The sequence below is a fragment of the Plecotus auritus genome, assembly GCF_963455305.1.
Source record: "Plecotus auritus genome assembly, chromosome: 1".
Classification (NCBI taxonomy): Eukaryota; Metazoa; Chordata; class Mammalia; order Chiroptera; family Vespertilionidae; genus Plecotus; species Plecotus auritus.
The window spans coordinates 105,912,637-106,200,994 of record NC_137770.1 but is presented as its reverse complement, the minus strand read 5'-3'; the positions used below and the strand labels follow the sequence as shown (position 1 = coordinate 106,200,994).

Here is a 288,358-nt window from a genome sequence, read left to right as displayed (position 1 = left end):
CTGTGGTCCCTCCCTGGTGGGCCACACCTGGGCCAGCACCGCAGCTCAAAGAGAGTGAGCGGGGTCCCTCCAGCAGGTGGGGTCCCTCAGCCTGGCCTGTGGGTATAGGGCCAAAATCGGCTTTCCGACATCCCCCAAGGGCCCCAGAGTGTGAAAGGAATCATGAGGAATCTGGCTCCCCCCGCTCTAGTTCTGGGGTGTGTCACCTGAGAACCGCAGCTGCCAAGTGACCGCAGCTTGGCAGCTCCTGCATTGAGCGTCAGCCTGCTGGTGGTCAGTGCACATCATAGCTACTGGCCGGTTGGACTGTTGGATGGTCACTTAGCCTTTTATATGTATAGATTGTGAGTTAATTCTTGCCTCCTAGACTATTTCATCAGAGGCAAATCCCACAGGCCACATATTGTTTTATCGGCTTTTCTTCTCTGGTGGAGACACTGGGACTCTGCAGAGGGGACACGGAGCCGTAGCCAGAGAGTGTATTCTCCTGGGGGAAAAGAAGCAACAAATGAATGATAAACATCTTGTCTTCAGAACATCATAAAATGTTCAATACCAGGCCCCACGCACATTAGAGTTTTCATCCTTAATTTGAACACAGATGACTTGGTAATAGCACACACTATTTGCATCCCCCACGGTATGCTTTATTTTCTGTATGGGTCAAGAAGGAAAAAAGAAGACAGACCTATGCCTCATTCTGTTGTGTCTGTGTGGCATGACTGTGTGTTGTTTCTTTGATCAAATGATAATGTCCCCTCTCTTGCCTTCTCCACACCAGGGAGAGACATGGACCAGGTGTTCATGCTTATATACTTGACATAACAACAGCTTTCTGCATTTCTCTTCTGTGGTTCATTCCCAGACAGCTTGAGTCTTGAAAGAAAACTCAGCAAACCTAGAATAGGTGACAGGCTGGTGTCATCCTGACAGGCGTCTCTGGCATCAGAGGATCAAGACAAGTGGCCACAATGTTGATGTTTGTGTTACTTCACCTCATATTGGTAACATTATTCTGTTATCAAAGATAGCTACCCAATAGTGATAAAAATTCAGATTTTTAAATGACATAAATTGAGTAGCGGAAACAGGCTGATCTGCCAGGTGATTTGCAAAGGCCATGCTCCTGTTCACTCTCATAGGCTGGACACTGAGGAGGAGCCGGCCAGCCCTGTGGCCTCAGCTCCAGGACCCGGCCCCACCAGGCCTTTGCCAACCTCACTGCTTTGTGGACCTTTATTTGTGCCACCTCTTTGCACCACCATGCACTATAATAATTTTTGCCATATCCACATACCACCTGTGGACTGATATTTACTCAAACTTTCTTCCTTAAATGGACTCATAGTTTTACTTCAATAAATTAGCTTATAAGGAAATTGCCTATTATTTCACTATGGAAAAAGTAATATCATTAGACAGACATAGAAGATAACCATAAAAGATGCAATGAAAACAAAACAGTGTCATCAAGATTTAGCTGTGGCCTTTGGAAGCCTTTGGGTCTGGGGCCTACTCTCTGCTCATCAGAAAGGTTAGGCAGCGAGGAGAGGGGAATGGGCACTCCTGCTTGAGACGGAGGCTCTCTCAGACAGTGCCAGGTGGGATGGAAGAAAACAGGGACGGGAACTGCTTCTCACCAGGACTCGGGTTACTTGCAGGTGGCAGTTCTCCGAAGCCTAATGCTGGGACACTGTTTCTCGCCACTCTCCAGGCCCTTCCTTTTCCTCAGGTCACTGCAGTGTGGCCTAGCTCTCTGGGCCATTAGGAACTCCTGGTCCTGCCATTCTGTGACTTCACCGTCATCCCCATCATACTGGCCTCTTTGTAGCATTCAACTCCCCTCCTCTCTGGAAACCCCTTCCCTTGGCTCTGGCACTGCTGTCCTGCCTTTCAGAAGGTTCCTCTTCTTCACCCCCCATTTGGAACCCTCCCTCTCTTCCCATCATTTTCGTGCTGATGCAGCAAAGGGCTCAGAGCCACCTAGGCACCTCTAATCACCAGGACCACGAGGCTGCCTCACTGACTTCAGGGTTCTTGGACGTCACCTGTAGGACTGTACTCCAGGTGGACAAGCTGAGCTGGGAGGAGAGAGCCAGGTCAGTATGGTACCAGCTGACTGGAAGGCCTGCCAGTGCTTAGAGCCTGGCCTCCTGGTTTTCAGGCCACTGGACACTTGGCACCCGAAGGACAGGCCGAGCCTGGCACTGTCATGCTGGCAGGGCTGTCCTTGAGAGTCAGACACAGAATCAAAACCAGCAGCCTGTGCTGCTCAGTTCCCTGTTCCAGTTGCAGTGGTTGGCCTGGGGGATAGCAGCTGTTGTCCCCTGAGGGCCCGCTCCCTGCAGAGAGCAGCCAGGCTCTCAGGGCTGGCCCTGCGCTCCTCTGGTAGGGTCCAAGCCTGTGTGGAGGTGTTCCCTGAGCAGACAAAGGTGCTGCCCCGCTCCTGCACCCCTCTTGCCTGGGGGACGGGGGCGGGGCACTCTTTGCTGGCAGACACATCCTCTCTAAGGTTCTCATAAGTCTCATGGCATCCATACCTGCCACCTCCCAAATATGCATTTTAACCTGGGACCCCTTCTGAAGACAGCTCATTCACTCCATGGTGAGGAATCTAATCTGTTCAGGTTGGGAAAGAGTGGTGAGGGCATGAGTTATGCCTGCCCAGTTACAACCTCCACAGCTCTTGGGGCCCGCTGTCCCTCTGCTCAGCGTTTCACTGCTGGCTGAGTGTGAGAGTTGGATTTCTGCCCCTCAGTCCCACCTCAGAGGTTCATCAGGCTGACAGGACCACTATCTGCCTCTGAGTACCTTCCTGGGTGAGTAGGGTCACTTTGCACACATTGTGTCTCAGCAGGCTGTATCGCAGGTCAGGGACAGAGTGTGCTGCTTCCCTGGGATGCTCTGACTGTGGCTGTATTTTTGCTCAGAGGGGCAGGAAAGCACAAACCTGGTTCTTTCAGTTGGGAGATGGGGAAATAAAACTCACAAGGATTGAAGTGATTGATTGCAAAACCTCAGACAAATGCTTTCACATCATTGTGCAGTGACCACACCCTTAAGGCTCCCTCACAAGGGCACTTCGCTGCTTGTTGTGAGGATGAGGATGGCCAGCTGACAGCCAGCCGACACAGATGGGGCTCAATCCCAGGCTATCCAACTCCCAAGGCCAGGCCCTCTCACTGTGGTGTGCACAAATTTCTTGTTTTCACACCTATTGAAATGTTAACACTCTTAGATTAGATTGTGATGCTAAATAATTAGATTAACTGGATTTTCCTTGTGGAACAGGTTCTTTTGCTAGGCTGTCCTGGCCTGTGGGTCTCAGGCTTCACTTGGAAAAGACAGGGAACGAAGGCCAGGCCTGAGACACAATTGTTCTCTTTGAAATCAGGACTTTGGAGAAACAAAACAAAATAGTGCCTTGTCCCATCCAGTGTGGGTTAGCCACAAACTCTGAGAACCCAGTATGAGGGCTGGATGGAGACGAGGAATGCTCGTGTCATGAAGTCTAGTACCCGTGTAGGGCGCTGTAGGGTGCTCACCGATGTCTCCACCATTGCGACCATGTTTCCACCCCCCAGACTATGACAGTGCAGCCCAAGGCTGAGCTTAGGGGGGACATTGGGTTGACACAGTGTGGCCTCCAGGACCATTGACTTGGTCGTGTAGACCTGTGTTATAAACATAAGATGGAAACATAACATTCAGCTGCCTGATTTGTGGTGTTAAGACTTTAATAAAGCAGCTCTTTGACACAAGACATAGTAATGGTTACTTGGATCTGTTTCAGTAGTTCATGTCACCCTTTGCTCTTGGAGATGTTACCAAGCTGTTGTGGACATGGTCCAGCGTCTAGTTTTACAACTTCGTTGCTTAGAAGTGCAACCGGGTGTTGGCTCAGCTGATGTTCAATTCTTTGGAGGAGTTTAGGGGGAAAAAAGATTAAAGTAACTATAAAACCACAAACTATGTACAAAATGTATCATGGACTTTAATCTGCAAGTTGTTTTTTTTTTTTTTTTCTTCTCTTTTTCCCTTCATACAGCCTGAGGCAGAGGTTTCCAGAAGAGGCTGTTGTTTGCATTTAAAACTGCTTTGTAGAAAAACTCCATTTTCAAAGGTCTGAGCCTGGCTGGGCCCGGAAGGCTGGTTCTCTGCGTGATTCAGGCAGGGCTGAGGGCTAGACTAGCTGCACCCAGAGTCCTGCTCGTGTGGGGACAGGGCTGCCAGGGTCAGCCTGGGGCTGAAAACTGCAGAGCTCAGATCCTCACTGGTTCCTCATCTGCCTCCCGAACTCCAGGGAGTCCTAAGGGCTTGTCTTCCGCCTTTGTTTTCTTGTTTCATTCTTAAGAGTTGGCATTCCAATGTGGTCTTTAGACATAAAGGTCATCAACTACCTTGACCTTCTCATGCTCCAGTTGCTTATGAGTTCCAGGAGGCTTTGAGCATAGAACACGTATTGTGAGGCTGGTAGGGGCAGGAGGCCTTAGTTCTCTGTTGATGATGACAACCCCTCATGCTTCTGGGTCTCTCATCCTCTCTGTGTCCTGGATGGTGAGATCCTGTGCATGGTGGATATTTTTTTTGCTTCTCCTCGTGGCAGTGGGTTTGGCTTCATACACAGAGGATGAGCTCTTTCAAGCCAGTCCCTTACAGCTCCTTTCTTTGACCAAATGGTAAGAGGACTTATTACATAATCTGGATTGAATTGAAAGTCCTGAACCCAGCATTCCAGCCTCAAACATCTGGGTCTGGAGGAGGAATGTAAGAGCAGCCAAATGCCTGGGATAAAGGTGCTGGTCACAAACTTGGCCTTTTAGTCTTAATCAGAAAATCATATGCTCAAGGGCAACATGAATCCTTTAAAACCTGCATCTTGTAACTTAGGTTCTCCCCTCCTGCCAGGCCTTATGCTCAGGGGAGGGACCTTCAGGCCCCATTTTCATCCACACATGTAACCTTGAGGGATCAGCTCCACCAGACCCTTCATTCTAGTCCAAGTTCTGATCCCAACTTGGCTAGGACTTCAAAGCAAGTTCTGTTCTAAGCATGATGTTCATAAAAACCCCATCAGAGAGGGTCCAAGAGTTCACTGAATCAGGAAACTTTTATAAGACACATGCCACATGCTCTAAGGTCTCAGAGCTGGAACTCAGATGTGCTGACTCCCAAACTACCTGGAGTAGTTTGCCAGGGCTGCCAAAACAAAGTACCACAAGCTAAGCATCTTAAACAACAAAAATTTATTGTCTCACAGTTCTAGACACTAGAAGGTCAAGGTCAAGGTGTCAAGCAGGTTGGTTCCTTCTGAGGGCTGTGAGGGAGACTCTGTCTCAGGCCTCTCTCCTAGCTTTGGTGGTTTGCTGGTAATCTTTGTCCAGTCCTTGGCTATAATCCTTGGCTGAAAAGCATCACTCCAATCTCTGCCTTCATGTTCACATGCTGTTCTTCCTGTGTGCATATCTGTGTCCAAATTTCTCCTCTAATCAGGACACTAGCGGTATTGGATTAGGTCCCACCTTAATGATTTCATTTTCACTTAACTAGTTACATCCACAATGACCCTATTTCCAAATAAAATCATGTTCTGTAAAACTGAGGGTTATGGCTTCAAAATATGAATTTTGGGGGCTGAAGGGTATGCAATTCAGTCATACCACCACCCTATTTTTGGACCTTGGGTGAGTGAAATACTTCTGAACATTATTTTCTCCATCTGTGACATCACTGATCTTTAAGATTCTTTCCAGTGCTTAAGCTCAGCGATTCTAAATGTCTACAGAGTATGATGGTCTATTTTATTTACTTTCTTAACAGTTTTTGAGTAATTCTTTTCATTGAATGTCATATTTTAAAATGATTTGTCCGGGTTTTAAGGAACTTGTCATCTTTTTACCTTTGATCATAGTTATTTGTATGGATAATGTTAAATATATTTAATGACCATTATGTCAAGGCCCCAAGTAGTCAATGATCACTGGCCATTATAATTGCACTGGGACATACTGGAGTGTACTGTCTGGATCCCACCCCTGGCTCTTTCTGTATTGCCTTAGCTCTCCATTTAAACTTAATATTTTTCTTCCAAATGTTTTTTCTTATTTTAAAATAATTATGTAATTATTACTGATCACTTGAAGGAATAAAATATCACTTCTTCGTAATACATTTTGGTATCTAAGTGAGTTTTTGTGTGTATTTTTCTTTTTGATAATTTATCCTAGATATTTTTTTGTGCCATTACATACTTTTGAAGACATGATTTCCACCAGCAGCATCTGAAAATATTTTAGTGATGTTTTCTCTTTTGTTATTTATTTGTAAGAGGTCTTGTTATATTTAAGAGATTAGATGCCTTTTTAGAAAATTTTGAAAATTACACTTCAAACTTCTTAAAGCAAAGGTCAACATCTTATTAAATGTTTATCTTTCATAATATCAAGTTCCATGTCTTGTGCACAGTAAAACCCAATCAATATCCAAAAATGTAAAAAGATGACTTCTGCCATTGAGAAATAATACACTGAGTGGCCAGATTACTATGATCTCTGAAAGCATAATAATCTGGCCACTCAGTGTGTATCCTATCTAATAAAAGAGTAATATGCAAATTAACCATCACTCTGCTACACCCACAGCCATGCCCACCAGCCAATCAGTAGCAAGTATGCAAATTAACCCAACAAAGATGGCTGCAGCCACAGAATGAGCAGGAGCCTTGAGTTTCCCCGGTAATGGAGGAAGCCAAGCTTTTCGCACACCCTGGCCCACCTAGGCCTCCACTCCAGGCTACAAAGTTTCAATTGTAGAAGATAAATAAATCCCAGATATCAGGGCCTCCACTTGGGTTGCCGGGGGCGTGGCCGGCCTGCAAACCACCACAGGCCCCTCACCCAGGCCACCCCACACCCCAAAAGAACCCCCACCCTGATCCGGGACACCCTTCAGGGCAAACCAGCTGGCCCCCACCCGTGCACCAGGCCACTGTCCTATCCAACAAAAGAGTAATATGCAAATTGACCATCACTCCAACACACAAGATGGCTGCCCCCATGTGGTCAAAGATCCTGCCCCCATGTGGACACAAGATGGCCAGCACAGGAGGGTAGTTGGGAGGGACCAGGCCTGCAAGGGAGGGCAGCTGGGGGCAATCAAGCCTGCAGGGGAGGGCAGTTAGGGGTGACCAGGCTGGCAGAGGAGGGCAGTTAGGGGTGACCAGGCCTGCAGGGGAGGGCAGTTAGGGGCAAACAGGCTGGCAGGGGAGCAGTTAGGCATCAATCATGCTGGCAAGGGAGTGGTTAGGGGGTGATCAGGCAGGCAGGCAGAAGTGGTTAGGGGCAATCAGGAAAGCAGGCAAACAAGCAGTTGGGAGCCAGCACTCCTGGATTATTAGAGGATGTCCGACTGCCCATTTAGACCCGATCCTGGTGGGCCTGGCCTAAATGGGCAGTCAGACATCCTTCGAGGGGTCCCAGATTGGAGAGGGTGCAGGCTGGGCTGAGGGACACACACCCCCATGCACAAATTTCGTGCACCGGGCCTCTAGTACCTAATAATAGATAAACATGTAAATTGACCATACCTCTGCTATGTCCACAGCCAATCAGAGTGAGTATGCAAATTAACCCAACAATGATGGAGGTTAATTTGCATACGTAGGCGCCCAGCAGCCTGGGTCTTGGGAACTTTCTCAGCACCCAGTAGGCCCCGTGTGGATCCTGAGCAACCTGGGAAGGGTCTGAGCCAGGGGGCTCCTGGGCAGGGGCAGAGCTGGTGATCAGAGGGAGCTGGGTGGCCCCTGCCCGGGCTCCAAGCCTAGGCCAGAGGCTTGGGGCCCGGGCAGGGGCAGAGACAGTGATCGGAGGGAGCTGGGGGGTGGGGGGGGGGGGCCCTGCCCGGGCCCTAAGGCTTTAGGCCTTGGCAGGGGTGGAGCCAGCAATCGGAGGGAGCTGGGGGGCCCCTGCCCAGGCCCTGGGGTTTTAGGCCTGGGCAGGGGCAGAGCTGGTGATCAGAGGGAGCTGGTGGGCCCCTGCCCAGGCACCAAGCCTCGGCCAGAGGAGGATCCCATGATCAGAGGGAGCTGGGAGGCCCCTGCCCAGGCCGGGAGGCTTTAGGCCTTGGCAGGGGTGGAGTCGGAGATCGGAGGTGATAGGTGTGAACTACAGAGGAAACACCTTTTCTGACTGCTCATTGGCTAAGCTCCCTGTATGCCACTGGTAATATTCTTAGTAACTTGGGTATAAGAATCCAAAAAGGTGATCTAGGATTTTTCCACCACACTCCTGGAGAAAAAAATGAAGGTCTGCTGCTGGAGGGCTAAGAAATGTCATATCCTGCCCTAGCCTGTTTGGCTCAGTGGATAATGCCTAGGCCTGCCGACCGCAGGGTCCGGGTTTGATTCTGATCAAGGGCATGTACCTAGGTTGCAGGCTCCTCCCTGGCTTGGGCCCAGGTCAGGGCTCATGCAGGAGGCAACCAATCAAAGTGTTCCTCTCGCTTTGATGTTTCTCTCCCACATTCTCTAAAAATCAATGGAAACATATCCTCAGGTGAGGATAAAAAAAAATAAAGAAAAAATGTCATATCCTATGAAAGACACATCTTGAAAATGCCTAAAGAAAGTTGTAATTTTTTCATGGTGAAGGGACTGGAGTCTGTGTTGATGAAAACACCTTGGTGGCTGTGGTGACTGGCAGTGGCAGAAGCAGTGGGGTGATGGGGCTGGTGCCTTTCCCTGATCAGCCATGTCAACTCCCATAAAGGGAGGCCAGACTGGGGCTTAGGCCCGCTCCCCACGGGGAGCGGGCCTAAGCCGTCAGTAGGACATCCCCTGAGAGCTCCCAGTATGTGAGAGGGGGCAGGCTGGGCTGAGAGACACCCCCCCCCACCTAGTGCACGAATTTCGTGCACCAGGCCCCTAGTGTGTATGTGTGTGTGTGTGTGTGTATATATATGTATGTGTATATATATGGGGCCGGGTGCATGAATTTGTGCATGGGTGGGGTCCAGCCAGCCTGGCCAGGGGGAGGGACATGGGCAGTTGTCCAGCCTGCCTGCCTGCTGGTCGAACTCCTGGTCAAGGAGACAATTTGCATATTAGCCTTTTATTTTATAGGATATACACTGAGTGGCCAGATTATTATGTGTTCAGAGATCATAATAATCTGACCACTCAGTGTATATTGCAGTCAAAGATATATAAACAAATATAAACAAAAAGCAACATGAAATAAATGCTGTAATGGAGGCACCAGAAAAACACTGTGGGTTCAAAGAATAAAGTGTGATCAAATCCAACAAAAGAATTGGGGATGCCTTCATGGAGGTTCAATTTCATTTAGGTCTTGGATTTGATTTTTTTAACCAGAGAAAGAGACATTCTAAGTTGAAGGATCAGCATAAAAACAGCATATGGCATGCAAATGCCTGGCATGCATAAGAAAGAGAGGGGTTCACTGCCTCTCAATGCTGAGAGTCTTGAAGACTGCAAGACTTTGTATAGCAATGGGAACCATGTGGAGAACACCCTGCTTTGAACTGTGTTTAAGGAAGATGGTGCTGGTAGCTTTATCAGAAAGTTAAGTGATTTACTCAATAGAAAATACAAAATTATAGTTATAAAAATGCTCATTGATGTCAGGAAAGCAATGTGTGAGCAAAGTGAGAATTTTAACAAAGAGAAAATATTAAAAAGTACCAAAAAAATCATAGGTTTGAACAATATAATAATTGAACTGAAAACTTTAATAGAGGGGTTCAACTAGATCAAGTGGAAGAAAAGATCAGTGAACTCAAAGACAGGGCAGTGAAATTCATCCAATTAGAGGAGCAAAAAGAAAAAGAATGAAAAAGAGTCAACATGTCTTAAGGGACTTATGGGACATTATGAAACAGACCAATATACACATTACAGGGATTCACAAAGGAGTCAAGATAGAGGGGGCAGAGAGCTTATTTAAGTAAATAATGGATAAAAACTTCCCTAACCTGAGGAAAGAAATAGACATCCAGATCGAGTTTCAAATATAAAGAATCTAAAGAGACCCATACTGAAATATATTATAATTAAATTGTCAAAAGTTAAAGACAAAGAGAGAGAGAATCTTAAAAGCACCAAGAGAAAAGCAACTCATTACATAAGGGGGATGTGCCTACCTCCACCCCCAGCCCTGCCCCTGACACACACACACACACACACACACACACACACACACACACACACACACATAAGAGTATCAATAGATTTTTTTTTTTTAGCAGATATCTTCCAGCCAAAAAGGGAGTGGGATGATATATTTAAAGTGCTGAAAGAATAAAAACATACCAACCAAGAATACTTTACCTAGCAAAGCTGTCCAGAACTGGAGGAGAGATAAAAAGCTTCCCAAACAAAAGCTGAAGGAATTTACCACTAGACCAGCCTTATAAGACATGCTAAAGGGATTTCTTCAATATAAAACAAAGGATAATAATTAGTAATATAAGTGAGATCATGTGATATTTATCTTTCTCCAACTAGCTTATTTCACTTAGCATAATGTTCTCCATGTCTATCCATGCTGTTGCAAATGGTAAGATTTCTTTCTTTTTTACAGCGGCGTAGTATTCCATTGTGTAGATGTACCACAGTTTTTTAATCCACTCATCTGCTGATGGGCACTTAGGCTATTTCCAAATCTTAGCTATTATAAATTATGCTGCTATAAACCTGGGGCTGCATATATCCTTTCTGATTGGTGTTTCTGATTTCTTGGGATATATTCCTAGAAGTGGGATTACTGGGTCAAATGGAAGTTCCATTTTTAATTTTTTGAGGAAATGCCATACTGTTTCCCACAGTAGCTACACCAGTCTGCCTTCTCATCAGCAGTGCACGAGGGTTCCTTTTTCTCCACATCCTCTCCAGCACTTGTCATTTGTTAATTTGTTGATGATAGCCATTCTGACAGGTATGAGATGGTACATCAGTGTCGTTTTGATTTGCATCTCTCAGATGATTAGTGACTTTTAACATGTTTTCATATGTCTCTGGGACTTCTGTATGTCCACTTTAGAAAAGTGTCTATTTAGATCCTTTGCCCATTTTTTGATTGGATTGTTTATCTTCCTTTTATTAAGTTCTATGAGCTCTCTATAAATTTTGGAGATTAAACCTTTATGGGATATTACATTGACAAATATGTTCTCCCATACAGTGGGGTCTCTTTTTGTTTTGTTGATGGTTTCTTTTTTTTTTTTTTTAAATATATTTTATTAATTTTTTACAGAGAGGAAGAGAGAGGAGAGGGATAGAGAGCTAGAAACATCGATGAGAGAGAAACATCGATCAGCTGCCTCCTGCACACCCCCTACTGGGGATGTGCCCGCAACCAAGGTACGTGCCCCTGACCGGAATCGAACCTGGGACCCTTCAGTCCGCAGGCCGACGCTCTATCCACTGAGCCAAACCGGTTTCGGCTGTTGATGGTTTCTTTTACTGTGCAGAATCTCTTTATTTTGATATAATCCCATTTATTTATTTTCTCCTTAGTCTCCATTGCCCTAGGAGCTATATTGGTAAAGATATTGCTATGACATACGTCTGATAATTTGCTGCCTATGGATTCTTGTAAGATTTTTATGGTTTCCATCTTATGTTTAAGTCCTTTATCCATTTTGAGTTTACTTTTTGTATGGTGCAAGTTGGTGGTCTAGTTTCATTTTTTTGCATGTATCTGTCCAATTTTCCCAACACCATTTATTGAAGAAATTATCTTGACTCCATTGTATGCTCTTACCTCCTTTGTCAAATACTAATTGAGCATAAAGGCATGGATCGATTTCTGGGTTCTCTGTTCTGTTCCATTGGTCTATATGTCTGTTCTCAGACCTCAGAGGGAAGGCAGGGGAGGATGGAAGGGGTTGGGTGTAAGAGCTGAACCAAAGGACTTGTATGTGTGCATATAAGCATAACCAATGGACACAGACAATAGGGGGATGAGAGCATGTTCTGTGGGGTGGGAGTGGCAGGGGAGAGGTCAATGGGGGGAAAAAGAGACATATGTAACACTTTAAACAATAAAGATTTAAAAATAAATAAATAAACCGAAAAAATATATGAAAGTATAAAATATATAGTTAAATTCAAAATCCACTGATATTGTAATGATGGTGGGTAAATCACCTTTAAAGAGTATAAAGGTTAAAAGACAAAATAATTAAGCATAACTATAACTATAATAATTTGTTAATGAGTATACAATATAAAATATGTAAATTGTGACATCAAAGACATATAATGAGTCCTGGCCAGTGTTGCTCAGTTGGTTTAGCATCATCCCATCCACCAAAAGGTTGCTAGTTCGATTCCCAATCAAGGAACATGCCCAGGTTGTGGGTTCAGTCTCTGGTTGGTGGCATATGGGAGGCAATGGATTGATGTTTCTCCCTCTCTCCTTCTGACTTTCTCTCTCTCTAAAAAAGCAATAAAAACATATAATGAAGGGGGAGTATAAAAAAGGTAGAGTGTTTAATGCATTTGAAGTTAACTTGTAATTAGCTTAAAACTGTTATAAACATAAGCTGTTTATGTAAGCCTCATGGTGACAACAAAGTAGAAATCTATAGTAGATAAACAAAAGACAAAGAGCAAGGAATCAAAGCATACCACCAGAGAAAATAATAAAATTACAAAAGAAGAGAGCAAGAAAGAAAGAAAGGAACAAGGAAATTACAAAACATCCAAAAAATAATTAATAAAAGAGCAATAGCAAGTCTATACCTATCAGTGATTACTTTATATATTTTTTGTAATTCAGTTTTTTTCAATTATAGTTGATATACAATATTATATTATTTTCAGGTGTACAATGTAGTGATTAGAAATTTTATAACTTAAAAAATAAACAGAGAGTGGAGTGGTGGTTGTCAGTGGCTCAGATCGGTGGGGATTGGAGAAATAGGGAGAAGTTGGTAAAGGGTACATTTTTTCAATTATATGATGAATAATTTCTGAGGATCTAATTATAACATGGTGACTATAGTTGATTACACAGTACTGTATAACTGCAACTTGCTAAGAAAGTTGAAGTTAAGTGTTCTCACCAAAATAATAATAATAATAATAATAAAGGTAAATATGATGGATGCTAATTAAGGACCTGATGGTAGGAATCCTTTCATCTTATCTAATAAAAGAGTAATATGCAGATTGACCATCACTCCAACACACAAGATGGCTGCCCCCATGTGGTCAAAGATCCTGCCCCCATGTGGACACAAGATGGCCACCACAAGATGGCCAGCACAGGAGGGCAGTTGGGGAGGACCCAGGCCTGCAAGGGAGAGCAGTTGGGGGGTACCAGGCCTGCAGGGGAGAACAGTTGGGGGGGACCAGGCCTGCAGGGGAGGGCAGTTAGGGGTGACCAGGCCTGCAGGGGAGGCAGTTAGAGGCAAACAGGCTGTCAGGGGAGCAGTTAGGCATCAATCAGGCTGGCAGGGGAGTGGTTAGGGGGTGATCAGGCTGGCAGGCAGAAGTGGTTAGGGGCAATCAGGAAGACAGGCAGGTGAGCAGTTGGGAGCCAGCAGTCCTGGATTGTGATCGGGCCTAAAAGGGCAGTTGGACATCCCTCAAGAGGTCCCAGATTGGAGAGGGTGCAGGCTGGGCTGAGGGACATCCCCCCCGTGCACGAATTTCGTGCACCAGACCTCTAGTATGTATGTGTATGTATATATATATATATATATATATATATATATATATATATATATACACACACACACACTGAGTGGCCAGATTATTATGATCTCTGAACTCATAATAATCTGGCCACTTGGTGTATATCCTATATAATAAAAGGCTAATATGCAAATTGTCCCCTCGACCAGGAGTCTGACCAGCAGGCAGGCCGGCCAACCACCCATGTCCCCTCCCCCTGGCCAGGCTGGCCAGACCCCACCCATGCACGAATTCATGCACCGGGACTCTAATACACACACATACACACACACACACACACACACACACACTGAGTGGCCAGATTATTATGTATTCAGAGATATATATAATCTTAATAATCATAATGTTAGTACCCTTTAAATAGACCACAACTTTATTTGTCAATTATACCTCAATGAAGCTGAAAAAAAAAATAACCATCTTTGTGATATCCAAAGCTTGACTACAGTTACCACATCTCTCAACTGCAGTATCTCTCAATACCTCTTCTGGATGGAAGAATGCAGTAGCTCTAACCTTATTGTTTTTCAGCTCAGACCTGAAGGTGGATTTCTCATGAAAGGAGCCAATCAGTCTCTGTGGATTTGTAATCCAGTTTCCAAGGCCCATCTCAAATTTCACCTCCTTAAAAAAAAGTTTTACTGACGTAGAAATCACATACCATACAGTTCACATGGTTAAAGTATATAATTCAATGGCTTTTGGTATATTCACAGAGTTGTGCAACCATCACCACAATCAATTTTAGAACACTTTGATTTACTGCCCCAAAGAAATCTTGCACCCCTTAGCCATCACTCCTCTCCTATCTTCCCATCTCCCCTAGTACTAGGCAACCGCCAGTCTACTTTCTGTCTCTAAAGATTTGCCTATTCTATTGACAACCTTTGGGTACAGTGGGGTAGAAGGATTGAACAATAAAAAAGAGACAGAGAAAAAACTCATGGACAGGGACAACAGTGTAATGTTTGCCTGGGGAAGAGAGGAGAGTATAGGGGGTATAAATGGTGATGGAAAGAGACTTGACTTGAGGTGTTGAACACACAATAAGTGTAACACCAATAAATTCAGTAAAAGGGGGAAAATTTGCCTATTCTAGACATTTCATATAAATGCATTATATGAGGTCTTTTACATCTGGCTTCTTTCACTTAGCGTAACGCTTTTAAGATTCATCCACACTGTAACTTGTCTCAGAACTTTATTCCTATTGTATGAATAGGCCATGTTTTGTTTATCCATTCAGCAGTTGTTGGACATTTAGGTTGTTTTTACTTTGGGGTTCTTCTGAATAATGCTGTTATGAACATTTAAAATGTTCCATCTCTTTTTGAAACCTTTTTCACCCTGTCACCAAGTATGATGTTCCATTATGTGATCCCTGTGTACTTGGCTTCTCCCCCGTGACCTTAGCACCTCCTAACTTACACCCCAGCCATCCACAGGCCCTTCCTAAGTCCCTCCTGGAGGCTCAGCCCCACGAGAGTGTGCCTTCCTCCTCTTGCCTCTGAGCACTTAGCTTGGTGGCTGGAGCCTTTCGGGGGGGTATTGCAGGACAGTCATCCCCACAACAGGGCAGACCTCTGTCCTGGAGACAGGTGAATTGAAATGTCTGTATGGGAAAAACCAAAGTGGCCTTGTTGTAAGTTACCCTACTAATTTTTTTAAGTTCTTTCCACATTCAAGAAAAAGAGAAGCATTTAAAGCATTTAAATTGAAATCATTACCATCTGATGTAAAATAACAACACGATCAAAAGAATAGGCAATATGATTTTACCTGGCTGTCTAAGGCAGTGGGTCAAATGCCATGGCGTTAAAAGTGATTGTTCTATTGTTAATAACACAGTCTATATCCCTCAGAAAAATACAATTTTCCAGCTTAATTGAAATTTAATGAAGACCTTTTAATGTTTAGGCTCTAATGAAAACCTTCTTTTTTTTATGTAAGATGGATATGACATGGTTGTGAGTTTTGAATTTTAAACAAGGACACATCTATCCTGGCCTCAGATGAACACTCCAAAGTATCCCTAGGTTTAGAAAAATATGGTTTTATGGACTTTAGATTTTTCTTTAGCCTTCCTCCAAACCCCAATGCCAAGTGACTCCTCATGCCTCTGTCTGCCCTGCCCCCTTCAAAAGGGCAAAGAAATAGAGTCACAGTAAGATGTAACCAATGCTGAGGCCAATGTGTGTCTACCTTGGGTGCTGGCCTTTTCTCGGGGCCAGGATCTCTTGTCATTAGGAAGGCCCTCCACAGCAGTCCAGTAGCCTGCTTATCTCCCACCTTTCTTTATGTTGTGTGCTCATCTTAAAATAATCTCCCCCTCTCCCAGAGTGTAGTGGACAAGTAGCAGATCTGGGGTCAGATGGCTTGGATTTGGGTCTGCCATTTTCCAGCTGTGTGATCCCCAGTCAGCTAGTAAACCTCCCTGGGTTCTGGAACCATAGCTGCAAAATGGGATAACATGTGCCTTATTCGATCATGGCTTAACCCACGATTGGTGCAGCCCCAGACACAAAACAGGCAGGCAAGTTGTGCATCTCCTCTTCCCCATGTTTCTAATAGTAATTGCCCTGTCATCTGAATTTCTAAGAGACATTCAGTTTATACTTTATTGCCAACTGTCCCTGTGGGCAGTAAGCCCTCTGTTCTGGGCTTCTCATTCTCTCCCGGCTCCCAGCAGAGGCCTACACATCCTGAGAATACATGCTGCCCAGATGACTGTCTTCTCCTCTGTCTCAGGGAGGGGATCACCACTTAATGTTACCCAATGTGGAAAGTATTCAGACATAAGGACCAAAGCCACCACCTGGATCAATTATTTTCACAGGATTTTAGTGTATACACATTTTCTGCTACCCTCCTTTTATAGGTAGAAGGGGAAATTCCCTAATTCATCTGTGTGCCATTTCGTGCTGCTTCAAGGAGAATAAAAATGATGAACATGCTGTGGTTCTCATGGAATAAATAGTTCATATAAGTAAGTAAGGTAATTTGCAATATGGATTTTTCCCTCTGAGTTATTAGCATCTGTTCAGTCAGAGCATTCGGCGTCCGTCTCCAACGATATATTAAGTTAACAGCACTCGCTTCCAGCCCATTTCAGGTTGTGGATGGGGCCTTGAATTTGCCTTGGGAGGTTGGGCTGAAAGAAGAGGGAAGTGGAGGGAAGGTTCTGTGTGGTCAGAGCGATGCTCACTGGTTTACAGCTGCCTTGAGGACACAGCCCACTGAGAGCAAGGAAGGGGAAGATGCCTCCAGTGTGCCTCCCTCCAGCCTGTGCTGCTGCCACAGGGCTCCATGGTCCCCACAGTGCCCTATGAATCACCCCCCGCCTCTGCCTAAGAGGGGCCACAGAGACTGGGTGTTAATGCTCATAGGACCTGTCAGGCCTCCAGAGATGTACACACATGTTCACTAGGGAGGTGAGGGGAGAAATTGCAAAATTTTAAACAAGAAAACGGGTACAAATAGTTCTGCTTGTCTCTAAAAAGGCCCTTCTATAGCTAATTCTGTCAGATATCAGGAGCCATGAACCATGAGAGGTGGGCAAGGCCATGGGGATGCCTCTCTTTGGATGATGCAGCTCACCCATCTGGCTCCACGTTTCCCATATCTCTAAGTGGGTGAGTATGGGCTCTGATCACACTGTGTTGATTCACTTAGCACTTGCCACCTTCTAGCATTATTGCATTTTGTGATAATATTTTGGTTCCATTCGCCAGGGTGCCATGCACTTTCCTTTGCTTTCACTGAAATGATGGAAGAATACATACACATCACACACATCATGTTTGAAAAACCAATGGTAGCTTGCAAAGTTCAGGTTTGATATATCCTGTTTAATAAGTGAGTCAGGACAGGCAGCTCCCGGGCCTGTGTAGGTCTTGCCATAACCCTGTCCTCAGGATCTGAAGACAGAGGGCAGCCTATAAGCAAGACTATGTTAGTGTCTTTGGATTTTAGTGTCTTTAATGCCAGAAGTGCCCCTTCCCCTGCACTGCATACTCCACCGTGACAGCTACTTGGTCAACATCGCTGAGCCTCCCATGGTCTTCTGCATTCGTGTGCAAGGACAATCCAGCATCTTCACGGCATTTACTGAAGTCTGCCATTGCACCCTAATTCAGGAAGCCTTGCTGGCACTATGAGAAATGACTGGCTCCAGGTGTCCTTGCCAGAAATTGAACCCCAAGTCATGAGTGATATCCCAAGTCAATAAATTCTCCCCTTTTTAAGCCACTGATTTCCCACTCCCAGTCCAGTGCTACCAAGAGGTCCTCCCACACCTGTTCCCCAGTGCCTGCCAGATTCTGAATTCCTTTAGGATAGGCCACCTGCTCTAGAAGCATGGACTGCACCCCCCAGCTGGCTAGGCTGATACCTAACCCTAATTATCTTCCCAAAGGACCAGAGGATGCTGAGGGCTGGAGGAGATCAATGGCCCGGCTCAACCAGTCAAACAGAACGTGAATTTGAACTTTTTCTGTCTTTTTATTCTATTCAGGCCCTTGGTGGGCTGGAGGATGCCCATCACCATTGGTGAGGGCTGTCTGCTATACTCAGTTCGCTAGTTCAAATGTTGATCTGAAGACAGAGAGAAGCCTATAAGCAAGAATAACATTTAACCAGCTAGCTGGGAATTCCGTGTCCCAGTCAAGTTGACACAAAATTAACCATCACATGTGGTGAGGTAAATCTTGAAAAGGAGACACAAGTGTCATTTTGCAAGCTACTTGCTTCAGGTGAGGCCCTTGCAGGGACTGTGGTCAAGGAGAGGCTGTCTCCTCTAGTAAATGGGAGTACGGGACATTCAGAAAAATCAGGGTTCAAGACTTTGGAACTTCTCTACCCAAATGTCCCCATTTCAGATCTCAGGTTCCTACTTTTTCCCATCAGTGCTCTGAATTTGACATGGGAGACCTGTCAAAGTTGTGTATTAAGTATCATTTGTGGTTCTCTCAATCTGATTAGATCGTAGGTCTAATTATCAGCACAGCTTGCCCTGTGGACTGAAGGCGATAATTGTTTCCTTAGATGCTGCCACTGAGGCCCTTGGCTTTCACAGTGTGTCTTGAGTTGATAATTGGCACTCCTCAGCCTACCAGTCCTAGCCTACTCCAGTCCTTACAATCACCATTGTCTCCATACTGAGCAGATGCCACAGCCACCACACCCCCCAATACTTCACCTCCACCTGCACCACTCAATCCATCACAGGTAGCAACCTGAGTGATTATGACACTACTAGTGGCCCAGTGTGCATGAAATTCATGCACATTAAAAGGGGATTTATTAGAGGAAATATTTTAATATTGCTATTTCCCCTTTCTCTATAAAAGAAGTGTCAGAGATGAAAGAAAATTAGTAAAATGTATATGAAAATCTTCCTCCTTTCAGAGTCTGGGGAGCACCGCACGACCCAGAGTCAAGTCCCTGCCCACCTGCAGCACCTCAAAATCACACGAGACCCAGACCCAGCTGGCCCACCCCATTGGGCGAGATCCAGACCTGGCTGGCCCCACCCCCGTCAAGCCCCTCCAGGCAGGGGGTGCAGCCTCAGGTCCCCTGTCAAGCCCCACTGGGCAGGGGCCGCAGCCTCAGGCCCCCCAGTGCACTCGCAGGTCCCCTGGCCTGGTGCGGGGGGGGGGGGGGGGGGGGGGGGAGGGGCGTGACCTGAGGTCCCCCGTCAAGTCCTGCCGGGCGGAGGGCACAGCCTGAGGTCCCCTGTCAAGCTCTGCTGGGCTGGGGGCATTGCCTCAGGTCCCCTGGCTCAGCATCAGGGTGGGGGGCACAGCCTGAGGTCCCCCAGCCCAGCACCAGGGCAGGGGGCACATCCTGAGGTCCCCCAGCCTGGCTCCAGGGTGGGGTTGCAGCCTGAGGGCCCCCGTCAAGCCCTGCTGGGTGGGAGACGCAGACTCAAGACCCCTGCCTCGGCCCAGTGCCACACAGCCTCATGTCCCTGCTGATTGCTCCTTAAGGCTTGTTATGAGAACTGGGCTTCCGCTGTGGGTGCAGCCATCTTGTGTTACGGAAATCCCGCCTTTGCTGTGGGCACTGCCATCTTTGTGACAGTGTGATGGTCAATTGGCATATTCCCTCTTTATTAGATAGGATTGCACATCAGATATTACCATCACCCACTTACCACATGGCCACCACCATAGGCAACTGATACTCTTTTCTGAGAGACCTCTGAGGAATTCATGGTGCTGTCTCAGAACTTGCTGCTGGGGAGACAAAAGGCATAAGCCTCTACCTGTCAATTCTTGCCCCCCCATTGGTTGAAGATGAATCCACGAGCATTACATCCCCACAGTTCCAAGTTGCACATGTGAGTGCCAGGAAATCTCCCGCATGCATAGGATATGCCTAGAATCAGGAATCAAGAGATAGGTCACTGCAGGAGCCTGGGGCAAGGTGCTGTTGGGCTGTACCCAGCAGAGCCAGTCAGTCTCTATGGAACTGGTCACTGGCTACAGCACAGATGGGGGTTAAGAGGATGTGAAATGATGCATGAGGGATGTCCCATCCAACCGCCCATGTTGATGGAGGAATAATAGGTAATTACAGACAACATAATGTGATTGATTGGGGAATATCATTAGCATTTCTTTTCTATAACATCTGCCTTTTTAATTTGGTTCAGCTCAGATTATACTGAGATTGTAAGGATTGCACCCCCTAAGCACACCTAGATAGCCAGGGAGGCGGGGGGGGTGGTGGGGAACCCAACCTGTTATTTGAAATGCCCTGCACAGAAAACCCACATGCTATTCATGCATGCATGCATGCATTCATTCATTCATTCATTCAACAAGTAAGCATTATTCTGGGCACTGGGATTACAGCACTGAACAAAATATAATTAAAGAAACACACCACTCAGAGAGCTTACAATATATACGGGAATGAGGACCATGGATAACATAAGTAAATTAAACATGACTCTAGAAGGTGAGAAATGTTCTGAATAAATATCAAGGTGGGAAGAGGGTAGGGGATGCAGGTGAGAGGGCTCACTACTTGAAACAGATGACATCTGAGCAGACTTGAAGGAGGGCAGACCTGTGGCTACCTAGAGACAGAGTATCCGGGCAGGAGTAAAGGCCTCCAGTGGAGCGGGCCTGTCTGGTGGGAAATGGCAGGATGGTGGGGATGGGGTGGGGGAATGAGCCACAGGGGTAGGAGGAGCCACCATGGAACCTGGAGGGCCCTGGGAGGCCTCTTTGGAGGGAAGGAGAAAGGAAGGGGGGGAGTGAGGGAAGGAGTGGGAGAGGAAGGGAGAGAGGGAGAAAGGGAGGGAGGGAGAAAGGAAGGGAGGATGGAACGGGGAAGGAGGAAGATAAGGGAGTGGGAAGCACTGGAGGCTTTTGAGCAGAGGAGAAGGTGATGCTGTGATTATGTCTGAATTGTTTACACACTCACACTCCATGTGAAGCCAGGTCTCAACATGGTTCAGTCAGATATTCATAGGGTTGTCATCCAGCAGATGTGGCAACTCAACATAGCTCTCAGGGAATGCAATATTGAAGTCACTATCTGAGGACCTGGACAATGATGGGACTTTGGTCATAGATGTGACAGAGCGGATGTTGGAGAAGTCAAGACACAGATAAACTTCCAAACTGCATGGATGGTCACCATCGAGGGACCCAGAGACCCAGGGGAATCCCCAGGGGAGGCCCTGGCTGCGTGCTGCACCCACATGGAGATGCCTGCCCTGCGCCCTCCAGCCCAGGCAGGTGGTGCCTCTGCTCTCCTGTCCTGCACAGTGTGTCTGGCACTGAGCTCTCACTTGTAAACCACACCGTTGACAAGCATGGCAATAAAACGTCATTGTTCCTGATGGCAGTAGTCTGTTTTCTTAACCTTTGGCTTCCTTTTATTTCCTGGTATTTTTATACATCTGGTTCTGGTAAAACAAAAAAGATTCACTCTGTTTATAACTGTACTTCACGCTCAGGCCAGGTTTCGCACCCACCCCTCCAGCTGAGGGAGAAGTGAAGGTGCCCCTGCTGTCAAGAACCCGGTCCAGGCAGGTCAGTGCCCACTGGTCCTCGGGCCCCTCCCTGTGTGGCCAGGATGCCATCTGAAGGTCACTGCTTAGGAAGGGGCATTCCAGCAGATCCCCTGGTGGGGCTCCCTGGACCACCATGCCTTCTGAGATGTGGCTCTTGTCCTGTGTGGCCTTGTTTACTATTTCTATCCTCTACTGTGTTTGCTTGTGTTGCAAAGCCTTCAATATGTGGGAAGCCCCTCACCTGCAAGTGCTCCCCAACATCTGAATGTAGTAAAAGAGGAAGGAAGGTGCCAGAAGGACGAGGGCTCCTGCAAGGCCCACAGTGAAAGCCGTTCAGTGGGGCTGAGAGAGGGGGAGAGAAGTGGGACAAAGACTTGGTGAGGGCTTCCCCAGGCCCTTAACTGCAAGTGAGCCCATCTGCACTTCCTGACCCAAAAAAGGGGCCAGGCAAAGCTAAGGGTCCCCCGGCCCGGTCTCAGGCTGCCCCTCAAGTCTCATTGTGTGACAGGAAACCTCACAGTCAGACAGACACCAGATGTGATCCAAGCAGATTCTTGGAGACGCAACCATAGAGCAGGACCCCATGGCCAATGCTACCCTGACCACAGCAGCACACTGTGCACAGGGCTCTGGCAGGTCTTCTCTCATCTCCCCCTGACTCTTCCAAAAAGGAAAGGGACATCCTGATATTTCCACTTTACAGAAGAAGAAGAAAGCGCCTCAGAAACATAATTTGCTCAAGTTTCCACTGATTTACATGACTCCAGACCCACATGACTTTGTGGATATAAATGAACAATGCACACAGGTACACAAACACCCAACACCCACCCACACATGCACACCTATACACCACCACCGGCACACACACATACACATACAGCCCACATGACATACAACACCAAGCACTCTACACACATCACCACATATATATAAAAATGCATATCCAAAAATATGATAGAAAAGAAAAAAAATTAAATATTCAGATTTACTAGTGTTCAAAGAAGTACAACTTGAAGAAAATATGAAACTGACCACATTAAGCAAAATACTACTCTGTGTGTTGAAAGTATGGACTCTGGAGTCAAACTTGCTGCATTAAGTGTCAGCTCTACTGATGACTTGCAAGGTGACAGTGGGCAAGTTAGTTAGCTTCTGTGTCCCCTCCAGCTCCTCTGTGATATGGGACAATAGCACCTACTTCAGAATGTTGGCTGTGAGAACTTAAGTAAAAATATGTGAAGTTCTTAGAATAGTGCTTGCTACTCGGAGAACTAACACACGGTCCAGTGTTATTATTATCGTCCCCGTTACTGCTACTGTTGAGGGAGCTACAGAACAAGTGCTCTCCTCGCCATTGGTGGCAAGGCCTTTCTGAAGGAGACTTGATAAGATATATCCAAATCCTTAAAAACTGTCATCCCATACCACCCGTACGCCTTTATTCTGAGGACATATACAGAGAGGCAGTCACAGATTTGTATTTAAGCATGTTCATTGCAGCATTATTAATAGCAACAGAAAGAAAAAATGGAAACAACCTAAAGTTTCTAGACCAGGCCACTCAAGCAAGAAACCTTGAAGACATCCTTTGTTCCTCCCTGACATCCAGTTAACAGCCAAGTCTGTCCTTTCCACCTCCCTCAGGAATCTGACCACTCTCTGCAGCATCCACCCGTCAGGGCTCTGCCAGACCAGGACTCCCTCAGCAAAGCCTCCCAGCCCCTGCCCCCCACTGGCCGACCTGGTAGGGTCCCTCTGTCCCACACTGGTGTGATGCCCTGCCCTTTTCCATTGCACTCAGCACTTTTGTAATGACTGGTTCCCACTCCTGCCTCTTCCACCGGGTGAGGAGCCCCACACAAGCTGCATGCTGCCTTTCTTATTTACTTTTGTACACCCAAAGCCTGCAACAGTGCCTGGCACACACAGTTTCCTGACTGAGGAACAGCAAGTGAAAGAAGGAATGTGATTCAGCCTTAAAGCTATATTCTTAACAAATCCATATGGCAAAATGCTCATGAATACAATATTAAATGAGCAAAATGTCTACAAACTGTCTATCACACGATGTTAACATTATCATCCATAAATATATGTGTAACAACCCAGATGAAAGGCACTAAATTGTTAGCAGTGGTTACTCCTGGCCATTTTTATTTTTTCTTTATTTTTGCATCTATTTTCCAATAAGCACCTATTTCCTTTGTAATCATGAAACGAATGGATGAAGATAGATATAGCAAAAGATTCAGGACTTTTAAAATATATATATTTTTATTGATCCAAGAGAGGAAGGGAGAAGGAGAGAGAGAGAGAAACATCAATGATGAGAGAGAGTCATTGATCTGCTTCCACCTGCATGCCTCACACTGGGAATCAAGCCTGAAACGCAGGCATGTGCCCTGACCAGGAATCGAACCTTGACCTCCTGGTTCATAGGTCGAAACTCAACCACTGAGCCATGCCGGCAGGGCCAGGACTTTTGAAATGAACCATAATATGAGTCCAGGGTTGAGGCATCCTGTGAAATACCCACATTTGAACTGGCCTGAAATTTATGTCTATTACACCTGGCACTTTCAGAGTAGCTCGCACAATCACTGGTGTTTTCCCCAATAACTATGCCCTTCCTTTCTCGTGGGGACCCTTTAGGCTGAATGCAGCAGTGGGGTAGGTAGAGGTTTCAGAAAGACAAGATTTTTTTTTCTTTTTCCTAAAAGAAAAATTCAGGGTAAACTAGCCTTTTTTTTACTTTTAACTTTTATAAGTCACCACACTCACACATTCGGGTTAATGTTGTAGAGGCTGTTACCGGAGGACTTATTCCTACATCCCCAGAGCAGCATATTTTACTGTTGAAAGGTGTCTATGTGATAGCCCCCACAGTGGGGCCATCAAAGTGCCTCTAGGCCAGACTTCCCAGGACTTGAAAACCTGTGCAAGCCCAGCACACAGATGGAGGCCCTGGGACGGATCTAAGGAGGATGGGACCTAGTGTGAGGGGTGTCTACAGAACTTGGTACATTGGTTTCAAATCTTGATCTGGACTTGGTATTTCCAAATTTCTTTTTTAGCTTCCTTTCTCAGCTCCTCAGTTTCCCATCAGACAAACTGGAATGTTTATGCATCTCTCTGAGGCAATTTTTAGGAGTAGTGAAATTCACAGCATGCCCCCTGGGAAGTTGGTATTCTGACCTTCTGCCCACAGGTCTCTCTGAAGCAGGTCACCAAATGAGGAAGAGTGGAAGGAAAGAAGTAGGGCTGTTCAGCCCAGAGAAGAGTAGAAAAAGGACTGGAAGGTAGAACATAAAAATTGTCATTTTCACAAAGGACAGATCTGTTCCATGTGGCTTCCCAGGGTAGAATTGAAGACAGTGGTGGGAGGTCTAAAAAGTCAGACTTCGGCTTCACTATAACAAGAACCTTCTCAGAACAAAAAGTGACCCAAAAGTCTGCCTTGTAAGGTAGCACTGAGTATTTCAGTGGTGGTGACTGATCACAGGATAGTTTTGGTAGAGGGGGCTCCCTGTGTTGAGTTGAAACTAGATAGATAACCTCTAATGGTCCTCCCAACTCCAAGAACTTAAGTTTATGCCATTTAACCTTTTGGCTTTTGGAACTGCTTGGAAATAATTTATAATTCCTCCTTAATACCATTTTATCTAGGCCCAGCCAGAGCTGCAATTGCCAGAGGGCCTCCATGCCTTCTCCCCACAATGGTGGAAACTTGTCTCATTTATGACTATCTCCTCATTACAGGAAAAACTCACAATATGGGGATTGCCTTCCCAGAATGAAAATCAGAACTCAAATTCTTTTGCAGGAAGGATGAAGTCTTGACCCTTAAAGCAAGCATATCAAACTCACAACTCATGGGCCTCATGTGGCCCACAATGAATATTTTTGTGGCCCAGCCAATATAATGGTATGTAAGAAACGTTTTAATAAACATTTTGTAACTTAAGTTTTACAATATTTTGTTATACATAATCTATATATATAAAAGCCCAGCAACTGGAACGGCGGAACAAACAGAATGACCAGAATGACCGGTGGCTATGACGCGCACTGTGGCAGCCAACCAGCCTGATCTGGGCCCCGATCGCCACCCCCAACCCCAATCTGGGGCAGGGCCGGCTGGCCAACCACCTGTAGCCCCTCTCCCCCGCCAGCCTGGCCCGATGGGCCCCCATTGGGTGGGCTGGCCAGACCCCACCCATGCACAAATTCGTGCACGGGGCTTCTAGTTATTAATAACGAACTATGCGCAGACACACCGTTTCTCTCCACTAATACTAGCAGTGAATATTTTAGTAGCCGATTGTCACATCATTAGTCTTGTACTGATTTGTTTGGTGTGTGCAATAGGAAATATTTCACTTTCGGAGAACAAGAAAAATAGGTTTATTTGTGTTATGCTTATTAATTTGTGCAGTTATTCAAGTGTCTGTTAAGTTAATGTTTAAGAAAAGATACTAATTTTTATTAAAATGTTCTCTTATTTTATGTTAACAATTATTTATCTCAGTCCTTTGTATTCAGCATGTCTCTATGGAAATAAACCTACGTTTCTAGGTTTATTTCCATAGAAAATTGAAGCTTTTGTTTTTTTGCAGCTCACATAAACTTAAACCTTGTTTATTTGGCTCATGTTAGCCTTTGAGTTTGACATGCTTGCTTTAAAGGCTCCTATTCAAGACTTCAGTTTGGAAGTGTAACTCAAGGGGAAAGGGGGAGAAGGAGGAAATAAGAGAGAAAGGGAGTTCTGCCTGGTGCCTCCAGACTTTCTTAAAAGTGTTTTGATGGCAGAGACATCCGGCCTTCAGGAGTGGCAGCTGTTTCACAGATGTTGCAAGGTCAAGCCTGGGACCGCACGTTTCATTAGTTCTAGCAGTGGTGGCATGTGCAATTAAGCAGGTTTCTTGCATTTAGTGCTTCTGAGTAGAGAGGACACTGCAGTCTACTCATGAAGTCTGTTGCTGGGGCTTGGGAGTGTTCCTGGAAAGTAAACCTCAATTCTCACTCCCACCTGCCTGTGACTCAGTGCTCTGACATCATCTACTGTCACCTAAGAGAATGGCTAGATGCTCACTTGGCCCATTTTCTCTTTGTCCTTGGACACATGGAGCTAGACTGCCTTTCCTCCTTCTCCTTTCACTTGGTGTGATCACTGGACTGCGTTCCGTCTAATGGTGTGTAAGCAGACATGACAAGCTTCTGTTGCTGGTCCCTAAAACCTCTGGGGCAGTCTCAATTCCCAGCAGAATCCAGTAGAAGACATCAAGAATCCTAGAAGATGGGGATCCACTAGTAGAAAGGAGTCTGGGTTCTTGAATCCCCAACTGGACTGTGCCGTAAATGGGAAATAGGCGTCTTATTGTTTTAAGCCACTTTGAGTTGGGGGTTATTGCAGGGTTAGCCCATCCTGATTAATACACTTAATAAATCCATTTTCTGCTGAACTAGCCAAAGTAGATCTTATTTTTTATGACTAAGAGCTCTGAGTGTTTCACTTCTCTACTTGATCTGTCATCAAGAGGTCTGATTTGTTGATTAGGTAGTCACCTCTGCAGGTAGGCTCTGGTTCCCTCAGAATAAGAGGCATTGGGCTTGACTTGCTGTATAATACCTGCCCCATTGAGTGGGCTCCAACTCCTAGTGACGCTATGAATGAGTGATGTCCAAAATATCCTCTCCTGTAGACTCATGCCTATGGCTTCTTTTAAGGAGTAAATTCATCTCATATTTGGACTTCCTCTTTCCCTACTGCCATGACTTGGACCTTTCCTCTAATGCAGGAGTAACGGATGCAGCCAGCACCCCATCCAGCAATCCCACCCTTCCTCAGGATCAGGCCACAGAAGTCTCTCTAAGGGAGAGTCAGCTTCTCCTCCTCTCTTGTCACAGCAGGGCCGGCGGTTTCACTCCAGACTCCCTAATGGAAGCTGAGGAAAGTCAGGCATGTTCTTCTTGGTGCTCCTGAATTCCACCCAGGGAATTCTGCCCCTCCTCTTTGTGATAAGAGAAAGCCAGCTCTGAGTCAGGAGCTCAGAGAACCATCTCTGAGGAAATTACTTTGCAGCTAATTGAAATCAGGCTTTAGTCAGTGTAGTAGACCTTCTGGCATCTCTCGCCTGCTCACCCTGGAGTCCCCCCACCCACAGGGGTTGGCCTATGGCAGCCATGCTTGTATCATGTGACTGACTACCCTCACAGTTGATTGGACCAGGACTAGAGGTGATCAAAATTGGGCCAATGCCTATTTTGTGCCTGAAATCTGGCAGTTTCAGGCTGGGCTGCTTTGAGCCCATCTATTGGATAGAGCAGCTATAAATTGATAAATGGTGGGTGGGGCCGCCGTCTATGCCATGTAGACTGCAAAACAGGCCTAGAGGAAGCCAGTCAGCTAATGAAAATAAAGTAGCAGAAATAGAGAAGAAAAGGTGAGGGAATTAGAAAGGAAGTTTCTGAACCTAGCTGCATCCCAGGCTGTGGGACCACGAGTAATAAATTTTCTCTAGTTTACTGAAGCTCCTTTAAGTTAATTTCTAAAGTCTAAAATGGAAGGGCCTTAACTGATTCAGGAAGAGGTAGAAAATGTTACCCCACAGATTGCCACCTCATGGCCACTCGGCACCTCCTGTCTTGTCATGAACTGGGAAACCGAAAGGTACTCAGAACTAGGAAAACTATAGAGGCTTCATAGACCTCTGGGGCCTTACTTGTACTAGTAAGTGGAAAGGACATGGCCTTTCTCTCCAGCCCAACAGCCTCATCTCCCAGCAGAGCAGTGCAGACCCCGGAGAAGTGGGCTGACTTTCCCAGCCTCCACAGGCAGCCTGGGTTGACGCTGGAACTCGAGTCTCATCCTCCCAGCTGCAAGGCCAAATACAACCCCAAACCTGAAATCCCCCTTACAGTGAGCGTCCCTTTCCCACATGCAGCCCAGGACACTGTTCCAGGCAGAGCTAATTCCCCTCGCCCGGCTGGTCCCCTGGTCCCGGCCCTGGGCGCGCACGTGCGCACTCGGGCGGGTGACGGAGCAGCTGCCGGGCCAGCGCGGGGCTCAGCGCCCCCTCCGCACCCACCCCTGCGCCGCGGGGAGGGCCCAGCCAGCCGGGCCTTTCAGAGTTAATTAGCCCTCATGCATATGGATGCAACCGCGCTCCAAAGAGGTTGAGCGGTCGTAACCTGACCACCCGAGGGGTGCGGGAAGAAAAGACTACTTTCTCGGCTCGGCCTCTAACAGAAAGCGGGGCAGCTGGGCGCCGCGTCCTGGGTGGGACCGTCGCCGCCCGATTTCTCCCTCAGGAGCAGCGCTGAGCAGGGCCGGGCGCCTCGCCCGCGCGAGCAGTCACTCTGTTGACCTGCAGGGCTGCGCAGGCGGCCCAGCCTTGGTCCCTGTGCACTGTCGCGGTAATGCTATCTGCACGGGGAATTTATTCTGCAGCTTTCCTTTTCCGTGATGGTTTTCATTTCCTGTCTTTCAGAGCTGGAAGCGTTTATGGAATATCACATGGTTTTCGTTTACACAGGAAGTCAGCTGCAGTGGTGAGGAGATACCGACTGACTTTTTGTGTTTGTTTTTTAGGTCCCCCCACCGAAGGAGGGGGTGGGGAGCGCGCGCGAGCGAGCGAGCTTGCAGCATTTTGTTTTGAAATAGTTTTCCTTTTTCATCCAAAGTCACTGTTCTCCGAAGTGGCCTGTGATTATATACAGAAAGCAGCAGTTTATTTCTGACACGTGGTAATCACTCTACGTGAAGAAAGCTCAGCATGAAGAAATGCTTTTGCTTTTCCCGGAGCTAAGGCGTGAGCCCGGGGGATGGGCGAGGAGCCTCCGGGACTGGCCTCGGGGAGCGGCTGAGAGCCCAGCCTGGATCCGGCGCGGCTATGGCCGCCTGCCAAGCTCGGTTCCCACCCTTCCGGAAAAAAACGGCCCTTACCGCCCAATAACCCGCTAGGACCACTCTGCTTAATCCTGCACGCTGCATTGTCTTCCCTCTGCCCCACCGACAAGGCCCACAGTAGGTCTCTTCTCATCCACCCCCAAGCCATCACCCCAGCAATCCAGAGAATCTCAAGGCTTTATAACAGAGATGGAGAAGGACGTGGAAGAATTTGCGATTTGTTCTGTAAGCTCCGCCCTCTGGTCGGCACTGAGTTAGGAACTCCAGACTAGAACTTCCCACAAAGACAGCGCTCTCTAGTTACCCTCTCTCCTTCCCCGTGGTTCCAGCTTCTCACCCTCCACCCAGGAACCTAGGGCAACTGACCACCCTGGGCAATAGCGCCACCTCGTGGCCAGCACCCCTCTCCAAACATTTCTTCCTCCCTTTTCCAGGAGCCTGAACAGTCCCTATGGTCCCTGTAGACTGGCTTGAAGAGCCAGGGTATTCACAATCAAATCAGGGCCGAGAGCCCCCTCCGAGGGTTGAAATGGTCCCTCCCTCCTTTCTTCTTGCCCCTGAATAAACTAAAAGGAAAGCACAGAGGACTAAAGTCTCCTTTCCTGCCATCTACTATTGCACTCTAACAGGCCAATTTCTTAGTTTAAGGCTGAGCCCCAATTAAATGGAAAATGTCCTTTAAGAGATAAAACTTAGGCACCTATTTTAGGATGAACCAGTTTATCACCTTTTCCCTAGGGCAGTGGTCAGCAAACTGCGGCTCGCGAGCCACATGAGGCTCGTGAGCCGCGGTTCGCCGCTCTGTTGACTAATGAGTTTGCCGACCACTGACCTAGACTCTCGATTCCAATAATTACAGGCTGTTGTTGTTCCTTGTGATTAAGCCCCTATCCCAGTGGTCAACAAACTCATTAGTCAACAGAGCGGCAAACCGCGGCTTGGGAGCCAGCCACAGTTTGCCGACCACTGCCCTGGGGTAACGGGGTTCCTGGTGGGGGGGGGGCACCCTGCGGGTCAGGAGGGGCAGGAGCCAGCACTGCAGGGGCCATACTTCAATGGCAGAGGCCATCCAGTGCTGGGAGCAGGAGGTGGTAATGTGGTTCTGGGAGGCAGGATAGGACAGTCCTGTGCCCATTTCAGTGGTGGGCAGGGAGCCCTCAAAGGACACCAAGTCCCCTTTGGGCTCCCAGGACCCAGGTATCCCTGGCAGCTGAGACCCGTTTATTTATTCATTGATTTAATCCTCACCTGAGGATATGCTTTTTATTGATTCTAGAGAGAGGAAGCGAGGGAAGGAAGGAGGGAGAGAGAGATCAATGTGAGAGAAATAGGTTGCCTTCTGTATATGCCCTGACCAACGGGGGATCAAACCCAAAACCTGAGTATGTGCTCTGACCAGGAATCAAATCTACCACTTTTGAGTCTTCACATTGAAGACGATGCTCCAACCAACTGAGCCACCCGGCCAGGGCCAGGTGAGACCCATTTAATTGAGACTCTGACAGCCTCACCATGACCATCTTCTTTTGCTCCTTTACCCCAGCCCATAAAACTAACAGCCATCTGTGTGAACATGAGCCCTACATTTTTATGGGCTGCCTACTGGTGGCTGCAGGATAAATGGGGGACAAAGGCTGATTGCTACAGCCCTTTCAGTCTGCCAATATTAAGCTGTGTAACATGACCCATTCTCTGAAGCTAAATATTTGCAAGGATACCCAGAAGGCACCTGGCTACCAAATCTCTTGATCAGATGGGTCGTTTGTGCTGTAAAAATTCCACCTGGGGATTTTCTCAGCTTCTGAAGGTTCAGCAGGCGAAGCTCCCTCCCATTACGCAGGGAAGCCTGGCTCCGCTGTTACAGGCGGGCCTGGATTGGGGTGTGCAGACTGAACCTCACTGGGGCCTGGGAGCTGAATGAAAGAAGCCCTGTGCCTCTGTGCAGCGGCGGCTCTGGTCTCTGTCTGAGGCTGTTTTCCTCCCAGGAAACTGCAGCACCTCAAGGCATTATGGTGCTTCTCAAGTTCTTCAGCTCTCAGTGAGCAGCCCACTCTGTGCTGAACCAAGTCATCTGGTAGGTTCTGAGAGGCGCTCCTTACCCTCTCCCCCTCTTCTACCCCGCACTCTTTTCTCCTCTCTCTCTGGGCCTATGGGGTTTATTGGTCTTGGCGGGAGGGGGAAGTGGGTTGTCACAAACTTAGTTACTATAAACTCCAAACCCTGCCTGGCCGTTGGGTTTTAGGGTGATGGTCCCCAGTGAATCACAAGGGCTCTCAAGTGGCACACTCTCTGCTTAGGACTCTGCCTGGTCCCTGTGGCTTGACCCTCTGGAAAATGGGAGGATTTGCTGAGGAAAGGGGAAATTTAAGGGAAAATCAGATGCCCAACCTCAAAGGCTTCTGAGAAGCTCCGTGTTCCTGGCCGAGTCTTGGCCGGACAACCCTGCCTCTCCTGGAGAAGTCCGTCCCTGGAGGGTGAGTGACCCAGGCAGGTCTGGACCTACGGCTTTGCCATCCCAAACTCAATTTTCTTTCTCTCTCTCTTTTTTAACTATAATTTTTTCATTATTGATTTTTAGAGAGAGGAAGGGAAAAAGAAACATCCATGTGAGAAACATCGATTGGTTGTCTCCTACAGGTGCCCTGACCTGGGATTGAACCCTCAACCTGGGTATGTGTCCTGACTGGGGATCAAACTGCTACCTTTTGGTGCATGGGACAAAGCTCCACCCACCTGAGCCACACCAGCCATGGCCCGGACTCAATTTTCAATATGCATTTATTCCTGATGAATTTATAAAAAAAAGACCTGGTAATATGCCAGAATGAGGTATATAATGATGTTGTTTAGCAGCAACTGTGTCATTCTGTGTTGTTGACAGTAAAATAAATTAACGTAATAAACATAATTTGCTCAAAAACAGCTAAGGAAAAGCAGATGGTTAACACATTTTAGCAGGACCTGTTGGTCCATGTTTGCACGGATGTTTAGACAGTGTGCTGCCTGCAACAGATGCTCTCCTGGGTCTCCATGTGATGGGCACAGGTGACTCAGCATGGCCTGGGGGAGGGCTGGGCCACCTGGGGGTTGGCATCCTTTCCAGGGCCCTCCCTGGAAGGGGAGTAATGCATAGCAGCCACTTGCCTAGGTCCCAGCCAGGGCTGGCTCAGGGCGGGAAGCCCGCCTCTGCCTTCCCCTGCCTTCCCCCAGGGCAGGGCCCATGCTTTCCCTGCACCTGGCCATTAGCATGCGCAGCCTGTCCCTGCCCAGTGACTGTTCTTTGTGCTCCTGGAACAAGCCAGCTTTCTTCCTGAGAGGACAGTGTTCCAGCTCCTGCCCATGAGCTTCCCAGTAGCTTTGCTGGCCAGTGGGCCTTGGCTGGCCACGAAAAGTGGGTGCCCCATGGCCCCTAAAAGAGAAGAAAAATTTATTTCGCAGAAGGAGGCCCTGGCTCCCCAGTGCCTGGAAGCAGGGTGAGGAAGGGGGTCTCCTTCCTCACCAGGTTGGAGGGGTTGGGGCTGCAGGTCACTGCCATCCCAGGTCCTAGTGGCCAGGACATGCTTCCTCCTCCAGCTCCTGTTTGTAGCTGGGGATGCCATGCCTGTCACTGAAAAGGGGACCCTTCCCAGCATTCGGACAGGCACACAAAGGTCCTGGAAGTTCCGTACTGCGTGGGCACCTGTGCACAAAACCTGGGCGCTGGACTGCAGACTTCAGATACAGTTCAGAAGTTCCTGACAGGAGAGAATTTGGAGGAGGGGTCCCAGCTGTCTATGAAATACCCAAGAAAACCCTGGTGTAAAACAGCTCACAGCTGTCTGAGTCCATCTCCTTATTTTCCAAGTGGAATAGTTACGAAGAGAGGGTGTAATGACTGTACAGGGTGCTTAGCACATGCCCAGCCTGGGCCACATGCCCACTAAATGGAGATGTTAATCTCAACTGCAACACCCAAGCCAGTCTCTTAGGGAAGGCAGCGCTTCCCCTGGGCCCTCACCCCCATGCCCGAAAGGCCTTCAAACAGAGCTCGGCCAAGTCTTTTCTGTCCCAGATTTGCTCCTCAGCAGTTTCTGACTGAACTGCACCCTGATCACTCCTCAGGCCATCCTCCACCACAGCTGCTCTGAGCCAGGTGCTCTGAGCCAGAGTTAGGAGGCTCACAAGAGGAAACGGGTGAAGGATAGAGGAGTGGAGGGGCAGGCAGAGTCAGGGAGAGCCTTCAGACCAGAACCAGGTCTGACACTGGGAAAGGAAGGAGGAAGGAAGATGGGTAGAAGAGCTGAGGACCAAGGACCACAGTGGAGTTTTAGAAAGCCTGTGCTCACCCAGCGGGGAGCCCCAGGGTCCCTGTCGCAGTCAGTCATGGGCAGGGCGTGGCCTCACATCAAATGCTGGGTGGATCTGGATGGCATTGCAGCTGGAAGCAGTCAGTTGGCAACCTACTCTCCTCCTAGCAGGTTCTCTGCTGAAGGGAAGCAGGCAGGGCACCCCCTTGGCACCACACTCACTAGGAGTTCCCTTGCACTTAGAGCATTATACTATGATTCTGCAAGCCCCCATCTACCTTGTCCAACTCATATTCCTCCGCCCACCCATTTCTACCCCAGCCACTGTGCTTCCATCCGCAGAGCCTCGGACAAGCTGAGCTTGTCCCGATGTTGTGGCTTTCGGGACCACCTAGAACACTGGCCTCCTCATCTTCCTTGGTGGATTCTTCAGGCGATTCAGATCTCAGTTCAAGTGTCAGCAAGCTTCCCTGGACCTTCTGCTCTAAAGCAGCCCCCACCCACTCTTTACTCTACACAGCAACTGATCTCAGTCTTGCATAGCCCTCCTCACTGTCTGTGTTTTGGGTGTTTCTTCTGTTTCTCATTTATGTGCGGACGTTTGCAGTGTCACGTTTATTAGACTAGAGGCCTTGCCTTCTCTGATGTGCTTACCACCCTATTTCTCGAACAGGACTTGGCTCACAGTAGGCACACCTTACATACATGTGAAGGCAAGACCTGGAAGGGCTGGGAGCACTAGAACTTGGTAGCTGGGTGTTCTGGGCAAGGTGCTACCCACTTTTCAGAACAAAAAGAATAAGTTTTCAGAAGAAAAAGAATGCTGAGTATGTGTGCCTCGACACACCTAATAGGAAAATGTAACAGGAAAGTGATCCCAAAGCCAAGGACACTAGGCACGTGGGAGGTATTTATTCCTTATCTGAACCTCTCAGGGCTTTTAGCATAAGAAGCACTGTGATGTGCTAACAAGCTAAGGAAGGGTGGATCCGAACCTCTCCCCACAGCATAGTTTTTAAAAATTCGTTAACACAATAGGCCTGCTTTTGTTGTATTGTATAGGCTTAACTGTTGGCAATTTAGTTGTTACCAGCAGACTTGGTTCTAGAACATTCCAGTTACTGTGGCCTTGGGCACTTTTCTAGCATAATTCTTAGGTTATTTTGTGGGGACACTGGGAGGGCATATCTATATAGAATTCTTCTTGCTGACATCAAGCAACCCCCCAGAACCACACCCAACAACAACCTTAAAAGCCTCCATATTTCCAGTTATCCCAAATCCTCTTGATTAGCAGAACGTAGCCCTCTCAGTACTGTATGTACCATGCTAGCAAATCACCCTACAACTATTACAAAAATCTCTGTGGGGCCGTGGCAGCTGCGGCACAGATGTTTTGCATAGCAGCTGAGCATTGTTTAGTATCAATAAACACTATCTTCGAGACATAAAACACAAACGTGGCACTACACATGGTAATAACAAGAGCCATGATGACCATTTGCAGGGAAATGGAATAAGACTCAGGGCTGTCAGCCCCTCTCTCCCACATGGCATGCCCCATTTCAGAGCAGGCTGTTAGGTGTTGAGTGCTGGCAGGCCCCAGGGTCGGATCTCTATGCCAAATGGCCAGTTTGCTCCCTAGAAATGGATGCTTGGAGTTTGTACTAAACCCAAACACCCCAATTTGTGGTTCTCTGAGCCCATCCTTTGGCATTTGTCTTTCGGATGTCACCAAAGATTTAACTCTTCAGGTGCTGATTTCTGAAGCTGCTCAGTCTATGCTCAGCTTCAGGTAAGGTGGGCTGGCCACAGGCAGTTTAAAGAAATAACTCCCAACTAGATACCATCCCTCCAGGCTTTCCAGTGAGTATCTCCTGCTCTCATTTCTGCCAGAACATCCCTTTAGAGATGACAAACTGCCACATTGAACTCCAGAGCCCACCAGAGCTTCCTGGAAGGAACATGATGGAGCATTCAATTGACCACCAGCAGGAGGTGATGAAGCCAGTGCCATGCGTCAGAATGCCATTGGACTTAAGCCTAGAGGGGAGAGGGGCTGCCTAACCCTAATTTTTCACATGTGGAAACTGAGGCCAAAGCAATGATTTGACTGTTCAAGGCACAAGGCCAGGTGGAAGCAGCCAGAAATGGACCCCAGGTAAATTTGATGTTTGATGCCAACATCCACTTCCATTTAGTCCTCCTTTGGTTGTGTCTCATCTTTTAAGTTTAAGTAATTATGGGGTGATTAATATATACTCATTTAAAGGAAAATTATTCAATCAATATTTGACATTAAAGAAAAGTCAACACTTTAAAAGGTTGCTCACCCTGACCAGCCAGCATGGCTCAGTGGTTGAGCATTGACCTATGAACCAAGAGGTTGAGGTTTGATCCCGGTCAGGGCACATGCCTGGATTGCGGGCTCCATCCCCAGTGTGTGGCGTGCAGGGGGCAGCCAATCAATGAATCTCTGTCCTCATTGATGTTTCTTTCTCTCTTTCTCTCCCTTCCTCTCTGAAATCGATATATATATATTTTATTTTATTTTTTTTAAATGTTGCTCACCCTGTAATATGGGAAAGACATGAAGTTGTAGACTAGACAAACTCCAGGGACATTTGTCCCTAGAACATAGGAATCTCAGGGTTTCCATTGACTCTAAAAGGGTTAAGATCCCAGAAAAATCTTGCTTGGATCTGTTCCCATCTACTCTAGGGTTAGTAGAATTGTTGTGTGAGTCAGACTGTCGTGTGTTGCTCAGAATGTAGGAGGCAGGTCCAGGGTGGACACCTCTCAGGACTGCCTGTGCCAGGAGTGATCTGAGTCAGGGCCGGCCTCTTAGGCCACCTGGAAAAGGCTCCCATGAGCCTATGCTGGTCCAGACTGGGGTGACAGTACATATTCCCTGACGTATTACCCTGTGACTTGTCTCCTTCAGCCTCTAGTACCACTCAGAGAACTACTTCTAGGCCAAGGCAAATGTCCTAACCCCACTGTTGGTGGAAGGCCTCTTTCAAAGTCAACATTTCACTTGCATTGAGCCTTCTTTCAGAAGACATTCCAGGTCAACCCTGAAGAGGTCAAGACTGATGACCTCACTTTCTGTAAGGATGTGGAGGTCCCCAGCTCTGCACCAGCCTCGGTCACTAGGGACTCATAAATCCTGTCTCTGTCAAGGTCCTACACATGGCAGCATCTTGTTTGTTTTGATGCTTGTTCAATACTAGTCTACATAATAACTCTTGTCATACCTTCTAAGGGTTACCCAGTGGGGATCATCCCTTCTAAATCTCTGTACTTGAACATTTTGCTGAAATGCTGATGCACAGCTTCCAGGAAAAAAAAAATATTTCAGAACTTTTTTTGACTAATGAGATTCTGCAAACTTCACCATTAAGTTTCAGTCACCCTATTTCAAAGGAAAATTATTTCCCAAAGTGGCCTGTAGTGACTGTGGGAGTCAGCACCTGGTCCAGAACAAACCCATCAAATCCCAGCCACTGTCCCTCTGCCCCTGTGAGCCAGCTTTAGGGAACAGGAGCAGAGCAACACCCCAGCATGTTGGAGTTCAGAGCAGCTGGTGAGAGGTGAGCAAGAATGGACACCTGCCTGAAGACAGCCTTCTGTCTTCTCATTGATGACAGCCCCAGAGTGAGGTGGTGCTGGGGCACTCAACACCATGGTGGCTGATGCTAAGACTCATGGGAGGCAGGTCTGGGAACATCTATCATCATTAGATCAACATTTGTTAAACATCTGCCACATACCGGGCTCTGTCCTGGGTACTGGGACCACAAGAACCTGAAAGCAAGCTGCCACCATTAGCACATGCAAGGGGGAAGATATTTCTGGCATCAGAAAATGCCCCGGTGTAGGTGGGGCGGGGTGTGAAGAGCATCTTGGGCAGAGAGAGCAACTCAAGCCTCAGCAAGGGTGGCAGATGCCGGTGGGTGAGCCTCTCACATGGTTCTTCCTCTGGACTATTCAGGTAAGTACAGCACAGGTGCTGACCTGGGCTCCTGTCACTCTGATGTTTGACCCGATTTCCATGTGTGAGTGCCTGGCTGTTTGCAGGCCAGATAGGGTTCTAAGAAAGCAGAAACAGCCAGAGCCCTGCTTCCTCACTCTGGCTAAGTGTGCTAAGGCAGGGGGTCAAGTCCATACTTTTGCACCTCTTCTTCCTTCCTGAGCTTCTCCTGTTCATTGTGAAGATGAGCATGGCAGGCACACCTCTGCCACTAGTGAGGCATGCTTTGGGGGTGCCAGATTTTCAGATATATTGGGTTCAATCGGGCTGAATGATTAGTGAGACTGGGACTGAGGCTAGGTGCTGGGATTGATGCTCAGGCCAGGATCTTCCTCTCCTGGCTCCTGTTTACTGCTCTTGAAAGACAAGGCGGGCACTGAATCCACCCACCTGGGCCCAGGCCACACCCCAGGAGCTGCAGGGCCAGCCTTGGCCAGATCCCCAGGCGGCTCTTCACGTGGGTTCTGAAAGCAGCACACGCATTTACCCAAGCCTGGTGGGATTAATAAACACCATTTAAAAATAATTAGAACTGATTTATAATTAATTTCAGAAATAGCCCTTGCCAAACAGCTCATTAAATATAATCTCCCTGGGTGTCAGGTCCACTCATTGTCAGGCTTTCAGGTCTCGTGAGAAGCAAGGCTGAGATTATTCAAAGTTTTCAGTCAGAATCTGTGCCCTTTTCTACTACCTTCCCAATTCCCGGGCCACCTGATGTCCCGGCAGAGCCTGTGCTGTTCTCTGTGGGCTGGGGTGTGGGTGTGGGTGAGGGGGCCTAGCAGGGTATTGGGTGGGGGACATCTTGGGTTTTTCTCTCAGGTGACTGCAGGCAAAGCCAAGACATTCTTATTTCTATGCTCATGTCCTCCCTGATGTTCATTTTTTATTGTTGGGCTAAGTGCTCATGTGGAACAAAATCCAAGCAAATGGGAGGCTGTGCCTCAGTGTCAGTCCATGGAGCAAGTGGCAGCTGGGGTTGCCCAGGGGCTGCAGTCAGACAGTAGGCTGGGGCCTGAGCCCCTGTCCTCTGGGTTTGCAGTGGAACATGAGTTCTCTGAGGTGAACTTACAGAGTGACTAGTGAGTGAGGGAAAGAGAGCTAGAAATGGTGGGCCACAGAGCCAGCCAGGTGTGCAAGGGGCCGGAAGAAGGTGGCTTGGTGAAGTGCATTTTCTTCCTCCCCGTGCCATGTTTGCTAGCAGTTGACTCTGCTTGTGTCAGATGTGTGGCCTATTGAAAGTAATATTGGCCACAACTAGCTAGACACCGGAGACCCAAAGAGCAGTGACTCAAGCCCTTGCCCTTTGTTGACTCAGAGTCTAGTTGGGAAATTGAGATGTGTGCATGTGAAGCGGAAAAAAAAAAAAAAAAAAAAAAAAAAAAACCTTTCATTGACAGTGGAATATGATGTCAAACGAGGGGTTTGGACAATGATTCCTTAAAATTCCAAGAGAAGGAGAAACACTTTTGTTTGTGATTCGAGAAATTCTTTGAAAAAGAGATTTGAGCTCTGTCCTAAAAACATGGTAGAATTTGGAAGAAGATGTATGGGTGGGGAAGGACAGAGGCATAAACACCCCCAGGCAGGACAGCACAGGGCACGTTGGGCAGTGGGCTCACACACCAGGTGGGATGTGAGGAATGTGGGCAAGTTAGGCTAGAGAGTTGGGGGTCAGGGCCAAACTGTGTGCTAGACTTTACACTAGACTTTAATCTAAAAGAAAATTGTTTTGAAGGGAGTGATGAGATCAGAGTATGAGTCCAGGCCTCTTACAGTGGAAGGTATCACAGGGAGCCTGTACCAGCCTCATATGTGGTGCTTCAGGAAACTCTGGCTGTGGCCTGCAAGATGGATTACTGGGGTATAGAACAGTCTCCTCATTCGTAACTCTGAGTTACCAAAGGATACTGTGTTCCTCAATCTACTATTAGGTATGAGACTACAAGTGAGAAGAAAAGCCCCAAATAAAAATGACTTAAGAACAATTATTTTCTCTCACATTCTAAAAACTCAGGGGTAGACAGGTCAGGGATTTGGTGGTTGTCCCTGGTCAGGCATCAAGATTGCTTCTAGCTTATTGGTCTACAGTGCATGTCTTTTATCCCAACAACTTCTCATGGTCCATGATGGCTGCTGCAACTCCTTCCTTTCATTCCAGGCAGAAGAAAGAAAGATGAGATGAAGGAGAAGGAATGTGAAAGACTAAAGATGCCCATAAATTCCTTGACAATTCTCCCACTGAGAAGTGGGGATTGTGTCTTCTCCTCATGAGTGACCTACTTCATGCACTACAAGATGGAAGCAGTGATGTTGTGCTAATTTCCAACCCAAGTCTTAAGAAAAGTCTCTGGGAACATTCTGCCTGGAAGCCTTGAGCTGCCTTGTGTAACGCCTGACCACCCTGCCTGCCATGCTAGAGAGGCCAGGTGTAGGGACGCTGGCTGACAGTCTCTGGTTAGCCCAGCTTCCCAACCATCTCCATCAAAGCGCCAGCTATGTGAACAAGCCATCCTGGCCCCCATGGGTCAGCCCACCCTCAAGCTGAGTATCACAAACTGACCCAGTGGGCTCTGAGTATCATATACAAAAAATTGTGAAAAACAATAAAAATGATTGTTATTTTAAACCACCAAGTTTGGGGCATTATTTTATGCTGCAATAGATAATCAGAAGAAAATTTAGTACCTGGAAGTGGATTGCTTCCATAACAAAAATCCAACACATGGCCCTGGCTTTGGGACAGACATGGAGCAAAAGCTGGGAGGACCTTGAGAAGATTGTTAATAAAAGTTAGGAGGTCAGACATATGCCGAGGGAGCTTCTTCACTGATACTGCTCCTAGGGCAATGGAAACTAAAGAGAAAATAAACAAATTGGACTACATCAAAATAAAAAGCTTTTGCACAGCAAAAGAAACCATCAACAAAACAACAAGAAAGCCCACTGCATGGGAGAACATATTTGCCAATGTCATCACTGATAAGGGTTTAATCTCCAACATTTACAGGGAACTCATACAACTTAACAAAAGGAAGATAATCCAATCAAAAAATGGGCAACGGACCTAAATAGACACTTTTCGAAGGAGGGCAGAAGGAAGGCTAAGAGACATATGAAAACATGCTCAAAATCACTATCCGAGAGATGCAAATCAAAACAACAATGTGCACACCCGTCAGAATGGCTATCATCAACAAATCAACAAACAACAAGTGCTAGCAAGGATACGGAGAAAAAGGAACTCTTTTGCACTGCTGGTGTGAATGCAGACTGGTGCAGCCACTGTGGAGAACAGTATGGAGTTTCCTCAAAAAAACTAAAAATGGAACTCCCATTTGACCCAGTAATACCACTTCTAGGAATATATCCCAAGAAACTAGAAACACGATTCAGAAAGGATATATGCACCCCTATGTTCATAGCAGCACAATTCACCATAGCTAAGGTTTGGAAACAGCCTAAGTGTCCATCAGCAGATGAGTGGATTAAAAAACTGTGGTACATCTACACAATGAAATACTACGCTGCAGTGAAAAAGAAGGAATTCCTACCATTTGCAATAGCATGGATGGACCTGGAGAGCATTATGCTAAGTGAAATAAGCCAGTCAGAGAAAGACAAATACCACATGATCTCACTCATTTGTGGAATATAATGAACAACATAAACTGATGAACAGGGACAGATCCAGAGGCAGAGAAGCATTGATCAGACTGCCAGACCTCAGAGGGAAGGTAGGGTAGGGTGGGGGAAAGGAGGAGAGATCAACCAAAAGACTTGTATGCATGAATATAAGCCTAACCAATGGACATGAATACCAGGGGGGGGTGAGGGCATAAATGGGGGGGGGGAGGTTTGGGGGGTTAATGGAGGGATGAGGACACATATGTAATACCTTAATCAATAAAGAAATTAAAAAGCCAAAAAAAAAAAAAAGTTAGGGGACCTCCAAGAGACTGTTGATGAGAGATTGGAGGGCAGTGAGGAAAATGTTATTGAAGTCTAGACAAAGTTTGACAGCGTTGTCACCTGTGTTAACATAGAAAATGGAAAGAGTATCCAATGATCTATTGGGTCTGGCTGAGGGGATGCTATGCAGAAGACAGAATGTACCACTGGCTTCTTCCAACTGCCTGTGATAAACTATGAGAAAGGAGAGATGAACTAAGGAAGGAACTATTAAGGTGCGGAGCAGAACTCAGAGAACATACAAAGAGGCCAGGACTATCTGGATAGGATAGTGATAGGATAGGATAGGATAATATCTCATTTCCATTGTCTTCCAGCAAAAGTGTCTCATGATGAGAAATGGCTTCAGGACAAAGATCAAATCTAGGGAACTTTGTGCAACACGGCCTCAGGGTAACAATCCCAAGGTTGTAGCTGGAAAAAAAAAAAAAAGACCCTACGAAAGGTTAAGGATATACCTAGTAGGGCTTCTGAGAATCTTAAAGGCATGCCTTATAGGCTTTCTCAAGGCTGACTATGAGCCACTGGGATCCACTCCCTGAAAGAAGGACTTGGCTCTACTCAGGTATTCGAGACAAATGTGTGCCTGGCCAGATTCCCAAACTGCTATGGACCAATTGATGCTGCTATAGGCTTCCTTTCCTCTCATCTTTTGAATGGTGTTAAATGGAGTTTTCTATCCTAATCTCATCATTGTTTGTTGAATGTATTCGGGGGGCATGGCATTCTCTTTCTAGTTCACAGGTCTTCAGAACAAGAGGAACCAGAATTGAAGAGCTGCTCCTGAGGAAACACCCAGCTAGACCCAATCCTGCTTTAGAAAAGGAGATGCCAGACCTCAAGTTTGAGCCTGAAGCTGTAGTGGGAAGAGACTTTTGGGGGTCCTAGAATTTTGTATGTGGAATGAATGTAAGACATTAGCGTCAGAGTGTGGTTGGTGGTGGATTAAATATACAGCAACAAGTTCTTTGACACTCACCCACAATGCTCTGGGATTGGATCACATACTAGTTGTATTTGAGGGTTTTTCATTTTGAGATGACTCTATAGTCTAGTTCAGCCGTGGGCAAACTACGGCCCGCGGGCTGGATCTAGCTGTTCTATCCGGTTCTCTTGCTCTCCCCTCCACTCCTTTACTTTGAATTTATATTAGTTCACACAAACACTCCATCCATGCTTTTGTTCCGGCCCTCCGGTCCAGTTTAAGAACCCATTGTGGCTCTCGAGTGAAAAAGTTTGCCCACCCCTGGTCTAGTTTAAATGCAAATGAAAACGTTGAAGATCAATCCTTGGAGTCTACAAATAATGTGTCCACACTTCGATTCTATAAAACCCAAGCTGAGTTCTGAGTGATAAGAACTGACAACATTGTATGACAGATGGAAGGGCAGAGGCAGCAGTTTAAGACTTACAGGTGGGTGACAGGGAGCTGGGGAGCACGTGGTGAGATCCCAGTGACAGGCTATGAGAAACAACTTAGAAAAAGTGGGTTTTCCAGTTCTCTGTGGACATGTCCCTGAATTCTTTCCATGGGAGGTCACACATCTACAGGAGGGAGAAGTACATGAGCCCGTGGGAACAGCTTCCCTATTCTGCACTCTCCCTTTACTTTCTTCTTATAGCTCTGTGACTGTATCCAGTTTTGTCTGCTCAACAGTTCTTCTGAAACCATATTTATCCTCATCTCCCAAGAAACAGTTTAGAAATGATGATTAAATCAACACTTTAAGGTCAGGGCCCATGCGAATTCCACTGTGGAACATGAGCAGCCGTAACCGTGCAAGAGAGAGTCCCAAATGCTTCCTTCACTCCCCTCCCAGAAATGCCCTTTCTCTGTTCTACAGCTGCCAGAAATGTTGGGCTTGTTTAAGCTCTTCCTTTAAGTAACTAAACCAAATAGATTTTATTGCACAAAATTTTAACAGCCTTGAGTTAAACAATAAAAAATTTTGACTAATATTCTGTGGTTTAGTTATAAAGAAAGCAAAGTGAAGTGTGCCAATTTAAGGGATGGGACTGAGTTCCTTTGGGGAAAGAAGTTGGAGCTGTCAAACACCCAGCTGCTAGTCAGAGCTGTACTTCCCACTGCCAAAAAGTGACAGTTGAGAATGAGGCCTTAATGCCACACTCAGAGAGGGATGAGGAGGCCTGGCTGCTCCTGGCAGGGGGGAGGTGGAACTGGCACGGGAGTCTAGTCCTTATGTTCTCTTGATCATTTTTTCCTAAATGAGCAAGTGCTCTGCTATAGAAATGTCAAGCGTTTTCCAAGTGACGTTCCAGGTAGAGTAAGTCAATTCCCAGTTCTGAAAAAGCACTTAAACCAAACGTCAGGAGCACATGTCCGCATCTTAGAGCCTCCTGACATTGCTAGCGATGCAGGTGGTGGCTAGCGTGGGTGTGTGGACATGGCAGGAGCTGGCACCAGCCAGGAGACAGCAAGTGGCACATCAGCCCCCAAAACAACCACCAGGGTGATGAAGGAAGCTAGGAAGGATGAGCTACATGCAGGGAAATATTTTTACTCCATAGCAGATGTGAACTCCCATTATAAGAGGGAACAGATGATCCCAGATGGCTGTTCAGGACTCCTGGTGAGGGGACCCGTGGGTCCTCTGGGCTAGGCCCAAGAGCTCAACCTTGAATGTAAGGTCTTGCCAATCTTCTGGAAGGTGCCTGGAGACCCTACCCTGGACTGCTATCTTAAGACCACTAGGTTGCTAGAAGCAAAGTCATGCAGTTACCTGGGTTATGGCAGAGCCAGTGCCTGGGCCGCTGGTGGCTCTGCACGTGGTCCCTGCACTGCATGGGTGGCTGTCCTGTCCCTCCCACCGCACCACCGCCACAGCAGCAAATGTGTCCCATCTGCAGCTAAGGGCTGAACTGAAGAACTTGTTTCAGGAAGCAACGTGGCCTCTGCCCTAATTGTAGGGGTGGGAGCACAAAGCAGCCACAGGTCTTTCCTTGCCAACAAAAAGGCTGCTGTTTGGTCTTCTCGGTTTCATTTAAAAGAAGCTTTAAAAACCTCTCATTTTGCCTAAGTGCTGCCTTCACAGAGTGAAATGGAGACTTTTATTTGTCTCTGCCCCCTTGTTTCTACACCCCACCTGCTTCTGATGTGGTCTAATGAGTAAATCACCCATGTCCTGCTAACCAGGGCCAGGGACAGGGAAGTAAAAGGTGCCAGATACCGCAAGGCAGACAGCGCTCCATTTCGCTCCTCCTCCCAGGGGCCCTGAACTTGTGCACTCTCTGCTTCTAGCTAGACCCTGGGCTCCAGCTGAGAGCCTCCTGGGGAGCCTGAACTGGGTTCAGTTGGGGCAAATTTGGATAAGAACTTTACATATGACTTTTCCACTCATGACTCTTGAATTGGCCATCAAGGTCTGACCCAGGGTTGTTCCTGCCACTCCCATAGCATGGTGGGCATGGCAGAGCCACAGGACCTCGCCTGACTCAGCTGTACTATATTTTTAAAGGAATGTTTGATTGCTTAATGTTAGAAATTAAAAAAACACAGTATTAAGCTTTTGGGTTCAGCTTTCAGTAAATCTAGCATTCATTTTTAACTTAAAAGGTTTGATCCCATTTTAAGCTGTCATCTTACCCAGCTGGTCCATTTAAAAGGTTGGAAGGCTTTGTGGATCTCCCATAATATTCTTAGCTTGGAGGATCCAAGATGGCAGATGAGGAGACAGCAGGCTGCAAGATAGTGAGTGAGTGAAAGAGTGAAAGGAGAATGAATGGATGTGTGGAGAGTGTCTGTATTTGTGAGTGAGGGACAGTTATATTCCACAGGACTGCTGGGGACTGGCAGACCAGGCTCCCTTGGCTGGGCAGCCTCTACTACCACTGAAATCTCTCCCGAAGAGGCTGACTCTGCCACAGAGACTGTGCCATCTTGAAGGGGAGAGCAGCTGTGATCAGGAGCCCAGCCTTACCTTCAACTAGGGAGACCTTGGATCCCTCCCAGGACCCTACAGCCACAAAGCCCAGGGACAAGCTGCCTCAGCTGCAAACCCACGAACACCGAGACTCCAGCCTCCCTGGCTGCAGGCACCTAAAAAGTTTGTCCAGGAGGAGACAAGGTGGTGGCCAAATACACAGACAGGTCCTGCACTTTCTCACAGAGCAGACAGAGGAACAGCTGAATCAAATAACATCCACCTGGAATTGGCAATTTAAACACAGCTGGTGAGGCAATCCATGGACGGGAAGGTCAGAGATCACCTGGAGAGAGGTGAGATCTGGGATCCAGGTTGGAGGGAGAAACACATGCAGCTGGGACTAGAGTCTCAGAGGGAGACTGCACCCCACAAAATCCACGGCCCTTGGGGTCAGTGTAGTTCTTGAATGTGGAAAGGGGTCCACAGGGCTGCTGGCAGAGGGGAACTCTAGATCTAAGCCCACAGCCATGGGAAACTGTGCCCAGAAAGGCAGCCTGAAGTTCTATACTGGCTGCACAGTGCCGGGGGTTGGGGGGTGGGGGAGAAAGACACAAGGCGGCACGGTTCCTTTGTCTTTTTTACTTCCTTGCTTTTGCTTGCTAAGCCCAGTAGGATCTTCCAATTAAAAACACTCACCGAGACTGCAGGGGAAGGTGGTTTTTGTGGAAACTGAGGGGCAGAATAGGGAGAGATGAGCAGGAAACCAGCTCTGGGTTAGTTTGTCCCTCCAACCCAGTCTTAAGTGCAGCAGGGAAAGAAGAGTCTAAACACTGTGTTGAGGGGCCATTTGGTCCCAGAAACTAATACAGAAACACCACCACCACCCAGGGGCTGTGTCACAAATAGATGCTTATGTAAATACAACTGAAGGCAGGCAGAGAAACGAAATGAGCCGAGTGATCCCGCCTGCTTAAAAACAAGGTTGTGGGAGAGAAACCAAGATGGTAGCATAGGTAAACACCTAAACTGCTGCCTCGCACAACAATTTCAAAACTACAACTAAAAGACAAAATGGACATCATCCAGAACCACAGGAAGCCTGGCTGAGTGGAAATTCTACAACTAGAAGGAAAGAGAAAAGCACACTGAGACTCAGAGGAGCTGCAGGAGGCAGAGGTACTGAAATGCACGTGGAGAGGACTGGCAACTGAGTGTGCAGCTGGCTTTCTCAAGTGTGAGGGAGACAAAAGCTCCTGACTGTGCTGAACTCCAGTTCTGGGTGAGACTCTGGGGACCCAGACTCATACAGGGTGAAACTGGACTGTCAGGAAAGAGAAAAGCCCACTGATACTCAGAGGAACTGTGGAAGGCAGAGGTACCAAGGCGCGCACGCAGAGAGGGTGGGCAACTGAGTACGCAGCTGGCTTTCTCAAGCAGGAGGGAGACAATAGCTCCCGACTGCACTGAACTCCAGTTCTGGGCAAGACTCTGGGGATCCAAACTCATTCGGGGAGAAACTGGACTGTCTGGCAGCGGGTGGAACTCGAGGGCGGCTTTCTCTCAGAGGTGCTTGCAGCGATTACCACAGGACACTGAGACACAGGTTCCTCTTAGGTCAGGGCTGACAGGAAACGAATGCTGTCTGCTCTGCCCTGAGACTCCACCCATTCAAGCTGAGCACAGAGGCTTTTGCAAGTCTTCTCCCATAAGGGTGTCTCCAGCACAGAAGTTCTCCCAGCGTAGACACAGCTGATCCTCACAGCCAATTGGCCTGGAGGTCAATTCCTCCCAGTGATACCAACAACAATCAAGGTTTAACTACAATAAAACTGTGCACACAGCCCACAAAGGGGTGCACCAAGAGTGCCCACCTCAGGTAACTGGGGAGGCTGAGCCACTGGGCCCTATAGGACACCTAGCACACAAAGCCACTCTATCAACTCAGGGAAGCAGCCAAAATGCGGAGACAAAGAAACAGATCACAAATGAAAGAAATGAAGGAAAGCAAACGACTGGCTATAGATTTCAAAACCATGGTTATAAGGTTTTTTCAAGAATTTTCTAGAAAAGGCCAATAAATTTAGCGAGACCCTTGAGGATATGAAAAAGGACCAACTAGAAATTAAGCATACACTGACTGAAATAAAAAATATTATACAGAGACCTAACAGCAGACTAGAGGAATGCAAGAATCAAGTCAAAGATTTGAAATACAAAAAAGCAAAATCACTCAACTGGAAAAGCAAAAAGAAAAAAGAATCCAAAAATTTGAAGATACAGTGTAAGGAGCCTCTGGGACAACTTCAAGTGTACCAACATCCGAATTATGTGGGTGCCAGAAGAAGAGAGAGAGCAAGATACTGAAAACCTATTTGAAGAAATAATGACCGAAAACTTCCCCAACCTGGTGAAAGAAATAGACTTACAAGTCCAGGAAGCGCACAGAACCCCAAACAAAAGGAATCCAAAGAGGACCACACCAAGACACATCATAATTAAAATGCCAAGAGCAAAAGACAAAGAGAGAATCTTAAAAGCAGCAAGAGAAAAAACAGTTAGTTACCTACAAGGGAGCACCCATACAACTGTCAGCTGATTTCTCAACAGAAACTATGCAGGCCAGAGGGAGTGGCAAGAAATATTCAAAGTGATGAATAGCAAGAACCTACAACCAAGATTACTCTACCCAGCAAAACTATCATTCAAAATTGAAGGTCAGATAAAGAGCTTCATAGATAAGAAAAAGCTAAAGGAGTTCATCACCACCAATCCAGTATTATATAAAATGCTGAAAGGTATTCTTTAAGAAGAGGAAGAAGAAAAAAAATGTAAAGATAAAAGTTATGAACAACAAATACATATCTATCAACAAGTGAATCTAAAAATCAAGTGAATAAAAAAAATCTGATGAACAGAATAAACTGGTGAATATAATAGAATCATGGGCATAGAAAGGGAGTGGACTGATAATTCTCAGGGGGGAAGGGATATGGGGGGTGTGGGAAGAGACTGGACAAAAATCGTACACCTATGGATGAGGACAGTGGGGGTGGGTAGTAAGGGCATGGGGTGGAGTGGGAACTGGCTGGAGGGGAGCTATGGCGGAAAAAAGAGGAACAATTGTAATAATCTGAACAATAAAGATTTATTAAATTAAAAAAATAAAAAGAATAAAAGTAAAAAATAAACAAGGTTGTGGCTTATGACACAGAGGAGTGGTGGATCACGGGGAACTTCAACACTGTGCTGACTACCTGACATGAAACAGACATTCCAGGCAGAACAGTAGAGGAAGTGAACAACCTTCACTACTTCACTTTTTTATCTTTTACTTAAGAAATTAAATTTTTTCTCACTTTATTTTATTTCTGTATTATTATATTTTTATTTTTAATTATTATTATTACTATTATTTTACCTTTTTAAAGTTTTATTTTATTTTTTTTCTTTATCTTATTTTATTTTTGGATTAGTGTTCTACATTCTATTTTTATTTTAGTATTATTTTACTCTATCTCAATTTTTCCTTTATGCCAACATTCTCTTCCTAACTTTTCTGCTTTTTCATCCTGTTTCTCTTACGCTGTTCCTGCTTCAGTTGTTCTCTATCCTTTCTTTTTACTTCCTATTAAAAATTTATCTTACTCATATATCTAATTTTATCTCCCCTGCTCCAAGTCCATGCACACTTCTCTTTTCTCTTTCTTCATTAGCCAAATTTTTTCTCTTTCTTTCTGTCTTGTGGTTGTTGTTTGTTTGATTGTTTGTTAGTTTTTTTCTTTTTTTTGTATTTTGTTTTTTACTTTTCTTCTTATACACTCATTCTCTTTCTACCTCCTCTATACTGAATCGTGGCCATTTCCCCATTCATTCAATTCCTTGACCTTATCTTCTGGAAATAAGCACTGCCTCTTCAGATTCAGCTTCCTTCCTTTTCTGGGTGTTTGTTGTTTGTATTTTTTGGATTAGTTGTTTGGTTTTTTGGAGTTTTCTCCCCATATACTAGTACATACATTTTTCCCACTTCTTTTTCTTCTCTTTCTTTTCTCTCTTACTTTTTTTCCTTTTCTCAATATCATTTTTGCACTCTTTTCTCTCCCCTAATTCTCTTTTCTCTGGTGTTCACCTTTATTTGGGGTTATTGGTATTGTAAATACATTTGTGCTTGATGCCCTCTGTGTTGTGTCTGGTCATATTGTATTTTGTGCCTTTCAGTCAATGCGGTAGAGAGAGAGCTACATAACCAGATACCCTGAGAGGAATGAACATGGAGAGACAAAGGGAAAGCCCCCATATAAAGGAAAAGGAGGAATCACCGGAAAAGGAAGTAAATTAAATGGAGTCAAGCAATTTTTCAGAGAAATAATTCAGAGCAATGATCATAAGGACGCTGAAAAGGATGGAAGACAAATTCAACAACATGTGTAAGAACCAAGAGGAAATAAAGAAGAACCAAGAAGAAATGAAGAATGACATCGCTGCAATAAATAACACAATAGAAAGCATCAACAGTAGACTAGAAGAAGCAGAGGACTGCATCAGTGAGCTAGAAGACAAGGTAGGAAAAAATACCCAAGCAGAGCAGTAACTGGGAAAAAAAAACTTAAAAAACAGGAGGAGAGCCTAAGAGAACTTTGGGACAACATGAAATAAAACAACATCCGCATAATAGGGATGCCATAAGGAGAGGAAACTGAGAAGGAATAGAAAACCTGTTTGAAGAAATAATGACAGAAAAGTTCCCTGATATTGGGAAGAAAAAAACTCATACAAGTCCAAGAAGCTCATTGAGTCCCAAACAAGATGAACCCAAAAAGACCGACACCAAGATACATTATAATTAAATTGGCAAACACCACCAACAAAGTAAGTAAAGGCTGCCAGAGAGAAACAGAAAGTTGCTGAAACCGGTTTGGCTCAGTGGTAGAGCGTCGGCCTGTGGACTGAAGGGTCCCAGGTTCGATTCCGGTCAAGGGCATGTGCCTTGGTTGCGGGCATGTCCCCGGTGCGGGGTGTGCAGGAGGCAGCTGATCGATGTTTCTCTCTCATCGATGTTTCTAACTCTCTGTCCCTCTCCCTTCCTCTCTGTAAAAAATCAATAAAATATATTTTAAAAAAATTAAAAAAAAAAGAAAGTTACCTACAAGGGATCTCCCATAAGACTATCAACTGATTGCTCAACAGAAACTCAGGCCAGAAGGGTATGGAATGGAATATAAAAAGTCATACAAAGCAAGGGTCTGAATCCAAGAATACTATACCCAGCAAGACTATCAATCAAAATTGAAGGTGAAATCAGGAGCTTCACAGACAAAAAAGGACTAAGGGAGTTTATTACCACCAAACCAGCAATGCAAGAAATGCTAAAGGGTCTGCTGTAAAAAAAAGAAATAGGAAGGGAATAAGGAACACCGGCATAAAGAATAAAAATGGCAACAAACAAGTACCTATCAATAATAACTTTAAATGTAAATGGATTAAATGCACCAATAAAAAGACATAGGGTAGCTGAGTGGATAAGAAAACATGACCCATATATCTGCTATCTACAGGAGACCCACCTCAGAACAAAGGACTCACACAGACTGATTGTGAATGGATGGAAAAAATTTTTCAGGCAAATGGAAATGAAAATAAAAAGCTGGGGTAGCAATAATTATATCTGACAAATTAGACCTCAAAGTGAAGGCCATAACAAGAGATAAAGAAGGCCACTTCATAGTACTAAAGGGAGCAATTCAACAAGAAGATATAACTCTGATAAACATATATGCTCCCAATGCAGGAGCACCCACATACATAAAAAAAAACTTCTGGAAGATATCAAGGGAGAGATTGACAGCAATACAGTCATAGTAGGGGACTTTAATACCCCACTAACACCAGTGGATAAATCCCCTAAACAAAAAATCAGCAAAGAAACATCAATCCTAAATAACTCACTAGATCAGATGGAATTAATTGACGTCTTCAGAACATTTCACCCCATACTTTCTTTTCAAGTACACATTGGTCACTTTCAAAGATAGACCACATACGGGGGCACAGGCAAAGTCTCTTCAAATTCAAAAAGATAGAAATCATATCAAGCAAATCACAATGGCATAAAATTAGAAATTACAATAAAAACAATGAAAAAAATCGAACACCTAAAGGCTAAATGGCACGCTATTAAACAATGATTGGGTTACCAAAGAGATCAAGGAAGAAATAAAAAGCATCCTGACAATGAAAGACAATGAAAACACAACAATCCAAAATCTATGGAACACAGTGAAAGCAGTCGTGAGAAGGAAATTTATAGCTCTACAGGCCTACTTCAAAAAACAAGAAAAAAATGGTAATAAATTATCTAACCCTACAAGTCAAAGAGCTAGAAAGAGAGCAACAAGAAAAGCCCAGCATACGCAGAAGGAAGGAAATAATAAAGATCAGAGTGGAAATAAATGATATAGAGATAAAAACAAAACAAAACAAAACAAAACAAAAAAACAGTACAAAAGATCAACAAAACCAAGAGCTGGTTCTTTGAAAGGATAGACAAGATTGATGAACCTCTAGCCAGGCTCACCAAGAAGCAAAGAGAGAGGACCCAAATAAACAAAATCAGAAATGAATAACTCTATTCCAACAAAATGGATAACCTAGATGAAATTGACATATTCTTAGGAAAAATACAAGCTCCCAAAACTCAATCAGGAAGAATCAAAAAACCTGAATAGGCTGATAAACACTGAAGAAATTGAAGCCGTGATCAAAAATCTTCCAGCAAACAAAAGCCCTGGTCTGGACAACAATCCAAAATCTATGGGACACAGGGAAAGCAGTCTTGAGAGGGAAGTTCATAGCTCTACAAGCCTAGTGCAAAAAAACAAGAAACAATGGTAATAAATTACCTAACCCTACAACTCAAAGAGTTAGAAAGAGAGCAACAACCAGTTAAAAACACCACAAAAAAAGAAAACTACAGGCCAATATCCATGATGAACATAGATGCTAAAATCTTCAACAAAATTCTAGCAAATGGGATTCAGCATTACATTAGAAAGATCATACTCCATGACCAAGTGGGATTTATTCTGGGGATGCAAGAATGGTATAATATCCACAAATCAATAAATGTGATACATCACATAAACAAATTGATATGACATAATCATATCAATCGATGCAGAAAAAGCATTTGACAAAATCCAACACCCTTTCTTGATAAAAACTCTCAGCAAAGTGTCAATAGAGGGATCATACCGCAACATAATTAAAGCCTTATATGACAAACCTACAGCCAACATCATACTCAATGGGCAAAAACTGAAACCATTTCCCCTAATAATGGAAACAATACAGGAATGTCTGCTTTCACCACTCTTATTCAACATAGTGCTGGAAGTCCTAGCCACAGTGATCAGACAAGAAGAAGAAATAAAAGGCATCCAAATTGGAAAAGAAGAAGTAAAATGTTATTATTTGCAGATGACATGATATTGTACATAGAAAACCCTAAAGACTGGACCAAAAATACTATTAGACCTAATAAAGGAATTTGGCAATGTAGCAGGACACAAAATTAAAACCCAGAAATCTATGGCTGTTTTATAAACCAATAATGAACTCACAGAAAGAGAAAATAAAAAAAAATATTCCATTTACCATTAAAAAATTAAGATACCTAGCAATAAACTTAACGAGGGAGGTAAAAGCCCTGTGCTCAAAAAACTATAGGACATTGAAAAAAGAAATAGAAGAAGACATAAACAAATGGAAGAACATACCATGTTCATGGATTGGTAGAATCAACATCATTAAAATGTCCATACTACCCAAAGCAATCTACAGATTTAATGCAATCCCCAATAGCATATTTCAAAGATCTAGAACAAACTCTCCAAAAATTCATCTGGAATTTTAAAAAGACCCCAAATAGTCACAGCAATCCTGAGAAAGAAGAACAAAGTTGGAGGGAGCACAATACCAGATATCAAGCTATATTACCAAGCCACGGTTCTCAAAACTGCCTGGTACTGGCACAAGAATAGACATATAGACCAGTTGAACAGAACAGAGAATTCAGAAATAGACCCAAGCCATTATACTCAATTAATATTTGACAAAGGAGGCAAGAGCATACAATGGAGTCAACAGAGTCTCTTCAATAAATGGTGCTGGGAAATTTGGTCAGATACAAGCAAAAAAATGAAACTAGATCACCAACTTACACCATACACAAAAACAAACTCAAAATGGCTAAAGGACTTAAATGTAAGATGGAAAACCATAAAAATCCTACAAGACTCCATAGGCAGCAAAATATCAGACATTTGTTGTACTAATATCTTTACCAACACAGCTCCTAGGGCAATGGAGACTAAGGAGAAAATAAACAAATGGGACTACATCAAAATAAAAAGCTTCTGCACAGCAAAAGAAACCATCAACAAAACAACAAGAATGCCCACTGCATGGGAAAACATATTTGCCAATGCTATTTCAGATAAGGGTTTAATCTCCAAAATTTACAGAGAACTCATACAACTTAACAAAAGAAAGATAAATAATCCAATCAAAAAATGGGCAAAGGACCTAAATAGACACTTTTTGAAAGAGGACATACAGAAGGCCGAGAGACACATGAAAACATGCTCAAAGTCATTAATCATTCGAGAGATGCAAATCAAAACAACAATGAGATACCATCTCACACCTGTACAAATGACAAGTGCTGGAGAGGATGTGGAAAAAAAGGAACCCTCGTGCACTGCTGGTGGGAATGCAGGCTGGTGCAGCCACTGTGGAGAACAGTATGGAGTTTCCTCAAAAAGTTAAAAATGGAACTCCCATTTGACCTAGTGATCCCACTTCTAGGAGTATATCTCAAGAAACTAGAAACACCAATCAGAAAGGATATATGCACCCCTATGTTCATAGCAGCACAATTTACAATAGCTAACATTTGGAAACAACCTAAGCACCCATCAGCAGATGAGTGGATTAGAAAACTGTGGTAGATTTACACAGTGGAATACTATGTCGCTATAAAAAAGAAGGAACTTTTACCATTTGAAACAGCATGGATGGACCTGGAGAGCATTATGCTAAGTGAAATAAGCTAGTTGGAGAAAGATAAATATCACATGATCTCACTCATATGTGGGATATAATGAACAACACAAACTGATGAACAAAAACAGATCCAGGGACAGAGAAACATCGATCAGATGCTCAAACCTCAGAGGGAAGATAAGGGAGAGTAGGGAGGTGGGGGAAGCGGGATTAGAGAGCAACCAAAGGACTTCTATGCATATTAGCATAACTAATGGACACAGACACTGGGGCAGTGGGGCCTTGCCTTGGGTGGGAATGGCTGGATGGGGGGGCTGTCAATTGGGGGAAAAGGAGACACATATAAAACTTTAGACAATAATTTTTTTAAAAAATATTCTTAGCTTCCCCTGCAGTCCCTCTTTGTCTCCCTTTCCATCCAAGTGCTCCATCACATTAGGGGGAACTATGACTTGGGAAATACTCCGTGTTCAAATGTAAATATTAAGACTTGGTTCTCAGTATACTCCATTTTGCTACACATGTTTTGACAATGAGCATTGATTGTTTGGCATAGAAATTTTTAGAGTCCACATCAAGCTGCCTCTTTCACCACAGTGACTGAACTATTTTGGAAAGAGCCCTTCTCCCTGTCCATTATTGTATCTGGAGGGCAGGGTTAGAGCATGCAGCGTGGTGGCTGCTGGCCGCACAGCCTCCCCTCAGTGGCCTGGTGGCCCATCTGAAGTGGTTTCTATCTCTGTCCACCTGAGGACCTGGCTCTGTCCTGGGCTCCAGTCCCAGCCCCGCCTGGGGGTAGAGTGAAAGCCCTTGCTCACCTGGGGCAGCTCCCCGCACCCTACGCAGTCACACACTTCCAGACCTCACCTCCAGAGCACACCTCAATCTGTGTTTAGTTCCTGAATGTCATTAGCACACAGCTCATCTTTTAGGACCTCTCCAATGGCATAGAATATATTTTGTAAAACTATTTTTGTTTTTGATGGATACTCCCATGAGAAGTGATTTCTCAAGTATGACTTGGAAGAGAAAGTCACTGCTGGAAAATTAGGGAACCTTCAAAGTTTAAACACACACATTATGAAGTTTTGCAATTAACCAAGTCTTTGGAGAGTTTTTAATAAGTCCCCTTCCCATGTTATCCCTGGACTATTGTCGGTGGTCATTAACAGGGCACTTGAGTTGCCAGTTAAAGGCATCCTGAGTGCACCCCACTGCTTACGGGCCTGAGCCACCCTTGTAACATGAGGTCGAGGCAGAGCAGCCTCAACTTGGCTGTTGAAAACAGCAGTTGTATAATACCCTGACTAGTAATTTGAAAGGTGCCCTTTGGGATCTATATAATTTCATTGTGAGACCTTAAGTCATGAGCAAGTTTATTCAATAAGGAACAGGCATAGGGAACTGGGCAGAGAGGAAGAAAGAGTCCACGAGGCCAATTATACCCACTCTGCACCCTTAATGGTGCTGGGCATGTTGTGCCTGTGAGACAGTGCTTATCATTTCACTGTCTGATTTGAGTGTGTGTCCATGAGCAGGGACTTCTGCTTTCACTCAGGCTGATTTACTTTTCTTTTCCTTGGCAATTGTGAAAAGACAAAACAAAACCTCCTGTAAGACTCTTGGAACTTCTAGAGAAGTCCCCTTGCTGAGGACTGCTGGACTTGAGGAGTGACAGGCAGAGCCAGAAGCCACCCTCCACAGCCCTGCCTTTGCTGGAGCGTGTCTGGGTGTGCACGGGCTCCCCAGGATGCCACAAGGGAGCTAGAGGCATCTCGGAGCAGTCAGCAAAATAAACCAAACCAGAATGAGTTTGTGTTGGCAGGAGGCACTAGGAAACCTTGCTTATGGCATGAAAGGATGGCTACGTCATTATGGGAATGAAATCTTCCTCCTCCTCTCTAATTACAAAGAAGAAGAAAACCACTAAAAAATGTTTAAATGTCTTAATATAAGAGTCTTGTAACCAAAAGCCACCATCTTAGGCTTTGAAGGCCAAGTACTTTAAGGTAGTTTTCAACTGTGTCTGCTGCAGGGGTATTTAAAATGATCATGGTGAGGATTCTGTTCCAATAAGTGTCCTGTCCTGGGTGGGGGCTCACGCTAGGTGAGGAGCCTCTTAAAAACAAGGGGGTAGAAACTATGCCATTCACCTACTTCTCCAGCTAACTACCAGTGTGTGCTTGGTTCTGGTTCACCCCCTTATCAGTGCCCATGAGGACACCTGGCCACCCTTTGGAACTCAGATCTCAACGCCTGCCTGGCACTGACAGAGGCAGATGCAGACTCAATCTCTCCCGGCTCTCTGGGATTGCTCGGGCCATGGAAGAGATGAAAAGCCCTTATGATGTGATGACAGAGTGAGGACAATTGTGGCCTCAGAAGCCTCCATATACTGGGCTCTGCATGACACCCTAGGGTGCAAAATCTGTCCATCTCTTTAGAATCCCTGTTTCTGGTTTTATTGCCTTCAGTTGGACCTTGAGGAGGCTGCAGGTGATGGAAGAAAGGTCCAGGTGAGCTGCACGTACTAAAGGAAGAGGACTTGGTGGTCAATCAGAGTCCTTCAGCATTGGCATGGTCTCTTAGGCAGGTAGATCTATAAATGGTCCCTTCTGCATCCCATTTCAATGTCTATGATATCATCTTGACCACCCGAGCATTCTTGTGAAGCCTTACTTGTTTGCATTGATATCCATGGTTTATTTTTCCCATGGGGGTCTTGATTGTTTGGGGTCGATGTCATATCTTCCTATGAGACTATGCCCTGCCTATATTTACCTCCTCCTTGCCCTAACTCCCCATCCTCATGAAGCTTAACAGTCTTCTGCACTCTGAAAATGAATAACAAGCATGTGCTGAGTCATTTACTCCTTTTTTAGGTAGACCCACCTTATTTTGGAAAGCATTTAAGGTGACTCATAAGATAAATAAAATACAGCTGGATGCAATAAATTATTTTCTGATTGAATGTATTCTGGTTCTTTCCAGATCTGAAAACATAAGGGTTGACACATACAAGATTCCTTCTACATAAAAATATGCACATAAATGGTCTTAAAATATACACATGAAGATACAGTCCTATTCCTGAGTCTAAAAACAAGATCCACCACTTGGTAGTTCACATCTGATGCTAGAGCCTCTGGATTTAGGTGGAAACTCTTAGACCTTCAAGATAAGCTATGGCTTCTGGGTGACCTACTGAGACCCTCTGATTCAGATTTGTGAGGATTTGAAATCAGGATTATTTGCAGGGAATTGCTTAGAAATTTTTACAGATGAAGGATGGATATGCTTTGCTGAGTGATGATTTACAAGGTATTGCTTAGAGATTGTCCCAACAAAATTCCCTCAGTTCCGAACACACATTTGTGTGTGCAGTAACTTTACAAATAGTGTTCACAGCAGTTTTGTGTTGGTGGTGTCTGTCTTTTTCATTCCTGGGGATGCTAGTGAGCCCAGTACTAGCTAAGGGGCAGTTATGATGTGTTAGTGCATCTCTGTAGACAGCCGCTCACTAGTCAAATGGATCAGAGCCAAATTTGGAGAGTCTTAGAGCAACATGAAAGGCACCGTCCAGATCATCCATTCCAACTTCTTAATCTGAGAGAAAATTGAGGTGCAAAAAGAGTGCTTAAAGGTTTCTGCTGGACTGGAACTCTGAAGTACTCCTTAAAAGAACGCGAACACTGTCTGTGCTCTTCTGGCCTAGGAGAATGAGCAGTCAATGGCATGAGCAACCCCCTGAAGCCTAGCAGTTTCTCAGCATTTTCTAATGGGTGTGGCTTCTCTTCTGGCTTGATGTTTGTTTTCTCAATTGCTTTCTTCCAAATGTGCTGCTGCTGCCTTCGTTTTGAGAAGCTGCACAGGGGGCCCTCTTGGTGCACAGTCTGCATCTGGCTGTGACCCACCTGTTCTCCCACCTGTTTCCCTGATGCCCCCCAAAAGGAGGGGAGGAGTCCTTCCCCCAGAGTGGGTGGGAGGCAGGAGCTGGTCAGAAGCTGCCCAGCTGGAATCATTCAGTGCAGGCCTGGGGCGGGCTGGCCCAGCCCCAAATGGAAATTGTTTTCCATCATCTGCCCCACCTTCTTCACACAAAATATTCTCCTGGTTTCTTTGGGAAGTAACTTTACACTAGCCCATCTAAGCAGAGGCAAGGAGTTGACATTTTAGCATAGGTGCATTGGGAAGCAGGAACAAAAATTAAAAAGCACAAGATACTGTGTTTTTGCCCATTCTGACCCTGACTGCATGGCCTCCAGCTGGAATGTGGAGCGTGCACTGTGGAGTACACACTGAAACAGGTGGACTTTATCAATGGACCCCATGTTAACCCATTGGTTCCAGGAGTTGGGATTTTCTGACCCAAAGCACTAATTTTTGCACATTTTTTTCTCCTTGCCTTTCTGACTTTTAAGGAAACAAGAGCACCAGGTGTGGGCAAAGAGGCCAATTATGGTAGCAGCAGATTCTTTCTCCATCTGCTTCCCGCTGCAAACTTAGGAGCTCAGAGAAAAAGGGAAATCCAATTCGAATGACCCATTTCTTTATTGTTCTTCGCAGGTATGCTGAAGCTCCAGGCTCCTGTCCAACACTGTACCTTTTCCTCTAGCCTTTGGAAAACAAAACCCTAAATAACATTGACACTCATCACTGCTCCCTGAAACAATTAAATATCCGTAGGGAACTTGGACTGGAGATGGGGAATTCCCACCCTCTCAGGAGCGGGTGCCATCAGGTCCCAAGAGAGCTAAGTTCCCTCCTTCCACTGGACTCAGCCAGGAAGAGAAACAATGGTTTGTGGGTGCGTGGGCTGAGGGCAGGGTGTCAGAGGAGGCCAGAAAACAGGCAAACTTCTTTCGTTCTTTGAGGATTGGCTTAATGTCTTTCTTGTCCCCTCTTCAGAGAGCTGCACAGAGCTCACTCACAGGAGCCTGCTGGTAGCAAGACTATAAAAGGAAACTAAACTACAGGAGATGGGATGCAAATTTTCTACCCAGACCAGTTAGTCTGTTTCCACCTCTGCTAATTAGCTGTAGCACCCCTAGATCATGAGCCACTGTGAGCATGAGAGCAGTTACCTGAGAAATCCCGATGCAATGCTGGGCGCCAGGATCTAGTCAGTTTTAATTCCTGCTGTCCACTCAGTAGCTGCATCTTATGCTCAGTCAAAAATTTCCCTGCAAAGACCACCATCAGGCACATACACGTCCATGGTCAAGTGGCTTGTGGGTAAATGTTATTGGTATTTTCCAACGAGTTGCAAATGTTCCGAACTCATGGTCAAGCTGCACATATCTGGCACACATTTTGATGCCATTGTAATTAGCTAGTTATTAATAACTAGTGGCCCAGTGGATGAAATTCATGCACATTAAAAGGGAGTTAATTAGAGGAAATATTTTAATATTGCTATTTGCCCTTTCTCTATAATAGAAGTGTCTGGCCGGCCCCACCCCCATTGGGTGACACCAAGACCTGGCCGGCTTCATCCCCATCAAGCCCCGCCAGGCCGGGGGTGCGGGTGGGGGCCCGGCCTCAGGTCCCCTGGCCCTGGCCCGCACTATGCAGCCTCACCCAGACCTGCTGCGCCACGAGACCTATCAATGCACCTCCTCCTGGTGGCTGGTCCTTTGGTCGTTATGGATGAAAATAAAGTCATGCATTTAAGCATGCACATTCATTTTCAATGCCTGATTTGTCTATGTTCTCTAAATTGCAAAATAAATAAGATCTTCAGCCAGATAGCATCATAATGCCAAGTTCTTTATATAATGACGCATACCATTCTCTCCACTCAGTATGCTCTATTTGAATGGATTAAATGTATGTGACTCACGTGAAAGGCACTGCTGCTTGCTCTTAATAGAGGAAGCATTAGCTCGTTACCTAACGCCATAAAGTGGTTTAAATGGCATATACTGACTTGAAGAACAGAAGGAAAAATAACAGAAAAAAACAAAAAACAATGTTCAGTGCTGTGGACAGCAGAATCCTCTCCCTTTCCCTTTGTTTTTTTTCTGCTTTTCCCATGAACCTATTTGTGCTCTGCCTCAAAATCAACACAGAAGACAAAATCAGATGCTGTAATCTGCATTTTATAGTGCCATCTGAGTACAAAGAGTTGTTTTTCAATCTTTACCTTTTTTTTTTTTTTTTTTTTTAATCTATGCAGCTCAAACTTGCTCCCAATGTTCCAGGAGCCAGGCCAACATGGCTGTGTGGACACACCTTTGCTAGGTGCTGTCAGGCTTCAGGGCTGGGGCAGGGAACACGCCAGGTGTTGCTGGAAATGAATCAGCTCTCCTCTCTACATAGCAGGAGTCTTTTCATTATAAAATGCAAAGCAGCAGCCATTTTCCATTACCCCCATCCCCAGCCCTCCTCACCCAGGGGCGTAGGAAGGGGCTGCGAGGATATTTACTCTCGGTTCTTTGATTTCTCTTATTTAACTGAGCCCAGTGACAGCTGCTTCTCTGAGTGCAATGCCAGCCAGCTCAGGGCTAGCCACACCTGGAAGGCAAGCAGCAGAGCTGACCAGGGGCTTTGACCAAGCCTGAGGGTCACAGCAACCCCAGCAGGCAGGCTGCTCCCAAAGACTCTAGGCCCCTCCCAGCTCCTCAACCCAGCTCCCTGCTCTCCCCCTTTCACCCATAGGCACCGCCAGCATGGTGTGCCCCAAGGCTTGGTGTGCAGATGCCAGGGTTGCAGGTTCAAGATGCTCTGCCTCCTCCTGGCACTTTGAGCTATAAGCGCTGGCAGGGAACTTTCCACTCAGTCTTGGTCTTTGGTCACTGCTGAGGTTTTCTGGATTCTCTAGGACAGGGGTGGGCAAACTTTTTGACTCGAGGGCCACAATGGGTTCTTAAACTGGACTGGAGGGCCGGAACAAAAGCATGGATGGAGTGTTTGTGTGAACTAATATAAATTCAAAGTAAAGGAGCGGAAGGGAGAGCAAGAGAACCGGATAGAACAGCCGGATCCGGCCCGCGGGCCGTAGTTTGCCCAAGGCTGCTCTAGGATCTTTGCCTCTGACCAACACCGTGCCTGCAGCCTGCCTGGGGTACCCCCAGCTCTGGGAAAGCTCTGGGAAAGTAGCCAGCCTGGGTGAGGGGCCATGGGGGTGGTGGGGAGGTTGGCTAGCCACCCCACCCTCAATTGGGATGGGAGAGGCTGATCAGGGGTGGGGTTGGGGGAGGGGCTGGGCAGGGCAGCCATCTTGTGACAGTGTTATGGCATGAGGGTCAATTTGCATATTACCTCTTTATTATATAGGATAGGAAGGCACAAAAGGGAAAGCCAGACATTATAAGCATGGCCATTTGGGCAGCTTCATCAGGAAGCTGCAATTTTGCACTCCTCAGGGAACCACCAACTATTCCCTGCAAAACACTGGCAGAAGGGGTTCAACAAAGGGGAAATGGGTGCATGTGCAGTGAGACAGGGTAACTAGGGAAGGTGCCTGTCAGTCAAACCTGGGAACAGAAATCATTGGCTAAAAGGGATGGAGCCACTGTAAGCCCAGAAAAGCTGGGGATACATAATCCCCCAAACAAAGGAGTTCTCTCTCTCTCTCTCTCTCTCTCTCTCTCTCTCTCTCTCTCAGCTCACTCTTGGCTCTCTGGTTCCTTTGGCTTTGCTTCTGCCCATGTTCCCTCCATGGCCACGTGGCCATGCAGACCCCAACATGCAATGGACTGATGGACTGCAGTGGGGAACATAAACCAAGCTAGCCGGATGCTGAACTAGACACTGCTCCACTAAGGAGTGAAAATTCTGGACAATGGCTTTGATTTAAATCCTGCTGGAAGCCAAATGGGACTTCTTCCTTGGCAGGACAAAGGGAAATGAGACCTTGGAAACTCAGGAGATTAATTCCACAGAAATAAAGTTTTCTACAAAATCTCATCCTCCCGTGCAAGTCTCAGAAAATTATTTTTTCCAGGATATTGCAAAAAGCCCACTCCCACCATGGGGATGAGGACCTCTCTCCTCTGATAACAATTTGCCTTCCTGTACCCTTGCTGCCCCTTTCCCGGATACCCCACCCCTCCCTGGTGGACCCCTGCCTCAGCCAGGAGATGGGAAGTCTTCATTTTCAGGAAGTACAGCGTCAGGGTGGGGCCATCCTGCACATCCCTCCACAGCCCAGCGGAGTAGGGTGAGGCACCTAGGATTTGAGCGAGCACAGCAAAGCCACGGCACTGGCCTAGAAGAGTGGAGGGGTGGTGCTCTCACAATGCATGGTCCTTTTCTAAACTGTTGTCAGGTCTTGGGCTTTCAGTGCCCGCATACAGGATCGAAGACAACCAACCGTCTGACCAGGACTGAGGTGAATGCAGCAGACTCCCGTCCTCTGGCTGCAGGCCTTGTTGTAAAAGACCAGCTGGGAGAGGCTTCAGGAAGGACTGGAGACAGAGGGGCAGCACACACTGCTGATGGGCCCACGACCGAGGCCTCCAGGATGTTCCAAAGGCTGTGCTGGAAGGGGCCCGGAAACAGCTCCTGTTGCCTCCATTCTGGAAATGCCGCCATTTGCGGGACTGGGTGGTCTCCTGTGAAGTGCAAATCCCCCCAGGAAGGGGGCACTCAGAGTTTAGAGATGGTGCCCTCTAGGACAGGAGCCCCTGGGGTGCTGACAAGCAGGAGGAATGACAGGAGAAAGAAGAGGCTGCTGCCGTATTTTTCCTCCTTCACAATTATGCCCTGGGCAGCCCGGAGAGCAAATGGTAAAGCGGTCTTTTAACAAAAGGAAATAAGAAAAAGATGCAAGGACAGCTACTACTCTTTTCCTTAGACCTGACTTCCACTCGCCTGTGAGCACCCTGAGAGACAGCCCAGATTTACTTAAAAGGCTGGGATGATTTATAAAGAGGTGGAAGGGCAGGTGGGGAAGTAGCCGCTCAGGCAGGCTTGGAATGAGATGGAGGCAGCCCCACCCTGCAGCTGCTGCAGGCTCTGCTTCCTGCAGGGCTGGGACCCATCTCCATGGGAGGCTGGAGACAGATGAGGGGCCCCCAGCAAGGCAGAGGGTCACCTGCCCGGACATCACCCAAATGCCAGGGAAGGAAACAACACCCGCACCCCTATTACTGACTGGGCGGTGGCGGTGCTGCGGGAAAGCCCGGTGCTGCTCCGGAGTGATCTGATCGTTACTAGGAAGGAAGGCAGAGAATATTGAATTTCTGATTAGGCCTGCTGCCTGATACTCATCAACCCAGCTCTGATTCCTCACAGCCATGAATCATTTTTATGGCTGGTGAATAAATGATTATTATCTACATAATATCACTTCCGCAAAAAGGCGGGCCTGTGCTGACTCCAGTGCCACTGGAGGGGGTGGGGGAGGGGTGGGCACAGAAGCCGTCCTGCTCTGAGAGGCAACCTGGGCGGACCTGACCTGACACAGAGGGGGTGCAGACAGCCAGGGCCTCGCACTCCTTCCCGCCTGGCCAGGGGCTGGGCTTGGGGAGAAAGGGGGAGGGTGGGGGGTGAGGTGCTTTCCTGTGTGGTCTGTAACTGGCAGGAGCCATCACGGCTCTGCCCATACTAAGCAGGGTGCTCTGCTGGGAGGAGGAAACAAAAATCTTTGTCTGAACCCCAGGTTTCTCCAGCGGCTCCAATCGGCAGGCGAGGCCACCTGCAGGGCAGAGGCAGGGCCTCCTCTGAGTTGAGCTGAAGTGATAGGGGCTGCTCTACTGTTTGATAAACAAATGGACAGGCACACTCCTAAACGGGGTTCTGTCACAGCAGTTTCTTGTCCTGCTGTCCCTCGGGACACCCTCTCTAGACCCAAGGGCAGCAAAAGCTGCAGGCTGCCCGGCGGCCAGATAATGCAGGCACCGTGTTGCAGTCACATTTAATTTTCTTCAGCTGTCGCGTCTCATGGGGCCTCAGCCTTTGGAAGACTCATGGTCCCCTTCTGTGTGCCAAATAGCCCTAACTCCTACGTCTGCGACGGGCTGTCAATTAGCCGATGAAGTCAGAGATTGGATTGCCAGCCACCTGGCAACCATCCTGGCCTCTTCACTCTCCCTTCCTTAGAATACAATTTTAGCCTCAGGATTCCCAGTGGGCAACTCTATACAAAGAAAAGACCCAGGTGGGGGCTTCCAAGGCCAAGACCAACTCCGCAGGCCCTGGCACCCTCCCGGATGGGTGCTGGCCCTAAAGAAAAGCAGGGATTCCTGGTCCTCGCAGCCCCTCCCCACCAGCAGCTTCCTTCCTCTGGTTTTGTAATCTCTGCTAATTGCCAGGCACTTTCCATTGTGACTTCATCGTGGACATAAGGCTCTGTCAGTTCAGTGAGTGGGGGCTGAGCCAAATATTTTCTGATCAACTTCATCCTCCAGTACACTCAGGGCTGCTGGGCACAAACAGGCCTTTCTTTCCCAGCTGCCTTCCTGGCTCCTGATGAGCCCAGGCGCCCTCTGCCGGCGGCAGGCCTCCAGGGCACTCAGCTGGCCTCAGGAGCTGGGGAAGTAAACTCAGCAAGGCCTTCTTCTTGACACTCCCAAATAACTGTAAGGGAAAATTAAGACAGAATTTGTCCATCTGGTCATACTTAACTTGGTGACACCTACTTTCCTAAGCTGAGCTACCAGCACTCTGGCTGTCCGTGTGTTTTGTGTACACAGTGAGGATGTATTCTCAGTGAGGAGGAGCCACCTGGCCCTGCATGGCACACGGCACAACTTCCCCCCATGCTCCAGTGAGCTTTCCTTTATGTGGATTTTCTCTTTGCTTCTTCACTCAGGGATCTTCCTGAGATCCAATGTTGAACTTGGAGTTTGACCACAGCAGCTGTAAATGTTTCTGAATAAACGTGTGAAGCACTCAGGGAGTGGTTCATCTCTATGTGGGAGAAAGGTCTGGTCTACTGAAATATTGAAAGAATTAAAAAGGCACTGAGTTAGTCACCAATTTATCTCAAAAGTTGTCCAACCTGGTTGGTACCTTCCCCGCAGACTACCAGTCCCCACTGCCTGACCTCTGTTAGCAGCCCACCAGAATCTGTAAGCTGGATATTCTAAGAACATCTTCCTGAACACCCATCATTTGCAATCTCACAGGTAGACAGTGTACAAGCATATAAGCACCAAGTCAGGACATGCAAAATAAAAATAGATCAATGACCCACACAGTGTTTTTCTTTTCTTTCCTTTTCTTTTTTTGTTGTTGTTGTTGCCTCAGCTGGATTTCCTGAGGAGTAGGAGTGACAAAGCTGTGAGCCTTGCCTCTCACCTCAGGAAATCCTGACTCCCCACATGGCAGTGGGAGCAAACAGCCTCCAGTGGGAAGGGGCCTATTCAAAGGTCCCTTTGCCTGTTGTCATTAGGAGGCTGGGGGAGAAGGACAATGGTTTCTGTGGTAATTGGCTTGTCTTAAATGGAAATAATTAGCCACAACTTCTGAGCAGAGTGAGGCTCAGAGCGGCTGGCTGGCCCTGGTCAGTGCCGGACATGCAGGGGCCCCACCCACCTAATCCTCACCAAGGTCAGTGAGGTTTGTGTACGTGGCACCTTGCCCTGGTGACCTGCTAAAATAGGCCAGTTGTCAGAACTACTGGCGGCAGCCAGAGAAGGCCACCCCCCCCCCCCCCCCCCCGCCCGGGGCACGGGGCCCTGTTGTTGCAGGTAGGCCTCCTCACACCAGCCGGCCTGCAACTCCCTCAGCTCTCCGCTCATGGGGCCCAGCTGGCTGGCCCTTAGAGCCTGACTTCTTCTGGCATCAGGTCCAAACTCCCCTGGTGGCTCCGAGGCCCGCCTCCTCTGACCAACACCCCATCCAGCTGTCTGACCCTCTGTCCTCCGAGGCCCCAGGCAGTCCCCCTCCTGGCCTTTGCCTCTAGTTTCCTCAGCAGCCGTACCTCACACAGTCTTTCCTGGTCCAATCTCCCATTTAGCCTGGTGTGCCCAGGCCACAGCCCACCTCCTTGTCTAATGAGAACCTCAACTCAAATGCCGCCCTTTTGAAATCCGATGATGCTTAAGTATTTTTGTTTTTGTTTCTGTAACTCTGTAATAAATCCTTTTGGAGAGGTTCTGTGGTGATAGAGGATGAGCCACTTGTAGGCAGAGGGCCTCCTAGTTTTGGCTCCATTCTCCTCATTAGTCCTTTGACAAATTACCCCACCTCAGTGGATCTCAACTGGGGAGCCATTTTGTCCCTCATGAGCTATTTGGCAGTATGGAGACTTTTTGTTGTTGTTTTAATCCTCACCTGAGGATACTTTTCCCCCATTGATTTCTAAAGTGAGTGGAAGGGAGGGGGAGAGACAGAGAGAAACACTGATGTGAGAAAGACACATTGGTTGGTTGCCTTCCTCATGCTCCCTGACAGGGGCCGGGGATTGAGTTACGTGCTTTTGATGGGGCATCAAACCCATGACCCTTCCGTCAGTGGGCCGACACTCTAACTACTGAGCAAAACCGGCTAGGGATGGAGACTTTTTTGGTTGTTTCAACTGGGATGGTGCTATTGGCCTCTGTTGGGTGGAGGCCAGGGATGCTGCTAAACCTGCTACAATGCACAGGACAAGCCCCAACAAAGAATTATCTGGCCCCAAAAGTCAATACTGGCAAACAGTGCCCTACCTCTGTCTCCTCACCTGTAAAAGAGAAAGGTTGTGAAAAAATAAATGCACTGACATGATTTGTGTGAAAGCAGATGAAAACTGTGAATACTGTGAATGCTATTTATAATATGCTCTCTACACCCCTCCTTCAGTGTTTCTTTCTGCAAAATAGGGATGGTGTGAGGATAACAGCCAACATCAAGTAGATGCTTATTGTGGATTATCTTGTTGGATCCCGTGGAAACCCAACTGCATGGGTTTAGTGTGGTCCCAACTTCTCAGAAGGGAACACGGATGCTGACAGCCACCGAGGGGACATACTCAGTGGTGGGGCTGGGACCCCTGGGTTCACACTCTAATCACTGGTCTCATTACCTGGAAACAAAGTTTTGTAAAAGCCTTTGAAAATGCTTAAACTCGGTTCAAGTCTCAGGTCTCTCTCTGGAACCCCTCTTGTGCCACTCCTGCAACAGCACAGTGTTGGCCAGGCAGTTAAGGCTCAATAAATACCTGCAGATTAATTCAGTGTGAATTCCTCTGGTGAGTCAGGAGAGGCTGAGAAACTGAAAGCTGCTGTGTGGCCTGGAAGCCAAATTGCCAGAACCTTGGAAAGCTCTAGAAGGTGGGAAGAGCTGCATAGCCTCAGGGGAGCACAAGACCTCGTGAGGAAGTGGTACACAGCCTACACCAGGCCTGACTGCCACCCTCAGAGGTCATGCAGCCCTGTGCGCTTACCCGCACACTGCTCACTTGTTCAGGTGGCTGGTGAATGGACTCAGCAACCAGGGTCCAGAGCAGCCTTCCTTCTGGTGCCAGCACACAGTGGACAGGGCAGCAGTGCTCACACCCAGGGTGGTGGGCCCAGAGCTTGCAGGAGTGGGCAGCCAGCATCACAGTGTGATGTCCACAGCGATGCCACGTTTTCCACTGAGGAGGATGTTAATCTCCAGGGAGAGGCTGCCAAGTTTCCAATGGGGACATATGTCTATGAAGCTTGAAGGCCAGCCTTGGCTGCACACATCTACCTAATCACAATTGACCATTGCCTTCCTATCTTTAAAGGAAACATGACATCATTGTGGCTTGCCTATCATGACCAGGCCAGCTTTGGGAAACAAAGTTCCTCATCGCTATTCATTCTTTCCTCTTTGTTTTTCTACTTGGGAAGTGAGAGATTAAATTTGTATCTGGAAAGGTTCTCTTCTGAAGATAATTCTGAGATTAAGAATGGTTATTCCTGTGCCCTAGGGATTAAAGACTTTAAGACTAATAACATTGAGAAAATTCTCTGGATGATATGCAGGAGGCAACATAATCCTTCTGGTAGGAAAAAATACCAGTGCAATAAGGAGATAACATATTGCCCATTCCCCGGTAAATAAAACAGGCCCCATCAATTTCTCTTCTGCTGTGATCGATGACCAATTTATCAGGTATACACCGAGTAATGATTTTCCATGGGGACAGCAGCTCTTATGATAAAGTACTACTGCTCTGGCTGCATTATTATAAGCAACACCCAATTTATGGAGTTAGGAAGCAGATGCATTTCTCAGTTATGTGTCACGATTATCTAGAATGAGCCAAAAAAAATCTAGACTGTCATGTGTTTTCTGGCTGCAAAATTCAAAGAATTAATATTCTTATGAAGTGGTCTTGATCACAAGCCCAATTTAGAAATTAGTTGTTCAATATGATGATTAAATTCCAGAGACTTGGAACTTGTTCTGGCCAAATGTGAGTGGCCAAATGTGACAAATCTTATACAACTTTTCAGACGGAAGGAACTGTTCGAGACAATGGGGATTTTTGGTGAATTTCAAATGAGGCACCTTCACCTTAGGAGAATGCCACAGGCTTGCCCGCCTTCCAGAGGAAGATGAGTCACTGGTGTTTTCCGGTATTCAAACACTATGGCTGTCTGCTAGGCCTGAGTCAGTGTTACAGGGGGGGGGGCAGGCACTTGCCTAGATGAATCCTTGGCCTTTATGAATGGCAGAATCTCAACATTGCTCTCCCTGGAAGTCCTTAGATGGATACCCCTTGTCCTTCCCCATCTCAGGGAAGCCACACAAAGCTGCAAGCCTACGGGGCCCTAGCTAAGAACTAGGAGACATGAGATTGTGGAAGAATAAAGCTTGGGGTAAAATTTGAAAACATGAACCTCTAACATATGAGTTTATGCCACCAGAAACTGAGTGGGAAGAGTGACAAGTGATGGGGATATTGCCATTGACTAATCAGTTATTTTAAATACTAGAGGCCTGGTGCACAAAATTTGTGCACGGTGGGGGGTGGTCCCCTCAGCCCAGCCTGGACCCTCTGTGATCCGGGTCCCCTTGGGGGATGTCTGACTGCCGGTTTTGGCCCGATCCCAGGCAGACATCCCTCTCACAATCCGGGACCACTGGCTCCTAACTGCTCACCTGCCTGCCTGCCTGATCACCCCTAACTGCCCCCCCCGCCAGCCTGATCACCCCTAACCACCTCTGCCTGCCATTCTGATCGCCCCTAACTGCCCCCCTGCCAACCTTGTCACCTCCAACTGCCCCCTTCCCCACCAGCCTGTTTGCCCCCAACTGCCCCCCTGCTGGCCTGGTTGCCCCTCACTGCCCCCCTCTGCTGGCTTGGTCACCCCTAACTGCCCCCCCCCCCTTGCTGGCTTGGTTGCCCCTTACTGTCCCCTTGCCAGGCTGGTCGCCCCTCACTGCCCCTCCACCAGCCTAGTTGCCTCTAACTGCCGCCCCCCCCGGCAGACCTGGTCGCCCCACGCAGCCTGCTGGTCAGTTGTTTGGTCGCCCCTTGCTAACCCCCCTGCTAGTCTGGTCGCCCCACGCAGCCTGCTATTTGGTTGTTACTGTGAGGGCGTCGTGACCAATTTGCATATTACCCTTTTATTAGTATAGATACAGGTAATACATGTGATAGAAAATTTCTTCCATAATATGTCAGCAAAATAGTTTTATTCCATTAATTAGTTTGCAAAACCTATTTCAGCATTTAGTTTGCATTTAAATACATCATTTGTTTCTTTGGTCATTTCAGAAGTGCTCTCTGTTGTGTATTTATAGGCTCCCCAGGATGGTGATGAATTTTTAATATTCCTATTGATTTCAGAGAGGAAGAGAGAGGGAGGGAGAGAGAGATAGAAACATCAATGATGAGAGAGAATCATTGACCAACTGCCTCCTGCAAGCTCCCAACTAGGGATTGAGCCTGCAACCCGGGCATGTGCCCTGATCAGGAATTGAACCATGACCTCTTGGTTCATAGGTCAGTGCTCAACCACTGAGCCATTCTGCCCAGACTGGTGATGAATTTTGAAGATGAATTTTATGTATTGAATATGGCCCATTAAATTTAAAATTAAAGAGCCAAAAATAAGCATCTGGGGTGGTGGACACTCAAACACATAACTTGTGAAGTTAGACACTGTTCTGAAACTTGGGAAAAACAAGTTAGCAGTAAATATCAAAATGGATCATCCTTTGACCCAGCCATTTCACTCCCAGGAACTTATCCTAAGGAAAGAGTCAGTGGAGAGTTGATAAGCTCAGTGTTGCTTGAGCTTACAAATGTCCAGCATAAGGTTAAGTATTGGGACATTCATGCAATGTAAATATATATATAACCCTAAAAATTATGTTATGAAATATGTGATGGCACAGAGGAGTGGTTCTCAACCTTTCTAATGCCATGGCCCTTTAATACAGTTCCTCATGTTGTGATGACCCCCAACCATAAAATTACTTTCGTGCTACTTCATAACTGTAATTTTGCTACTGTTAATAAATCGTAATGTAAATATCTGTGTTTTCCAATGGTCTTAGGCTCTACAGCAGTGGTTCTCAACCTGTGGGTCATGACAGGGTCGCCTAAGACCATTGGAAAACACAGATATTTACATTACAATTCATTAACAGTAACAAAATTACAGTTATGAAGTAGCAACAAAAATAATTTTAGCGTTGGGGGTCACCACAACATGAGGAACTGTATTAAAGGGTCACGGCACTAGAAAGGTTGAAAACCACTGGCATAGAGCCACTTAAAAAGCAAAATATATCATGTGATCTCAGTTTCATATAATAAAGGATATATTATATAAGCTTGTGGGAGATTAATCACCAAAACATTAATAGTTGTTATCTTTGCAGGGTAAGATAGTGAGTGATCTCCAATTTTTCTTCTTTGTGCTTTTCTGAATATCTAGCTAATAAAAGAGTAACATGCTAATTGACCATACCTTCACGATGCCCACCAGCCAATCAGGAGTGTGTATGCAAATTAAACCAAAAAAGATGGTGGGTTAGTTTGCATACATAGGTGCCAAGCGGCTGGAAACGGGGAGGGATGCTTGCGTCATCGCCATGGCAATGATGAAGGCATTCCGCACCACCCCAGCCGCTCCTGGCCTCTGGGTAGCATGGGAAGTCAGAAAGGCAGCTCCAGGCCAGACTGGAGCGGAAAGGCTGCTCTGGCCAGAGTGAAGGCGGTGCCGGCAGCCAGGGCAATGAAGGCCCATTCTTGCATGAATCTTCATTCGTGCATTGGGCCACTAGTTCTATAATAAACATGCATTACATTTGTTTTCAAAGAAAAAGAGGCAATATAATTGTTGTAAAACATTAGTCAGTTAAGTTAGTAGAATGTTTATAAATATTATAAGAATACATATGATATTTTATGTTATATTCTATTGGACCATATCATACTATAAGGTCATATTAATCATGAGGCAATGGATGGGGGGCTTCCTGGCAGTTCTATTCATGACTAGGAGGTCTTCAGGAGAAGCAGGTGAGGGAAAGCCAGGGTCAACTTTTCTAAAGAGTTTAATTTGTGGTGATCTCACCTTGGAAGGATGGAATAAGTGTACTAGATCTGCTTTGGTTTGGAATTCACCATAAATTAGATAGAAAATGGTCAACTTAGCCTATAACATAGCTTTGCATCCTGGTTCATTTGTCAAATTGTCTGCCCATGCAAGACAGAGCAGCGAAGCCAATACTTGTTATGCCTCCACTGCTCAGAGTGGATCCGATGCCCAAGAACCAGTAGGAGAGAAGCCTGGCCTTGGGAGCTAGAGTTGGTGACTTGTATCTAGCCCGTTGGTGGCTCCATGAAACCCAGTCCTGAGCCTTCAAGTTTCCCCAGACAGAGCCAAGGAGGAAGTGTGAGAATGGTTGTCCTCATCTACCACCACCTATGCACACCACCTGCTTTGAAATCAGAGTCCATCCATCTGTGTGTGCATGTGTGTGTCCCAGTCACAATCCATCCTGGTGTATGTGCACACATGTGTGTGTGTGTCCCCCAGAAACAGTCCATCCACCTGTGTGTGTGCATGCATGTGTGTGCATGCATGTGTCCTGCCTACAATCTATCCTCATGTATGTTTGTGTGCCATACATATCCATCCACATGTGAGTATGTGCTTGCCAGCCAGAGTCCATCCACGTGTGTGCATGTATGTCTGTGAGTGTGTGTGAGTGTGTGTGTGTGTGTGTGTGTGTGTGTGTATGTGAGTGTGTGCCAGCCATACTCCAGGTTGGGAGGGTCCTGCTTTGTTTTGGCACCAGCACTGGAACAACCAGGATGAGGCAGCTGTTGGTACCACTGGTTTGTTCTCTGTATCTTAATAAACAGTGATTTTCTCTTTTCAAGGTATTAAGGGCTCAGTTTCTTAGAATTATGCGGCTTGGTTAGGGGAATATATAATTTTATTATGACCTCTGTCCCAAATTTCCTTTAGTATTTCTCAACAGAGGTGCTACTGGCATTAGAGCAAGAAATTTTTTTGTTGCATAGGATTGACCAAACAATGAAGCACTTCAATTTCCCTGGCCCTCTGAATGAATACTAGGAGGACCCTTTCTGACCTTGTGATAACCAAAAACACCCATACCACTTCCAAAGCCACTGCAGGAGCCTCTGCCTCTGACTGTCCAAATTGGACTGATTGTCAAAGCCTCGGGACCCGACTCCTCTCTCAGCCTGTGACCTCTCCTCTAAGAGAGTGATGGCTTTCCTATTGGTTATTCCTGGCTTTGCAATACTCCATCCCTCTGATCAGAATCTGTCTCTGTGAATATGTGGAACTTGTGGTCTTAACCTATTTTATGATATCATAAATCTTATAATATCAAAAAAGGCATCAAGGCTCAATATTTTAACTCACTTATTTGTTCATTCATTCATTCAATCAACCAGTCAATCAATACTTGTTAATATTATTAGTTAGGCACTGGTTAAGATCCTGGGATACAATTCTGAGAAGAGACTACACAGTTGTAACTGAGGTGCATGTTCTGAGGAGGCAAAAAATAGGTTAAAGGGGAATTTGTTACAAAGGAGTCATCCAGGCTGAGTAGTCAGAGAAGGTGTTTAGTGACATGATGCTTGAGCAGAGATCCAAAGGCCATGCAGGGTTACCTTGGATGAAGGGGTGCTTGTGGTGGCATCTGATCATTTTAGTGTGCACACAGGCCTGTTTGAGAGGGCTCCCGGAGCACTGGGAGAATTAAAGAAGCCAGTGTGGCCAGAGCACACAGAATGAGGAGTGTTTGAATAGGGGCCTGTAGTCGTGTCAGAGAATTGGTTTGTATTTTAAGAGCAATGGGAAGCTATTAAGGTCTTTAAGTAGGGCACGCTAGGCTCAGCCCTGCATTTGGGAAAGATCACTATAGACGCAGTGTGGGGATCAGATGGTAAGAGAATTGGACCAACCCCAAAGAGGTGGCCACCACAATCGTCCAGGTAAGAGGAGACAAAGGCAGCCTGGACTCGGGTGGTGGCAGTGAAGGTGGTAAGAAGTGGGTTAGAGATATTTAGGCAGTGAAATGGTTGGCTCTTGGCGATGGGTTGATTTGGGTGGGAGAATAAAGGCAAAGATAACGATGGCTTTATTTTCCAGCTTATATCAGTTTGGGGATGGATGTCATGCCATTCATGGATGTGGAACCTCAGGAGGGGTCAGGTGGGGCTGGCAACCAGGCACTTATTTTTGAACAATGTGGATTTGTGGTGTCTGAGACAATTTGAGAAGTCACAGGGAGATGCCTGGGTCGGGGAGGGGTGGGCACAGAGAAGAGACCACAGGAGACATTGCAATACCAGGCTCACAGACCTTTGTGCACATTTCTTTTCCTTTTCTTGGTGGTTCTGTCAGATGCCGAGTGGCTGTCCAGTGTGACAAGCAGTGAGCGATGCTTGTCTCACCGGCATCTCTTGAGGAAAACAAGAAGGAACTAGAACTCTGTTCAAAATAGGAGTAAAAGTATATTTTGTCTGTTGAAAACCTGAAATAATAGCATAGAACATACACAGCCTAGAATCTTTTAATGAACCAGTAATATTGACGAATTGGGAATTAAGATTTAGGAAAACAATGTGTAGAAGCATTCTGCCTTGTTAGGGCTCCTTAAAGGGCCCCAGGGACCCTGGCTCCAAGGCAAAGAGGGCTCTTCTAATATGAGCTGCAGGCCTATACATGTACGTCTTCAAGGAGGTTCTCAGAGGACCCTACCTGGGGCCATTCATTCATGGGTGTGCTAGTGATGGCTCCCTCGCATCCTGGTGGCTCCCAGTTACTTTGAAAGTTTAGATGATGAGGTATTTTTCACTGCTAACAACCAATTCTCTCACCTCCCAACACAAGTGAATGTTCAACAATTCACCTCAGTTCTGACACTAACTACCCAGAGTTAGGACAGATCCACAGTAAGGGCTCATTCCCACAAGTCCCGGCTTCCTGTATTTCTAACTGACCAGCTATAAGTAGGGATTCCCATGATAATTTGCTAGAACAGCTCACAGAACTCAAAAACACACTTCATTGCATTTGCCAGTTTACTTTACTAGTAAAGGGCATGCTGAGGGATAGAAACAAGTATTCAGATGAAGAGATGCATAGGACAAGGTCAAGAAAGGTCCCGAGTGCTCCTGTCCCCACTGGGTCAGTGGGCGCCACCCTCCCAGCACGTAGATGTGTTCACCAATCCAGAAACTCACTGAATCCCATGTGTTCTATTGATTTTTATGGGGCATCATCATGTAGACGTGATTGATTATTAACTCAATCTCTGCTCCCTCTCTCCTGCCCAGAGGTTGGGGGTGGGACTTAATGTTCCAAACTTCTAATTAAGGTTTGGTTTCTGGTGACCTGCCCCACCTTGAAGCTTTCTAGGGCCTGCCCACCGTCACCTCATTACAAGATACTCCTGTTACCCAGGAATTGCCAAGAGAGATAGAAGCTTTGTGTCATGAATCAGGGACAAAGATCAAATAGAACAAAAGATGTTCCTATCACCACTATCACTCCGAATATTCCAAGGGTTTTAAGAGCTCTGTGTCAGAAACCAAATATATTTCTATGTTTAGGTACCTAGGTTTCTTATGTCTAGGTGCTCCCTGGTAGATTCAATCTTGTGGGAATTCTAGAAGGCATTTAGAAGCCACCTCGGCCTTACCTGCCCTGAGCACCACCCTGACCTGCTGGCAGAGGGAGCCCATTTCTGATGTACAAACCGCCTCTGACCTGTGAGGGGGGCGTTCAGAAAGCCCCATGTAAGGGAAGCTGAGGACTTGCTGGTCGGGGAGAGAGTGAGGGATGGGGATAAGGCCATGTTCACGCAATAGGTTCGTGCCTCTGGTGTATGGTTGTCTCATGAAAACTCCTCCATCACAGGCACATGTTCAGCGGGAAGAATAGGGCGATGCTCATCACGCAGAGCTTCTACTCTGTGGAAACATTCACACACATTATTGCTAATTCTCAAACCCTGGAGGGAGGGGTAACTGTCCCCATTTTATAGATGAGTTACTGGAGGCTCACAGAGGTTTAAAACCTTGCTCAAGGTCACAGGTAAATGGCAGAGGTAGGATTCAAACTCACATCTATCACATTCAGATGTCTGCTCTGTGCCCCCTCATGATGCCTCCTGGTTCACATTAGGGGGACAGAACCAGAACCCGTAGCTGATCCCTAAAGGCTGGCCAGATCCAAACAGCAGCTAGGAGACTTACCCCATAAACTAACTAACGACAGAGCCCACAAGTGCCCTGGGGAGTCTGTCATGGTTTGCAGCAGGATATGGTGCAGTCAGCACCTTCACTGGCCTGCCGAGATGGAGGGGAATTTCCTCAACTATTGCCACGCTCTCATTCTGGTGTCTCTGAGACCCTATTTGCAGACTCATGTGTGTCATCATGCAAACTATCCAGCTGAGAGAGAGCCCTGGCACGGGCCCCTCTTCTCCCTAAGACATAGCCAATCCAGATCCTGGCCCACGCTAGGCCCCTGGCCCCCTTCATGGGTAAGTATTGGGGCAGGACGCAGGCAAGAACCTGGAAGAGAGTCCACCAATTGGCACAGACAAGCCATGAAGCTCAGTATACAAACAGCTTTCCCTTTACTCCCCTGATCCCCCATGGAGAAGGGTGGGTCCCCCAGGGCTCCCATACCTACTGCTCACACTGCCCTTCATTGTGCTTAACTCACTTTCTTTGGCTAAAGAGACCAGGGCAGGATGCGAGCCCATGTTGTTCCATTGGGGCAACTCTGCTCCTTTATTCAAATCCACAGGTGCTTCCACATTTGCTCAAACACCATCCTCCCTGCGAAGCCTTCCTCGCCCTCCCCCGCACACCTCATTCCCTTTCTGATCTCCTCTAACACTTCCTCATGGCACCGTGCTCTTTGTAAAGCAACTTGTCTGGAGAAGAAAATAACTGACTAGCATCACACGTTAAACTCCCTCCACCCCCCAAGTTATGTTTCGAGCTCTGTGGGTGACTTCACCTATATTTACCCCTCCTGGCAGGCAGTGTGCTCATGCCATCCTGTGATTTCCTCCTGAAAAACGTCTATTTCGGAGGCACATTTCCATGCGTGGACACCAGTGGCACACCTGCCTTTCCAACGGCCCTGCAGTGGCTGTCATGTCCCGAAGTTTCAGGTTTGCTTAGTCATTACAGCATGGCTGGGCATTTGGGTTGCTTCCAGCAAGTTGCTATTATAAATAGCACTGCTGCCTCCCTGTCGCTTTTGCATTTAATCACAGGCTGCTTAGCTGTTTAACTGTTTCCTGGGGTACTCCTACCTACTGTACCACAGGGAGGGATGTGGTTTGACCTTTTGTACCCCCATCACTGCCCACAGGGGTGCTGAGCCCAAGGGAGAGCTTCATAGTAAAAGAGCCAGTCACTTCCCAAGCCCTCACTAACTGCCAGTCCCTGGATAAGCATGGTCCACGTGTTACCTCCTCGCTGGACCTTGTGTGGTAGGAGCCACTGTGATTCTCATTTCATATGTGGGGAAACTGGCACTAACGTGGTTGGGTAATTTTCCCATCACACAGCCAGAAGGAGGTAGGGTGTGGGTCTGGCCCTGGCCACGGGACTGCACACACCTGCTTGACCGGTCTTATTGAACTTATCTGACCCCACAGGGGGACTCGTGGGCCCTCACAACTGATACGCAGCTTGGTAAGAACTTCTTGCAAGAGTAGCTCCACGCACGATCCCATGGCTGAGAGTTACCCATGTGCTTGCGCTGCTCATTCCAGGTCAAAGAGCAGATTGGATGTCTGCCCCGTGGCCGCTGTGTGTCCACTCCAGCTTCTGGGGCCCCAGACTGAGTTTTTAGAACAAAAGGTATTCCTCTGATTCCTACAAGTGAGGGGAGAAGGGGGGCAGGGAGGACATGGAATTCTGCTCCTGGGGCCCTTTGTACCTCAAATATTTTAGAGGAGAGAACCACAGATGTGCCCTCTGCCTCAGAAACTCAACCAACACCATGGCCCTGTGGCGAATGAAGAAGAGCCAGCAGGGCCACAGCCTGATAAGAAAGGTCAGAGCCAGTCCCTTCTTCGAAACTCCTGTCCAGGCTGTTGGCTCCAGCAGGTTCAGTCAGGCCCAGGACATCTGTGGCCCTTGAATTAGTCCTTTACTGTCACTTGCGCAGTGCTGTGGAGAAGCACGCTACCTCTGCCATCCTTGTTTCTCTAGCCAGCCTTGTCCTAATCACATATGTTCATACCCTGAGAAAAGTGGCCTCACCAAGCAGGCTCCTTCAAGACAGAGACCAGAGGCATCAGAGCTGGAAAAGCCTTTCCAGTAGCACCTGATTTGGCCACCTGCCTTCCGACAGGTGATTAGTAGCCCCATTTAACAGGTGAGATTGACGAGGTCCAGAGGGTCAAATCAAGGAGCGTCATAATGGATTCAAGATGGCACAACTCAGAAGTCGCTGATGGGGCATCATGTGACATTGAATATGATCCGGAATAGCAACTCACCATTATCAAATGTCTTTTTAAATAGCATGGGTTTTCTTCCTGATTAGGAAAGTAGTACATTCTCATTTTAGAAACTGTCAAAAAAGAAATCCAAGCTGTCCATTCTCATCACTTGGAGATGACCCAATATTAATATGTTAGTATAGTTGCACGCTTCATGAACACATGCTTTTTACATAATTATGTTCGTTTACATGAAATGTTTGTAGCCTACTTTTCTCACTTAACATTGTAAACATTTTCCCAGTTATTAAGAGATCTTTGTAAACATGCTTTTCATAACTACATCATACATTTTGTTTGATATCAAGTCAAACTTATCTTCAGCATTTCCCTATGTAATAGTTGCTCAGTTCTAACTTTCTGCTATTATGAACAATTCCGGGATTAACATTTTCTGAGTAAGTCTTTTCTGCATTTTTGTGACTTTCCATAATACAGATTCCCCGGATGTGCAATTACTGAGTCAAATGACATGAGCTTTGAAGATTCTTGGGAAGCTGCTGCGCAGTGCCTGCTCCACCCCATCCTCTCCAGGTTGTGTTACTAAAAATTTAAAAATACATAATAAAATGATCAAAGCCCATCAATGTCTTCAGTCATGATTTTCTGATAATGACTACATTTATGGAGAGTGTCCTGTATACCAGACTCTGCTAAGATTGCATGTGATCTCCCTAGCATCTCAGGTCAGGTTTTTATTGCCTTTGCTTTGCACATAAGAAACTTTAGACACAGAGCACACAGCTACATGTGGTGAGCCTTTAAGTAAAGAATCTGTCTCATTGCATGGGTCTCATTCCTGGTTCTGAGTGATGAAACCATGATGAGCTTCCCCCCTAGTTGCATTGTGGTGAAGTCAGGGGGTAAGTATGCCAGAGTCAAACCAACCAACCAGTAGCAGCTTTCCACTTTGCCCAATATATTCAACGCCACAAAGTGTTGAGCTGTTTGTGATGTGCCCAGCTCTCTGCAAGGTTTAAGTTCAGAAAAACATCATTCTATCCCTCAAAAGTTTATATACTAGTTGAGAGGTGAAAGTCAAATACACAAATGACTGTTTTATAAGATGGAATATATAAGGGCCTTAACAGAGGTAATATTTGAGGGTCTTGGGTATTCAGAGAAGGCAATGACATCTGGATGGAAGGTTCCACTGAGGATATGCATGCGAGTTCCCTCAAGAGTGAGAATTTATTTGGCAGAGATGGCAGGAGGGGACCCCAGGCACAAGGCTTCAAGCAACCCAGAGATATGGTGCTAAAAGAACGGTGGGACATTCCATGTGGGAAATGAAGGAAGCTCATTTGAAGGGTAGTAGTTGCCAAATCCAGGACTTTGCTCTCCATGTAGGCTGCAGGACTGGAAGTTGTGTCTACCAATGTCTAGGGATGATGCCAAATGCCAATAGGAATGGAGGGGAGATCTTTTAAAAAATATATATTTTTACTAGAGGCCTGGTGCATGAAATTCATGCACGGGAGGGTGTGTCCCTCAGCCCAGCCTGCACCCTCTCCAATCTGGGACCCCTCGAGGGATGTCCGACTGCCTGTTTAGACCCGATCCCGGTAGGATCGGGCCTAAACGGGCAGTTGGACATCCCTCTCACAATCCAGGACTGCTGGCTCCCAACTGCTCGCCTGCCTGCCTTACTGATTGCCCCTAACCGCTTCTGCCTGCCAGCCTGATCACCCCCTAACCACTCCCCTGCCATCCTGATTGATGCCTAACTGCTCCCCTGCCAGCCTGTTTGCCCCTAACTGCCCTCTCCTGCAGGCCTGGTCACCCCTAACTGCCCTCCCCTGAAGGCCTGGTCCCCTTCAACTGCCCTCCCCTGCAGGCCTGGTCCCCTCCAACTGCCCTTCCCTGCAGGCCCGGTCGCCTCCAACTTCCCTCCTCTGCCGACCTGGTCACCCCTAACTGCCCTCCCCTGCAGGCTTGATCACCCCCAACTGCCCTCCCTTGCAGGCCTGGTCCCTCCCAACTGCCCTCCCCTGCTGGCCATCTTGTGGTGGCCATCTTGTGTCCACATGGGGGCAGGATCTTTGACCACATGGGGGCAGCCATCTTGTGTGTTGGAGTGATGGTCAATTTGCATATTACTTTTTTATTAGATAGAATAGAGGCCTAGTGCATGGGTGGTGGCCAGCTGGTTTGCCCTGAAGGGTGTCCCAGATCAGGGTGGGGGTTATTTCGGGGCATGGGGCGGCCTGGACAAGGGGCCTGTGGTGGTTTGCAGGCCAGCCACGCACCCCGGCAACCCAAGCGGAGGCCCTGGTATCTGGGATTTATTTATCTTCTATAATTGAAACTTTGTAGCCTTGAGCGGAGCCAAGCCTCCTGCTTGCTCCATGGCTGCAGCCATTTTTGTTGGGATTTATTTATCTTCTATAATTGAAATTTTGTAGCCTTGAGTGGAGGCCTGGGTCAGCCAGGGTGTGCAGAAAGCTTGGCTTCCTCCATTGCTGGGGAAACCCAAGCCTCCTGCTCACTCCATGGCCACAGCCATCTTGGTTGGGTTAATTTGCATACTCACTCCTGATTGGCTGGTGGGCATGGCTTCTGGGTGTAGTGGAGTGATGGTTAATTTGCATATTACTCTTTTATTATATTAGATTGATTTCAGAGAGGAGGGGAGAGGGTGAGAGAGATAGAAACATCAATGATGAGAGAGAATCATTGATCAGTTGCCTCCTGCACACCCTCCACTGGGGATTGAGCCTGCAACCTGGGCATGTGCCCTTGACCAGAATTAAACCCAGGACCCAACGCTCTATCCACTGAGCCAAACCATCTAGAGCATGGAGGGGAGATCTTTAATTCAGGCAAGAGATGAAGAGAATTGACCAAGGTAGATGGATATGAGAATGGGAGAGAAACAATACATCTCTCCCATTCCCATCCTACATAATAAAAGACTAATATGCAAATCGACCGAACGGCGGAATGACTGGTCGTTATGATGCGCACTGACCACCAGGGGGCAGACACTCAATGCAGGAGCTGCCCCCTGGTGGTCAGTGCACTCCCACAGGTGGAGCGCCACTCAGCCAGAAGCCAGGCTTATGGCTGGCGAGCGCAGTGGTGGTAGCGGGAGCCTCTCCCGCCTCCGCAGTAGTGCTAAGAATGTTTGACTGACGGCTCCCAACTCTGAGAGGGTGCAGGCGGGCTGATGGACTCCCCTCACCCGAGTGCATGAATTTCATGCACCAGGCCTCTAGTAGAGTTTATAAAGTGGAATTTACAAGACGGGATGATGGGCTCAAAGAGTCAGTTATGATTGCTTGAATCCCTGATTCCTGTCCTTCTCCTGCCCACCCCCACACACCAACCCAATAGTGGTCCCATTGCCTCTGCCTCTAAAACACCCCAAAGGCACCAGTTCCCTCCAGCTTCTCAGCCACCATCCACCAAAGCCCCCCTCATGGCTTGTCTACTTCACTGAATTAACTTCCAACTGACTTAGCTTCCATGATGGATGTTGTCACACCATCTCCCTCCTGTGCCCAGAGTCAGGGGATCTTGTGATTTGTCATCTGAACCAGGACACTTTTGAAAGTGAAAGGAGACACTAAATAATTACACCAGGCAAAAGGCGTAAACCAGGAGAGTACCTAGACTTCCTAGCCAGAAGGATCATTTGCAGACGTATCTGCTTAATGTCTTCCCTCTGCAATTCGAATAAAGCCCTGCTGAGGTCTGCCAGATCTCACCTTCTCCCTCCACACTCCCCTTCCCTGTGCTTTGGCCATTCAGGCTTTTCTTTTAGTACCAAGAACTTACATCTGCCAGTCCCAATGCCAGACCACCCTCCCCTAGATATTCCTGCTGCAGGCTCCTCCCCACTGTTCAGTCCTTCTCCAGCTATCTCCCCAGACAGGCTTCTCATGACCTCACAATAGCTCTGCCCCTCCTCCCCAGTCAATTCTCTAACCGTCATCACCATCTGAAAGTAAGTTATTTACTGACTTCCTGTTTCAGCTCCAACATGAAAAGAGCTTAGAAGTTGTCACTCCCATCCTTACAAAAGAAAAAGCTGCATGAACTGAAAACTAATGACTTTTTTGGGGGACTCATTAGGGAACTGAGGTTGCAGGGCAAACCACCACCCAGAAATCTGCAGAAACAGGTGAATCCAGAAAGTCACAGCCAAAGGCTGATCACCTGAAGCAGAAGCTACTGCACCCATAAACTTGTAGGAAATCTTAACTGGTCAATTCGATGAATTGCTGGGGGCTGTGATTGGACTAGTATGGGAACAACAAATTCCTAGTGACTGCAGTCTTAGGGGAACCCCACATATTTTTGGGCTTTTCCTCTAGGAACTCCACCAGAACTCATGGTGAGGATCTGAGAAAGCTCCAGGTCTGTGGCGGGGGTAAAGGAAGAATGAGTCCCCATTACTAAAGCCTGCTCTTAGGGGAAAAGCTTTGCCAGAGCTTTGTCCGGGACCAGTGGACGGCCAGCCCTCCCAGCCTGGCCTTCTCTGGCCTTCCTACCTCAGTGGTCGGCAAACTCATTAGTCAACAGAGCCAAATATCAACAGTATTTTCTTTTGAGAGCCAAATTTTTTAAACTTAAACTTCTTCTAACGCCACTTCTTCAAAATAGACTCGCCCAGGCCGTGGTATTTTGTGGAAGAGCCACACTCAAGGGGCCAAAGAGCCGCATGTGGCTCAAGAGCCGCAGTTTGCCGACCACAGTCCTACCTCACCTAGAGGGACGGTACTCCACAAGAAGAAGCACTTATGCAGGTCACAGACCAGAGGCACACACTCACTAAAGCACTGAGATGTAGTGGGAAGATGTAGCACTTTCCTCTACAGCAACGGGGCTCCAGGTAATAATAGCAGGTTGAAGCTGAAAGAGCTTTAAGACACAGACTCTCTGAAGAGGAGGACTTAGGGAAGCCCAAAGTCAAGAGGGAAGACAAAAAGCAAACACATGGACACTAGAGTCTCTGGCACCTGTAGCTATAGAAAACACTCAATAAAGCCAGCTCCTAGCCAGATTATCATAAATCTTTACATAAGAGGCCGATTTACCTAAGCTCCTATTACCCAATACAGCTTGTCCAGCCTTCAATAAAAGGTCACAGTATCACCTAAAACCATGAAAAATACAGTCTGAAGGAACAAAGCATCAAAATTAGGCTCAAATAACACAGATGTTAAAAATGATCATACAGGGAACTTAAAGTAACTATGACTGATTTGTTTTGTTAAGGGCTCTAATGGACAAGGTACACAACATGCAAGAACAGATGGGTAATGCAAGCAGAGAGAGGACAAACAGAGACATGGAAGCCTCAAAAAGGAAAAGCACTAAGAAAAATGAAGAATGCCTTTTATGGGTTCATCACAGGACTCAACATAGCTGAAGAAAGAATCAATGAGCTTGGAGATATACTAGTGTAAATACAATAACCCCCACCCCCCAAAAAAGGTAAAAGAAAAAAATCCAGAACATCCAAGAACTGTGAGAATTACAAAGCTGTAATACACATGACTGTAATATCAGAAGGAGAAGAGAGAACTGAGCAAAACAAATGTTTGAAGTAATAATGGCAGAGAACTTTCCAGAATTAATGACACACAGCAGACCACAGATCTAGGAAGCTTAGTGAAATTAAACTAGCTACCTTTGTGTTTGTCAGGTATTGCCCGCCCCCCCACCCCCATATGCAGGTTCTTTGAGGACATCAGTCTTCTTTATCTCTGTATCTCTGGAGTCCAGACAGGGCCTGGCACATAGTAGGTACTTAGTGAATGTTTATTGAATAAATGAAGGAGTCAAATTGTTTTGAGCCTGGGTGCCTGCAGACTGGTTCCACAGCTCCAGATGTGCAGGAGTCCCACAGTTCACAGGACCTTGATGTACCGTCGTCTCTTTGTTGGCCCTGGCATCCTTCATTCAGCTGACTATGAACCCTTCTGATGACCAAGAGGTCACCTGCCTGGGTGGAGGGCCAGGTCGGCCCAGCTCACCAAGTGTCCCATAGCTTGGGATTATGAGCTCTGTTAGATTCCCCTGTAGTCGGTACACCAGTTTGGGCCACTATCGCCCCCTGCTTAGAGTGACCACAGCAGCCTTATGATCCACCTGTCTGATTCTAGCTCTAGGCACCTTCAATCCATTTTCCAAACTTCAACTAGAGGGATCTTTATTAACACAAATATCAATCCTTTTATTTTCTCATTTCCAACATGTCAACAGCTCCTTATTGCATCCAGGAGGAAAATCTAAATTCATGATCATGGCACCCAAGATTGTCCTGTTGTCCCCTCGCGCCCCCTCCTTGCCCCCACAGTCTCACTGCTTATTCCAGTCCCAAGACCATCCACACCCCACCATCAGCTCTTCATAATAATTGGCAGATCTAAGAGGTGCCCCTTCAAAGCCTTTGTACTGCTTTTTTCTGCTTCCTACATCTCACTCCCCACCTGACGCTACACCTGGTTAACTCGACCATCCTTTTGGCTGAGGGCTATTTTCCTGGGAAGCTCTTGTGCCCCACGCCCCAGTCTGAGGTCAGTGGCCCCCTTATAAGCTGACCCTGTAGTAACATGTCACACACCATTTTAACTACCTGTTACTTGTATCTCTGTCCCTCTAAAATGTAAGTTCCCTGAGGAAGTCCTAATTGTCTGAAACTTGGAAATGAGGTACAAATACCAGACAGGACATCACTCCTTAAGTCTGCAGTGTTGGGCTCTCTAAGGAAAGTTGTCTTGTCTGACTGATGGCTTGCTATTGATCAGTCCCTGATGCTAAAGTTACATGTGAACTTGTAGGAAATGAAGAAATTGCAAATAGTTTTTATCCAGTAGAGGGGCAAATGATTTCTGACTGGTAGAAAAGAGTTACTGAAAATGTTAATGTTTTAATTAACATTTGCACCTGACCCAGTTTTGAATGTAATTTTGAAATGATTCCCTCATTCCTTTTCCCACTGTATACAGAAACATGTATACCACAGAAACATGTTTCTATATACAGAAACATGTATGTGTCTGTATTTTCTCTCCAAGCCCCTCTGAACTTACATTACCATCCTGTTGCTTCTGTCATTAACCATCTAATGAATTAAGTCTTTGGCATGTGCTGTGAGAACGGCGGGCAGCTGGCAGCTGCTAGGTGCAGTGACTTTCAGTCCACTTCCACTTTCATGCCACAGTTAGGCCTGGCTAGCGACTAAGTCCAGCAGGGTCCTGGGGTCTGGACATTTCATCTCATGTCCTCAAGAGGGTGACCCTTGCTCTGGGGCTCCCCACGGATCTATCAAAATGTTCTCAGAGCTACCCCCCAGTCCGAGGTTGTTTCTTCCATACCCTGATGATATGTTTATTTATTTTAGAGAGAGAGGAAGTGGGGGAGAGAGAGAGTAACATCGATGTGAGAGAAAAATATCCATTGATTGCCTCTGGTATGCACCCTGACCTGGGATGGAACCTGCAATCTATGTATGTGCCCTGACTGGGAATGGAACCTGTAACCTTTTGATGTATAGAATGATGCTCCAACCAACTGAGCCATCGGGGTGGGGTTCCTTTTGTCTTTTTTCTTGTCCCCAATACATGCCTTGTACTTCTTGGTGCCTGTTTCCTGAAGGGCCCCAAATATATCACCATATATATATACCCATAGAGGGGTTTTGTTTTTAGCTTTTTGAAAATTCTGCTTTGGCAGAAAGTCCGACACAGACATCTGTATCATCTTAACATGCGTATCTGGCATAGCTTTATACCAATGGCTTAGTAAATATTTGCAGAACGAATGAACAAGAAAAAAACAATTTTGCTGTGTACTGGGAGAGCACCATCATCTCAGTTTGATATGAACATAAACTGGGCCATATTGTTTCCAAGCAACTAGAAATGTCTCTGAATCAACGTAGACTCTGAGCTGTTTTGATGTCTTGCATTTGAAAGTGCTGGTGTCTTGCACATGACCTAATTTCTCCTCACGGAGTCCCTGCCAGGGCAGAAAGGGGGCAGGCATGTGACAGACAGGACGTGAGGAAACAGACCTGAGTAGAAGAGACAGTGTGACCTGCCAGGACAGAGAGGAGCTTGGGGCACGCCCTCGAGGCCTCCTGGCACCAGGCCGTCCTATGACTCTGCCCTAATGCTGCTGCTGGGCTGTGGGCTTAGTGATTGTCCAGGCCAGGCAGAGGGTGCCATGGGCAGCAATGGCCCCAGCCAATGGGCTGAGTAAGAAGGGAGCCTGTTTTCTCAGGGCCCTGGGAAACAGGGAGAAATTGAAATGTTAACTTGAAAATTCTCATAGTCCTGACAGGTACAAAATCTATGAAAATCTGTATTTAAAATTATATTTCTGCTCTGGCCATTTTCTCTGGTTATTCAGCAAGATGAATAGATTATGAATCATCCCCAACTGTGGCTAATTAAATATTTGATAAATAAAATTTATCACTTTTCATCTGCAGAGAGCTTTCCTGACGTTAACTAATTGATTCTAAGAAAGGTAACACCTTAATTCCATAGATGGCAAAAGTGCCAAAGAGAAGACATTAAGACATTTAAAGAAGGCAAAAAAAAAAAAAAAAAAAAGAACAAAAGAAAAAGAAGTGTGTGTATATGGGGGCAGGGATCCTTATACAGAACCCCCAACCTTGGGGAGTTTCATTTAATTGTGTAATTTCTCATGCTGTATCACTGCAATGCTGGCCTCCGTGGATTTGCATTCTGGGAACCTCTGGCAGGGCAGATAGAAAGGAGGCTGCAGGATGGGAATTGCACTCCCAGAGTCACTGAATTCAAGTTCTTTGTTTTGGATACCACTTCAGGAGTGGAGCTGGGGGTCACTCAAAGTCAGCTAGGGTCTTAGGGTCCTGGCGCTTGTTTTAGAGAGCATGACTCAGGTCAGTGGCTGGGAGGGGCTCTTCTGCGGGATTCCTCTGCTTCAGCTGATGAGCAACAGCGCCACCTTCTGGCCCTACAGCTCTTCCACTGCAGACCTTGGGTCAAATGCCAACATTTTTATTCTCTAATTTCCTTATTTCTTTCCTTGGCCAGTTGCAGCTCAGAGTCCTGGCTTCTCTAGCTGGAGGAATGTAGCTAAATTTGTCAGAGCACCATTGGATGTAAACAGCAAGCATCTCTCCCTAACCCTATCACTGGAGGGTCTGGGGAAGGTGGGTTCCAGGGACTTGTCTAGAAGCTGTTTGCACAGCAAGCACTTTCTTCCTTAGGCTGTGCACTGGTTGGGGGAAGACTGGGGCAAGCAGGCACTGATGGAGACCACAGAATTGACACAGTCACTGAGCTTGGCTTCATGAAGACCCCATCTGAAGCACCTGGTCAGATATCCTGCCACTTACTCCCGCCCAGTGTGAGGGCTCCATCTGCATCTTTTATTTCCCCCAAGTGAACAGAGATGGGGAAATCTTCATCTGTTCTCCCAAATGGTGGAACAAGTTCTGAATCACTCCCTGAGCCTAAGCATCCTTCCTCATTCAGAGCAAGGTGACACAGCCTCTTGTTCCTGCCCTGCGGCTCAGGAGCTGCTGGCTGTGGGCACCTAAGGAGCCCTGTTCACACAACCACCCAGGTGGGGACTGGACCATGAGCTTCTAAAGTGAAATGAGGTAAAACCCTTCTGCAGCCAGAGTCAGGAAAGAGGATGGCCATCTGCCTTCCACACCCAAACCTGGTAGAGATCCGTCCATGGGATGAGGGAGCTGGTGTCTCCGATGCCCCATCCAGCTTCTCTGAGGTTCTGGAGCCCTGAACTAGGTCCCACTGGGAACAGGAGGACCTGCCTGAGTGGCCCTGAGGACAGCCGGCTGTTTCCCTCCACCTTCCACATGCTGGAGTCTTACTGAACATGCTGCCAGGCTGAGTCCTGCACCTGAGACCAGAGGTGGATATCGCCTGAAGAGAGGGAGAACGCCACCTGCTGAGTTCCTATGCAGACAACGGTCTCAAATTCCTGCTGGGGGAGTCCTGGCCCTAGCCCAAGTCCCAGGAAGCCTGAATGTTGAGGCTGCTGCTGCTCTAGTATCAGTGGATCCCTGTCTTACCTCCATCTCCTGGCCGACCTTCCTACATGATTGAGCAACTGCTCTGTGGTATTGCAGAGTTTCGCACATTCTGCTATTTCATACCACCTCGCACGGGTAGGTCTCCATTTGATAGATGTAACTGAAGGTGAGGCACAGATAGGTTAGGGAACTGGCTCAAGCCCCACAGCTGTAAGTGGCGGGGCAGGGGCTGGGAGTATAAAAAGCCCCAGCCTGTGCTTCCCGTGTAGTTCTCCCTCCCTCTGTGTTACATGCCCACAGCCCCTCCACTGATCTCAGCCTCCAACACAAATGAGTGGGGAGGAGGAGACAGGTGGGCAAATGGGGTCCTTTTTAATCCTTGAAAGAGTTCAACTTCAGATCAGAGATCGTGAGAACTAGTACCCACTTTCTTCCAGCCACGTGGAGGCGGCAGGACACGGGGGAATCAGAGGCAAAGTCAAATTCAACGTCTACTATGTACTAGCAGTGGGGGACAGGTGGGGAACCTGACCTTCATGGTATCAGCTATACAGTGGGGACAAGCACTCACAGGGACACTTCACGGATGTGATGCAGTCGTGTAGAGAAAACTGGCACAGGACTGGGAGTGTGATTACTTCCCCTCCCTTCCCAGTCCCTCCTAAAGGAAGAGACGGTTGTGGGCTTTCGTGGGTCTCAATTACTCAATATTCATCATATCCAGATGGAGCACAGATAGTCGCTGGGTGCAGTCCTGCACCTAACATTTGGCAGAGCCATCTTGTGGTCAATATATTTCTGCAAAAATGTCACTATTGGGTAGAAAACCCAAACCAGCATTTCCAAAGCTGTTTGCTGGAGATTTCAGAAATGCCTTTATATGAAGAGTAGACTAGACAGGGACTGGCGAGCCAACACTTTTAATATTTGAATATAAAGGTACAAGTTAGAAGTGAGACACTACAGTGTACGGTAAGCAGGTAAGGTGAGACCAGAGGCCCTAAAAACAAACTCACTGGGTCACAGTGAGCATGGGATGCTGCCCACTGGCCCAATGCATCCTGAGCCCAGCAGTCAGTCCCAGATGATACTGCCAGCTCGTCCTCTCACTTGAAAATGTCCTTTGCCCTGGACCAATCAGTCTGTCCATTTCTAACATCCTTCACCCATATTGTACCTTTACTTGAGCCTTGAGGCTATAATTACTATTCCTTATCCTACCTGTGCCACAGCTGAGAGACTTGCACACCCTCCTTCTGCATCTCCCCTTTCTAAATATTCCCCTTTGGAGCTATTGCCTGTTGGGCTGATGCCAGGTGCAGTGAGAAATCCTAACAGTCCAGGCACTTCCTCCAGGAAGCTGTCCTGATTGCTCCCTGCCCTCCTCCCTTCAACCACAAGTCTCTCCTTTGCACTTTGTATGTTTCCTGGAGATGCTGTAACAAAGCACCACAGACTGGGTGGTTTAACAGAAATTTACTGTCTCACAGTTCTAGAGTCTAGAAGTCTGAGATCAGGTGTTGGTAGAGTTGGTTTTTTCCAAGGTCTCTCTCCTTGGGTGGGAATTGTCTGTCTTCTCCCTGTCCTGTTTTCCCTCTATGAATGCCTATCTTTGTGCCCAAATTCCCCTTTCACATAAGGACTCTAGTTATATTGGATGAGGGCCCACTCTAATGACCTCATTTGATTTGATTACCGGTAGATTATCTCCAAATGTGCAAAGGTATTAGGAGTTAGAACTCTAGCATATCTTTTTCTTTGGGCAGGGGAGGGGCCACAGTTCAATCTATAACAGACTCCCGTGGCATCTTGAGTTACACTTTTGGTGCACACTCATCATTTTCTTCCTGGAGTACACGCTCCTTGTGGGGTCAGAGCCTGGACATGACTGTGCATTCTCTGGTGAGGCCTACACTTTGTGCACTCATAAACACTGGAGTGAATGGGGACTGCCATCATGACAGGTCTGCCTGTACATATGTGATCCTCGGAACACAAGTCAGCAGGTGATGTGGCCGCCACTGGAGTCTGATTGGACCTGTGGAAGGACCCTGCCAACTGCCAGAAAAAAACATTTTCCCACCAGGACCTGGGGTGCCATCACTGACAAATGATGCGCCATGCCAGCTCTTTGTGATTCCTGATTTAAAACATGAATGTCTCCCCTGCCTCGGCCCAGGAAGCTCTGGTGTTTGGAGAAGAAGGAATCACTGAAGCTGGAGATGGAGGAGTAAGGGAAGCCAGGGGAGGAGTTAGGGTGCCTACTTTATGGTCGCCTCCTAGGATGGGCTTTGACCAACTATGACTTACACTTCCCAATGCATTGTCTAATTGCTTACTTTCTTCTTATGTAGAAACCACCAATCAAAAAGTGCCAGTCGCCCTGCTCGCCCTGTCCCATCTTATTTTTCTTTGCTTCCACATAGGTGTAGGGCTCCTTGTTTAGTTGTTCAATATTTGTTTACTTTATGGAGCTAACACGTCCTGTTACAGCCATTTCAGGATGGATGCTAAAATGGTGTTCAGATTGTAAAGATGAACTTAATTCAGTGAGATTTAATAACAGGCAATTTATGTAGGCCTCAAGTTCAGACATCGGTTCTAATATTTCCCTTCAGAGACTTCCTGAGCTCCACAGCATTAGGTGTCAAAGACCCTTCTCACCACTCAATGAGGAATGTTAAACCGCAGGATTTTGGACACCTCCTGCCAGTACTTGAGCTTGCATTCATTTCTACTCCTGGGACTTTCTTTTCAATGTTAGCAGCACGATAGAAAAGCTCAATAGAGGACCAGCTCATTATTAGAAATGAGGCATGCTGGTCTGTTCATCTTTTTTCCCTATGCACCTTCAAGGATCAACATTATGCCCTGTATATTCAAATGGCGAAACCTGTGGGCTATTTCCACACAAGCTCAACACTCGCAGCATATCCAGGGTCCTGATTATAGGTACACAAAATCTCTGTGTTTTCCCCTTACAAATCCATCTTTCTGATCTAATTCCTGGAGTACATCTATTGTAGGTCATCCAAAGCAGCCCTAACATCTTTTCTCTGGTGCAGAAAGAACAAATGTATGCAATGCAATGCTTTTTCCCCCCAAAGTAAAACAGGAAGGTTTATTTGGGTCAAATGACACACCAATATGGTCAACTTTACATTAGTTGCACTTGAATCATTACCTTGATCTTTGACTTGTTATTGTCCCTTTGACCCCTACCCACTATCCTGCTGTCCAGAAAGGCTTTGTATGGAGGCCTGCTTTGAGAATTCTGGCCCTTAACTCTGGATCTGATATAAAGAAAGGCCTGTAAAAATGTATCTCCAACCCTCTTTCTGGGCCCAGGAGAGATGCTGCCCACCCTGTGAGAAATGTGGACCAGCCCCAGGGTGGGGGGTGGTCAGTGATTTAGCCTCCACACTGCCCAACGTGACCTCAGAACCTCACACACACACAGATAAACACCCAATGACTGGTGTCTGAGCCTTACTAACAGGAAAATTAAGATGCTGAAAACAAATCAATTTTTCTCTTCAAAAATATATGAGCATGCATCTCTACATTAGTAGATGTAAAGAAAAATCTAGAACATTAATCAAATTATTAAAGTCCTTATCTTTGGGAAGTGATGACAGAGATACTCTCCTTGATCAAACTTTAGTCAGACTTCTCTGAGCCTGACTAGGCCCTGTCCTTGGGCATGTCCTTCAAGAGCCCACTTTTAGTACGAATCTTGTCAAGTACGTTAGGCCAGCTCCCCTTGACACCTGATCACCCTTCTATCTGATCAGGGTCCACATCCTGCACCGGTGCCCAGCTGATGTCTGAGCCCCAAGATCTGCCTCAGTCAGATCCCTCCTTACCCTCGTCCTGATGTTTCCTCTTACTAATTTTCCATCCACTGAGTACCACCCGCTCTGCTCCTTGGCTATAAATTCCCACTTTCTGTGGTCTATTGCGAATTGAGCCCAATTTCTTTCCCCTAGAGCAAACCCTCACTGCAGTGGTCCCTATACCTATAGCAATAGCCCTTAATAAAGTCAGCCTTACTGTCTCTTTGTTATTGTTAATCCTCACCGGAGGGTACTTTTTTTCATTGATTTTTAGAGAGAGTTGAAGGGAGGGAGGGAGGGGGAAAAGGAGGGAGAGAGAGAGAGAGAAAAACATCGATGTGGGAGAGAAACATCGATTGGTTGCCTCTTGCATGTGCTCCCACCAGGGCCGGGGATCAAACTTGCAACCCAGGTATGTGCCCTTGACTGGGAATTGAACCCACAACCCTTCAGTGGGCAGGTCCATGTTCTAACCACTGAACGCCACCAGCCAGGGCTCAGCCTTACTGTCTTAACAAATTTCATGGATAATTATTTCTTTAAGAGCAGCAATATCTATGATTTTCAACTCCTAATTTATATATCCTTATAATGCTAATGTTTGCATTTTTCACATAGATCAGTGTTACTATTTTTTAAAACAGCTTTCTTGAGGTATAATAAATATGCCATAAAATATGCCTCTGCACAATTCAGTAAGTTTTAGTACTTTTACAGAGTTGTGCAACCATCATCACAATCTAGTTTTAGAACAATTTCCATCTCCCCTAAAAGTTCCCTGCAATCAACCTTCATTCCCACCTCCATCTCCAGCCACCCTGATCTGCTGTCTGAATAAATTAGCCTTTCCTGGAAACTTCCCCTTATCTATCAGAAATGCATTCTAAGACCCCCCCAGTGGATGCCTTAGACTGCAGATAGTACTGAAGCCTACATACCCTGTTTTTTCTATACATACTTTGTATGATAAAGGTTAATTTATGAATTAGGCACAGTAAGAGATTAACAACAATAATTAATAATAAAATAGGACAATTATAACATACTGTACTAAGTTATGTGAATGTGGTCTCTCTCTTCTGATAACCAGTCTGCCCACCTAGATGGGTCCTAACTGGCTAAGGGTTGGGGAGCATCTACAGCATGGAGACACTGGACAAAGGGATGACCCATGTCCTGGGTGGGACAGCGCAGGACGGACGGCACAAGATACCATCACACTACTCAGAACTGTGCACAATTTAAAACATGTTTATTTCAAGAATTTTCCATTTAATACTTTCGGGCAACAGTTGATTATGGATGGCTGGAACTGCAGAAAGTCAAACCACAGATAAAGGGGGAGGACTGTAAATGGAATTGAATATGTGGCCTTCTGTGTCTGGCTTCTCTCACTTTTGGAGGTTTATCCATGTTGCAGTATGTATCAGTAGTTTGTCCCTCTAACTCAGGGGTGGGGAATGCCTGGCTCGAGGGATGTACGAGGCCTGTGAAATCATTTGGCCTGGCCCTGCCAAGGCATTAGGGGTAAGTGAGTTAATTAAATGTTTGACCAAATTTAGCTAGCTAAAATTTTTTTGTTGTTGGTTAATCCTTACCTGAGGATATTTTTTCCATTGATTTTTTAGAGAGAGTGGAAGGGAGGGGGAGAGACAGAGAGAGAAACATTGATGTGAGAGAGATACATCTATTGGTTGTCTCTCGCACGTGCCTGGACCAGGGCGGGGATCAAGCCTACCACCGAGATACGTGCCCTTGACCAGAATGGAACCCAGAACCCTTCAGTCTGCTTTAATCACTGAACCAAACCAGCCAGGGTTAGCAGGCTAATTTTTAAGTTGAAAATTTTGTATGAACCGCAAATGATGTTATACTAGTAAATATCCAAATGGCCCTTGGCAGAAAAAAGATTCCCCACCCCTGTTAACTGTTGGGTAATTTGTTGCACAGTGTACCACATTTTGTTTATCCATTTGTCAGTTGATGGATAAATGGTTGTTTACAGGTTTGGGTTAATATGAATAAGTTGCTGTGAACATTCATACACAAGTCTCTATGTAGACACAAGTGTTACTTTATAATCAGAAATAAAGAAAAACAACAAAAGTAAAGGGCCAAAGGGGTTTTCTGAAATGCATCTTTTACCAGAATGGGAGCTCTATGAGTGGGGATGAAGTTCTAAAATAAGGAGAGAAAGAAGTGGTCTCCTGAGCAGGCTTTCCCTGGCCCTGGCCTGGGCACCGCCTACCAGGAACAAGTAGGTACAACAGTTCCACTCCTCTGGAAACTGTTCACATTCAGATGGTTCCTTCCAAGCCTCAGAACACACACAATGTCTCGTCTGTCCCACCGCAGCTCTGCTATCAATCCCAACCCAAACATCAGTGCCCCTCTATAAAGCCCTTTAGCTCAAAAGCATCAAGTCATGGAATCACCAATCGCCTGACTCTGCTGTGTTTAATAAAACCTCACCAGGGAGGTTTGCTTTCCGAGAGACTCTGGAGAATGGCCCGAAGCACTGGTGCGGCATCCTTGGCCAAGTTGTTCAGATTTAGCAATTCTAGCTTTTAGACTGGGTCCTTTCCCAGTATGCAAAGGTCAAGTCACAGCTATGAATGGAAAGGGACCAGAAAAACCACATAAGAGAGGCTCCACTTCTGTAAGCAGGAAAGAGATGTGGGGACAATGCAGAGGCAAAGAGGCAGGAGGTGAACTGGCAATGCAAGATGGGGAGCCCTACTTCTAGAGAAGAGGCGGGAAGCAGACTGACAGACAGCACTGGGGGACAATGTTTAATACAAGTCGACATACACAATTTGAAAGCACTTGGTGGTAATGAATATTGCTGATGACACTTATCTATATCTATGGCAGGCTCTCTAATGGAAGCTCTTACAGCAAACTGAGTCACTTTCCATGCATGTACGGATCCAGGTAACCTCTTTAAACTGACATAGGCAGCCCTGCCTCCCTCTCTTTTTTTTAGTCCTCACCTGAGGATATGCTTGATTTGAGAGAGAGAGAGAGAGAGAGAGAGAGAGAGAGAGAGAGAGAGAGGAACATTGATCGACTGGTTGCCTCTCACATGTGCTCTGACTGGGGATCAAACCCACAACCTAGGTATGTGCCCTGACCAGAAATCGAACCTGCAATGTTTTTGGTACATGGGACAATTCTCCAATCAACTGAGACACCAGGCCGGGGCCCTGCCTCTCTTCTGCACATTCCACTGGTCATCTTACTGGCTCTTTGAGTCCTTCTCTGTTTCCCATTGCTTACTACCCAGGGGGCCTATACTCTTGAGCTCCTTTCTCTCCTACGTTTATTTCTTTGGAAGAGTCCACTCATTTTGGTTTAATCTATAATTTCTAAGTGTGTGACTCCATTCTTTAACTTTCATCTTCCCTATGCCAGCTACAGTAACAATAATAGTAATGCCAGCAGGTACCTAGCATTTGACAGTATTTAAGGAGCTTCCACTTGATCCTCACCAAGCATCAATCCTGTGATGTGGTCAGGAAAGCTGGTATTGACTCCTTTATTTATTTATTTTTTTAAAAAAGGAAATGTATTTAGAATACATCAGTGATTGCTCAGTATCACATAGTCTTAAGGTGGTGGGACCATTAGGGGTTACAGTCCCATGGTGAGAGCATACAGGTAAGCGACCATGTTTAAGGCAAATGCCATCCAATATGTTAAACATAAACCAAAGCAGGGGCAGTAGCAGCTTACAGTAGGTCTGTAGAATTTGTTCAAACTATGGACCTAGGATTTTAACAACATATGAGCCTGTGAAGAGTTTTCTGGCTCATTTTTAAGTTTTCTAAATGCCTTATATATTCAATATTTAAAAAGGCACAGAGATCCTGAATTTGAGATGTAGATATAGTTGCAAGTAAAGAGCTTCTGTTAAAGTATGATTTACAAAAATATGCCATTAACGTAGTACTTATAATTAATTTTATGGGTAGAATATCTGTCTATTTAGTCTTATGACCTTGTATAAAATCTTGCCCTAAATGCAATTAAAAGAGCAAATACTGTTTAATGGTGGAATATTGGTACTAGGCTAACATTTGCAAAAAAACATATTTTTCAGAAAGGAACATGCTTAGAATTCAGTGTGAACCAATCAGTTAATTGCTGTGTTTATTCTGAAGCTTTTATTTTGGAGTCCTAGATTGCAAAATGACATGTTTAATGTTAACAACAGGCATTAGAAATTAAGGTTTTTTTAATTTCTACTATTTTAGAGTAAAATTGTAGATAATGTTCCAAACCATCATCAAAAAATGCAGAGCAAACTTGTATGTATATAAACTGTACATAAAAACAAGGCACTATACATGTTGGGGAGATATTAAGGTAGAAAGGTGAATTTGCACAGATTCCATGCCAGAATGTGCACATTTTCTGTCTGTTTTAGCACCGGAAGCAGCACTCAGAAGAAGTAAGACCTAATGTAATGCCGAAGAAGACGTTTCTGAACACAGTGAAGATACGTATCGGCAGAAGCAACTCCATCTACTTTGACACCTCCCAAAAAATCTTAAAAGTGAATGAATACATACTGCTTTGTTAAATACATATTTGATTTATATGGTGTTTATATAAATATATATATTTTAGAATCCATAAACTATCAAAATAACACTTTATAAAGAGAACTGCTTAAAAAACATCGGCAACACTGAGCTGGAACCGGGGGCTGAGGAGCGCCGCTGAGCTGCACCGCGGATTTTATTAACATTACCTGCTGAATTGTGGAGAGAGTTCCGAAGAGTTCTCTTAAACATTTACAAAATACACAACTACAGGACAAGCGGTAGAGCTAATAACTTCAGGTTTTGAAATCTCTGATTAAAAAATATTTTTTAAAACACAGGTCCAAAAAATATCCATTTTCCTGGTCCAATGGTATTGAAAGTGACAACAGGTTCCACCAGCATCTCTCCACTCAGAACAGACCTTTGGCTTTCTTCAGGTTCACCTGCTTCCAGGCGGGCAGTGCACTGAATTCCTCTCTTGTCATGTCTAGTGCAAACTGGAAGAATTGAGAGAAATGCCCATGTGTTGAGGAAGAGGCCTCCCATAGCAGCCCACCATGTGGCTTACCTGCTGGCCTATCTGAAGGAACACTTACCTCAAAGTCCTCATCAGTGAGATAAATCTCCAGCTTCAGAGGGTCAACCCCCTCAGGCAGTGGCCTGGCCAGGAGATCAGCCAGTGGATAAATGGTTTTACAGAGCTTGGCTAACACGTCTTCCACAAGGGTGATCTGATTGGAAACTTCCGTATCCTAGAGAAGAGAATGGGGCAGAGAAACTCTGTGTCCCATATCTCAACACGCTCTATCATGTGCCTGCAGACACACAAGCCTGTCCAATCTGCATGCCAGCCTGGAGACCCTCCCTCAGGGGGAAACAGGGCTCTAAAGTAGAAAGGAATTGCTCAAAGCCCCCCAGTTTTCCCAAAGGTCCAACAAATCCTGTCTCAGGGCTGCCTCAGAGAAAAGCTTAGGGGATTTCATTTGAGTGAATTATAACATAAGATTATTAAATTTGAAGTCTAAACACCAGAAGCATCCAAAAAATGATGCCTACTGAACAATATTTAAAAATAATTAGCCTTAAAAGAAATCACCTCCTTCCCCCCCCCCCCCAAAAAAAAACCAGGCTCTGTTTCTTAATCCACAATAGAAAAAGAAGGGAAGAAAATGCATCTAGAATACACTGCGGTTGAATCAGGATTTTAAAAAAAATAACATATTTATTTAAAATATATTTTTATTGATTTCAGAGAAGAAGGGACAGGGAGGGAGAGAGAAACATCAATGATGAGAGAATCACTGATTGGCTGCCTCCTGCATGTCCCCTACCGGGGATTGAGCCCACAACCTAGCATGTGCCCTTGACCGGAATCAAACCCGGGACCCTTCAGTCTGCAGGCAGATGCTCTATCCACTGAGCCAAACCAGCTAGGGCAGGATTTTTTTTAAAAACCACTGACCAGCAGTGCAGCAATGTCTGGTATAGACTAGTGGTCAAGAGGCGGGTTTCAGAGCCAGCCTGAGCCTAAGACCTGGGGCAAGGTGCTTCCTGTTTCTGTGCCTCAGCTCCTTCATGGGTAAAATGGGGATAATAATATGATTAATCTCAATAGACTGTGGTGGAAATTAAAGTAGAAATCAATGTAAAGTGCTTGGAGCAGTTCCTGGCACAGACCAAGCTCTCAGTGAATGTTCATTATTATTACAACTTGTTGACGTGGGAAGCCAACTGCTCATTGGCTGAAAGCCTGCAGCCTGCACAAGACATTGCACAGTCCCCCACCAGCCCCGGTGATGGAGCATGAACACAAAGAATGACCATGATTTATGGCCTTGAACTTAGACTGCAGCAACAGTGCTCCTATTCCCTAGAACTTTAAAACTTGGTGGATCACATAGTTATTGTAGAGGGCCACCTGGGAAGGCACATAGGCATTTCCTTAAATTGCTGTCAGCTGAGCCCGAGGCGACTGGCAGAGCCGCGTCTCGGTTATGCCCTCCCCAAGAAGGCGGGGGCAGGGGGGGGGGAGGGCGTTATCAGTACTGACTTTTTACCTTTGTCCAGGTGCCTGGGAGCGGGCTTTGATATGTAAATCCAGGCAAGCACCAGGAATACTAGGGCCTACTCAAGAATGCAAATAAGCTCCTTTGATCCTAAGTTTTGGTGATACTTCCTGGTATTTGGGGGTATAAAATAAATATGCTGCGTGGGCTCCGGGGTCCCTGCCTCTCCATCAGAGAGGATGGCGTCCCACCTGGCTCCCAGCTTTGTTTCTATCTTTCTATCTGGTCTCTTTCTTTCTTTTATTTCTTAATCCCCAGCTCCTCCACTCAGAATCAGACCCGTTCCTTTTCCGTGCTGACGCAGAAAAGAGAGAACACCTCTACAGTTATCATGAACAGAGCCTTCTGCCTGTGTTGGACAGCAGGCTGCGTGAGCCCTCCCTGTGTAGATGAAGTCAATTTGGCCACAGACAGGGTAGCACTGGTAGTGATGCCTGCACTATGAAAGGCTTCCTCCATTGTTAAGCAGCAATGAACTTTTCTTGTTTAAATTTATTCAGACCTATAAAATGCATTCATGCCATCTCTGCCCTTCTCGGAAAAACAGCTCTCCTACACAGAAAGAAAACCAAAACAGACCTACCAACCCATTACCCACCCACCCAAAACACTATTGGAACTGCTGTTGCTAGCAATGTTAAAAACCTCAGAAATTAAGAAATTCTATATAGTTGCAGGAAGCTTCCTTTTTTCTGTGCAGATGGAAATTATAACATTCTGGTTTAAAATATTTGTTGGCAATAGAGATTCTGATAAATGCCTCATGTGCTAATACCAGGTGGTCTCATAAAAGAATATTAATGAGATAGTGAGCAGTACCTTATCAGGAGTGACTCATAATACATTCATTCACTTAGTTATCTGCATATATTAATGCATCTCAGAGTTATTCTGTATATCCTTTAATACAAGGTCAACGTCTGAAACACAAGCTTTGTTGTGCCTCATGTGGCCCTTTAGAAGCAATAGATTTTTAGTTAACAGAGTGAAGAGATGTCAGCTTTTATTTGTGGATATTTTCAAAGTAATTAAATTCACCTTTGCTTTTCAGTTTTTTAATTTGAGTACTATATGTAGAAAATTACCAAAATACGTCAATTGATTTCTCCTTAGGCTTTTCTTCTTCCTAAGCTAATTCTACACAGACTTGTTAACATGTTGTAAATGGAAAGACATGTTCCACTTTGAAAATGCAATGGGATGCTTCTCCCCCAGGGAATGTCCACCCACAGTCCACCAGGCAGGGACCCACCCTCCCAGGGAAGGGGTGTGCTCACCATTTCTGTGATCTCAGCAATGTCTTCTCTGTGCTCCCAACTGGGAAACATATTAGTGAATGTCAGGGGCTCCAGACCCGCGTGGATCAGGTAGGACTTGGGTGGCGGCTTCTTGATATTTTTTCCTGTGGTTATATAGAATACCAGTGTCAGTTGACCCCGAGTGGGCACGGAGAGCCTGTCTCTCTCTGACTTCCACTGAAACCTTTTTTTGTTGTTGTTTGGATCTCTTAACTTCATACTTGAAATCGAAGTTATGAGTATTTCATAACAACACTTGGATGATGTTTACATAACATTCGTTTTATGCATACGACTGCATAAAATCGGATGTACTCCATCTGACTATACTGTCTGAACATGACAAAATGCGTCTGTGTCCTTGGACGGGAGAAAGCCTCTCTCCATGCTTCTGAGTGGGACTGTTTCTTCTTCCTGCATTCAGTGTAGTCCTAATGCAGCATCAAGTTCAATGAGAATTAAACAGCTAATGACAGCATTTTATATGCCACTTCAGCTTAAACATTTGGTGGGAAGTTTAATAAGTTATTTGTTACTAAAGAGCTTTTCAAGAACAGAATCCATTGAATACTTAGTGACACTAAACTAATCAATAAAACCTTTAAAATTCAGAGAAGATACTAATTATTGAAATCTTCAGTTTATATAAAAGTCCATAAATTTTAGATGGACAGTATAATAAAAAACCATGAGTTGACTATAGACCTTTCTTTTTAGCTATCATGCTAAAAATAATAATGAATGGTAACACGGTTGCCATTGGCTTTCCAGCCTGTGGGGGAGCTTTCTACTCCATAACAGCATGATGCTGCATGTGGAGAGTGTCCGGTGGAGGCCAGCATGTTCCACACCATGATTGATCCTGAGTGCAGAAGGGTTCTAACCAGTCCAGGGCATTCCACAATGTAGATGACCCTGATCAACACAGGGGGTTGAAGGTACAAACACCCCATGTGGATAAAAAAAATCCACATATAACTTTTGACTCCCCCAAAACTTAGTTGCCCCTTAATATCCACAGAGTATTGGTTCCAGGACGCCCCATAGATCTCATAATCCACGATGCTTCAGGCCCCTATTTTAATGAAATTATGTAGAACAATGCATGTAGTTGGTCCTCCACATCCTCAGATTTCCAACTGTGGATCGAAAATACTTTTTGATCAGCAGTTAGTTGAATTCCTGGATATGAAACCTGTGGATATGGAGGGCCAATTGTATAATTATTGAAAAAAAATCTGGGTATAACTGGACCTCACAGCTCAAACCTTGTTGTTCAAGGGCAACTGTGCAGCCTTTAACCTCCAGGGCAACAAGTTAAATGGCTTCACAATATAAAAGAAAAATGAAATTTCATTCATGCTAGCAGTTGAGAATACATGAATCTGAAAATTAATAAGCCTCAAAAGTTAAAGGGAAAGAAAACTGGTTTTATCACTGTCTGCCAGGTTTCATCAAGGTTGGCTGGCACACACAGAAAGGGAAGGCCTGGTCTGGGACGCTGACCAAGTCTGCAGAAAACCAGCTGGGCACTAGCTTCTGAACGATGCTGGTCACCATCCCCCAGGGGTACCTGGTTGGCCCCGGCCCCAGCCCCCTCCTGCAGACGCCTCACCTCTGCAGTACTGGAGCACGGTCTCCATGGCACTCTTTCGATCGGAGGCCCAGCGAATGCGGGCGGAACCGGTGATCTTGTTCTCAATGGGCCACCAGCCTTGCCAGAGGTACACCTCATGGTGATTGTCCACAAGAAAAAGCGCTGTGAGGGCAAGGACAGACCAGATCCTCAGAAGCTCCTTCCAGGCCACTCTTCCCCAGCCTAGCAGGTGCTTCCCTCCAGGCTGCCTCTATCATGGGGAGAATCCCCTCGGCAGTTACTTCCAGGGGGGAGGGAGGAAGGGCCTCTAAGCAGAGAGGTGGCACTGATGGTACAGGCCACTTTCCTTCCCTCTCCTCCTGTTCCTTCTCCCTTGGTTCCTCAACCGCAGACCTGCCAGTGGGCCTCTGGGAGTCCACAGGCTGCTAAGAGTGGAAGGGGTAATGCACATGCCACTCAAGGGGTATTAGTACCATTTGTCTCTTGAGAACATGGACACCTGGAGAGTACTTCATGCTTGCCCTGGGCCTGAGTTCAAGCCTGTGTATGACTGCATCGCAGGTGATGTACATTCATGGTTCTTTTAGAGAGGAATGAGCTCTAAAAATGGTGTTCCTCACTTTTTCTCTTCATCAAACCATCAGCCTGCTCTTACTCCACACGGCACAGGGCCCTCACTTGCTAGCTCGGCTTGCTCTGAGACTGAGCATATGTTTCAGGATTCTGTAAAAACCATACACTTGAAAAGCCAAGTGGAGGTTAGTAACCCACCCTGAGCCAGAGGATGAAGAGGTTGGGGAGCAGTCTCCCTTTTTAAAAGACCCTTGCTAATATATCCCATAGTATGATGTGTACACCCATCAAGCTTTTAACATGGTGACCTGGGCTGCCAGTGGTTCCAGGTTCTTGTTATGGGAGAGGGGAGAAGCCATGAGGCAGGGGCGGCCGACCTTGGGCTGGACTGCAGGGAGGGCAGCGAGATCTATAAACACAGCGCAGTCTGTGGTGACTGTGACTGTCCCAACCAGAATGAGAGCACAGAGGTCCTGTCTTGAGGTGGTGGTCAAGTAGAAACAGACCTGAGCTTGGGCAAGAGCCGTGGCTCTGCCATGCAGCCTTGGTACGGTGGACACTGTTCTTTGTCTAATTCAGCAGATACTCACAACTTCCTGCCCCTTGGCCACTTGCTTTACCAGGCTCCCTTGCATCTGAGGTGGCTATGTGACAGAGCTCTAGCCAAAGGGATGTAGGCAGAAATCTGCTGGGGGCTTCAGGGATAAAAGGGAGAGATGTGGCCACAGGGCCCAATACTGCTGTACTCACCCTTTTCCAACAGATGTATTTGGGCAAGTTAAGTAACCGAGTTTCTTATACTATGTGGTGGATGCCAGTTTTCTTTTGGGGTAGGTGTGAAGATTAAATGAGATGATATAAAAAATGTTCTAGCAGAGTACTTGGCAAATAAACTGCCTAATAAGTGAAAAGGGGAAATAGAAAGGCTTTTGGAAAGTGTATCTTCTGCTGCTCCCATGACCATTGCCCTCTGGGGGCCGTACCTGGCTGCGGTGCACTATACAGATCTTCCTGCAGGAAGGGCATGGAATTGACCACAGAGGGGGCTCGGGCAGGATACATGAATTCCGTGGCCAAGAAATCTCCAGAGGAACTGCTGAGGATGAACAGGCGGGGTGTGAAGTTAAAATTTCCAGGATCTTGGAAAGAAAAGAGAACAAAGCTAAAGACAAAATATGTACCAAAGTAAATTTCAGAGGGATTAGAGAATTCATGTAAAACACAAAATAATAAAGGAATTAGTATAAAAATAGGTAGGGTTTATCTGCACTTGGAGGTGGAGAGGCCTTTTTAATTATAATTGCAAAAGAAGCAATCAAAGGAGAAGAGATTTATGCACTGACAACATAAAAATAAATATTGCATTGCAAAAATACCCCCAAACCAACAAAGAAAATGAAAAGGCAAGCGAAAAAATGGAAAATAAGGAAACTTAATATCCTTACTACACCAAGAAATTTAGTGAAAAGATAAATATCTCAGTGAAAATGTGCAAAAATGCACAAATAAAATATTCATCGAAGTAGAAATACAAATGGCTGAAAATTCATATAGAAATTGTTTACCAGTACCTCTAATCCTAACGTATAAAAAGTCAGGGGCTGTCATGAGCTAAACGACCAGATGGACTACCGAACAGCAGGCTGCATGGGGCGACCAGGCTGGCAGGGGGGTTAGTGAGGGATGACCAAATGACTGAACAGCAGGCTGCGTGGGGCGACTAGGCCGGCAGGGGGGTTAGTGAGGGACAACCAAACAACTGAACAGCAGGCTGCGTGGAACCAGGCCAGTGGGGGGGGGGGGGGGGGCGGGGGGTAGTTGGGGGCCACCAGGCCAGCAGGGGAGTAAGTTGGGGGTGACCAGGCCGGCAGGGGGGGCAGTTGGGGCGACCAGGCCGGTGGGGGGGTAGTTGGGGATGACCAGGCTGGTAGGGGGGACAGTTGGGGGCAAGCAGGCCAGTGGGGGGGGGCAGTTGGGGGTGACCAGGCTGGCATGGGGGGCAGTTAGGGGTGATCAGGCCAGCAGGCAGAGGTGGTTAGGGGTGATCAGGCTGGCAGGGGGGGGGGGCAGTTAGGGGCGATCAAGCAGGCAGGCAGGTAAGCAGTTAGGAGCCAGTGGCCCCGGATTGTGAGAGGGATGTCCGACGGCCGGTTTAGGCCCAATCCCCGGGATTGGGCCTAAACCGGCCGTCGGACATCCCCTGAGGGGTCCCAGATTGCAGAAGGTGCAGGCTGGGCTGTGGAGACCCCACCCCCTCATGCACGAATTTTGTGCACCGGGCCTCTAGTTTACAATAATGAGTGAAAACAACATTTAGATAACATTTCCCCCCATCAATGTTGGGAAAGGTGGGAAAGGTCATGTACCGTGTCTGTGACTGTGCTGGGAAATACTTTTGTACACCACTGGTGAATGAACCTTGGCGCAAATGTTCTGTGGGTACACTTGGTGATATGGATGTAGTTGAACATAGCAATTTCATATCTAGGAATTTACCTTAACTAGGAATGAATTCAGATCATTATTTTAAAAATTATTTACAACTCTATGTTTATATAATAGAGAAAAATTAGAAACAAAACTCAGCTTTCCAACTCTAAGAGCCAGGTAAAGTAGAAAATGTCATATATTAGAGAACATTCATGGTATGCTCTGCAGACATTAAAGTCTAAATATTAACAATTTGGGAAACTGTTCACAATAAGCTAAAGAGAGAAACCAGCTTACAAACAATATGTATAATGCTATCCAAAATTTTTTTTTTTTTTGCTAATCCTCACCTGAGGACATTTTTTCATTGATTTTCAGAGAGAGTGGAAGGTAGAGGGACAGGCAGAGAGAAACTTTGATGTGAGAGAGAAACATCATTTGGCTGCCTCCAGCATGTGCCCCAGCTAGGGCTTGGGATCAAGCCTGTAACCGAGGTACATGCTCTTGACCAGAATCAAACCTGGGACCCTTCAGTTTGTGGGCCAATGCTGTATCCACTGAGCCAAACCAGCTAGGGCTGCTATCCAAATTTTATTTTATTTTATTTTATTTTTTTATCCTCACCTGAGGAAATGTTTTTATTGATTTGAGAGAGAGAGACAGAGACATCAATGAGAGAGAGAAGAAAGATCAATTGGTTGCCTCGGGTACGTGCCCCGATCAGCGATGGGTATGCGTCCTGACTGCGAATCGAACCCACAACTATTTGGTGTAAGAGACGATGCTCCAACTAACTGAGCCACACCGGCCAGAGCAAATTTTATTAAAAAAAAATGTACGTATAACAGAGAAATGTGAATTCTGGTTATCTTCGAGAGATGTGATTATAAGTGTCTTATTTTCTTTTTCACTCCTCTGTATTTTCAAACATTCTTCATCAATATTCATTATGTAAAAAACTATAAAAACTTATAAAAATTGAGAGGTAGTATAATAGAGGGATTATGTGTACAGTCCATTTTTGTCCAATCTTGGGAAAGTTGATTAACTTCTCTGTCCTTCAGTTTCCTCATCAGTAAAAATGGGAGGAGAGTGTTTGAGTAGTAAGAATTAAATGTGTTAATGTCTATTAGGTGCTTACAGTGCCTGTATCATCCTAACTGCCTAATAATCGTTAGCTTTTCTTCTTATGTTAATCTGCATTTAACTTGATCTTTACATATTTTGTATTTTTGCATTTAAAATTGACACACTCTCTAAGTTAAACTCCACCCCTTCCCTGCACCCTGGAAGCTGGCCACACTGAATGCATCTTGTTCCACAGGTTCACATGGTCATTGCTCATCTGGTTTCCTGGAATTTTCCTCTCCTCTTCCTCTCAAGTCTCACCTACCTCCAGATCCATGGAAATGCAGTGTCTCTGTGGAGCTGGGTGTGATTTTTCCTGGTAGAAGTAATGTTGTTAAGTTTTTATTCTCAACCTCCTTCACCTGTACCTCTTTCATGACACAGAATTTTTATTTGGCATTATAATTAGTTATACAAAGTATTTAGCCTTGTTGGGTTGTAGACCCATGAGGACCTAGTCTAGGTTTAACTCCGTATGCACTGTACATAGCTCAAAAAATATGTATTGCATAAATGAGTGACCAGAGGCTACAGAATGTGGTATTACCTTGAAGCATGCAGTCGTAGGCTTTCCTATCTCTCCTTCCTAACGCGTCCCAGAATCCCAGAGGCTCGGAGCCTTCCTCACACTCGTGTATTGTCACTTTGCTGCTACTATGCAGTCCTGCTTCCAGGGGGCATCTGTGTGAAGACCAATCATTTTTATTAAGCTTTGGAAGTACTGATAGCACAAAATTATTCAAGATTAAATCTATAGGTGAGTTCGCCACCTCTCTTCTACTTTCTTTCTTTTTTTTTTTTTTTTAAATATATTTTATTGATATTTCACAGAGAGGAAAGGAGAGGGATAGAGAGCTAGAAACATCGATGAGAGAGAAACATCGATCAGCTGCCTCCTGCACACCTCCCACTGAGGATGTGCCCGCAACCAAGGTACATGCCCTTGACCGGAATCGAACCCGGGACCTTTCAGTCCGCAGGCCGATGCTCTATCCACTGAGCCAAACCGGTTTTGGCTCTTCTACTTTCTAACTAAATCAATTCTTACAAATGAATAAAAACATGCTCTGTGGGGTAGGGGTTGGTGTGGCCCTTAAAGAGGAATGTACAATTACATGTAATTTGTAATGAATAGAATATACATTTCTATATGTAATATACATATTTACTATTCCTGGTCTTCTCCTGTGGGAACATAAGCTTCATGGGACAGAACTTGGATTTATTCACTGGCAAGTCCCTAGTCCCTAAACCTCTGCTTGGCACCAAGTAGGTGTTCAAGAATTGTTGTTGAATGAATGAGGGAATGAGTTCTTTGTTCTTTTGTTGTTTTTCCAGAGGTCCATGTAAAGAATCGGATGGTCCATGAATGCCTTTGAATACCTAACAGAATGCTATTTATTATCCCTCCCTGCTCCCTGGCCTTCAGGATGGTGTTTTGAGATGAAACATCTTGCTTCACAGCCACCTGCCTGTTGAAAGCTCACTTGCCCTCCTTCTCCTCTCCGCCCTCTCCGTGTAGTGCTGGGTTTTAGAGCAGTCACAGGGAAAGCAGGCCCACAAGTTTTTATGCCCAGAGAATGGATTTTACCTTGTGGCCCTGGGAAACTCCTCATTTTACTGTATAGATGTTACAAGGTCTTCCAAGTTCTCACTGAGGAAACGCTGGGCATCTCCTGAATGACTGGGGGGCACTGGAATTTCTTTGTCGGGTTGCATTGTCCATGCTGCATGAGCTTCTACGAAGCGCAGAGCCCCAGCAGCAGCCTGCTTCTAGACAGGTGACCGGCCGGTACAGCCCCTCCTGAGGGCCTCACTTAATGCTATGGCACAGTATGTTTTCTCTGTGTAAGTGGTCAATGCCGGTACCTGACTGGGAGAGGACTAAAACCCTCCACCTGGTGGGATGTGTCTCAGAAATGCCTCAGGGATCCCATAACTCACTGTTAGGAGGCTGCCTTCCAGAATGCAGAAATACAGTCTTTCTCTAAAGAGGCACAGCTTACTCCAAACTCTTCATTAGCTAAGTGCTTTTTAACATTCCACTGTTCTGACAACATTAAACCCTGAACTTCTAAAAGATATCTGAAATTTGCTCTGTTTAAGTAACACAGGACTTTAGGCTTATAATTCAACAGCTGAGTCACACCCATAAAGAAACTAAAGTACTTGTTGAGGTCTTTTTCATCACCCCTCACTCTGCCTTTTATTGAGGCAGATAAACGCTCAAAAAGTGGAAGAAGCCCTCAGGTTGAAAGTTTTGGCTGAGATGCATCAGATCCACTTGGAATGTTAGACCCTGACAATGGTCATATCTGCCTTTAGTGAAGTCACTGTAAACACACTGGGATGTCCACTAGGAATCCAGGGAACCCTTCTGGCCTTAGGCGGCAAGTCCCACAGGTAACCCCTTCCAGAAGAGGCCCTCACACCCACAGCACTCACTGTTCTTTGATTTTATTTGCTGCAGTCCTTCCAACCTCCTTCGTGTGGGCTTGGGCTTTGCATCCATGCCACAGGTAAATGAGGGCTTTAGTTACGTTGAGAACAACCATGGACGTCCTGGACCTCAAGCTACTACAGTGACAGGCCACTTCCAGCAAATTTCCTTCCATGGGCACTTCTCCTCGCACACAGTACAGCCTCCACTCACCTGTAGGGGGCACCAGCGGCACAGGGTTAGGAGGTATGCTGCACAGGGAGACTGGCCTTTGGGGGCCCTCCTCAGCAGTCAACAGCAAACTCCATTCTATGACTGAAGGGAAGGTGGAGGCTGAGGCCATGGGCCATCTCACTGCCAACCCAGAACACAATTCCTTTTGGAGTTAGGAATAGGTTGTCAAAAGTTTACGATGCAGATGCCATTTTTACAAAATTTATAAATGCCTAGGTAAGTCACAGAATAGGCATATATAAAAAACCTCTTAAGCTAAGGGTTTATTTTGTGCTGTTTTTTTTGGATGCTGACCAATAAAAATTTATAATTTATAATAGACAATCCACTGATTTTTTTTTTTTTTTTTTTTAAAGAGAGAGTCACTGTGAGGATTCTGTTTAAGGTGAAGTAATCTTGCAGCCTTCAGCATACAATGCTAGATGCTGGGTCCACCCATGGGGGTGGGAGAGTGAGGTCCCCATAAAGATGCTTTATGAGGCAGACATCAGGTGGCTTTTGGTGGTAAAGCCATGGCCATATGAAGAAAGACTTACTCTAAACCCCCACACCTATAAAAACACCTTCCAGGAGAGAGGAAAAAACCTAATTCCAACAGTAAAAGTGACTCACTTTGCGCATTTTCTTCCTCCTCTTCCCTTCTTCCGGAGTGTACCACCATCCCCCCTTGGAAACACTGCAGGAAACAGGGGGGCTCCTTTCCCTGGAGAACCTGGACCTTCCAAGTTAAACACATTAAAATAAGTAACCTGCACTGGTTTTCCAAAGGCATACAAATTATACGCCCTATTGTAGAAAATGTGAAAAAAAATACAAGAAACAGGAACAAAAGCAGTGGCAATACTATTATCTAAAGATAAGCACTATTAAAAATCTAGTGTATAACTTTACTTTTAAAGTATTTTTCAGGTATGTGTTTTTTTCAAAACAAAAATATGGTTATTGTTTCATGTTGCTTTCTACCCTGATTTTTTCCACTTAAAGTTTGTCTGTTATTGAATATTTTTAAAACATGAATTTTAATATATAAATGGTATTTTGTGGTATAAATGTAACATGATTGATTTAAACACATTTTTAACAAAGTACACCTCTGAGCAATGAGGATGACTAATCACCAACTTAGTAATCCTGGGGGAAAGAACTGTCTCTTTTGTAACATTTGCAAGGGTCTGATCAGAGCCTTTGTCCACCAACCATGGCCTCCCCTGGCCTGGTGACGCACTGTCTTCCACCAGGTGTTAGCTGCACCATAATAACGTCAGGGTTGAGTCAACTCACGTTTACTTTGGCAAGACATTTTCCCTTAAAGAGGGAAGTGTTTATTGAGGCTGGCAGTGGGAACACTGAAGGTAGGAAGCATTTCTCACCATGAGTTAATTTGTCAACCTCAGGGCCCATTTTGCATAATTAAATGCCGTTTCGTGGCAGTGTTTTATATGCCTAAAGTGATTTTCCATCTGTTGGATTGATAAAAAAATGAAATGCTTCAACCGGATAGATTAAAACTCAAAACTCTAAAGATGATTTTGAGGGCATTCATTCATGGCCTTTCCAAAAAAAAAAGGCAGTTGAAATTACTCATTATTACGAATAGATGAAAAAGCAACAGTCACTAATGACTATGGGTAAAATATAGACCACAGCAGAAGAGGACTGGATCTCAGAAATATAGAAGGCTGTGAGTAGTGCTCTGTTTCCAGAGAAAATGCCTCCCTTCTCCCTCCTCCTGCTATTGTTCACTGTTCACCCAAGATAGTAAAAATATCTGCACCAAGAGCCAGCTCTTAATTACTGGTATTGAAGGATGGACCCTGAGGCACAGGTAATCCAAATCCTAGAAAGAATGTTTACAAAACCTTGGTTTGTAGTAGTTGTAGTATCTGCCCGTTGTTAAGCTGGCTCTGGGCTATAACGCGGAGGAAGACCAGGACAGATATGGTCTCTTTCAAGCTTGTGGGGAAAGACAAATAATAAATAAGTCAATAAAACAATGATGTAGTTTTACATAGCAGTAAGTGCTATGAAAAAAATAGCACATTGGGACATAAACCTGAATCATATGAGCTAAGAGCATAAACCTGAATCATATGGGCAAAGAGTTACATACAGATGCAGGGGTAAGAGTGCACAGGCGCTGGGTGGGCAGGAAGAGGTGCTGAGGAGCAGCAAGAAGACTGGAGCAGTCGGGACTTGTGCAAGAACAGGGAAGGTTGGAGAGATGTGTAGGGCTGCCCATGAGGGTGCTGGGAGACCACGGGCAGGCTGCTGAGAATGTAGGCCATGGGTGGTGGAGAGCCAGGGGTGATGTGATCTGGCCTGGTCTGGAAAAACCACTCGAGCTAGTCTAAGGAACGCAGATGTTGGAAACATTAGTTTTTACATTAATCTCTGCTATCTCCTTAGGGTGCATTTGTGTAAGTGGAATAACTGATTAAAGCTTATGAACATTTAAGGTTCTTGAGCCAAAGCTGTTTTTCAGGATGGCTGCTTCCAGTTACACTTCCAGCAGAAGCATGCGAGGTCCTCACCCACGGAGCCCTTGCCAGCGCCGACCCAGACTTAAAAAAATCTCTACCAAGTTTAGAAATAGAAAATAGCATCTTTTTATTTTATTATGTCCATTTCCTTGATGATTAGTTAGGTGGAAACTTTAAAAAAAACACTTATTAGCCTTTTGTCCTTATTTTGTGGATTTGCTGCTATGTAAAACTACATGGTTGTTTTGTTGACTTATTTATTTTCTGTCTTTCCGCACAAACTTGAAAGAGACCATATCTGTCCTGGTCTTCCTCACCATTAAACCCAGAGTCAGCTTAATAACGGACAGTTACTACTACTGAAAACCAAGGCTTTGTAAACATCTAACATCTGCTATTTGCAGATACATTTTGTTGACGACCATGTTACAACAGGTGGGCCTTCCTGGCCCAGTGGTGGGGGGAGAAAAATGAGGCGCAGCCTGAAGTCTGGAGAAGCCAGACCAGGACTAAAAGTGTGTTGGGTGAGTTGTCTTTGTCCTTAGGGGACCAGGCGACACATGCTGGGCCAGCTCTCTCATTTCTGGTGCAGCACTCTCCAGGACGTACCTGGGCACCCCTTTCTTCATCCAGCTCCACTGTCATCAGAGCTGACGTGCCCTTCTCACTCACAGTCGACTGCCGGCCTTGCCAGAAGAAGTAGACGCACTTCTCTCTGCCAGCCACCCTTATGGAGTGCTCTGCCTTCTGTCGGCTCCCCACTGCAAACACAGAACAGCAGAGGGCGGGGTGAGCAGCTGATAAGACAAAAGAAGGGCAAGTGCAAGGCTCTCTTCTCAGGCTCTCTGAGGAAAAGCAGGAGAGAAATAGCTTTTGGGCACCAAAGCGGAGGAGAAACCATTCATCACTGGAGGGAAAGTAAATCATACTGCGGGACAAGAGAAAAACCACCCCTTCCAGCTAACGGATCCTGCAACTTCAGCTAGAGGGAAGTGATCTTGACAACACCTGCCATCTTAGAGGAAGGTGGCACACACTCCCAGGTGACAGAGGAAGTGGTGACGCCACAGCAGGAACTACAGCTCCCAAAGATGCAGGTGCAATTTCCGAATTATACCACTCTTTGGCAAAAGATTTGCTGGTAGAGATAAGATATTGAAAACAACAGCTGGGCCAGCTTTAAGCACAAAGGAAAATATTTAGTCTGTTAAAACTATTCTAGTGGGAAAAAACACACTTTGATGTCTAGAAGTTCTGTCAGAAATAAAGAGATGAATTGCTGACATATCACTTTCATCAAATAATCTGGGATTTAAATATCTGTCACTGGGGCTGTAGCCAGGATTAGTAGTAAGTGCTGGTTATCCTTACTGTCTGGCGCCTTGCAGGCATTCGCTACCTATTAGCAGCCCACAGAAGGCAGATCTCACTGGAGAACAGTCACGGAAAGTTAATTGGCCAAGTGGTGGTTTTGGACAGTATTTCAGACTTCAAAACCACTACCTTTAGGAATAGACCTCGCTTCAGACCCTCCTCATTCATTTGCTCAGCAAATATTTATTGAGCAACTACTATGTGCCAGGGAACTCTTTAGGATTCTGGGGCTACAAAGATGAGCAGGATAGACACCTTCTTTGCTTTTGTTCTAATAAACAAATAGATGAGCAAGATACTTTGAGACAGTGTAGCGATGAGGAAAACAGGCAGGGCCAGGGTGAATGCTCATGGGACTGCCTGTGGAAGGAAGGCCTTTCAGCAGAGGTGGGTGAGTGGAGGCCTGAATGACGATGACCTAGAAGGCAGAGACTTTTAGGCCGAGTAAGGTCAGGACACCAAGCTCTTTACTAAAATGCCCAGTGGCTTAGTAAGTGGGCTCAGGATGCCAGTGGTTTTAACACCCATTAAAAATTAATGATAGTAACTGTACTCTCTGCTCTATATTACCTTAATTTTTCTCAGCTCCAATCCCATTTACTAAATCACAGGTGTCCTGAGGTTTGAAGATAAGGAAAAAACTTATTTAAGATCTTAAGAGGTCAGAAGTCATATTTATTTATTTTGTTTGTTTTTTGGCCCATTAGCAAAGTATAACAGTTCATAAAGGGTTATAATTCTTAATGTATTTTGACTAAGCACTATCTTCAGTGCCATCTACTGTACACCTCAACTGGTCAAGCCTGTGTATTTTTAGTGGAAAAGTGAAATAGCAACCATCAATGAACAGGTTATCAATGTCCACAATTAAGTTGGAAGGCACCTGATTGAAATTTATGCTGATTTGGATAGGAATAAAGGTTTGCCTTTGATTAGCAACCTTCAACATAGTGAAATTTAGTTGTGTTAACCTGATTACAGGGAAAAGATATGCTTACAATAGGTCTCAGCAGTTGGTACCTATCTTGGGATTTGTTAGCACATAAGTACATTGTGTAAATATATAGTAGTCATGCTCAATAACCACTGCTTGCACCCTAACATTCTAAAATGGACTTGAGTGTCTGTACCTAAAATAGAATTGTATTTTATAAAAGATTTTTCACTAATTTTTCTTGCAACTTTCTTCAACATATCCAAATGTAATCCTATATACAACTTAATTTTTAACTCATTTATTTATTTTTAATTTTAGCAAAGGAAATATTGAGCTTTTATTAGTAAGAACTTCTGAACTACAATCATTATAGCCATCGAATGCCTAATTTAAAGTGTTAATGTCATCAAAATACTTTCCAGAGTAAGTTCGTTAGCAGCAGTTGTATTTAGGAGAAATAGAAAACTGAGGTATGAACTCTCCTGGTCAAGGGTCTAGAGCAGAACCCCCTTATTGATTGCTACTTATAGGAATCCGACCTGTATCACGCCCCACGTGGCCTGACCCAACATCACTGGGTACCTCAAGCAGCTTGTTTCCCCGACCTTTGGGGGCAAGAACCATGCCCTGCAGCTCCTGAGGTGGTCCCTAGGGCAGGGCACTGACCCACCGAGGCTTCGAGGCTCCCGTCTGTGGACCCCAAAAAGCTGAACTCTGTGTGCTTATGCTGGGTGGCCCGTGTCCAGTAAGAAGATGACTATACTGCTGCTTTCTGCTGAGCATGCCCCAGAGTATCCTGAGCTCTGAGTTCAGTTCTGTTTGCAGGTGCAGTCCTTGTGGGATATGATTGATGAGGAGCTGGACTAGTAGTCACCAAGGGGCCAGTGCTTCTAGGAGGACCACATGTGACTGCAAATCCCATTGGTCTATGCTTTTCTGCTTTCAGAGGGACAGTCTGGAATCTGAATGCTCCCTGCTCTAACTTAATTCTCTGAAGCTGGACTTCTTCAAAGTTATAACTTTGCTCATAAAGATACTGCTGGATCTGGGTGTGAGAGGAACACACTGTCTATTTGGAAGGAATACAGAAAGTATTTGCCTGGCTCAAATCATTATTTCTTAGGGGCCTCCAAGTAAATAGTCTATGAAGACCTCAAATCTTACATTTATTTTGTTTATTTATTTTCATTTCATTTCATTCATTCATTCATTCACTTGCTATTACTTTTTTTATAACCAACAGCTCAAGTAAGGAAATGACTCAATTTTACACTGTAGAGCCCCTTGGTCTCCTTTTATAAAACAAGTGAACGGTTCCCCTTGTATTTTAAGAACAAGAACTAGTCTTCAAAGGTTATTCCTTAAAGTTCCCTGTTCCACACCCAGAACTGAGTAGTTTCTTCCCCATTAAATTCCCTCTTAATGTTTTTATGGCCAGCCAGCAGCACAGGTTATTACTTCGGTTTACCAATTCTGCATAGTGACTCATGGGAGTTGCTGTTGTTTTGGGTAAATCGACATTATCTCATCTTCACGTTACAGGTAGTAATTATGCCGTTGCTGCTGAGAATGTCAAGGATGATTATTTCCTGCAAGGCACATGCTAAACATTATACATACCAGACTATAATATTCTATGAGTTGAGTGTCATAATCTCTATTTTCCAGGTGAGAAAACTGAGGCTCAGAGAGGTAAAGTAACTTTACCCAACTTGCAGAGCTAGTATGGAGGGCCTGAGAGAAGACCCAAGCCATAAGGCTCCAGGGCCCGTGACCTTCCCTCTAAGTGACAGAGCCTCCTTATGAAAGGGAACGTGGTTTCAGTGCCCAGCTCCGCTCTCTCCTACCTGTGTGACTCCAGGTGAGTTACTTAATTTTGGTGTCCTGCTCCTTATCTGAAAAATTAGCACAAGCACAGAACACATCTCATGAGCTCGCTGTGCAGACACTCAGCTAGAGCCTAAGGTAAAGCCCCAGTGTGTACCTGTGTGCTGGGTGGCCCCAGCACCTGCAGCCCAGCGCTGGGCACAGTCCTGCACAGCCTCCTGTCCTGCCTTCCCACTGCAGGCAGTTGCCATTTCAGGGGACTGAGCTCTCTCACTGTCATTTATAACATACTAGAGGTCCCATGCATGAATTCATGCACAGGTGGGGTCCCTTGGCCTGGCTGGCAACTGGGGCTGATTGGGGATGTCTCACCCAGTCCCCATGGGGCCGATCTGGGCTGGCCGGCGGGACCATGGGAGGTTGGCTGTGGGAGTGCACTGACCACCAGGGGGCAGCTCCTGCATTGAGCATCTGCACCCTGGTGGTCAGTGCGCATCACAGCTACCGGTCAGTTGTTCAGTCGTAACAGTCGCTTAGGCTTTTATATATAGAGACTAGAGGCCCGGTGCACGAAATTTGTGCACGGGGGTGGGGGAGGGGTCCCTCAGCCCAGCCTGAACCCTCTCGCAATCTGGGACTGTTGGCTCCTAACTGCTTGCCTGCCTGATTGCCACTCTGCCTGCCTGCCTGATTGCCTCTAACCACTCACCTGCCTGCCTGATTGCCCCTAACTGCCTCTGCCTCGAACCCTGCACCTGGGACACAGGCTTCCCTCCTCCGGCCAGCTGCAGGCAACTTGGACCCGGGCTTCCCCCCACTCTGACTGGCTGCAGGCACCCTGGACCCAGGCTGGCTTCACCTGGGCTAGCTGCAGGCACCTGGGACCCGGGTGGCTTTGCCTGGGCTGGCACCTGGGACCCCGGGCAGTGCCACCTGGGCCCCGGCTTTGTCAGGAAGGACATCTGGAATGACATCCATAAGATGTATAGTCTATCCATTCTAATTAACATATTACCCTTTTATTAGTATAGATTCTTGTTGAAGGCAGGGTCTGAAATATTGACTTGCTCCCTATAAAGTCTCTAACACACAGTAAATGCTATGCAGTTGATTAAAAGCTTTATTTTTGATACATTAGGAAAGAAATAAAATGGTTCTAAGTCTACAGGTGTTTAATCAGCAAACCATGTGGAAGCATAGGGGACCGTAAGGAGGTGAATCAATTCTTCTGTAGTTGAATCTCAAAATCAGAGTTGTGACATAAACTCCCTGCTGAATGGGTAGGGAGGACGGACACTGAGCATAACATGGATAAGGCTACTTTTTGACAAAGAAAAGAGAGTCTTTCTCCAGAGTCCACTCACTGTCCTCCCTCAGAAATAGCTTCTTTCATTTTTAGTACATTATTTTTGTTCATGTATTTGCTATAATGTTACTACACCATTTGGTTTCAGTTCTAAATCATCCACATATGCTTTACTTAACTACTTTAATTTAAGCAGCATCCATCCACATGTCAAATGTCATCTGGAGGCAGATGATCACTTGGCTAGAAAACCTCTGGGGACAGGGCAGGGGAGGGAATGAGGTTCCTGGAAAAATCCCAACGTGCAAGTTTCATCTCTGTAAGGAAAAGTCCCGATGTTAGCAGTACTGGGCTGTTAGGAATTCATCTACAGGTTTACTAACTGGTTCTCAAAGCGAATGAGTATGCTGGCGCGCTGCACCCCCGCAGCCAGCGTGAGACATGGTGCACAGGGAGTCGGGTTCCAGCAGTCCTGCGGCTCCCAGCCTCGGTGTGGGGGCTGGGCCTGTCTCAGCTTGAAGAACATGTAAGTCACTAACCTGCAGTGCTCACCATGTACTTCCACTTGACCACATAGGCGTCCCCTTCATGGAATTGCCCAATGCTCTGTTTGGGGAGCCTGCTATAGTCGAATTCGAGGATATGCCAGACATCCACTGAGACAGTGGCAATCTCAAAGTGCCTGCGGTCATCCCCTTCCACTAGGCCATAGCCACGGCCCACGTTCACCCCATCCAGCACAGTGCCAGCTGTCGTCTGGGGCACTGGCACCATCCGGGTTACATCGTATGGCTTGACTTCAGCCCTAGGATCTTCCTACAGGGAACATAAAATGTCTGATCAGTTGCCTATTTTTCCAGCTGTTTTGTCTCGCACTCCATGCTGCTTCACTGTTAACTGGACAGTGTAAGAGCACAGCTTTCACACTTTCCCAGGGCATTGAGCTGCATTAGGGAAAGGCTGCATTTATGGGAAAGACTTGGGAGGCCTGAATACCTACCCCACCATAGTGAGAGGGACACCCATAAACCCAAAGGTGCAAACAAAGCTATTTTCACTCTTCGAGTTGGAATATAGTAGGAAACTGGTTTGCTGTTCTACTAGTAAATCCTGGGAAGTCTTTTAGCTTTCAGGCCTCTTTTGTTGGGACCCAAACCAAGCCCTGAGGTTTGAGGCCTGGTCACCCGGAATACCTTCTGCTGGGCAAGTTCACTGGCGTTCTTCTCATTAGGTCTCTTCAGTTCAGTCCAATCGAGAAATTTTTCTTTGAACAAAATAGTCTCATTGTGTTCTGTAAGTCTCCCAAATATTGCCCAATCAGGCCGCCCCTGTCCTTTTCTGCAGGTAGGTGGGTGGGGGTGCAGACAGGAAAAGAACCATAGTTAAGCCATGATAAAACAAAGAAAAGGAATCTACAACAAACACATGTGGTTATTGAAAAACAAACAAAAACACCCCAGAATATATAAGTAGTATATAGAATGGTCTGTTCTTTCTTATTTTACCAAATAAGTGACATTTTATTATTTTAGCCTGAAGCCTTGCAAAGCTTTGTGTCCACAGAATTATGAGTTGAAATGCAATGAGGACCACGTCAGGACTAGACTTTTCTGGCATCCTAGCAAATTCTCATGTTCGGGAGAGCCTGGGGGTTGTGCACTAGGCAGGGAGCAGGTGAGGCAGGAATCACATGCGTTATCTTCCTGGCCTCCTTCATGCCACCCACAGGCACCTCAACTGCTCACCAAGTTTCTGTAAAGTGGAATAGATGGGAGCTCACCTGAACTCTTATTGTAAGTCATGTTACGACAAACTCTCCAGTCTAACTCTTCTCTGTTATTAAACTGAACATAATTTCATATACCATGAAGTTAAGGTTTGCATATTTATTTTTAGGCCCCTGGACGTGACAGTAGGCAGGGAGAGCACAAGGACACAGAGAAGGAAGTGGCACAGCCCAACTGGAGGGCTGGTCCTGTCTCAGTACCTCAGAATGTGAACCTGTGCTTGAAACAAAAGGTGACTGAGAGAAAGGTACTGGCATACCTCAGAGATACTGTGGATTGGGTTCCAGACCACCACAGTAAAGTGAGTCATAATCTTTTTGCTGGTGGAGGGTCTTGCCTTCAACGTGTAACACTCAACATTTGTGAAGCGCAATGAAACGAAGCATGCCTGTACATCTGAGAAAATACATGCTGTGGAGGGTCCAGCCCTGAGAAGAAGGTGCAGGCATTTCTCATCCTTCCAAATCAACCATTGGTTGTGAATTATGACCAGGATGCATATGACGCCTCAGACCGATGGGCAGTGCTCACTGGGCCCTGCTGTGGCTCCTGTTTTGGACCAGACTACAGCTTCTGGCCCAAAGGCACATCACAGAGGCTGCCTGTCTCAAAGAAGACCAAAGCAGGGTGCAGATACTGCTGCCTCATTCTCCCAGGGGACTTAAGGAACCAAGTATCAGCAACTAGGGAAAATGCAGGACTCTCTTGAAAGGCTGTGGTCTTCACCAGACATGCCGAATGACTGTCTTTTATATAAATTTTGACTCGGCAGACTTGCTAAGATGCCTATAGGAAATGCACTTGGTGTCAATTTTAGAAATGTATCTTTTAAGTTGTGAGGCTGCACACATATGAGAGGGAACAGGCCTCAGTGTGACAGTGGGAACAGGAGTGGGAGCAGGTGTGCTTGTCCCCATCCCTATGACACACACTGTTCAATTGGGCTAAGTCATGACACCTCAGTAGTTTTAGCCTCTTTGTTACTTAAGAAGGGCTGAGGCTTAATCTTGGCTGCACCTTAAAATGTCTGGGAAGCTTTTAAGACATACTGATACTGCACACGAATTGAAAACGCATCTCTGGGGCTGGGGCTGGCACATGCATTTTTTTTAGAAAAGCTCCTCAGCTGATTCTGATCTGGGAGATATTGAAAACCAGGGGGCTGAGTACTCTCTCAGCTGCTTCCAGGTCTGTGGGTGTGTCACTGCTAAATAGGAATTGTCCATCATATGGATTTTATGCTCCCGCACTGTATTTTTCATTTATTATACTAAGTAAAAGATTCTTTTTAGCCTTCGCCTCTGTCTGTAAAATGCTAGTTATTACAGTACTAATTTTAGGTTAAATGTGATTAAAAAGGGTTTGAAAACTTTTCACTTTATATCAACAGAATTTTTAATAGTTTCTATTTGATAATAATAAAATCAGTAACTTTATTTTAAACAGAAAACTAGGTAGGAAAGTTGAAATTTGTATACTAGTTCAATGAAAACCATTAAAATGCAGTTGTGTGATACCTATGCACACCTATTTCTAGACACACACTTCTTTTTTTCTAGTTGTTAAGAAAAATAATAATTCCTTTGCATAAAGAATTATTTTTCTTATGATCACATTTCTTTGAGTTTGTGCATATTGTTAGGATTTGCCAAATTACTTTAAAAAGTCCAGTATGCTGTAGAAAATAATAATTTTACAATCATTATTTTAATTTCATATTATCCTCCCTCCTGAGAGAAGGCATAAATGTCACCTACTGCCAAATAAATGATAAACCCTGGAATTCAAGGGCTATGCTGGGACAGTGTGAATTTAGAAGGAAATGTGTTGCTTTTGCACCTTCAGATCAATGGCTGAATTCCAGACCCTGGGAAGTTTTCAGATCAACATGTAATTTGTTTAAACAATTGCTATTCATCTGTCAATAGCACCTGGAATGCTGCAGGTGAAAGTAATTTGTTCACTTCAAGACATGTAATATAACAAACATCTTCCAGAAGATGTCTGTATTTCTGTATTACTTAGGTAAAAGCTAAAGAAATGTTCCTTTGTAAATATTCATGGTACTGCATGTCAGTCATTTATGAAAACAAAAACCTATGAAAAGCAACAGTAGCCAACTGGGGTGAGAACTGAGGCCCCTGAGGGAATCTGCTTGCTCTAAGGGCCATGAGAGATTACATGAGTACCTGGGAATAAGCGGATTGCATTCTCCAGGATCCAGTGGGTTAATGTCACAATTCTCATAGTCAAAGGTTCCATTCCATAAGTGCTTTGCCAGCTGAAATGCTATTTTCCGTTGTGCCAATGTAACTTCTTTTCCGTGCCACACATAAACTTCACTACCAAAATCAAACACCAGTACCTGGGAGAATGGCACAGAAGAATTTATTAACTTCAAGGATAAGCTCCAGTTGAATCAGGCTCCCTACTGACAGTGAGTCAAATGGGTGATGATACAAACCCAAGTGGAGCAATCATTACAAACATAAAAAGATAACAAGATATACAAGCTGGCACTTCCAGCCAGCCTCTACCGATGGGTAGAATTCTGTTTCATTGTCCTAAATGCCCAAGTTAATGTTCCCTCCTCTGAACTCTCAAACCACCTAAAACTTCTGATTCATCAAAGAGTGAAGGCCATCTTCCTATCATCCTTCCCTTTTCTCTCCCTCCTCCCTCCCTCCCTTTCTTCTTCTATTCATTCACTTAGTATATACAGGTCACTTCATACATTCCAGGCACAGAGATGACAGGTGTCAACTCTCCTCTATATAGTTCTAAGACCCCCAAAGGCAGAGACCATACCATACTTATATTTACAGTAGGGTTTACTCTTTGCTGAATGAATTCATGAATGGGGTACTAGCTCTTATTTTCAAACCTATAGTTTGTTCTTTCTTCCTAGAATAACTTCTCCCTTCATTTCCAATAATCCAAATTCTACTTAATTTCAAACAAGGCTCAATTTCACTTTCTCTTTAAAGTTATGCCTGATTATTTCTGTGACTGGTTTGTCTTTTTTCCCCATTTAAATGCCCACACATATGATACAATCAATCTAGTTTCAGATTATAGTCTTTATAATACTCTTCTATTCAATAAAATTTTGAGTAGCACTTTTTCTCTCAACACTTAGATTACTTATTTAATGGACCTGGAAATGTATGTATTTAATATTTAGGGTGTGAGAGAAAAAAAGGACATATAGAAAGAATATATAATTTCCTGAAACTTAAGGACTGAAAATTATTTAATTTTTATACAAAAATCAAGAGATAGGGCCTATATATATATATATTATTGCCTAAAATAGAAAAAGCTTCAATAATTTATTGAAACTCCTCTGAACAATATTCTAAATTCTATATTAGTAATCAAGATGGAAGTTATGGTTGGAAATTACAAATAATTATCTTTCAAAAGATGTTACCAACCCACGACGGTACTCACGATAGCTAGCATTTATGGGGCACTTACTATCTATTTTATTGGGCAGCCCTGTGCCGACTGCTCCGCCCACTCCCTATACCTCTTTTGATTGCAGAAGGGAGCACTTTGGGATTTTCCCCCAGAAGTCGTCATCAGGAACAAGCTTGTCATCCACCAGACGGTAAGTACAGTTTGTTTCTATTATGGCTGTTTCATACAGTTCGTCTTCCTTTGGGTCTCCAGCAGCTTTGGGATACGAATAATGAGAGGGTATTACATTAGATGCTGAAATGGGGCTGGTTTAGAAGGATGAAGTAGGGGAGAAGAAAGGACATTTAAGTCTTGTCATTCTCTGAAAAACAGTAAACTCTTACATTGGTAACTGGTTTGGCCACCCAGAAGCTTCCAGAAATCTTTGGCTGCATGAGTGTGTGTATTAATTCCTTCTTCAATAGTTTGAATATAAGTAGCTCTACAACCAAGTTCCCTCTTTGTCTGAATTAAAGTTGCAAGTTCTGAGGCCTGAAAAAAGGGAGGAACACCATTATCTGGGTAGACAGCCTGTGGCTAGCTGGAGAGACACACTCTGACATCCAAGACCAGAAATGGTGTGTGTCTGAAAGGAAAACCTGGTGACCAGGAGCCCAAGGCACTGGTGGTTGAATATTTTCAACAAAATCAAGAAAATGTAACTAAACAACCAGAGGTATCAATTCTTTAGAGCTACAGTTCTTAATCTTCAAATTCAACAGTTCACATAAATTGGTAAAATCTACCTGTTCTCTGGACTTTTCCCCATGAGATCCTCATTCACTGGGTCTGGAGCAGGATTTCACAGGGACCTGGGATAAGCAACTTTGAAGTGATGTGCCAGTTCTTTTTTTACACAAGAGTGAGAACAAAACCAGGACTTCAAACCTGGAGGGATAGGTAACAATCCCCCTAAAATACCACACGTGAACACCTAATGAGAGCTTGTTTGAGAGATATTCAGAACAATATCTATCTCTTCTCACTCTATTAACTGGACACTTGAGAAGCTTTGCAATCATCTGGCAACTGGTAGAAGATTCTGTCAGTGTATAAAGGAGATGCTCAACTAAACTATTTTATTTTTCAGATACTAACCTTCGCCTTTTCTATGACATTTGCAAACTCTCCTACCCACAGGAAGCAGTAGTGGGGAGAGAGCAGGAGGAAGCAGTCCCCGCTGTTGAGTGACGAAGCTCGAGGTTCCACCAGTCTTGTCTGCACATGTCTTCTTCCTGAACACAAGGCAAAGAAACACCATCTCCCAGAAAGGAGAACTCCCCCAGCCACAGGAAGGACCAGAAAGCACCCCATCCGAGCATCGCTTTCAATTCTAAAGAGTCTGGCCTACATATACTAGTTCCCATGACTGGGAATGGCGGAGGGGGATTCAGAATGACAGCATCATAGATTACGTTCCTTTTAGTGCCTTCCCAAATGCCACCATGTCCTCAGGACCACTGTCAGTTCGTTACAGCACAGATATGGGTTAGTTGGGGTTCCTTCCTCCAGGAAAGACAGCACCATGCTCCTTTCCCTTGTTTGCTCATCCCCTAGTCTTCGCAGGTGAGGGTGTGCCTTTCACAGCTTCTGCTTGCTCCAGAGTTTTTGGCTGGGAGTCCTTTGGGCATCAGCCTAGAGGCAAGACTGCCTTGTGGATCTTTCTACAAACACACTGACAGTGTCGTCTCCGGGTTAGAACCAGGAATAGAGGCTGGTTATTGGAGCCTGTCACTGGGAAGGACAGTGGACATGCACAACATAAGGGAAACCCTCCCAGACAGAGAGGAGATTTCATCTATCCTTTCCTGGTGATTAATATTGAGCAGTTGCCACTGGGACACAGCCAAATCTACCCTCACAGCCCAGAGCTAGGTCTCCCTTGCTATGGATAGAAAAGGTGATGAAGTGGAATCTGGGTCTACCTCACTTGCTCTGCTTCCTCTGGATTCCTTCTCCAAGGATGTACCTCTCTCCCTCTGCCCTGATTGACTCTTGTTTGCCTCAGGGAGGCAACTGTGTGGAGAGAACACTATGACAACTTAGGGGGTCTGGTAACTGCCTGACAGTGTGTGGCAGGGGACACAGGGTAAAGGGGGCAGCTGCCCAAGCTGTTTCTCAAATGGCAGAGACCTAGGTTCAATGCTGCTCAACACTGCTGACCACAGGCACATTACTAACGCCCTAAGCCTCAGTGGTACACCACCTCATGGATTTTATGAAGCTTACTTGAGAGGAGGAAGTTTAGCACCTGGTGCACAGCAGGTCCTCAAAAGCATGAGGTGAGTTCCCTTCCCATGACAGGCAGTTAAGGGCATGCAGGACCCCTGATGCTCCCTGGCTGAAGCCCCAGCCCTGATGTAACTCCTCCTGCTCTTACATACCTTTGATCTGCAACAGCATCAGCTTCTTGTAGGGCACTGCGCTGTTGTTAGAATTCTGTTCTGTCAGGTTGACGCTTCGCAGACTGACGCTGCTGAAGTTTTCTTTACTGGCTAAACCTGCCAGGGTGACTTCTGAGAAGTTGGAGTTGGAGGACACTGGGCCAATTGAATAAAGAAACACAAAAACACAGGGAAAAGCAAGATGTTCAGGTGAAATGACAATGTTTACAATCAGAAATTATCCATAACCAGCTATCTTTTTCTTTTAAAGTTAATCCTGAGGGGGAGAACATACCCAAGTCTGATTAACTATGCAGTGCAATGCTTAACCCCTGTTTTAAGAATTCAACACTGTACTGAAAGTATAAACTGCTATAGACAATTGTCACACCTCACCACGTAGAGACAAGAATAGAGTGACAATGTGGCACAGCTACTTTAGTATAAAATGAGGAACTGGACTCATTTGTTGAAATTCCACTCAAAGCTGTTATAAATTCCTAACAATGTTGAGATGTTAAAAATGCATTCTCAAGGAAGATTGTTAGGTGTCACCAAATGCATTTATTTTCTACCAAAAATAGAAAAGCAGGCATTCTATAAGGGATGGTTAATTTACAATCTTTTTTCTGGAGGCAAAGTGATAAATTACTGATCTCCCGAGGTCCTTTGCTTTCAACTTAAGATTGTAATAACAAGATGCTAAGTTTTCATGTGGACCAACAAACGTATATGTGCCAGTCACCACAAAGACATCATCTGCACCCCCTAAAGGTGGAAATAGAGGAAAGATATATAAGACTTGTTCCAATAAACCTTCATTTCTCCAACTCATTGTTTAAAAAAATGTATATGCTGGAAAGGAATTCAGAAAAATTATTTTGCTGGGATTAGGTTTTAATACTGAAGAAATATATAATACATCTTGAGAATTCATGAGGCACAATGATTTTGAAATATACTTTCTGAGTAAACCAGTTATGTTGACAAGACTCAATCACTTTATTTAGTTACTATATTTCTAAGAAAAGCTTTAGGAAATTGGTTTATGAGTGCTACAGGAAAATCAAAATTATATTCAAAATTGAGGAATATTAAAAACAGTACAATTATGTATATCATTATCGCTACCAAGGAAACCTGTGTTTCAAAACTATGAAACTCCACCTTACTGGGCAGGTAAAAGCAGAGCAGCACTGTTGCCAGTGAGGCACACAGCCTGGAGTCTACCTCCTCATGTTCCTTTCACTGCCCCTCCCAACTCCCCCCTCTCCACCCAGCCCACATCCCATCAAAGACAATTTGCAGAGCACTGGTTTGTGCATTAATTAATAATATAAAAATTTAGGATTAGGCAAAGCAGTGATTTGGCACATTTTCCCTTGAGAGATCAAATGATTTCCTCTTGAATAAGATTAAGTGGAGAATTATTGTGTTTGGGCCCTACAAAGCTGACAATGGGGTGAGTTGCAAAGCCCCAAAACATCCTTTTCCTCCAATCTCTTGGAAAAAATGCAGCAGGGTAATTTGAATTTTCCAATTAACAGATGCTTAATGCTACAAGAATTTCTGTGAAAAGCCTTTACATTCTACAAAGATTTTCTGCAGGTGTGCACGTATGTGCACAAATTTACTCATTTTTATTTAATGAGAGTCTTATGAGCACCATTACTGGCCTTTGCAAGGCAGAAAAAGGAGGATTAAAATCACCACATCAAATGGTAGTAAATCATCTAATGCTACAACTCAAATAATTAGAAAGAGAGCAACAAGAAAAGCCCACAGTGAGCAGAAGGAAGGAGATAATAAAGATTAGAGCAGAAATAAATGACATAGAGACCAAAAAAAACAATACAAAAGATAAATGAAACCAAGAGCTGGTTCTTTGAAAGGATAAACAAGATTGATGAACCTCTAGTCAGGCTCACCAAGAAGCAAAGAGAGAGGACTCAAATAAACAAAATCAGAAATGATAGAGGCAAAATAACAACAGACCCATAGAAATACAAAGGATTGTTAAAAAATATTATGAACAACTCTATTCCAACAAACTAGACAACCTGGAGGAAATGGACATATTCCTAGAAAAATATAACCTTCCAAAACTCAATCAGGAAGATTCTAAAAATCTCAATAGGCCAATAACTATGGAAGAAATTGAAGCAGTCATCAAAAAGCTTCCAGCAAACAAAAGCCCAGGCCAGACAGCTTCACAGGAGAGTTTTACCAAAAATTCAAGGAAGAACTAAAACCTATCCTCCTCAGACTACTTCAAAAAATTCAAGAGGAAGGAATACTTCCAAACTCATTCTATGAAGCCAGCATCACCCTAATACCAAAACCAGATAAAGACAACACAATGAAAGAGAATTACAGGCCAATATCCCTCATGAACATAGATGCCAAAATCCTCACAAATCGGATCCAGCAGTATACCAGAAAGATCATACACCATGACCAAGCAGGATTTATACCAGGGATGCAAGGATGGTACAATATTCGCAAATCAATAAACATGATACATCACATAAACAAACTGAGGGGAAAAAAATCACATAGTCATATCAATTGATGCAGAAAAAGCATTTGACAAAATCCAACACCCTTTCTTGATAAAAACTCTCAGCAAGGTGGGAAAAGAAGGATCATACCTCAACATCATAAAAGCCATATATGATAAACCCACAGCCAGCATCACACTCAATGGACAAAAATGAAAACCATTTCCCCTAAGAACAGGAACAAGACAGGGATGCCCTCTCTTACCACTCCTGTTCAACATAGTGCTCGAAGTACTAGCCACTGCTATCAGACAAGAAGGAGGAATAAAAGGCATCCAAATTGGAAAAGAAGAAGTAAAACTGTCCTTATTCGCAGACGACATGATACTGTACATAGAAAACCCTAAAGACTCCATCAAAAAATTATTAGACTTAATAAATGAATTCAGCAAGGTAGCAAGATACAAAATTAATGCCAAGAAATCTATGGCATTTCTATACACCAATAGTGAACTTACAGAAAGAGAGACTAAAAAAGCAATCCCATTTACCATCGTACCAAAAAAATTAAGATACCTAGGGATAAACTTAACTAAAGAGGTAAAAGACCTATATGCAAAAAACTACAGGACACTGAAAAAAGAGATAGAGGGAGATATAAATAAACAGATGGAAGAACATACTGTGTTCATGGATTGGTAGAATCAACATCATCAAAATGTCCATTCTACCTAAGCAATCTATAGATTCAATGCAATCCCCATTAAAATACCAATGGCATATTTCACAGACCTAGAACGAACTCTCCAAAAATTCATCTGGAATAAAAAAAGTTCCCAAATAGCTACAGCAATTCTGAGAAAGAAGAACAAAGTAGGTGGGATCTCAATACCAGATTTCAAGCTGAATTACAAAGCCACTGTTCTCAAAACAGCCTGGTACTGGCACAAGAACAGACATATAGATCAATGGAATAGAAGAGAGAACCCAGAAATCGACCCAAACCACTATGCCCAATTAATATTCGACAAAGGAGGCATGAACATAAAATGGAGTCAAGACAGTCTCTTCAATAAATGGTGTTGGGAAAATTGGACAGATACATGCAAAAAAATGAAACTAGACCACCAACTTACACCATACACAAAAATAAACTCAAAATGGATCAAGGACTTAAACATAAGACGGGAAACTATAAAAATACTAGAGAAATCCACAGGCAGCAAAATCTCAGACATATGCCAAAGGAACTTCTTCACTGATACTGCTCCTAGGGCAATGGAAAATAAAAAGAAAATAAACAAATGGGACTACATCAAAATAAAAAGCTTTTGCACAGCAAAAGAAACCATCAACAAAACAACAAGAAAGACCACTACATGGGAGAACATATTTGCCAATGTTATCACTGATAAGGGTTTAATCTCCAACATTTACAGGGAACTCATACAACTCAACAAAAGGAAGATAAACAATCCAATCAAGAAATGGACAACGGACCTAAATAGAAACTTTTTGAAAGAAGACCGAAGGAAGGCCAAGAGACATATGAAAACATGCTCAAAGTCACCAATTATCCAAGAGATGCAAATCAAAACAACAGTGCGGTACCATGTCACACCTGTCAGAATGGCTATCATCAACAAATCAATAAATGACAAATGTTGGCGAGGATGCAGAGAAAAAGGAACCCTGGTGCACTGCTGGTGGGAATGCAGACTGGTGCAGCCACTGTGGAGAACAGTATGGAGTTTTCTCAAAAAACTAAAAATGGAACTCCCATTTGACCCAGTAATACCAATTCTAGGAATATATCCCAAGAAGCTAGAAACATCAATCAGAAGGATATATACACTCCTATGTTCATAGCAGCACAATTTACCATAGATAAGATTATGAAACAGCCTAAGTGCCCATCAGCAGATGAATGGATTAAAAAACTCTGGTACATCTACACAATGGAATACTATGCTGTGCTAAAAAAGAAGGAATTCCTACCATTTGCAACAACATGGATGGAACTGGAGAGCATTATGCTAAGTGAAATAAGCAAGTCAGAGAAAGATAAGTATCACATGATCTCACTCATTTGTGGAATATAATGAACAACATAAACTGATGAACAAAAACAGTTCCAGAGACAGAGAAACATCGATCAGACCATCAAACCTCAGAGGGAAGGTAGGGGAGGGTGGGGGTAAGGGGGAGAGATCAACCAAAGGACTTGTATGCATGCATATGGGCCTAACCAATGGACACAGACAACAGGGGGGTGAGGGCATGAGCGGGGGGGTTGGGAGGGTAATGGGGGAAGAAGGACACATATGTAACACCTTAATCAATAAAGAAATTAAAAAAAAATAAAAATAAAATGAGCAATACAAAAGAAAAAAAAATCACCACATCACACCCTGGCCAGAAGCTCAGTGGTTAGAGCATCAGCCCACACACCTAAGGGTCTTGGGTTCGATTCCTGATCAATGGCATGAACCTGGGTTGTAGGTTCAATCCCAGGTCCTGGCCAAGGCACATGCAGGAGGCAAGCAATCATTGTGTCTCTCTCACATCGATGTTTCTCTTTCTCTCCCCTTCTTCCCCTCCCTTGTAATCTCTCTAAAAATCAATGGAAAAAATATCCTCAGGTGAGGATTAACAAAAAACTATATACTAAAAAATAAAACAAAATGTACACCCTCAACTGTTAAAAAATATATCACCACATCACTAGTTCCCAAGCACAGAAGCAGGTTGGTGGTTCCAAATACTCACTCTTTTCTACTTTCATCCGTTTTGACTCCATAAAGGCGACATTTAGTCTCTGCTCAGTATATTCCTGAAGGAGGTCTTCTCTTGCTGCCAGCATTTTCAGTGGGTTTTTGGAAGCCTGAACCCGGCGCTTGGGTCTAACTGCACGCTTGTGCTCAGCCACAGCAGATGTCAACCTGAGGAGCAGAGCAGAGCTGCAGCCTTGGTCTATAAAAACTCCTGGCCTGTTGAGTTCCCTGACCTGAAGCAATGGGCTCCACAGTTTTACTCCCTGATTTCATTATAAATCTTACTACTCTTCCTCCTGCCCGCCACTCTCCTGACATAAAGTCATAGAATCTTGGGGATGGAAAGGAGATTCAAGGAGTCATAGTTTAAGAACTCAGACAATTCCCAAATCCCCCACTCACCCAACCCCAGGGGCTCTGCCTGAAAAGCAAGTCCCTAATGGGGCAGCTTATCCCACACCTACATAGCTATCAAGGGTAGGAAGTTCTTCCCCAACCCTATACACCCACAGACACGTTCCATCTCTGCCCCTTGTAATAGTACACATATCTACCTCTTCTGCTACTAGCAAGCCCTTCAAGAATTTACATCCAGCCATTGCTTCTCCATTTTATTCTCTTTCCTCCAAACTAACCTTTCTTTTCACAAAATATTTTTTCATTTCCCTCACCAACTCTTTCATAACGAGTCTCCTCACAACCCATTGCCCCCCTCTGAAAAATAACTACTATTTTGAAAAAATAGATTGAAATAAAATAGGCTCACAAAGCCAGCTATGACTGCTACACATTCACACAACTCTGGGGCAGAAGATCAGACACAGGGAGGTGGGTGGACCCAGTCACATGATTTCCCAACAGATTCCCGATGCTGCTCTCAATTTCCAACTGCACAGGTGTCTGCAAGTCTTCTTTATATATAATATTGTTGTGTGTGTGTGTGTGTGTGTATGTGTGTGTGTGTAAACAGGCACATATATTTAAATTATATGTAATGATTTTAAAAATTTAAACATTTGAGTTGGGAGAAATGGCTAAATAACCATGCACTCAAATTCCCAAAACCAATCGGGAAATGGCTAAATAACCATGCACTCAAATACCCAAAATATTATTTAAATATGAGAAATGGAAAAATGTTAATTTTCTTAAGGTAGCAAATTAAATAAAAGAAGCATATTGAAACATGCAACAAATATATCAGGAGTAGTTTATGGAAAAATTTATGATGACTACCCAGATTTAAGGAGGAGACTGTCACTCTGATAAATTTGTAGGAAATAGATAAATGTGGTCAATAGCTGTGGGTTTACCCTGTCCAGGGTATTTTTCCTGCTTCTGGTAAGAGCACCCTGACTCTCCTTTGGAGGACTCATCTTACTCCATCCCCTGCCTGCAACCCCGGCTCAGGATTGGATCCAGAGACCAGCTCTGACCAATCACTGTCTTGCATCTCCTTGGCCACAGTGATTGCTTAGGGATAGACTCACATCCAAGAAAATCAAGCCTGGAACTTCTGGAACTACTGGGAAGAGAAGCTGCCTGTGCTGGAGTGGCCAAGTAAGAGCTGCCTTCCACCCTATGGTCACAGCCCAACTGAGAGTGAAGCAACCCTGAGGAAAGCAGGCGAGAGAGACCATGTTCTGAAGAGGAATCATAAACCATCATTGCTTTCCTTAGGTAACTTAGTCAGGTTCCTGTGTGAAGACAGGTCCTTGGACATCCTGAGGAAACTCTCAGATCTACTGATTTTATAAATCACTAGAGGCCCGGTGCATAACATTAGTGCACTGGGGGTTGGGGGGTCCCTCAGCCTGGCCTGCACCCTCTCACAGTCTGGGATCCATTGGGGGATGTCCAACTCCTGGCTTAGGCCCGCTTCCTGGGATAGTGGGCCTAAGCCGACAGTCGGACATCCCCTGACGGGTCCTTAGCGCTGCTGCGGAGGCGAGAGAGGCCCCTGCCACCGCTGCTGTGCTCACCAGCCATGAACCCAGCTTCTGGCTGAGTGGTGCTCCCCCATGAGAGTGCACTGACCACCAGGGGGCAGCTCCTGTGTTGAGCGTATGCTCCCTGGTGGTCAGTGCTCGTCATAGCGACTGGTTGTCCCACCGTTCGGTCAATTTGCATATTAGCCTTTTATTATATAGGATTGTAGTTAAGTAACATGCTTTATTGATTTTCTAGTTAGTTGTATTAATTTGAGCCCATGAGATCCAAATACTTTTTAAAGTCATGAGTAAGAATGGTATGTCAAATAAAAGACGGTATAGAAATCTCTACTAACTGATTTTAATCTAAAAATATGCAGAACAATATTGGAGTATGTGAAAAATCCAGTGACATTTTAGGAACATCTGTGGCACATGCTCTGTCTGTAAGACTTTCTGCCTGAATGTGCATCAGTTCTGGGCATGCATGTTTCATCTACCCACAGCACTATGTGTCTGGCTCAGAGAATACTGTAGACCCCTTACTCCCCCCATCCCCGGTTTCACTTTCCCGGTTTTAGTTACCAAGGGTCATCCATAGTATGAAAATATTAAATGGAAAATTCCAGTAATAAATAACTTGTAAGTTTTAAATTATGTGCCATTTTGAGTAGCAGTATAACACTTGTTACGGTTCCATTCTATCCTGTGACTCATCCACTTTGTAGGTGCTCCCTGCCCATTAGTCACTTAGTAGCCACCTTGATTATCAGATCGATTGTCACAGTATTACAGTCCTTGTGTTCAAGTCACCCTTATTTTACTTAATAATGGCCCCAAAGAACAATAGTGATGATGGTAACTCAGAAATGCTAGAGAGAAGCCATATAGTGCTTCCTTTAAGTGAAAAGGTATTTATGAAATACAAGAAAAAATATACTATATGAAGGGTCTGGCATGATCTCCAGATTCAGGCATCTTAGAACATATCCTCCCTGAATAAAGGGGGAGGGGGCACTACTGTAATGATTTGTCTGTAATGAAGTTTTATCAGAGTGAGAGAAAAGAGCCTCATGAAAATACTGGGTAGAGGCCGATGAAGGAGTCCATTCTCAGTAAGTGAAAGACAGAAATTTCAGTAACTTACTTGGGGGCATAAGGGTCGAAAATAACGTCAAAGTCTTCTTCCAGCTCTACAGGGCTCCTTGGCACGGTATCATCCATGCTGCGGTAAAATTTGGCAAAGGTTTCGTCATCATCCAACTTCATCACCTCCTTAACAGATTTGCCTGTGACGGTGAGTACAGTTTCTTGCATCCCACCAACTATAAATAAACAAGCAAGTAAACGGAATAAATTTGTGCAAAATCATTATTCCAACTGCACCTCACAATATCTTAAAAATTATTCCTCCCTCCCTCCATAGTGATAGCCATAATAGTGATGATATCCAGGGTCCTGTGGATGCCTCCTAGGCCTTCCTTGCTTTCTCATGGAAGGACTTCCAGTGTGAACAATGCTTGCGCTGTGACATGTGGAAGACAGCAAGGCTGGCTTTGCTGCACACAAGCCCACTAAGTTCCTTTTGCTACTCGAAGCAGAAGTAGCCTCAGTCTCTAAATGAGAAGTCAGAAAGATGTTTTTCTGCAAAGAGCCATGAAGTACATATTTTAGGCTTTACATGAAAGGCTATATGGCCTGTGTTATCACTACTCAACTCTGCTGTTGTAGTGCAACAGTGACTCCTGGCAATACCTTAACAGTGGTCATGACTGTGTTCCATAAAACTCAATTTACAAAAACAGGTGGTGAGTTGGATTAGACCCCTGGGCTAGATCACTGTTGAATTGGTTGCATTGCTTGTGTTGCCAGGTTAGTTATCCTATTACACTTTTATATTTCTGGTTTAAAGGGTTTTTTTTTGTGTGTGTATTATTTCCAACCTATTAGGGGTCAATGTCAATGATAGGGACTCCCAAAGTATAATATTTGATAATCTTCAAGTACTGGAAATTTTAATTAAGAGATAAGGGTATTCCTGCATTTTATTCTTTTATTTTGTATATTCCATTGACTTTTGTACTGAAATATTTATTTCAACATATTATTTACCAAAATTTCCTTTTAGAAATTATTTGTGATTATAAGATATATCAACTGCTACCTTATTGTAAATTGACATATACAATTTAAAGTTCATCAGGCCCAAGATCATGTTGACTTTGTATAAGTAGAATTATCTGCTTTCAGGGTTAAAAGCAAAATTAAATCATGATTCTGATGGGATGACAACCCAAGATTTAGATTTTAATAGGAAATGTTATTGGGGGGTCCCCAATTTAGTACATTATCAAATGGGTCAGAGTTTAGTAATACAATCAGACTTGACCAATAACTTCACTTTTAAAAAGATAACAGCAAAGATAATGCTTATAGAATAAATCGGTCCAGTCATGTAGAAAGAAGGCAATTTAACTGAGGAGAAAGCCATCACAATTGGAACTTAGAGGTTTTGAGAGAGGAGCAGGTTCTTTTTAGGTTTCCTTAGCTACTCACTGAAATACGAATCGCAGTGTGCTACAGGTATATAAACCAAAGCTTCCCTCTGGCTTCTGGCATGTACCTTTGTTATTCAGCCTTCTCAGAAAGCTTTCCAGCCTGTCCAACTTCAGGTCCGATTCTAACTGCATGTCTGGTCTGGCTTCAATATCTAGGCAAGTAGAAACCATCAATGAGAGAGAACCACTGAGGACTCGGAGTCCCTGGCATATCGGATGCCTTGGTGACTTACCTTCCAGGGGTTTGGAAATGGGTGTTGTGCCCCTTGTTTTACTGCAAATAGGGGACGCTACTGGTGTTATGGCAGTGGGTGATGCCAAACCTGCAGAACAAACAAACGAGCTGTTTAGTATCTCAGGATCATTCCTGAAAATTCTCCTGACCCTGTTGGATCTCCCTTATCTCCAATGTAGATTTTACAATTTATAGAATTTATACACAAACATGCATGTGCACATACAAATACATTTGGCAGGTACCATGACTGTGTAGGACAATCGCACATGTAGATAGAATCTGATAGTTTCTAAGGACTGTAGTGGCTGATAAGCTGCCATTCCAAAACGAATAACGAGGATGTAGGAAATCATGGCCATAACATGTAAGTGGGATAAGAAAGTACAAGTCTATCAGAATACACTTGAACAAATGGAGTGTGAGCTCTGAAGGCCCTTTGTGGTGGTACGCATAGTTGAGGAGGAAGTCTATGTGCACCATCTCCCACGGAGAAAGAGGAGAAGGGATTGTGTTGCACTGGCTGGCAGTGGCTGCCAGCACGAATTTCCTTCCAGGCTGAGGTGAGGTAGGGGCAGTCTAGCCTTTGGAGCATCACTCAGAGGAGAGTGGCTCTACTGAGCAATAACTGAACAGTGCTAACCCTGTAGAAGAAAAGACACAAGAGTACACAGTGAAAATGACTTGTCATCTTTGGAAGGGCATATCCATCTCTGGTGTGGCTGGGAACCTGTGATATGCTTTCTCATATATTTATCACAAAGCAGGGTGGGGAATCTTTAAAGGGAGAAATGGTAAGGGACACATGAAAGGCAAAGAAAGAAATTCCAGCATGAAAAAGGTATCTGGTCAGAACAAGAAATTTTAATAAAAAAAATCAGAGAGAAACCAAGATGGCGGCATAGGTAAACACCTAAACTACTGCCTCGCACAACAATTTCAAAACTACAACTAAAAGACAAAAAGGACACCATCCAGAACCACAGGAAAGCTGGCTGAGTGGAAATACTACAACTAGAAGGAAAGAGGAAAGCACATTGAGACTAAGAGGAGCTGCAAAAGGCTGAGGTACGGAGATGCACGCATGGAGAGGACGGGCAGCTGAATGCACGGGCGGCTGAGTGTGCGGCTGGCTTTCTAAAGCAGAAGGGAGACGGAAGCTCCTGACTGCGCTGAACTCCAGTCCTGGGCGAGACTCTGGGAAACCAGATTCATTCAGGGGGAATCTGGACGGTGAGGAAAAGAGAAAGCACACTGAGACTCGGGAGCTTTGGAAGGCAGAGGTCCGGAGGCGCGCGCGTGCAGAGAGGACTGACTGCTGAATGCAAGGGCGGCTGAGTGCGTGGCTGGCTTTCTAAAGTGGGAGGGAGACGGAAGCTCCCAACAGCGCTGAACTCCAGTTCCGGGCGAGCTTCTGGAAACCCAGACTCATTCGGGGAGAAACTGGACTGTCTGGCAGTGGGTGAAACTCAAGGACAGCTTTCTCTCAGAGGTGCTTGCAGTGATTACTGAGGGACACTGAGACCCAGGGGCCTCATAGGGCAGGCTGACGGGAAGCCAAGGCTGTCGGCTCCACCCTGAAACTCCGCCCCACCCAAGCTGAGCTCAGAGGCTTTTGCAATTTTGCAAGTCTTGTCCCATAAGGGTGTCTCCAGCACAGAAGTTCTCCCAGCGTAGACACAGCTGATCCTCACAGCCAATTGGCCTGGAGGTCAATTCCTCCCAGTGATACCAACAACAATCAAGACTTTACTACAACAAGGCTGAGCACACAGCCCACAAAAGGGTGCACCAAGAGTGTCCACCTCAGGTAACTGGGGACACTGAGCCACTGTGCCCTATAGGACACCTACCACACAAAGCTACTCCACCAACTCAGGGAAGCAGCAAAAATGTGGAGACAAAGAAACAGATCACAAATGAAAGAAATGGAGGAAAGCAAATGACTGGATATAGAGTTCAAAACCACGGTTATAAGGTTTTTCAAGAATTTCCTAGAAAAGGCCGATAAATTTAGCGAGACCCTTGAGGATATGAAAAAGGACCAACTAGAAATTAAACATACACTGACTGAAATAAAAAATATTATACAGAGACCCAACAGCAGACTAGAGGACCACAAGAATCAAGTCAAAGATTTGAAATACAAAGAAGCAAAAAACACTCAACCGGAAAAGCAAAAAGAAAAAAGAATCCAAAAATTTGAAGATAGTGTAAGGAGCCTCTGGGACAACCTCAAGCATACCAACATCCGAATTATGGGGGTGCCAGAAGAAGAGAGAGAGCAAGATACTGAAAACCTATTTGAAGAAATAATGACAGAAAACTTCCCCACCTGGTGAAAGAAATGGACTTATAAGTCCAGAAAGTGAGAGAACCCCAAACAAAAGGAATCCAAAGAGGACCACACCAAGACACATCATAATTAAAATGCCAAGAGCAAAAGACAAAGAGAGAATATTAAAAGCAGCAAGAGAAAAACAGTTAATTACCTACAAGGGAGCACCCATACGATTGTCAGCTGATTTCTCAACAGAAACTATGCAGGCCAGACGTGAGTGGCAAGAAATATTCAAAGTGATGAATAGCAAGAACCTACAACCAAGATTACTCTACCCAGCAAAGCTATCATTCACAATTGAAGGTCAGATAAAGAGCTTCACAGATAAGAAATAGCTAAAGGAATTCATTACCACCAAACCAGTATTATATGAAATGCTGAAAGGCATTCTTTAAGAAGAGGAAGAAGAAGAAAAAGGTAAAGATAAAAATTATGAACAACAAATACATGTCTATCTACAAGTGAATCTAAAAATCAAGTGAATAAAAAATCTGATGAATAGAATAAACTGGTGAATATAATAGAATCAGGGGCATAGAAAGGGAGTGGACTGACAATTCTCAGGGGGAAAGGTAAGGGGGTGCGGGAAGAGACTGGACAAAAATCGTACACCTATGGATGAGGACAGTGCGGGGGAGGTAAGGGCAGAGGGTGGAGTGGGAACCGGGTGGAGGGGAGCTATGGGGGGAAAAAAAGAGGAAAAATTGTAATAATCTGAACAATAAAGATTTATTAAATTTAAAACAAAATAAAGTGACCTGTGACCTTAAAAAAAAAAATCAGCATCCTTCCCCCCCCCCCCCCCCCCAACCCCAACTTAAGTAGAAGGATTTGGAAAGGAAAATAATTAGTACATTTGCAAAGGACAAAATGAGGTTTTAATGTTCTGTGTATAAATGTGAAATCCTCAGATAACATTGACACTTTGAGCATCCCTCAAAGCACATCTGAAGAAGATGTGAGTCACTATCACCTACAAGGAAAAATACATGAATGAATTGCTCTGCTCCTTCCTCCTGTGAGCTAGAGAAAGATGTATTACAGCATTAAAATTTTAAGACAAAATACTGAAATCTAGTTTAAAACTTAAGTTTTAGGTGATTTTCTAGAAAGCTTCAAGACATATATATATTTGCTTGAGGATGTCAACTTTTCAAATTTTATTTCATTTACCAGACCTGCAAAGGGTTTACACCAGTGAGAAAATAAATTTTTCCTGAAAGATAATAAAGATAGGTGAAATTTGGTTCACAGGCTGGGGCAGTAAATCATTACCTACAAAAAGGATGTAAAAGAGACATGGAAAGGTTCATTAGCATGGAGGTCATTAACTCTAATGTTAAAAAAGAGGCAACCAGGAAACCTGGCCCTCTGTACTGCCAGGGCGCCCCCTGCTGCCCATTCAGACAGCAGCATGCGGGAGAGCTCTTGGATGCGGGCCACCTCTTTCCCAGCTAGATATTAGTATTTTTGTGCATGTGAGAGGGCAAATAGATTTAAATTACACACTAAAACAAAGCACTCCACATACCTCTTTCAATGACTTCTACTTGCAAGAACCATTACCCACTCTCTTCAGGAACATTTTCACACCCCTCTTGTTCAAAGGCATACTTTGAGTATTTTTCTTCCAGGAGAATAGTAGAATATCACAGAAACCTTTCGGAGTGCTAATTGTTACAGATACTCTAAGAGTATCAAAAAGGGAAAAAGTCCTAATGAGGCTAGAGAACAGTACAGTTTTCTGGCCTGAGAGAACGAAAATGAGAGTACAGTGTGCCTCTTGGCAATTTACTGATACGCAGTAACTCGTATGTGCCATTGTAACCAGATGAAATGGGATGTCTCAGTGACTGTAGTGTGGGGGGTTACTTTATTCTATAGTGAGTATAAACCAGATGCCATATTATGGCAAATAAAAACCAGCTGACAACGCAAGTGAAACATATAACCCAGTAGGTGGTAACAAATATTAGAAAAATAGGGTACAGTGTTTTTCATCAGCTAAAAGTGTAAGAAAATTATTTCCTGAGCCAACAATATAGCACCTGTTAAATAAAGATCTCTGATTTATTCAGGAAAAAGTGAATGCAAACTCATCCACTGAGATAGGAACTTCTTGGCTCTTGCCCTCCAAGCCCATGTAAGAGCAAATCTCCTTCCTCTGACAGTGCTGTGGACTAGAGCAGTGGGTTTTGGTAGTAAGTGGGCCTACTTACAAATCAATGTGATTTTTTAAATGAAAGAAAAATAAGAAGTCATCAGGATAAAAGTCCAGGCTAGGTCTGAGCTCTGGTTCATGTTCTCAGCTTGAATTCTTCTTGATCAATGTGGGCCTTAAGGAGCTGGTTTTGATAACACAGGATGGGGCTCATATTAAAGTAGTTTAACTTGATTACACTGTTCTGCGATTTGGTGAAAATACTCAAATGCTGCCTCATTTTGTGAGAGTAAATTATCTGCTATTATCTTTTGACAATTCCAAGATTAGTTAAGAATTTGTTAGAGAGGATTCTTCTGCCAAGATTTGAGTTAATCACAATTCAAGGGTTTCCCCTCCCTCCTTTCCTTCTGCAAAGATTTATTATGAGACTACAGTGAGTTAGGCACTATGTATGAGTGAGAATCATGAAAGATTTTGAGAAAAGGGAAAGATAAACCTAGAAGAGCTAATGACAATATAAATGAACTCTAAGTGAATGTGAAAACCTTTATCACTAACTTAGAAAATTTGTTTTAAAACAATAACCCAGAAAATGAAGGCATGCACCATAAGAGACAAAGGGATCCAAATTCTAAACATTTCCTACAGGATATAGAGGCTTAAAGCTCTCTGGTGACTTTACTAACCATGTGATTCCTCAGTTTAATAAATCTTTGTGTACAGATTTCAAATTAGTTCCAAGAGTTCAGATGCAGAGAAATGACTGTCTGCAGGGAAATCCCACTCCTTGAATTGGGTATATCTTTTAAACATCTATTAAAACATACTTGGAAATCCATCTTTGTAAGCCAGAGAACTCAGCTTTATGGTAAGGGACCTAGGAATTACCCTAGAAGGGAGAAGACGGAAACTCCTTCTTCATTGAGAAAGGCTAATTTGGGTTAACTGATTGCCAGATGGCAAGAAAATGTAAATAATTTGAAAGCAATTATGGGAAAGAACTAAGATTCGTTAACAGATTTGCAATTGCTTTTGAAACCTGTGCTCAATTTCCAAATGGCTAAGTTTTGAAATTGAATTATGCCTTTTACATTGAAGATGACGCTATGTATAAAAAAAGGTTTCGGTAGGAATATCTCAGAAAACCAACCCCAAAACCATTTACACAACATCTGTGAGATTAAAAACTAAAATATACCATGGTGTGATTGTTTTCATTGAGCTGTCACGGGCCCCCCTCCCGTCCATGGGTGATGGAGCATGTGCGCACACAGGTACATGTGTACAACATGCACATTCGCAAACTGACCTTTCTTCACCATTCTCCCAGCCACGGTAAACTGGGTGGAGTCGTTAGCTGCCCCTTTGCCTTTTGTCTTCCAGGCTTCCTCTCTCACAGTAATGAGGTGCTTCCTCTCTTCGATAGTCATTTGGCTCTCTCGACTTTCTGTGACCTGCTTAGTTAAACATGTACAACGGAGAAAATAGAAGAGGGAAATGAAAGAGAGGTGAATTTTAGCCCGTAGCATTTTGTGAGCTGAAAAGCAGGCAAAGAGGATACAACACTATCCGAAACTGGCCATAGCTATTCTGAAGTAGGGTTGACTTCCTTATTTCCAGCTTGGATCAGAGATCACCATCAGCAACACTGAAACTTTAAATCAAAACTTAGTTGTTTTTTTAACTACTTGTCTGGAAAATTGGAACACCAGAACAATACTTTGTAAAAATAAACAAAAAATAGAGACAGCCTTCATGCCAGGTCCTTTACAGAGTTTTAAAATTGGTCTGTTTTACCTATCTGGTTAAACTCAGGTGATGAGAAAATTTTCTTCATATACATATGTGTATGTGTGTGTGTGTGCATACATATATATTACACATATATGTATCACAAAGAACACTATCAATCTAGAAGATCTTACCAACTAAGTACACAGGAACATGGTCAATTATAAAGCAGGAAAAGCTGATCCGGAGTAAGGTGTGCTGTAAGAAAGTTTTCTGGAACTTGACGTGCTTTTTTCTAGAGCAACTATGTTACATGGGCAATCAGGGTCTAACTTGTAGGTCATAATATATATGACATTGAGGATGCACTGTGCTACAGATATCTTACATATATAATAAAATTTTTATGTAAAAAATGATTTTTAGCCAAAACCGGTTTGGCTCAGTGGATAGAGCGTCGGCCTGCGGACTCAAGGGTCCCAGGTTCGATTCCGGTCAAGGGCATGTACCTTGGTTGCGGGCACATCCCCAGTAGGGGGCGTGCAGGAGGCAGCTGATCGATGTTTCTCTCTCATCGATGTTTCTAACTCTCTATCCCTCTCCCTTCCTCTCTTCCTCTCTGTAAAAAAATCAATAAAATATATTAAAAAAAAATGATTTTTATAAACTTCTAATTGGGGTTCTAGAGATACCTGCCTCTTCACTTTCTAAGCCACTGGTGATACTCATTTGGCCCAAGGGAAAGCTGAGGGGCTGAGAAAGCAGGACAGGAGGGAGAGCTCAGGCTGCTGGGGCTGAGGTCAGAGGATGAAAAGCAGGAAGGAGGCAGAGGCACAGACACCCAGGCCCAGAGAGAAGGGGTGTGGCCCTGAGAAAGAGTGGGTGATGGCAGTAGAGTGGTTCGGGCAGGAGGCCTTCCAAGGTTGGCAGGACACAGCTTCACTATAAACCCCTCTCTGTGAAAGCATGGGCCAGGGCCTGAAGCAAGGGAGAGGGCAGGAGCCCTGGGAGCCAGTGTGGAGGAGGAGAGCCCCTCCTAGACAGGAGCCTCTGGGCTGTCCCCTAGAGGTCATCCAGGAGGGGCTCTAAAGATGGTGGTGGCCAGCTTCCTGGATTTATGCTTTTGCTTTCACCTCAGGATCTTCCCAGCCGTGGGCAAACTACGGCCCGCGGGCCGGATCCGGCCCGTTCGGCTGTTCTATCCGGCCCGCGGAGCCGAAAGAGCAGAGGGTTCTCTTGCTCTCCCCTCCGCTCCTTCACCAGCAGCAGTGTTAACATGGCAACGTCGGGAAACATGGCCGCAGCTCCTTCTTCTGAGTGGGCGGAGTTATATCTGCCCATTAAATACGCCCATTCAGAAGAAGGAACAACTTCTCAATCTTCAGAGGCTCCTTGTAATGCCCGCGGACGCGTCCCCCGACATCACCCTGGGAATGCGTAGACACGCTATCGTGGTGATGTAGGGAGACACGCCCCTGGAGAGCACAGTATCAGAGCATTAGCTAAAAAGGAGACCAACAACACTGTTCCCACTGAAGTTGATGTTTTAAAGACCAAAAATCTTTCAACCCAGTCTACATTGCCATCTACATCTACGTCCCAGGCATAATTTGGAAGTTGCACTGAAGAAAATGTTTAATTTACTGTTTACACATTTTGTTCTTTTCTATTTGTTTTAGTTTTAAATTATTTTATTATATTTAAGTTTAATTTGAAAGGCTTTTGTACCTTTGTTAGGCAATTTTATTTTGCCTTTGCCATCTTCAATATAAGGTATGTTATTGTGCTATGATTCCTCCATTTTTTGAAGTTTCAAATTATAATAATTAGTGTTTACAATCTTCTTGTTAAAATGTTTGAAATGAATAAAACTATTGAAATAAAAAAAAAAAAATACCCTTTTATGTAATGATGTTTACTTTGAATTTATATTAGTTCACACAAACACTCCATCCATGCTTTTGTTCCAGCCCTCCGGTCCAGTTTAAGAACCCATTGTGGCCCTCGAGTCAAAAAGTTTGCCCACCCCTGTCTTAGACCGAGGAATGCCATTTCCGCTAAGGCATCTGGCAGTTTCCCCAGCTCCTCTTCTCTCATAAGGACTTTTCCTTTGAATAACATGAATCAAACTGAGGGTCAGGCTTCCAATGACACAGTGTGAGTGCTTGGAGAGCCCTGAGGGGAAATACATCTGGGGGCCACTGATTCTTCCTCAACTCCTTCCAAGTGGCAAATCAGCTTCCCTTAACTGACCAACAGGGCATAACTTCCAGATTTGTTGGGGGCTTCTGAAAGCCCTGGGATGATGGAGGCAGTGCAGGAAACAGGTCTTTCCCGCCTTTCCAGCCGCATAAAAGCAGGCCTGCACTGACACCACTGGCTTAAGCCATGAATACGGACCTCGCCATCATCTCATTTAGGAGTCTTCCTTTTACAGACTTCTTCCACAGAGCAGTCATAGCCAGAGCTGGTTCTAAGATCTTTGGTCACTTAAATTAGGTTAAAAACCTTTTCCTAAAGAGACAGGGCAACAAAATACAATGCATGATCCTGGCTTGAAACCTAAATGGGGTATGGGTGTGGGTAAAAGGGATGTCATTAGGGGGAAATTGACACAATTGAAATATGAATCATGGATTAAACATCTATCAGTGTGATATTTCCTCATCTTGATCACTGTATTATAGTTGTATTATAGTTATGGAAGTATGCCATAGATTGAATGTCTGTGCTTCCATCCCCTCCCCATATTCATTGGCTGAAAGCTAATCCCTAATGTGATGGTATTGGGGGGTGATATCTATATATGTAAAAGGCTAATATGCTAAGTGTCCCTCTGCCTGTCTGGTCGGTCGCTATGGCACACACTAGCTCCTAGGGGGCAGACGCTCAATGCAGGAGCTGCCGAGCTGCAGTAACTTGGCAGTGGCGGTTCTCAGGTGACGCACCTGAAACCAGAGAGGAGGGAGCCCGATTCCTCATGGGGCCTTCTGATTCCACCTTCGGCCATGGGTTATGTTGTTGCTGGGGCACTGTAGGCCCCAAATCTGGTTTACTGCCACACTTGCACACTTGTGTTTGCGTTCCAACCCTGTATGACAGCAACTTTGCAGAGTGTGCTCTCGTACTCCGGGACCCCTCTGGGGATGTCGGAGAGCCAGTTTTGGTCCAATCCCCACAGGCCAGGCCAAGGGACCCCACCTGCTGGAGGGACCCTGCTCACTCCATAGACACCCTTTGAGCCATGGTGCCACCCCAGGTGCACCGGCCGGGGAGGGACCAAGGGAGGTTGGCTGCAGGGTGTGTCCGGCCCATATAGCCCAGTCCCGCCCCGCAGGCCACCTTCTAATTAATTTCCTTTCAATGTGCACGAATCCGTGCACAGACCACTAGTAAATATATAAGGGAAAGCAGCAAGCCAGCACTGGGGTGGGGGATGGAGAGAAGAAGGGTGAGAGAAGTTGGGGAGGGAGCAAATGTCAACATATCAATCTGGTAAAAGCCCTAGCCGGTTTGGCTCAGTGGATAGAGCATTGGCCTATGGACTGCAGGGTCCCGGGTTCAATTCCAGCCAAGGGCACATGCCCAGGTTGTGGGCTCGATCCTCAGTAGAGGGTGTGCAGGAGGCAGCCAATCAATGATTCTTTCTCATTGATGTTTCTATCTCTCTCTCTCATTTTCCCTTCCTCTCTGAAGTCAATAAATATATTTAAAAAATTTAAAAAAATAAACCTGGTAAAAGATATATGAGAATACCCTATCTCTTATGATGACTTTTCTATAAGTTTTAAATTTTATCAAAATAGAATTATCAAATATGTTTAAAATCCTTTTTTTTTAACTTCCCACTTGCAATTTTCAAAATGACCCTAATTCCAAGTAACTCTGTGAATCACATACCTTTCTTAAATAAACTATGAGGTTGATTTTTCAGGAGGATATCATCAAAATTCATAACAGAAAATTAATTTTCCTTAAAAATGAAGTCCCAGGAGTGAATTTTAATCAAATCAATACAGCACTTAACTTAAATATTTTGGGGAAAAAAAACATATAATGTGCCAAGGTTTGCTTGCCAAGGATCCACAATCACTGCTCTATAGTGAACTCAGCAGCATCTCCAAGGTCCTGGGTGTGGTAGCAGGGTGTGGTTAATGACTCAGAAACTTGGTATCCCCAAGTCAGCAATTCCATTCCCCAAAGCACTGGGATTCCCCTGGAGCTCCTTTGAGAATGTGACACATAGGAACTTTGGAATGATACAGCTGTTTCATCTGTGTTAAGAAGGCATATTTTTTACTCCCCTCTAAGTGATAACATTAAACATAAAAGGTTTTGTTTCTCTAGAAGTTTCACCTTAACTCTGCTACTTAGTGGGGTTGGTTTAGGGCCCACTAATTCCTGCTATCTCACTCTACATGACTCTCCAATGAGATAAGAAAAATATTCTATATAATAAAAGCCCAGCGACCGAATGGCAGAATGACCACATCGACCAGTCAACCAGTCACTATGATGTGCACTGACCACCAGGGGGCAGACACTCAATGCAGGAGCTGCCCCCTGGTGGTCAGTTTGCTCCCACAGGGGAAGCATCACTCAGCCAGAAGTCAGACTCACAGCTGGAGAGTGCAGTGGCAGTGGCGGGAGCCTCTCTGGCCTCCGCGGCAGGCGGACATCCCCCGAGGGGTCCCGGACTGTGAGAGGGTGCAGGCTGGGCTGAGGGACACCCCCCCACCACCCAGTGCACGAATGTCGTGCACCAGGCCTCTAGTAGCTTGTATATTCACTGGAGAATCTAATAAAAAATTGTCCCAAGTTGCTATTAAATTATAGAACTCAAAATGTGAAAACAAGTGATATGGACATCTTTGTTCATTTACTTTTCTCTTTTTAGCTTAAGACTTCATTATTGTACTATTTCAACTTTCTAAGTTTTTCTTCCCCATTTAGAGAAGGACATAATACATATTGCAGTAAGTACTGGGTCATTTTTCCAGGTTTAGTCAATGACATTTAGGATTGCCAGGAATAGTAAGAAAGAGTTGTCAGAATATAAATAGAAGCCCTACCCAACCTGTGCTTCACTTGTTCCAACACAGATTCTGTGAACGAGGTGTGGAGAGATGAAGAGGGAGAGGGGAGGAAACGTGTGTGTGTGTGTGTGTGTGTGTGTGTTTAAAAGTCAGTGAAACAATTGAGAAGAGAGGATATTCTTAGGGTGGCCAGGAACACAGCTTGAAACTGAGCAAGGGGTCATCCTGCAAAAATGTTTTCAGGCTACCACACTGTTACTGATGGGTTTGCCTCTACACACCTACAGTTGACTCTTGAACCGCATGGGTTTGAAGTGCATAGGTCCATTTACTGGTACATGTGATTTTTTTTTCAACCAATACTGTAAATGTATTTTCTCTTCCTTCTGATTTTTCTTAATAACATTTTCTTTTCCCTTAGTGTACTTTATTGTAGGAATACACATAATATACAAAATATGTTAAATGAGTTAAATTTTATCTATAAGGTTTCTGGTCAGCAGTAGGCTACTAGTAGTCAAAAGTTATGTATGAATTTTCAACTGTATGAGGTGGGGGATCAGTACTCCTAACTGCTGCATTGATCTAAAGTCAACTGTACTAAGAAATTATAGTGCAAATCTCGCTACATGTTTCTGACACAGGGAGCTAATACCAGAGAGATTGGAACTAACCTGTATTATAGGATTAGTACAAATTTAAGAATAAATTCTCCCATAACTGGAGAGCTTTATGGGTGGAAAATATTGTGATGTGGCTTTAAAATTTTCATCTTATTCACATCTACTTAAACTAAATTATAGAAAGAAATGATCAAAGAACATGTTAAGTAACAGAAACACGGTAAAGTGACAAATAAGTACTTCTCAGTTTTCAAAAATGCTATTACCATTTAGAATTCTGTGCACTGTTAAAAAATTTAGCTTTCTCCCTGTCTTAAGTGATTTCCATCCAAAATGAGGGCATGTAGCTTCAAGTAACCAGAACAAAACATGAAGAAGATCTCAACTACATGTAGACCTCAAAGTAACCATAACCTGGTCTTGTCACCATCCACCAGCTTCTATAATAAGAGGAGGGGAATTAAGGAAAACCTTATTCTGGTATAGCCCTGAGGCATGTGAGGAAGAAGAAATTGTATGCTGACGCTTAATAAAGAGACAAACAGTTCATTAGAAACAGTGTGTGTTCTGTGTAAGTGCTGTTTTCTTCTCTGAGCCTTTGAATTATTGAATGTTGACACCAGGACTACTGAGGACAGGAGTCTCCTGACATCTGAGAAAACTGACAAGCTAGTACCACTAACTGGTACATAAAATATTTATCTGGGAAGACTGTCAAGAAGTAAAAATAAAAAAGTTTTAAGACATTTTTAACTTTCAAGTGATAAAACATAGATTGCCTCTAGTGAATATATATTTTTAACTTAAAAATAAGAACTCTTATAACTCAGCAATAAGAAAACAACCAATTAAAAAATAGTAAAAATATCTCATCAGACATTTCACTCAAGAAGATATACAGATGGCAAATAAATACATGCAAAGATGCTCTACAATCATATGCCATCAGGGAAATGCAAGTTAAAACAACGAGATACTGCTACACACCTATTACAATAGCAAAATTCCAAAACCTTATACTCTCCAAATGCTGGTGAGGATGTGGAGCAACAGAAACCCTCATTCATTGCTGGTGGATATGTAAAATAGCCACTTTGAAAGACAGTTTGGCAGTTTCTTACAAAATTAAACATATTCCTACCATATGATCCAGTAATTGGCTCATTAATACCCAAAGGAGTTGAAAAACTTCTAGCTACACACAAAAAGAACACCTGTATATAGATATTTATTGACTTTTTTTCATAATTGCCAAAACTAGGAAGCCCTTTGGTAGGAAAATGGATAAGCAAATTGTGTTACATCCAGACAAGGAATATTATTCAGCACTAAAAAGAAGTGAGCTATCAAATAATGAAAACACATAGAGTAACCTTAGGTGCATATTACTGAGTGAAAGGAGCCAATATGAAAAGGCTGAATGATTCCAACTATACAACATTCAGGAAAAGGCAAAACTATGGTAACAATAGAAAGATCAGTTTGTCGAGGATTGGGGGTGGGGAGAGAAGGGATGAGTAGGCAGAGAACAGAGGGTTTTTAGGGCAGTGAAACCATTCTGCACGGTGCTATACTGATAGCTACAAGATATTACACATTTGTCCAAACCCATAGAATGCACACCACCAAGAATGAACCCAAATGTAAACTATGGACTTGGGGATAATGATGTGTCAGTGTAGGTTCATCAACTGTAACAAATGTATGTCTGATGGGGATGCTGATAGTGGGAAAGGCTATGTGCATGGTGGTGGGTACATGGGTAAATCTCGGTACTTTCTGGCCAATTCTGCTGTGAACCTAAAACTTCTCTAAAAACCAGTCTATTAAAAAAGCATATATGTATATAATATATATGTTTTATATTTAAGGAACTCAATAATACATCTTTTAACTTAAAGTTGACTTATTTAGAAAAAATAACTCATGTGCCCCCTCTAATTTAATCCTCATTTTTGGGTGTACACTGACTGGCTATGTGAGGCTGGGCTCACAGCCCAGCACGCCTAACTTCAGAGGAAAGAAACCAAGGAGAATGAGGGAAAAGTCCACCTGCAGGAGTAGAAATGGGGAGTTTCCATGGGTGAAGATGCACAATACAGATAGAAGGGCCCCCAGAAACCTCTCTCTGGCAGCACTCTGTCGACTTCATGTTTGAAATCTTGCACCTAACACTCAAAAGCCTGTTTTATCACTACCAGGCCTAAGGGGACAGTCCAGTCATGAAATTTTTAGCAGAGGCCACCTAGAGCAAATAAAGTCCCTAAAAGGGAAGTGACTGAGCCAGGTCCCATTGGTGGAGGGAGAGGAGAATGTGGGGATCATGGCAAAGTGTATGTAGCTGCTTTTCATAGCTCTTCTGACACTAGAGACATTCCAAGGGGAATAAAAACCAATCATGGAGGCAAAGGGGGGTAGAGACTCTTGCAAAAATGTCAACATTAGAAAACCAATCATGGGTATTTTTAGCTTTAAAAATTATCACATATTAGGCACCAACAGAAGCCTTGAGCCAGGCCAGGTCTCCCCTCTGGGGTGGGGTTCAGATAGGGTATGGAGAGTAGGGGGCAGGAGGCTTTGGTTTTTCATTTCAATAGAACCACTGCAACCAGCTCATGCCATACTAGCCCCTTCCTCCCTGTCACTTCCACACCCCACACTGCCTCTACCTTATCCTCCTTGCTCATCGAGCTAAGCAAGATGGCATTATTGCTGAGTTGGAGCAAGGAACTCTCTGGAGCAGCAGTCGCCAACCTTTTGGACCTCACAGACCGTGAGTGGTCCGCAGACCACCGGTTGGCAACTGCTGCTCTGGAGTATTTCTTAAACCAGTTTCATGATTATGAAGTGAATTAATCTCATCGGGTCTATCTGAAAGTCTGAGCCAAATATCTGATACTAGAGGCCCGATGCACGAAATTCATGCAAGAGTAGGCCTTCGCAGGCCTGGCAGCTGCCTCGGCCCTTGCCACCACGGCATCATCCGGACGGTCGTTCCGCTGTTCAGCCGTTCGGTCGATTTGCATATTAAGTTTTTATTATTACAGATATGTGACTGACTATAAATATATGAACTGATTATACACACACACACACACACACACATACACGCACGCACTCAGTGGACTTACTTCCCTAAATGAAACAAGCTTCCCTACTGCTCAGAAATGGCAATGAGGCTTGATATGTTTAGGCTTTCCTCACCTGATTAATAGATACAATAGACAGGTGTTTATGGGCAGCAGGTATAGTAGGAGAATAAGTAGAAGCATATACAGGTTCCTATAGAGCAAAGGGAGAGGATTAGAGGTGAGAAGAGAAGACTTATCAGAGCCGGGTGGGGAGGGGGAGAGACAAAAACAATGATTTCTCTAACAGAATGTTAATTTCTCATTGCAATTTCAGTTAGCTTTTCAAGAGTCCTTCCCATTTGTTCATTTTTTTAGAATGCTGACATAAATCCACAAGCACAGTAAGTATACTCCAGTCAGTTTTATAATTTATAGAAGATACTCAGTTACAGAAAGGGAACCATGAGTTTAATTGAGTTTTAACATTTAGCCTTTCAAGGTTTTTCATTACATACTAAAAAAATTAAGGACACAGGATAGCTCCCCACTCTGAATGAAAGTGACATCTTGCCTTGGGATAAGAAACCAAACCCAGAGGGCACTAAGGGAGTCACCCTGTGAGAATTATAGCTGGCAGGCATATTGCTATAACCCAGAGACACCTGTGTTAGAGTCAGGCTTACCCAAAGCAGATTAGAAACGATACTATCATCTGTAAATCCTCCTTCTTCCTACAGGTTAAAACAGATAGGTAACATTGCAGAGTGTCGGAAGAGCTGGGTCAAGTTAAGATGTGACAATCATTTGCCAGGATTTTGTGCCTGGATTCAGCCAGAGGCATGCATGTACTCACACAGGCAAGCGACACACAGCAGGCAAGCTCACCCATGTCAGCAGGATGCTAAACTTTAACTTGGGCCTCTCTTCCTCCTCCCCTTGCTCTTTAAACTGACTTCACTCCTAAATCGTGATTTGGAATTTCAATGACAGCAGGAATGAGAATATGCATGTAGCAGATTTATCTTCCTTAAATTTTCAAAGACTCAATCTGGGGACATCATAGATCTTAGCTTAATTCACTGACCTGATTTTATATATATTTTAAATTAACTTATTTTTATAATGGTAGTTTTTTTTTGTGTGTTTTCCTTTATTTTTTAATTTATCTTTGTCAAAGTATTACAGATATCCCCCTTTTCCCCACCCATTGTCCCTCTCTCCCCCACTCCTGCCCCCTTCCCCAGGCCCTCAGCACACTACTGTCTGTGCATGGGTTATGCATATATGCACATAAATTCTTTGGTTCATCTCTTCTCACCCCCACCACCTCGTCCTTCTGAGATTCCTCAGTCTGTCCCATGCTCCCATGTCTCTGGATCTATTTTGTTTGTCAGTTTATTTTGTTCATTAGATTCCACATATAAATAAGATCATGTAATGTTTGTCTTTCTCTGACTGGCTTATTTCACTTAGCATAATAATCTCCATGACCTGATCTTACTGAAGGACAGCAAATATCAAAACCTAATTTGTGACCCAGAAGTAGACCCAGGATTGTAATGACAAACTCTGTACAGGGTTTTTATTTCCTAAAAAAGTCTGATACCCCAGTGATTATCTTAACAAAGGGGCAAGGGATTCACTATCTGTATGCCAACATGAGCAAGAATTTAAAAGAATTATTTGTTTAAAATAAGTAACTGCAATGTCATTGTAAAACTTAACAAAAAGAAGATAAACAACCCAATAAAAAAATGGGCAACATATCTAAATAGATACTTTTCGAAAGAAGACATAAGGAAGGCCAAGAGACATATGAAAACATGCTCAAAGTCACTAATCATCCGAGAGATGCAAATCAAAACAACAATGAGGTACCATCTTACACCTGTCAGAATGGCTATCATCAACAAGTCAACAAACAAGTGCTGGCGAGGATGTAGAGAAAAAGGAACCCTCCTGCATTGCTGGTGGGAATGCAGACTGGTGCAGCCACTGTGGAAAACAGTATGGAGTTTCTTCAAAAGCTAAAAATGGAACTCCCATTTGACCCAGTGATCCCACTTATGGGAATATATCCCAAGAAACTAGAAACACCAATCAGAAAGGATATATGCACCCCTATGTTCAGAGTGGCAGATGAGTTGATTAAAAATGCGGTACATCTACGCAATGGAATACTACACTGCAGTAAAAAAGAAGGAATTCTTACCATTTGCAAAAGCATGGATGAAACTGGAGAGCATTATGCTAAGTGAAATAAGCCAGTCAGAGAAAGATAACTATCACATGATCTCACTCATTTATGGAATATAATGAACAACATAAACTGATGAACAAAAACAGATCTAGAGACAGAGAAGCAACAATCAGATCATCAAACCTCAGAGGGGTTTGGGGGAGAAAGCAACCAAAGGACTTGTATGCATGCACATAAGCCTAACCAATGGATACAGACACCAGGGGGGTGAGGGCATGGGGGGGGGGGGGCAATGGGGCGATAAGGACACATATCTAATACCTTAATCAATAAAGAAAAAAATAAAAATAAAAACTGCCAAATTACTTCTTTAAAATGTCACTTTGTTTCATTGCATTCACTCTTTTGATGGAATGAATTACTCTGCAGGAAACTGCCCACAGATTGTGCCCATGTGTACACATTCCACATGGTGTGGACCAGGCCAAATCCACAAACCAAATGGCTTTAAAACTAATTATATATGCTATAAAAGCAAAAATGTTTAAGTCAGGTTAGCACTGCCCTGGAATAAACCAAGAACAGGAGAAAGAAAAGAGGAGAAAAGAAAGGTGGTAAGAGAGATAGGAAGAGAGGAGAGAGAAGGAACCTGAACTCTTTGTCAGAGGAAAGGACAGAGTCAGCTCTGTAAGTAATTAGTGCTCCAATTTATCAACTCTGTTTTGGGGGACAGATTTGGAAAGCAAGGAACTGCTGTTAAGTTATATAGTCTCTGAGAAATGACTGATATTTCAATAGGAAAAGGAACTGACTTAGTTCCCCAAATCGATTCATGGGCGTAAAGAATATTTTCTTAACACATAGGCCCCCAAATGAGATGCTAGTTACTGCACCACAAATTTGTTTTCTTTTGGGATAAAACCTTTGACAGAAACAAAGCAGCTATAGATTTTTAAGGCAATGTTTCCATTTTTAATGTGGTACCTAGATAACAGAAAATTACTGTGTTTATTGGACAGCAATTACCTGGTATTTTCACAGGGGCAGTTCAAGCGATTTAGAGTCCTGTCTTTATTTCCTGCCTCCTCTGTGTTGCCATAGACTACAACTCATGGGACTATGCCTACAGCACACAAAAGCTTGAGGGGGAAAAAGTGTAAAATGTGTGGTAACCATGAATATGTGCTGTTTGATGAAATTGTGCAGGAAGTGATGACCTGGCTGAAAAGCCAGCTCCTTTCCACCTTGGTGGAAAAGACGGGAGGTTCTGGTGCTCACTCCCCTGAGCCGGCCCACACAGCAAGGTCCCACCTGCAGAAACCACAGGTCAAGACTGTCCTTGTTCTCCAGGGCAGCATTCAGACTCCAGCACACAGTGGTGTTTCTCAAGCACTCCTCAGCTGTTGGGGACTGTCTTAAGACAGATCAGGTTTAAGGCACCTCACATCTGAGCAGAGTGGAGGTGTGACAGAAATTTACTGCTGGCCCTTGGGAAGAATTCAAGGCAAGGACTTATCAGAGGCCATGTGAAACCGTTTGTTCTCCACAGAACTTGAGATGTCCCACTGTCTGCTACGAAAGCCTAAAATAGATCAACTTATTTTAACTTCAAAGAGCTGATTGTCTCAGGCCAAAGTGAATGAGGTCACTGGAGAGGAGTGGAGCAGTGAGTTCACCATTGCTTCCATTAGTCGAGCATCACTCACACTCAAGCCCAGTCATGCTCAGAGCCCCAGTGCTTCAGTTGACTGGGATTTCCACGCCACCGGCAAGTGCAGTCACCTTCTCCCATCGCTTGATTTCTAAAACCCTTAGTCAAGTGTTAAGGTAGTTCAGATCATATCCTCTACTCACAGCCTCTGGTTTTCAGAGCCGCAAATGACCTGTCTTCTAAGTGGGTGGAGCACTTATCTCCTTCCACTATCCGTGATGAATCTATCTAGCTTTGTGTTTTGTACCTTTATTTGAATTTTCACCTGGCCATTGCGACTGCCATCTTCTCAGGCTTCTTTGTATCTTCCAAAATGTCGCAAGTGTTATTTTTGAACCACTGATTTCAAGGCTTTTTAAAATAAAGTTTGTGGGCAATGGGACCTAGTTGAAGGACCCAATTTTCTTTCACTTCAGGATCTCATTCTTAAAATCCAAATGTCAAATGTATGCAAATCCAAAAATCACATGGGATTATATTTGAGAAATTTACTAATGACTGAGAATTAAATGTTTTAAATCATTATCTTTAATACCATTTATGTTTCAAAAGAGAGAATTCAAATTGCTATTCCAATTTGACCTATAAAGACACAGAAATACTATATAAAATAGTGTCAGAACTCCCACCTCACAGTTCTGTGTGCAAGCATATTTGTGAGTTTCTTAATGTATAAAGGCCACATTCATAATTTCCCTCTTTTACAGATGCTTAAGTTGTTTTTTTCTTTTCTGTTTGAAGACTTTTGATGCTGCCTGTGGATATGCCTGCCCCAGGTGTTCCCTTGCCTCCAGCCAGCAAGACTTTTGCAATCACCAGGCCAAGCAGCAAGAAAGCCAATATGTTTTGAAAGTGTGCACTAACTGGTCAAATGCTGGTCATCATTACATTAGTAATTTAATAAATAATCAGTACTTTTGCATATCAAATCCTTGCCAGTAATGATAATAATGCATTACTTAATTTTAATTAAACTTGTAATATATCTTCCTGTATATTCTCAATAAAAGGCACACCTGCTCATTGTGAAATATGCTTACAATTATGAAAAAAGGTTTCACTGACCACAAAAATTATGACCCTATTTTGTATACTTAGGTTTTAAATCTCAGTATAGGACATTTAAGTCCATACTTTTATATGCAATGTATAAAGTGTTAGTGGTCAATTAAAGTTGTTCATTATAAAGGCTTTAATAACATTTAAAGTCAGAATTCATTTAAGAAGGTTTTAAGCTGAAGTAAAAGTACACACTTCAGAATTTAGGAACTTGTTTGCTGATACATTATGCAGGTGGTGCTGTTACCAGTTCTATGACATCTTAAGACTTTACCTTTTGATCACCTGAAGCTGCTGTGAAACAGACTTTAAGTGTAAACTCAAAGAGCAAGGAAGTGCTAGCGCCTCACAGAGCAGTGATCAGTGAAGTCATGCATGCCTGTTTGATGCACTTCCAAGCATGATGTCAGTGCTTTTCCTAACACGGAAAATGTTACCTTCTTCTTGAGTGACTGTTCCACTTCTTGTATGTGCAGGCTACTCGCAACAGTCGCTTTGCCGTACTCCTGCTTTCTGGTAAGTCTGTTTTTCCAATCTTCTTCCCCACTCTTCTTCAGCAGTGCTAATCTAAGAGGAAAACATGTCAACCGAAGAGTTCAGCAACAAACTCTTACTTGTGATAAAACCATAATGTAGATTAGTTAGAAGTCTTTGGTCATTAAATGAATGGCCAAAATTTTAATCTTTCTGAATTTCATTTATTCTGAAGTATGTCTAAAAAAATAATATAGGATCCTTTTTCTAAGATGGCCCCGAATAATTTAAAATTGACGGAAATGCAAAGCTGTATTTTGACTTGCCAGATAAAAACTGCATCATCATTCCACTAAAGGAATAGCTGTTATTTTTCCTTCTTGGGCTGAGAGCATGACCCCAGAGAAACATGTATGCTAGTGGCCCCTTCTGGTCACTTGATGAAACAACATTTAATAACTTGCTAGGTAGTAACTTACTTGCAGAAAATATAGCAGAAATTGGTTTAAAAACTTAAAGCTATAAAACACTGACAATCTCTTAACATCGTATCTTTCAATTACAGGGAAAGAAGATGTTTAAGACTGTTTCTCTTCCTGTATCCTAAGCCCTGTTTTTTTTCCCTCCAAACAGACTTGGTCTTTCTAATCTATCCTCTTAATACAGAAACTTCTCTACAAACCCACTTTAAAAATTATTACTTCAACTTTCCTCAGGGGAAAGCTATACACAAAAAAAGAATCTAATTAACTGAGACTTTTACCTAACCTACTTTATTTCAACTATAGTGTGACCTGATATAAAGCTGCTTAAATGTTATAACCTGTGAAAGGTTCTTTTGGTGAACATGAGGCTGTTTCAGCTAATTCTACTATAATGAGTGAAGAATACTTAGACATTTAAGTTAGACAAACATCTATACTAATAAGAGGGTAATATGCTAATTAGACTGGACATCTTCCGGACAAAGCCACGGTGGTGGAGGCCGAGGCAGAAGTGGTTAGGGGTGATCAAGTCGGCAGGGGAGAGCAGTTAGGGGGCGATCAGGCCAGCAGGCAGAGGTGGTTAGGGGTGATCAGGCAGTCAGGGAAGCAGTTAGGGGTATCAGGCCAGCAGGCAGAGGTGGTTAGGGGTGATCAGGTAGGTAGGCAGGCAAGCGGTTAGGAGCCAGTGGTCCCAGATTGTGAGAGGCCCAGATTGGAGAGGGTGCAGGCCAGGCTGAGGGACACCCCCGCCCCCCATGCATGAATTTCATGCACCGGGCCTCTAGTAGGAAAGATAACAGGCAAAAAAAAAAAAATGGTGATCCCTAAACTCATATGAGCTAATGCTCAACAACTTTAAAGATTGGGAAAAAAAATAATTAGACCCCCTTTAGACTCCCTTGACCTCTCTGCCCAGCCTGCTGGGCCATGCCTTTTAAATATCATTAACACACGCCCACAAATAGCACATCAGCTCTAGCCTGGCCGTTAACTCTGGTTAAGTAGCCTGGTCTCCCTTCCGTATTGGTCATTTTGGGAACTGGACTAGATGGTCTCAAAGGACCCTTCAATAAGTTTCCTGATTCAATTAAATATTTGAATTGGAGATGGGATGTGATATACTCCATGTTAAAATTTTGTTAAACAAATAAGAAACATTTTGCAGTACTTAATAATCTATTTACATTTATAAATTCATACACGATCACACCTTATACTTGTCCATTCATTCAGTCATATAATGGAAAGCCATGAAGAAAAGAACCCCCAAAAGCAGGCAGGAGTTTCTGATCCCCGTCCCAATCACTTCCTTCCCCTTCCCTTCTCTTTATGCTTCATGACAGCAGTTAGACCTCAAATGTCCATTCTGTAAAACTGGTATAATGCCACCTTATCTATCTGTGATATTGTGACTTACAAGAAGAAATACATATTTTGTCTTTGGCCCAGAACTCCTAAAACTCCTGGAATTTCCTAAGTGATGAGAGCCATAAAGTGTCTTTTATTATTAATGGCATGACTTTTGGGAATCACCTAAATATGGGGGCTGATGCCAGGAAAATCAACCATATGATTAGAAGGCTGAAACTTTCAGCTCCACCCCCTGACCTCTCCAGAGGGGACAGAGGCTGAAGATTGATTAAATTATTGACTATTTGCAGCTGAACTTAATAGTGCTTATGTAATGAAGCCTTCATAAAAACCCAAAAGGACAGGGTTCGGAGAGCTCTTGCATTGGTGGAACATGGAGACTTGGGGAGAGTGGTGCGCTTGGGAGGATGTGGAAGCTCTAAGCCCATTCCCATATTCCTTGACCTACACATCTCTTCCACTGGCTGTTCTTGAGTCACATGCTTTCATGATAAACTAGTGATCTAGTAAGTAAATGTTTCTCTGAGTTCTATGAGCTGCTCTAGCAAATTAATCAACCCAAGGAGGGGGTCGTGGGAACCTCTGAATTATAGCTAGTAAGAAGTACAAGTAACAACCTGGACTTGTGACTGGCATCTGAATTGGGGGTGGGAGGCAGTCTTGTAGGACTGTGGTATCTGATGCTAACTCCAGATAGAGAGTGTCAGAATTGAGTTGAATTGTAGGACACCCAGCTGGTGTTAGAATTTGCTTGGCTATGGGAGAAAAAACACATACGTTGGAAATTGAAGTCAGAATCTTACTAAGAGAGCCCCCATTTGGCTCAAGGATCAATTTAGTCTTAAATTCTATAATCAATTGATGTTTGACAAGACACTGCATGCTACAAGGGCTAGTTCATGTACTTGAAAACAAATTCTAAATTCCTTTCAGTATTTTCATCTGAAGTTCAGTCTATATATACCTAAGATTTATATTTTCTCCAATTATTCTCAATGAGTCAGCTTTTTCTAATATGAAAGAAGAATCTAACAAAATCAAATCATGAAAAGATATAATTAGTATTTGCATGCTTTCAGAGTTTTCAAAATATCTGTACATGAGACTTTCAAAAAGTAAATGTGCCAGTATTTTTACAGCCAAATGAAGGGGTGCTTCTAATTCATCATCCTGTGCAGACAGACAGTCATCTCACTTATATCTTTCATGTAAACTGGTCTCATCTCTTCACCCTTAACGCAGACCAGTATAATTCATCTTGGCCATCTACCCTTTTAAACCAATCAGATTTGATTTCAAATGATTTGAGAGAATTTAAAAAAAATAAGAAATTCATCCTCAGGAGTTGGGTTTATTAAAAATAATACACTACAGTTTTGAGGACCTTCTCAAAAAAAAGCTCCCAATTCCTTAGAGCAATGACAACATCATCTAAATAATCATTTGGTTTCCCTGGTGTCTGATTTGAAGAATTAAAAACTGACTTAGAAAAAAAAATGAGTTGGAGAATCTTTAATCACTTAATAGTCTACCTTATAATCTGCTGATCTGCATAGCAGTCTCTAGGAAACTAAATATTGTTATTACCAATCTGACAGACAGGCCCAGGATTTGATTGACAGTAGCCACACTGTGTGTCAGTAGGACAGGCAGATGTGGCTCCAACACAGGCATGTGCTGCCTCCCACCAGGCTGGTTTCACAGTATTAGTGCATGAGCTGACCAGTCACATGTTTGCCCTCAGGTTTTAGGAGCAGCACAGAACTCTGGCTTTCTTATAATGTTCCCCCTACCCCCATCCCGGGATGGCCTTCAAAGATTCCTCCATTCCAAGAACCTGAAATCTTGCTTCTGGATGTGCTGGCAGGGCCATCATCAGGGACTTCCAAAGACTACAGAGTAACCAAAATAATCTGGATGAAAACTGTGGTTCAATTGAGCCCACATGGTACTTGGTCCCAGCCCTAGCCTATGGAATGCTAATGGTGGATAATTTAAAAATAACACACAATGAAATTTTAATGTATTATTCTGTCCCTTTAGATTTCCACAAGCAGAGCAGAGCAGAGCAAAAGGCCTTTCCAAATGCCTTTTTGCCTCCTGCAGTCTCATGACCCTTCTGACTCACCGCATGCAGACCACCGTGTACTGGAGAGGGCTGAGGAGCTAAATGTCTGGTCTTACACATGACATAAACTAAGGCCTATGCCATTCAAACGACTGTCAACACCTCTAACACCCGCCAAGTCCAAGTGCTATTTGAAGTGCTGTGATGTTGAGAGCTTGGGCATCTGCTTAGTCTGAGGTTGGGAACCTAGTGAGTGGCGCTGTATTAGCCTATTAACCCCAAGGCTTGGCCGGGGCCACCAGGACATGTGCTTGCCAGGCCGCCTGGGGAAATGTTCACCCCTCTTGCCACAACCCACACTTTTTCAGTGGCACTGACCTGACAGCCTTGCCTGACTAGAGCATGTTCTGCAGGCTCACAGCAGTCAGGGCAGGTCAAATATGGGAGGGGCAAACCATGTGCCCCTAATCTTCAATGTGACTTCTTCCCTCTTTAAAAACGTCCCTGCATTTCAGAGAATTACTGCACCTCATAGATTTCAGGTACGGCTGGACAGAGCTGGTTAGTATTTACAATGCCTTGGCTAGTTTGCAGGCTGAAGGAGTGAACTGACATGTCTTTTAAATGAGGAAAAGCCAGAGACCAAAAAAGGAGGGTTAAAGGGGAATGATACCTTCATCCCTAATTCTTACACAAATCTGGGGCCCTCTGGGGGCTGACATCTCCCAGCTACAAGGCAGGAACCCAGAGTCTGATGGGGAAGCATGAATACAGCCTGTGCTGGGTGGAGGGCAGCAGGGTGGATGGAGGGGCATGCAGGGAACACAGAGGGACCTCAGCTGTTCCCCTAAGTCAGGATTCTGCAGGCTGGCAGGAGGCATGGGCAAGTTTTTCAATATTCTTCAACTAAGTCCTCACATCCTACCCATTTCCCCAAGTGAAGGCATGGCTCCTTTGCCTTTTTAGTAATCTTCTCCCTAAATATAAAAGCTCAGATTCGGTTGTTTCAGTAATAGTGGAAATAAGATTCTAAAAGCCTAGTGTACTTTTAAAGAAGCATCAAAGGTTTTATCCCTAAATAACATAAACATGATTTAATTTGCAATGCCTTTCCAAAGAAGTTCCCAAACAGGAACAATTTACTCTCCGACCATTTGGACAGGTATGAAACAGTAATTTTATTAATCAAATGAAAAAAAGCAGATTGTATTTAAGTTTTATGCTCATTAGGGTTCAAACTTGACATTCTAGATGTCAGAAAGATGAAAAAAGAAAATATACTTTTATATATGTTTCTTCATGAGCATCAATCATCTTCTGAAAGAGGAGTGAACTGAGGTGGAAGAGTTGGAATCAGCCCTGCTGTCAGTTCTGCTCACGGTGTGACCCTTGTGGACATTGGAACTGAACCCCTCCTTTGGCCAAATGAGGCAGTCAGAGGAAGTCAGAATAAGGTTTAAAAGTTCTATTTTATACTAGAGGCCTAGTGCATGAAATTAGTGCATGGCGGGGGGGGGGGGGTCCCTCAGCCCAGCCTGCACCCTCTCCAATCTGGGACCCCTCGAGGGATGTCCGACTGCCCGTTTAAGCCCAATGGGCAGTCGGACATCCCTATCACAATCCAGGACTGCTTGCTCCCAACTGCTCACCTGCCTACCTGCCTGATTGCCCTTAACCACTCCGCTGCCAGCCTGATTGTCACCTAACTGCTCCCCTGCTGGCCCGATAGCCCCTAACTGCCCTCGCCTCCTGCCCTGGTCACCCATAACTGTCCTCCCCTACAGACCTGGTAGCCCCCAAATGTTCTCCCCTGCAGGCCTAGTCCCCCCCAACTGCCCTCCCCTGCTGGCCCAGTCACCCCCAACTTCCCTCCCCTGCAGGCCTGGTTCCCCGCCAACAGCCCTTCCCTGCCAGCCCAATTGCCCCTAACTGCCCTTCCCTGCTGGTCTGGTTGCCCCTAACTGCCCTCACTTGCCAGTCTGGTCACCCCCAACTGCCCTCCCCTGCAGGCCTGGTCTCCCCCAACTGCCCTCCCTTGCAGGTCTGGTTGCCCCTAACTGCCCTCCTCTGCTAGCTCAGTTGTCCCTAACTGCCCTCCCCTGCAGGCCTGGTTGCCCCCAACTACCCTCCCCTGCAGGCCTGGTCCCCCACAACTGCCCTCCCCTGCAGGCCTGGTTCCCCCCACTGCCCTCCCCTGCAGGCCTGGTCCCTCCCAACTGCCCTCTCCTGCTTGTCTGATCGCCCCCAACTGCCCTCTCCTGCCGGCCATCTTTGACCACATGGGGGCAGCCATCTTGTGTGTTGGAGTGATGGTCAGTTTGCATATTACCTCTTTATTATATAGGATGTCACCTCAAAAAAGAAAAATAAAACCCCAAAAATTACATGGATAGCATTCTTATTTTAAATAGGTCAAGTTTCATTATCTCATTTAACAGAAGGGAGGGAATATAAACCCAATTTAGGGAAAAGTAAATGGATTGTAAGGACATATAGTTTTGTTATTTCAGCAAAGTAAAAGTAAAATGCCATCAAGATCAGGGGGAGCCCAGCTGGTGCGGCTCAATGGTTGAGAGTCAAGTTAGGAACCAGGAGGTCACCATTTGATTCCAGGTCAGGCCACATGGCCAGTCTGTGGACTCCATCTGTAGTGGAAGGTGTGTAGGAGGCAGCCCATCAGTGATTCTCTCTCATCATTGATGTTTCTATCTCTCTCCATTTCCCTTCTTCTCTGAAATAGATTATATATATACACACACACACATACACACAGATCGTGGGGGATCACTGGCAAAATATTTCATATTAGCATAATTTATTATAAACACAGCTGCTAAATATAGTGCCCACATCCTTTTTCAAACATCATGCAGGCACACTTTGTTTTTTATGTGCTTCACTTTATTCAGCTTCACAGATGTTGCATGCTTTACAAATTGAAGGCAAGACCCTCCACCAGTGAAAAAATTAGGGCTCTCTTTATTGTGATACTTGCTTTATGGCAGTAGTCTGGAACCAAACCCACAATAAATCTGAAGTGTGCCTGTATATTTAACAATTAAAGTGAATAGCAGGATATTTAACAAGCATTCCTTACTGTTATGGCTCTGAACAGTTTGGGGTCACCCTTGGAAACTGAGAGAGGTTCTGTCTCCCACTCGCCAGAAAGTGCCTGTGCACACACAGTCGATTGAATACTTCCCGGCAGTTCCCAGAAACCTTGCAGCCATCCTTGAACTCCTCAACCATCCACAAAGCCTAGGTTAAGAAGCTGCACCTTTACTAGTATGGCATCTCCCATTTTCTAAAATGAGAGTTTTAGAGGATTCAAACTGCTTTCAGAAAGATACAAATACATTAAAATTTATTAAAAATAGCAAATAAATCAATAATTATCACACCATTGATAGACATAAAATTTCACCAAAAGTCCTAAGTCCCAACAGAAAGATTATGTACTCAAAGATGGGGAAATACCCCCTAAAAGCCTTTGAGAGAAGGAGTATCTTAGTATTTTCCATTGGAATTTTACCCCAGAAATATTTTCTGATCTATAGAACATCAGAAGTGCATATAGCGATATTTTCATTAATATCCTTAAATGAATAAATGAAATCTCTTTCTTCTCATCTAACCGGTTATCAATAGTTGAATCTCTGGGACCCAATTTCTTTAAGCCAGGTGTCCACAGAGGATTCAGGCCAGTTTCCCATATTCAGGACATCAGTCCTCTCACTTAGTTTACCCCGTCAGCCCTTCACTGATGCCTCCTCAGTCTAGTAAGACTAATTTATTGTGAATTTTAAATAAGATTTAACAACCTTAATAATGCATTTGTTGAAAATGGCACCATCTAGTTAATATTTTAGGAATATTGTTCAAAAGCTCGGCTGGAAAAACAGAGTGAAGAATTTTCATTGTGGTTGGATATACCTATCGTCTTAGGTAGTTGAAATGTAGCTAAATAAATAAGAGTGTCCGGAGTCTAACAGAGCAAGAACACTTCTGGGTGCTGGGAGGTGCTAAGGAAGTCTAGGTAGGCAGAACCGTAAGGAACTGATGGTAGAAACAATTCTGCTTACCACACCGGGAAGTTGACAAGACCTTTCTTCCTGCAGTGTTCCTATCACTATTACATCTTTTGCTACTTAATTCAACTGAAGGTTAACAAGGAAAATACAACTTGAAATATTTAGCTCCCGTTCTTTGTTTCTGTCCCATTTAAATATATCCTATCCTGTCAATCCTCCATCATTCTTTTGAATTAAGTGATGTTATGATGTTGATACTCAAATGTAATCTTTCATAGCTATTACCTGATTCAAAATTTCTAAATGCAGTTCATAAAAGGCATCTAATTTACTTTCTGTAAAACAAACAAAACTTAGATTTTAATCCCAAAAATTTATATTCTAAATGACCCTGGTCAGTGTGGCTCAGTTGGTTGGAGTATCGTCCCAAACACCAAAAGGTGGCAGTTTGGATTCCCAGTCAGGGCACATACCCAGGTTCCGGGTATGATCACCCGTCAGGGAGTGTGTGAGAGGCAATTGATTGATGTTTCTTTCTCTCACATTGATGTTTTTCTCTCTCTTTCTATCTTTATCTCCCTAAAAATCAATAATACCAGTACATACTGATTTTCTAAAAGGATTTATCTTCATTTTAAATGAATGTGTCTTCATTCCCTCAAATAAATATACAAATATGTATGTGTTCATATACATACTAGAGGCCCAATGCATGAATTTGTGAACAGGTGGGGTCCGGCCCGCCCACCCTGATGGGGCCAATGGGGCTGGGCCAGCTGGGGGGAGGGGCTGCAGGAGGTTAGTTGGCCGCCCCACCCAGATTGGGGTGTGGGGGCCTATCGAGGGCAGGGCTGGCTAAGGGGAGGGGCCATGGGAGGTTGAGGTGGGCCAATCGGGGCCCCGATTGGGCTGGTTGGTCGCCACTGTGCACATCATAGATACTGGTCATTCTGGTCAGTTGCCTTTTATATATATATAGATTTTATATAAACAGTCACAAACACTGAGTACATTAAATTTGATGCCATCTGGATCTGAAAGGGAAAGAGCCAAGCTCTTTGTTCCCATCACTGGATAGTCAAAATTTAATATAAAAAATAAAATAAAACCGTAAACAGATGAAGCAAGCAAACGTCTGTTTCTGTGGTTTCCTCATATGAGTCTGGAACTGGCCCTCATCCAGCCTTATCCGAGCAGGCAGGGAGTCACTGCAATTCACTCTTGATTTCCCCAAAGAATTCTAATATAACAGCACATCTCCTCATGTAGCTGGACTCACGATTTCATCCCTTTGCCAATTACTCAGATCTCTCCTTAAAAGTAAGTTGTAATTCCTCCCTAATAGAATTACTTTGCAGTCATTAAATCTGATTACCTTTCTTTAATTGACATGGTTTTGCTTGGTGAATCAAGGCTGCCCTCCACTGTTGGCATTCTGATCTCTCCAGCAGCAAACATCGCACATGGATTCTTATAGTGCTTCTCCTGTAGTAGCTCTGCAGGCTCTTGCTGCTTCCAGGACACTGGGGCTGCAGCTTGAACAACACTGTTCCCAGCAACTGTGCCGCTCTGCTCAGAAGTGGGTTCCCCGAACTCTGCCACTGGGAAGGAAAGGAGTGACGTCAGCACTTACTCCTCCAGGCAAGCATTCTTCCAGCTGTTCACCCCCCAACAGTCCTGCATTTGCAGTGCAAACTGTGGGCACATAGCCGGCTATCCAATCCAGTGGAATTTATGCAAATCTGTGGCAACTGCATGGTGTGAGAAAACCAAATTTCCCAGTGGGCTACTCCATACAGCAAAAAATTGATCTCTTCCTGTGTGTCAGACACAGGAAGTTAGCTTTAACTGTAAACTACAAAATGTTTCTGTTAGGTTTGATCGAGCAATTGAATTGATACCCCTCCCCCGGGAACTGGCTTTTCAGGTCATTTCACTATGGACATTCCCTTTGCTGAGACCACGTTTCACTTGTGACCACATTCCATTCTCTCCCCTCCGGGTATGCATAAAGAAGTCTCTGCCCAGAGAAAGCCCACCAAAAGTCCTTTAAAAGCTGCTGACTCCTGTCACTGGGGGCTGGAGCCATCCAGGCTCAGCCACCTGGTGTGCGGATGATCAAATAAATTTGTAATCCCTCACCACTCTGGCCTAACAGTTTCTACTCCTCCAGAGAGTACTTTTGAATGTGCCATAGCCACAAGCCAAAACCATTATTATAACTTACTATCATTTTATGTAAATGAAGAAAGAGAAAGAAAGTCCCATGCAATAGAGCCTGCTAGCCTACATAGGAGGAATGCAGAAGGAGAGTCTGGAAATCCACAAACCTGGGTTCAAACCCTGATACCCTGCACTTACCCAGCCCTGGACATTTGGGGTCATCAACTCATAAAAGGGGCCAACAGAGCTAGCAGTTGACAAGGCTGTTATGTGTTTTAATGTGACCAAAGACATCAAATACCCTTATCAAGATGTGTGAAAGAGCGTCAGGTATTTTTATTGCTGAAAAATTGATAATCCACCAAATAAGTGAAACTCAAGAGGAAGAAAAGTCTAGGGGAGAGTAGGATCCAAGGTAAAATTTTAATCTAGTTATAAAGTGCCTTCATGATTTAATTGGAAACAATCACAAACACATGCAAACAATCCAGCAGAAACTAAAAACCCAATCAGTTTCTCCAACTTTAGGAGCAGTAGCAACTTACCTCTCAGCGAAAACTTCCTCTTTGTGACATTCTCCACATCCACCTTCTCTTCAAAGGGCGGCCTACCCTTCAAGTCTAGGTTCCCTTGAGTGGTGCTTTTGGCAGTGGAAAACTCCTCATCGCCAGTGTGGGAGACAGGGGCATTTGGTAGCTCTAGGCTTCCTTTTCTTGGAACATCATATTTAGGTTCTTTATGGCTGTCTCCTTTCTGGACTGGGTTGAGGTTAGGGTAGGATGGCTCTGCTTCCTCAAAGGATCTGTTTTTAGCACCACCATCTCTACCTGTCAAGGTTCTCTTGCTTTCCGTCTCTCCATACTCTCTAAACATACCTTTGCTCCCACTGCCTTCTATTGAAGGCTGACAGGATTGGGGCTTCAGAGTGCTACTAATCGAAGAATCTACATTTTCTATTGAAGAAGGAAACTTATAGCCAGTGACACTTGTGTTGTCATCCATGGATGGCTTTGTCCGAAGGTCTCCTGCGTACATAGGAGTGACTGTAGATGCCATGGTGGACACAGATGTATTAACAGTAGGCGAGAAAGGAATGAGCTTTCCACTTTGTACCTGGGAGGACAGAGTGAAAAAGGAAAGAGCTGATTTAAAAATAATGTCTAGATAAACCCCAGTGTATGGACTAACCTAGACTGAAATACTACATTTGGTGCAGTTTTACTCTTGTCTTGTGGGAAACCAATGCTAGACACAGTTATACAATGCATCTCATTAATCAAATCATCCGGGTGAGAAGCAGACTGTGTGTCCTATTTTTCTCTCCAAGACAGGAACAATCCAGATGATTTCAGCAAGCAAATTACAAAAACAAGTAAAGAGAACCATACTTGGCATGGTGACTTTCTTAGGAATGAAGTCATTACCAATTCATCTACAAGTAACACGGTGTACAGGTACACCACCTTCATTATATCACTAACCTGAGATAACCCCGTGCTCCTATAGTTTAAGAACATACAAGAAAACTGGAATTTGATGACAGTGCACCCACCTGTTCCACCTCTCCAAGCGTTACCGGCTGAGTTTGATAGCGAGCATTCATTCTCCTCTGTCTTGTGTCTATTCTGTTTCGGGTAGAAATAGCCTTTGAGACTGGCTGGGACAATTTGTTAAACAAGGCCAACTTCTCTGCCAAGCTTAAAGTGGAGGAATCAGGTTCACCTTGTTCAGCAGAATCTTTGCCCTCATTTGCCTGGTCTCTGGCTAGAGCCTTTTGGTGAGCAGATGCCTGTAATCTGAAAGGGAGACAAAGGCAGTAACACAAATGAAAACAAACACAAGCCCACCGCTAATTTTGTATGTTAACTTTCTTTCAAGTGTCAATTTTGAAAAGGGCTTTATTTTGCCCAGATACATTTAAGACAGGTGCAGGCAGTTGTTTGGCTATTAAAGGAGACTGTAAAAAGCAGAGTAGTCGGGGTACACTAGCTTTGTCAATTTCACAAAGGGCAGATTTTTAGCTCTGAATTATCTCTAAAAATTGAATTTCCTGTTTTAAGAAATGAAGGTCAGTTTGGACATACCTTATTTTTGAGAAAAAACTTGTATTGTTAGTATCAATAATAAATAAGGCTAAAAGGAGTCTTAAGGCATCAGCTATGGCTTATTTAGACCTTATCTTAATATGTGGTTTAGAAGGTGGTCTTTTCATTTTAAATAATTAACAAATAGAATAATCATGCTGTCCACAACTTTATCCACAACACAGAGTTTTGATTTTCACTTGCTAACCACAAATGGCTTCATTTTAAGGTTCTTTCACTCCTTCACTCTAGCACTTTCTCTCATAGGTTTAAATCACTGGCTGATAGGGCTCTTTTGTCCTACTTTATGCACTTCTGTACTGGCTGAAATTTTACAGTGAATGTGTATTTTTATAATTAGAGATTAAAAACACAAAAACTCTCCAGCGGAAAAAAGTCTGTAATTCCCAGTAACTTGAAACATGAAGGGAATTTCAGACAATGGTAAGTCCCTCTGGCTCTCAGGCAGAGAAGGCTTCCAGTTACATGGCCACGGTGACTCCCCAAAGGTTTAAGACAAGCCCCTTTCTGCCACTGGGAAACCCAATTCTCAGTCCAGTAAACAGTATATTCTGCCCTGACTCCAATTAATCACTACTTCACATGTTGCCCCAGACAAAAGAGGAGTGTCAGTGTTCCAGAACACTAATGAAATGGCAACAGGCACCCTGCCTTGGAGTCTTTCCTGAGGTCAACAGGTGAACTGGGAGGGCAACCTCAACCTCCTTCTCAAGTGAGGTCTCAGGTTCTGGGCTGTGCTAGCTTTATTTCTGCACTGTCATTTTACTTCTTTTAGTCTTTTTAGCCTTTGCATTTTGGCCCATAGTAGCAAAATAGAAGGGCTATTTACATACCGTAAGGACACAATTTTAAAACATGATAATGAAACATCTTTCAGACACTATAAATTTTTAATATCCTTATTCCCAAATATAAAGGCATTGTCTATAATTAGAAACAGGTAGGATTGTTTTTAACACCTATTTGTGTCTACATGTTTTTTTTTAAAAAAACCTGAGTATTATCAGAATTTCAACATTCACATTAACTCCCATTTTTCTATTAATCTTTATTAAGTGCTAGTATTTTAGGTTGAAGAATGACATTTCTTAGGGATGGCTATGTTTATGAAAAACAGAAACAAAGCAAATGGATGAGTGAATTAGTGTGATCCTTGTTCCAACACATCATGGACGCAGGTAGATGAGATGTTTCCTCATGCAGGCCTACATGAAGCAATCAGTGTCTTGAACTATAACAAAACATTCCTGGAACAACTCATTGCACTGACTTGTTGTCAAACAAATGAAAGCCATTCAAGATTTTCAGACTCTTCTGTAGTCTACCACCTTTGCCCTCCGGCCACATGCTGCTATTGCTGTCCAGTACCTGGCAGGCTGCACAGTGCTCTTAGCTACAGTGGGACTAGGAAGTCTTGTCATTACAGGGTGGGTGGCCACAGAGCAGGAAGCAGGGAGAGGTTCACTTTAAAGCAATTGCCAAAGAAGGAACATTCATAAGGAGAGAGAAGAAAAGAAGCATTAAGGAAAGCATAGTTTTCCATCCAGAAACATGAAATCAAATATTTCTTAAAAATTATTTACTCATTAGTTTGGGAAAACCACTAAAGAACTTGAAAAGCATAACAAACTTAGGAAATAACAGACAGAGGCTACTCAAAGTAAATGGAATAAGAATAGGCTATCTTTAGAAGAAATGTCCTGGTTTAAAAAAGTAATTTAGCCCTAATCAGTTTGGCTCAGTGGATAGATCATCGGCCTGTGGACTGAAGGGTCCCAGGTTCGATTCTGGTCAAGGGCATGTACCTGGGTTGCGGGCACATCCCTAGTGGGGGGTGTGCAGGAGGCAGCTGATCGATGTTTCTCTCACATTGATGTTTCTAACTTTCTATCCCTCTCCCTTCCTCTCTGTAAAAAAATCAATAAAATATATTTTAAAAAAAAGTAATTTAAAAGAAAGCTAATGTCAACCACCGGGATATCAGTAGATTATACCCATTTTTAGAATGTTTTTCTCCATCTATATTTTTTAAAAGAATCAGTGTCCTCATATAATCTATGGGCACATCAAAGTAGACTCAGTGAGCCTTACATGGTAATAATTTTTGCTTATTTACCATTTTGCTTCCATGGGTAGGTGTTTTGTGTTTATATGGCCACTCAGATATTAAAAAAATAAAATTTAAATTTAAAAAAACTGATTTGCTGCCCTGACCAGTTTGGCTCAGTGGATAGAGCGTCAGCCTGCGGACGGAAGGGCCCCGGGTTCGATTCCGGTCAAGGGCATGTACCTTGGTTGCGGGCACATCCCCAGTGGGGGGTGTGCAAGAGGCAGCTGATCGATGTTTCTCTCTCATCTATGTTTCTGATTTTCTATCCCTCTACCTTCCTCTCTGTGAAAAATCAATAAAATATATTTAAAAAAAATAAAAAATAAAAAAACTGATTTGCTAAGAGTTCCTCCTGGGTATAGGATGTATTTATCCACAATCATACCGAAATGTTGAGGAATAGCTGAGGAAAGAAGTGAAGGCAGCTGACCAAACAGCAGGTTCACTGGAGTGAGAGGCACTCCATTTTTTCAAAAACTGTGTGTGTGTGTGTGTGTGTGTGTGTGTGTGTGTGTGTGTGTCCAGGAGAAGCACAAAAACAATTTTTAAAAAAATGAATAAAAGTTGCCCAGGCCAGTGTGCTAAATGGTTAGAGCATCGGCCCATGCACCAAAGGTTAAGGGTTCAATTCCCAGTTAAGGGCATGTACCTGGGTTGCAGGCTCAATCCCCAACCCTAGTCGGGCACCTGAGGGAGGCAACCAAACAATGTGTCTCTCTCACATCGATGTTTCTCTCTCTCACCCGCTTCCTCTATCCCTCCTACTCTCTCTAAAAATCAATGGGAAAAATATCCTCATATGAGGATTAATAACAACAACAAAAAAGCAACAACTAAAAACAGTTTTCACTTGATGGAAGTGATTATCCCTGAATGAATGAATGAATGAATGAATGACTGGGAAATCCATTCTGAACATATTAGAACACACTGCTCAAAAATTGTTTAAAAGGTTATCAAACTTCCAATTAATTTTTAAAAATTTTTGATTATTTAAAAACAAAAAGAATCCTTCACTTTTTGAGATATATAGTAAAATATTAATGGGAGAAATTATATCTTGTGTTTGCTTGAAAATAATACAAGAGGAAAAGGGAAGTGGATGGGGATAGAGGTACAGCAGGAGTTGATGACTACTGAAACTGGGTGATGAGTACATAGGGTTCATTATATTAATTTATTTACTTTCATTTTGTAAATTTTCCATTGTAAAGAGATAAAAAAATGCAGACAAAAAATTAAACAAAATTCCTCTTCATGTTTTTCTAGTAGATACAATAGATAACACATCCCATTATGAGGTTCAGAGACCGCAGAAAGGAAAATCCCTAAACACCAACTTCTCTATGGCTTCTAACTAAACCATCTCCCAATCACCTCGTTTTCTTTATAAGTCTTCAAATGTCTTTTTAAAAAGAAGACAGTACAGCCAAGGCCAAAAGGGCAGAAGGGAGACTCACGTGGCTGCAATAACCACCTCCTCGGTGGTCACAGGCTGGGTGTGGGATCTGTCCTGCAAACGCCGCAGCCTTTGCTCCACGGCCGCGTTTCTCGAACATCGCTTTGGAACATGTTTCTCATCAAATGACTTTTCCATTTCCTGAGATTAGAAACATTGTGGAATCCTCATGAATTCGAGAAAAGGAAATTGGGGCAGCAAAATGTTTCTACTTTGTTCCCCTACCCTGGGAAACACTCTGAGAGGTTTGAATCACTATTGGAAGTGAACACTTGTGCTGTGTCGGCTGGTGGTCACATCAGCCAAGGATCTGAAGAGAGGGGAGCCACAGAGGGCCCAGGTGCAGGACACAGTGGATGCCTCCCTCAGGAGGGTGACAGTTGCTACTCAAACACTTCAGCACATCTTACCCGGAAAAGCAGCCTCTTGGCAGCAACACTCAGTTTGGCTCGTTCATCTACCTTTTCTTCATCTGAAAAAAGCCATAAAATAAAAACTAGACATCATTAAAAAACGTATGTAAAGATTCCAAAAAGTTTCTCAAGGCTGACCTGAAAATCCTTTGAATATAAGAATGGAAATACTAAAAATTACAGTTGGCAGTATTTCCCCTTTGCAGGAAGCCTATTCTGCTCAGTGAAAAGGTGCTCATTTCCATTGTAATTAACCAAACAAAATTCTGTCTGGATAGTAATTCTCTATTGTTCTATTTGACAAGTTGAGACTTAATAATATTTTTTTAGGGAAGGAATGGCTCTTCTTTATTATTCAACATTAGTAGCAGCAATAACAGGAAACCTACTTCTTTGGAGCAAATCAGTTGTTTTATTATTGCTGACTCATCAATTTTCTAACACTCTCAAAGATAACAGAAAGATCATCTGAAAACCTAAACTAGGTTTTGTTATATTGACAGAAAGAATGCCTGCAAAGGAGTAAGAAATAGGTATGCATGGTAATATCATTCTCAAAAAAGCAAAAATCTTATTTAAATCTAATCTGGGGGAGATGATGAAGAAGCAAAAGGAAAACAGATACTTGCCCTCAGCAGTTGGCATTTCTGAATTTGAAGTAGACCTAGGAAAGACATTAGCAAATAATAATAAAAAATTAGCTGGTGGGAGTAGATGGTCCATATAAATTATCATAAAAATAAAAATGCAATTAAATTTTCTTAAAGAATATTATCCTGATAGTAATTCTAGTTGTGAATATATATGTACAGTTAACAGACACCATAGAATGCATGTGCACACAGCCCAGCCAAGTGGACACCTTGTGGAGACAAACGAGAATCAAATGTGACTTATTCAACATGACTGATGGTGATTTTTTAGATAAACCTTATCATTTCCAGGGATAATCAAGTGATAACACAAAACTCAAATACAACAAGCAGGCAGACATTTTAAAAATGAATATTCCTCAGTTATTTTAAAATATGGTGAATACTCAACTTGGATTCTAACTTAACAAGGGCATAAGAAATTAAAAACATTAAATGAAGAAAAATTTTTCTTCTTACAGTTTGAGTGCAATTTAAAACAGTATCTTGGGATTCTGTTGTCAAGGATAACATTCTTTAAAAATACATTTATATCAGCCAAGTAAATATTCCTTATAGATTAGATGGAAGAACTATGGAATCACCACATCCCATTTAAACAGCATCAGGATCATCACTGTGATGAAAATCCTGTGTGAGTTAGTTCCTAGACATACATGTGCCTACCTATCTGATTCCTTTCGTTCTGCTGAGGTTATAGGTTGAGTTCTAAATCTCTCAGAAGTTTTTCTACTTTCACCAGGAGAAAAATAGCGTCGTGGTTTCTGGGAACCTCTCTCCCGTTCCACACTGGTAGACAAGCCAACTCCTTTGGTTGACCTCTCAAGCCGTGATTGGCTTTTAGAATCATCAGGAGAGAGGATATAACAGAGGACCGGGGAGACAGAGAGAGAGAGAGAGAGAGAATAAAGCAAAGGTTTATGCATCTCAGTGAGTCAAGGCACAGACATCACCATATCCCACTGCATCCCTCTCCCATGCATGCAAAGGAGATGGAGCATTCCAGAGACCCAATCCTCCAGCTCCCCATTAGTAGGCAAAGCAGAATGGTAGTTTTGGAGCCATGTCCTATATGGTCTGCCCTGCACACTTGTGAGCTAAGCTTAAATGTGACTCAATGCAGGACGCAATACAACTTGAGAAATTAATGATTTTGCCAAGGACGTGCAAGTGACACATCAGGAGGACTTTTGAAACATCACCTACAGTTCAGGTTTCTTGCTGGCACTGGCAGACTCCAGAAATGCACTTCGGAGCTGTGCAACAGAGACCTTGGTGTCCAGCACGCTCAGCTCCAAGTGGCGCCCCTCAGCTTTGGGACCCTGCAGCTCCAGCTGTCCTTCTGCAGCTGGGTGCTTACTCTTCAGGGCCTGGAGCTGAGGGGGGGCCGTGTAGTCAGACAGGGAGCGGGTGAGGACCTTGCGCTTCCTTCTAGGTGCTTCTTTCTTGTGACCTGTCACTCTGGCATCTTGGGATACAGGCTCGCTCTGAACATAGGAAACCATTTCACTCCTGCCCATTCTCTCAGTGAACTGGTGCTGAGCTTGAGGTGGGTGTGAAAGACTTTCTGGCTCCTTGTGATGTTCTAAGGTGATGGTGCCAAGAACGGCAGGCTTACCCAAGTCCTCATTTCCAGAAGTGTCCTCGTGGCTTCTCACAAGCCCCCCGTCCTCTAAATCCAAGAGTGCTTTCCTGCTTTTCTTGAGAGCTTCAGCAAGGGGCACATCTTCTTCTGCTTGTGATTCACAAATATGGAGAATGGGGGTATCTCTTCTCTCACCTTCGAGAACCTTCAGGACAGGAGGCTTTATGACATTCTGGGTGGCTGATCCCACCCAGCTGCATTCAGACACACTTTCTGGGGTTTCTGAGGTCACCAGCATGGCAGTGTGCACGGGATCTGCTGGTTGGACATAGCCACGGATCGGCTGTCGTGCAGAGCTGGCTGCCTTGCTCGTGACCCTATCGAAGGCCAAGTTTTCTGAATGAAAGGACAGGTAATGCCCTGGCACGGGCTGACATCTCCTGTGAGTTAAGGACTCTGAGGCAAGTTCAGGGCTGCTGCGAGCACTCTCCTCTTTCACCAATTTTTCTCTAACTTTAACTCTTTAAGAAAGAAAAAGGTTTAAATTGCAAAGAGCAGTAACTACTTAACAGGAAAGAAGCATGCATGCATCATGGATTACCAGTCAACAGAAATAAAACCAAAGAGAGAACAATTTGTGGAGAAGCATTTTGGGTAGTTAATATCAGAAGCCCACTGCTTGCAAAATGAATGATTTTGAAAGGAGTTTTCAAATGTGCATTCAAATGCCAGGGTGGTGCAAAACTAACTCTACCCGTAAAGCTCAGGGGTCAGATGCCCTCCTGGGAGAGAATAGATGCCTTCTAACTAAATGAATACCCAGAAGCCACAGAAAAATCCCTCAATGCACACCAGTAGTATGCACGAGGGCACACTGGGGCTGGTGCTGTGAACAGCAAGCTTTCTGCATGTACAGGCCTAGCATATGACTGTAGGTAGAGTCCAGGCATACCTACACCTACTGACCAAATGTGATTTCATCATCTTCTGGAAATGTAAGAGTATTCATGATTACTTCTTTATTGAGTTCAAGATACAACAAATAATCACCTCTTCCAAACGCACACCTCAACATTCACAAGCTTTTCATGCAATGCAGACTGCATTCATTCATTCAGAAGACATGTCACCAGTTTGGTCATCATTACTACTAAGTGTAGCACTCGGAAGAATATTAGAGAAAAGATCATTGTTGAAAGAATTAATAAACTGAACATTTTCTCTCCTCTTAAATAGCAATTGCTATTAGGCTGTTAGTTAAAAAGTAATGTAAAAAGAGATTACTCTGGTTGTTTCTGACAGCAAAACTTGAATCCATTTTAAAACTACTTTTCTATGTTTCCATCACTGCAGAAACAAAGTAGCCAAAGCTCTGGCCATGGGGCTGGAGGAGACCTCTGCTCAAAGCCTGGCTCAGCTAGTTCTTAATAGTGTGGTCTCAGGCACTTACCTGCCTTTGTCGCTTTATCTTTTAAAGGGAAAGAATAGTGACAAAATGTATGTAACTTGATATTTGCAAAACACGTGGCTTTAATAGTCCTAGCTAGTTCTTATTTTTTGAAATATCACATAGTGAGAAATGAGAAACTATTGAAACTGCTTAGGAATGGATTACTAAAAATAAAGAATGCCTTTGAAGTAGGAAAAGTGATTTCTTGGGGAATGTAAAACCTTTATTTACTTAAGATTAGTCATCAAAAATAATTATTTCTGATATATACCTTTAGGAAGAGACTATTTCTTTAAATGACCAATTCACCTTGCTAACTTTGATGTGAACACCTCCATGCTTTCCAACATGAGATGCAGAATATCTATATATACTTCATTAAAGAAAAACAAAGACACACGAAAGGCAGTTACTATGAACAATTTAGGGGAAAAGGGATTCTGAGTTGTTATTTTTCTCAGACTAGCCAGTGTTGGATATTTTCATATTTACAAGCTTTGTTAATCAAAAGAAGACTGAAATGTGGTTCAACTTTTCCCATGGAATGTGTCCTTCTAATCAGAGACAATCTGAATGTTGTCCTCAGCTGAGAACAAAGACTGTTAGAAACTCAATATATGGATGCTTTGTCTTGCCAATGACTTATTCATTCTTACTCCTTCCGCCTCTCCCAGCCTCCAATCTGAAAAATGAAATGATGGGGGGTTTGCCTGCTTTTAAAACCACAGGCTCTCTATTTAACTGTTGATAATTAACTATTGGTTTAGAGACGAGGAGACATGAAAAGAAGGAGGGTGTTGACAAGATGGGACACCAGCTGAGTAGCTGGCCTCAGGAGGGGAGCAACCCAAAAGTGCCAGGTAGACTGGCAGTGTGGGAGGTGGCGAGAGAGAACAAAAACAAGAGGTATAGTAAAAAGGTTTCAAAAAGAGAAGCAAAAGGAAATGCTAGTAGAGGAGAGATTAGGACATTTGAAGGAGAAAAGCAAATGATTAGGAAGTAACTTCCAGCAGCTCTTTCTGAACACATGATTTTCAAATGCACTGCCATTAGAAAGAGAATTAGCACTGGGTGATGAGAGAAGCAGCAGGCAAGGCAGCAGGGAGAGAAGCACTCAGGAAACAAAAGCCAAGAGTTTCAATTTGGAATATACCTGGAAGGCCAGTTGATAAGTGAAGGTGTGTCCCCTTCAGAATCTTTCTGCAGAAACCACTCATGTTTGAGTTTCCCTGTACTATCATGTACAAAAAAACAAAACTTCAGAAAATGTCTATTAAAATGTCCACACATACACAGAAATTAGACTCTTTATAGTTGGAAAAAAGTGGTGTCCCATATATCTGAATTGTTTATAGGCTACGGGCTAAATTGCTATAATACTGCAAATAGGGAAGTGGGGTGATAGGTTTGGGTATAGAAAGACAGGGGATATCAGAAGTTCACATCTGATTGTAACAGACTTCAGTGGTCACAGCAAAATGTACGGAAGTGACAGACAGGTTCTTGCCTGTCAGTGTAAACCAAAACTCAAACTAAAGCAATTTTAGAAAATTGATTATAATTTAAACCTGAAAGGCTAATTTCTGTTAAGTAAAGAGTAATCCTGGCTTTTGAAAATGTATAAGCACATTTTGTCATGGGGTTTATATTCATGTCATGGAATTTCCAGGACATATGGTTCACTACTAAAATCAAGAGACTGAAATAAATATATCTAAAGCCACCAAATACAGTGTTTTTCAGGTAATTTGAAAGTATTAAGGGTTTGTAATAGTCACATTTTGCCCACAAATAGCAATTCTCTTATAAAAAATTGGATTTAAAATATAAGGCAACATCTCATCCCTAAGTTTTGTTAAGGTACATTGGTAAATTGGTAAATAGCTATATATAAAAACAGCGTCAGAAACAGTACATATCAAATAAAGTAATAAAAGAGAAAGTCAATAAGATCATATCTTTATTTGCTAATCATACGTTTTCCTTTTATATTTATCACCGAATAATGCAGCCAATACAACAGTGACCAATACTAATTCAAGTCTATTCGATTCATGTTTATTGAATTCCTGCTATGTACAAGGCACTGAGCTAAACTCTGAGAAGTAACAAAGGTGAATCAGGCATCAACCAGTCATTAAAAAGCTTATACCATGCTAAGCAAGATAATATATTTTTTACACAGTCATTCCTCAACAGGAAATAGAATATAATGCAAGGTTGAATCTGACAGAGTACAATTAATTAACCCTTGAATAACATAAGTTTGAAATGCACAGGTCCACTTATATGCGGATTTTTTCAGTAAATATACAGTTGACCCTCTGTATCCCTGGGTTTCACATGCATGTGGTGAATAAGCCACAGATGTGGAGGGCCGACTGTATGCATTGTCCAATGCCATCCTATCTAATAAAAGAGAAACATGCAAATTGACCATACCTCCGCTACACCCACAAGCCATGCCCACCAGCCAATCAGGAGCGAGTATGCAAATTAACCCAACAAATATGGTGGTGGCCACAGAGCTGGAGCAAGCAGGAGACTTGGGTTGCCCCCAGCAATGGAGGAAGCCAAGTTTCCCGTCTGCCCTGGCCTCCGCTCAAGGCTACAAAGTTTCAATTATAGAAGATAAATAAATCCCAACAAAAATGGTGGCAGCCACGGAGCTGGAGAGAGCAGGAGGCATGGGTTGCACCTGGTGATTGAGGAAGCCAAGCTTCCCACCCACCCTGGCCTGCCCTGGCCTCTGCTCAAGGCTACAAAGTTTCAATTATAGAAGATAAATAAATCCCAGATACCAGGGCCTCTGCTTGGGTCACCGGGGGGGGGGGGGGTGGCTGGCCTGCAAACCACCACAGGGCCCTCCCCAGGCCGCCCCATGCCCCAAGGGACCCCCCACCCTGATCTGGGACACCCTTCAGGGCAAACCAACAAGCCCCGACCCATGCACCAGGCCTCTATTCTATCTAATAAAAGAGTAATATGCAAATTGACCATCACTCCAACACACAAGATGGCTGCCACAAGATGGCCAGCAGGGGAGGGCAGTTGGGGGGATCAGGCCTGCAGGGGAGGGCAGTTAGGGGTGATCAGGCCTGCAGGGGAGGGTAGTTAGGGGCAATCAGGCTGGCATGGGAGCAGTTAGGCATCAATCAGGCTGGCAGGGGAGTGATTAGGGGGTGATCAGGCTGGCAGGCAGAAGCGGTTAGGGCAATCAGGAAGGCAGGCAGGCAAGCAGTTGGGAGCCAGCAGTCCTGGATTGTGAGAGGGATGTCCAACTGTGCGTTTAGGCCCGATCCCGGGCAGTCAGACATCCCTCAAGGGGTCCCAGATTGGAGAGGGTGCAGGCTGGGCTGAGGGACACACACCCCCTGTGCACGAATTTCGTGCACCGGGCCTCTAGTTTTATATAAGGGACTTGAGCAACTAAGAATTTTGGTCTCCTTTGGGCAGACCATGGTCCTGGAATTAATCCCTTGCAGATACCAAGGGATAACTTTTTGGAGAGTCAATTTAATCACAGTGCCCCTGACCACCATGTTGTTCAAGGGTCAGCAGTAATTACACCAGGCTGAAAATATTTCAGTGAAAAATCATAGGCAAGGAAAGCTGTACTGACCTGTATCCTCCTATAATACAGAAAGGACAATGGAAACTCTACATGGAGTTAAAATGTTTACTGGCTCAAACCCTTATCAACCTATCTGCAAGAATTCTTCAATACCAGGATGCAAACAAATTTTAGGTCACAGCAATTCCCAAAAGAATAGAATGATAATTATATTAAAATTCTCTGAATTTTCTAAAATCACTTTACTTTGAGTTTTGATTTGCACTGACAGGCAAGGATCTGTCTGTCATCACTTCTGTATATTTTTTAAATATATATTTTTTGTTGATAGTATTACAGATATCTCCCATTCCCTCCCCCGCTTCCTCCTTCCTCGAGACCCCTACCCCCTGCCCTCAACCAGGTCTTACTTCTGTACATTTTGCTGTGACCATTAAAATCTGTTACAATTAGATGTGAACTTCTATTTCTCCAGTAACATCCCCCTGTCTTTCTACATCCAAACCTATTACCCCACTGCCCTATCTTCAGCATTATAGAAATTTAGCCCGTAGCCAATAAACAATTCAGATGTATTCTATAAAGAATCTAATTTCTTTATTTATATAAACATAGAATAGTTTAGCATATTAATGTGAAACTTGAAAGTATACAATGCAACACAGCACAGGATATAGAGGAAGAAGGCATAATGGATATCTGCTTTTGAAAACCATCAAGTTAATATAACTAATATGCCTACATCACAGAGATAATTTAAGGCTCAAATACTTTTTGTATAAGAGTGCTTTGTCACAGACAATGGCTTGGTGAGGACCTGGGGGGGGGTGGGGGCAGGAGCAGGCTGAAGGAGGTTTATGGGGGGAAAAGGAGGACCCATGTAATACTTTCAACAATAAGATTTTTTTAAAAAGTGCTTTGTAAACTGTGAAGTGCTAAACAATTTTCTGAAGATGTCTTCAGAAAAGAATAAAACTTGGTGAATATCACTATAAAATTATCAGGAGATTTAAGAATATATTTAGTCAGCATTTGTAAAATGAAAATCACAGACATGATGACTTGCTGTGCTCCATTTATTCATTACATTAGATATGGAACTTGCCAAAAAACCAAGTTACTACCATGTAAAGGGGCTACTCAAATCCCTCCCCCTTTTTTTAAATTGAATTTATTGGGGTGACACTGGTTAACAAACATATGCAGGTTTCAGGTGCACAGTTCCACAATACGTCATCTGTACCCTCTATTTAATAGAGTCTACTATGTGTTCACCACCCCAAGTCAAGTCTCCATCCATCACCACTTATTCCTCCTTTATCCTCCTCCACCTCCTCTCTCCCCTCAGCAATCACCACACTGTTGTCTGTGTCCATGAGTTTTCTCTCTTTTTTCTTTTTTGCTCAATCCCTTCACCCCCACCCAGCCCAAATAAATTTTGACATTTAATATATATCATAAATGTATGTAATGAGAAAGAACATATGTGAAGGTATTGTGCGGAGAATATCATAAGCCCTTCAGAATGCTGGTCTCCTCCTCTTCTTTCTTCATAGACCACATACTATTGCACGTTTATGAGTTACTGTTTTTATAGTTTAAAGAGATGATACATACGTCGTCCCAATTCAGAAGCCCTGTGATTTTAAGAAGAATGTAACAAAGGTCTCACCAGGAGGGCTTGAGTTTGACTCAAGTAAATTTAAAGCAGGAGTGATTTAGGACAGTATTTCTCCAAGTAAGGCTTTCAGGACATAGGTTGGCTAAGGCACTTATTTGGGTGAGGTTTTCTGCCATCAAAACCAGAAAACAAAGACAAGGGGGTGGGGCAGTGGTCGGCAAGCTCATTAGTCAACAGAGCCAAATATCAACAGTACAACGATTGAAATTTCTTTTGAGAGCCAAATTTTTAAAACTTAAACTTCTTCTAATGCCACTTCTTCAAAATAGACTCGCCCAGGCCGTGGTATTTTGTGGAAGAGCCACACTCAAGGGGCCAAAGAGCCGCATGTGACTCGCGAGCTGCAGTTTGCCGACCACGGGGGTGGGGAGAAAACTAAATGTAATTAAACACTGATTATTTAATTAAGCAAGGCCGTCCTGGGTACTTCTTATCCACATACTGCATGCAGACGGTGGTCACTTCTCAGTCCTTTCCTTACCTACTAGAAGCATTTGATACACATGCCTTTCACCTGTCTTCTGTCTCACTAACCACCTGCACCTTAGGGTGCCCATGGCTCTGTCTCCTTTCTTGCTCCATCAATAGTCAGAGCCTTAATGATCTCATCCAGCTTTCACTTCCATGGCCAGGATCTTGCAACATTTATCTCCACTCCAATTTTCCCTTGAACACAGACTCCTGCATTCAATTGGCTATTTGACATTTCCATTTGGATATCTAATGGACATCTTAAATTTTATGGACATGCAAACAATGAACTCTTCATTTCTCTCCAAGCCTCACTTCCACTGGAGCCCTAGTTCAGCAAATGGCATTCCTTCTTCATGGTGGCCTGGCCAAAAATTTGAACTCACTCTTGACACATCTGTTTCTCTCATACGCCACAGCCACATCTAAGTCATGAGCAAATCCTGTTAACTTCAAAATATGACCTCTTTTCACTACCTCTGCTGTTATTCTAGTTCACCACCATCTCCCACCTAGATTACTGAGATGTCCTCCTAATTATTCTACCTATTTTCATGCTTGCCCACCTATACAGTCTGTTTTCAGCTTAGCAACCAGAGGAATTATTTTTAAATATTCGTGCACCAGTGCGGTCCCTAGGCTTGGTTGGCAATCGAAAAGCGAGCATCTGGCATGGAAGGGCAGGTCCCAGCTGACCTCTGGGCTCTGGGCAGCACCTGGGCCCCCGATTGCACCTGCCTTGGCCTGGCGCAGCCCGCTCACCTGCTCACCATCCGTTGTGTGGTTCTGCTCTTGTCAGGGCCACCTGCTGCCAGTGCTGCGCCACCCGCCATGTTCCATGCCACCCCCTGGTGGTCAGCACACATCATAGTGAGCAGTCGAACTCCCAGTCTCCCAGTCGAACGACCACCCAATGGGATAATTTGCATATTAGTCTTATTATATAGGATTGGAAGGCAGATCTGTCTTTCCTCTTTTCAAAACTATTATATGGTTTAATTTAGAGCAAACCCCAAAGCCCTCATGATGGGCTATAGGCCCTGCCAGACCTGCCTACCAGTCCCCACATATCTCATCCCTATCATGTCCCCTCAACCCCATACTCCTGCCTCACTGCTGACCCGGGGCCTTTTCAAACACTCCATGCTTAGTGTCCATGCAGGGACATGGCTTGCTTCCTCACTTTATGTACGTTTCTGCTCAATTACTGTCTTCTCAGAGATACCTTTCTAACTACTTCATATGAAATAGCAACCCCCATTTACCTTCTACCTTCACTGATCCGCTTGAATTTTCTTCATAGCACTTACCACACCTGTCATATTACATACTGATTTACTGTCTCCAACTCCACTTTTTGAAAGAAGAGGCTACTGGATCATCAGCACTCAGACAGTGTATGGCAAATAGCAGGACTCAATATATGTTTGTGAAATTGAGGAATACTATATAATAATAGAGGAATATGCAAATTGTCCGTTACTATGTAACATCACAACCATTCAGGAGGCTGCGCGTGCAGCAGGCCCGGGTGGGGACGTGAGCCTGTGGTGCCTCCTCTGGAGTTGGGGAGCTAATGACTGATTGTCTCCGGTCCTCCTCCAACAGTCCTCTCTAGCAGGCATGGGGTTACTGAGACCCAGGCCAGGCCTCTGGCCACAGATCCACAGGTTCATGGAGACTGACTCTACCAGGCTGCTCGGAGGTCATGTGGCTGGGCCGCAGGGTGCCTGAACCGGGTGCCTGTTCAAGACATGAAACAGAGAGGGTGGACACCTAGCAGCATGAGAGGCCTGGCTGTGGGCCCTCTTGAGAGGCGGCTCCTGGGCGAGCGCCGTGGCTTTGGCGAAGGAGCCGGCCAGGAGGCAGGCAACCCAAGGGGCACAGAGCAGCGCCCGGGCGAGTGTTGCAGCTTCAGTGAAGCAGCTGGTCAGGAGGCGGGCGGCCCAAGGGGCACAGAGCGGAGCCAAGGTGGGGTGCACCAGAGAGGGCTTGGGCCGGGGCAGGGGGCCGGCAGGCGGGGATCTGCCTCGCCCGCGGAGAGCGAGGTTCTGCAGTGGCCCCAAGGCGCGGGTCGGCCCAGCGGGAAACAAGAGGCGATGACTGCCGGTGTTGGAAGGACTCCCGGGTGGAGGGGTGCGGACCCACAGCCCTGAAGTGGGGGTTAAGGGGCAGCGCCACCTCAGTGGAGGGGTGCTGCACTGCCGGGTACACTACTGCAGCGGTTTGGCGAAGCTCTCAGTGCTAACCGGCCTCGCACCGGTGGCCTTCGCACTTGAGAGGCGGCGACTCATGCTCCTGCCTTGCCTCAAAAGCAAGCCCACACCCACCCCAACTCCAGTTCCCACCCCACCCCACCCCACCCCATGGCAGTGCGCACCTGCATGGTGAGTGCGAAGCCTACCACCTGCTCCCCAGAAGGGGGGGCAGTAAAGAATGGGGGCGGAGTATGGGGGAGAGGAAAGAATGTGGAGCATCTAAAATGAAGAGGTGCTCAACAATGAGGCTCGGAAGCCTGATGGGAAGGTTTGTTCTGTTTGCCCTGCGGCTGCCCCTTAGGAAGGGCGGAGAGCACGGCTGTGAAGGCTCCCTGTGTGCTGAGTCCAATTCTGCAGCCAACTGGAACTGGCCTCAGTTTCCTGGTCTGTAAAATGGGTTAAGCGTGTCCAAGTGCCTTCGCTAAGCTTTGAGGGCCAATTGAAATACTATATTAAAAAAATGAGGGAAGAAGTGAGAAAGAAAAGGAAGAGTGAGCAACACAAAAGAAAGATTGGAAGGAACCTGTAAACCTATTGTCATTTAAATAGGGAATATAGTCAACAGTGTTGTAATGACGGTATGATGCCAGGTGGGTACTGGAAATATTGGGGAACATTTTGTAAAGCATATGATTGTCTAATCATTATTCTGTAACTAACATAAAACTTGAAACTAATACAAAATAATCTATACCAATAAAAGCCTTGGGGGCAATAAGGCCAGCAGGGGAGTGTAGCTGGGAGCAATCACGCTGGCAGCGGAGCAGTTAGGTATCAATCAGGCCAGCAGGGGAGCGGTTAGGGGGCGATCAGGCTGGCAGGCAGAAGTGCTTAGGGGCAATTAGGCAGGCAGGCAGGAGAGCGGTTAGGACCATTGGTCCCAGATTGTGAGAGGGATGTCCGACTGCCGCAGGGATCGGGCCTAAACCAGCCATCCCTAGAGGGGTCCGAGATTGGAGAGGGTGCAGGCTGGGCTGAGGGACACCACCCCTGCGTGCACGAATTTCGTGCACCGGGCCACTAGTTGTTAAATAATCTCTATAACAATTCTCTTAGGTATTCTTTTTAAAAATATATATATTTTATTAATTTTTTTTTTTTTTTTTTTTTTTTTTTTTTTTTTTTTACAGAGAGGAAGGGAGAGGGATAGTTAGAAACATTGATGAGAGCGAAACATTGATCAGCTGCCTCCTGCACACCCCCAACTGGGGGTGTGCCTGCAACCAAGGTACATGCCCTTGATTGGAATCTAACCTGGGACCCTTAAGTCTGCAGGCCGACACTCTATCGCAGGGGTGGGCAAACTTTTTGACTCGAGGGCCACAATGGGTTCTTAAATTGGACCGGAGGGCCGGAACAAAAGCATGGATGGAGTGTTTGTGTGAACTAATATAAATTCAAAGTAAAGGAGCGGAGGGGAGAGCAAGAGAACCCTCTGCTCTTTCGTCTCCGCGGGCCGGATAGAACAGCCGAACGGGCCGGATCCGGCCCGCGGGCCGTAGTTTGCCCACGGCTGCTCTATCGACTGAGCCAAACCAGTTAGGGCTCTCTGAGGTATTCTTATCCTCATTTTATAGGTAAAAAGAAAAAGGTGCAAAAAGCATAGCAAAAAGCATATTAACTGCCAAATCACAAGTTGGTTAATGAAAGGATGGGCTTAACCCAGTGCTAGAGCAACCCGGCCTAGATCTTCTACTCCTCCAGAGCTATAGGCTTCCGCATTCTGGAAAACGACCACCTCCATGGCTTAAATGAGTCATGATGTAGTTGAAATGTTAGTCCTCATGGGCTCTAGGGCTCAGCACAGACAGCACAAAGGTGTGGTGGTCACATTCACAGATTTGACCACATGATGGTCTCTCCAGCAGACAGTCACTCAATTACCTGTAAATCCTGCAAAACCCAATCACCTTCTTCCTCTCTCCAAATGTATGACATGAAATCAAAGGAGTCCAGCAGTAAAGAGCAACTGGACTCAGAGGGCACTTACTGCTGAGGTAGGAGTGGGGTAATGGTACAAGGAGGGAGCTGGGGCCCAGACTTGGCAAGACAGATGAAATTTTGTCTCCTCCCACCAAAGCATTCTATATCAGAAGACCTGTGTAAGAATTACCCATTTGGAAATGAGAAAATTCATGGGAAGAATAAACTGAGAAAAGGCAATACTGGATCTTAAGTGGGAGGAATTATAACTACTCCGAGGTCCGAGGGAATATTTCACCTCAGCTGGACTGATCTCTCAGCTGTCCCTGCTCCTCAGTCAGAAAGAAATAATAATGTGACATGATACCTAATGCATGAAACCTAATTCCCACTTTCCCAGGCACACTGGAGGCTCAACATCACAATAGCTCAATATCAACTGTTCATCAATAAATATCCATGCATTGGCCATGACACATGTATAACGCCAGCATCAGGGAAAATAATTTTAGTATGCATACTTGACTTGTGCTTTGAGTATTCACTAGGAAATCTGAAATTAAAAATGAACTTTGTATAAACCACATTGTAAATATAAATTACAACCATTTAAGATTTTTTTATTCAGAATATTATAAACAATTAACATTAACATTTCTCCTATGATTTTAAATCATTTCATCAAACTCTAATATAACGGCTTTTGAATAGACAAAAACAAAATACTCTTAAAAAAAACAATTAAAAAAATCAATGAAACCAAGATCTGGTTCTTTAAAAGGATAAGCAAAATTTGATAAACCATTAGCCAGACTCATCAAGAAACAAAGAGAGAGGACCCAAATAAATAAAATCAGAAATGAAAGTGGAGAAGTAACCTCTAAAACCACAGGAATACAAAGGGGTGTAAGAGAATACTATGAACAAATATATGCCAACAAGCTGGGCAATGTGGATGAAATAGACAAATTTCTAGAAAAATATAATCTTCCAAAACTGAATTGGGAACAATAAAAAAACCTGAATAGGCCAATAACAACTGATAAAATAGAAGCAGTAATCAAAAAATTTCCACGGAACAAAAGCCCAGGTCTGGATGGCTTCACAGGGGAGTTTTACCAAACATTCAAAGAAGAATAACACCTATACTCCTCAAACTATTTCAGAAAATCTAAGAGGAAGGAACACTTCCAAACTCTTTTTTTTGAGGCCAGCATTATCCTAATTCCAAAACCAGATAAAGACACTACAAAGAAAGAGAATTACAGGCCAATATCCTTGATGAACATAGATGCTAGAACCCTCCACAAAATATATTAAAAAGGTCATATACCATGATCAAGTGGGATTTATTCCAGGGATGCAAGGCTGGTACAATATTCACAAATCAATAAATGTGATACATGGCATAAACAAAGCGAAAGACAAAAATCACATGATCATATCAACAGATGCAGAAAAAACATTCAACAAAATCCAACACCCATTTTTGATAAAAAACTCTCAGCAAAATGGGAATAGAGGGAGCATATCTCAACATGATAAAGGCCATATATGACAAACCTACAGCCAATATCATACTCAATGGGCAAAAACTAAAACCACTTCCCCTAAGAAGAGGAATAAGACAGGGATGCCCACTTTCACCACTCTTGTTTGACATAGTACTGGAAGTACTAGCTATAGCAATCAGACAAGAAGAAGACATAAAAGGCACCCAAATTGGAAAACAAGAAGTAAAACACTCATTATTTGCAGATGACATGATATTGTACATAGAAAACGCCAAAGACTCCATCAAAAAACTACCAGACTTAATAAATGAATTTGTAAATGTAGCAGAATACAAAATTAACACCCAGAAATCTATGGCTTTTTTATACACCAACTAGAGGCCTGGTGCATGAAATTTATGCACTCTTGGGGACCCTCAGCCTGGCCTGCGCTCTCTCGCAGTCTGGGAACCCTTGGGGGATGTCTGAAGCCACCAGTCGGACATTATTAACGCTGCCAAGGAGGCGGAGGCGGGAGAGGCTCCTGTCAACACTGCTGTGCTTGACAGCCGTGAGCCCAACTTCTGGCTGAGCAGTGCTCCCCCTGTGGGAGCACACTGACCACCAGGGGGGCAGCTCCTGCATTGAGCGTCTGCCCCCTGGTGGTCAGTGCGTGTCATAGCGACCAGTTGGTCCACCATTCAGATGATTTGAATATTAGCCTTTTATTATATAGGATAATGAACTCATAGAAAGAGAAACTAAAAAAACAATCCCATTTACCATTGCAATAAAAAAAAATTAAGATACCAAGGAATAAATTTAAGGAGTTAAAAGACCTGTACTGGGAAAACTACAGGACATTGAAAAAAGACATAGAGGAAGACATAAACAAGTGAAAAAATATACCGTGTTCATGGATTGGTAGAATCAACACCATTAAAATGTCCATATACCCAAAGCAATCTATAGATTCAGTGCAATCCCCATTAAGATACCAATGGAATATTTCACAGACCTAGAACAAACTCTCCAAAAAATTCATATAGAATAAAAAAAGACCCTGAGAAAGAACAAAGTTGGAGGGATCACAATACCAGATATCAAGCTATAGTACAAAGCCACTGTTCTCAAAACTACCTGGTACTGGCACAAGAACAGATATATGGACCAATGGAACCAGAGAACCCAGCAATCGACTCAAGCCATTATGCTCAATTAATATTTGACAAAGGAGGCAAGAGCATACAATGGAGTCAAGACAGTCTCTTTAATAAATGGTGTTGGGAAAATTGGACAGATACATGCACAAAAAAAATGAAACTAGACCACCAACTTATACCATACACAAAAATAAACTCAAAATGGATAAAGGGCTTAAACATAAGATGGGAAACCATAAAAATCTTAGAAGAATCCATAGGCAGCAAAATAGCAAACATATGTCTGTAGCAATATCTTTACCAATATATCTCCTAGGATAGTGGTCGGCAAACTCATTAGTCAACAGAGCCAAATATCAACAGTACAACGATTGAAATTTCTTTTGAGAGCCAAATTTTTTAAACTTAAACTTCTTCTAACACCCTTTCTTCAAAATAGACTCGCCCAGGCTGTGGTATTTTGTGGAAGAGCCACACTCAAGGGGCCAAAGAGCCGCATGTGGCTCGCGAGCCGTAGTTTGCCAACCACGGTCCTAGGGCAATGGAAACTAAGGAGAAAATAAACAAATGGGACTACATCAAAATAAAAAGCTTCTGCACAGCAAAAGAAACCATCAACAAAACAACAAGAAAGCCCACTGCATGGGAGAAAATATTTGCCAACGTTATCTCTGATAAAGGTTTAATCTCCAAAATTTATAGGGAACTCATACTACTTAACAAAAGGAAGATAAACAATCTAATCAAAAAATGGGCAAAGGACCTACATAGACACTTTTTGAAAGAGGACATAAGGAAGGCCAAGAGACATATGAAAACATGCTCAAAGTCACTAATCATCCAAGAGATGCAAATCAAAATGACAATGCGGTATCATGTCACACCTGTCAGAATGGCTATCATCAACAAATCAACAAATGACACATGCTGGAGAGGATGCAGAAAAAAAGGAACCCTTGTGCACTGCTGGTGGGAATACAGACTGGTACAGTCGCTGTGGAGAACAGTATGGAGTTTCCTCAAAAAATTAAAAATCAAACTCCAACTTGACCCAGTAATCCTACTTCTAGAAATATATCCCAAGAAATCAGAAACACCAATCAGAAAGGACATATGCACCCCTATGTTCCTAGCAGCACAATTTACCATAGCTAAAATTTGAAAACACCCTAAGTGCCCATCAGCAGATAAGTGGATTAAAAACTAATAGTACATCCAAACAATGGAATACTATGCTGCAGTAAAAAAAGAAGGAATTCTTACCATTTGCAATAGCATGGATGGACCTGGAGAGCATTATGCTAAGCGAAATAGGCAGTCAAGAAAGAAAGATAAATATCTCATGATCTCACTCATTTGTGGAATATAATGAACAACATTAAGTGACGAACAAAAAAGAGCCAGAGAAAACAAGTATTTTAGAATATAATAGAAGTAATCCTGTTATTTCCTGATTTTTAATAATTCCTACAACTTTTATGATATTATACTATGTTAGTACAGTTTTGGTAATATCATTATATTTAAAACCTTTTTTTCTTGAAATATTGTTTATTGCATGTAACATTATATTTAAAATCATTTTTCTTGAAATATTAAAAAATACTCAAAGAATTTGATCTTCATATTAAAAATCTAAAACTGTAGCATGAAAAATGGATTGCTGATTGTTAGGGCCTGGGTGGTGGTCAATTACAAAGGCACATGAGGGAATTTGGGGGCTAATAGAGTCGTTCTATATCTTGGTTGTAGTGATAGTTACATAACTTTCTATATTTGTCAAAATTCACAGACTTGTACTTAAAAAGGGTGAATTTACTGTACATAAATTACACCTTAATAAAAATAATATTAAAACCTAAGCCTTCTAAAATCTCTAACTCAGCGTCCTTCACAGTGCTCCTGATAAGAGTCACAGCTCAGGGATTTACTTTGACACAGATGTCTAGTGCAGCTAATGGGATTTTTAATTCAAATACCTTTGTTTATCCTTTAAAAACAAAATAAATAAATAAATGTTTAAAAAATGTGGACCACACACAGTCAATTCCACAAAATCTGTTTTTGATCTTTTTCTTTCTTTTCTTCCAATTTTTTCCTCCGAAGCCTAAAGAGACGGGGAAACCTGAGTTAAGAAATGAGGAGAGCCCAGAGTGGGTCTTTTCAGTGTTTACATTGGTAAGGAAGCTAAATTCTTCATCTGGGAAGCTGGTTAAACGCATGCCTTGGCTCCCCAAAATGGTGAAACAGAGTACAGAGCTGTTCTGGCTAGCTCACCCCCAAACTACCCAACATACTGGAAGTTTGGGGCCAAGTTCTCTACTGTGGAGCACAGCTTGATCATAATACTGCAGGTGCCTGAGGGATGCCCAACCTCAGATTAAAAACCACATCATTGCATAAAAATACAAAATTAATTTCTGGCATTGTTTTGGAGAAACTGTATTAGAGCAGGTTAGTTTTATTTAAAAAAAAGGAGATCACTTCTGAATAGTGGAACAATGTCTTGGGTTCTTTTATTTTTATTTCTTTAAATCTTGCATGGATGCTATTTTTTTTTTTTTTTTCAGTATTCTTCAATGTTGTGCTTAACTACTTTTCACAATTAAGGCTTGGTTAAAACACAAAGAGTAGGAAGGATTAGTTTTATATAATGAGTTGAATATATAATATGACCAGACTACGGCAGCTAAGTAGAGTTAAGAATCAGCCTGGCTGGCATGGCTTAGTGATTGAGTGTCCACCCATAAACCAGGAGGTCACCGTTGGATTCCTGTTCAGGACACATACCTGGGTTGCTACTCGATCCCCAGTAAGGGGCGTGCAGGAAGCAGCCAATCAATGACTCTCTCATCATTGATACTCTCTCTCTCCCTCTCCATTCCTCTCTGAAATCTATATATATATATATATATATATGGATCAATGTTGGTGGACAGAGGCACAGGGCTGATGAAACCTTTTCTATTTTGACTGGGGTAAAAGGCTTTACTTTTCCCCAAACTCATCAACCTGCATCACCCTTAAACTATGTGAATTTTGATGTATATTATACCCCAATTAAAAATATATCACTGTTGAATTACAGATTAAGGACTTTTTGAGTAATAAAAGGTAGAAATTTAGAGACTTCTTAGGGCAGATGCAGGAGAAACATATGAGATAAGCAATTTCTTCCATCTCAGCTAACCTCAGTGTTGAATGCTGAAATGCTACAATCTCAGCCAGTAAAGGGTGATGTCAGGAGGAACGTGCATACACACAGAATTGTCCGAGAAAGCACTGGGGTCTGAGGAAGGGCTGTGGTGGGCCTTCCGAAATGGATCAAATTTGTGATTCCCAGTTGAATTTGGATTTCCATGTCTCCTGCTTGAATTCTAATGGCCCCTCCTAGAAAAAATGTAATCCAGTCTCAAAAACAGCCAATAGTGTTTTTGCTCACTTATTGTGATTCCCACTCACAGCTTAACATTTATGAGCACACTGACTCAAGAGTATAATATAAGAATTCTAACCTCAAAGTGGAAAAAGCCTCATAGCATAAACAAGTGCTACTCGAGGGTGTTCTGCTGACCGGCGCCACTGATCCATGGTTAGATAAAAGACTTGTGCCAGAGAAAGTGAACATTGCTAGCCAGCTGACTTTTCTTTTATAGAATGACTCTGTGGATGAATGAAATGACCCACGATTTACATTCAGGTGCAAGTCTCTATAGATTGTGGGCTAATAAATGGTTCAAGAAGCACTGCTATAGTTTGGTTACACTAAGAAAACAGAAAGCAGGAGAACATTCATTCAAAAATCACTTATTGAACCACCTGGTATGTGCTAGACGCTGGGCAACAGCAGGGAAGAACACAAGAAAACGACTAAGACAAGGTATCTATGTTCTGGTAAGGCTTCTACTAAAGTAATGCTGTCATTGAGACCATCCTTACCAATCAATTTGGCATAATATCAAATTCATGGTTCTATTCATGGTTTGAGTGAATCCTGACAAACTTGTTAAAATCCCTTCCTGCGTATGTCAGCCTTGTAGGATGTTGAGCATTTGAATGTCCTTCTTCCCAAGACTCGAGGTGTGGGGGAAGCTGCATTTATGAGACACCTAATTTGGTTCATGATCTCTCTCTTCTTTTCCCTTTTGGCAGTGTCATCATCAATGAGGAGCCAGACTGATAACATTAGGACTCCCTATGCCAAACCAACCTTCAGCTTTATAACTGTGCTGGGAAAAAGACAGTGAGAAGACAGACTGGTTTGAGAGTCTAAGTACTAGAGAAGGTGTAAGAGACTCCAAAAATGATTCCAGATTCTACTAATACAGAGAGAGGGTTATAAAAACTTGGAAAGGTCAAGAATGCAGGGTAGATGGGAAGGTAGCCTCTCTGGACATGTTTTTATTCTTCAACAACTCAATTAGAATGAGAGACCCAGATGTCACCTGACACTGCAGACAACAGGTGGGCCAGGACCACTTGTGCTATTGATGTACCCAAGATTGGAGTAGCCATGTTGGTCGTCACATAAAGACCTTGCTGTCAACTAAAACTCCTAAGACTGTTTCCCATAAACTACTGTTAAATCAGGTTTCCCAATTCTGACCTTGTACACTAATCCCCACCCCCGTCCCCCGCCTCTAAATACAGAACTTTATGAAATTGCATCTTGATATTTTCCAACCATTATTCCATGTATATGTGATCCCTTACCTCCATGCTCCTGTTCCCTCTCCTCTCTCTCTGGCCCTTCCTCCCATCTCTCTTCCTGTTCCTTCCCTCCCTCATCTCTCTCTCTTTATGTCACCAAACTTATTTACAACTCCTCTTCCAGAAATCTGATCACCCTAACATCAATATCTTCCAGATTATTTAATGAAATGCCAAATAGGACCAAGTTCGTGGCAAAGCTTAACTTGGAACCAGAGACTTCTTTATCTCATGTCTAGGTAACTGCAAGCACAATAGCCTCAATAACTGGAATCAATTCTCCTTCAGATCAACCCTCCACACTCCTCCAGAGTGATCTTTCTAAAATGCATAATCAATCATCCTTGCTCTAAAATCCTTCAGGCACTTCCCATTATCCACAAGGCAAAGGCCAATTGTCTTGATGTGGCATCTGAGGCACTCTAGGATTGGTCCCCACCTGGCTCTCAGCCTCATCTTTCCCCTTCCTTCTAGGTCGACAACGGACATCTGTACCTTCCTGTCTGGGGCAGCCTCTGTCCAGTCCTACAAACTCACCATGTTCTTAAGGATTTGGTTCAATTATGATCACTTTTCCAAGAAAGAAGAAGTAATACACCATTTTTGTTTTCTCATGTTATCCAACCTTGTCTTCTAGAACCTTAATTACCCCATTGTGCTATGGTCATTTCCCATGCATTTTTAAAAATATATTTTTATAGATTTTGAGAGAGAGAGAGGAAGAGAGAGGGATAGAAAGGTAGAAACATCAATGAGAGGGAAACATCACTGATCAGCTGCCTCCTGCATACGCCCTACAGGGATGGAGCCAGCAACCCTGGCATGTGCTCTAACCAGGAATTGATCTCTTGGTTCCTGGGTCAATGCTCAACTGCTGAGCCACACCGGCAGAGCTATTTTCCACACTTAAAAAAAAAAAAGAAGATATTCCCAGCTAGAAGTACAGTGACTGGAACACAGAAGGCTCAATGGCTCAATATAATTTTCTTCAAAACTATCTTAGAGCAGAAATGAAGACTTAAGTCAACACCTATGAGGTATGGACAGATGGACAGATGCCTGCCGATTTGGAAACCTCCTAGACTACAAGTTTTCCTTTTGCTTATGAGGACAAGACTTTCCTATAATACCCCTGATCTTCTTTCTTATAATCTCTAACATTCAAAGGGCAAAAACAGCAAACTCTCTTTTCCACTATGAACTTCCATAAACAACAAGAGCAGAGTGTAACTGATGGATTCAGAGAACTTGAATGAGTAAATGGGTGATGGCTAATGGGCTCAGTTTTGTCAAAGTAGCTATGTGGTTTTAATCCAGTTATTTAAGTGCTTTTATCTTTAGTTTCTTCATGTATAAACTAGATCTTTATTTTTATTTATTTTTTAATATATTTTATTAATTTTTTACAGAGAGGAAGGGCGAGGGATAGAGAGTTAGAAACATCGATGAGAGAGAAACATGGATCAGCTGCCTCCTGCACACCCACTACTGGGGAGGTGCCCGCAACCAAGGTAAATGCCCTTGACCAGAATCGAACCTGGGACCCTTCAGTCCGCAGGCTGACGTTCTATCCACTGAGTCAAATCTGTTAGGGCTAAACTAGATCTTTAAATTAAATAATCTCCAGAGTTACTTCTGTTTCTAAGACTTTAAAATTATTTAACATCAAGTATCTATTTTGTGGGGTCTTGGGGAAACCAACTTCCCACAGGGCAGAGGCTACCTTCCCTGGGAGAGGACTACAAGGTTACTGTGGATAAGAGAACCATGAGATAGTGAACTAGGTTGTAATAGAACCTTTTTATGATGTGGTAACTGGCTGGCAGAGAATTATATTACCAAGAAATATAACTGTCATAGAGGATAGGAGCTGCTCTTGGTTTCTGTCCCTCAATATATAATGTTATGCCATAACATCCTATAACCCCTAAGAGTAAACAGAGTACAACAGTGCTTCCTGATCACAAAGTGAGGTCAAGTCTAGCACAATAAAAATAGTTTCCAGCTCTAATTATGTAACAGTTTCTCATTATAAAACATTAGTCAGCTTAAGAAAAATGGCTATTAACTTTCAGCATTTCATTAAAATGAACAGTTTATTTGCTGAAGTTACTTGTTTGGAAGAAGTGCTAATGGTTGCTTTGGGCATACACACAGGCATATGAATGTTCAAGGGATCATGCACATAGGCAAATTTCTGCATTTAAAATTTAGCAGACATTTGAATTTGCAGGACATAGTAGCAAGTATTTTGGGTGACATATTCATATTGAAGTCAATGAACAGAAATTGATGCTTGCCAGTGAGAAGAGAATAAAATGAAAAGAAAATGGGAGTGAGTTCAGCATATGTTAATATCCAAACTCGGAGAGCAGGGCGAGGACAGCAGATGTTGTACAGGGACTGAAAGGTGAAAAGGATGCCATCCCAACACTGGAAGGAACCTCGAACTCTCTTCTTTGGGGAGTGGATACTCAGAAGTCTGTTTTTCAGGACGTTCTGCTGTGACATGGAGCGCGTGTTCCACAGCCTTCCTGCCACTGGAGAGACAGGCAGAGACAGTAATGCTGAAGGTCAAGAGGAGTTATCTCCCTCAGCATCAGTCTCATGTGGACATTTCTATCAGTGTAGATAAGCAGACAATTAACTAAAAAAATGAGCTTGAGAACCTGGGGATCATTCTTAGAGGCACACCTCTCAATGGAGACAAATGCAATCAGAAATAAACTATAAGAAGGCAGCATAAGCCTCTTTCCTTCTTAGATGGCCCAGTCTGCATGTCACAGTGTTACAGAAAAGGTTCATTGTGGAGGCTGCCCTGGCCTATCCTGAGCCCTCCACAGCTCTCTGCTGTTACAGGGAGCCCTGTCCAAACCATCTTTTATCAGTGGCAGCTGTCTTGGGTCAAATTTCAGCATCATCACTGCATGGAACCACTAGAATCATTTTCTGGTCACTAATATTACAGTTTATTCAGTGAGAAAAGGAGTGATGAAGATTGTAGCAGAGCAACAATAAAAAAATGAATGAGGGTTTTCTAGAGTAGATCACCACCAGAAAATTAGATGTCATTCTTTCCTTTGCCAGTCGCATAGTTCACTGGGAACAGGGAGTCACAGTTGATACTCAGGAAAACAGCAACTGTGGGTTTGGGTAAAGTGTTTCCACTCAGAAGTAACCAATATGGTACATTTTAAAATTCTATCTATCTATCATCTATCTATCTATCATCTATCTATCTATCTATCTATCTATCTATCTATCTATCTTCCTCACCTAAGTTTATGTTTTTATTAACTTTAGAGAGAGAGAATAAGGGACAGGGAGAGAGAGAAATATTGATGTAAGAAGCATCCATCAGTTGCCTCCCGCATACATCCTGACCAGGATCAAACCTGCAACCCTTCGGTGCATGGGATTCCAACCAACTAAGCTACATCCACCAGGGCTATTTATTTTTTAATATCAAGAGATACACAAAGTAGCAAATTCAATAGGAACTTTGATTCAGGATTTCTAACAGTATCAGCTCAGGTTTTTAAAAATTTGAATAATCCATGGCCCCAAATGACTTTAAATTTTATTCTAAAATCCACAGGAGGCTGAATGAATTAACAAAGAATGGTTCATATTAATAACACTACCTTGTCCAGAAAACACAGTTTCTCAATTCCAAGTTTACCAGGCTTGGCAGGATTGGGAAGTGGGGGCTGGGAGGTGTCTTATAGTCCATTCCATTACTATGTGTGTTCCTAACTTGTTTCAGAAAAATGTGTTCACCTGATTCCCAGGCAACCAACAGGATTTCTAAACTAAAGACCCTGTAACCTACACCCATACAGGGTTGGGCAAGAGTAGATTTACAGTTATGAGTATGCAAAACAGTTTATTCTTGTATTATTGTTTATTAATTACTGTATTATTTTCCATACAAACTACTGTAAACCTACTTTTGCACCATCCTGTATATACATACCAGTGTTTTCCCGAAAATAAAACATCCTCCGAAAATAAGTCCCACTTACAGGTTTCCTTCTGAGTGAAATATAAGGCATCCCCAGAAAATAAGGCCCCCAGGCTCTGTCTCAGAATGAAAATTAATTTACCGTAAACTGGTCGCTAGGGCCGCCCTGACTGGCATCTAGCAACCAGTGACATTACGCGGAGTCCTGACGTCACTGCTGTGTGGAGGCAGAGCGGAGGTCGGAGTGAGCGGGTGAGCGCGGGGCGGGAGAGAGGAGACTTTCGCAGATGCATGTAGAAGAACAGGAGGATTAGAGCGGATGGGACTTGGCGAAGGTGGTGAGTGCTGGTCTGTCTCTGGTGACACTACCTGATGCTCGCGGCCGCCTTCATGATGACTGAAGGTTCTCAGTCAGTGGCAGACCCTGCTCCAGCCCAGATCCAGGCCCCAGCAAGCCCAGTGACAGTCCCCAGGCAGGCCCCAGGGGGTAAATGTCTGATAAAGGGGTAGGGGGGATGTCTGGTGAAGGTGTTCAGTGGCACAGGGGTGGGGGGAGGGGGATCACTTAAAATGACACAGGAGGATCAGAGGGGGCAATCAAAATGACACAGGAGGGTCAGAGGGGACAATCAAAATGACACAGGAGGATCAAAAGGGGTTACTAAAATGGTAATCCCCCCTCTGATTCTCCTGTGTCATTTTGATTCACCCCTCTGATTTTTCCTGTCATTTTGAGTGATCCCCCTCCCCCCACCTTGATACCCCAATTCCTTTTTTTTACCCCTAGAAATGAGTGCAAAAAGAAAAAGCTACTCCGTGGAGTACAAGAAAGGAATCGTGGAAGACTCTTGGGGCCAAAATCTTACTGCTTTCTGCAAAGAGAAGATGTTGAGTATCCGATTGGTCCGAAATGGCAAGCAGAGTATGGTAACCTCATTGAACAAGTGGACAAGGGAAATGCTAAAAAGCGCAAGTGTGGATCAGGTCGGCAACCATTATTTTCCGAGCTGGAAGACCTGATCTGTGAATGGGTTGTTGACAGGAGAGCAAAGGCTTTGGTTGTGAAAAGGGCTCAGATTCAAGAATTTGCCCTTGCAATGGCACCACAGTTTGACATAGCCCCCGAAGACTTCAAAGCATCACAACACTGGCTGGATAATTTCCTTCAGCGAAGTGAACTGTCTTTAAGAAGATCTACAACATTGTTTAGGTTGGAAGATACTCAAGTTATTAAGCAAGCACTTGCATTCAAGTCCTTTATTGATGATGCTGACTTCTCTAAATACAATCTTTCCAACATGATTGCTATGGATGAAACTGCAGTGTTTATGGGCCAATCATCTCAAACAACAATTGAACAGCGGGGTGCCTCCTTAGCGTCCATCCCTCCACTGCTTACGAAAGTGCACGTGTTTCCTGTATTTTGGCAATTCGTCTGGATGGCACTAAAATCCCACCTTTAATCATTTCTAAGGGCAAGAAGGAAAAGATTGAACGTGTTTTGGGCGTTTTTATTCTTGAAACTGAAAAAGCTTGGGCCACACAAGCAGTTATAAGGAAGTGGGTCGATTTAATGCTGCCGCTTGTTATGCGAGGGAGCCAAAGAGGTCTGCTAGTCTGGGATGCAGCCAGCACTCACCACGCTAAAGACATAAAGACATTTCTTCACGAAAGAAAAATAGATCAGATAATGATTCCCGCAGGAATGACGGCCTATCTCCAGACTCTTGATATTGCAATAAACAAGCCATTCAAAGACAATTTGCGCATGGAAATTAATGACTACATTGAAAATAGAATGGAGAGAAATCAGCGTGGAAACTTTGTGAAACCTAAACTGCAAGAAGTTGTGACTTGGGTGAAGAATTCATGGGAGAAAATCACTGACAGTTGCATTGCAAATGCACTGCGAGCAGGCTACCTTGACAAGAAGTACTCATTTAAAGACAGTGCTATTGCTTAACATGAGAGATTTGGTCCACTGATTCTGAAAGAAATGGAGTCACAAGAAATTCACCAGGAAATTCAGGAATTGGATTGTTATGATGATGTTCCAGAAGATGATGACATGATTGTCATTGAATAAATGAGTAAATTCTTGATACTGTAGGATTCACAGTTTGTCTGGTTTGTGTTGACAACTACTGTACTACCGTACCGTATACAGGTAATAAATTTCCTTTATTTTCATTTAACAATAAATGTGTACCGTATTCTTTTTCATGGAAAAATAATACATCCCCTGAAAATAAGACCTAGCACATCTTTGGGAGCAAAAATTTATAAGACACTGTCTTATTTTTGGGGAAACAGGGTAATACATATCTTCTTTATCATATAAACTGAACATTAAACAATTCTAAAATAAATTTATTACTCAGCTAAATATTGCCTAAAGACTGTTATTGAGCTTATACTATACTATAAAGCTTAAAAACAGTAGTACAGTGAAGTACAAGAGCTGATGATTATTCTGTGTGTACAAGTGTCAGTATATGTGAGCATACAAAACTGAGCATTTGACATTTGGCTCATATTTGAATTTTCAGGCTATGGCGGGTAGTCTTGTGGTGGTATATTCATGAGTGATGTATTCATATTTAATTAATGAAACAAAAACAGCCTCATGCTAGTGAGCACAAAATAAAATCATAGCCAAAAATCCTGACAGAGCTAGCTGATCAATACAGTATAGCAGTGAGAAAAACATTCTATTTCAATGATAGAACAAACCTACGATGAAACATGCTATTAAAATGTTTTGTTATTTGTAGACACTTTTTTTGTCATTCCTTAATCTTCTTAAACTTTTCTGTTACCTATTTCCACATTGAATGACATCTTATTTTCACTCATGGCTCTTGGGTAACTGAGGTTTCTTTGGTTAGTGTTTTAGTTCACAAAGTATTTTTGTCTTTCTTTCCCACAAATGGAAATCAGACAACAGTGACTTTCTGACAACTGAATTACCTGGTGCTGGACATCTAGCAGAATGGTAATCCTTTTGAAGTCCATCTTTACAAGATGAACGACTGGTGTCATTACAAAATAAATCTTAATTATTTTTAATGTCATACTTGTCACACTAAAAATAGTATTATACTATTAATAGAATTTTTTTGTTAATCCTCACCCGAGGATATTTTTCCAGTGATTTTTAGAGAGAGTGGAAGGGAGGGGGAGAGACACAGAGAGAGAAGCATCTATGTAGAGAGAAACATATCGACTGGTTGCCTTCCACACATGCCTTGGGACCCTTCAGCCTGCGGCTGACATTATCCACTGAGCTAAATCAGCTAGGGCACTTTTGCATTATTTTTAATGTAAAGATAGATAGATCAGATGTTTCTGTCAATATATGAAATTATTTGTGTTTCTTTGCCTATAAGTCATAGAATTTATACCTTGAATGATTTAATAAAATAAAGCATGTGCTTCCTCAAGAACTCCTTTACAATTTTTTAGTTCTTTTAAGCCTTTCTTTATGGTAAGGCAATGTGAGGCTAAGACTAGGCTTAGGAAACTTCTAGGTAATATTCCTCGTGTAATAACTTAGAAAGAAATAACTCAAGATTTTAAGTTATATAATATTTTGAATATTAAGATTTTAACTCACACAAAACTATTAATTATCCTATCTTTTTACCTGAAATACTCAACTAAGTTTTAATTATTATTACAACTGATTCAAAATATCACCAAGAATCTGTTACATACTAGTGGCCTGGTGCACGAAATTCATGCACATTAAAAGAGGATTAATTAGAGGAAATATTTTAATATTGCTATTTGCCCTTTCTCTATAATAGAAGTGTTAGAGATGAAAGAAAATTAGTAAAATGTATATGAAAACCTCCCTCCTGTCAGAGTCTGGGGCATGCCGCGGGACCCAGAGTCAAGTCCCGGGCCACATGCGGTGCCTAAAAGTCATGCGAGACCCAGACCCAGCCAGCCCCACACCCATTGGGCAAGATCCAGACCTGGCTGGCCCCACCCTTGTCAATCCCCGCCAGGCGGGGGGGGGGGGGGGGGCAGCCTCAGTTCTCCCATCAAGCCCTGCTGGGTGGGGGACACAGCTTCAGGGCCCCCGTCAAGCCCCGCAGGGTAGGGTGGCGCAGCCTCAGGTCCCCTGGCGCCGGTGTGGGAGGCGCTGCCTGAGGTCCCCGGGCCCAGGGTGGGGAGAGCAGCCTGAGGTCCCCCGGCCCAGCACCATGGCGGGGGCGTACCTTGAGGTCCCCTGTCAAGCCCTGCCGGGTGGGGGGCGCAGCCTGAGATCCCCTGTCAGGCCCTGCCAGGCGGGGGGTGCAACCTTAAGTCCCCTGGCCTGGTGCCGGGGTTGGGGGCGCGGCCTGAGGTCCCCTGTCAGGCCCTGCTGGGTGGGGGGTGCAGCATCAGGTCCCCTGGCTTGGTGCCGGGGTGGGGGGTGCGGCCTGAGGTCCCCTGTCAAGCCCCACTGGGTGGGGGGGCGCAGCCTCAGGTCCCTTGCCCCGGCCTAGCTCCATGCAGCCTCAGGTCCCTGCTGATGGCTCGTTAAGGCTCGTTACGGGAATCCGGCCTCCGCTGTGGGTGCAGCCATCTTATGTTACGGAAACCTCACCTCTGCTGTGGGTGCTGCCATCTTTGTGGCAGCATGATGGTCAATTTGCATATTCCCTCTTTATTAGATAGGATGATCCAGATGACTAACCTATATACTGTGATAACAGCTTAAACAGATTTCATAATATGGCAACCAGAAATTAGATTCCCCATTATTTTTTTAAAACCAGGTTATTGTAAATCTCTTTCTTCCTAAATTGGAATGTTAGGTTTCTTTGTCCTTCTCACAGAGCATATAAAAAGTTTTCTTTGATAGAAATTAATTAAGCCAAGAATACTGTTTCTACTATGAAATGCAAATTTCCCAAACACCAGGCTTTCTTTTCAAAATATAAGACAACAGGTCACAGTGCCTAAATGTCAAGTAAAGTCCAAAGGCTGAACAAAGGTCCTCAAAATACAATCTCAGGATCTATAGTATTTAACTATCTTAGAAGCTGATGTCGCTAAATATTTCAGTGTGGATGATCAAGTGAGTAAAGACAGACCTTTGGCTCAATAAACTTTAAGAATTAAAATGATCTGCTTTAGATGTATTACCACTACTTAAAAGCAATCACATTTACTGCTCTGTCCTTATGTGAAATAAATAGAAGTTATTTTCCAACTTTATTTTTTCTTCAGAGTAAATTTGCTTGACCTTAGGTTCTCATCCCTCCTCAATTCACCTGTGAAGCTAATGCCTGGGTGAGCTAAAAAGTACACTTTTGAGTTTACTTAGACCTAGTTGACCTAGACCAGTGGTCAGCAAACTCATTAGTCAACAGAGCCAAATATCAACAGTACAACCACTGAAATTTCTTTTGAGAGCCAAATTTTTTAAACTTAAACTTCTTTTAACGCCACTTCTTCAAAATAGACTCGCCCAGGCCATGGTATTTTGTGGAAGAGCCACACTCAAGGGGCCAAAGAGCCGCATGTGGCTCGCGAGCCGCAGTTTGCCGACCATGGACCTAGACAATTATCTCAAACCTTAAAGTAGAATGTTTAAGTAATTACATTTTAAAGATGCTCACCACACTTTTTAAATTTAAATCTAAATATTTAATCTAGAAATTTAAATTTAGAAACATATACTCTCTTCTGGTATTTGACTTTCTGATTTTATGCCTTTTCTGATTGTTCCAAATGAGAGCTGTTCTTGTCTTTGGTTGATATTATTACAGTTATTTCTCTTAATGACTGACCTTTTTAATAAGGCATTCTTACAAACAACTGTATTCTTAGTGTGTTGATATGACCACATAACTACCTTATAGTTATAGTCATTATATACTGTAGTCACACCACATACCCTAAACCGAAACCCTCCCACTAGTTACTGGTGGTCCTTCTGCTTTGGGATTTTAAATGACAACAAAAGCAATCACCAAAAAGTCTTGGGAATGATTACAGAAAAACAAATAAAAGAAAAAGACAACGTTAAAAGGCAGTTGAGAACCAGTAAAAAGAAGGCATCCATGAAAGTGCTTCCATGGCACTTGTTCAGTTTATTAAAATAAATAAATAAATAAAAAATAAGGCTTCCTGCTTTGGTAGAACCTGTTTTGATATTGTGAAAATTAAAACATCATATATATGAGGCCAGATTCTAAATAATGCCAGGAATACCCAGACTCTAAGACCTTTGAGGCCATGAGAAGACAAGTGGTCAGTAGGGCTGAATGCTTACCTTGATCGAGCTTCAGCAGGGAGTGGCTGGTCACCAGAGTGGCTTGGGGAGGCTGGCTGCCCAGGTGAAGAGAGGGGCATGCTGTGCATTTGCTTTGGGGACTTTGGCACTTCACTGAAGGAGCAGTCTTGCCCGCAAAACTGGAAGGATGAGGAACTCTCAACTGTGGGGGGCAGGTCCAGGGCCTGCTGCCCAGTGGCATTCAGCTCTTGACCTCGTCTTTGGTTTTCCATGTTTAGCAGCACTTCTGTGTTGGAAACACCATCCCTGGCATGGAGGGCATAGTCCTGGGATTCAGCCACACAGGTTTTGAGCCTTGGGATCTCAGTGCTGGAGTACAGAGAACCGAAATCTTTGCTTGACTCAGCCGGCCTGTCACTTTTTCCTCCCCTTTTCTCAACAGCATCTGGCTCCCTCCTGGACTTGGTATATCGAGACAAAGATTCGGAGTCTGCTTCAGAATCCAGAGCTAGCCCATATTTTTCTGCCAGTTGCCGTCTCCTCTCCGCTTTGTACCTTGCAATCCTTTCAGCTTTGGACTCAAGACCTTGGGTGTCCATACCTGAACTATAGGATGAGTCACCATGGACACCTGAGGTTTCTGTGCAGTGTTTAGGTTGAGTCTGCTTTTCTAAAGAAGAATCAGAAGTTTCTTCCTCTTCATTTGATCGGCCTACAAGAAGATCATATGAATAATAAATATAAATTTAAGTAAAGATATATTTACTATACTCTGTTATGTACATAATACACACTTGAGCACACAGGCTGTGAAGGACCAGTTTCTCACACAGGTGGTATCAGCTAAATGGTTACCTGGGATGTTGGAGGTTTGATATCTGCAGTGAAATACATAAAGGCTGGGAATGTTCTATGGGCTCTGCAAGTCACGTAAAGCAAGGGCTAAACTAAAGCTCAGTCCCTCATTCCTGACAGCTCTTCAGTCCTTGCCCAGGGCTTATATCCTCTTACTAATATATTGTTTTTTATTTCTTTTTTTTTTTTTACTGTTTTTTAATTTATGAGTTTAATATTTCATATGTGAGACCAGAGGATGAGTTCAGAGCCCTCTAGAAAAAGATGATATATGAACTGCTGTAATCTGACAAGTGAGGGATTGTGGTTTCATAGGATCTGAGAGTAAGCATAACAATAAGGGCCCATATTCACCAGGTTTTTTAAAATAGAAGTGGATTTTTCCAACTGTAGCACACATGCTTGACATAGAAAATGTCTACCATGAAAACATAGGAAGGTAAAAGCCCAAATCACCAGTAATCACTAATTTATAATAATCTACCTAATAAAAGAGTAACATGCTAATTGACCGTACCTTCACGATACCCACCAGCCAATCAGGAGTGAGTACGCAAATCAACCCAACAAAGATGGTGGGTTAATTTGCATACACAGGCACCAAGCGGCTGGGGGCAGGGTGGGATGCTTGCATCGCCACCATGGCGATGACGCAGGCGTTCCGTACCACCCCAGTGGCTCTGGGCCTCTGGGCAGTGTGGGAAGGCAGAAAGGTGGCTCTGGGCCAGAGCGAAGGCGCTGCTGGCAGCCAGGGGAGGGAAGGTCCATTCTTGCACGAATCTTCGTGCATCGGGCCTCTAGTCAATAATAAATTAGTAATTTACCAAACATTTCTATTTAGTCCTTCTAGTCTTTTATATAATTGATTTCTTTTTTTCTATATAGAATCATTTTTATATAATATTCATGTTCTAGATAAAACATTTTCCTATACTTGGGACTCTTATTTTGAAGACATCATTCTTTTAAGGCTTTGTAATATTCTACACAATAGGCATGTATCATTAATTTAATCCTTTTTCTATTACTGGGCATTTAAGTTGTTTCTGTCTTTTAATCAGTCTGATTTTCCTGATTACTATCTCAACAGACTTGTAAAACTCCTTTATCAGGAGTTACAACATTTTTTTTTTGCCTTCACTCTTTTTTTTAATTGAAATTCTTTATTGTTTAAAGTATTATATATGTCTCTTTTTTCCCCCATTGACCACTTCCCAGTACTCCCACCCCCAGCACATGCCCTCACCCTTCTACTGTCTGTGTCCATTGGTTATGCTCACATGCATGCATACAAGTTCTTTGGTTGATCTCTTACCCCCAAACTCCCTCCCTCCCTTCCCCCTGAGGTTTGACAGTCTATTCAATGCTTCTGTGTCTCTGGCTCTATTTTTGTTCATCAGTTTATGTTGTTCATTATATTCCACAAATGAGTGAGATCATGTGATATTTATCTTTCTCCGATGGGCTTATTTTGCTTAGCATAATGATCTCCAGGTCCATCCATGCTGTTGCAAATGGTAAGAGTTCCTTCTTTTTTACAGCAGCGTAGTATTCTATTGTGTAGATGTACCACAGTTTTCTAATCCACTCATCTACTGATGGGCACTTGGGCTGTTTCCAAATCTTAGCTATGGTGAATTGTGCTGCTATGAACATAGGGGTGCATATATCCTTTCTGATTGGTGTTTCTGATTTCTTGGGATATATTCCTAGAAGTGGGATTACTGGGTCAAATGGGAGTTTGATTTTTAATTTTTTGAGGAAACTCCATACTGTTTTCAACAGTGGCTGCACCATCATTTTAATATACATGCTAGATGGTCAAGTTAATTTATATAAAGTCTACATCAATTTACACTTGAATCTGCACTATATGCTCTCCTCTTATAAACATTGAGGGCTAATTTTTAAAATTTCCTTTGATTACTAGAAAAAGAGAATAAACACATTTTTCTATTGTTTACTAGCTATTTGTATTATCTTTTTCTTCTCTGAAATACCTGGTCAAGCTTATTGCTCTGTATTCTATTAATTCATAGTGTCATTTTTATTGGTTTGTGTCAATGTTTATAGGAGGAACATGAGTCTTTATCTTATAAATATTTCAAACTTGCTTAACTTTCTTGTGAAGTTTACTTGTAAGATTTTCTTTGGAGTACAGATGTTAATCATTATGTAGTCAAGTCGATTGACCTGGTCATTTGTGATTTCCACAGCTGTTTCTGTGTTTTGAAAGTCCTTTTCAATTCAACTTGAATTATGTATTCACCTATGTTTTCATGTTTTTTATTTTATTTAAATTAATCATGTAATTAATTGGAACTTACTTTTATGTTTAGTGTGAAGTGAGAAGAGAAATATGTTCCTTACCCCACCCCACAAGCAACCATTTTTCCAAGAACAATTTATTGAATAACTCTTCCTTTTCTCACTAACACGTGATGCTTAAATGGTCTTATAATACACTAGAGGTCCAGTGCATGAAATTCATGCACTAAGGGGGGGATTCCTCAGCCCGGCCTGCACCCTCTCACAGTGCGGAACCCCCAGGGGATGCCTGCCTGCTCACTGCTCCTTAGCGCTGCCACAGGGCGGGAGAGGCTGCCGCCACTGCCGCTGTGCTCGCCAGCCGTGAGCCTAGCTTCTGGCTGAGCAGCCCTCCCCTCGTGGGAGCACACTGACCACTGGGGGGCAGCTCCTGCATTGAGCATCTGCCCCCTGGTGGTCAGTGAGCATCATAGCGATTGGTCATTCTTGTCGTTCTGCCACAATGGTCGTTTAGGCTTTTATTATAGAGTAGAGGCCCAGTGCACGAAATTCGTGCATGGAGGGGTGTCCCTCAGCCCTGCCTACACCCTCTCCAATCTGGGACCTCTTGGGGGGTGTCCAACTTATGGTTTAGTCGGACATCCCTCTCATAATCTGGGACCGCTGGCTCCTAACCGCTCACCTGCCTGCCTGCCTGCCTGCCTGATCACCCCTAACTGCCTCAGCCTGACAGCCTGATCACTGCCTAACTGCTCCCTTGTCAGCCTGATTTCACCCCTAACTGCCCTCCCTTGCCGGCCTGGTTGCCCCCAACTGTCCTCCACTGCTGGCCTAGTCGCCCCCAACTGCCCTCCCCTGCCAGCCTGATGGCCCCCAACTGCCCTCCCCTGCTGGCATGGTCCCCCCCAACTGCCCTCCCCTGCCGGCCTGGTTTCCTTCAACTGCCCTCCCCTGCCAGCCTGGTTGCCCCCAACTGCCCTCCACTGCTGGCCATCTTGTGGCGGCCATCTTGTGATGACATGGGGTGGCCATATTGTGATGATGTGAGGGCAAAGGCTGTGAGGGCCACCTAGGCTTTTATTAGGATGGTTTCTGGTTTCTCCCCCAGAAAGGGGTGTTGGTCTCACTGCATGATGTTATTGGTTTGCATATCTCTATAGTTTCTGATCATTTATGGCAAGAAAACTAGAGAACTAAGATTTAAAAATTACATATACGAAGAATTAAAAATAGAGTACCAAGTTTATAGCCAGAAATAAACTCTCGTGTGTATAAAAGGTTAATCTATTATAATAAAAGCGCAATATGCAAATTAGACCAGACATCCTTCTGGACAAAGTCAGGGTTGCGAGGGAAGCCCGGTCCCAGGTGACTACCAGTGACTGGAGGCAAGTCCAGGTCCTGGGTGCCGGAGGGAAGCCCGGTTCCCTGGTGCTGGAGGGAAGCCTGGGTCCCAGTGCCAGAGGGAAGCCGGTGCTGGAAGCTGGGGGAAGGAAGGCCTACTCTTGCACGAATTTTGTGCATCGGGCCTTTAGTCTATACTAATGAAAGGGTAATATTCTAATTAGACCAGGTCGACTGGCCATCTTCTGGACATCTGACTTCCTTCCAGACAAAGACACAGTGGCGGGGGCCAAGGCAAAGGTGGTTAGGGTGATCAGGCCGTCAGGGGAGCAAGCAGTTAGGGGCAAGATCAAGCCAGTGCAGGGGAGGAAGCAGTTAGGGGGCGATCAGGCTGGCAGGGGAGGGCAGTTAGGGGCAATTAGGCTGGCAGGGGAGGGCATTTGGGGGTGATTGGACCGGCAGGTGAGGGCAGTGGGGGGTGATTGGGCCGACAGGGGAGGGCAATTGGGGGCCATCGGGCCAGCAGGGGAGGGCAGTGGGGGCCATCGGACCAGCAGGGGAGGGCAGTTGGGGGCAATTGGGCTGGCAGGGGAGCAGTTAGGCATCGATCAGGCTGGCAGGGGAGTGGTTATGGGGCGATCAGGCTGGCAGGCTAAAGCTGTTAGGGGCAATCAGGCAGGCAGGCAGGCGGGATCAGGCCTAAAGAGTCAGTCGGACATCCCCCGAAGGGTCCCAGATTGGAGACGGTACAGGCTGGGCTGAGGGACACCCCCCAGTGCACGAATTTCATGCACCAGGCCTCTAGTCCTATATAATAAAACCCTAATATGCAAATCAACCAAACAGCAGAAAGACAGGTGGAATGACCAGTCACTATGACACACACTAACCACTAGGGGGCAGATGCTCAACACAGGAGCTGCCCTCAACCAGTCCTGTGAGGAGGACAGAGCAGACATAAGTGTGTTGTTGACGTTTTTAACAAATATTTGTAATAATATATAACTACACCTACACAATTCACTTTTGTGGAGTATCTCACTTTCCAATCCCATTAGATAAAAAGGCTATGCTGGAGCAGCCTGCCTGATGATGGCCACCAGGGATGCTCACCGGTGTGGGGGCTGGCCGGGTCTGTGGCTCGCATGTATCTGGGTGTGTCTTCTTCTAGTAGGCGGTGAGTCACTAACCCTGTGCAACTCTGCAAGAGGATGGGCTGCGTGTCCGTTTCAATTCCTTCTAAGCGCCTGGCAATTCTTTCTTTTCTGTGCAAAACACCCAAAAAAAAAATAAAAAATGCAAATAAACTCTAAAGAAAAATTGAACACTGCTTTGCCAAGCTCTTCTACTTGCAAATTACATACAACATATCACTTACCTTTTCATTTTTAAAAATTCTTTCCTCTTTGGTTCAAAGATGTTTCTCAATTCTGCAACTAAAACAAAATAAAAGAATTAAGTAGTCCAGCATTTACCAGTCATCCATTCATTTTACTCCTTCATGCAACATATATTTATTGAACTCCCATTTCTGCTCTTGGCTCCCCATGTAACAGTGACAGACAAAACTGACACAGTTACTGCTTTCCTGGAGGTTGTCTTCTAGTGAGGCAGGCAGGTACCAAATGAGAGTGTACACACACACACACCAACAGGGATGGGCTAAGAAGTAAAACCTTAAGAGTAAGGGACAGAATGACAACAGCAAGGTGTATTTCATTCAGGGGAGTCAGAGGAGGCCTAACCAGGAAGATCTCCCTAGCAAACAAAAATCTCAGTAACTATTTTTAGTTGTTACTAGAGTTAGGAAATATTTTTAGCTTTTCATTGACATTTGCAATTGTAGAGATTAATACTACCCCCACTCCGCATACCCATCAGCAAACCACAACAGCCAAGACACATCACTCCTATTTCACCCTATCATTTAACCTGTAAATATCTGTAACTACCTAATTGTGTTTCCAGTGGTACCGACATATCATGTACATGAACACAGTCTCTCAGCACCTCCCACAGGCTTTCACTGGGAGGAAATGTTAACATGTGTTTCCTTGCTATAATTTAGGTGCATGATGGACAAAGTGATTACTGTAATTTTCCTAGCAACACTGGATGACCCGATGAATGTTCTGCTGTGATGTTGCAAGGATCTCATGTGATACTAACTACAAAGATATTACTAAGATGCCAAATAATTGTTTCTTTGGAGAAATAGCCCAATTTTTGTGGAGAATAAAGGTCTCTCTTCTGGCCTCCTCCTCAATCACAGGAATTCATGAGGGCTCATCTGAGTGGTTCCTATGGAGAACTCAGGAAGGGTTAGAGAGAGGGGTCACTGACAGTCCCCAGGACCTACAAACTTTTTAAAGGCTGAGTTAATTTTCAACTGCTTCAATTTCTACGTGTGTTTTTTTTTCCCAAAGTGGTCATTTTTAGTAATGAGTCAAAACCACACACACACACACACACACACACACACACACGCACGCACGCGCACACACACACGGCTTTTATACTAACTATCCTTTGTGTTCAGAGGTACAAGCCTTGTTTTTTTAATTTATTTTTAAATGCTAGACACCTTAAAATTTGTTAGGTAGACTTTTGTTAAGATTGTTGGCTTCAAAAAAGTCTCTCTCACTTGGCCTTCCCAGGAACCAGAATAGCCAGAGGTAGAGGTGTACTTGCCCTGCTATGTCAATTATGGTCCTATTTAGAAGACAAGAGTATAATGATAATGGGGCATCCACCCTGCTTGCTGCCTTTGTGGGAAGCTTGGCTAAAAATGGCTCCTCAGTTAACAAATTAACTCTAGTGAGATGATAAAAGCCAAAGAATATCAATTATTTATTTAAATCCCCAAAGTGGAGGATGGAGCTGTATTTTTTACAAGACTGCTCAAGAAGCTATTGAAACCAAATTCCAAGTGCTCTCAAAGGTATGCCTTATGCCTATGCCTCAAAACCATACCTGAGAAATAGAGTATGGTTATAGGGTTCTGAGTAGCATAATGACATGCACATGCCACTTACCTTTTTTCCCCCAAACCTACTTCAACTAGGTATGTTATGGTCTGAAAGTTTATATCTCCCTCCCCACCGCCCAATTCATAAGTTGAAATCCTGCTCCCCAGAGTGATGGTATTTGGAGGTGCAACCTTTGGAAGAGCTTAGGCTCTGGCCTCATGATTAGAATTAGTGCTCTCACCGAACAGGCCTCACAGAGCTCTCTCTCTCCTTCCACCATAAAGGATACAACCAAAGGGCAGCTGTCTGCAACCCAGAAGAAGGTCCTCATCAGAACCTGACCTTGCTGGCACCCTGATTTGGTCTTCCAACCTCTGGCACAGTGACAAGTAAAATTTTGCTGTTTGTAGGCCACCCAGTTTATGGTATTTTTGTTATAGCAGTCAAAATGCAAATGACAAGGTAAGGATAAAATCTATCTATACTAATGAAAGGGTAATATGCAAATGGTTGGGATGCCCTCACGTGTAACAACCTATCAGCAGGAGGCTGCATGCACAGCAGGCGCAGGTGGGCAGGGACTTGCAGCGTTGGGGATGGGGACAGGGCCCGGCAGAGGCCTCTGCATGCCTGCGCCAGAAGTCCGCAGGCCTCCGTGTGGCCCAGCCCAGAGGTGGGGCCTGGTGGAGGCCTCCGCACGATGAGGCCTGGGGGTCCCACGGCTTCATGTGGAGGCGTGGGGCCCCTGGCTCTGGCCACCTCTTTGGGGCAATCCACTGAGGAGCCCCGGATGGGTAGTTGGGCCTACCTCTTTGGGGTGATGGATTGTGGGGCTCCTGCACTGTGACAGGGCACAGGCCAGGCTGGGGACCCCCCTCCCCCACCAAGTGCATGAATTTTGTGCACCGGGCCACTAGTATTACTATAACACACATAGAGTGGCATATAACTTCCAATGGGAAAAGTTAAGACATATGATTTCTGTCCTAATTTAAGACTGTGAAAGTCACTTTTAAGTCATTAAATTTTTAATCTTTTTCTATAAATATGCAACTAAAGAAAAAAAGTAACCTCAGCAGTACAGTGAGAAAGCTAAACAACAAGCTCTTTCCTAACATTATTTTTTTCCATATTCTAGAACAGCTGTGGGCAAACTACAGCCCGCGGGCCGGATCCGGCCCGTTCGGCTGTTCTATCCGGCCCGCGGAGCCGAAAGAGCGGAGGGTTCTCTTGCTCTCCCCTCCGCTCCTTTACTTTGAATTTATATTAGTTCACACAAACACTCCATCCATGCTTTTGTTCCGGCCCTCCGGTCCAGTTTAAGAACCCATTGTGGCCCTCGAGTCAAAAAGTTTGCCCACCCCTGTTCTAGAAGGAAAGATCTACTAATTGTGAAATTATGAAAATGTTCCACCCACAACAAAACTATACTTTTCCTACTGCCATTACCACCCTGTTTCAGTATTCTATAAGGACTAAGATAATGTGAGAAGGGGGCAAGCTAAATGATGGTCAGAATATAGTTCATCACAGAAACTGAAGCCCAAGAAGTCTGGGGCAGTGAGAAGAAAGAGAGGGACAGGGCAGGTAAGCCAAGTTATCTTACTGTCCATCTCTGTGCTTTCTGAACAAAACAGGCTGGGCAACCCAGCAGTGAACACTGTCCCCTGTTAGCCATTCACTGCCAGGTATACGAAGTCTTGGGGTAGCATTTAGCAGACATACAGGTGCACTGCATCAGCGTCACAGACTCACAGAAGGCTGGCTCTGGAGTAGATCACAGATGACTATGGCCTTTTGAATGGGCAATATCTTTGTTGTAAGCCTTGCACTGCAGGATGGTGAGTAGCCATGGCTCTCCTACTAAATGCCAAATCATCTCCAGTTGTTGTGACACAAAAATATTCCCATGAGTTTGCAAAGCCCCCCTTGAAATGGTACTGTCCTGGACTGAGAATCATTGAACTCAGCCCAGATATTTCCAAAAGGCAGTCTGTTCCCGAGATTATGCCATAGGGTATACTAATGACAGACACCACTAGCCCATCACTGCACTCTTTTCAATCAAGCCTAGATTCCAACTCAAAACAATTTCAAGCCTAAAATCTTATAGTCCTCTCTGATCATGTACTGAGAAATGCAATGAGGTCATAAATCAAACTATACTTTAAATGTATCAGTGAGCTCCCTCCAGTCTAGTACCTATTGTTTCTCCTTTCAAATATGTGATTGTACTAACTCTTTCCATATGAAAGAATTCTCCTTATTTAAATAAAAAAAAAGTTTAAAAAAATGTATCAGTGAGCTTATTGATTTTAGTGAAAATCTACAGTAAGTATATTAGAAAAAAAAATCTTCCAGCAAAAGAATCACCTCTCAATCTGTTCTTTCTTACAAATATATTTTTAATTATCAAGATTTGCCTCATTCTTATAGACATGAGATTAGAGAAGAAAGGAATGATGTGGAAGACAAAAAGAAGTGATAGCTATCTTGAGTTTGGCTTTCCCCAAGTCTATAATTTAAAAGTAAAATCAGTAAAACAACATGTAATATAATTATTCTAATATATCTAACCCATGGAAAAAGACCTCAGTTTTATAAAAGAGAATGATGCTTTATTTGAATCGGTGATGTGTTCTTTATCATCCCTTTCCAGGAAAAAAACAAACACCTCATATGGGCCCTTGTAGTCCTCCTCAGGTCCTCTCACTAAAATCTGGTCAGGTTTATCACAAACATTGGAAAAAAGCTAATACTAGGGAATTGTAATAGTTCCCCTTGCTGTAGAAATCTAATGTTATCAGTCCACTGTTTCATTTATAGATATACCTACGGTTCTACCACAGCTATCTTCTACCTAATAGTCTTGATAATAGTTTATTATTGTTCATGGTCTATCAAAATAAGTTTTCTTTCCTTTCAAATTTTCAGCCCTGACCAGATGACTTGGTTGGAGCATCAACCCATCTACCAAAAGGTGATGGGTTTGATTCCTGGTCAGAGTACCTACCTAGCTTGCAGATTCGATCCTTGGTCAGGATGCATATAGGAGGCAACTGATTAATTGATGTTTCTCTCTCTCCCGCCTCTCTCACCCTTCCTCTCTCTCTAAAAATCAATTAAAACATATCCTTGGGTAAGGATTAACATTTTTATATAATTTCAGATTTACAGAAAAGTTAAGAGACATCCTTCATAATATGTTAACATTTTACTATATTTGGTTTATTTTTATACTCTTTTCTCTCTTCATATGTATATTTATATGTATATAAAACACATGCACACATATTTACATATTCATTTTTATGAACCATTTAAGAGTAAGTTACAGCATGATGCTCCTATATCTCTAAATTCTTCATATTTCCTAAAAATAAGGAATAAGAATACTTTAAATATTCAATTACACAGCCATAATTGAATTGATTGTATGCTGTGTCATAATGTATATAATTCATAAATGGTTCAGGAAATGGTAATAGTGATTAATAGTAATCCACATATAAACAAGCACAGCTGATCTACCTTCTGTTGTAATAAATTTTCTACTTTGCTTTCAAAGACATTAAGACTTTGACATGTACTAAATTATCCCTTTATCATACCCAATTTTTAGTCTGCTGCCCTTGCTTGCACAATATGTATTTATGAGTCTATATTTTTAGTGATTTCTGATGGGAATTTGTCAGTTATTTTCCAAGTAAGACAATTTGAGGGGATTTGACATCAGGGCTATAATGATACATAAAATTATTTAACTGCCTAGTTTGCTTTGTAAAATATTTAATACCAATATTTAGGTCTGCCAGGTGCTTTTCTTGGGAAACATAAGTTCTTCATTAGCTCTAAGAAACAGGCTTTCTGGTAAAGTTATTGTGGAGTTCAGTCCTTCAAACCTGAGTACACAGATCTTCTAAAGAAACGTAAGTGGCAGGGGGACTGCCAAGAACTAATCTCCCTTACACTGTGTTTAACAGTTGAAGAGCCAGGCCAGGTCCAGAATATTCTGAAGACTGACCTTCCTATGCCCCAGGAAGAAGCACTTTAACTTTACACTTGGATGAAAGCAACTAATGTAAAGACAAGCAGCTTATAAAATAACTAATTACAAAATTATAGTGTTAAGGGGAAGGGCTGATGGCTAAGAAGTGTGGGGTTTCTCTTTTGGTGAATAAAATGTTATAAAACTGGCAGTGGGATGGATGTACAGCCCTGTGAATGCCACTGAAACAGCCTCCTTTAAATTGATGGGCTCCATGGTATATAAAATATATCTCAGAGGAGCTATTAAAAAGGTAGAGTAATATATCTGGTACATTTCATAATTACTAAATGGAAAATCTATTTTAATATTATAGTCTTCATATAGGTAAAGGTTTTAAATCCCTTGATTACCTGTTGGTGACACAGTTAAAGGAAGTCCCTGAGAGGAAACTCAAAGATCAATTTAATGCTCAGTTTCACAGAAGCAAAAACCCTCACTAAATGAAGAGAAAGAAACTTCTAAACAAACATAAAACTCTACCATTAAAAGTCCTAATTCCTATTTTTAACATTATATTGCCAAGAGCTGTTAGAATTATTAACATATCTGTTATGATGATGAAATGAAAAATTTTCCTGTAATGCATGGTCTAACATGCTCGCCCACATCATAAAGGTTGTGAAAAACAACTGTGAGAATTCAGGCAAAATTCAGGGAGGCAGAGCTCTGGCACCTTTTAAGCATCTTTTAGAGATTTTGTTATTTAGAAATAAAAATCTTTTTGATGTGTGAAAATTATGTTTTTATGACCAATTGTGATAAAATTTCTAATAAAACTGGTTACTAAGCTTATATGTTTTAAAACTTTATTATATACTAGAGGCCCAGTGCATGAATTTGTGCATGGGTGGGGTCCAGCCAGCCCAGGCCCAATCGGGGCAGATCAGGGCTGGGCCTGTCAGGAGGAGATGGTGTGAGGTTGGCAAGCTGGCCTGCCCCAATCGGGCCGATCAGGGCCAGGCCGACTGGGGGAAGGGGCCGAGGGTGATTGGCTGGTGGGCCCCGCCCATGATTGGGGTTGGGGGTCGATTGGGGGCCATGGGTGGGGGGTATGATCAGGGGCAGGGCGGCCAGGGGGGCGGGCTGTAGGAGGTTAGCTGCCCAGCCCCACCCCCCTATTGGGGTGGGGGGTGATCAGGGGCTGGCTGGTTGTGGGGAGGGGCTGCAGGTGGGGTGGGCTAATCAAGGGCAGGGTGGCCAGGGGGAAGGGAGGGAGCATTTGGCTGGCTGCCCTGCTCTTGATCAGCCGCCCCACTCTTTATAGTCTGCCCAGCTCTTGATGGGGTGGGAGAGTCCGATCAGGGGCAGGCCAGCAGGGGGGAGGGGCCGCAAGGTTGGCCGGCCAGCCCTACCCCCTGATCAGGCCAGTTCGCTAGCCACAGTGGGCATCATAGCAACTGGTTGTTAAGGTCGTTATGGCCTTTACACTTTTTATATATATATAGATAAAGTTACAAGTTGTTAAACCTTTAGGAACTTAGCATTTCATATTGCTTTTAATTTTTCAAATCCTAATTTCTATAGTATTAAAAAAAAAGAACTGGGATAGAGAGGAAGAGGGAGCCTTCATACAGGTAGAAAAGACTTTTGCTCTATAGAACTTTGCCTAATCAGTCAAATTTTCTAAACTATTTCTAAAATCAATCTGTTCATTCTTCTACTTTGTTCTGATTATCTTCATATATTTTAAATTTGGCTCAGATTAAATAGAGTTTCTCTGTCTTTCACAAAGTCTTAGAAATTCCAAGGACCCTTCCATTCCATACCTGGTCCACACACCCATCCAGATAGCAATCCTCACAGCCTCTCTCCTACCTGAGTACATGGTCACATGACCTGCCTTGTACATTTAATGAGGAGAGCTGATGAGATCACAATGCAGGCCAATTCACTCTCGGTTCTATGAATTACCAGAATTTTCCTTCTTATATGAAATCTCATCTACCTCCTTATAATTCTACACATTATTCTTACTGTTGGCCTCTGGAGCAACTTAGAATTAAGCCTATATTTCTGTTGACAGTTTTGTAAGTACTTGACAAAATGACCCGTTTAAGCATTCTCCACCAGGCCAAATTCCTGGGTCCTTCAAATATCCACCTTTACCAGACTATGTCTAGGCATATCACCCATTCAATTCTTTAGAATGTACCTCAATTTGTCAGTGAACCTTTTAAACTTTTAGTTTCCATTAAAATATTTTTTTTTCTGGGCTAATTTCTTTTGGGCTTGATTTTGTGGGTGGTTGTTTTTTTCCTTTCCTAAGTAGAAAAATAATCTGACCTTGTGCCAAACCTGTTTCTTCTGAAGTAAGGGTTACACAGCTCATTCAAGAAAAAGACAGTTTGTAAGCTGGTACTACCCCATGCTAGTGTTACAGTGGGTAGAGACAAGATCAGGTAATGTTCATATCACTTCACAGGCAAAACTAGGGGTCCTCAACTGATAGCAGTTGAAAATATTTTACTGCATGTACATCTTTACCAATGAAAATACAAATTCAACAAATGCGAGTGCCGACTTGGGGAAGAAGAGAGGTGATGAAGAGACAGTCTGCACTCAGGCGCAGTGTTGTAGCCCAGTGGGGAGCTACAAGATATTGAGTGTAAATGCCACAACACTGGAAAACGTCAAGAGGCTGGAGGAAGGGGGTGTGTGAATGGAAAAGCAATGGGCATATGAGCAGAAATCACCGCCTTAGGAGATGGTGAAAGTTAGGAGAGAGGAACGAGGTAAGGTTGATTCTAGGAACCTTCTCACCCCACCCCCGACCCCCAGCCTCCAGTGAAAACTTGAGGATGCCTAAAATGCAAGGGAAAGAACACATAGTAAGGTGAGGATTAAAAATGCAAGGGGAAAGTTTAATTGAGGTTAATTCTTAGATGAGGCAGAAAGAGACACAAAGGAGAATACATGCTGGAGGTTTAAGAGTTCTCAAAGCAAACCAGATAACACAATAGTTATATGCTCAGGATTCTGGTCAACTATTTAGAAAAAGCCTTACCTTTAGGAAGTGCAGTTAAAAGTTTAGCATTGATTCTTCTTTCGCAGTTATTAAGTTGTTCTTTATTTTCAAGCAAGATCTCTTTCTGAAAGCTAAAAATATCTCCATTAATAAAATGTTGCAAGTTAATTTAGATCAAGATATATGACATAAAGTAAAAAAAAAAAAAAGGTAGAACATAAAAATTATGCTACTGTTATATATACTTCAATGTGTATATTTAGATTATAAGTAAAAAGTTTTATTTTTGGGAATTGGTAACTTTTTCATTTACTTACAGTTACGTTAATATTATCTTTTTGTACAACTAAATAATTTCATTTGCATAGGCAGGCAGCACAGCACAGGGTGGTGAGAACATCTTTCAGCCTGACCACTTCATCTGAGCCACCACTAGCTGTTTCAGCTTGGATCATTCACTTGACCTTTCTGTGCTACACTTTGTTCCTCAGAAAATCGGCAATCTGTCTAGGTGATGCACATGCTTGCCTGTTTTGAAATTACATTAAAGTAACAAATGCCTTCCAATAACCAAGCGATCAAAGCATGGTGAATAGGTCTAAAAGCCTCATGAAAATGTGTCTGGGAAGAAAAGAGGAAATGAAAGGGGAGAAGAATAAAGGGATGGGGCACTTACTACGTCCTTTCCTTCTGTGCTAAGAAGACCCCACGTATTACCTTAGGTACCATCACAAGATGCTATGAGGTGGGAACGAAGTGCTGGTCTGATAAATGTTTAACAACTGCCTCCTTCCTCTTGGATGCCTGTCCCCCTTCCCCCAAAAGCACTTGCTTTGTTTATTAGCTGGTAGTGTAAATTAGCCCACTACAGCTGATTTTCAGGCTCTCCATAGAACTCGTAGAGCTAAAAATTGGAAGAGACACACACTGGCTCTGATAGGGATTGGAGCTGGCTCCAGCATGCCACCAGAACAATTATCATCCTTGGTTTACAGACTAGGGCACTGGTAAATGACTTGCCCAAGAACACATATTTGGCAAGAAGAGTACATGAGATATAACTCTAGCTCCTGCTCTAACACTATGCGCAGTTGCAGCCCCAAGACAGCTGTATGGACAACTCCACGGTCTTCCATTGGAACGTGCCTAGAGTTGAGCAAGATGGAGTTACTGTCTCGCAGGAAGGAAACAAACCAAGGAAAACAAACAACTAATATTCCCCAATGATATAATCATCTCCAGAAAGGTGAACAATTGGTCCGAAAACACATTAAATGCAAAGCTGATCTTCCCCATGTACTGTCCTCCACTTGTGTTCTGTTCTACAGGGTACACAGCCCAAGAACAGACTGAGAGGGTGCTGTGCATACTGGGTAAGTGGGACACAGGGATAATTTGTATGATATGGAAATTAAATGTCAAGGAACCTGCACACAATCCACACAATCCACAGCATGGCACACCATCCCATCTTCCTAGAAACAAGTTCAACTGAAGCCTCGGTTACTGCTTAAGAATGTGGTATGGCTTATATTCATAAATAGGAGTGTAATGTATTTATATTATTTAATAAAAATGCTTGAAACTAACCAGTGTTTATAAATCACAATCCAAATGGCTAAAAAAGATCCCAGGAAACCTGCTTAGATCAGAAATTTAGGATTAGCACTGACTTCTAAACAGTGAATTGCAATGCAATAACAACTCCTTTCAGTGTTTTATTTATATGTATGATTTAGTATAAACCTAACAAATTAAATAATTGCAGAAATGTGCCCTACTTAAGGAAGGACATGCTATTTTAATCGATTAACTTATTGTTTAAATATCTTCATAAAGTTCTGTACTTTGGGAAACTAGTCTCAGGGAAAAAAATCTATATTAAAACAAAATGATGCAATGCATGAAATATTCAGCTTCTTAAGCCATTGACCTTGGGGTACAAATATTATCTCATATTTAAAAAAATAAACATCTGTATGTTTCTATCCCCCCCTTTTTTTCTGCTTATCAAAAAGCTTAATAAAGCCACTAATGATGACTAAGAAATCACCCCCAAGTTAAACATTTTGCTGAACTTTGTTACAGAGTTCACAAGTCGTCTCCTGTCAGCCCCTGGCTCCATACGCACTTACTCTCTTGAAACAAACTACAAATAGTGTCAGCACCAATCAAAAGTACAGCCTTTCACAGTTGGTCAAAAACCAATGTAAAACCAAAGCACTACCAGGAATATCTCTCATGCCTCTTTAATATGGTTTACTGTACTAGTAAATGCTGCCTCGACCTGAATTTCCTCTTCTCCAGCCTCTCCTTCTAAAAATTGTGTCTCTTCCAATTTTTAGCTCTCCTTCCTGGCTGAGTCCTCTCCTGGTCTGGGCCTCAGGGTAAGGTCATTTCCTCAAGGAAGAACCCCTGACCCAGGCAGTGCCTGTCTCACCCAGCACTGAATCTACGTTATGTACCTATTATTCTCTCAAATTGTATCCTATTTTCCTATTTGTAGAATATATTACAAGTGTCTTATTTTTATTAAAGTCAATAAATATATGTTGAATAAATGAAATAATGAAAGACTACAATAAAATACTTTCAATGTATGCTAAATTCTCTCTGAAGTATCTTATGTATATACTTTATACACTGTTGATAGGGACACAGAGTTTTAAATATTGAAAAGGGCATTAGAAGGGCATATATTTAATAATATCGGTTATAAGCTTTCTCCCTTCCTTTCTTTCTTTCCTTCTTTCATCTTTAGAATATGTGATTGGGAAAACATCTCTCCTTATCACCGTTGCTTACCTTGCATATATGAATGAAAACATCAGTATTCTTTGCATAGGTTTATAAACTTATTCTATTTTTAAGTCTCCATCTTGAGGGTAAACTTTTATTACTGGAATTGTTGTGCTTGTCTTTACATGTTGTTCTTGCTTATATTACCTCTCTCTTATTCCCACTAAATGACTGGCAACTTCTGAGGAAGCAGATGAGCAGAGCGGAAGAATAAGGAGAACTGGTTAGAAGTATTGCTCAGACTCATGTCACAAAAGCTGTGACCAAGGGAAGACCCCTCATGTCAATATGAAACCAGGTTTTGAACAAAGTCATGTCTCTTGCCTGGACTTTCTGTATCCAAGGGCATAGTCAGCAGGGAAAATGCAGGCAAGATACACTAATGATGGTCCACACTAAGTTCTGGAACATCTGTGAATGAGTCATCCTTCTTATCATGTAATGGCTGATGAAATGTGATTGTTCAAAAGAGCCTTAATATCCTCCTCCTCTCACTTTTCTGAGCAGCGGTGACTGTTAGGGCCCATTCTGGACTCACACAATTGCTAACTCAAGTACTGAGCCCCTGATGCTGGGCCATGGTCCTCCTTATCACTCATCCCCACCGGGAGAAGGGGGTCTCTCCCTGAACAACTTCTGCAGCCTTGGTGGGTTGCCATAGCTCAACCAAATGGTCCCATATTTCAGTATGAAACCATTTCTCCACATATAACTAAAATAACTAAATTAAGAGGCACCATTTGTATTTATCTTCCTTCATCTCCTCTGAATCACTGCTCACTCTTTATGACTATTTTTTATTAGTCTGTCCCCTTCTCTCTGTTTCCATAATCTAAGAAGAGACTTCCCCCAGCTTCCATGGTCATTTATTTAATGTGTCCCATTAACCTACTTAAATGTCCAGCAGTAGCAACAAGGGGGAATTTTATTAAAGCAGAAATTTTATTTCTGATTTTCCTATCCTTGAATACTCTGCTGTTATTACCTTCTATCTTTTACAAAATGTGAGATCTACTTTTACAATGACTATTCAGCACCCACGCTGTTAAAGGCTTCCCCCACAATCTGTTCATTCTCCTACTGAAGTTTAAATTATAAGATATGGGAATCCAAAACCCATTGCCTGATAATTTCACCTCCGGTGTCTGGTTGACTTGACTTCTCTGAAGAAGGCAGGTTCTTGTATCTCCAGCCCATTTTACACTTAGTACCATGGCAAGGAGGCCATGATTTTCATATGTACACATGAAATAATACCCACCATGTCAGAACAGCTATGTCCCTCTGAGCTTCTCTCCACGGAAGGGTCTGACCTTCATATTTTCTGCTTTTCCTATCCTTGAATAAGCAATATCTTCCTGTCTCCCTTCCCATTTATTCCTTTTTCTTAGTCACTATTAAAACTAAACCAACCTGATAGGGTCATCTTGGGAATGAAGCTGCTATAGTCTGAATGTTTGGGTTCCCTCAAATTCATATGTTGAAATCCTAACGCCCCCAAAGATGATGATGTTAGGAGGTGGGGGGTCTTTGGAAGATGATTAGGCCATGAGGGTGGAGCCCCATGAAGATCAGTGCTCTTATGTGACCCAGCGACATCCCTTGACTATTCTGTCAAGTGAGGACATAAGAAATTGGCAGTCTGCACCCCAAAAGACAGTCCTCACCCCACCATTCTGGCACCCTGATCTCAGATTTCCAGCCTCCAGAACTGTAAGGAATAAATTTCTATTATTTATAAGCCACCCAGTGTATGGTGTTTTGTTATAGAAGCCTGAATGAACTAAAACATCAGCCTTAGATCCTGTTAAAACATGGCAGAGATGAGAAATATGGGAAATTGTGTCGAGCATTAGAAAAGCAAGATTTCATGAGTCAAATAAAACAACCTTCCTGATGACCCTGACTCATTACTGCTCTAGTTTACCTGATACTAAAATGTGGATGAAATTCATCAAGCCTTTATCCCCTCTTGTGTGTGCATACGTCCAATTCTGCCATTTTCAAATGCAGAGCCAGGCTTAGCCTGATGAGGACAGAAGTCAGACAGCTGTTTATTCCAATGCTATTGAAATGCAAACCTTTTAAGTAAAGAAATAATGTCATACATAAACATTAGGGATAAGAACATCTGAGTGGAGTTAGGAGTAGATGGATTTGGGTCCTAGCATAAGGAAGTGTAGGCTGAGATCCACACCTTTGTGTAAGAGATAAATAACATTGTGCCCCTACCTAAAAATCTCAAAATCTATTAGGAACAGTAATCTAAGAAGACCTGAGATATAACTATCTTGTTTGGCACAAACTTTAACTTTTGTATTATCTTATAGCCACGATGATGCATCACAGAGTTGTAGCACACTAGGTAAATCAAATTAGCACCCATAATACCCTGCAACCAAGGAAAATGAAGTGAAAAAAGGTTAAAAGAGCAACACCATGTCATGTGGACAAATGGACGGATGGGGGGCGGGGGGAAGGGTTAAGGAGGGAAAGATAAAAAAGGGAGAAAAGAAGGAGGAACAAGGCTAAACCCCTTTTTTTAAAAATCACAATCTCCCTTACTTGATGGACAGATTGCAAAAGGACAACCCATGCTTAGAAGTAGATATGAGAGAAAAAGAACACAGCTCTTTACAAGTTTGCAATTACAGAAACATCAACATCCTGTTCTGCAAATAGTTCCTACAAACAGCATTAAATACATAAAAATAATCTTTGCTGGCTGAATGTACTATTAAGTTTGCTTGCTTCATATATTTTAACAAACCAAACTCTGGAGAGAAAACGTATTGACAGACATTTAAAAGGGTAAATTAGGAATTTAGGAGATAATTTTAAAAGCCCTTACAAATCTTCAAAACAAGATTTCTTGGGCAAAGACCACTTTACCTTGGAACTTTCCTTTGATGTGGGAATCCAATAAAGCTTAAGTTTTTCTTGTTGAAATCTAAGGGTAAAGAAATAATGTAATATTGAGTTAGCTATACAGTAAGTTAAAAAATAATGAGAAAGTTCTTCAAACTCCTCTTGAACATATAATTTAAGACAAATGAAACTGTCAACGAGACAAGACTAATGAATTAAAAAAATGACACCTTCTAATAACCAAATTCAACAACATACATTTTACATAGCAAGGTTTCTAGTTTTCCTAGTGAAAGGAAGTCAATATAATCTGTGGGTAAAAACAATCTGAGATAGTTCAATGGCTTCATTTAAATTCATATAGCTACAAGAATAACTCAAAGCAATTAAATATTGAATAATATAGTTAAAAATTTTGACCAAGGTAACCAGAAATGTTGAAAATCATTATTGTCTGATATATCTGAGATGCTCTTAAAGATTGCATGAGGTGGGTGCAAAGAGCAGGGGAATGCTTTAGTCATGTTCTTATTGCCTTCTTTAAAACTTAAAAAATAACAACACATCAAATAAACCACTTATTTATTTTTGAAGACAAAATAGATGTGATGTAAAGCCAGCTGGGGACAATCTCATGCAGCAAAAACAAACATTGAGTGAACCAGTTAATCAAAACCAGTTGCAGACAAATTTATAACCAGCCTAATGGTAAGTAATCTGTTTTACAGCTTTTGGCATAGCAACCATTTGTCCACCAAGACAACCACAAGTGGCCACTTACAGAAACCTTCCCCTATGGAAGTGCCTTTTACTGGTTAATATTTGGGGTCAGAAGCCTGAGGAAAAGGAGGTACAAAATACACCACATGCTGACATATCATTATCCATCACAATACATCCAGAATCCTGGAATCTGGAAAGTCTGACCAACTAGAGAAATATAATAAAATAAAAAAACACTGCCAACTGAACATCTAGGGTTTTCTCAGAGTTATACAAATACCTAGTTAAATATTTTTTAAAAAGAGAACTCAGTTCAAAAGCTATCAAATATTATAGAAGAAAATTCCTGAATTTGAGGCTTGAACTCTTCTAATCACTTCCTAGTAGTGCATTTGTGCTAGAAAATACTTTTCACATACAATAGCTGGATTTCAAATGTGACATTCAAAATAACCTCAGCATTTCATCGTTGCTCAATCAGTGAACTGAGTCAGTGACACCACTTCCGTGGTTAAATTAAGAGCATATATTTTCCTCTGTGCTAGAAAGGAAGCCACTAAAAGACAACATTTTGTTCCAAAATATTTCACATGAAGATTTAATAAAAAGACATTCACCACCGCCTACTGGAAATAATTTAACATATAGCATTTGGTTTAGAAAAATATTTTAGCTGAAGTTCAGAACTTGATCCAAAGTTTGGGCATTCCATTTGAATTGGCATTTTTTTCCTACATAAGGCTTTAGCGGTTTAGTAATATCTTTAAGTTATAACAGAAAAAAATATCACATTTTTTAGCAATCCCAAAATAAGCTAATTTAAACTCAATTAGATATTTAAAGTGTCCTTTGAGAAAATTGTATAACTAACTGGATGCAAGAGGATACAAGGTAAAATGGAGGATACAAGGCATTCATTATGTTACAGAATATACACAGAAGTGTATTTTCAGTTTCTCTTGCCTTACCTTGTTTCTCAGAGAACTTGAAAGCTCCCAAATAGCTGGAACACCCTGGGCTTCTGATCATGGTTACACACAGAAAGTGCAGTAACAGAGACTGCACTACAGCTAATTCACAACCAGTCACAGCCTCCAGCCGCTCTAAGCCACACTGGGATGAGACTTCACAGCGCAGGGCTAGAGCAATCAGACACTCGTGTCCTTGAGAGTATGATAAAGGCGAAGCAAGAGGCTGCAGGCTGGAAGAGCTCAAACCCCCGTAATCAGATTGCAAGCAGAAATTAGGCCTGCGGATGCTGGAGCAGACTGGCTCCTGTGATGGGCACTGGTGATGTTACTACTTAAGTCTCCAGCCAAAGCACAGCACGTGCAGCAGCTAAGTAGGCAATGCTGCACCCCAGCCATCATCAGGGGAGTCAAAATGACTCCCCCTTCTCCAAAACATAAACAAACAAGAAAACAAAACAAAACAAAACACATACAGAGCCTCTCGATGTTCTGGAAGGAAGGGAGGCTGCCTAACTATTCTCAGGCTACTCTGAGTCTAGAGTCTGCTTTGCCAGGTTAATGAAAAATTTTGCCTAACCGGGAACCAAAACTCCAAGGTTAAGATTTATGAACAACATATGAGTGAAATTGTGGGAAAAGGAAAAGCATATATTACTAGAGGTTCAAAAATTTTAATTTGAGACAGAAGCTCTTAAATTAAGCATTATCTATCTGACTGCCCCCTTTTTATTTTATTATCACCTCTTAAAAAGACTTAATTTTCTTAGAGCATGTTTAGGTTTACTACAAAATTGAGGGGATGGTACAGAGATCCATTTTGAGTTAATTTTTGTGAAAGGTGTAAGGCCTGTTCTAGATTCATTTCTCTGCATATGAATGTCCAGTTGTTCCAGCAACATTTGTTGAAGAGACTATCTTTGCTTCATTGTATAACTTGTGGGTTTCTGCTCTGGGAAGTCACAAGTCCCTGTATGGACTTAAATGTCTCTCCAATCTGGGGGACAGTAGTTTGCCCTGTGTCCTCCCTTCCCTACAGACTCAGGAAGAGTTGTTGATTTTTCAATCTGTTCAACTTTTTACTTGTTGTTAGGATGGAGCAGTGACTTCCAAGCTCCTTCCACAAAGAACCAGTAATCATGGAGCCCCCCTGTTTGTTTTTAATTGCAACCTGTAGCTGGTGGACCCAACCAGTGATAATGCAATTCCAAGAAAAATATGCAATAATTAGACACTGACTCTTTTATTGCTAAAAGGGACATTAAAAAGAAAGTAGGAAAGTCATCTCATTAACAAGATGAGGAAACATAGGACTAGAGAAGTAACTTGCCCGTGGATAGTCACTTGATTGTGATGCGAGATGTGAGATCAAGAACATGATTTGCCATCAGGCACCCCCACCAGGAGGCAGGGACCCTGAGTATGTCTCTCCTTGTATCTTTAGTACTGAATACTAGTTGTTACACAGCAGGCCTGCAGTGAATGTTTGCTGAATGACTATATAAACTAGTGGAATAATCTTCTCTAAAAGCTAGGATCATACTACAAAGTGATTTGCATTGATTTTATATCCTGCTGTCAAACCATATTGACTTGAACTGATTTCTAAACTACAAACAAACAACCCAAATTAATTATGGCACATCAACAGAGGGTTCATGTGCTGGCCATGTGCATTTTTTCTATACTGCTGATTACTCCAACTCTTACAAAGTGGGAAGAAATATAGCGAATAGGGCAGTTACAAAACAACAACAACAAAAAAAAAACAACTCAGTAAGGAAGAACTTAAGTCCTGTGGATAACTGTAGTGGAAACTTTATTGAGAAGTCATGGCTAACTAGGAACAAACAGAAAAAGGGAGGAGTTGGAAGCAGAAGAGGGAAGGGAGGAAATAGTGGTAGCAAATAACTCTAGAAATGAATAATTTAGGTGGGATTAAATAATAGTATAAATAATTATATAAATAAAAGATATTTATTGCTTTAAAAGAGAGAGAGATGAAGGGGAAATGAGAGACAGAGAGAAAGAGAGAGAGAGAGAGATAACTGTTGTTCTACTTATCTATGCATTCATTGGTGGCTGACCCAGGGATCAAACCTGCAACCTTGGTGTATCAGGACGATGCTCTAACCAACTGAGCTACCCAGCCAGGGCCTAGTTTAAATTTTTAAGATGCAATTCTAGTACAGAATAAAAAGACTTTGGATATTCTTTTTAAGTTGGCAATGGGATTTTACTAGAATTAGTTGCCTTACCCATCAATAATGACACAAAGAAGACAGATTTAAATATGGCTTGATTGTTGAGAAGGAAAAAAAATACAATTTTTTTTCTAAACTATGAGTAGACAATGCAATCTCTTTATGTATCTCATCTACATGAAGCCAAGACTATAAAGAAATGTACATTTTATATCAGTTGAAAGGACCTATGGCATTTTTTTCATTTACTCTTCAGTATTTATAAATGTTGATGATATAACCACTAATTTTTATATGTTTTTTAATTGATTTTAGAGAGAGAAGGGAGAGGGATAGTGAGATAGAAGCATCAATGAGAGAGAAACATTGATCAGCTGACTCCTGCATGCCCCCTACTGGGAATAGAGCCAGCAACCCTGGCATGTGCTCTGGCCAGGAATCAAACCAGTGACCTTTTGGTTCATGGGTAGACATTCAACTACTGAGTCACACCAGCCAGGCACAACTATATTTATTAATTATTATTATTATTATTATTATTATTTCAGGCTGGCTCATTCATACAGGGGAACTACAAACTAGGCAAACATTTCCTGACACCATTCTGTAAGTTAACGTATTTTATTTATCTGGAGATAAATTAATTTGTAGTTGTGATTTTCTTAAATTTTAGGGAGAAACATCTTAATTTAAACTTGTGAAGGTGCTATATTCCCTTTCCAACAGCATCACTTAACTACCACCTCAGCATGGAGATAGAAATGCACAAAGCTCTCTGCCACTCTTTCCACTCAGAAACACCAATCTTTTCCATTTTCAAAGTACTACAGTCTTCAGAATGGGATCACTGGAACAACTGAAACAGGCCTTGGTAAAACAAAAAACCTTGGACTCTGAGAAAATTGGAGCTAAAGGGGTCTTTCTGATCACTTATTATTCATTTTGCAAAATGTTAACAAAGTCACACAGTTTAGGGTATTGCAGTACCAGACTGGAAATCCACATCCTCTCACCATCCACACTCCTTATCAGCCTGAACACCAAATAACAGGGGCCAATGCTGTACACTCTTCCTGGATTAAAGTCATAGGGTCTCCCAGATCTATAGCTCATGTAGTCTTAATTGCTAAGGGGCCAGTTTCACCCCCAGAAGGAGTCAAGACAAGCTGCTGGTTGCTTTTTACAAATCTCAGATGATTTCTTGGTCCATTTTAGGTTCCATAGATGTTCCTCAAGCCAAAGTGGCCTCCAGACATGAAAAGTAGGGCATGTCTGAGACCCTAAGGCAAAGACAGAAGTCAGTGAGCCTGAAGGGGGTGTGGGAGTATGTCATACAAACAGCTGATCACTCCATTCTTCTCCCTTCTCTTCCCAGGGCTCCCACCTCATTAAGAAGGACAAGGAAGGGTTATTAGAAGAGTATATGAAACAGTGACTCAGTAATCCTACTTCTGGAAATGTTCCCAAGGAAGTTACTATGAATGAGTACAAGGACATTTACCCCAGTTTTGTTTATAAACATATAAAACTGGAACCAGCTTACATAGGGGGCGATAGAGAAGAACGAGTAAATGAATTACACAAGAGAACCAGGTAGGAAATAATTAGTGATTTGGGAAATGTTTTATGATGTTATATTAGAGATACACACAAATACTTTACCTGGAAGATAGCAAATAGACCAAAACATTATCTTACAACTCAGAGATAACTGTTTATGTTTTCCCCTTTCTTTTCCAAAGTTTCCACAATAAGCATGAATTACTTCCATAGTACTTACCAAAACAATTAAGTACAAATAAAGATGAAAGATATAGGTCCTCTTGAAATCCCAAAGCTTAGACTTGAGCAAAAAATCTGGGTGAAAATCATGGTCATGAATGCAATTTTTCCCGTGGACTTGCCTGTTTCTCCCACATGCATTTCTTGGCTATAAATTGTATTGATCCAGACAATTACCAACATCCTAATAACACGCAACACAGTGCTCCTCAAAGCCTACCCCAGGTGGACCATGATCACATGGGAGAGCCTGACAACCACACTGAATGCACTGTTGAGCTCCTTGATACCTTTTCTTCTCTTTCAGTGCTTCTCTACTGCCAATCAAACCTTTCCTGCTCAAAAACTTTCACTGTCTCCTAGTTAAGAATTATAAAAACTCAAGGAGCAATACCTGAGATACACTTCTGGGGCATTCCTAGCATAGTGCCTCACTCAGAACAAGGGACTATAAATCCTGGGTGGATGAGAGAATAAATGAATCAAGTAAGCAGAGGAGCAATGCAATCACCTTTATTCTTCCTTATTCTTAGAAACCACCTCATCCACAGACAATCTCTTTAGTTTAGTTTGCTTTTTAAAATTACTGTTTACTGTGCATTAAAAAGCCAATTCTATTTCTTCAGTATGTGTCATAAAGGAAAAGTATTACCATTCCTTCCTTAACTTGAAACTCCTACTAGAGTTTTGTCTTTCCTAAAATGTGAAGCAATAATGTGGAACATAAATATTTGTATGTGGGAGAAATTAGGATAAAATGTTAGATTTGCCAGGACATGATGGAATGGGAAAAACAGGGAAGATGACCCTTTAGTCCAACTGGAAACAATGTTGATGTGAGTCCAGGTAAGAAGGATCACCTCCTAAATTGCCAAGGTCAGAAACTAAGGGGTTAGATGACACAGGATCAAGATGTTACACTCTCAGGGACCATGGCAGCGCAGTGCACAGCTGTGGCTCAGGATTACGTGGAAGTGACAACTCGCCATTTTCCAGCGCACCTGCTGTGATGATGTAAAGAACAGGGTAAGACCGGACCCTCACCAGGAGTGGGCATGATGTCAAGTGCTCTAGGCATTAAACTCATTCAGTCCTCACAAAGCCTGCAGGAGACCCTATCACTATCCCCATGTACAGGTGAGAGACTGAGCTATGGTATGATCTAGGAGAAACACTGAAGCCTAGAGTGACCACTGAAAACCTGTTTCCAAAAGGAAAAAACCACCTTCTCCTGATCAGCCAAAATAAAATCAATGATGTAAATATGCAGGTGAGGATGCTATTAAATGAGAGAAAGGATGTGGAAGCACTCTGAAAGGTGGAGCATGTTATCTAATCCACACTCGGATATACAGTGCCTGATAAAGAGAGATTCGTGGTATGGGCAGATGGCAAACCCTGACCAGGCCGATGTAAGGTCACCTTGCAACCTTGCATCTCCTCACTGAGCTCCCTGAATAGCACTGAAGCTCTCCAGGCCAAAGGAAAATGGGCTGACATGGAAGTGGCAATACCGGGCAGAGATAAATTATGAAACAGTTGTGAGTGTGTGTGTGTGTGTGTGTGTGTGTGTGTGTGTGTGTGTGTACTACTGAGAGTTACTGGTTCATTTCTAAACTTAAGAATGAGCAATAACCACCAAAAAAGCAGATTGTGTGCCACAAAGTGGCTGGCATGAGGAAGTTATGACAAAGAAGTCAAAGGCAGTCTGTACTTAAGAAGAGCCACAGAACAATTTTGATAAAATCTACTATAAGCTACTAAAGACGATGGATGGCTGGGCTGAAATTCCAAAGTGAAGGATATATTTCTATAGCCTAGTAAAGAACTATGCTGTAAGCTAGAAGCAGCTGTAAATGGTATTCTCATTTTCTTTGGTGGATTTTGTGAAGACACTTAATCTGGGGGAGAATTGCCTGACATGAGGTAATCCCACCTGTGGGGAGCCCACTGAGTCCTTTTCATTTTTCTATTATATTTTATACTCATTATTCAGACATTCCAGATTCCTGACTTTAGTGTAATTCTCTCCTGTCTGCACTGTGAAATGCTTTGTGAATTCTGGTTAGTGGTAATCTTTAGGACAAATCTGCAAATAATATTTTGTGCTTCATCACTATTTAAGGTAATTTAAAACAGGCCATGTATGTAGAGATGAAAAGGCAAAAGTACTTCCAATGAGAAATTTTACAACTCACAGATATGTCTTTATTAGATGTGCTGAAGAAGCCATGCCAGTCGTGCTATATTCAACAGGCTTTTTAAAGAAAAGGCATATTGCAATATCCTAAGAGACTTATTATTATCCTATATAATAAAAGCCTAATATGCTAAGTGTCCAGTAGTCCGTTCAACCAATCAAAGTGTAATATGCTATAAGGCCGCTCAACCGCTCGCTATGATGTGCACTGACCACCAGGGAGCAGACAGTCTACCGGTGGACTAGTCGCTATGACGTGCACTAACCACCAGGGGGCAGACACTCCGAACAGTAGGTTAGCTTACTGTAGGGTCCAGCCAATCGAGACTTAGCGAGATGGGCCGGACACACCCTGGAGCCCTCCCGCAGTCCCTCCCCAGCTGGCCAACCTCCAGCATCCCTCCCTGGCCCCAATCGTGCACCCGTGGGGTCCCTAGGCCTGGTCTATGCCCTCTCGCAATACAGGACCCCTTGGGGGATGTCGGAGAGCAGGTTTCAGCCCGACGGCAGAACAACTGTTCACTATGACATGCACTGACCACCAGGGGGCAGACACTCAACACAGAAGCTGCCCCCTGGTGGTCAGGGAGCAGCTCCACTCAGCCAGAAGCCAGGCTTAGGGAGCGGGCCTAAGCCGGCAGTCGGACATCCCTGAGGGCTCCCGGACAGCAAAAGGGCGCAGGCCAGGCTGATGGACAACCCCCCCTCGAGTGCACAAATTTCGTGCATCGGGCCTCTAGTCTTTACAGTAAATGTTCAAATAAGCAATGTTAAAATTTGTAGTGAAAATTATCTCTAATCATTTTAAAATCTGGGTGATTTTGAATCTATAGCTAATGATTCTTGAGGAAAATAATTCGGTAGTTTAGGGGAATAGAGCCTGGTCAACCACTTCTCAGAGTAAGAAAATAAAGACATACGTTAGTTCCGTGTATAAAATGTACACTAAAATATACATACAACGTATTGTTTAGTCTTAAAAAGGAATGAAATTCTGACACAAACTATAATGCCAACACACATCGGATCCTTAAACAATGATTTGACAAATCAACATACACAGGTGTTTGCTGCCTAGAATCTGAAGCTGAATCCTAGACCATCATAAGGCACAGAATGCTGTGTCTTTAAAGCTGCAGAGACTCAAGGCCCCTCTCACAGAGGGGGATTCCAGTTGGCAGGAAGGGGGCCAACACAATTACAATTATCCAAGGAGGTCTGAGAAGGCTCCTGCCAACTCCAATCATTTGATACTCACTATTTGATGGTTTTCACATGAACTGAAAGCTAGGAAATATTGAATCATCAGATATGAGAATTTTTATGAGTCTGAAAATCCAGATGGTAGACAAGTAAGTGTAAAAAATGACTGCTGATACCTAATAGCTATTCTAGAGTTTACTTGGATAATTTGAAGGAAAGAGCCTTGAATAATATTATTTGTGGGTTCTCTTTAAAGGGGCATCATAATAAAAACAACAATGGCAACCTCAAGAACAGTAACTATAGAAACCCAAGGGAAGTTCAGCAACTTGACATTCCCAATGTCTCTAATGTTTCCACGAGGTTACGTTAACTGGTACCTTAGAACTTACTAGAGCCTCAGAACAGGTTCCCAATGCATTTGCTGACTAATCAGTGAGATTTGACGTGCTCATGCCAGCTTTTAGAATGAGCAATAACCACCAAGAAAGCAGATTGTGTGACACAGAGTGGCTGGCATGAGGAAGTTATGACAAAGAAGTCAAAGACAGTCTGTACTGCTTGTTGAAATGACTAAAGATATGTTTGTACTTATGAGTAAATTTTAACATCTGATATAAGGTCAATGTTATCAAACTTTGTGCCCCACAGTCACATGAGATGCATGTTAAAAATGAAGGTCTCCCTACACAGGTATTAGGAAATGCTCCACAGTTCAAAACCATTAGTGCAAGCCATTCATGGTATTATGTCAATGACGAAGGAGAAAAATTGAATCAGGTAAAGTTTGATAAAGGAAGGCTTCTTGGAGAAGGTGACTAGAAAGCCAAACTGTGAATGGAGAGGACAGGGTTGGACATGCCAGGAGGAAGAGGTGACATAAGTGTGAGAAATGAAGTAAGAATGATGTGAGCTTAAATGGGGCATATTCAGAAGGAATTGCGAGGGGACCGGATAGGCCATTCAGAGGTGGGAAGGAGGCAATGGGAAAGAGGAGATTCATCTGCCTTGAAGAAACATGGAAGCTGTTACAGAAGTGCAAGTAGAAAAAGGAATTCCAGATTCTCTTCCCAGCCTGACACCAAGCTAGAATACACAGTGCTGCATGATCCTGAAGTGGGGAGAGAATACTTCCTTAGGAACATGGACGTACTAGCCCAGTCATTTCCTAATAGGTAGCCTGCATGCCTCTCACCATTTCAACCTCTGATCTGGGACTGTAGACAGTGGGATGAAAAGATTATAAAAGTCAACATTTTTTTTTCAAATGATGAAACTCAGTATTGTGATCCCTTGATCTTGTCCATGGCTGCTGGTACAGTGCTACCTGGACTTTGGTCTCCATTATCAGACTAGGGCCAGCCATCATGTCAGCCATTTGAAGTGGTGAAACAGATACACTGCTAGGACGTAAGGTACAGGGGGGGATTCAGTGTTGGGAGGAGATGTAAATTGGACGCTGACATTTTTCATTATTGACATAATATTCCTAGTTAGATACTCCGCTATCTACCTGAACCCACTATGCAAGAGACCAATGTCATAGATTTTTGCCCCTACCTTCTCCTGGCCCCTACCTCTCCTACCTCCCGCTGTGTATAGTCACTCCATCTCCAGGTCTCATCCCTGTCTCCCACACAGGATTCACTGAGCAACTACTAGAGCTTAGACACCGGGGCGGTCAGTAGTCTGGAAGAGTTCCCGCCCTCAATAAGTTCACAGTCTAGATGAGGAAATCACCTAATACATTAAGGATGGAGTCTTATACATATGCCAAGGTCCTTTTGTTTCACCTTGTTATCACTGACCCTTTTGAGGTTTCCCTACTTCTTTTTATGATATCAAGTATGTATCTATGTCTTCCTCATAGAAGACAAGTTCTTCTTCGGTAAAGTGAGAGACAGTTCCCTCGAACTGCAGGCCAAGCAAGAGCACAAGCAGAGCTGAAACACACACCGCAGGATTCTGCAAGAACTTCCTTTCTAGAACAGAGAACATTTCCCTCTTCCTTCCTCTTCTTTCCTTCAAAACACCTGTTGCTATGAGCTGAAGCAATTAATCGTGACAATGCATGCAAATGAGTATGTAAACTGGGGTGTCCTAGAGTCTAGTCTATGACTTTTTACATTCACACTGATTTGGAGTGAAATATTTATTATTGCTTCATGTAGCTAATCAGTTATTCAAGTAATAAAGAGACAAACACTACCAATTAAAATAGTATCATCCATTTGAGTCAGTGATTAAGTATTTTTCCTCCCCTGAAAAAGGCAAAAGTTATTTTAATTTTCCAAAACCTATGAGTATTGCTCAAAATCAAATAATCTTTTATCATTAAAGCTATAGATATATTGGGCAAGGGTGGAGGGAGATGAAGGAGGGTATGAGGGAATAAATGGTGATGGAAGAAGGCTTGATTTGGGGTGATGAACACACAATACAGTGTACAGATGATGTATTAGGGAATTGTGTACCTGAAACCTATATAATTTTGTTAACCAGTGTCATCCCAATAAATTTAATAAAAAGGAACAAGCTGCACAGTAAGTAAAAGCCCTGGGAAAATGAGATACACCACTCTCCTTTGGGAAGTCACCTCTGTTTTCCATTCATACCAGAAAGTATGTCTGCCAAGGAGAGTGCATATTCTTGTCACTACAGTGCACAAGAATTAATTGAGCAGTACTAGGCCATGTCTCCAGGGTTTGGGCTCTTGGGCTCCTTACAGGACGCAAGCCCACTCACTGCCAGGCCTCTGCTGGGCTGTCCCCAGACAACAGCCTTGCCGGCCTGCCTAATAAGGCAATGTGCAAGTTGACTGGCTGGCTTATAGGTCACCCTCTGTTGACTGCACAGACTGGGTTGGCAAGCAAAGCAGGAGCCTATCTTTTGGCAGACAAAGGGTTACCATTTGGCAAAAACTCTTAAAAGGCTGCACTGTTACTCTATTTACATAATAATAAACTCTGCAGCAGAGCCTGCTGGTCTCCAGACACAGAGTCTTTTTGGCAGGACTGAAAAAGCTTCACTTCAGCTGTGGCTGCAGGGAGCTGTGCTGCGCACGTGGAACTTCTCTGCTTCCCCAGCTCCAGGGGAGAACTCAGTCAATCTTGGGAGCAACTTATATAGCATGTATTCTGACTCAGTGAGGCACCCCCCCACCCCTTCAAAAATAGCCACCGACTATCTCCAAATAGATTGCATGTTTTGAGTCCTTAAAAAGGAGTCACTGGGTCAGGTGCAGAAACAATCCTTAGCATTCCAGAAAATCAGCACGTACCAGCAAAAAACAAACTGTATTTTCAAATAAAAAGGCTGAGCTATTGACCAAACCATTCTTAAATACAAACACCCATTATTTTTAATTCTGTTAAGGTCTGGGCTTGGAAACTCTCCCCACCAGGCTCCTCCGGCTTCTATACATATAAGGAAAGGAACACAGCTGGGGATTAAGTGCAGCACAGCCACCATTGCACACATTTCCTTTAGCTCACAGCCATCCATCCTTTTGTCATTCAGAAGGCATTCCACCCAGTGGTTCACCAAACTTTGATATGTCCCAGCAGAGCTCTGAGCACTACCAGCACCTCAAGTTTCAGCAGTGGACTGCGATGCTGGACCGTGAGAGGAGGAAGGGCCAGGGAACACAGAGCAGCAAACCTCTGAGGACAGTACTCACCAAACTACTGGTTCCGTGTCACATGGGAAGTCAAATGTATAGACAAAATATGTGGTTACGGAAAACAAAACCTAATCTGACAACCTCCTTATTTCACTCTTCCCTTCAGGCTAGTGTCCAGTGTTAACGTTTTTTGTGTGTTAATAGATAATCCCTATACAGTTTCTCAGAGCCCCCAAATTTATCATATGACAGCCATTCTTTTGCTTCTCAGAGGAACAGAGTTTGGAGTGTCTGAAACCAGAGTTATGAAAAACGGATGTTTAGTCAATGCTAATAACATGTTGGGGATGTAAATATTAGACCAATTTTTAGTTTTCAATAAGCAGGTTTACCTGTTCAGTCTCTGTGGGATTCTCTGACCGAGAGGTGTTCAGAAATTCCTGTCTAGATTGATATTTGTGCAAAAAGAAACAGTGTGAAACCAAAAGCATGCCCCTGTGGCAAAGAGCCTTAGAAAGCAGAGTCTAAAAAAGTAACATCAACCCCTGTACCTTTCCAACATGCCTTTGCCCTCACAACCTTAACTCTAAAGGAATCCACTTCTTGCCTTTACAATCTCCAAATTAAGCAAATAGGAGAGAAACCACAGATAGTCAACAGGTGTGGCCAGAATCTGGCTGGTATAGAGTTGCTCTGGGCCCCTTGGAAAGCAGAGTTCATAGTCAGGTGCCACTTTCAACCACTGAACTGGTGGGCTTTTTGTGTTTATTTGCCTCCCAGGTAACTAATTTCCCATTATTTAAGGCCAAGTTAGAGAGCACTGGAGCACTGTGATTCCCTTCTCTTTTTTAACTGCCAACTTTTTGGGCTGTTTGATCCTTAATTAGCACTTCCACCAGAGACAGCCAGGAACAAGAAAAGGAGGTGAGACAACTTAGCTGCTGGCTGCCAACTCTTGCCAGCAAGCTGTCAATCCATCATCAGACTCCTTGAAGATGAGAATGCTGCTGCAAAAGACAGGTGTGACATTGGAGGGTGACGAGGAGCACCTTGTAATCCCTATAGGCCAAACCTCAGGATATTAGTATCTGCAAACTGATGGTAGTAAATAAAAAATGATCAAATAATCAGCAATAACTACTGAACTATAATATTAAATTCATTTTAATTAAATTTAATGTTATAAAAGAAAATTCCTCTCTTCCAGTCCCTGACTCTCTCCTTAACAATAAAGATCTTCCCAGACTTACCCTCCCATTGTCAATTCTATCTTAAGCTAGGTTGTCCAACAGGTTTCTAGCACAAGAGAACAATTCATAGACTTGATTATATTAAACCTGCAACTGACACCCAGTTTGAAGGTATATATTTAACCAGCATCCATTTAGCTGAACTAGAACCACAGAATTTCCTTACTGAAATTAAAGCTATGCCAATTACATAGGCAGAATGGATTTTTTTTCTTATCAGATCTTCTCCCGTTCAGAAGTGAAAGAGCATATATGCTATTTGATTGGGTGGCAGAAAGTGATTTTGAAATAATTAAAAGCTAAATCTTCATTTGCTACCCATTTATATAATACTTATTTTTAAGCACATTATCAGGCTAATTTTATAGATATATTTTTAACTTGGACACATGCTCACCCTGTGTTAAGTTTACAATATGCTGATAAAGCTTTATACCTCCTCTTGCAGTACTGGTTTAGCTTGGTCACAGTTACCCACATCTAAGAGGATTAGCTCAAGTGCTAACTTTTCTTTTAAAAAGATGTCATGGAAAACTTGATTCCTTAACTGCACTATTTTGCCCTCTAGTGGCAGAAAGGAACTGATTCGTTTGACAAAGTCAATTTTACAACCACTCTTAATAGAAATCCTCAAGTCAAGACATCCTTGTTTATAGCAATTTTAATATCTCTGAGATATATATATATATATATATATATATAAGCTTAAATGTTAGCAAATTATTTCATTCATCTACTCAACAAATATGAGTAACCTATAGGCCCTGTTCTGGGGCTGGGAGACCATGGGAATCAGTGAGGATACAGTAAGAAAATTCTATTCTAGCAGTTAACAACTAAAACAAGGGTATACTATAATGTCCCACATGCCCAGTCACCCTTTATTTTAATGTATGTGAAACATATATTATGTGAGTTAAATATCAAACGTTCTGGAAATGCTAGTGGTTTCTCTCTTGAACTCCTTGTCTGTTGTCACCTCCCCCCAGGCAGGCCCAGAGCTGTCCAAGCTGGACCCTCAAATAAGCATCTGTTTAATAAAATAACTGTGGGCTGTCAGTACTCATGGAATCCAAACTGAGGAGGCTTTATTATCAGCTAAATGAAAGGGGTTTTGCTGTTTCCAGTGGTCCATATTATAAACAAAAATATTGATAGTTATAAAAACGTAAAAGGCCTATATATAAACTGATACAATAATATTTCACAATAACATATTCTTGCATATATAAACCTTACAACGATGTGAACATTTTATTCAGAATCTCACATCTGACGAAATAATAAATTCCAAAGCCACAAAATGCTATTGTTTTACTCCTCCCATCCCCACCTCTTCTAAACTAGCAGGGTCAGAACTAATGTTCCTAAAAATGTGAGATCTTTCAGAATGTCAGTGTACAGGCAGGTGTGCAGGACACACCAAGGCAGATGACAGACCCTCCAGCCAACTTGGACCACTGGCCATGGCTGTGCGAAGCTCTGTGCTGAGAAGGGTCCTCACAGTCAGTCCCACAGAAGAGGAAACCCAAGTGCCCCAGGTCTGCCCTGGGCACAGGAGGGAGGAAGGGCGGAGTTCTACATGCACACACCATCTCTGCTGCTTTATAGGAACCCTAGATACTGCTCTTATGCTTAGGGCATGTTAAGAGGTTTCTTGAAAACAATGCAAATGCTTTTAAGTGTTTGTTAATACACATAGTCTATTTTTCAACATGTATATCTTAAAATATGAAAATAATGCCACTTGAATATTTCACAAGGGACAAGATAGTCTTTCAGGAGCATAAACTCTCACAAAAGCTGAATACATGTAGGTTCCCCTTTACTACAATTCCAAAGTGAAAATTCCACCCCTTCCCCTCTGACAGCTGTTCATAGTTTCTTGCTGCCAAGATTTAAACATCAAGGGATCCACAGATACAGGCTCTCTGATAGTTATGTAGGACAGGGCAGGTGGCATTTTGCAAGACCTAATATGATTCAAATTACTAGTAAGCATACACAACCACTGTTAAAATATGCAAAGTGAGCTTTATTAGATACAGTGTTCTCTTAGAAAAGAAAGCCTAGATGATTTTCAAGCAACATTACAAGTCAGAACAAAATTCAAATAATTTATCTCAATGTTCCTTTCATGGGCATGGCTCAGATAAAAGTTCATTCTACTCATTTATATTCTTCCTCATTTTTAGGGCTAGAAAAGGTAGTAGAAATACGTTTAATTGTAACCCAGTGTCCAAATTTAAAATAAAAAAAATCTCATTTACTGATTTGTTATACAGAAGTTTTAAACAAAAGCAGGACTTTGGATAACCAAGGTCACAATCAAAGTTATCAACTACGGTAATTCAAGCTTAAACATATCTCGAAGATTGTGGCCCTAATCTCTGTTATACCTAAAATTTTTGATAGGGGCATGTAGGAGGCAATGATAGATGTTCAGCTCTTACATGGATGTTTCTCTTGCTCTCTCCCTCTCCCTTCCTTTCTCTCTAAAAACCAATTTAAAATATTTTAAAATAATAAAATAAAATTTCACACTATTTTGTAAGTACAAACAAGGCACAAACTGTCCCAGAGTCCTCTGCAGGCTCTGACAGGCGCTAGCAGTTGGAAGTAAACTGGTTAGTGCCTAAAGTTTGCCCTGAGACCTTCATATGAGGAATATCCCTGAAGTTTCCAAAATATTTCAGCTGTGGAACCTGAGGACATTTCTCATACCCTTCCTGCCCTCCAGGAAGTTTCCAGGTAAAGGGAACCCACACATGAGGTCCCCAGTTACTTGTTCCATCAAATACCAGGTTGTCTTCACTCAACACTGACCAAGCTGATTATCAAAACCCACATGTCAACTGCCTGCTCCTCCCTACTTCCCTGCTTCCTTTATTGTGGAGAGAAATTCACAGTGCTTGGGCAATACGCCTCCCACACAAACTGTCTCTAAGGAAAAGAATGATACATTATGGAAGTTTCCCAATTAGCAATGTGATACAGGGGTGGGCAAAAGTAAGGGCACTGTACCATTGTGACATTCTTTTGAATTAATAAAGCTATTGTAATAATCACAACCTGCATGTCTTTTTCCATAGGAACAACTGTAAACCTACTTTTGCCCACCCCTGTATTTTAGACAATGTGTCAAATTTTACTAATAATATTTAACACGATACACATATTAAGCTATCGTCAATGTATATATTACATAAATCCTATAGGTGTTTTTTTTTTTTTTAAGACATGTTGTCATATGTACTGACTCCAAACCCTATCCTTGAAGATTCAAGAGCCTTTATTAATGTACGCTCAGTACTACAAAGCTTGCTTGTCTCCTCGCCCAGCCCCTGCTGAGATGATGATGATAAGCTTCTGGAAGGTTAAGGCCACACTAAGGGGGGAGGGGTCTGGGGCTGGTCCAGTGGTGGAGGACCCCTTAGCATCTCCCTAGTATATCTTTGCTGCCCAATACCTACTGAAGCAGGAATTGGAAGTCCATCAAGATTGGATCTGGGATTCTCCTGAGAGGACCCTTGGAGGAGGCACAGTTGCTGCAGTGAAGGCTTGGGGGACACAGTGTGGAAAGGGCCCCAGATTTCAGAGCACACAGTGCCCTGAAAGCAATGACACTTTTATTTACTTACAAAGGATAGTGAAAAGGGAACATGTGGATGACAGTTATTCAGTTGAGTAGCAACGAAACTGAATTCCATTCATTCCTCTGAATAGTTTCTTAGTGGGAAAAGAACAATGAGTAATATAAAAACAGGAAAAATAAATACCTTTTGGGTGGGCAGAACTTTTAAACTCATTTGTTTAAGACAAAAATAGATACCGCAGAGAGAAAAGGCCTGCAGCTCATCCTTGCACTCAATTCCAGTGTTTCTCTGTTCCTACCTCCATGAGCTGGCTCCACCTCTCCCTGTCACACTTGCAATCTCCAAATGCCTGGGGGTTCTATGGGCTCATTTATGCTCCACCTTCCATGGCCCTAAGCACAGAATGAGGGTGCCTGGCAATAATCAGACTTGCAGATGAAGGGACCCACTTCACCTAGCTGCCCTCCCTCTGGTATCCACATGCACCACCTGGTTTCCCTTAACCTTAGGTGGGATTTTGGCCACAGGGGGAAAAGCCACTGTCCTTCCTGCTCTGTGGTTGTATAACCAACCTGTGGGCTCATCACTCTGCAGGCCTTGCTCAGGGACCACTCCAGAACTTCTTTTAAAAATTTATTTTTTAATAGAATTTATTGGGGTGACATTAGTTATTAAAATTATATAGGTTTCTGGTGTACAATTCTATAACAAACCATCTATATATTGTGTTATGTGTTTAACACCCCAAGTCAAATCTCTTTCCATCACCATTAATCCTCACTATACCCTCTTCTACCTCCCACCACCCTTTTTTCCTCTGGTAATCACCATACTATTGTCTGTGTCTATGAAGTGTTTTTGTTGTTATTGTGTTTTGCTTAATCCCTTCACTTTTTCACCCAGCCCCATAACCCCTCTCCCCTCTGACAGCTGTCAGTCTGTTCTCTATCTATGAGTCTGTTTCTATTTTGTTTGTTTGCTTATTTTGTTCATTAGATTCCACACATGAGTGAAATCATATGGTACCTGTCTTTCTCTGATTGGTTTATTCACTTAGCATAATGGTCCATCCATTCTGTTACAAAGAGTAAGTTCTCCTTCATTTTTACAGCCAAGTAGTATTCCATTGTGTAAATGTACCACAGCTTTTTTACCCACTCATCTACTGATGGGCACTTGGGCTGCTTCCAAATTTTGGCTATCTATACTAAAAAGGGTAATATGCTAATTAGACCAGGAGACCTTCAGGACAAAGCCATGATGGCGGGGCTGAGGCAGAGGTGGGTAGGGGTGATCAGGCCAAGAGGGGAAGGCAGTTGGGGGTGAGCAGGCCAGTTGGGGGGGCAGTTGGGGGTGATCAGGCTGGCGGGAGGGCATTTGGGGGCAAGCAGTCTGGCAGGATAGGGCAGTTGGGGGCGAGCAAGCCAGCAGGCAGAGTGGTTAGGGGCTATCAGGCAGGTGAGCGGTTAGGAGCCAGCAGTCCCGGATTGCGAGAGGGATGTCCGACTGCCGGTTTAGGCCCTGTGGGATCAGGCCTAAACAGGCAGTTGGACATCCCCTGAGGGGTTCCAGATTGAAGAGGGTGCAGGCTGGGCTGAGGGACACCCCCCCCACCCCATGCACAAATTTTGTGCACCAGACCACTTGTTGTATATAACACTGCAATGAACATAGGGGTGCATATATTCTTGCAAAATAGTGTTCCAGGTTTCTTCAGATATATTCCCAGAAGTGGAATAACGAGGTCATAAGGCAGTTCCATGTTTAATTTTTTGAGGAAACTCCATACTGCTTTCCACAGTGGCTGCACTAGTCTGCATTTCCACCAACAGTGCATGAGTGTTCCCTTTTATCCACATCGTCACTAACACTCATTGTTCGTTAATATATGATGATAGCCATTGGATGAGGTGTTATCTCATTGTGATTTGCAACTCTTTGATAATTAGTGACATTTGAACATCTTTTCATATGTCTCTTGGCCATCTGTATTTCCTCTTTGGAGAGGTGTCTATTCAAGTCTCTTGCCCATTTTTTAATCGGATTATTCATCTTTTTGGTGTTCTTTATAAATTTTGGATATTAACCCTTTATCAGATGTATCATTGGCAAATATGTTCTCCCATGCAATGGGCTGCCTTTCCTTCTGTGGACGGTTTCCTTGGCTGTGTACTGCCGTGTCTCCATAGTTAAGCATGATGAGGCAGCAGGTTTCAGACCTGAGAACGCAGGCAGCACCATAGGCCCCTTCCCCTATGGGAACTCCTCTGTCCCTGAGAGCTCACCTGTGCCAGGTGGACTCTGCTGCCCTGTACCCATCTGTAATTTGTCTTTTGAAAATTCCTTTCCCTTTGGAAGCAGAGTTCATGGTGAGAGTATTTCAGCAAGTCATCAGCCATGGAGTAACTAACGGGTCTGGGAAATTATGCCACAGCTAACAAGGTATCAGGGTGCAGCCAGAGGGATCACCCTATCCTCTCCTGCACTCTCCCCTGTTCTACCTTCTCACACAGAAAACCAAGTTCTCATCCAGTGCCAAGTACAGGAGTCTTCACATAGTAAAGCAGAAATCACTAACTAACACTATCACTTAATGCAGTCTTTTTTTTAAAAAAATATATTTTATTGATTTTTTTACAGAGAGGAAGGGAGAGGGATAGAGTTAGAAACATCGATGAGAGAGAAACATCGATCAGCTGCCTCCTGCACACCTCCTACTGGGGATGTGCCTGCAACCAAAGTACATGCCCTTGGCCGGAATCAAATCTGGGACCTTTCAGTCTGCAGGCCGATGCTCTATCCACTGAGCCAAACCGGTTAGGGCTTAATGCAGTCTTTAGCTGCATACAAAGTACTTTCAGTATCTCATTTAATCTTCACAAAAATGGACATCTTACAGTGTTTTTTAATTTACAAAATATTTTAGTCAGCATGTTTTCATGTGATCCTGCTGCTAGGAAAGTTAGTAATCCTGTCCCCATTTCACAGATGAGGAAACTGACCTCCAGAGAGGCTAAAACAGGGCTGGTGAGAGATGGGGGAAACAAATGGTTAACTGCTGGGTTCTGTAATGTGGGTGTGGGACTGAGGAAGGGCTGTCTGGTCCATAAAGGCTGAACAGAGCCCTGAACTCCCTGGTGAGTGGTTAAAAACAGAGGGAATCAACCTGAATTGCAAATTCAAGTTTGTGAGCATGGCTGCCCCCAGTTCTCTCAACAGCTCCAGAAGAGATTTGCAGACATTAGGAAAAGGATGGATGAAACTCAGCAGCAACTACCTTAAGGGCAAGTGGGGAATAGAGCCTGGAAGTGTGTGTCTGGAGTTAGCGGGATAAGCGCCTCCAACTCTGTGAAAAGCCTGTTAGGTTTTATTCAAAACTGCTGCTTTCAAGTCTTGGCAATTTGGACTGTATAGACGCTGGACTCTGGCTAAGGAAAGGGAGAAGTGAGAGAGAAACGATTGAAACAAAATTCTCGCTACATTCTTCGGGTGACAGATTTGGAACATGAGCTAATGCACACACCAGTCCAGCCAAAACTGAACAAAAACAATGCTATCTAGAACTGCCTCGGGGCATCTTTCTGAGCACAAAATAGCCTCTCCCCAGCTCCCTCCCAGCAGAAGCTCAGTTATTTTTCTTTTTCTTTTTTACTAATGCAAGGGTATGGATAATCCTTGCAAGCCAATATGTCATTTTGTTTAGCTTCAGAAATATTTGATCACATTGATTTGGAGGGGAGGGTGGGTGTTCTATAGCAGGAATATTTAATCTCTGCAGTAACTAGTGTGAGCAATTCAGGGAGGGATGAGACACAGAATATGGGCCCCAAACAGTGGGGGCCCCATGACTGAAAGGAGGACAACAGTTAACTCCTTTGCCTGACTTTGACCTTTGGGTACATTCACAGGGTAACAGCTGTTTTTTCCTATTGCCTAGAAAATTTAGAACAAGTTCTAAATCACAAGAATCTTTTCCTTTCTTTTATATTTTCTACACTTTATATGTTCAGTTTTGTTTTAAAATATTTTTGTAGTCTTCCAGCGGGAAGCAAAAATAACAAAATCAATTCCCAGATGGTCACATAGACAAGATTTGGGTTCTTATGAGATGAAAGAAGGATGGCCCACAGCATGAATGCAATTTATAATGTGGACAAAAGGGGCCACATGCTAACCTGACAAGCTCAGGGAAGGCCTGCATGGCAGTCTTGCAAACTCAGAGACCTAAAGTAACCAAAAAGGATGGTCTGAAATTAAACTTTAACTAAAAGCAGTTATGGTGGGTAGTTATATCCTAGACCAGTGGTCGGCAAACTCATTAGTCAACAGAGCCAAATATTAACAGTACAACGATTGAAATTTCTTTTGAGAGTCAAATTTTTTAAACTTAAACTTCTTCTAATGCTACTTCTTCAAAATAGACTGGCCCAGGCCATGGTATTTTGTGGAAGAGCCACACTCAAGGGGCCAAAGAGCCGCATGTGGCTCGTGAGCCGCAGTTTGCCGACCACTGTCCTAGACTGATATTTTCACTGACAAGGTCAACCTTTACCTTAACTGAGCCTATCTGTCTCTTTGCATCTATAAAAACATACCCTTTGCAATGTCTGGGTAAGTTGTAATTTCCCTTTTTCTGGACCCCTTGGGGCACAACCTAATGTGCTGGGCGCCAGGATAGATACCACAAATCCCTTCATTATCATGTTAATTGTTCCTGCACCCACCTAAGTATGTGTCTATCATTTTACTTCTTATCCAATCCCAGGGGTTTCCCCACTTTGCTTTCTCCTGCCTCTCTGGTCTATCACCAATGGATTTCATGTATCTCACCTAAGTCCCTTTCCTTTGATTGCAATGTATAAATATAGATGTAACCCGCCATTCTATCATTCATTGAGGTTCTGCTTCCTCACATATGTCGACAGTTTGGCTCAAATAAACTCACAAAAATTCTTTACAGGTTTCAATGGCTTTTTACATTAACAATAGTATATGTGAAAGATGTCCATCAAATATACACTAAGTAGAGTAATGTTAATTATAGCCCTCTTGTATATGGCTGTTCTGAATGTTTGCTATTCTGAATGGGGAGAAGTGAAAGTGGAGGTTGGAGACCATTTACACCAGCAGTTGCCAACCTTTCAGACCTCATAGATCACCGGTTGGCGACTGCTGATTTACACATAGCTCATGAATGAACTGATAAAATACAGCAAAAAAGAGATACTTTGGGCTAAATGAAATTCTTACAAGGATTACTGAAAATTTAACTGAATTTTGGTCTTTAGTATATATGACACAGACTAGAAACCAGCAAGGGGCAGTGAAATTCATCTGGGACCTCCTGGTCGAGGAAATGCTCTGGGTCAGTAGTTCTCCACTGCAGCTGAGTGTTGGACTCTCCCAAGGAGCCCTGAAACCTCCCCAAGCCCCAGGCACACCCCAGATGGATGGCACCAGAATCTCCAGGCAGATCCAGGTCTGGGAAGCTGGTTAAAAGTGCAGCCTGGGGTGAAAACCATGGCTCCTTGAACCTCCTCATTTGAAGGAGGAATGCACTGGTTGGCTAAGGTGCATGAAAGCAAAGTTGAGACTATAAGACAGTTTCTTTTTTTAAACACCAGCATCATTTATATAGTAAAGTTGATTGCCTGAAGGTGCATTTAAACAAATATTATTAGAGAATATATGATTACAATTTGATTAGTCGCTGAGCTTGGGGAAAAAAGGACCCCACTCAAACATTCCAGAGTGAAATTATAATAAACAACCAAACAAGTTCCCAGTGAATCAGGAAAAGGAGGAGATGAGACAAGGAAAGATCGTCCTGACTAAAATCCCACTGTTGTATCTGCATAATCCCTCCCAGACCTCTCCAGTATGGGGTCCCTTTTGTAGGAGATTACATTAGAATGATCCACTGACCCAAAGGATACCAACACATACCATGATTAAGACCCAGCTTATTTCCAACCCTCAGATGGTGAGCAATTCGCTTCTAGAAGTCAGATAATATAACCCCAGGATACAGGCACTCCCTTGATGCCTGTGGTGTTCCTTCTTGAAAATCCTTTTTCCTGGCTCATTTCTCTCTGTCATTAATATACATTACTCATGTGCTAACTTGAAAGGTTTACATTTTGTTGTGGTTTTCCCCCTCCTCTGCATCTCAGAAACATGTTACTACAATTATACAAGTTTGTCATCCAAGGAAAATAGCTAACAATACCAACATAAATCAGTTCCCAGGGCAAAGGCATTAAAAAAATCCCCCCCTGGAGTTTTATTTCTTCACTTTGTTTTCCAGAAGGCCACATGCCATGTTTTAATCTAAAACCAATGTACACTCAGATTGACCGAAGACCAGAGTTGGAGCTACAAGTGATTTTAAAGATCAAAATGTGCTAGTCTTTATCCGTGAAAAGAAAAGCTTAGTTCTAAACTAAGAGTTGTGTTTTCATGCATTTCTCTAAAAGAGAAAATGTGTTTGGGTCGGCAGAGCCATAAGCATTCTTTCACCCTAGCACCCCGCCACTTCTGGCCCCAATTTTGGGAGAGGGTTAAGCTGGTTTCAGGATTAAACACGTGGCTTTCAGCTCTGATGTAGGGGCAGTGACTAGTGATATACCATAGATGATACTTAGTGCAAAGGCCCCAGGCTCTTGAGACAGACAGGAGTTTAAACCCCAGGTCTGGTGTTTTTCTAGTTATGTGCCAGTTGGGCTAATTATCCCCCTAATGATAGTTAGAAAGTTGCTCTAAAAATCGAGGGCACTCACGTCTGTAATGTCCCAGTGGAGGTATCTACAGATACCATTGCCAGGCCATCCTCTACAGTTCCCCACCAACCTTCCTCTCTCCATTCCCTGTCCGTTTCTTCTCTTCCCATCACACAAATTTCTTTCTAATGTATCCCTTGTACATTTAACACTCACTTGGGCCCTGACCGGTTTGGCTCAGTGGATAGAGTGTCAGCCTGCGGACTGAAGGGTCCCAGGTTCGATTCCGGTCAAGGGCATGTACCTTGGTTGCAGGCACATCCCCATTGGGGGGTGTGCAAGAGGCAGCTGATTGATGTTTCTCTCTCATTGATGTTTCTAACTCTCTGTCCCTCTCCCTTCCTCTCTGTAAAAAATCAATAAAATATATTTAAAACAAAACAAAACAAAACAAACAAAAAAACACTCACTTGGACCATTATTCAGTTTGCATTACTCTTCTAACAGTTTCTCCTTTATCAGTCCACTGCTTGTTGGCATCACTGTAAATTCCACTCAGCCCAAATCTGGGGCAATGTTTGGTATCTATGTGCTAGATTTAGTCCTGTTCTTTCAAAACATTAGTTTATATGCCAATGTTTTTGCTTTTAACAATTTATGGAACTATTAGCAATCTGAACCACCTACAAAAGAAATGCTGTCTATGCCAATCCAGTTTTGATTATTCTATAACTAGAGGCCTGGTGCACGAAGTTCGTGCACGGGGTTGGGGTGTGTGTGTCCCTCAGCCCAGTCTGCACCCTCTCCAATCTGGGACATCCCTCTCACAATCCAGGACTGCTGGATCCCAACTGCTCACCAGCCTGCCTGATTGCCCCCTAACCACTCCCCTGCCAGCCTGATTGATGGCTAACTGCTCCCCTGTCGGCCCGATTGCCCCTAACTGCTCTCCCCTGCCAGCCTGGTTACCCCTAACTGCCCTCCCCTGCCAGCCTGGTTACCCCTAACTGCCCTCCCCTGCCAGCCTGGACGCCCCAACTGCCCTCCCCTGCTAGCCAGATCACCCCTAATTCCCCTCCCTTGCCAGCCTGGTAGCCCCTAACTGCCCTCCCCTACCGGCCTGGTCACCCCTAATTCTCCTCTGCAGGCCTGGTTCCCCCAACTGCCCTCCCCTGCAGGCCTGATTGCCCCCAACTGCCCTCCCTTTCAGGCCTGGTCCCTCCCAACTGCCCTCTCCTGCTGGCCTGATCACCCATAACTGTCCTCCCCTGCCGGGCATCTTGTGGCGGCCATCTTGTGTCCACATGGGGGCAGCCATCTTTGACCACATGGGGCAGCCATCTTGTGTGTTGGAGTGATGGTCAATTTGCATATTACCTCTTTATTATATAGGATGACTTACAGACAAGAAAAAACATTATAGGCTGTTCCAGCAAGGACCACTGACATGGTACATGACTAACACTGCCCATTTGCCTGCCTCGACTTACCTCCCAGCTCTATAAGTCCAGATAGACTACACACTGCAGCAGGTAATTGTTCCTCACCAGAATGATTTTTTGGGAAAAAAAACAAATGTTTTTGTGGTAGGCAGTTAGACAGACATGAGCAGAGCAAGGACTATAGTCTAGGTACAGAAGTTCACCAGGATGGAAGCTCTGGGTGACTAGCAAAGGATAGTTGCAGGGTGGGACCTCATCCCCTGGGTGGCCTTTCCTCACCTAGCACATGGCTGGTCATGTGGTTTAGACCCCCTGACCTTTACTCCCCAGAGATAACATCTAGGCCTAGTTGTATTTCAGCTCCAGGCCAAGAAAAGCAGCAAAACCAGACAAGTGATGCTATGGCCAAGGCTGACCTCAGGACCAGCTGTACTGACTAAAGACACTGCCCTGGTGCCAACCAATCAGTCAGTAAAGACTCCAGCCCTGAAAGGACACACCTGGAAAATTGATGAATATTCTATTAAGATCTTTTCCTGGGACCTCCCAACATCTCCACACTTAAAACCCTCTCCCTCCAGGAAGCACACCCATGCCTTTCCCTACTCGCCCCCCCTCAATACCCTCAGGCACATCACCTTTACCTTCCTCATTCCTAAGCTCCAAGGACCCTTCCTTTACTTCTATATCTTGTTTCCTCAGCCCATTTCTTCTACAAATTACTGCTTCTATCTCGGTGATTTTCCAAATAAGTGTTCTCTTACAGTTTGAGTCTTGACTCTGAATTCTTCCCTAGCTTGACTCAAAAACCGAGGTTGCTGAACCCAGGTCTGGTCTCATCCTACTGGTCTAACATGTGGTACTTTTCGCGCTGCCCACAACATTTCCATTCATGAATACAGTATAATATACATGCTGGTGAGATCATGCCTTCTAAGTAAAAACGTGTAAATCATGTAAATTTTAACTGCAGTTTTCATGGCTTTGCAATAAACTGTTTAAAGATGCAAACTGTCTATCTGAAAGATGGCTAAATCTAATTGTTTTAAAAAGAGGGAAGAGATAAAAAGATAATTTGAAGTACTTTCATTCCCGTTAAAATGAATATGAAGGACTTCTGAAGACCTGACTACTGGAAGCTCAGAGAACCTTCTTCACCCTGTTGGGCATTCATTAAAACATGCTGAGCAGGACTGCTGTTGACATGAAGGCACTCAGTCCAGGAGAGGGAATGTCTGTGAGAACCCCAGGAGCCCTGCCCTTTTCTCACATCTTATGGACACAGAATGAAAGAGGTAATATTGTTTCTAACCCCTATTCCTCATAAAGAAGAAAAATGGGGGGAGGAGAAGTGAAGAATTTAGTAATTGTCTCCTGAATGACTAAAAATCAAAATCTTTGTCTTTCAGAGGAGTTCTGTGGGCATGGTGTAAAGTAAATAAAACAGGTGCTAATGTGCAGCTTTTAAACCAAAGATGACAAAGCATTTGGTTAGCAAACAAACACTTGGAGCCTGGGACACAATAAAACAGCCCTGGCTCCAGGCTAAAAATCTCCCAAGAATCATCATATAATTTTTGGTCAGACAGTTTATCTATTGTTTTCACCTGCAGTGTTGAAATGTACTTGGTATTTTTTAGTTAATGGAAGGGCTGGCTGGCTGGGCAGGTGATGAAATGACAGAGGAGTGAGCTAAGGGAGCTTCCCTCCAGAATAGTCATAGCATCTGCTTCATCAAAGGAGCCACCCAGGGCTGGTCAGACCACATTCTCAACAAAACACATATTGAAAAGCACATTTAACGGGCACCTGAGGGCACATGTTTTCAAGTGACCTAACTGTTATTTTTGGACTTTCACTCAATTCATATAAAATATTACTGCTAATAGATGTAATACATAAAGCCAGAACTGGTCTGCAAAGGTGACTCAATGTACTGAGCCTATAGTACAGTCTTTTAAATCCAGTGTATGGTTGTAACTTCTTGATTTATGGGATTGGAATGAAGCTAAAAAGTAGAAGGTTCACAGTGAAATATTCTGGTTTTCTCCCTTCTTACTCACCAGTTATTCATTTCTTGTTTGTCTTTACAAAATTTCTTTATTCAAGCAAATACAATTTTATTTTATTTTTTATATACAAATATAAAGTACTAGAGGCCCAGTGCAGGAAATTCGTGCATGGGGGGAGGGGTGTCCCTCAGCCCAGCCAGCACCGTCTCCAATCTGGAACCCCTCGAGGGCAGTCGGACATCCCTCTCACAATCCAGGATTGCTGGCTCCCAAACGCTTGCCTGCCTGCCTGCCTGATTGCCCCTAACCACTTCTGCCTGCCAACCTGATCACCCCCTAACCACTCCCCTGCCAGCCTGATCGATGCCTAACTGCTCCCCTGCCAGCCTGTTTGTCCCTAACTGCCTTCCCCTGCAGGCCTGGTCACCCCCAACTGCCCTCCCCTGCAGGCCTGGTCCCTCCCAATTGCCCTCCCCTGCAGGCCTGATCGCCCCCAACTGCCCTCCCTAGCCGGCCATCTTGTGGCAGCCATCTTGTGTCCACATGGGGGCAGCCATATTTGACCCCATGGGGGCGGCCATCTTGTGTGTTGGAGTGACAGTCAATTTTCATATTACTCTTTTATTAGATAGGATACTTAGCGATGTCCTTTGAGGATCTTTCCATGTAGACAAACAGACAGCAGCCTCATTGTGTTACAGCTGCAGAGTATTCCATAATTTACTTAACCAGCCCCTCCTGATGGACATCAAATTCTCTAATCTTTTGCTATTCCACACAAAGCTATAGAGTATAACCTTGAATGTAAGCACAACTGAAGCAATTCTGATGGAAACTGGCAAACTGCTCCTCACAGACACTCTACCATCTTCCATCCTGTCAGGAATGGTTCTTGTCCCCCAGTCTCAGCAATCAAAGCAGACAACAGACTGCTGCTCTGGAGTCTCCCAGTCACAGCCCAGCCTTATTTCTCTTACTATGAATGAGGTTGAGCATCTTCTCACATGTTTTAGATCATTTTTCTTTTTCTGTGTGCTGTCAGTTTAGATGCTCTGCCAATCTACAGTGTTGCTTTTTTTTAGGATTTCTGGAAGTTTACATATTAATTTTTAGTCATATATCTGTGATATAAGTTGTGAATAGTTTTCCTAGTTTTTCCTTTTCCTTTGTTGGTTCCCTCCCCCACCCACTGCAAAAGTTGATTTTAATCAGTCTTTTATTTCATAGCTTCTGGGTTGTAAATCAGTTGGAATGGTCACCAAACCCACCACTATGAAGAAATTCTATGTTTTATTCTGGTATTTTTTTTTTTTCGGTGATTTTTTTGAAAAAATTTAAACCCACACAAAATAGAGATATTGCTAAAACAATCCTCCTGTACCCGCACTATATTCAACAGGGTTTTGCCAACTTATTTTATTATCTCTTCTCTATCTACAAAGTTATTTGTAGATACAGAAGCAAACACAATATGTCAAGTTATTTTAATCTTATATACTTCAATATGCATTTAAAAAATATAGTAAATTTTTTCCTGCATAACCACTATGCTATTATCACACATAACAAAATTAACAAGCTATTTGGTATCATCTAATACTTGATCTACATTCCATTTTCTCCAAATGCCTCAAAAATCTCCTTATACAGTTGATTTGTTCAGGATGTCACTGTGTTTTAATGTTTGAAAACATTTAAGTATTTAAACTTTTTGTCCTTTGCTAGACATCAGAGGATTTACTTAGAGAGAGCCTGTTTATTTTTCTTTTGTTTCCATTTTTAAATCATTTTCATTTTTCAATTTTAGTTGACTTATTATATTAGTTTCAGGTGTACACCCCAGTAATTAGATATTACATAACTTACTAAGTAATCATCCTGATAAATCTCGCACCCATCTGACACCATACATAGTTATTAGAATATTATTGACTATATTGGTGGCCTGGTGCATGAAAGTTGTGCAAGGGGGGTGGGGGGGAGAGGGAGTGTTCCTCAGCCCAGCCTGCACCCTCTCCAATCTGGGACCCTTCGAAGGATGTCCTACTATTGGTTTACAGGGATCGGGACTAAACCGGCAGTCAGACATCCCTCTCACAATCCAGGACTACTAGCTCCAGCCGCTCACCTGCCTGCCTGCCTGCCTGACTGCCCCTAACCACTCTGCCTGCCAGCCTGCTCGCCCCCAACTGCCCCCTGCCGCTGGCCTGCTTGCCCCCGTATGTCCCCCCCACCAGCCTGATCACCCCCAACTGCTCCCCGTGCCAGCCTGATCACCCCAACTGCCCCCCCTGCTGGCCTGCTCACCCCCACCTTCCCTCCCCACTGGCCTGCTCACCCCAACTGCCCCCCTGCTGGCCTGCTCACTCCAAACTGCCCCACCCGCTGTCCTGATCACCTCCAACTGACCCCACTGACAGCCTGCTCACCCCCAACTGGCCCCCCTGCTGGTCTGCTTACCCCCAATGGCCCCTGCCGTCCCATCCTGGCCTGATCAGCCCCCCAGCTACCCAAGGCCCAGCCCCTCCTTTTTTTCTTTTTCCTTTTTTTTTTTTTTCAGCGCCTCCTTGAGCAAAGGCCAGGGCTGGCTAGAAGCAAGTATCTAGGATTTATTTATCTTCTATAATTGAAACTTTGGAGCCTTGAGCGGAGGCCAGGGCCGGCCAGGGCAGGTGGGAAGCTTGGCTTCCTCCATCGCCAGGGCAACCCAAGCCTCCTGCTTGCTCCAGCTCTGTGGCCAGCTGCCATCTTGGTTGGGTTAATTTGCATACTTGCTCCTGATTGGCTGGTGGGTATGGCTTGTGGGTGTAGCAGAGTGATGGTTAATTTGCATGTTTCCCGTTTATTACTGTAGATTCCCTATGCTATACTTACATCCCCATGACTATTCTGGAACAACCAATTTGTACTACTTTATCCCTTAACCTTATTCACCCATTCCCACAAACCCCCTCCCATCTGGCAACTGTCAAAATGTTTTCTGTTCCTATAAATCTGTTTCTGTTTGCCTGTTCATTTATTTTGTTTTTTTCAGATTCAACTGTTGATAGATATGTATTCATTGACATTTTATTTAAATACTGTTTTTTCTTTCTTCTTCTTAAAGAAGACCCTTTAAGATTTCATGTAATACTGGATTGGTGGAGATGAACTCCATTACCTTTTTCTTGTCTGGGAAGCATTTTATCTGTCCTCAATTCTAAATAACTTTGCTAGGTAGAATAATCTTGGTTATAGGTCTTTGCTTTTCATCACTTTGAAAATGTTTTGCCAATCCCTTCTGGCTGCAAAATTTCTGTTAATAAATCAGCTGACAGTCTTATGGGAACTCCCTTGTAGGTAACTAACTTCTTTTCTCTTGTTGCTTTTAAAATTCTTTGTCTTTAACATTTTGCATTTAAAAAAAGTATTTTTTTTATTGATTTCAGAGAGGAAGGGAGGAGAGATAGAAACATCAATGATGAGAGAGAATCATTGATCAGCTGCCTCCTGCATGCCCCCAACTGGGGATTGAGCCCACAACCTGGGCATGTGCCCTTGACTGGAATTGAACCTGGGACCCTTCAGTCCACAGGCCAATGCTCTATCCACTGAGCCAAACAAGCCAGGGCTAACCTTTTGCATTTTAATTATGATATGTTTTGGTGTGGGCTGGTTCATCTTGTTTGGGACTCTCTGTGCTACCTGGACATGTATGTCTATTTCCTTCACCAGGTTAGGGAATTTTTCTGTCATTATTTCTTCAAATAGGTTTTCAATTTCTTGCTCTCTCTCTTCTCCTTCCGGCACCCTCATGATGTGGATGTTATTATGCTTGAAGTTGTCTCAAAGGATCCTTACACCATCCTCATTTTTATTAATTCTTTTTTTTTTCTTTTTGCTGTACTGATTGGTTGTGTTTTGCTGCTTTATATTCCAAATAGCTGATTTAAGTTCCACTTTATTTACTATTTTTAAAAATATATTTTTAATGATTTTAGAGAGGAAGGGAGAGGGAGAGAAAGATAGAAATGTCAATGATGAGAATCATTGATCGGCCACCTCCAGCACATCCCCCACTGGGGATTGAGCCTGCAACCTCGGCATGTTTCCTACCAGGAATCAAACTGAGACCTCCAGGTTCATAGGTTGACCTTCAACCACTGAGCAACACCAGCCGGGCTGTCCTATTGATAACCTATAAATTATTCTTCATTTCAGCTAGTCTATTCTTCATTTCTGACTAATCATTTTTTATGCTATTAAGCTTCTCACTAAGTTCATTGAAAACCTTAAAACCTGTGTTTTGAATTCTGCATCTGCTAAATTGTTTGCCTCCATTTTGTTTAGTTCTTTTTCTGGAGTTTTGTTCTGTTCTTTCATTTGGACCATGTTTCTTTGTATCCTCATTTTGGCAGCCTCTCTGTGTTCATTTTTATGTATTAGGTAGAGCTGCTACAACTCTCAGGCTTGGTAGAGTGGCCTAATGCAGTAGGTATTCTGCAGGTTCCCATGCCCAGCCTCCCTAATCACCAAGCTGGGCTCTCAAGGTGTGCCTCCTGTGTGGGTTGTGTACTCCTCTTGTAGTTGAGCCTTGATTACTGGCATGTCAATGGGAGGGATTTACCCTCAGACCAATCAGCTGCAAGGACTGGCTGCAACCACTGACCACTGACCTCCGACCACCACAGAGGATCAGCTATGCAGGAGGCCCATCATGTAGAGCAGGACTTACTTCAGCAGAGCTCTGGTGCTCACTGAATCCACCCCTTCAGTATATTGCTTGTGGAGGTGGTTGGGTGATGGTGCTTCTATGTGGTCTATGATGCTTTCAGATTTCTAAGGAAAGTGATAAAGACCCTCATCAGTCACTGCCTAACTTGGATCTGTAGTCATTTGAGCATCAGACTCTCTACTTCCCACCCTCTCACCTACCAGCTCTGTATCTCAGCACCTCACTCATTAGGTGTTCTCACTCATGGCCATCCACAGATTTTCAGCCTGGGCAGGATTAGCTTCTCTACTGTGAGAGAAATGTCAAGGTAGCCTAAGTGAAGGCTGGAAGTTACCTCTCTACAAAACCCTTCTCTCTCACCAAGGTCACCTGGCTCTGCCTGCACTCCTGCTGAACCTGCCTGACCTCCATCAGGTAGACTCCTGAAAAATGAGCAAGCTCATTGCAGTGAAGTCGGCATAACCTGGTCCTTATCTCAGGTATGTGCTGTGGCTCCCTGGGGATCTTAGTGATCAGTCCCACTTGCATCTCTTCCATTCTTGCAGATACCTGTATCCAATCAAGTCCTCACACTGGGCAAGTCTTTCTTCACTCCCTCTTGTCCCTCCCTTTCTCTTCCTGCTGTTGTCATCGCAGTCTGAGACTTGCACAATCACAGTAGCATTTTAGCTATCTCCTCAGTGCCTCCTCTTCCACCCTCCCCCTTCATGCTGTGTGAGCATCTGTCCCATTAAAACTCCCATGGTTTCCTGTGGCCAATAAACACACACCATTTATTTTATCATTCAGGCTCTCGAGTGCCCAAACAGTGTGCACTCATTGTACCTTCATCTGCACTTGCCCTCCTCCATCTTACCACTTATCTAAATCCTACCCTGCCTCATCCTCTCTAGGTGAGGAGGTGAGTCTCCATGAAGTCTACAGGACTCAATTTGCCTCCTGCTCCTCAATTCCTACACCTCATCACATACTTTACCCATTTGTGAGGATTTGTGTGTGCGCTCACCTGGAGCTTCTGAGCTGCCAGAGAAGCCTGTGCAGTACCCAAAGCACTGCTTGCTCACAAAAACTCCCAAGTTGCAGGCCTGCACACAGGAATCAGCTATCTCTGCTCTTTCAATATGTAACATCTTGCATTTCTTCCTGCCTTTTTAGTTTATAAGTAACACTTATATAACACTAAGTGACTGAGAAGAATGTGGCCTTCTTCTGCTCAGCCCAGTGAATGCAGCACTGGTGCCAAGCTCTACAATCCAAGTTTCCTGTGGCTCTCTGAAATCCCTGTTACTGTAATTCTTGGTTTACTTTTGTTCAGTGAAAAGCAAGATTGGCCTGGCTGGTTTGGATCAGTGGATAGAGTATCTGCCTGTGGGTTGAAGGGTCCCGGTTTCAATTCTAGTCAAGGGCGCATGCCCAGGTTGCACGCTCGATCCCCCGTGTGGGGCATGTGGGAGGCAACCGATCCATGGTTCTCTCTCATCATTGATGTTCCTATCTCTCCCTCTTCCTTCCTCTCTAAAATCAATAAAAATCTCTATATATAAAGAGCCAGGGTCCATAACGTCCAAAATGACTGAAGGGATGACTGAACACCATGCAGCACGCGAAGCAGGCTCGGGTGGGCAGGGACTGGTGAGTGGGCTGAACTTCTGACCTCTCAGAAAGAGAGAGAGGTGGAATTTGTCAGCAGCTGAGCCTCTCTCTCTCTCTCCAAGAGGTCAGCAGTTCAGCTCGCTTGCCAGCAGCCTGGGGTGGCTGCTGATCAGCCCCACCTCTCTGATCAGGCCCGGAGACACTGACTGGATAGAAACCAACCAATCAGAACCAAATCTGGGTGAACTGTGAGGAGTCAATGGCTGCCTAGGAGGCAGAGCTTTTGACGCTGACTGGCATAGAAACTGACCAATCAGAACCAAATCTGGGTGAACTGCGAAGAGCCAAAGGCTGCCTAGGAGGCGGAGCTTTTGACACTGACTGGCATAGAAACCAACCAGTCAGAACCAAATCTGGGTGAACTGCGAAGGCAGAACCTAAGGTGGGTGTTTTTTTTTGTTTGTTTTGTTTTTTTAATATATTTTATTGATTTATTTTTATTTTTATTTTTTTACAGAGAGGAAGGGAGAGGGATAAAGAGTTACAAACATCAATGAGAGAGAAACATCAATCAGCTACCTCCTGCACACCTCCTACTGGTGATGTGCCCGCAACCAAGGTACATGCCCTTGACTGGAATTGAACCTAGGACTCTTCAGTCCACAGGCCAACTCTCTATCCACTGAGCCAAAACGGTTAGGGCTAAGGAGGAGTTTTAAGGGCAACAGCTATTTGGTGTAAGGTGTAAAAAAGTGGTTCAATTTTTTAAAGACCAGTTTGGCAGTATAGTGCATATGGCTGGCTATCAGTCCAGATATAGGGATTATGTATTTTTGTCTGCCAAGTGCATCTCTTCCTGCTGAAAAAGGCTCCCTCCCCCCATTTAAGCAATCCTATCCTATATAATCTATCTACACTAATAAAAGGGTAATATGCTACTTAGACCGGGTTGACCGGCCATCTTCCGGACATCCGACTTCCTTCCGGACAAAGCCATGGTGGTTGGGGGCCGAGGCAGAGGCAGTTACAGGTGATCAGGCTGGCAGAGGAGGGCAGTTAGGGGCAATCAGACAGGCAGAGGCAGTCAGGGGTGATCAGGCTGGCAGGGGAGAGCAGTTAGGGGTGAGATCAGGCTGGCAGGGGAGGGCCATTGGGGGCAAGATCAGGCCGGCAGGGGAGGGTAGTTGGGGGCAACCAGGTCACCAGGGGAGAGCAGTTGGGGGTGAGATCAGGCCTGCAGGGGAGGGCAGTTAGAGGCAATCAGGCAGGCAGAGGCAGTTAGGGGCAATCAGGCAGACAGGCAGGTGAGTGGTTAGGAGCCAATGGTCCCAGATTGCGAAAGGGATGTCCAACTGCCAGTTTAGACATCTCCAAAGGGTCCCCAATTGGAGAGGGTGCTGGCTGGGCTGAAGGGAACCCCCTTCCGTGCACGACTTTTGTGCACCAGGCCACCAGTATAATTATAAAAAGAAAAGAAAAGGAAGATCGTTTTTTATATTCAGGGCACAGTTCCTTCACATTTTTTTTTTTTATATCTCAAAGCATTCAAAAGCCCAATGTTTTTACAGGCTTTATCTGTTTTAAATGTTAGGGCGGGGCACTGGCACAGTACAGCTCCTGGTCATCTCAGATAGAAGCTGCCGTGGGAGAACTGCTAGTAACTGTCAGGTGGTTGCTCAATCCCAACTGTTCCTGAGCCAGGACAGGATGTGATAAATGTCTCTTTTTAGCTCTGGAAGGCTTGTCCCTATGACATAGGATGGTTCAAATGCTACCCCTTACTTAAAATAAAAGTTACTTGGCATTTATAACATCCTAGAATATTCTAAGGAGGAACAGGGAACAGACCAATGTCAAAGGTAGAGAAGTCTTTGAATTCAGTGGTAACCAGAGGTAGGGTTGACTAGCATTAGATGTGGCACAAGGCATTAGATGTGGCCACAAGGCAGTGAATCCCCAGCCCTGTAGTATCTTGCACATGAGAAAAAGGAATATCTCAGAAGCAAACTACTTGGAGAATTTTTGATTACTATCAGTCAGAATTTAGAGTGACTCCTTCAAGGTGACTGGAGCCAATTGGTTCCCTGGACCCCACACTTGGAACAGTATAGAGGCTCAAAGCTAATGTGGATATTATAAGAAAAGGGGGCCATGCCAGCAACAAGGAGAATAATCTATCATTCCATGGACATTAGGCTCCAGGAGATACTCAACAGCCTAGTGGGAGTGGAGGGGGTATGGAATGAAATCTATTGCCTCCTTTCTCCCCAGAAATCTTCTACCTTCCTTAGGTGACAGCCCAGATGTTGGCAGGACTCCCCTCATCAGCTATCTCAGAAAAATGTCAATTCTCAGCCCTTCTTCCCATTACAAGTAAGAAGAGAATCTGCTTGGACCTCGGAGACCAGGTGTGTGACAGCAGAATGGTGAGGTCATCTGAGCAAAGGTCCCAGGAACCTGGAGACTCTTGGAGTGTAACAATTGACTATAGGTTTTTAATGGCCCTTGTTCTTGTTATTCTCAGGAAAACCTTTTTGAGAGCATTCTGCTATGCCTTTACTCCTCTTCTTGTTTCTTGTGTATTGGTAGTGACATCAGGAAATAGAATGACTGAGCGTTCTTCCTATCAGACATGAAAGCAGTTGTAGAATTGGTGGGCTGGGCTGAAGTACAGTTGGATCACTTGCGAACTCATCCATGGTTTCCCTACTGTGAGACCTCAGGGCTTGGGAGCAGCACTGTCTTCCTATGTGCTCTGCCCATGTACAATGCAGTTCCACAAATAATTTGTACTTCAAAGAAACTCTCTCAGCTCTGGATCCAGTAAAAATAAAAAGATGTAATTGAGATCTGTCTTGGATTTTAAATGTGGTTTTTCTAAAGGATGTTGCACACTTAAAAATTTTCTTTTCAAAATATCCTTTGTTCCTTAGTAAGCTGATTTTCCTAGTCACATATGTCCTAACTACACAGCTTATTAGAACAATGTCCTCAAAGCCCCACTGCTGGTGAGTCCACTTATATGCTGATGCTGGATGACACTGGACCAAGATGCGTTAGAGGGAAAGGCAGGAGGGTCCTGGTGGTGCTCACTATGCTGTGCATTATGGTCCCTACCTCCTCATTATGAGTCAATATGTCAGATGCACCAGCAAACTGTATTTTTCAAGACCTTTATCAAGAGATTCTAATGATAATTCAATTTTAGAAAACAATCACTGAACTATCATCTATTTCAAACTAATAACAATATGACTAGTTGAAATATCTTATTTTAATCAACCCAGAATTTCCTCTAGATCATGCATGTCCAGATGAATAACATGAAGATACTCATTTACAATTTGACATCTGAACCCAAAGAATGTTCTCTTCTTTTATGTTGCCTTTTAAACAAACCCACTTAAGAGTACTAAAACACAGATAGGCATTTTAATATGAGTTCCAAAAACCCACTCGACTCCACCTAGGTAGGAAAGTTTTCCTTTTCCCTTTTGGAATGTACAAGAATTTGACCAAAGCTTTCTCAGTGTGAACCAGCTACAGAATGCTAGTGACATGATGAACTGAGATTCACCTCCTCAGGAAAGTGGCGTTGGAATGACCAATCAGGCATCAGAAGTAGTCATTTTCTATTATTGTTACTATAATAACATAATTGATTTAAAATAATTTTAAATTCTTTTCAGAGAGGAAGGGAGAGGAAGGGAGAGGGAGGGAGAGATAGAAACATCAATGATGAGAGAGGATCATTGATTGGCTGCCTTCTACATGCCCCACACTGGAGATCGAGCCCAAAACCCGGGCATGTGCCCTGACCGGGAATGGAATCATGACCTCCTAGTTCATAAGTCGATGTTCAACCACTGAGTCATGCCAGCCAGCAAATCCACTTTTTAAATGAAAAGATAGTAAACCACTTCCCTAGCTTTCAAAAATAAAAATAAAAATCACAGGCTCAAATAATCTATTTTAACACCAAAATTATAAAAAACATTGCAATAAAAATTTAGTTAAGAAAATCCTTACAGCTTAAGGCTAAAATTAAAACCTATAGGTCATGGCCCTAATGCAGATTAATAGTGATAGTGTCTCAGTAAACATGGCCATGTGGCAAGTGCTGCTCTAGGTGTTCTACATGTACCAGCCGATTTAATCCTCTGAACAAGCTATGTGCCATGTCCTATTATCATTCCCATTTTACAGATGATAAAATCGAGGCAGAGGCTAAGTTATCTGTCCATGTTAATAAAATTGGCAACTAAAAAGTGTTGGAATTTGAACTCATATAGTCTGGCTCCAGGGACCACAGAAAGAGCTTGCAGTCAGAGATCAGGTTTGAACTTTCAAATAAGTGAGTTATGTTAGCAAACTTTTTAAGATATAAGACAGCATCTATTTAAGAAAAATATCAGGTTTTAAATTTTTAAAAACTATCATATCACAATGATTATATCTCACTAGAGGTCCGGCGCAGGAAATTCGTACACTGGGTGGCGGGGGGGCGGATGTCCCTCAGGCTGGCCTGCTCACTCTCATAGTCCGGGAGCCCTTGAGGGATGTCCGACTGACGGCTTAGGCCCGCTCCCTGGGGGGAGTCAGACATCCTTAGTGCTGTTGCGGAGGCAGGAGAGGCTCCCGCCACTGCAGCTGCGCTCGCCAGCAGTGAGCCCAGCTTCTGGCTGAGTGGCACTCCCCCTGTGGGAGCACAATGACCACCAGGGGGCAGCTCCTATGTTGAGTGTCTGCCCCCTGGTGGTCAGTGCGCATCATAGTGACCGGTTGTTCCTCCGTTCAGTCAATTTGCATATTAGCCTTTTATTATATAGGATATATAGGATTTACTTCAGATTTAATTAAACAATTTTCTAGACAGTTGTCACATTGTTTTAAAACCTTTTAAAAGTATCCTAATTCTCTCAATTACATTAAAAACTTCAATAGTATATTATTTAGTATATTTTCCCCATCAATACACAAAGTGAATTCAAAACAGCACTGGATTAAATGACAAACTTAATTTCAATATTAATAGTAGTACCTTCTATGTTTAATTACTCACTTTGTTAAAAGCTAAAACTGGGTATTCCTCACTTGTCACCTGTAGTATAAAACTGGAACTGTTTAAAACAAAAACAATCACCTTCCTTCTAGAGAAGGTTTGAGTGAATCAAAAATGTTATAAATTAAATTTTCACTAGGGAGCTTTCAGTTCCTTGTACTTTTTGAGCTCATTTGTTTGTGTGTGTGTGTGTGTGTGTTCCATTCATTAATTGTTTCACTGTACAACTGCTAATTGAATAGCTGCTGTGTACATTTATTGGGATAGCAATGGTTAGAAGTGCTAATACCAATATCAAATATAAGAATATTTTCCAAATCCTATTTAGAGATGCTTAAAAATATCTGCCACTTGGAAATACCCAATTTTCAGAATATTAAGAGTTTTCCAGACTTCACACTTCTACACTGATTTCCTCACATTCATTTCAGCCAAGTTTAGGCTGACATTGACGCTTTTCCTATATAATATGCAATAAAATTACATAATGCTCCATCTAAATAACATGCTCCTAAAGAAGACTGAATCTAGTTTTTGTTTAACAATTCAAGGTCCTTTCTATATATATAATCATTTACTTTTTGGGTAAATTGTATTTCTTTTTTAAAATATATATTTTTTGGTAATATATTTTTATTGATTTCAGAGAGGGAGAGGGAGAGATAGAAACATCAATGATGAGAGAGAATCATTGATCGGCTGCCTCCTGCATGCCCCACACTGGGGATCGAGCCTGCAACCCAGGCATGTGTCCTTGACTGGGAATCAAACCCAGGACCCTTCAGGCTTCAGGATGACATTCTATCCACTGAGCCAAACTGGCTAGGTGGTAAATTGTATTTCTAAGACAAAAACATGCAAACATTCTATAACTTTGGAGTTCAATAAATTATGATATACAGAGTATCCCAAAAAATGTATATACACTTTAACAGCTGATAGCTCAATTTTGAAAATGAAATGTATTTTTAATAAACACTGCCTTTATAATTATTCAAAGTGTGTGTATACATTTTTTGAGACACCTTATATATGAGCAAGTTGTTCCAAAATCAAATAAAACCTACAATAAATTGATATACAAGACAGATATCATATACAACCTCACACAAAAAAATTGTTATTTTGGCATTAAGATTTACTGTACTGCACTGATTTCTTTTATGTAAAGTGTATGGCACGTCATGTAATTCTCTTAGGAGCTATAAATTTTATTTTAAATTTCAAATAAAATATTAGTCAATTCTTTTGTGCAGTCCTAAAATGATAGAGTATAGAGTACAGCCAGAGTACACCCAAGCAATGCTATTCTTCCACCTGGGTCAGGTCCACACAGAGGCCAAGCTGCTGGTTAGCTCTAGAATATTCTCCCACGTGCCAAGGTCTGCATGCATGTATGTGTGTGTCCTTGTGCATGTTCTCCATGCTACTGTCAGAATATCTATAATAATACAAGGGTAATAAGCTCATTAGACCAGACGTCTTCTGGACGTCATTCCAGACGTCCTTCTTGACAAAGCTGGGGCCAGAGGGAAGCTGGCTAGGGTCCCAGGTGCCTGCAGGCAGCCCGAGGGAAGCAAGCCAGGGTCCCAGGTGCCTGCAGGCTGCCAGAGGAGGGAAGCCTGGGTCCCAGGTGCCAGAGGGAAGCCAGTGACAGCAACCGGAGGAAAGAAGGCCTACTCTTGAATGAATTTTCGTGCATCAGGCCTCTAGTCTATAATAATAAAAGCGTAATGTGCTAATTAAACTGGACGGGCCTTCTGGACAACCTTCCAGATGAAGCTGGGGCTGCGAGGGAAGCCCCTGTCCCAGGTGCCTGCTGGTGGCTGAGGGAAACCCGGGTCCCGGTTGCCAGAGGGAAGCCGGTACCGGCAGCCAGGGGAAGGAAGGCCTACTCTTGCATGAATTTCGTGCATCAGGCCTCTAGTTTAAATATAAGTCAACTAGAGGAAATGCAAATTCACATTAAGAAATTCTGTCTACTCAACTAAAAAAAAAAAAATCTCCGTGAAATATATGAAAGTAAATCCTTTCTAGAGATTCCTTGGAGAGATCCTCCAAGTGACATGATGCTTCTGTGTGCCCTCAGGTGGACTTGTTTCAGATGGTTCCCTATTTCAATTGGGGGGGATTAGACTTTTCCTCAATCTGTTTCTGTGTGGCTCTCTGTAGAGCAGGGAGGAGGTGGGGACTGGCCTACAGGCTAAATATGATAGCAAAGGATTGATGCTAGTCTGAATATTCCACAATATGGCCAAGATTAACATCTTTAGGTTCTCAAGCCCTAAAACAGTCAATGTCATGGACCACATAAAATTGTCCTGGTCACCTCCATTCACGTGATAAAATGATTGCGGGGCAGCATCCATAGAGATGTAACACTGCTCCCAAGAGGCTCATGAAAACCAGACGGAAAAGGAATGTTAATCCTGTCTTCTTCGGGATGAGAGAAATATTTAATAAATTTGACTTTAAACCTACACAGTTCAGATTAAGGATCAAGCCCTCAACACATAATTCTTAGGGATGGGGGGTTTCTGAATAGTTCATCAAATTCAAGTTTTACTTTATTTTCATCTGGCCATGGAAAGGAATCCACTGTCTCTTCTGACCATGATAGGCTGTCGTTGCACCTCCCTCACATAGCAAAATCCTGCTGTAGAGAAGAGGCAGGGCCTCCGGCCTCAGGCAGAGTTTTTCTGCATTAGTGGCTGCACAAAGCAAAAGTCAAAGCAGGGTCAGACCCATATCTTCCCTAGTGCCTGGTGCAGCCTGGACCCTCTCAACCACTGACAAACCCAAATGCCCTGGTTATAGTCATGTGTGACTATGCAAATACAATTGTCTAGGCAGACCCCAGAATCTCTGGGTCCTTTCAGAGTCAACAGTCTCTGCCCTAAATCCTCTGCTGCCCCTTCCCTTCCAGGTTATAGGTGGAGTTTTTCAGCAGACACCTGAATGCAGACCATTGGTGTGGCGATCAAGGGCTTTAAGGACCCATAAGCAAATGGGGGTGGGGAAAGATGTGTGCTGGAAGTGACAAATCAAGATCCAATTCTGCTAGCACCTCAGTAGCCCAGAATGACAATGTTCACATCCCCCAATGAAAAATAATCAGAAGATGAACAATGTAGTGACTTAAGGCTTTAGAATAGAAACAGAAACTCTAAAATTCATGATTCCCTGTGAATTCCTCAAAGAACTGACAGAATTACAATGCAAAAAATATATATATATTTTTTTTTAGTTAGCCATGTCTAAGTTATTTTATGTACTTCATGTGCTTCATAGTATATATATTTAAGGAGAGTTTCAATACCAGAAAAGAAATGTTTTCAAATGGACTATATGATACCTGTCTGTGAAAAACAATGGATTTTGTATAATCTGGTGGGGCTGTCAAACTTTAATGATTCTTCTGCCAAAATGATATTGGTCAGTGAAAACCACCAGACAAATATTTCCGATCAGGGTTAAGAGTCTGTATCCTCCAGTAGTTAGCTTTTAAAACAAAAGAGCTCTGACAGAAGGTGAGCCAAATGCAGCCCAAGCTGGTGCTGCACACTCCTTGGAAGAGTGACTCTCACAGCCTCCATACAAAGCCTACCAGTTCATAGCATCAGCTACGAGTAGAGATGAGCATTCGTCTCTTCATGGCAGTACCTATTTTTAAAGGCCAGCGCACACACACATACAATATGATATGGTTTCCCTCAGAAAATCAGAACTGCCAAGTCATTACCACATTTCTAATTTTAAATTTGAGTTAACAAACACTGAAGTAGAAGCTGAGGCTTGATTTTAATTGTTGCTCTACTAAAATTAAACTAGAATGTCATGTACTCACTTTCTCCTTATTACTACCGGCAAACTACATTTTTTAAAAATATAAGTAGATTCTTTTTGTTGTTATTCATATCTATTCATATATACATATATATATAAATATAGGTAACAGTGAAGAAAAGATTATCAATTCACTCTAAGAAGAAATGCGAGTCTCTTTCTACAATATATAATAATGCTTAAAAATAAGATTCAGTTTCAGACTATAATAATTTTAAAAATATCATTTGTAGTATTAACAGCATTACTATCAGAACTGTTTAAAGGGAGTTTTCATGTCTATACAAATATATTATCTATAATAATAAAAGGGTAATATACTAATTAGACCAGAAGTCATTGCGGACGAAGCTGGGGCCAGTTGGAAGCCGCCCGGATCCCAGGTGCCTGCCAGCTGCCGGAGGAGGGAAGCCCAGGTCCCGGGTGCCAGAGGGAAGCCGGTACTGGCATCTGGGGAAAGGAGGCCTACTCTTGCATGAATTTTGTGCATCGGGCCTCTAGTATGTATATATATGTTTTTAAAATTATCATTACACACATTAAAATCAGTAAAACTTACAGATATCCATGGCTATGTTGCTGATGCCTTGACATATCAACTAAAGTTGAAAAAGGAGAGGCAGAAACAGAAGAGAAAATATGAGAAAACAGAAGTAAAATAGGAAGAAGATGAAAATGGAACAAGAAGAGGAAGGAAGGAAGGAAGGAAGGAAGGAAGGAAAGAAGGAAGGAAGGAAGGAAGAAAGGAAGGAAGGAAGGGAAGGAGGGGGAAAGGAAGGGGAGAGAAGAGGGTAGCTGGCAAGTGGAGGCAGAGGAGGAGGCTGACTCTCCTTATATTGCCCCTAAATATTCACCCACCCCTCTGACAAACCAAAGAAGGTCAGGTGGTAACTCAGATAGTCAACTGTGTTGGTTATTTTCAAAACATCCATTCAGCTCAACAGCTGAACTATTTTTGATATATAGTCACCTAATCCAATTAACATATTTATTCATCCAGGCTTGTTATAAGGATTAAGCAGGGTACATGAGAAAATACTCTTGCCTCTTTATTCCTGGTACTGTGCTTAATAAAGGCTTCCTAAATTCTTTTAAGAAACAGGTAAGTCTTGTTGCATTTGTGAGTGCAAAATCACCCTAGTATATGTTGATTTTAGATGAAAAGAAATGCAGTGGAGAATGACCGGGCCTTCTGTGCTATTCTTTACATTAGGACCTGTGCTTTCCCTGAGCCTGCTCAGACTAGCCAGTGGCTTCAGGAGGGCAAAAGGAGGATGGCTTAATCCCAGGGGAAGTTTCCCCGTCAGGCAACAAGACCACTGAGGCTGGAAGCTGAATGGGATGGCAGGAAAGGCATTCCAGACTGAGGAGAATCCAATGCAAAGGCAGATTAGGGAAGGCCGTGGCATCCGGAACGGGACTGCCATTGTGGTGAGAGCCCAGGGTGTAGAGGGATAATGACTGTCTCAAAAGCAATTCACCAGGCCTCCAAAGGACACCACCACCCGGCCTGTGGACCCATGGACAACGGGTGAAGGCCATAACCTTGGACATTAACTGTCCTCTTCTTCACCCTGACACATCCTCCAGCCCTACATTTCCTGCACTGCCCAAGAGTTCCCATCTTCTGTTACTGGTTCATTCTAATAATAAAGGTTCTGGGAGAAAACTAAGCACATACACACATGTCAGAGGCTTGAGAGCGGAAAGAACCTTAGGAATGGTGTGGATCAACAGTTGGTGTTTTAGATGAGAGGTTAAGTGACTTGTGCAGGTTCACAGAGCTTCTCTGTTGCTCCCATCATACCGCTTACTCCATGTTCTGAACTGTCAGAGGTTGACAATTGGCAGACACTTGGGAGAAAATACACAGTATCACCAGTAGCTACAGTACATACTCAAAAACAACTGGAATGAGTGAATAAATGACAAGTGTTTTGTATGGTTCGCTTGGTAAGAACAAGATCTCACACAAGCCATCATCACAGAAACGTCTCCTAATGATATACATCACAGCCCTGTTCCCAAAGCTCATCTTTAGTTTGTATCCATAAGTATAAAAAAGTTAAAAGCAAATTATTTAAACTAATTGCTCACAAAATCCCATGACCTTAAACTAAATCAAAACGTAGGAAACAATAATAAAGCTGCCAAAGCACATGTTGGCAAAATGTGACGTTACAGACCCCTGAGCCACTTGATACTCCCAGACTTCCTAGCCACACTGATCATTAAACAAGTGCTGCCTCTCATAGTAGCCTGAAGGATTCAACTCCAATGTTATTAGCAATGGTCAGACTATTTAGAGCAAGGATCTTTGGATACAAAATTCAAAGTGTAGAAATGAACATTTAATGTGTTCGGCGCACAAAAGAACCTACAACAGTGCACTGTGTGTGTGTGTGTGGGTGGGTGTGTGTGTGCGCACTGGCATGCATGCTTGCACTGGGGGTGTGTATTTGTGGATTGTTGGGAGGGTTGGTGTAGCTAAGCACACTTTTATTTTTTCCCCTTGCAATCCAAGCCTCACAAATCATGTGGACACATCAGCAGGTGATGAACCATGGTCCTCCAACTCTTACCAGCAGATGCATAAAGTGCAAACCCACTTCCTCTGAACTTGCACTTTGCAGATCTACTGCAGTTTGAACTCAATAAGATGAAGGCAAGTTCAAGTTCAATTCCTCAGTCACACTAGCCACATTTTCAAGTGTTCAACAGACACCTGTGGCTCATAGCTACCCTACAGAACAGCACCAGATAGTATTTCCATCAACACAGACTAAACAGTGATGATCCAGACCTGTGAGCGGCCCGGACCATGTTTCAGTGAGTGGTTGTGCCACTACAGAGCTGTATCCTCCAGATGGCATCACATAGAGACCTCTAGGTGCTTCTAAGATCCTCAGTTTTACACAAATAACCACATTGAGACGTTAGTCTCCATGTGTTTGTTCTTAACTCTTTGGGAGTCACAACCCCTTTAAGAAACATGCTGAAAACAATGGGTCTTCTCAATTAAATGAGTTTTCAAAAAAAGGGAACATTTTCATATAGTTAGTTGTTGGGGGATATTCTAACTTTCTAAAGTCTGTTCATGAAACTGTTTAAAACTATCTGCTCAACAAAATCATTTCTATCGTGATCATCTGAAACATAATTTCCCTGCAATAACAATTTTGTCTTCACCCTGCCCTCTGATATCCACCTGTCAGTCTTTTTTCTTTCTTTTTTTGTTGTTGTCATTTGAGCTCATTAATTATGGAAAGCATCACCAGCTCTCACATTATTAGCCAGAGAGACACTGTGCATAAAAATTATGCATAGCATACTCAGAAAACTCTCAGCTCACAAAACTCTCTCTATTAAAATACCAAGGTAATTGGTTCTCCTCAAATCTTAGAGCATCCATTTACCATGTAATTACCATTTTTATCTGGAGCTACTGAATAAGTTATAATTTACTTTTAATGAAATAATTATCTAGTGAAGGGCAAATGTTGGAATGTTTATAGCCCTGTGAACCAAGAATGGTCTTCACAACTTATGCAAAATTAAATGTAAAAATAGTACTAACTTACAATGGAGGCAGGAAGGTGGCTAATGTACTAGTTTGAATAAAATAAGCTTCACCAGTGGTAGAGGTGACCAGGTGAATAATATTAAAAAAGAAAAACACACAGAAAGTAAATCATGAATTCCAAAGTTTCTGTTGTAAGATGGCTTCTCACACTACTCGTGACACACAATAGTTCATCTGATAGGACTTAAGCTCTTTCTAAATTCACTTCAAGGTCTTCAGGTAAAACTACCTTTATTTTCAATTTTTTGCTCACTTTCATAATAAAAGTTTCGAGAGAGGAAAAGTCTGAAAAGTAATACAGAAGTCCAGTTGATTAAATGATTTATTTCTGAAACATTCTGGTTGAATGATATCAATGTCAACCTTTGTCTTGGCAATGAACCAAGATTTATAGATAGTACTTTATGACAGTGGAGAGAACATGAGTTAAAAAAAAAAAAAAAGATGGGTATCTGACCTATAGTTGCCTAAATTTAACAGATTTTTAAAAAACATATAAACTTTATCAGTATAACTTATAGGGAAGGAGAGAATTTTGGAAGGTGGAAAATGCAAACAGTAGGTAGATACTAACTATAGTTAGGAAGCATGGCAGGTATTTTAAATTCTTTCTTTGAAGCACTTCAAAGATAGAAGGCTGAAAATGAAGAGAATTCTCAGGGCACTGAATGGGACTCCATTAAAACTTAAGCTCCATGAAGACAGAAATTTTGTTTTTCACTGTTCCTTCCCCATCACCTATGCCAGTCCCTGGCACACAGTAAGAGCTCAGAAAATAATTGTTGATAAAGAATGAATGTCTGGCAGTGAGTTAACAAACTTAAATTGGGGGGGAGAAACTGAACACAACCTACTCCTGTTGTCAGCAGGAAAATTTTGTCTCAGGCATCAGGAGAAAGAGCAAAAGTCCAAAGAAGATAAGAATAAATCAGGTTTGAGGAAAGAAAATTTAAGTATTTAAATAAACACAAAAGAAATGACAGCTTAATCTGAAGAGATGGCAGGAACTCCCCCCCCCCCCCAAAAAAAAAGGACTGAAGAAACCACAAATGGTGATTAAGAACTGAGAAGGAAGCATTGGCTGCACACTTATTTCACAGAAGCCAACAAGTACAGTAAGAGGACATTTCTCAAGACATCTCTAACTTGTCTTGCTCCCACCTGAACCGCCACCTTCCAGACAGGGTCTCCTTCCCAGGGAAGGTCAGAATATTTTCAAGCTCTGAAATCTTGGAATTACAAAGTCCAAATAAGTAGAAGGACCTTAGAAATTCTTCAGCCCAACACTCATTTCAATAAATGATGCTCAGAGAGGTTAAGAACTTACCCAAGATCACACAGCCGGTTATTAAGAGCAGGGCTGCTCCCAAGTACTTTTTAGGGTCAAACACCTTCAATTTCCAAATTCTTCCTCCACTGAGAGCAGGGAAAACACTTCCTAGGAGTGTTGGGAGGTGGTCGAGGCTGGGTAGAGCACAATGCTTGTTTGTTATCCTTTCACATTACTTTCCTCTCATGTGTTCCCCACTCCACTTCTTACTGTAACTCTCTTAAATATTTAAGAACTGTTAGCTCCCTGAAAGGGCCTTGAAGCCTCCAGAGAGAACTGATACAAACCAAAATCAATAAATTCCATCTCAAATGGGAGGATACTGTTAGAGGTACTATGCATCACATGAAGCTTACTCATCCTAGCCAACTGCATTACAATATTTATCCACTCACAGAATTTTAAAATATTCAACCTTTTCCATAAAAAATGTATGAAATGATAAAGCCAAATGATTATGCATATGTGGCTAAAATGAGCATCTGGTAGAAATTAGGACTGTAAGAATAATTTGGAGAGCCATATACCTTAACATTCCCACTTTTTTTCTCTAACCTGGCTCAAACCTATAGAGTCATCAGCTGCATTAGGTACCCAAAGCAATACTTTTTTTAAAAAAAAATAAGAGACATTAAAATGTAATTTGTCTTTGGATTTCATAATATCAATTGTTAAAGGAATGAACTAATTGCAAAATAAATGAATTTGGCAAAATTCTGTGACCACTAGTCGATGGTAAATTAAATTATCTTTTCTAAGAAAATCTGTATATAAAAACAGTACTAAAACTTTCAAAAATTATTTTACCTTTCATAACCTACCTACTTCTTAATTTAATATATTTTTTGCTACTGAAAATCAACTACTTGCCTGATTGAGTCTTTGGCTGGAGTGGCTTGTTTTTATTGTTGAGTGTGCAAGTACAACATGTGTATATTTAAAAATTTTGGTATAAAGGGAGAAATTAGATATAGTATTTCCAGAAAGTATAAAAAGACCAGGGGCTTAAAATATTTAAAGTATTCAAAATCTTAAAAATACAAAAATATCAATATAATTCTTCTGTTTTAATGACAGTTTATATCCAAGCCTATGTTATTTGCCAACTTTCCATACTCAGGAGGTAACTAAAAATCCAGAAGGAAATTAGAGACCTCCGATTAATCAAGAAACAGTCCACAAATTGTAGGTGCATTATTTATAAAAGCCCTTCAGGTCTTCTCTTAGAAGTTACTTGTTCTTTTTTATACATAATTCTTCTATCAATACTGGTTAAATAGGATACAAATCCAAACATAGCTACATAAAAGTGAACAACTTCTAATTAAAAAAAGAATCTAAACTATAAAGTCCAAATGAATATATTCCATCTGAAATGGACAGGACATATAATTCACAGCATAAAGAACTGAGCAAGTGAAGAGAAAATGATTTAGAAAATAAAGGCCTATTGATAGGATTGCTCTGCAGTCTGTAGACATTCAGTGCAGAGGCCAGAGCCCCATCAATCCTCTACACTTGAGATGGGATCCTTACAAAGAGGTGCTCAGAGGTAAAGCTCAGGGAGTTCAAAGCAATTGGGATGTCTTGGAGAGCAGTGCCCACTGAATTGTGGGTGTTGAGGAGTGAATAGGCAGTGAAAGAAGTAAGTGATAGCATGAGGTCAAGGAGAGCTTTATTTAGGATGGAGGAAACTTGAGCATGTTTTCAAAATGAGGAGAAAGAGCCAGGAGAAAGGCGGAAACTGGAAGTAAGAGCTATGGGGAACAACTGTCTGGGCAGAGCAGGGAGGGATAAGCATGAAAAGCACAAAGGAACAGACTAGCCTTGGAAGACCACCTCTATCCCTGGGAAACCTTCTTTAAATCCCCATCTGCCTTTATTCTTCCCATCTTGGTGGTTCTGCAAGGGAGTCATTTAGAAGAGTGCTACTCAAAGGCAGTCCTCAGACCAGAGGGATCAGCATCACCTGGGCGCTTGCATCACCTGGGCGCTTGGCTGCTGCTATCTGGTTCTACCAGGTCCGTGGTCGGCAAACTGCGGCTCTCGAGCCACATGTGGCTCTTTGGCCCCTTGAGTGTGGCTCCTCCACAAAATACCAGGCCTGGGCGAGTCTATTTTGAAGCAGTGGCATTAGAAGAAGTTCAAGTTTAAAAAATTTGGCTCTCAAAAGAAATTTCAATCGTTGTACTGTTGATATTTGGCTCTGCTGACTAATGAGTTTGCCGACCACTGTACCAGGTCTACTGCATCAGAATCTGCACATTAACAGGATCACAGGTGATGCCTATTGAAGTTTGAGAAGCAATGGTTTAAAGCAGTGGCTAAAAATATTCGAAGGTAGATATATCTGGGTTCAAATCCAGCTCTACCCTGACACCATGGCATGAGCCTTTGAGAAAGTGTCTCTAAGCCTGAGTTTTGTCCTCGTAGAATGGAAATAATGATAGTAATATTTCTCAGGTGCCATTGAAAAAATTAAATAAGATAATGTAGGTAGAGAGCTTGGCATTGAGCTTGGAATACAGTAATAATGGATGGCATGTTATTATTGTTCATTGTTTCCAGCCTACTTGTATAATAGCTTTGTCATGTTTATGTCTGAACCCATGCAGGGAATGAGTTCACCAAGGGCAGGGAACACACTTCAGTTGTATTCATCTTAAGGCATCCAACCTGGAGACCTGCATACAGGTGTGTAATAATGAAGCACTTAACCTGCTGAAATGAATCCAGTACTGTGACATGAGTAAATCAACTATCCCAAAGCAAATATTAAAGCTCTTTCTTTGACTATACTGACATAAAAGCCAGTTAGAAATAGGTTAAGAACTTGTTTGGGATTAAAGGATCAACTTTCAGAAGATAATAATAAAGTTATGAGGCGAAATATATTCCTCTTCCAAAACCTCCCAAAACAGGAGTACCATAATAAAGTGAGACAGAGCTCTCTTTGAACAGACATCAAGGTGGTAGGCTTCCCTTCTGAGGTCAGCAAGGCAAACCATTCTGAGATGTTTTACCTAACCTAAAGGATAAAGTATAATGCTTGGGAAAGGTACATAAGTCAAATCACACCACTAGCTGAATTCCTTCATTTTAGGCAAAGCTCCAATAATGAAGTGGCTGATTTCATCAAATGTACCTTCATTTCCTGTGTTGGCAAAAGCACACATACATAAACCCTATATGGCTTGTAATAGTAAGACAAATGTTTCTGCTTGCATTATTAGTTATGGGAGAAAACATAGCTTATAACACAGAACACCCATTTCTATAGTGAATAATATATAACACTGGCAAAAGCATTTTATGGAGTACAGTTAAATTTGATATAAAGAATTCACAAGTCCTTCTGATGCAATTCGGTTCAATCAACTTACATTTGTGGGGCACCCGCTGGGCAGCAGGCACTGGGCTAGGTCTTGGGGTGGCAAGAGGGCTGGAGCCCAGAGGCAGAAGTTCAGAGGAAGCGTCTGAGAAGATTTCATCTGCTACGACCTCCCTGGCAGGCAAAGGAAGGCAGAACACTTCAGGGAGGGGTGCCAGCAAAAACAGTGGCATCAAAGACCCTGAAAGAGAGGCTCAGGAGCTGAGCTTTAGCCTTTAATTAGTGAGAAACCACAAGGCTTGTAATAGTAAGACAACATGCAGAGCAGCACGCTCGATCTTTGTCTAGGAGGGTCATTCTGAGGATGGACTGAGCAGCAGAGAACCTGGGGGCAAAAAGACCACTTAAGAGCAATGCAATCAGGGGGTAAGGGGCAAGGAGGCTCAGGAGGAGGTGGTAGGCAGGAGCATGATTTCAGAGACAAACTTAGTGGCCTTGGTGACTATTGGGATAGGAATCAAGGTGACAGCATGACTTCTGCTTCAGTTATAAAACAATGAGAAGTTGAACTGCAGGAAACTCCAGATGGAGGAATTCTCCTGGTCATAGGGAGGTCCCTGAGATGTGTGTGTTAATATACAATTGCAGTGAATGTCCAGAAAGCACAGTGAGGAGACACTTCCTTTGCATCGTAATAATAAAAGGAGGCCTCTGGTGACTCATCCCTACAGCTCTCTGTGAACTCGTGAACTGGCAAACTTGTGCTGCCTTTTCTTTGGACATAATCCCTCAATTGTAGACTTTTTAATAACCCCAGGTATTGCCAAAAAAGTTCACTCTAACTGAAATTCAAAATCTTCCAGAAACAGTGTGTCTCAAAGGATAAACAAAGATCTGGTTTGTTGAATGAAGTAATGTAAGGAGGGTGCTTTAACCGAATTTTCCTTTGAAAGTTATGTTCCCAGTTAAACTAATCTCAAAACCAGTTTCCTGAGGATTCTCTCTGCCTATCTCCGTCACCTCTCCTCTTAAGAGGAGTGACAAGGATGATCCACTCCAGGCAGGACACCCAACTGCTTGACTCCTCAAGAGTTCTCCTGGTTTGGTGAGAAGAGGCAGCCAAAATAATCCCAGCCCACTGCTGCTTTTGCTGTTCTGGGGGCCCAGAGGGTCCTACCAGCATTTGGGTCAGGGCAATGCTTTGTCTTATGTGACTATCACACATTACAGGGTATTTACAATTCTTAACCACATTCTCTGTTCATTGTTGTGAAAACCAGAAACACCCCAAGTATTTCCAAATGCCTGTCAAAGTTGTAGTACTACCTTTGGTTAAGAACCACAGCAGTATTAACCGATGAAGCTCATTTCTACAAATATTCTGTTTTTCTACCTTATAAAAATAATTATTGCTCCTACTGTCCATCTGATTCAGTATATAGAAACAATATTTCTTTAAGGAGAAATATGTAAGATAATTCTCCGGTAACTCATTGATATTTTTTAGCAGAAGCAAATCACCAAGCTAAATTACAAAGAGACCACAGCCATCTTTAGGGCTTAAAAAGTCTGATACAGCATTTTATCTTGGATAATTCAGAAACAAATATAGTTTAAAATCTAGAAAATAATGTATTTTTAAAAATAAATTCTGGGACATCAGAGGTTCTATAAATCAAGTTTGAAGAATCAGAGTATCAAGATAAAGAATTCTCAAAACAAAGATCACACAAAAGGCTCACTGGTTATTTATATTTCCAATTGTATTAATAATAGGAACAAAATAGAACATGCCTTTCTGACATCCACCCCGCACCCCCATTTTTGAGATATTATCATGGAAATACTTTGTATTTTAAATACACTTTTTATTCCAAGGCTTCAAGTGCTAATATTTAGACAGAATGTAGTTACTAAATTATATATATTAATCATTTTGTTAGTATGAACCTATCAGTACTATAAAGTAAGTTTTTTTTTAAGAGAACAAAAATTCACTCATTCCACAACCAAAAAACATGCTCTATTATACCTATAGGAGTAATTTCATGAGCTAGCACACCCTGGCAGAACATGCCAGTGCCCAAAATCAACACAGCCTCGGGAGCACGCTCAGAGACAGACGGCATGGAGAAACCACTGCATTTAGATTTATAGGAAGATTTTTCACTTACTTCAAATTTCTGGATAATCCTTGTTCCTCTATGTTAAAGGGGAGGGGTGAATCACAGTGTAACTTCCTTGTTTTTCTAATTAAAAAATAAACAAAACAAAACAAAACACAGTATATCCTCGAATTGGCTTGGGTGTCCTCAAGTATTTTCTTTGGGTCTCCTCCTTTCAATGAACACTACTTTCAAATTCTAAACAAAAAGTAAAATATCCAAAGTTAGGCCAAGAAACACTGTAAAAAAAATCAAATATCACAACACAAACCAGGCAAGTGCATCTATTTGAAGTGATGATTCAGAACAGGGTAAATTTAGAACAGTGCTCTCCACAAGGCATTTGGGTGCCAACTGCAGTACACAGGTGAAGGCTACATCCCAAAAGTTTCTCTGAAAAAATATCGCCAAAATATTATTAAAAAGAATCTTCTTTTTGAAGTAGTCAGTCCCCCGGTGTCCTTGACACTTAACTTGCCCAATCTGGCCTTGGCGTGGCCATCCATTACTGGGTAAATCCACGTGAAACCTGAGGACACTCAGCCTGGGAGGACACAGTCAGAAGCAGTGGGCAACTCGCAGGGGACCGGCCTTTTATGGTCTGAACTGGAGAGTGTTGATTCCAGCTAATCTACCAAAATAGCTCTTGGAACTCGGAGAAGCCCATCAGCTGTTGCAAAAGGCCTGGCCAGCAGCTACCTCAAATGCAATGAATTCATTCACATTGTCTTTCAGCTTTTTATATAGAGAAATAAAAAAAATGCAACACCAATCTACTGAACAGGCTAACAGCAATACAGAATGGAGAGGGCACACATTTGTCTAACTCTAGTTTCTGAGTTAAAAAACAACAACATATAATCAGCTCAGAAGCCAACCATTCAAAAAGTAACATACATATAAATGTATACACATGAAACAACGTGCTAGAATGGCACGGGTCTATTTACAAGTTTAGAACTATGTAGACATCTGTGGATTTCTTCCTACTTCCAATAATTGTAGAAAATGAGTCATCAGAAGGAAGAACTGTGTTACAAGTACTTTCTCTAAAACAATACAAATATTTTGTCTTAAAACCAAAGACAATGCTCTGAACTGGTAAGATATATCCTCAGATGGATCTCGGATCACTCATCTAAAAAATCAGAGGAACTTTAACTAATCAACCTTAACTAAAACAAACAAAAATCCAAAACTAAACAACAAACAAACAAAGCCTATCAAGCACAACCACTTCTTAAAAAGCTATTTGCATTTTTAGATATTAAAACTAAATTACAACCCTGCTTACAAAAATACTTACAACTGTAGGTGTCCTTGTTGTTAGAAAGAATGAAAGAAGGTCTCAATTGTACATCCTAACTTCAATATAAATCACAAAGCCAGAGCTCCTGGGCTATAGCAAAAGCTGTGCTTCATGCCATCAGGCCTGGGTCCTATGCCTCTGGGTGTCCCTTCTCAGACCACCAGCTGCATCAGTCACCAGAGGCCTCCCAAAGAAGGATCTGAATTCCTGTTATTAATTAACCCTGCAGGACAATGCCTCTCCCTAAGCAGACAGTCCTCGAGCCAGGTGAAAAGATGGCAGAAACCCTAGATAGCTGAATAATTAAACACCAGCTTCCTGACTATTTTGTGCAAGGATTAAAAACAATTTGTCCAAGCCAAATTTCTTAACTCATTTCAAGATGACAATTAAAGTTTCACAGCATGACTTCTGCTTCCTAATCTCAGTCCTGGCCTTCATCTTATGTTCCCTTTGACCAATTTTGCCTTTCATCAATTTTTAATTTTATTTGGTCTTGTTTGATATATTTATATAAGGTGATTTAAACTCTTCCTGGAACAAAACAGAATAAAAAAAATATCTAAACTTATGTAAAACAGTTGCCCATAGGGTTTTTAAGAAAAGATAGGAGAAAATGAATCACTATTACTGTAACAATGCAGTTATTTTCTTTAAAAAGATTCAATCATACAAAGTAAACATCTAACTTTTGGATGCCTCTTAAGTGTGGCTCACTGCTCCCTAGAGCAATCGAACTGACTTAGATTAATGCATGAGAGTCTAAAAGAATAATTCTTCTCATATGCCTGTTTTGTCTTTGTCCAAATCCAGATAATTCTACCTGTGCAATCTGTTTAAATACTTCCTTCAAATTTTTCTGCTATTTGCTGAACTCAGGAAACTTTTGTCACACACACTTCTTTCCAAAAACTGACAATAATCAGACCTGATATGCATGAGAGTAGATTTCATGATATCCCCATGAAGAAAATAAAAAATCATATATTATGAATTTAAATTAAAATGAGAACTAGACTTATACTAAACTTAGACATTTTCAAGATATTTGATAAGTAGCTATTTCTCATTTGCTATTATTCAATACTAGAGGCCCGGTGCACGGAATTCATGCACAGGGGTGGGGGTGTCCCTCAGCCCGGCCTGCACCCTCTTGCAAACCAGCAATCGGACATCCCTCTCGTAATTCAGGACCGCTTGCTCCTAACCGCTGGACTGCCTGCCTGCCTGCCTGATCGCCCCTAACCACTCTGCCTGCCTGCCTGATAACCCCTAACCACTCTGCCTGTCTGCCTGCCTGATCACCCCCAACTGCTCTCGCCTGCCTGCCTAATCACCCCTAACCGCCTCTGCCTCGGCCCCCACCACGGAAGCTTAGTCCAGAAGGATGTCCAGAATGACGTCCAGAAGGTCATTCGGCTGTCCCATCTAATTAGCATACTACACTTTTATTATTATAGATTAGTATTGTAACAATATGGTAATCTATTATTTCTTTCTACTAATTGATCATTATATTTGCTTTATTATGAGTTTTAATCTGGTTTTGTTAGCTAATCCAGGAACCATATATTTTATGATATGTGTTTCTAAGAAAAACTACATTCATATCTCTATAACTTCTATTTTATAACAATTAACATGTGGAAAACAAAACTGAAAACACATTTAGATATAAACTTACACAGGATCTGTATGTTGTAAAGTACATAATTTTGATAAAAGACATCAAAGAAGACCTAAATAAATAGACATATACTGTGTTCGTATATTGGAAGAGTCAACATAGTAAAGATGTCAGTTCTCCCCAAAACCATCTATACATTTAATGCAATTCCTACTGACATCCCAGCAAGATCTTTGGTAAATTTAGATAAATTTATTCCAAAATTTATATGCAGAGGCACAGGCTTTAGAATAGCTAAAACAATTTTGAAAAAGAGGAATAAAGTGCCAGCTAGAGTGGCTCAGCTGCTTAGGCATCATCCTGTGCACCAAAAGGTTGCCAGTTCTATTCCCAGTCAGGGCACATACCTGGGTTTCAGATCCTATCCCTGGTTGGGGCACGTATGGAAGGCAACCGATCAATGTTACTCACTCACATGGATGTTTCTCTTTCTCCATTCCCCTCTCCAAGCATGTCCTCAGGTGAGGATTAAAAAGAAAAAAAGGGGAATAAAGTGAGAGTAATCAATCTATCCATATTGAGCTATTGTGCAGCTATAATGATGGACTAGAAACCCCAGAAATTGACTGACATAAATATACCCAAACTGACTTTTGACAAAAGGTGCCTTTTCATGAAAACGAATCCGTTGGGAAAATAAAAACACCAGGAAACATAAATAACCTTTACCTAATCCTCACACCTTTTACAAAAATCAGCTGGAATGGATCATGAAATTAACTGTAAATATAAAACTTTTGGAAGATATACAAGAAAATGTAAAACTTCTGCTTTGTGAAAGACCCTATTAAGAGAATAAAAAGAAATGCTACAGAGTGGGAGAAAATATCTGCAAATTACATATCTGAAAAAGAACAAATATCTAGAATATATGAACTCTCAAAACTCAACAGCCAAAAACACAAACAGTTCAATTAGAAAATAGACAAAAGATGTGAAGAAACAACTCACTAAAGAAGATACACAGATGGCAAATAAGCACACAAAAAAGACATCATTAGCCATTAGAGAAATGAAAATTAAAACCACAATGAGACAGCCTTATATACCTATAAGAATGGCAAAAATAAAAATATTGACAACACAAAATTCTGATAAGGAGAAACTGGATCATCACACATTTCTGGTGGGACTGTAAAATGGCATAGCTACTCTCAGAAACAGTTAGGCAGTTTCTTAGAAAAACAAAACATGCCAAACCAAACTACCATATGACCCAGCAATTGCACTCCCGCATATTTTTCCAGAGAAATGAAAACTTATTTTCATACAAAAACCTGATTAAAAATGTTTATAGTAGTTTTATTCATAATAGCCCAAATCTGGAAACAGACCAGATGTCCATCAATAGATACATGGTTAAATAAACAGTGGTGCCTCCATCCCATGGAATACTATTTAGCAATAATATGAAACAAACTTTAATACACACAACCAACCTGTATGAATATCCAGGGAATTACTCTGGGCGAAAGAAAGCCATTCCCAAAAGGTTAGATGCTACAGGATTCCACTAATATATCATTCCCCAAATGACAACATTACAGAAATGAAAAACATATTAGTGGTAATCAGAGGTTAGAGCTGGGGGGGGAAAGTGGCTATTACAGGGTACCATGAGGGCTCTTTGTTCTGAAACTCTTCCACTGTTCCACTGACTGGATCAATGCCTATATCCTGGTAATGGTATTGTTTTATAGTTTCCCAAGATGTTACCATCAGGGGAAATGGGTAAAACGTAACAGGACCTCTTTGTATTATTTCTTACAAGTGCATTTGAATCTATATCTCAAAATTAAAAGTTTAAACATTAAATAAAAATCTACTTCAAAGAAACTTCCAAATGCAACCCATTTGTAAATAGGCTACTTACTATAATTGTACTTTAAATAAATCTAATTAGATGTTCCTGTATCGGCGCCATCTTAAGAAATCCAAATTGGAAATGTTTCTACAAAAAAAGTAATTGATCCAAAGTATTTTATACTGAGTAAGAAATGAAAGCATTGTGTCCAATTAAAAATGTTTATTTGACAGGTTCTATGGGCACTTAAAAAGGACCTCTAATACCCAGGGTGTCTCTAACATAGAGCAGGATTCCTTCAAATAATTTTCAGAAGTTCAATCCATTCCCCAAGATAATTAATTTTCAAAATCTGACTTATATTTGAGAAATAACAAGAAAGCAACTCTTTAAGAAAGGGAGGTGGCTGGGCTATCTCAAATATAATGCTACTATAAATATTACAGAAAACCAGTCTTTGAACTCCAGAGTTCTAAAGACTTGCAGGTTTTATTCTTGAAAATAAAAAGATGAGATAAAAGTTGGGCCTTCTGCATGGTAGAATGAGCCTACTGAGAATGCTTCAGTGCCCTTATGCTCTCGGATTCCATAAAACCAGATCCAAACCCTGAACTGTCCCTGCTGAGGTCAAACCTACTCACACTGGACTTCCTGTTAGCACTATCCCTGTCAGATTAGCCCTGGGGCCACCACGGAATGCACTGATGAGAGGAAGCTTCTATTCAGTTCACTGGAGGAAAGGACAACAGCCCAAGAAGACGCTCCAGTTTCTCTCACCTGCCCTCCAAGTCCCTTCAGCCCACCCCTTCTCTAAGCCCTTGCCTGCCTTGTGTCTCTTTTTAAAAAAAAACAAAAACTGAATTCACTGGGGTGACATTGGTTAATAAAATTATATAGGTTTCAGGTGTACAATTCTAAATCATCTGTACTTGTATTGTGTGATCACCACCACAGGTTAAGTTTCCTTCCATCACCATTCCCCCATCCCCCTCTACCTCCTTCTACTTTCTCCCACTCCCTTTCCCTCTGGTAATCACCACACTGTTGTCTGTGTCTATGGGTTCTTTTACTTTTTTCTTAATCTTTTCACCTTTTTCACCCAGTTTCCAATAGCCCTACCATCTGACAGCTGTCAGTCTGTTCTCTGAGTCTGTTTCTATTTTGCTTGTTACTTTATTTTACTCATTAGATCCCACATATAAGTGAAACCATATGGTACTTGTCTTTCTCTATCTGCCTTATTTCACTTAGCATAATACTCTCCAGGTCCATTCATGTTGTCTCAAAGGGTAAGATTCCCTTCTCTTTTACGGCCAAGTAGTATTCCATTGTGTAAATATACCACAGCCTTTTATCAGCACTAATCTTCCACAACCAGACTCCCCTCCCCCAGTCCCTCTAGCTCCCTCACACCCAGAAACTGCTGCCCCCAACAACAGGCTCCCTCAGTGGACTCGGCCTCTCCAAGGCATCTGATCCTTTCTGACCACTTCCAGCTTCATGGAACATGCTCTTTTGAAACATTTCTTTGCCTCTCCCTATGCCTTGCTGCCCCCCTCCCAACCTTCAGTTGGTTCCTGGTCCTATCTTCCTTTCCTCTCCTCAAATGTCTACTTCCCAGGACTCTGACCTTGGCAGGCACTCTTCACACTCTACCTCTCCCAGAGTGAGTTCAGCCACAGCTGAGACAGAATTCAGGATGGCAGTCATTCCCAGGGTTCAGAATACCAGGTATCTCACAGAAACACGGGCCTCGAGACATATAATGCTACACTGGTCCTCTCCTCTCCCATCATGACATGTGCTCCTGTTTACTTGACTACAGCTTCACTAGGGCTCATCACTCCCATCCCAGCCATCACCAAGTCTTGCTGCCTAAAGCTCCGCCTTCCTCACTACTTCCACTTTCCCATCACACTCCCATTGCCTCTTGTCAGGATTCTTGCAAGAGCTTCCAACTGCCCCTCCCACATCCTCCCAAACACATCCTCTCCACTGCTTGCAGAATGCCTTCCACCCAGCCCAACCTGGTGCATCACTCCTAACCCAACCCCAGCACTAGCTCCAGCAGTAGTTCCCCGAGAGGGCCTGGCAGCTGTGGGCCAGGCAGCCAGTCACTTCTCAGTGCTGGACAAACTTTTTGAATTAAATGTTCTTGGAGAACAAATGTAAGACTGTCCTTGTAAAAAAAGAGTTACTTTCACCCTCTTGCATTTAGATATTCATCAGTAGGAGAAAAAAAAGAATCAAGTTACAAATAAATACTTGGGAAATGACACTTAACCCAGGGATTATCTCATATAGACCAAGATCTGTGGTGACTTACTTTACAGATGTATTACTAATGGCAGAGACATTATAGGGTACTTTAATGCCATGTTTTATCACATGTGGACACACCCAGGAGGTGTGTGACACTTGGATAGCATCCAGCACACATGGAAGGTGGAAAACAGAGCACCAAGAATGCCTGGCCTAGTGGAGATTCCCAAGTCCCTGTCTCTGTGATCTAGCCGCTTTCTATCTCTTAGCCACATATTCCACCACTCCTCCCCACCACAGGTGGCCATGAGAAACCACAGTGATCATGATTGCTGTGTCCAAGCTGTACTCTTCTCACTCAGAAATCCCCTAAACATTCGTTAGACTCAGTTAATATTATTTCTCCTCTAAGCCCTTCCCTGATATGGTCTCTGATTTCCAACTTCTATTCTATTAGCATCCAGAAGCTAGGGACTCCATCTTATCTCTGTATCCACATAACCTAGCAATGTCTGCCACTCAATAAAGATCATACATGTTTATTTATAAAGACTGAAAACTAGAATCAAAATAGCTTACAGTTAGTTCTTTTTGTCTCATTTTAATTCAGCTACAAAATTCTATTTGTTTTTCAGGTTTGACTAATCAATACTTTATATCCCTCTGAAGTTCGAGAGTGACAAGTTGGTTCCTCAGTTTACAGGCAGAAAATAAAATAGATAAAGCCAGCTCGAGTGCTTTTGGACAACAGCCTCACTTTCCATCTTTCTCTCTGTAAAGCACCTATTTCTGAGGAAGGATGATGTCAGAACTTTGGCCAGAACTGTCAGTGCAGGGAGAGCAAGACAACAAAGCTCTCTAATTGATCTGCCTTCTGAAAAGTTCCGCTTTCTTAAATGACAATGGACTTGAGCAATCATTAGAAGTATTTTTTTAAGCTGCTCATTTCCAGGGGATGAAAAGACTTGGCAACCAGGATCTATACATATTATATCCCAATTTCTGCTATGACAAGACCAGACTTGGAATCATTTCAGGTGCTGTTTTTTTTTGTTTGTTTGTTTGTTTTTTTTTTTTTTTTTTTCCATAAACTTGTAATTGTGACATCTATAAGTAAAGACAGGGACATGCCTTAGTATCCTAACATTTACACTGACACACCACTGTGAGTCTAGGATTGTGACCTCTGTACCATGAACAAATAATTTTATTTTGGGGTAGATTTTTTTAAAAAAGGAAAAAAGGGGTGATATTATTTTTGGTTAACAATATTTTTTGACCAACCAATCTCCTTCTCCCAGATAATCTAAATCAGCCAGGCAATAAGTCTGTCTCACTGTCTCTTTCTCAAAGCTTATGAAGAACTTCACTAGCTTCAGATGACAATCTTTCAAGCTCCAAGGTCATGTGTAGGTCACTGGCTTGAACAACAGATGAGCAAGCCAACTCTTTTCTCCCAGGCTGCTGCCTGAAGAGCATGGGCGTGTAGCAATGCTCAGCATGAACAGAACTGCTGGCCTCACAGTCAAAATGAAATGTGAGTTTGCCAAGGGGGAGCTTGGACCATGTTTATGAGGCCTAGCTCCAGGGATGCAGCCTCTTGCACAGCTGGACCAACATCACATTCCTGGACACCAGGCTCAGAGTCTTGAGAGTAATTGGAGATGTACGAAGAATGACATGATCCATTTAGGCTACTATATATCTAAAAATATGGGATTTCTGTCAATTCGTCTCATAGCAGAGACATAGAGGTTCTTAAGTGGGAACATGAGCTTAAAGTGGTGCAGCTGATGGAGTGAGGCTCTCCTACTCCACAGAAGACTCTGGCTCTTTCTCTTCTATCTGTTGTTGACACAAAGCTTTGCACCACAGTGGTTTCCTTTGTTGACCCCAAACACAAAGCGGGAATGAATAATTCTTACTCCTGAATGAAAAAGAAAAAGAACCTATGTTTCTTCTTAAGGACTGCATAAAAAGGCAAATATTTGGCCCATGTTACAAAGGAGTAACAGGAGGAATATCCAGACCTCAGAAATACACTGGAAACAAGGAGGACCTGGGCAACTTTCTTTGCAACCGTGTTTCCCCAGCCTCCACGAACCAAGAACCTCCATGTGCCCTTGGTTGGTGGCACTGTACCTTCACTCTCCAGCTCAGTATGGTTCCTATTGTGAAGTTCATTGTCATTTTCCTCCAGAAATAGTTATAAGGGATGGCTGTGCACTTGGGCCAACCCACAAAAGCCTGATAAACCTGTAATAAAGTGGAACCACATTACCAATAATTCCATAAAACTGAACCACTATATGTCACAGCTTAAAATGTACTTGTGGCTCCAATTGGAGAGCCTAAAACACAGCTTCTTAGCAGCACAAATGGTGACTTCCTACCCTAAAGTTTAGGCAGCAACTCTTGCTTTGGGGCAGGGGCTACAACATTGAGAAGGGCACTATCTGAAGACCAAAGTGTGGGAGAACGAGGTAGGGGGATGAAGTCAACTGTGAAGGCAGCAGAGCGAGTGATGGGGGCTGAGTTCAGGAGGATGAGTAATTTCTGTGGTTGGTGGAAGATACTAAGAACTAACAAGTTTAAGAAAAGAAAATAATGAGAAGATAATCAACTAATGAAGTTTAGCTTTCTGAAACATTTACTTCATTTTCTTATATTTCTCATTTTACTGCATCAGGTAATAACTTGGTTTCAATCTACAGACCAAAGATCACGTATCTAGATTAAGACTCCGATAGTCCCATGCAGTTCTGAAAAACTGAGATTCTGTAATTCTGGGGCAAAGTGCTGCCATCTCATATTCACCAAAGTAGAGAGAACTAAGAGAAAGAAAAGAAATCAGGGAATAAAGATAAGAAGGAAACAGGAAATAAAGACAAGAAGGGGATATTAGGAGAGAAAAAGTATGTTAACAACAAGGCATTTCTGGAGTGAGAATAATTAGAGAGTATAATAGTGAACGAAAATAAAAACTCTTGATCCCACCTCAGCTTCCCTCTAACACAGACTCAGTCTATAGCAGACAATCCGTTCAAAGACCCTTAAGTTATCCCATGGACTTGCTATACCAGAGTGGGCTATTTATTAGCATGGATGAAGAACTCCCTTCAGGGCTATCTATGAAAAATACAAAATTAGTGGGGTAGTGTACATTATGTCAGAGGAAAGACAGGAAATAAATAGGCAAATATACCCTCAAATGACTATATTTATTGAGTTTTTCCTGCTACTCCTAACTCCTTCTGTGGCTTTCTTCAGTTCATATTCCTACCACAGTGCCACTGCCCCCCAATCTGAGTTCCATGAGGACAGATTTTTTTCTGTTTTGTAGATGTCTGTTAAACTCCAGTGTCCGGAATAGTGCCTAGGACATAGGAATTGCTCAATTAACATTTGTTGAAGAAATAGAAAGAATAGTACATATTTTACAGGGAGAGTGACAAAACATAGAGGTTTTTCAAAGGCTAGTTGCCCTCTCATTGCTTACCCCACCCTGCAATCTATGATCACAGTCCCTGCTGGTTTTAGGGAGACTATTCCACAAGCCTTAATTATTTTACTTCCTTCCCAAGTATCTCTTTAGGAAGATTTTCCTCATTAAGCAGTGTGTGATTTCAATGCAGGACTGCCTTGCAAGTCTCTCATGCATTCTGACCTAGGCATGGCATCACGTATGCCAATCCACTACACCTGGACCAAGTGCTTGCAGAGCCCTGCCTGTAGTCTCTCAGGTAAGCTAAATGATGTGGTAAACCTGAAGACAGCATCACAACAGGCCAGCCTGAAATGTGTTCTGGTGATGGCTGAGTGGGCAAGTCCAGTCCTTTCTTTCCAGAAACACAACACTGCTCTCTATACCAACAAGTATTAATTCAAATCCCTAGTGCACAGTCCAGGATATGAAAATTACAGTAATCTAATCTTGTACAGGAAGAAGTATGAATCATCATTACATGGTCTGACACAGAGTGGAATGATGAATCCAAGATTGCACTGAGGGTAGGGTCCACAGCAGCACCCACCACACCAACACCAAGAGAAGTTTGTGTCCCAGCAGGGTGGAAGCAAGGAACAACAATGGCACATTCTCAGGGCCACACTTTAAAGCTGTTTATTCTGAGGGAAATTCTGTGACTGAGGGGGCAGAGGAGGAGGAATTGGGGGCTAAAAATTTTGCCTCTTCTATCTTCTGACTGGTAGAAATGGCTTCAGTTCTGAAACTTACAACTGTCTAATCATAACATCAGAGAAAATGGCCAGAAACCCCAATTCTCTCCAGGGGAAAACAAAAGAATATACACAGGACAGCAGGACAATGAAAAACAAATCCAGTCAGAATGTTCTCTTAACCACATCACAGAAACATCCAGTTCTGGCCTTTTCCTGAAATTTTCAAAAGGACCACCGAAGCTCCCCATCAAGAAACCACAGCTCCAGTGCACTTGGGAAGTTGGTCAGGGTGCCCACAGCCCTGAACCATCGCTTGCCTTTCCCCTCAACTTTTTCTTGTGCACAGCTGTGTTCAATTTTCTGTCCTTGGGGTTTTTAAAGGAACATTTATTCTAGGGCCAGTACTCTCAAGTTTTATGGTTATACAACTCCCTCTCCCAGAGCCAAAGAATGTTTGAGAATTAGTAAAAGTATCCAAATGAAAGTGAAATAAAAAGTTAATATTTGTTCCAATTTATATTCAACCTCTTAGTTAATTGTACTGTACCTTGTTTGTCTGACAAGATGTCCGTTACTCATTTTTCTTGCAAATACAAGTGTGTGTGTGTGTGTGTGTGTGTGTGTGAGAGAGAGAGAGAGAGAGAGAGAGAGAGAGAGAGAGAGAGAGAGAGAGAGAGGGGAAACAGGTAAAGAACAGAGAAGTCTAAAGGTGTATTTATATTCTTCCATGGTTTCGGTTTCCTGTTAAATGGGAAATTTTATTATAAATAAAGTCTAAATCTTACATGGGATTTAATAAAAGATCACAACGAAAGAGATTCCTTCAGGAGTTTTATGTGCTTGTTTTCCCTATTTAGAGAGCTGAATAGTCATACGATTTTTGGTAGTAGGACAGCAGTTTTAAAAGTAAAACTACAGCCTGGCCCGCGTGGCTCAGTGGTTGAGCGTTGTGGGCTCGATCTCCAGTGTGGGATGTGAAGGAAGCTGCTGATTAATGACTCTATCCAATTAGTGATGTTTCTATCTCTCCCCGCCTCTCTCTGAAATCAATAAAAATATATTTTTAAAAAATAAAACTATATTTTACTTAAAAAGTCAAATTATTGGCATTTTTAATTGTAATGCTCTACTAAGTATATTATCAACATCCCCAAATCATCACCACACACACACACCAAAAAGAGAGCATGAGGCCCCATCAGCCCCTGAAATGCTAGCCAGGTTCCCCAGTGCAGCTCAAACCAGCAGTCCCTTACCTGTCCTTGCTGTTCTTCTTTCTTCAGGTCACCCAGACTCCCACATCTCAAAGCAGTTTGCCCAAAGGCTCTGCCTGCACAGGCTCACAAATATCATTTTCATGTTTGTCCCAAACGCTAGCTGACTGCTTC

The 288,358-nt window shown here is 43.3% G+C and overlaps 1 protein-coding gene across 1 annotated transcript; it reads right to left on the bottom strand.

Annotated features, from left to right (window-relative positions):
* Positions 1–93,853: 93,853 nt before the first annotated feature.
* Positions 93,854–276,173, bottom strand: SVIL (supervillin). The gene is made up of 41 exons (XM_080678887.1): positions 275,736–276,173; positions 273,614–273,735; positions 266,999–267,171; positions 265,877–265,916; positions 222,406–222,463; positions 216,754–216,845; positions 208,108–208,165; positions 207,843–207,994; positions 202,302–202,974; positions 175,947–176,027; positions 172,965–173,864; positions 172,425–172,595; positions 171,735–171,769; positions 171,103–171,164; positions 170,694–170,833; positions 168,492–168,587; positions 166,571–166,814; positions 165,564–166,131; positions 164,231–164,456; positions 154,864–154,993; positions 140,305–140,449; positions 134,489–134,578; positions 134,321–134,407; positions 132,845–133,022; positions 129,762–129,934; positions 124,492–124,647; positions 123,206–123,342; positions 122,452–122,599; positions 122,178–122,323; positions 120,835–121,010; positions 118,052–118,196; positions 117,398–117,674; positions 112,024–112,175; positions 109,547–109,652; positions 108,706–108,913; positions 106,808–106,941; positions 103,686–103,841; positions 102,148–102,291; positions 100,512–100,636; positions 97,765–97,920; positions 93,854–97,665 (listed from the first exon to the last, which is right to left on the bottom strand). Exons 3-41 carry the CDS (start codon positions 267,002–267,004, stop codon positions 97,579–97,581), a joined length of 6,858 nt encoding a protein of 2,285 aa, XP_080535013.1. The 5' UTR covers positions 267,005–267,171; positions 273,614–273,735; positions 275,736–276,173; the 3' UTR covers positions 93,854–97,578.
* Positions 276,174–288,358: the final 12,185 nt, after the last annotated feature.

Coding starts and splice junctions, on each gene's coding strand:
- SVIL (XM_080678887.1), bottom strand. Junction 173,865..175,946: donor CTTATCAACTGGCCTTCCAG/GTATATTCCAAA, acceptor TCTTTCTTAAAG/AGTTAAAGTTAGAGAAAAAT. Junction 140,450..154,863: donor AACAGTCACTCAAGAAGAAG/GTAACATTTTCC, acceptor TTAACTAAGCAG/GTCACAGAAAGTCGAGAGAG.